Source organism: Pinus tabuliformis, chromosome 9 (genome assembly GCF_031772625.1).
Source record: "Pinus tabuliformis cultivar Carrire ecotype Pingquan chromosome 9, CPIR1, whole genome shotgun sequence".
Taxonomy (NCBI): Eukaryota; Viridiplantae; Streptophyta; class Pinopsida; order Pinales; family Pinaceae; genus Pinus; species Pinus tabuliformis.
In genome coordinates this window covers 292975949-293264306 of record NC_142307.1, presented here as the reverse complement: position 1 = coordinate 293264306, position 288358 = coordinate 292975949, and the positions used below count along the sequence as shown (strand labels likewise).

The 288358-nt window shown below is 38.8% G+C and overlaps 2 protein-coding genes across 2 annotated transcripts; both read right to left on the bottom strand.

The window, feature by feature from the left end:
• Positions 1-57752: 57752 nt before the first annotated feature.
• Positions 57753-58391, bottom strand: LOC149148338 (uncharacterized). Its single transcript, XM_089442148.1, has one exon. It carries the CDS (start codon positions 58389-58391, stop codon positions 57753-57755), a length of 639 nt encoding a protein of 212 aa, XP_089298274.1.
• A 212458-nt stretch (positions 58392-270849) lies between these two features.
• Positions 270850-272313, bottom strand: LOC149148337 (uncharacterized). Its single transcript, XM_089441249.1, has one exon. It carries the CDS (start codon positions 271883-271885, stop codon positions 270860-270862), a length of 1026 nt encoding a protein of 341 aa, XP_089297375.1. The 5' UTR covers positions 271886-272313; the 3' UTR covers positions 270850-270859.
• Positions 272314-288358: the final 16045 nt, after the last annotated feature.

The window sequence follows — 288358 nt, the reverse complement described above, 5'->3', positions numbered from 1 at the left end:
CAGCAGTTAATGAAATCATCAACAAATTTTAATTCTATAGGCTTCCATGCCTTAATAGCCTTAATTTTCAACTACAAATATCTTTCTAATAAAAACAAAGCACAATTTCTGGCAGGGGATCTATATGCTAGAACATCTGTATATAGAGAACTGAGAGTATCCGTTTGACTCATGAATATGTCTAGTTTATTGGTTACCTTTTAAACTTTTTCCTCTACCCTCTGACATCTATCGAAGGCCTCGCTCTCTGATGCATTAATGTTCTTTACTTTTTTCTATAAATTTTGATATTTCTCCTGAGAAATAGTTTCTTCTGTGAGCTTTTCTATAATCTGCTGGGCCTATGCCAGATCCTTTTGGAGTTTTACTATCCTAGGGTCATTGTCCGTCAAAACACTTTTAGGTTGAGGATCTACCTAGATCTTCTTATTGCGACATCTGGCTTCCTCAGTCTGTGTTTCTTTGTCATGAACTGTCCGGTCGGTCATGACACTGGAGGACAATGCCTTTGTCTGGATGTCCTTATTACAGACTGGTGTGTCTTCTATTTGGGCCTTTGCGTTTGTAACAACCTCGTGCTGTTCCTTGTCGTCCCTAACGCATATGGGCTCGGTCTAAGTCTCCTTTGCCTTTATGTTATGGGGTTTTGTCTGGGAGGCTGCATCCTTTGTTCTTGGGGTCCTTTTTGAAATTTTCACCATTTTTAGGACCCTTATTTGTTGTTTAAGTTGTTTTACTACATTTAGTAGCCTTTGTTGTTCCTTTCACAGTCTTTTGATTTCATTCATTCTTCTTCGAAGGAACAACTATTTCTTTTGTTGGACGTGGGCTTTGTTCTTCAGGGATTGTACCCTCGCCCTGGCTTATTTCCATATTTTCTATTTGGAACACTTCTTCAGTGTTCTCATCCTCCTGATTAGGTTTCTTAGGCGAGGTAAACCTGGTTTGATAAGCTATTTCCCGAGTGGCTTCTGCTTCTACTTCTTCATCATCATTCATCTACTCAGATGCACTCTTGCTATGAGCAAATTTTTCTTATGACTACCCTTCTTCATCTTCCTCATCATTCATCTCCTCAGATGCATTCTTATTGTGAGCGGAGTGTTCCTGTGTTTCCCTGCCTCAATATTGAGGTTGAGCAGGCTCTGAGGTTGAATGTACTCGCCCTTATTGGCCAAAATTTGGGCCAATTCATCTTCTTACAAAGGGTTTTGTAATGGCCCTCCGTTGGGATCTACAGGTGGCTCTTGCTTCCTTCCATTCTTCCTCACCGGAGTGCTCAGTTTCCTCCTCTTCTTCCTCGCTGGAGTGCTCAGTTTCCTCCTCTGGCTCCTTTTCCACGTTTTCCCCTTATTCGAATTGTGGGGGTTGCTCATATTTGGTGTCCTGTACTTCTAAGGGTTGAATACTGTTATCTTAGAGACCTCCCAACATTCCCCTGCTTCTTCTTAATATAGAGGTTTGCCTGCGTTTCTACGGTCTAATTGATGTGTTAGTAGTCCTTTTTCGTTTCAGGGCTGGTAAGGCCAATCCCCCTTCTATTGAAAACACCAATTCTTCCTAACTAATCTGTTGTTGAGCGAGACTATAATTGACTATTAACTGAATTAAGTTGTGATGACTTACTACCATCTCTGTATGACGAGATTTCCTTATGCTCCGAGCAACATCATGCAATAAAAAATTTAAATATGCGAGAAAATTTACAACACATTTTTGTTTTAATACTGCTAATAATTTGAGATGGTGTGGTGTTACCACATGCTTTCTCCCATCGCATGTGATGTAGCTTTGCACAATTCTAGCTAATTTTGCCCATGGTTCTCCCAGAGTTGTAGGCAAGACTCCCTTTCCCTTGACAGTAAGGTTCTGTCCTTCATCCCGGAAGATGGCTATGGCGTCTCGAAGTCTCACTTTTTTCTGGGTCCATACTGGTCCAACAGCTGGTAGTCTCGATACTTTAGCAATTACCGCATCTGTTACTGTTATTTGCCTCCCCCTCACCATGGAACGATCTTCCTACAAATTCTGCAGAAATTCGATGGCTACCATTTCATGAGACTGCTATAGTCAGTTACAGTAGGCAATCCATCCTGCTCTCACTACAATTTCACGTGCAACGTTGGAGATTATTAACACTTGCGGTTCACTGCGTATTGATCTGCCTCCCATTTTTTTCAAGCTTAGCACACTGTTAATTTTTACAGAGCAAAAACATAGAAATAACAATGGAACAGCAAGCTGTGCAAATTGGGAAATATCAATACCGTTAAACTTGCTATTTCCGAGTTCTGATGGAGTCGTAGTACCTCCAAATAGGGAGTTGACACGTATGCTGGTGTATTTTGGCGGTCACCTGCGCCCTCCTGAAATATGATAGGTCGTCCTCGACCGGCAAATGGAGGAGCAGTGTGCTGGACAACAGTCGTATAGTAAACAGAAAGGAATGACGTATATATCCATGACAAGATTACAAAAAGTAGCGGATTACTTAAATCGAGGCTTATGATGGAAATCATGAATAGATATGGAAATTCTATGAAATGATGCGAAAAATAGGGGAGAGGACAACTGACGTAAGTAAAAATTCTTATGCAGTCATTATCCACTTTAACCATTATCATTGATTTATAAACGATCTTTCATGTGTAAGAGTTTAGAAAGGGTTTTATAACATAATCTCATTTGAAATCAAGATAAAGATATAAGAAAAGGGTTTATAATGACGATTTTTGTATGAAAAGTATGACTTCAATACCATCAGTAGAGCTCTGTTTCCCACAGGTGTTCATAACCTTGACAAAGTTGCTTGTTTCACACTTGGAACCATAATCCTTTACGTATGCCTAGGAAAGTGATGTGTGATGTCAAAATGGAGGCCATTGTGCTGGCTTGGTAACTAGATGAATCACAATTCCATTCACCAGGAAGGAGTGAAAGGTGGGCAGGCCAGGTCATGATGAGACCTCCTATTCCAAGGACTTATTTTATTTTTTTGATATGCCTCTTGGATCATATCCCTAGTGTGGTGGCCATAGTGGGAATGCCACTTCACTGCTTCCTTATGATCATGGTAGGCTGGCTCTTGATGAGACCCCCTATCCTTCATCTGACAAATCATGCTAGTAATCATATAGATATATATTTTTCTCTCTTTTTTTCTTTTCTTTTATATAGCATTTTCCTATTTATATACAGAGGATGGCTCAACACTACTTAAGAGTAGGGATGGTGGAAGAAGTCTGAACATCTCAATAGAGGAAAAATATGGCCTTATTCCTATTCAATAATAGTGATCAAAGAGAATTATGAAGATTAAGGAAGAACCAACATGATAAAAATAATCAATCAAATTAGTTTTAGTGAAAATAAAGACAACAAAGTGATATAAATATTTGTGTCCTTTCCTCTTTTTTTCTTATTGATACAAAGAAATTTCTCTAAAGATAACAATTTTTCTTTAGTTTTCCGATTTCAGCGTCCTCTTGTGTTATTTCATAAATGTATACCTGTGCCTTAAAGGGATCATGAACATTGAACCGTCATTCACAAAAATCCTCTAAATGATGCTCTTTAAGAAACACACACACAAAAAAATGCACTAAAAAAGTATTGTTCCTTCGATGGAACAACTGCTGTTCCTTAAGAGGGATAGCGAAAAGAATATTTGCACGCAAAACCGTGGTTCCTTTAAGAGGAATAGCAAACAAAAGAAAAAAAATACACTCGAAACTACTGTTCCTTAAGAGAAACAACAGTTTTTCCTTAAACGGAACAACAAGTAAAGTAAGTGCGAAATAAAATACCGATCCTTTGACGGAACAACATAAGATCATCCAAAATTAAAACTGCTATTCCTTCTGAAAGAACGACAGAAAGAAAAATGCGAAGGAGGGCTATTCCTTTAAAAGGAACGTCAAAAAATTCTGGCGGAAGTGCTATCCCTTTAAGAGGAACAGAAAAAACAATCGGGCGGAAGTGCTATTCCTTTAAGAGGAACAACAAAAATGTAATCTAGTGGAAATGCTGTTCCATTGAAAAGGAACAACAAAATGTGAAAGTGTTGTCCCTTTGGAAAGGAACAACAAAAATGCGAAAGGGTTGTTCCTTCGAAAAGGAACAACAAAAATGCGGAAATGTTGTTCCTTCGGAAAGGGACAACAAAAATGCGGAAATGTTGTTCCTTCAGAAAGGAACAACAAAAATGTGGAAGTGTTGTTCCTTTAGAAAGGAATAGTAAAAATGCAGGAATGTTGTTCCTATTCCTTCAGAAATAAACAACAAAAATGTGAAAGTGCTTTTCCTTCGGAAATGAACAGCAAAAATGCGGCAATGTTTTTCCTTCGGAAAGGAACAAAAAAATGCGAAAGTTCTATTCCTTCGTAAAGGAACAACAAAAATGTTAAAGTGTTGTTCCTTCGGAAAAGAACAAAAAAAAATGCGGAAATGTTGTTCCTTTCTGAAGGAACAACAAAAATGCGGAAATGCTGTTCCTTCAGAAAGGAACAACAAAAATGCGGAAATGTTGTTCCTTCGTAAAGGAACAACAAAAATGCGGAAGTGTTGTTCCTTCGGAAAGGAACAACAAAAACGCGGAGGTGCTATTGCTTTGGAAAGGAGCAGCAAAAATGTGGGAATGCTGTTCCTTCGGAAAGGAATAGCAAAAATACGGAAATGCTATTCCTTTAAAAAGGAACAAAAAAAAAAAAAAAAAAAGGCAGAAATGGAAAAATCTATACAGAAAGTATTTTATACGAGTAAAAAAGAAAAACTTATGTACAAGGTTTGAGAACAATGGGATTATTTAGTGGATCAATGCCGAGGAAGGATTATTTTTCTCAGCAAGAATTTACATATCAGAATCTTCCCGTAGCTGTTGGTAAAAGGATTCCCGAGTAAACGGTTTATGGTACAGTCACACTCGGTGACCATTTGCTTTAAAGGCATGTCCAGATCCGTTAATAGTAGTTAAAGTAATGGTGCCATTGTCACGCACTTTCTGTATTTCATACGGTCCAAGCCATCGAGTCTGGAGTTTTCTCGGAAAATCCTGAAACCTAGAATCATATAGGAGTGCCCAATCTCCTTCGTGGAAGATTTTATTTTTGATCAGGGCATCGTGCCATTTTTCTCTCTGTTGTTGAATTAATGTAGTGTGTTGAAGAGTTGAGAGCCTGATTTCATCTAGCTCGTTAATTTGTTGTAATCTGTTAGTCTGGGCCTCATTTAGATTCAAACCCACCTCCTGTGCTATTCTTAATGTTTGTATCTCGAATTCTATTGGAAAGATGGGTTCTTTCCCAAATACTAGTTGATATGGTGAATGGCCAGTGGTATTTCTCCATGTTGTTCGGTATGCCCACAAGGCTTTGGGAAATATTGAAGCCCAGTCACGTCTGTATGATGCAACTGTTTTTGTAAGTATTGCCTCTATCACCTTATTCATGTTTTCTACTTGGCCATTTGCCTGTGGGTGATACGAGTGGTAATTTTGTGCTGAATGTGATAATTTTTTAATGTTGCAGCGATTTTATTACCTACAAACTGCGATCCTCCGTTCATGATTATGTCCCTTGGGAGGCCATATCGCACAAATATTTGGAAAAGGAAATGTATTACAAAATCCTCTGTAGCTCTTGGAAGTGCCTCTGCTTCAACCCATTTGGTAACATACTCTGTTGCTACTAGAATATATGTTTTCTGATTTGATGATGGGTTGATTGGACTAACAAAATCGAGCATCCAACACTCAAATGGTTCGATTACTAACTATGGGTTTAAAGGTATTTTTTCGGACTATCCAGAGCGTCATGCTTTTTGGTAACTGTCATAGGCTTAAAAAAATTTCTTAGCGTCTTTAAAGATTGTGGGCCAGTAATAGGTTGTTTGTAAAAACTTGTGACCAGTCTTGCGATCCGTGAAATGTCCGCCACATGGTCCGTCATGACAAGCTTTCAGAATGTCAAATATTTCATCTTCAGAGACGCATCTTCTGATGTGCATATCTGCCCCTGTATGAAATAGGTAGCCCCCAATCCAAGAAAATCAGGTACTACGTTGCACAATCTGTTTTAGTTCATTGGGGGTTATATGCTTTGGCAATTTACCTACTGCTAAATAATTTGCAACATTAGCATACCAAGGTTTCTTGATAGTAACAAAAAACAAATGTCCATCTGGGAATTGATCTTCGACTGCTACTGTGTCTGCTGGCTTCAGCATTCGTGAGAGAAAATCAGTTATGGGATTCTCTTTCCTAGGTCGATATTTTATTGTGATGTCAAATTCCTACAATAAAATCAACCATCTTGTTACTCCACTGTTTGTAACAGGTTTATTTGCTAAGTATTTTATGGTAGAGTGATTTGTATATAAAACAACAAGATATCCAGTTATGTAATGCCTAAATTTATTTACAGCATGTATTACAGCTAAAAACTCTTTTTCAGTTACGGTATAGTTTAGTTCAGCAGGAGATAAATTATTGCTAATATAATAAATTGCATATGGCTTTTTATCTTCTTCCTGCCCAAGGACTACTCCAATAGATATGTCTAAAGCATCAGATGAAATTTGAAATGGCAGATCCCAATTTGGACCTCTGAGCACTGGGGCCGTTGACACAAGCTTTTTCAAATCCTCAAAATCACGGTCACATTTATCTGTCCAAATAAAATCAACATTACCTGTCAGTGCATATAGAGGTGCAACTATTTGAAAAAAATGTTCTATGAATCTCCTATAATAACCAGAAAATCCTAGAAAACTGCGCACCTCTGTGTCAAGCAGTAAAAAGGGTCTTTTTCACCTCTATTTACCCTACATTAATTATCAATCCAGGTGTGATTTTTTTATCTTAAAGAGTGTACTCAGTTTGAGGCGGTCATTTGTCAGAGTAATGCTAGCAGTATAGTTCTTATGCAAAAGTAACTAAATGCTGAAAACAAACTTCTAAATGTAATGGCAAGAATTGGAAATGCTTGTAACTAAATCATTCAATGAAGAAACTACAGTACTTCATCAGTCAAGGGTTCAGTAATAATAACTCTTCCCTTTGTAAACTGATGTAATTGAAAAGCAATCAAAGAAAAGATCATCAACCTGGGAACTGGACACAATAGTCAATGTTCACTACAGTTTCAGATCGTTTTGTTCACACCAAAGCAATGATAATTCAAATAACAGAAAAAGGAACAACAACTAATCTATTTAACAAGATTGAACAACAAATCTTTAATCTACAGAAATGAATGAGGCAGTAAGTGTAATCTACAGGAATTAAGCAACAATCTTTATCTCAGAAACGATTTAAACAGTAAACGGAAATGGAACAACAAACTAAAGTGAAGTATTGAAATATTGAACAGCAACCTGAATCAAATGTAAATGCACAGCAAACCAAATCAAATATTACACACAACACTTCTATATTGAAAGAAACAGTAATCTGAGTTTCGGTACAACAGTTATTAATCACGGTTATGAAGAAACAACAATTGTGATCATGGTGGAACAACAATCCCAAATGAACAACAATCACGTTTGGAAGTAAACCATAGATAAATAGACAATAATATCGATTTATAAATACACAACACTGTTACTCTGTAATCGAACAACAATGGAAATCTGGAAGGAACAACAATGTTATATGATAATATCAGTTTGTTAAAGGAACGACAATGTGATATAAGTTTAGAATGAATAGCATAACATTCCTGTTGCAGAGAATAACATTACTATTCAAATAGGAATGAAATATACCAGAGCTAATACATGAAATAATAAAGAACAACAGATTACTGAACAAAGTGAATAAGAGAAATCAAACCACACATGAATCAGAAATAATGGTATAGGAGCAAGTGATCCACCAGGGCCGGGCCCTTAGCCTCCAAGGACGCACTGCTTAAGATTACTCCAGAATCAAAGATGGAACAACAACCAGAGTTTATATATTAAGCATCAAAACAAAGTTACAACAATCACTCTTTTAAAGAGAGTCGATGATCAAAGTTTCAGTTACAATAGTGAATTTCATAAAAACAACAATAGTCTATCCCTTGGGCTAGCACTGTTGTCCCTTCTTATAGCAGCCTAGTGGACATATCACGCTACAAAGAATCATTAAGGTAGCGATCCCTCAGGATCAACGGATCCTGAGGGATTCGCCATATTTTTAGCTCTCAGTTATCTTCTTGTTCTCTTGCGCCGATTTGGTATCTCCTCTTCCTTTTCTTGGCTTATACGCTCTAATTTGGATTGCCTTGTTTGGATGCGGTTCCCTGTCAAAGGGACAACAGTTAATTTCGTCTTGTCTTTTCCTTTGGAATTGTGATCTTCCATTTTCTCTTTTTCTGCATAGGAAAAATGGTAATTATTAGTCATTTTATGTTGCATACAAATGTTCTAAACTTTATCATAATCTTTCACCATATACTTATTTCATAATGTAGAGAAGTTATGAATTTGAGGAAAAGATGAAAAAATATGTGGTAATTACATACCTTCTCTAGTGCTCAACACACCCCCCCGCTTACCCTTTTTCATGCCCTCATGAAAACATTATAATTGACATGCAAGGCAGTTAGGGAATAGGCTGGAGAGGGGATCTCATGAGGTGGTCTATAACCATGATGGCTAGCTAGGAATTCAAAAAAATGTCCTGTCTAACCTTCAAGCATTTCATATAAGGCTTGATATCTTGGTGCAAGGTGACAAATAATTTGCCTTCTGAACCTACAGCCTAACCAAGATGGGCCTTCTCTCAAAATGAGGTCACCATAGATACCGAAGCGGTCAGTAGCTAGCTTAAAGTTCTCATAATTGAATGTTTCTTGGTTTTGGATGTTCAGATTAGAAGTCTGGTATCGAAATTTGGCTATTGCTATGGCAAGGTCTTTGATAGTAAAGAAGTATTCTACCCCTTGCTGGATGACTGCTGTGTGGATAGTCCCAATGCCTTGATCACTCCCTAAGTTCTCATTAGGCTCCTATGTTTATTCCATAATTGCTGTGGGTCTCTAGGTTCACCTCTCACCCATAAATCTAATCCATTCTCCTGTCTTTGAAAGACATTGCAGGCTTTAAGCCACTTTATTTGATTAACACCAAAAGAAATGAATGCCTGCAATTGGACATCACCCACAAAAGGGCTAGGGTTTTTACCTATTTCTCCATCTAATACAAGATTATGCAAATAGAATTCACATAAAAATCGCTGAACTTTCACCCCGTAATGCTTAGAACAATTTATGAAGTTGTTAATGGTGTTTATCTCTATAGGTACTCTTTCTTTGACAACTTTAATTTTCAATTGTAAATATCTTTCCATTAAAAACAAAGCATAGTTCCTAGCAGGTGCCCTACACTATAGAACTTCAGTATATAAAGAACATAAGGTATCCATTTGTTTGATAACTATGTCTAGTCTATGGGTTACCTTTTTGACTCTTTATTTTGCCTTTCGCCATCCTTCAAAGGCCTGACTTTCGGATATGTTAATGTTCCTCAGCTGCTATTGTAATTTCTCATATTTTTCTCGAGGGACAGTCTGCTCTGTAATTCTCTCTATTGTTTGCTAGGCTTGTGCCAAATCTTTCCGCAGAGTTACTGTCCTCGGGTCAGTATCCAACATAATAGTTGTAGGTGGGAGATCTACTTGGATCTTCTTGTCACAACGTCTCATCTTTATGGTCCGAGTTTCCTTAGAGGACAATGCCTCTGTCTGAATTTCCTTGTCACAGGCCGATACATTCTCTGTTTGTACTTTGACATGGACAACATCCAGATGTTGTTCCTTTTGGTTTTGAATGGAAGGTTGGACTTGAGTTCTCTTGATATTTTTTTTAAGGGGTTTTGCCTGGGTGGTTGCATGTTTTGCCATAGCAGTCCCTTTCGATTTCTTCCCCATTTTCAAAACCCTTATCTGTTGTCAAAGTTGCTTAATTACATTAAGAAATATCTGCTGTTCCTTTCGCAATCTTTTAATTTCCTCTGTTTTCTTAGAAGGAACAACCATTCGTTTCCTAGGGCCTGGGATTTGTACCTCAAGTGTTGTGACTTCGCCTTGGCCAATTTCCTTGTTTTCTTCTCGGGGTGCTTCTTCAGTGTTCTGTTGATCGGGTTGTTCAGGGGTAGAAACCCTAGCTTGCTCTGCTGCTTCCTGGGTAACCTCTTCCTCTACCTCCTCTTCATCATGGAATTCTTCTGGTGTATTCTGACTAGGAACAAATTGTTCCTCTTCTTCATTCTCGTCACTCTTCTTCCCAGATACACTCTCATCATGAGTAGAGTGATCCTCTTCTCCTTCCTCCTCGTCACACAGTTCTTCGAATGGAATTTTGTCATGAACAAAGTACTACTGTGATTCTTCTTCGGTGTGGGGGTTAGGTGGGCTATGAGCTTGGACATATTCATCAATATTGGCTAGATTCTGGGCCAATTCATTTTGTTGTAGCGGGTTTTGCAGTAGGCTTCATTGCGTTGCTCCACTTTCTCTTCCCCTTGACCGGATTGCTCAGTCTCTTCCTCCGGTTCTCCTTCATTGTTTTCCTCCAATTCTTTTCATTCTATGCTCCTTCCAATTGTGGGGGTTGTTCACCTCCTGAATCATGTATCTCCACAGATTGACTGATGTTTCCCTGGGAATTCCCCAGCATTCCTCTGATCCTTGCCAATCTAATAGATTTTCTTCATTTCAGTGGTCTGCTTGATGTACTGGAAACATGTTTTCATTTTGGGGCTGGCAAAGCCAACCCCCCATCTATTGTGAAGATCAGTTCTTCCCAACTTCTCTGTTGTTGGGCAAGACTGTGGATGACTATCAATCATATTAAGCCATGGTGGCTTACTACTGACTCTAAATGGCGAGATTTCTTCATACTTCGGGCAACATAGTGTAATAAAGAATTTCAAAGCATAGGCAAATTCAAAATGAACTTTTGCTTTAACACAGCTAAAAGTTTAAGATGGCGTGGTCTTACCACGTATTTCCTACCATCACAAGTGATGTAGCTCTGGATAATTCTTGCCAATTCTGCCCATGGCTCTCCCAAGGTTGCTAGTAAAACTCCCTTCCCTTTTACAGTCAGGTTCTGCCCTTCATCCTAGAAGATTTTCATGGCGTCCCGCAGTCTCACCTTTTTCAGAGTCCACACAGGTCCAGTGGCTGGTTGTCCCGAAACCTCTGCAATTATATCGTCAGTGACTGCTATCTATCTCCCTCTCACCATGGAATAATGTTCATGTAGGTTATGTAGAAACTCAATTTCCACCTTCTCATTGGATTGTTATAGACGGTTAAGATAAGTTATCCATCCTGCCCTTGCTAGGATCTCTCGTGCAACATCCGAGACCATCAACACCTGTGGCTCACTGCGAATTGATCTTCCTACCATGCTTAGCACACTGTAAAAAAAACAGAGAGACGACAATAGAACAACAGGCTGTTCAAATTTTTAGCTCACTGTTAGCAATCACAGAGAAGATGATGGAACAACAAGCTGTTCGAATTTCAAACTTATTGCTAATTTTTTCAGAGAAAAACACAGAAATAGCTTCGAAACAACAATCCATGCATATTGGGAAATAAAATACCGTTAAGCTTTGCTATTCCCGAGCCATTAATTCTTCTGAATGATAAGCTGATATGTATGTCAACGAATTATGGGGATCACCTACGCTCCCCCTGCAATATGATAGGCTGTCCTTGGCCGTCAAATGAAGGAGCAGCGTGTTGAATTGCCATAGTACAAAGTCATAAAGGAACAAAATATACATAAATGCCATGTTTACAATGACGAGCGGATTGCCGAAATCGAGGCGTATAATAGAATCGCTTAATAAATAAGGAAATGTCGTGATATGATGCGAGAATTGGAGGATAGGACAGATGACATGCATAAAAGGTCCTATGCGGTCATTATCAAATTTTACTGTCATAATTGATTTGTAATTAATTTTCTTGTATCAAAGGTTCATAAGGGTTATATATATATTCTCATTTGGACCATTTATAAAGATATAAGAAGAAGAGTTTTATAATTACTATTGGTGTATAAGAAATATGACTTCAATACCATCAACAGAGCTTTGTTGCCCATAGGTGTCCATAACCTTGATAGAGTTGTTTATGTCACCCTTGGAACCATAATCCTTTGTGTATGCCTAGGAAAGTGTTGTGCAGTGTAAGAATGGAGGCCATTATGCTAGCTTGGTAACCAGATGAATCACAGTGCCATTCACCAGGAAAGAGTGAAAGGTGGGCAGGCCGCTCGTGATGAGACCTCCTGTTCCAAGGACTTTTTATTTTTCTGATGTGCCTCTTGGATCATATCCCTCGTGTGGTGGCCATAGTGGGAATGCCACTTCACTTTCTTCCTTATGATCATGGTAGGTTGCCTCTTGATGAGACCCCCTATCCTTCATTTGACAAATCATGTTAGCAATCATATAAACATTTTTTTTTAAATTATATATAGCACTTTTCCTATTTATATATAGAGGGTGGCTCAACACTCCTTAAGATTAGGGATGGTGGAAGAAGTCTTAACATCTCAATAGAAAAACATACCCTTATTCTTATTCAATAATAATGATCAAAGAGAATTATGGGGATTTAGGAAGAACCATCATGATAAAAATATACAATCATATCAGTGTTAGTAAGATAATGACAACAAGGTGATCAATAGTTGTGTCCTTTCCTCTTTTCTCTTATCAATTCAAATCAATTTCTTCTAAAGATAACGATTTTTATGTAATTTGCTGATTTCAGTGTCCTCTAGTTTTTGTATTGTTGCATAAATGTATAGTTGTGCTTTAAATGACCGTGATTCACAAAAATGATCTAAATGGTAAAACACACAAAAAAGAAGAAAACGCACTCTAAAAATGCTGTTCTCAAGATAGAACAACTATTGTACACAAAACCGCAAGTAAAAGGAAAAACATGCTCGAAACTGTCATTCATTGATAGGAACAACAACTATCCCTTAATTGGAATAGCAAAGAAAACAAGCGGAAACAAAAAATGAGAAAATAAAGTTCCTTCAGAAAAGAACAGCAGAAAAATGAAAGTGTTGTTCCTTCGAATAGGAACAACAGAAAAATGAAAGTGTTGTTCCTTTGGAAAGGAACAACAAAAATACAGAAGTGCTATTCCTTCGGAAAGGAACAAAAAAACGTAAAAGTGTTGTTCCTTCGGAAAGGAACAACAGAAAGGCGGAAGTGTTGTTCCTTCACAAAAGAACAACAAAAATGTAGAAATGCTATTCCTTCAGAAAGGAACATCAAAACATGAAAGTGCTATTCCTTTCCGAAGGAACAACAAAATGTGAAAGTGTTGTTCCTTCGAAAAGGAACAACAAAACGACGGAAATGTTGTTCCTTCAGAAAGGAACAATAGAATGCAAAAATGTTGTTCCTTCGAAAAGGAATAGCAAATGGTGGAAAGGTTGTTCCTTTAGAAAGGAACAATAGAATGCAAAAGTGTTGTTCCTTCGAAAAGGAACAACAAAATGGTGGAACTGTTGTTCGTTCGAAATGGAACAACAAAATGCATAAGTGTTGTTCCTTCGAAAAGGAACAATAGAATGGTGAAAATTTTGTTCCATCCGAAAGGAACAACAAAATGCAAAAGAGCCAGAAATACAGAAATCTATACAGAAAGTAATTTACAAACAAAATAATTATGTACAAAATTTAAAAGTAATCAAATCACTTAATGAACCAAAGGTGAGGAAGAGTTCTTTTCCTCAACCAGAATTTGCATGTTGGAGTCTTCCTAGAGTTGTTGGTAGAAGGATTCCCGAGTAAGTGGTTTGTGGTATAGTCGAACTCGGTGGCCATTTGCCTTAAAGGTGTGTCCAGATCTATCAATGGTGGTTAGAGTAATGGTGCCATTATCATGTACCTTCTAGATTTCGTATGGTCCCAGCCAGTGAGTCTGGAGTTTTCCTGGAAAATCCTGAAACCTGGAATCGTATAGGAGTGCCCAATCTCCTTCACGAAAGACTTTCTTTTTTATGAGGGCGTCATGCCATTTGGCTCTCTGTTGTTGGATTAATGCGGTATGTTGAAGAGTGGAGAGCCTGATTTCATCCAGCTCGTTAATCTGCTGTAGTCTATTAATCTGGGCCTCGTTTAAATCTAGACCGACTTCTTGTGCTATTCTCAAGGTCTGTATTTCGAATTCTATTGGAAAGATGGGTTCCTTTCCAAATACTAGCTAATATGGTGAATAACTAGTAGTGCTTCTCCATGTTGTTCTGTATGCCCACAAGGCTTCCGACAATCTTGTAGCCCAATTGCATCTGTGTGACGTAATGGTTTTTGTCAGTATTGCTTCTATTAATTTATTCGTGCTTTGTACTTTTCCGTTTGCCTGTGGGTGGTATGGAGAGGTACTTTTATGCTGAATATGATAGTTTTTTAGTGTTGCAACAATTTAATTACCAGCAAACTGTGGTCCTCCATCCGTGATTATGTCTCTTGGGAGGCCATATCGCACAAATATGTGGAACAAGAATTGAATGACAAAATCCTCTGTAGCTCTTGGCAATGCCTCTGCTTCAACCCATTTGGTATGCCTCTGTCACAAGCTTGAACAAATTTCTTTGCATCTTTGAAGATTGTGGGCCAATCATACCCTGTTTGCAGAACTTTGTGACCAGTTCTTTGATCTGCGAAATGTCCGCCACACGGTACATCGTGACAAGCTTTCAAAATGTCAAAAATTTCATCTTCACGGACACATCTTCTGATGTGCATATCTGCCCCTGTATGAAATAGGTAGCCCCCAATCCAAGAAAATCGGGTACTACATTGGACAATCTACTTTCATTCATTGGGAGTCAGATGTTTTGGTAATTTTCCTACTGCTAAATAATTCACAACATCAGCATACCAGAGTGTTTGATAGTAACAACAAACATATGTTCATCTGGAAATTGATCTTCGACTGTTGTTGCATCCACTGGTTTGGGAATTCGTGAGAGAAAGTCAGCTACAGGGTTTTCTTTTCCAGGTCGGTCTTTTATTGTGATGTCGAATTCCTGCAATAAAACCAACCATCTTGTTTTTTTTTGTTGATAAGTGGGTGAATCCTGAAAATCACTCTTACCCTGTGGCTGAGAGGCCACGACTCAGGGGAATCTAAGCCGTCAAAATCACCCGGGGATCGCACCCGGCCTGAGCCGCACCAGCGGAAACCATGCTGGATTTTTTGGTATCAGTGAGATTTGAACCGGTGACCTTTCCGTACGGGGCGCCTTAACAGCGCGCTCCTTCACCAACTGTTCTAAATCTCTTTGATAAACCAACCATCTTGTTACTCTATTGTTTGTAATTGGTTTATTTGCTAAATATTTTATGGCAGAGTGATCTGTATATAAAACAACAGGATATCCAGTGATATAATGCCTAAATTTATTTACAACATGTATTACAATTAAAAATGATTTTTCAGTAACTGTATAGTTCAACTCAACAGGAGACAAATTATTGCTAATATAATAAATTGCATATGGTTTTTTGTCTTCTTCCTGCCCAAGAACTGCTCCAATAGCTATGTCTGAAGCATCTGATGAAATTTGAAATGGCAGGTCCCAATTTGGACCTCTAAGTACTGGGGCCGTTGACACAAGCTTTTTCAGATCCTCAAAAGCACGGTCACATTTATCTGTCCAAAGAAAGTCAACATTCCCTGTTAGTGTGTATAGAGGTGCAACAATGTGAGAAAAATGTTCTATAAATCTCCTATAATAACCAGAAAATCCAAGAAAACTGCGTACCTTTGTCTGTGTAGTAGGAGTAGGTATTAACAAGATTATTTGAAATTTGGCCAGATCTACCTGTATTCCAGCTGCTGATATATAATGACCTAGGATGAAGCCTTCAGTCATCATCATATAGCATTTTTCATGGCTCAGGCAGAGCCTGGTAGCGATACATCGTTGCAGCACCTTTTCCAATGTGTCTAGTGCTGGGTCGAAATCATCTCCGTATGGTGTGCAATCATCCATGTATACTTCGATTCCTTCATTTATTAAATCTGAAAAGATGCTGAGGATAGCCCTTTGAAATGTGGCAAGGGAATTGCATAGGCCAAAGGGTAAAAATATGTAGGCAAATGTTCCCCAAGGATAGGTAAAAGTAGTTTTGTCTTGGTCTTCAGGGGCAATCTAAATATGATTGTATCCACTGAAGCCATCCAAGAAAGAAAATAATTTCTTTCATGCTAATGTATTTAATACCTGGTTAATGAATGGAAGGGGAAAGTGGTCTTTCTGGGTTGCTTTATTTAATTCTCTGTAATCTACACAAATCCTCCACTTTCCATTCTTCTTTGGCACTACTACAAGTGGAGATACCCATTTGCTATCAGATATAGGATAAATAAAGTTTATATCTAAAAGTTTTTGTATTTCAGCTTTCACAATTTCTTTTAGATGAGGGTTAAGTCTTCTTTGGGATTGGCGAACAGGTCTTTGCATCCTTTTCTGTATAAATGTAGTGCGTACATAACTGGGGATCGATTCCCTTCATGTCTGGATAATCCCATGCAAATGCTTCCTTGTATTTTCTCAGTAGTTGGATCAGCTTCTCTTCTTGTTCAGGAGTCAGGTTACTATTGATTTTTAAAGTTTTTCCTGGCTCAATCTCCACAGTTTTTCTATTTGAAACAGAGGTAGCAGGTTTTGTCTGATCATGAGTGTCTTTGAGAGGATCTTCTTGTAATTCATTATCAAATGCTGCATCTATCATGTGAAATTGTATTTGAGATCTAGATTCATGTTGGTTAATAAAGTTGTTAATAACATCATCCTCTGTTTGATCTTTGAAATCGAGGGCATCTTCTATAGTTAATGGGGATCTAATATTTTTGGTAAGTTATGATACAAGATGTTTGTTAGTTTTTATTATTGTTACACTTGGCTGGGCTGGAGGGTATAGGGCTAGATTCTTGATATTACTCCCTCTAGTTATGGTCAGATTTCCTTGTCGGAAACCAATGTAAGCATCAGTGGTTACAAGCCAAGGTCTTCCTAAAATTAACGGATGTCCATTAAGTCGTTTTTTAGGGTTTATTATCAAAAAGTCGGTAGGATATTCCCAGGAATCAACATATACCGTGACATCATGTAGTGTGCCTTCCAGCCTAACCACCGATCGGTCAGCCAGTTCTAATAAAGTGAAAGTTGGTTCTACTGATGTAATGCCCATTTTTTGACAAGTGGTGGTTGTTAAGATATTAATTGCAGCTCCTAAATCAACTAAGGCATTTGAAAAGGTTTGTACATTGATTTGTACTGTCACTATTGGATTTCCCAGGTCTTCATATTTGACGGGTGCCTGTCTACCTGATAACAAGTCAAATAAGGTGCCAACTACTTGGACTGTTGGGTTATTTGTTATTCTCCTCCTTGGTTTTTTTATACATAGCTCTTTGATGGTCTTTACATATATTGGGATTTCTTAGATAGCTTGAAGGAGCGGGATTTTTATGTACAGGTTCTTAAGTTCTCCTAGACTATCAAAATCAGGATGTTTTATAGGTCGTGGTATAATTAATCATTCTGGGAATGGGGGAGAAGATGTGGTTTCTTGTTCATGAGTCTGTTTTCTAGCCACATATTCTTCTTGTAATGGTTGTTCTACAGGTAACTGATTTTCAACTTGAACATTTTTATCTCCCTCAGCCTCTATAATGCGCCCAGAACTTAATTGAATACCATTGCACTCAGATCAATTTCTAGCTCTAGTGTTTCAATTATTTGAATAGATTGAATCGGTTCGTTATTTGGGTTTGGGTTGGGTTGGGTTGGGAGTTGCGGTCTTTAGTTGGACTGGGGGTTTTGTTGCAGTGTTGGCAGTGTAGGTTGAGGGAGCGGAATGGTTCCTACTAGCCGATTCATAGGTCTTTGCCAGTTTGTTTGCCAAGCTTGGCTCTGCGAAGTAGGAGGGGACCATTGTGCTGGATACGCATTTTTTTGACAATATGGTGGGGCGTAAGGAAAATCTGGCCAATTAAATTGGCTTGCTTGATTCGGCCATGATGATAATGAAGGAAATGGTTGTTGTGACCAATTTGAGAAGGGAGGTTGATTTTGCCACATTTTGTTATATTGCTGAGCATGATATTGTGAAGGCTGGAAAGAAGAAGATGGATTGGGGAACATACCTGATTGTCGTGACTGCCATTAACGATGCTGATTAAGTAGGTACACTGGTTCTGGTTCTTCTTCCGCTTCTTTGTATACTGCTTTCAAACCAGGAAGTGAGGGACAACTTTCTGTAGAGTGGTCTTTTGTACAAATGGTGCAAACTTGAACCGCATCTAATGGGCACTCTTTGTGGCTGTGTTTCTTTCTGCATCTGGGACATAATATTGCCAGATTTTGCTCTACCTCTGCTTGTTTCTGTTTGGCTTGCATAATATCGAGCTGTGTTTTCAGAGTCCCTAATATATCAGTTTTGAAATTTTCTAATAAATTTCCAATTTCCACGTGAGTTACTCCTTCTCCAGAGATCTTGTTGTCCCTTGTAAACCTGTCATGTTCCGTTGGTTTTAGCCTTGTGCTTCCTTGTGAACTCCTGATACATAAATCAATAAAGTTAGCAAAATCTTCTTGATAAATGTCTCATTTTCCCATAATATTCAATGTTTCAATCCATTGTTCCTTCATACCTTCAATTAATGTTGTTTTTAATACATTATCAAGTAAGGGTAATGATGCATAAGGAGATCTTTAAAGATTATACTAAAAACATTCAACATATTCATCTAGTGTTTCATTAGGTCTAGATACCATCTGAAATATTTCATCTTTTAACTCTCTGGATCTACAATAATCTTGATATTTCTTTAGGAAAGCACCTTTCATATGATCCCAGTCATTTATAACACCTCCACCTGACCCCATAAACCATTGTAAAGGAGCTCCTTTCAATGTAGAGGGAAATAATTTCAGCTTTTGGGGGTCAGTGGTATAGTCATATCCTCTACACAACACATCGAATTCAAACAAAAATGCATCTAGGTCTTCTGATGTTAGGCCATGAAATGTAGGGATATGCTGGAGACGAATTTCCTTCATAGGTGCATTGACTGCAGTATCTACAATGGGATATTGTAGTGTGGAGGTTTAAGTGTTTGGCTGATTCTGGGCCATTTGGTCAAATATGCACCAATAACCTTCTGGGATTTCTAGGAGGGTATTCTTAGGTTGGTTAGACGGAATAGGGATGGCCTTAACAAGAATGGCCTTAACAACACTTCCTTTGTCTAGGATGATGAGAGTTCCTAATGTCTGGGGGGATTTTAGCTCTTGATGTTCTTCAACTTCGTTATGAATGATTTTTGCAGCACTTCCCTTATCTAGGCTGCTTAATGGCTAAATTACTCCAAGAGGAGACCTTGGAGATTACTAAGGTTCTCTTCTTGTAATGATTTTGGGCTAGAATTCTCAATTTCTTGAAAATATTGCTACTTAGTTTGGCTGTGCAACTCAGTAAAGGCTACAGATGGTGATCTTGTGGCCTGAAGGGAACTAGTAGGTTATCTAGAAGCAACTTTTCTAGGTCCTACTGAAGGCTGAGATTCTACTTTTTTAAGGATTTCGTCTATAAAGGTCGATCGACCAAGGGCCACCAGCCCCTTAGCTTTATCAGGCTTGGGTAGTGGTTTAGGATTATTTTCAGGCTTTTTCTGCTTAGTCATGCACAAAAATCAAATGCTGATTTCTACCCAAAACAACAACAAATCTACAGGAAAGCGGGCAGGGGACCAAGGCTGTTACATGCTCCGTACGCAGGTTCTTACCTTCTGTTTTTAAAACCCAATTCTCTCCTAGCAAGTGCTTACACTACTCTAAAAAGAAACAAATGGTTACACTCTCCCCGACAATGGTGCCAAAATGTCAAGCAGTAAAAAAGGTATTTTTCACCTCTATTAACCCTACATTGATTACCAATCCAGGTGCGATTTGTTATCTCAAAGAGTGAACTCAGTTTAAGGCGGTCATTTGTTAGAGTAATGCTAGTAGTATAGTGCTTCTGCAAAAGTATCTAAATGCTAAAAACAAACTTTTAAATGTAATGGCAAGAACTGGAAACGCTTGTAACTAAATCATTCAATGAAGAAACTACAGTACTTCATCAGTCAAAGGTTTAGTAATAATAACTCTCCCCTTTGGAAACTGATGTAATTGAAAAGAAATCAAAGAAAAGATCATCAACCTAGGAACTGGACACAATATTCAATGTTCACTACAGTTTCAGATCGTTTTGTTCACACCAAAGCAATGATAATTCAAATAATAGAAAAAGGAACAACAACTAATCTATTTAACAAGATTGAACAACAAATCTTTAATCTACAGAAATGAATGAGGCAATAAGTGTAATCTACAGGAATTAAGCAAAAATATTTATCTCAGAAATGATTTAAACAGTAAATGGAAATGGAACATCAAACTAAAGTGAAGTATTGAAATATTGAACAACAACCTGAATCAAATGTAAATGCATAGCAAACCAAATCGAATATTACACACAACACTTCTATATTGAGAGAAACAATGATCTGAGTTTCGATACAACAATTACTAATCACGGTTATGAAGAAATAGCAATTGTGATCATAGTGGAACAACAATCCCAAATGAACTGCAATAATTTTTGGAAGTAAACCGTAGATAAATAGACAATAATACCGATTTATAAATACACAACACTGTTACTTTGTAATCGAACAACAATGGCAATCTGGAAGGAACAACAATGTTATATGATGATATTAGTTTGTTAAAGGAACGACAATGCGATATAAATTTAGAATGAATAGCATAACATTCCTGTTGCAGAGAATAACATTACTATTCAAATAGGAATGAAATATACCAGAGCTAATACATGAAATAATAAAGAACAACAGATTACTGAACAAAGCGAATAAGAGAAATCAAACCACACACGAATCGGAAAATAATGGTACAGGAGCAAGTGATCCACCAGGGCTGGGCCCTTAGCCTCCAGGGATGCACTGCTTAAGATTACTCCAGAATCAAAGACGGAACAACAACCAGAGTTTATATATTAAGCATCAAAACAGAGTTACAACAATCGCTCTTTTAAAGAGAGTCGATGATCAAAGTTTCAGTTACAATAGTGAATTTCATAAAAACAACAATAGTCCATCCCTTGGGCTAGCAATATGCTATCCCTTCTTATAGCAGCCGGGAAGAGATATCAACGATATAGAGAATCGTTAAGGTAACGATCCCTCAGGATCAAAGGATCCTGAGGGATTCACCATATTTTTAGCTCTCAGTTATCTTCTTGTTATCTTGTGCCGATTTGGTATCTCCTCTTCCTTTTCCTAGCTTATACGCTCTAATTTGGATTGCCTCGTTTGGATGTGGTTCCCTGTCAAAGGGACAACAATTAATTTCGTCTTGTCTTTTCCTTTGGAATGGCGATCTTTTGTTTTCTCTTTTTCTGCATAGGAAAAAGGGTAATTATTAGTCATTTTACATTGCACACAAATCTTCTAAACTTTATCATAATATTTCACCATATACTCATTTCATAATGTAAAGAAGTTATGAATTTAAGGAAGAGATGAAAAATAAGTGGTAATTACATACCTTCTCTAGTGCTCAACACTCTGTCTGTGTGGTAGGAGTAGGTATTGACAAAATTATTTGAATTTTGGCCAGATCTACCTATATTCCGGTTGTTGAGATATAATGACCTAGGATGAGTCCCGCGGTCATCATCATGTGGCACTTTTCATGGCTCAAGCAGAGCCTCGTGGCAATACATTGTTGCAACACCTTTTCCAATGTGTCTAGTGCTGGCTCAAAATCGTCTCCATACGGTGTGAAATCATCCATATATACTTCGAGCCCTTCATTTATTAAATCTGAAAATATGCTGAGGATGGCCCTCTGAAATGTGGCAGGTGCATTGCATAGGCTAAAGGGTAGGACTCTGTAGGAAAATGTTCCCCAATGACAGGTAAAAGTAGTTTTATCCTGGTTTTCAGGGGCAATCTGAATCTGATTGTACCCACTGAAGCCATCTAGGAAAGAAAAGAATTTCTTTCTTGCTAATGAATCTAATACTTGATCAATGAATGGAAGGGGAAAGTGATATTTTTGAGTTGATTTGTTTAATTCTTCGTAGTCCACACAAATCCTCCATTTACCATTTTTCTTTGGCACCACTATTAGTGGAGAGACCCACTTGCTATCGGAGATCGGATAAATAAAGTTTACAACTAAAAGTTTTAGTAACTCAACTTTCACAATATCTTTCAGGTGAGGATTGAGTCTCCATTGGGGTTGGCTAACGCGTCTAGCATCCTTTTCTGTATAAATGTGGTGCGTACATAGCTGGGGATCAATTCCCTTCATGTCCAGATAATCCCAGGTGAAATATTCCTTGTATTTTCTCAGTAGTTGGACTAGCTTTTCTTCTTGTTCAGGAGTAAGGTTTTTGTTAATGTTCAAAGTTTTTCATGGTTCAATCTCTATAGTTTTGCTGTTTGAAACAAAGGTAGTGGGTATTGATTGATCATGAGTGTCTTTGAGGGGATCTTCTTCTAGTTCATTGTCAAATGCTACCTCTATCATGTGACATTGTACATGGGATCTGGATTTGGATTGGTTAATGAAGTTGTTAATAATGTCATCCTCTGTTTGGTCTTTAAAATCGAGGGCATCTTCTATGGTTAATGGGGACCTAATGTTTTCTGTGAGATATGATACAGGTTGTTTGTTAGTTTTCATTATTGTTAAACTTGGCTGGGTTGGAGGGTATAGAGCTAGATTCTTGATATTACTCCCTCTAGTTATAGTCATACTGCCTTGTCGGCAGCCAATGTAAGCATCAACAGTCGCTAGCCAAGGTCTACCTAAGATTAAAGGGTGTCCATCGAGTCGGTTTTTGGGGTTGATTATCAGAAAGTCGACAGGGTATTCCCAGGAATCTACAGATACCATGACATCAGTGTAGTGTACCTTCTGGCCTGACTACCGATCGGTCAACCAGTTCCAATAGGGTGGTAGTTGGTTCTACTGATGTAATGCCAAGTTTTTGACAAGTGGTGGTTGTTAAAATATTAATTGCAGCCCCTAAATCAACTAGGGAATTTGAAAAGGTTTGTCCATTGATTTGCACCGTCACTATAGGATTCCCTAGGTCTTCATATTTGACAGGTGCTTCTCTTCTTGATAGTAAATTAGATAGGGTGCCGACTACTTGGACGATTGGATTAGTTGTTATTCTCCTCTTTGGCTTTCTTATACATAACTCTTTGATAGTTTTTGCATATATTGGAATATCTTGGATTGCCTTGAGGAGTGGGATCTTTATACACAAATTTCTTAATTCTCCTAGAAGATCAAAGTTAGGATGTTATGTAGGGCGTGGTATGATTAATCATTCTAGGAATGGGGGAGAAGACATGGCTGCCTGGTTGTGAGTTTGTTGTCTAACCACATCCTCTTCTTGTAGTGGTTGTTCTACAGGTAATGGATTTTCAACTTGAGCATATTTATCTCCCTTAGTTTATATTATGCACCCAGACCTTAATTGAAGGTCATTGCACTCCCTTAAATCGGTTTCAAGTTTTGGTGTTTCGATTATTTGAACAGATTGAACCGGTCTATTATTAGGGTTCGGGTTGGGTTGGGCTGGGAGTTGCGGTCTTAAGTTGGATTGGGGATTTTGTTGTAGTGTATATGGCGCTGGCAGTGTGGGTTGAGGGAGGGGGATGGTTCCAGCTGGCTGATTCATCGGTCTTTTCCAGTTTGACTGCCAGGCTTGACTCTGCGAAGTGGAAGGGGACCATTGTGTTGGATATGCATTGTTTTGCCAACATGGTGGAGAGTAGGGAAAGTTTGGCCAATTAGTTTGGCTTGTTTGATTTGGCCATGGTGATGAAGGAAATGGTTGTTGTGACCAGCTTGGGAAGGGTGGTTGATTTTTCCACATTGTATTATATTGCTGAGCATGATATTGCGAAGGTTGGAAACAAGAAGATGGATCGGAGGTCATACCTAGTTGTCGTGGTTTCCATTGATGACATTGATTGAGTAGGTACACTGGTTCTGATTCTTCTTCCGCTTCTTTTTACACTGCTTTCAAATCTGGGAGTGGGGGGCAGTTCTCTGTGGAGTGATATTTTGTACAAATAGCACACACTTGAACTGCATCCAATGGGCACTCTTTATGGTTGTGTTTCTTTTTACATCTAGGGAAAAATATTGCCAGGTTTTGCTCTACTTCTGCTTGTTTATGTTTAGCTTGCATAATATCGAGCTGTGTCATTAGAGTCCTCGATTTCTGCGCGGGTTACTCCTCCATCATAGATCTTGTTGTCCCTTGTGAGCATGTCACGTTCCGCTGGTTTTAGCCTTGTACTGCCTCTTGAACTCCTAATACACAAATCAATAATGTTAGCAAAATTTTCTTGATAGATGTTACCTTTTCCCATAATATTTAGTGTTTCAACCCATTGTTCCTTCATTCCTTTAATTAATGTAGTTTTTAACACATTGTCAGGTAAGGGCAATGATGCATAAGGAGATCTCTGAAAATTATATTGAAAACGTTCAACATACTCTTCTAGTGTCTCATTGGGTCTGGCTACCATCTGAAATATTTCATCCTTTAATTCTCTAGACCTACAATAATCCTGATATTTCTTTAGAAAAGCACCTTTCATCTGATCCCAGTTGTTTATAACACCTCCACCTAACCCCATAAACCATCGTAAAGCTGCTCCTTTTAATGTGGAGGGAAATAGTTTTAGCTTTTGGGGATCGGTGGTATAGTCATACCCCCGGCATAATACATCGAATTCAAACAGAAATGCATCTGGGTCTTCCAATGTTAGGCCATGGAATGTAGGGATATGTTGCAGAGGTATGGCTTTCATAGGTGCATTTACTGCAGTGTCCACAATGGGATATTGCAGTGTGGAGGTCTGAGGTGTTTGCTGATTTTGGGCCGTTTGATTAAATATGTACCAATATCCTTTTGGGGTTTCTAGGGAGTTATTCCTAGGCTGACTAGAAGGAGTAGGAATGGTCTTAACAACACTTCCTTGGTATGGGATGATGAGAGTTCCTTGTTGAACTAATATTTGGGGGGATCTTGGCTCTTCAGGTTCTGCAGCTTTGTTCTGGATGACTTTGACAACACTCCCCTTATCTGGGCTACTTAGTGGCTGAACTATTCCAAGAGGAGAGCTTGGCTCTTCTATTTCCCTTGTTTGTCCTCATCCTTTGCAAATATTACTAAGGTTCCCTTATTGTAAATATTTTGGGCTAGAATTCTCAATTTTTTGAAAATCTTGCTCTTCTGTTTGGCTGTGCACCTCAACAAAGGCTACAGATGGTGATTCTGTGGCCCGAAGGGAGTTAGTAGGTCATCTAGAAGCAACTTTTCTAGGACCTACTGATGGCTGAGATTCTGTTTTTTTAATGATATCATCTATAAAGGTCGATTGGCCAAGGGTCACCGGTCCCTTAGCTTTATCAGGTTTGGGTAGTGGTTTTGGATTCTTTTCAAGCTTTTTCTGCTTAGTCATGCACACAACTCAAATACTTATTTCTACCCAAAGTAATCAACAAATCTGTAGGAAAGCGGGTGGGGGAGCAGGGTTGTTACATGCTCCGTACGTAGGTTCTTACCTTCCATTTTTAATACCCAATTCTCTCCTAATAGGCACTTATCAAATGCACACTACTCTTCTTTAAAAAAAAGAACAAATGGCTACACTCTCCTCGGCAACGGTGCCAAAATGTTGAGTGATAAAAGGTGTCTTTTTAACCCCTATTTATCCTACATTAATTATCAATCTAGGTACAATTTTTTATCTCAAGAGTGTACTCAGTCTAAGGCGGTCACTTGATTTAAGAGTAATGTTTTCTAGTTTGCAGTATAGTGCTAAATACAAGAGTAAACGGACACTGGAAATAGAATCTACTTTTTATTAAAAGAAACCTTAATGCTCTAAAACTTAAATCATTCCTTCAGAAAACTACAACAATTTATCAATCAAGGATGCAGTAGTAATAAATCTCTCCTCTGTCAACTGATATAAATGAAACCAATGATAAACAGGATCTCCAATCTGGGAACTTAGACTGTGATAGTCAATGTTATTTATAGTTGTAGATCTTTCAATCCACACTAAAGCAAATAACTAGAACTAACAATTCAATTGGAAATTCTTACTAAAACTCACTTCTTGCACTATCAATTAAAAGGTGAAAGCAAATCCTTGTAGAAAAGGAACAACAACTAAGTCTGTTGAAAAGATTGAACAACAAAGCTTAATCTATAGAAATGAATCGAACAATAATCTTTACCCGAAATGAACTGAACAACAATCTTCAAATAATAAAGGAATAAGAAATCTCATTAAGTGTAAACACACAACGACTATAAAGTAATTGAATCAGTAATCTTGTTATGGCAGAGTGAAGATTGTAAGACTTTAACCTCCCGTGGTCATTATTTTGTGTAGTATTTACACAATTATCCACAGTATCATATTCATCATGTCAACATTTCGAATCCCAAAGGGGATCCATCATCAGGACCAAAAAATGGTAGATATTGTTCTTTGAGAGAAGAACCCTCCGACCAGTGTATATATAAACCTAATTAATCCTAAATAGTGAAAGCCAACTAAGCCTACATATTAGTTTAATTTTATTCTTTATTTTCACTTATTTATTTATTTCAGTTTTTAATTTATTTGTTTTGATTATTTATTTATTTTAATTAGTATAATTAATTTTAATTTAAAAATTTATTAATTGGTTTAATTAATTAATTATAATTTATGTTTTTAAGTTTCTTTTAATTTAATTAATTAATTAATTAGTCTAATTAATTAATTAATTTAACCAACTTATAATTACTTTATTTTAATTATTAATTTTATTTTTTGTTAATTAATTATTAATTAGTTTAGTTGATCAACTTATGATTAATTTATTTTAATTATTTTGTGTTAATTAATTATTAATTAGTTTGAAAATTAGTTTATTAGTTTAATATTTATTAAAATTTTATTAGTTAGTTTAATTAATTAATTGATTGATTAATTAATTAATTAATTTATAATTTTTTTAATGTTTCTTTTAATTTAAATGAATAATTAATTAGTCTAATTAATTTTAATTATTATAGTTATTTTATTTTAATTATTTTTATTTTTATTTTTATGTTTTAATTAATTATTAATTAGTTTTAATTAATTTAGTCCTAAGAAGCTAATTTATAAACAAGAAAACTATCTAATTATTTAATAAATTAATTAATTTAATTGATTTATAATTTTTATATAATTTTTAATGTTAATTTATAAACTAAAGTTAATATAATCTAAATGTATTTTGTTATTATTAATTAGTTTTAATTATTGATTGATTTTAATTAATTAATTAATTTATATTTTATTTCATTTTATTTTTATTTTAATTGGGGAGAGACCAGTGATACTAAGCTACAAAGGATTTGGATGGGTTTATTTTTCTAATAAGGGGAAGCTAGTTTCCACTAATTTCGCTCCCACTGTCCCTATTGAGGTTTTGAGGAAATTTTATGATTTCAATGGCCTCTCTGATTTTCCTCTTTTGATAATGATCCTCTCTTGCAATGATTTTGGCATTTTCTAAACATACATGATGTTTGGTTTTGGATGAGTGTTCTGCAAGGGCTGATGTACGGGATCTCCCATTCTTAATATCAGCTCCATGCTCCTTAAGTCTAGTTTTCAGAGATCAACCTATTTCCCCGATATAACTCTTGCCACACGAACAATCAATCTTGTACACACCCTTGAGTTGTCGATGATCTATGTTATCCTTGACTGATCTCATCATTTGCCTAATTGTTCTACATGTTGTAAACTGAGTGTTTATGTCCTTCTTTTTTAAAATTTTTGCAATTTTATCTGTAATCCCCTAAATGAATGGGAGGTACACCTTCCCACAATTTTCTTTTCTGTTTTACTGAGGATCCCTAGAGAGGACCTTATCCTGAGCTCTTTTTATAGCTTTCCTAATACTACATTCCTTATATCCTATGTTTCTGAAAACAGAGGTTAAGTGTTTAATTTCTTCATCTAGGTGATCAGGGTCAGAAATTCTGAGAGCTCTAATAGCCAGAGTGTTTAAGACACAAAATTTATGTGATGGTTGATGGTATGAGTCAGCATGTAGATAGCTATCCGTATGTGTTTTCTTTCTATAAACCTGGTGTCCCAAAGTACCATCCTCTTTTCTACTAATCAAGACATCTAGAAAGGGTATTTTTCTGTTTTCTTCAAGTTCCATAGTAAACTTGATTTCGGTAGAAATAGAGTTAAGATGGTTGAAAAACTTCTCCAGCTCAGTCTTGCCATGAGTCCATTTTAAGTTGGTGTCATCAACAAATCTTTTCCACCAAGTTGGCTTCAAAGGGTAAGAGTCAAGGGCTTTTCTTTCAAAGTACTCCATGTATAAGTTGGTGACAATAGGTGAGAGCGGGGATCCCATGGCGACTCCTGATATTTGTTCATAATATTGGTCTTGAAAATTGAAAAAGGTGGACCGTAAACAAATTTCTGCAAGTTTCGTTGTTTCAGGATCTGTGGCTATCTTTATAACATGAACAACTTCATCAAGAGGGATCTTTGTAAACAAAGAAACCACGTCAAAACTCACCAGAATATCATCCTTATCTACCCTTTCATTTTTGATAAGTTTTACAAAATCATTTGAGTCTTTTATAAAAGAGTCTGTGTTACCAACTAGAGGTTTCAGAATCTTAGCCACATACTTAGCTAATTCATAGGTAGGGGAACCAATGGTGTTGACTATTGGTCTAAGAGGGACCCCCTCCTTATGGACTTTTGATAGTCCATAGATTCGAGGTATAACCTCACAGGATGGAATCAACTTCTTTTTCATTTTATCCTTAAGGTTTGTTCCCATGATGGCATTCTTGACTTGTTTTATAACCCTAGGAATGGGGTTGGAGTTGATTTTCCTATAACTCCCGCAATTTAAATGTTCATTCATCTTATGAATGTAATCCTCTTTATCTAACACAACTGTTGCCCCTCCTTTATCAGCCTTAAGAACAACTATCTTTTCATTATTGCGAAGGGATTTAAGAGCATCTAGTCCTTCTTTATTTAAATTACCCTTTGGCTGCTTAGATTTCAACATAACAAGGGAGCACTCTTGTCTTAATATCTCTTTATCATCCAATGAAAGCCCTTGAGTTCCATTCTCAATGTTACAGATAATGCTTTCAAATGGAATGCTCTTGGGGGAAACTGTGAATCCCAAGCCCTTGCTGAGTGTATTAATTTCTTCAGTGGTGAGTATGAGAGATTAACGACTCTTTTATCAGGTAGTTTTGGTTTCTGGACATTGGTATTACTGGAAACTCTCTTATTACCGCAATTTTTAGGTTTATCAGCATTGTCAATCCTAATGTTATTGTTATTATTCTTTCTGGTATTAGTATTTACCCCATATTCAGTGCTGTTGTTGTTCATAGTTTCAATAATAACCATATCCCCGAGAGAGGAATCAACGAAATTCACATTTCTGTGGTCATCGTAGGACTCAACATAAGAACCTACCATGTTCACCGATTCTGCTATTGTATCATTTGATCTAGTAGTGCTATTATTTGTAGCAGCATTTTTACTATTGAATTTTGTGCCCCCACTGTTGCTGTTGTCCGTACTCCTTCTATTTGAGGAAGAAACGCTGGAGGTGCCCATATTGGAGGTGCCCACATTGGAGGTGTTCACACTGGAGGTGTTGTCTGTACTCCTTCCGTTTGAAGAAGAAATGCTGGAGGTGCCCACACTGGAGGTGCTGCTGCTATTTACTATGCCCACGTTGTTGCTGAAACGCTGGAACCCACACTGTTGTTGGAAACGCTGGAACCCATGCTAGAAACCACGCTGGAGGTTGTGCTTATGTTGTCCATACTGTTTTCAGAAATGCCAATCACGCTGGAGGTTGTGCCACTGTTTTTGTTAACCACATTGCTTCCATTCGAAGAACCATTGTTTTCAAAGCTACCATGAGTTAAAGCAACACCTTTTTCTAACCTGGAGAATTTTCTAGAATGTCTTTCTCGGACAATTCTACCCTCTGTCTGAGCTTTGAAGGTGGCCTTTGCATCAATTATTCTCCACAGATCGAAGTTGATTTCCCCGGTTAATTTTAAATGAGTGGAAAGGGCAGAGCGACTGAGCCTATCTAAGGCAACCCTAGTTTTCTTGATTTCACTGCAGATTAGGGCAAGACTTAATTTTAAAAACGAATTATTGTTGTATTGATTAAGGTGTCTATGTTTTACCTGGGCGAATGGGGGAATAATTTTATTGTTTCTACATTGTTTCAAAAATTGTAGGTCGACAGTTCTTCTCTCAATTTTTATCCTTGATATTTTGAGAAGACAAATCTCATTCCATGTATCCCCTCCGTACAAGGAAGTAATGTAATACTTTAAGCTCATGTGGTCATTATTTTGTGTAGTATTTACCGGATTATCCATAGTATTATTCGTGATTATAATTGAACAACAATTAAATGAACAACAATTGCAGTTGTGAGTGAACAACATAATCTAAACTAGACAACGCAGTATTGTTTCAAAAGGAACAACATGACATTGAGTTATGAATAACAATCGTGTTATCAATGCAGTCTAATTACGATCTTGATGTAACAAAGTAATTCAGCGAGATGTTCAGAAACAAAAGATTATCGAATAAAGAGAATTAAGGAAATGCAAAGGAAATCAAACCACACACAACTATAATTGTAAAATAGTGATACAAGAATCAAGTGGATCCACCAAGGTTGGTCCCTTAGCCACTAGGGAAGCACTGCTGCGTTTACTCCAGGATCAAATAATGGAACAACAACTGAGTTATATATTTAATCATATATGGCAGGGTTACAGCTATTGCTCTTCAAAGAGGGTCGATGATCAAAGTTGAAATTACAACAGTAATTCTGAAAAATCAATCCCCTTTGTCTTACAATCGTTGCACCATTTATAATGGGCAGGCGGATACATCAAGGTTATAGATAACTTTTAAAGGAGAAATCCCTCAGGATATGTGCATTTATAATCTTCAGTTGTCTTCGTGTCCTCTTGTGCAACCACTCTGTTTTCTCCATCTTTTCCTGAGTTGTGCACTCTAGTCTCGTTCTTCTTGTATGGACACGGTTTCCTAACGGAGGAACAACAATTGCCTTGCTTTTGTCTTTACTTTCCGAATAGTGATTTTCTATTTCCTTCACTTTCTGTATAGAAAAAGACAATAATTAGTTATTTTGTATTAATCACAAATCTCCTTAATTCTATCATAATTCTTTAACATATTACCATCTTAGAATGTAAAGGAGTTATGATTCAAAGGAAAAGATAAAGAAATAAATGATAAATACATACCTTTTGATTCGCTCAACAAAGACATTTAAATTTTTTGAGACGTTGAGTATCTATAGGTGGAAACTAAAAAATTGAATGATTTGCATCCTTCTGGTGAAGTGGCTCATCATGTGAAAGTTGAATTTCAACAATTATATGTTCAAATATAAACCAAAGAACTATCAAAGGCACTCCCAAGCTTGAAAATTAGGTGAATTAAGTGCTACAACCTATTGGAAAATGGATTGACACTTTGTGTCCACCTTCCTTACCTAGGATCTCAAGTGCATGACAAAGAACTCATATATTTATTCATGTGTATGAAAGTTCTCTAGCATGTCTCGTAGGTAAGTTACGTAAACAAACTATTTATTGGTAGTGCCATAAAACTTTGAAATGATTTTTTGATTCAAAAAGTGATGCAACTAAATGTCAATTATTTTTTGCCTTCTTAAAATTACACTATTTAGTTGTTGCAAGGAGAACGTTAGGCATAAATATAGTTAGAAGTACAAACACCAATAATCACATTATTAGAAACCTTCAAGATGCTTTCAATACAATTGGAAAGAAAAAATTAAAATATCATAATGTGGTTCATAATGTAATATTAGAATATATTGTAAACAAGTCCACAAGGAAACATCATTTGATGTCATGCATGTCTTACATTTTAAATGGAAAAAGAAAAACTCTTTGAAATTATTCTATTGTAAGAGAGATAGCCCATGTTAAACAAATTATTGGGTATTCATTGGGAGGTTACCACATTCAAAAAAAATATTTTCCCTTCATAGGTAGGTTGTCTCATTCACACATGAAGTTAATTTATGATGTTAAGGAACTACTACAAAATGTTTGACATGGAAATACTAGGCCTTCATCCAATCAAAAATATGTGCTAAAATTAAAAAAGTTTGTGAATACCACCAACCCCACCTTAAGCACTTCCTTAACATGACACAAATAAAACTCTATGAGAGATTCAAGAAAGAGCCCATGGAATTGAACCTGTACCAAATATCTTTTGAGAAATGAAAACCTTGGTATGTTAGAACATGCACAAATCATAACACATGTTTTTGTAAATACCATTCAAAAATAGATTATTTGTATGACACATATGTACACATTCATCATGTTTTTCATCGTGACATTGTGTAGGATTTTTCATACAAACTACCATATTTTTCATCAAGAGAATTTATTCATAGCATCACACATCCAAGGCATAAGAGAAAAATATATAATGAAAAATCTTGTTCCGATGTGGGACATGCTCTAGGTGTAATGGATTTGCATCATTAAGTTGGTGCATTCATGGAATTAAGGAGCATGGATTTGGGAGTGTGATAGTAAACAAAGCTTCAAATAGGTTACCTATGAAATAGATAGTGGGAAAGAAAGAAAATAGACTGCATTGTTGAAGTCCTAGGTAAGTTAACATAACATTATTTCTTATTGCACGCCAAATTAAATGTATATATTTTCCATGTGACCTTATATTTGTGGCATTAGGCATGAGTATGTGATTTCATGAAGTAATTTTTTGTAAAAATTAAAACATTTGTTCAACATGTTCATGTAGCATGATGGCAAGATGAAAAATTTATAAAATGTAAGAAAACCTTTCCCCTAGGTACTACATTGTCAGTTTTGGATTTTAATGAGAACTACACCCTTAAACCATAGTTTGAGATCCAAAACCAATGTTATCGTTCTGTTGACGAGGAAAAACGCACCACCAATGGCAAAGGGATCTCCCCAATGTGAATTCCCAATTAGACCTCACATTGTTTGGGATAGGAGTTTCATCTGGTATGTGGGCCCAACTACCACCATATTTGTTTCCTTTTTCTTGGGTTTCAAGTGAAGAAATGTTAATATTAGGCGAGTGTGAAATGCTCGAAGAGTGAGGATTAATCAACCCACAAATTATAAACTTTAAATACAACATACAAGATCGTAATAGCGCAACAATAAGAGTACTAAGTATATCTCAAGAGGAGTTAGTTAGCTAAAACCATCTAGGACATACAAGAGTAAAAGAGTACTAAAAAATAATTGCAAAGTAGTTCACAACTAATAACTAGTGCTAAGCATGGAATGAAAGAGAAAGATTCAACAAACATATGTGAAATAATCCATGAATTAGTTCACTAACATACAACTCACGTGAAAGTGAACATCCACACACAATAAAAGTGCAAGATGGCCATTACAACCGCCATGAAAGTGCAGGAGAATATATGCCAAGAGTGAAGAGCTTCTTATTGATAATTCTATACTCTCAAGTACATATACTATAAGTCCATAAAAATCCAATAGTTGAAGGAGGATTGTTCATATCATCTCCAAAATAAGTCCTTATCCTCACCACAACTCAGTCTACAGTTTCCAAGAGTAAGAGCACTCACAACTACCTAAGTGTCAAAAGACTCAAGCGCTAAGAGCCTTTATCTTAGAGACATGAAGGTACATTTATACAAACGGGTAGGTGACTCTTCACCTTCCCCATCACTCTTCAATTTCACCATGGCCTATCACATTCTAAATGAAATTTACAATTCATATTAAATTTTACATGATTTTTTTGGTATTTCTTAATTTCCATAATTATAATAAAATAATGTTTTACAATATGACAAGAAATTCAATGAGTCACAATTGATCGCATGCCTCCAAGATTTTGTGCTTTCTAAGTGGATATTCAATTTCTTGAAACCATTGCCTCAATTAGCAATAATAGAAGATAGGAAAACTTGCTTCACCTACGACACTTAGCAAACGTTCCATAATAGCCAGTTTGCGATGTTGTGACATTTGTGGCAATGCATTTACGAAAACCTTCAACAAAATTTTAGGATATTTAGTAGTCACTATCCAACATGGAACCATTATTGATATGAATTGTTTTGAGACCCTTTGTGATTGGCTATCATCTTGAATTATAGTTGATTTACTCATAATTATAAATATATCTATATGTGATCGAAAACTTCATCAAGAAGCAACCTTCTAAGATCAGTGATCGATGAAAAAGAAGGATGTATCTTCTCATTATAGGTCATCTTAGTACTTAAATGCTCGAATTTTCCTTTTTTAGCCAACGATATTGTGTTCAATTTCACTAAAATAAATGGATTGTTTAGAAATAATGTAGTAAATCCATGGGATTTTGTGGGTTCAAATTTCAAAGTTCAGTGAAAAGTTGTCCTAAATAATATTGTTTTTTATTATTGTGTAAATTGAGTTTTTAGACCATTAAAAAATTGTTGGAGAGAACACGTCACCACAATAAGAATATAATAACTTTATATATAAATCTATTTTCTTTGGTTTTTAAAATAGCTTTTAAAGAGTGTTAAATCTGATTTTATTTTTGGTTTTTCATCTAAAATTGGGAAATATAAATTAAGGGATATTATGTGATGGGTATTTTTTTAAATATAAATTTGTTTATTCACAACAAAAATATGGTCACCTTTATGGAATTAGAAGAGGGAGATACAAACTAAACTCCTTCTCGCAAGGTTCTATGCAAAATAGTTGTTGCAAGATTAATGTATTTGACATAATTGAAATTGGACATAGTTTTTCAAAATAACATAACTTCATGTTAATAATATGCATCAGATTTTGAGGTTGAATATGTAATTTTTTCCAATTTAATTATAAGATGATAATTGTTTTATATTTTAATGTATAAAATACGATAATAGTTTATTGAATGACTTTAAGTTTTATATATTTTTTCTCTCTAATTTAGTAATATAAATATAATTCTTAGTGAGAATTTGGAAAAAAAATTAAAAATTTAAATAAATTTGAAAACTTTAAAAGGTGCATATAAATTTAGCAAATCAAATTTATTATTCCAACATTTAAATCAAATTTACTATTCCAACAAATGTGAGTAAAAAATATCAAAAACTTAACAATCTTAACCTAAATTATCACATTCAAATTTATTTTTAATTTTAAAAAATATTTTAAATTAAAATTAAAATTTTATTATACCTAGTGGGAGGACTTATTAAGTTTTCCATTGATTGTTATCAGTTTCCCTTTGACTAAAACAATTTAAAGTTTAACATGATGAAATTTAAATTCATTTATCTCAAATATTATTGGTCGAAATGTTTCACATTTTATTGTGTAATGATGGTAGGAAGTGTCTTCAAGGTACTGCATCATTAATTACTATTGTACCATCCACACTATCTTTATTATTTATTAAAAGATGGATTTTTTTTTTCTCGCTAAAAAACTAATCTATTATTTACAGAAACAGTAGTAACATTACAACCATGGAGTTTCATCCCCAGAGGCCCGACTTTGGCACTCTGGACTGTAAGATATCAAAAGAGCCACCTTCGCAGAGGTGCCATAACTAGCTAAAACATCCCACGCAGGGGTTCCAGTTTCTTCAAAACAGAGCAACCTTTTCAAACTAGCCAAAACATCCCACGCAGGGGTTCCGTATACTTCAAAAAAGAGCAAAAATTTCAAACTAGAAAGCCCGCCCAGGGGCAGCAGATAGCCAACAACATTTTCCCACGCAGGGGCTTCAGACAACAAGACACAAACATGCACTAAACAAGACATAAACCGAGAGCCGAAAGCCGAAACAGAACCTGAGTGATGCTGGAGAGGGTAATGCTGCACAGAGGACCAGCTACTCCTCCGGCTGCTCTTCAACGATCGGGCACCACCCGAATTCTCCCAAATCCTCCGCTGAAGGGAGGGGGTCCAATTTGACGTCGTCTTTCTTGGACGTGGACGCCTCCCAAGGCTGGGGAAGGCCGGGGGTCTGTTCTGCTTCCTTTCCAGGCATGGCCTGGTCAAATTCGGGCCTTTCCCCCTGATGCGTTCCCTTGCCGTGGAGATCTTCATTATCGGATGGAGCTTCCTCCAGGAATAAAACCAAGACATGGGCATTGATACGGGGCTTGTCAATCAACTGTTGAAGGTAAAACTTGCTGAGCAGAAGGCTGGCGAAGGCACTGAGTCAGGGTCAGGGCTGCTAGAGTCCAAGAATTTCCTGGGTTGAATAGGATTGGCTGTAGAAGAACGATGGCAACAGCAGCAACAGCAATGGGGGTGAGGAGCTTCCACAGAGGGCCGAGAGGACCCTCTGCGTGCAGAGCCTCGACGGCTGAGTAAACGTTGCCGAGGCCTGACCATGATTGCCTGAGCGTCGAGGGTGAAGAGCAAAGCGGGATGGGGAGGCAGAAATGACAAAAAGATGAGCAGGCAGCAGGTAAGGACCCAGAGGCGTAATTGACACAGATGCCCCTCAAATGCGAGATGATATACCTTAGGCAGAGAGCCGAAGACCAGGCGAGGGACGTCAGGTGATGAATCCCGGAGTGCTGAAGACCAGGCGACGTCCAGACTGCAGGATGAACTTAAGAAAGAAGATATAAGGGTCATAATAATAAGCAACATCAAAAGTAATTATCAATATCGAGAAAATATTTACTGCCTTTCCGATTTTCCAACATGGTATTAGAGCTTTGGTGAAGAAAGAAGAAACAAGCAAATCCATTCAGAGGCACTATCTTAGGGAAGGAATCTATCATATTCAAGGAAGATGTCTAACTATATCAAGGGTGAGAACAAGATTGAAGGAGAATATAACTTCAGATCCTGGAAGAAGAGGATTGAAATAATCCTCGAGAAGAACAAGGTATTAGATCTGGTAAAAGGAAATGTAAAGAAGCCTATCGAAGAAGTCAGCGATACCGATAAAGGGAAATTCAGGGATCTAGAATTGGTGGCTATGACTCTAATGGTAGAAGGGATAAAATACCATCTTGTCCCATTCATAGCTAACATCAATCATGCTCGGGATATGTATGAAGCCTTGTCGAATCTGTTCACTATTAATAACATCGATCAAGTGGCAAGTTTGAAGAATGAGTTGAGGAATACAAATATGACAAAGGAATATACTGTGGCAACCTTCTTTGTGAAAATGACTATACTCAAGGATGATATTTTGGCCATTGATGAGATTATTCCAGAAAAATAATTAGTGATCACTGCTATATTAGGATTTCCACCCTCTTGGAGTGCATTTGCTTAAGGTCTCAAGAGTTCGAAAGTAGCTCCCACCTTTGAAGAATTGTGGACCACATGTAGTCAGGAAGAATTAAGGATCTCTATGGCTGTTAATCTTGAAGAAGTATCAAATTCTTATGTTGATCATCATAAAGGAAAGAGAACAAAGGGACCAAGGAAGAAAGTTGACATGTCTAAGATAGAGTGCTATCAATGTCATAAAAAGGGTCACTACAAAAGTGATTGTCCTAAGAATCTGAGGAATAAGAAGAGAGGAAGAGATCAAGCCAACTTTGTCGAAGAAGGAGACTCAAAGAAAGTCAAACCTGAAGAGTCTGACATTAGGGACATGCACTATTAAGTCCTTTTCTTTACATATCTTGTTTCATGTTAAGTCCCTATACTACTAGTGTAACCCCTTATTGTTATTAGTGCAACCCCCTTATTGTATTATTGTGCCCATATAGTCCCCATGTTGTTATTATTATGCCCCATAGAATCCCACTATTGTATTGTTGTGCCCCTACAATATTATTGTTATGTAGGCTCTGATTGTATTGGGAGCCCTTAGACTCCTATATATAGAACGAAGGTCTTGTCATTTGTATCATCCAAGAATTTTTCATTTGTGTAATGTGAAGGAGGGTTCTCCCTCGAAGAAGATTATTTGAAGGTGTTGATCTATGTTTTCTTCTATTTTGTGAGCTGGTTTCATAACATTTGGTATTAGAGCTTTGGATTCTAGGGTTTCGCTGCTCCAAACAGGTCATCATGGAATTTTCTCTACAACTTTTTCTATACGAAGTTGCAGAAGCTAAAAGAAAACCTTATTTGAGTGGAAATAATTTTGAACCTCGGTTCCACCTTTCAGATCTTGTTTCGCTATATTTTCAGAGATATGATCTAAGGAAGTTAGGGTTTTTGCGAGCTCCAAAATTCCATCTCAAACAGGTCATTGTGGAATTTTCGCTATATATTTGTTTCTATGAAGGTTCAAAATTAAAACCCATTTGAGCCGACATATTGATGAAGCTCGGGCCCAAATTTCCAATCTTGTTTCGCTATATTTTCAGAGATATGGTCCTAGATAGTTAGGGTTTTTGTAGGCTCCCGAATTACATCCCAAATAGATGACCTTTGGAAAATCATTATAACTTTCTCTTTGAGCATCATACTAAAATTTCATAAGAATTTATAGAAAGAGGATGGACTTTACTTTTCTATGTATCATTTTTAGGTCTAAAGGTCAAAATAGTGACACGTGGCACTTCGTACAAGTTTGCTCTACTGAAAAAGCATATAATCAGGTCATCTTGGGAGATTGGGCATAACTCTTTCTTGGATAATCTGATTTCAATCAGACTGGTGGAATTGGAAAGAGGACGCAGAGGGCTATCACAGGTCAAAATTGTGGACATTGGAGATCCGAAATTTCATAGATACAATAGATTCAAGATTGAGCTCCTAAAAGAAAGAAAAAGAATGACTCGAATCAAGAAAATAGAAAAAATATTAATTGCAACCCTATTTATTTTTAATTTATAACTGGTTTGTTTGACCCTGGTCCCTAGTCAAATGTAGACGTTGTCCTTGTTAGCCGTTGGAGGCTCTGCTCTAAGTATTTAACTGTCAAAGATAGATCTGATTTTTCAACTTGTCATGACGATGAACCACACTGGTTGGTTCGAAACGCGTCGACAATGATTTTCTGAATGTGATTTACGCCAAAATTTCTTCTTATAATTGATCTATCTTTTCTTCTATTTTGTGAGCTGGTTGCATAACATTTCATATGTTTTATAATTTATAGGTTTTAACTTATTTTGGAAAACACATTTTTGTATTGTTTTAAGTTTGTAGGTTTCCCTCAAACTTTGGAGGGAGCTCGCAACTACTCTCAAAGATAAGTATTTCATGTCTTTTCAGTTTTGGGTTCATGTAATCATTCAGTTTTGATTATATCGAATACTAATCACCTTTCTCCCTCTATTATCTTGATTAGAGAAAAACATGCGCAAGAAGGAGGATCTCTCAAGACAAGGTTAGCAATGAAACAAAGGTATGCTTGAATTCATTGATTGAAAGGATTATTCATTTGATGATCTATTACTAACCTTGTTATTTAGGACAACTTTTCACTTAACTTTGAAATTTGAACCCACAAAATCCCATGGATTTACTACATTATTTCTAAACAATCCATTTATTTTAGTGAAATTGAACACAATATCGTTGACTAAAAAAGGAAAATTCGAGCATTTAAGTACTAAGATGACCTATAATGAGAAGACACATCCTTCTTTTTCATCGATCACTGATCATAGAAGGTTGCTTCTTGATGAAGTTTTCGATCACATATAGATATAATTCTTAGTGAGAATTTGGAAAAAAAATTAAAAATTTAAATAAATTTGAAAACTTTAAAAGGTGCATATAAATTTAACAAATCAAATTTATTATTCCAACATTTAAATCAAATTTACTATTCCAACAAATGTGAGTAAAAAATATCAAAAACTTAACAATCTTAACCTAAATTATCACATTCAAATTTATTTTTAATTTTAAAAAATATTTTAAATTAAAATTAAAATTTTATTATACCTAGTGGGAGGACTTATTAAGTTTTCCATTGATGGTTATCAGTTTCCCTTTGACTAAAACAATTTAAAGTTTATCCAAAGTTTAACATGATGAAATTTAAATTCATTTATCTCAAATATTATTGGTCGAAATGTTTCACATTTTATTGTGTAATGATGGTAGGAAGTGTCTTCAAGGTACTGCATCATTAATTACTATTGTACCATCCACACTATCTTTATTATTTATTAAAAGATGGATTTTTTTTTTCTCGCTAAAAACTAATCTATTATTTATAGAAACAGTAGTAACATTACAACCATGGAGTTTCATCCCCAGAGGCCCGACTTTGGCACTCTGGACTGTGAGATATCAAAAGAGCCACCTTCGCAGAGGTGCCATGACTATCTAAAACATCCCACGCAGGGGTTCTAGTTTCTTCAAAACAGAGCAACCTTATCAAACTAGCCAAAACATCCCACGCAGGGGTTCCATATACTTCAAAAAAGAGCAAAAAATTCAAACTAGAAAGCCCGCCCAGGGGCAGCCGATAGCCAACAACATTTTCCCACGCAGGGGCTTCAGATAACAAGACGCAAACATGGACTAAACAAGACATAAACCGAGAGCCGAAAGCCAAAACAGAACCTGAGTGATGCTGGAGAGGGTAAAGCTGCACAGAGGACCAGCTACTCCTCCGGCTGCTCTTCAACGATCGGGCACCACCCGAATTCTCCCAAATCCTCCGCTGAAGGGAAGGGGTCCAATTTGACGTCGTCTTTCTTGGACGTGGACGCCTCCCAAGGCTGGTGAAGGCCGGGGGTCTGTTCTGCTTCCTTTCCAGGCATGGCCTGGTCAAATTCGGGCTTTTCCCCCTGATGCGTTCCCTTGCCGCGGAGATCTTCATTATCGGATGGAGCTTCCTCCAGGAATAAAACCGAGACATGGGCATTGATACGGGGCCTGTCAATCGAGCTGTTGAAGGTAAAAATGGCTGAGCCGAAGGCTGGCGAAGGCACTGAGTCAGGGTCAGGGCTGCTAGAGTCCAAGAATTTCCTGGGTTGAATAGGATTGGCTGTAGAAGAACGATGGCAACAGCAGCAACAGCAATGGGGGTGAGGAGCTTCCACAGAGGGCCGAGAGGACCCTCTGCGTGCAGAGCCTCGACGGCTGAGTAAACGTTGCCGAGGCCTGACCATGATTGCCTGAGCGTCGAGGGTGAAGAGCAAAGCGGGATGGGGAGGCAGAAATGACAAAAAGATGAGCAGGCAGCAGGTAAGGACCCAGAGGCGTAATTGACGCAGATGCCCCTCAAATGCGAGATGATATACCTTAGGCAGAGAGCCGAAGACCAGGCAAGGGACGTCAGGTGATGAATCCCGGAGTGCTGAAGACCAGGCGACGTCCAGACTGCAGGATGAACTTAAGAAAGAAGATATAAGGGTCATAATAATAAGCAACATCAAAAGTAATTATCAATATCGAGAAAATATTTACTGCCTTTCCGATTTTCCAACATGGTATTAGAGCTTTGGTGAAGAAAGAAGAAACAAGCAAATCCATTCAGAGGCACTATCTTAGGGAAGGAATCTATCATATTCAAGCAAAATGTCTAACTATATCAAGGGTGAGAACAAGATTGAAGGAGAATATAACTTCAGATCCTGGAAGAAGAAGATTGAAATAATCCTCGAGAAGAACAAGGTATTAGATCTGGTAAAAGGAAATGTAAAGAAGCCTATCGAAGAAGTCAACGATATTGATAAAGGGAAATTCAGGGATCTAGAATTGGTGGCTATGACTCTAATGGTAGAAGGGATAAAATACCATCTTGTCCCATTCATAGCTAACACCAATCATGCTCGGGAAATGTATGAATCCTTGTCGAATTTGTTCACTATTAATAACATCGATCAAGTGGTAAGTTTGAAGAATGAGTTGAGGAATACAAATATGACAAAGGAATATACTGTGGCAACCTTCTTTGTGAAAATGACTATACTCAAGGATGATATTTTGGCCATTGATGAGATTATTCCAGAAAAATAATTAGTGATCACTGCTATATTAGGATTTCCACCCTCTTGGAGTGCATTTGCTTAAGGTCTCAAGAGTTCGAAAGTAGATCCCATCTTTGAAGAATTGTGGACCACATGTAGTCAGGAAGAATTAAGGATCTCTATGGCTATTAATCTTGAATAAGTATCAAATTCTTATGTTGATCATCATAAAGGAAAGAGAATAAAGGGACCAAGGAAGAAAGTTGACATGTCTAAGATAGAGTGCTATCAATGTCATAAAAAGGGTCACTAGAAAAGTGGTTGCCCTAAGAATCTGAGGAATAAGAAGAGAGGAAGAGATCAAGCCAACTTTGTCGAAGAAGGAGACTCAAAGAAAGTCAAACCTGAAGAGTCTGACATTAGGGACATGCACTATTAAGTCCTTTGCTTTACATACCTTGTTTCATGTTAAGTCCCTATACTACTAGTGTAACCCCTTATTGTTATTAGTGCAATCCCCTTATTGTATTATTGTGCTCATATAGTCCCTATGTTTTTATTATTATGCCCCATAGAATCCCACTATTGTATTGTTGTGCCCCTACAATATTATTGTTATGTAGGCTCTTATTGTATTGGGAGCCATTAGACTCCTATATATAGAACGAAGGTCTTGTCATTTGTATCATCCAAGAATTTTTCATTTGTGTAATGTGAAGGAGGGTTCTCCCTCGAAGAAGATTATTTGAAGGTGTTGATCTATGTTTTCTTCTATTTTGTGAGCTGGTTTCATAACATTTGGTATTAGAGCTTTGGATTCTAGGGTTTCGCTGCTCCAAACAGGTCATCATGGAATTTTCTCTACAACTTTTTCTCTACGAAGTTGCAGAAGCTAAAAGAAAACCTTATTTGAGTGGAAATAATTTTGAACCTCGGTTCCACCTTTCAGATCTTGTTTCGCTATATTTTCAGAGATATGATCTAAGGAAGTTAGGGTTTTTGCGAGCTCCAAAATTCCATCTCAAACAGGTCATTGTGGAATTTTCGCTATATATTTGTTTCTATGAAGGTTCAAAATTAAAACCCATTTGAGCCGACATATTGATGAAGCTCGGGCCCAAATTTCCAATCTTGTTTCGCTATATTTTCAGAGATATGGTCCTAGATAGTTAGGGTTTTTGCAGGCTCCCGAATTACATCCCAAACAGATGACCTTGGGAAAATCATTATAACTTTCTCTCTGAGCATCATACTGAAATTTCGTAAGAATTTATAGAAAGAGGATGGACTTTACTTTTCTATGTATCATTTTGACGTCTAAAGGTCAAAATAGTGACACGTGGCACTTCGTACAAGTTTGCTCTACTGAAAAAGCATATAATGAGGTCATCTTGGGAGATTTGGCATAACTCTTTCTTGGATAATCTGATTTCGATCAGACTGGTGGAATTGGAAAGAGGACGCAGAGGGCTATCACAGGTCAAAATTGTGGACATTGGAGATCCGAAATTTCATAGATACAATAGATTCAAGATTGAGCTCCTAAAAGAAAGAAAAAGAATGACTCGAATCAAGAAAATAGAAAAAATATTAATTGCAACCCTATTTATTTTTAATTTATAACTGGTTTGTTTGACCCTGGTCCCTAGTCAAATGTAGACGTTGTCCTTGTTAGCCGTTGGAGGCTCTGCTCTAAGTATTTAACTGTCAAAGATAGATCTGATTTTTCAACTTGTCATGACGATGAACCACACTGGTTGGTTCGAAACGCGTCGACAATGATTTTCTGAATGTGATTTACGCCGAAATTTCTTCTTATAATTGATCTATCTTTTCTTCTATTTTGTGAGCTGGTTGCATAACATTTCATATGTTTTATAATTTATAGGTTTTAACTTATTTTGGAAAACACATTTTTGTATTGTTTTAAGTTTGTAGGTTTCCCTCAAACTTTGGAGGGAGCTCGCAACTACTCTCAAAGATAAGTATTTCATGTCTTTTCAGTTTTGGGTTCATGTAATCATTCAGTTTTGATTATATCGAATACTAATCACCTTTCTCCCTCTATTATCTTGATTAGAGAAAAACATGCGCAAGAAGGAGGATCTCTCAAGACAAGGTTAGCAATGAAACAAAGGTATGCTTGAATTCATTGATTGAAAGGATTATTCATTTGATGATCTATTACTAACCTTGTTATTTAGGACAACTTTTCACTTAACTTTGAAATTTGAACCCACAAAATCCCATGGATTTACTACATTATTTCTAAACAATCCATTTATTTTAGTGAAATTGAACACAATATCGTTGACTAAAAAAGGAAAATTCGAGCATTTAAGTACTAAGATGACCTATAATGAGAAGACACATCCTTCTTTTTCATCGATCACTGATCATAGAAGGTTGCTTCTTGATGAAGTTTTCGATCACATATAGATATAATTCTTAGTGAGAATTTGGAAAAAAAATTAAAAAATTAAATAAATTTGAAAACTTTAAAAGGTGCATATAAATTTAACAAATCAAATTTATTATTCCAACATTTAAATCAAATTTACTATTCCAACAAATGTGAGTAAAAAATATCAAAAACTTAACAATCTTAACCTAAATTATCACATTCAAATTTATTTTTAATTTTAAAAAATATTTTAAATTAAAATTAAAATTTTATTATACCTAGTGGGAGGACTTATTAAGTTTTCCATTGATGGTTATCAGTTTCCCTTTGACTAAAACAATTTAAAGTTTATCCAAAGTTTAACATGATGAAATTTAAATTCATTTATCTCAAATATTATTGGTCGAAATGTTTCACATTTTATTGTGTAATGATGGTAGGAAGTGTCTTCAAGGTACTGCATCATTAATTACTATTGTACCATCCACACTATCTTTATTATTTATTAAAAGATGGATTTTTTTTTCTCGCTAAAAAACTAATCTATTATTTACAGAAACAGTAGTAACATTACAACCATGGAGTTTCATCCCCAGAGGCCCGACTTTGGCACTCTGGACTGTGAGATATCAAAAGAGCCACCTTCGCAGAGGTGCCATAACTATCTAAAACATCCCACGCAGGGGTTCCAGTTTCTTCAAAACAGAGCAACCTTATCAAACTAGCCAAAACATCCCACGCAGGGGTTCCATATACTTCAAAAAAGAGCAAAAAATTCAAACTAGAAAGCCCGCCCAGGGGCAGTCGATAGCCAACAACATTTTCCCACGCAGGGGCTTCAGATAACAAGACCCAAACATGGACTAAACAAGACATAAACCGAGAGCCGAAACAGAACCTGAGCGATGCTGGAGAGGGAAAAGCTGCACAGAGGACCAGCTACTCCTCCGGCTGCTCTTCAACGATCGAGCACCACCCGTATTCTCCCAAATCCTCCGCTGAAGGGAAGGGGTCCAATTTGACGTCGTCTTTCTTGGACGTGGACGCCTCCCTAGGCTGGTGAAGGCCGGGGGTCTGTTCTGCTTCCTTTCCAGGCATGGCCTGGTCAAATTCGGGCTTTTCCCCCTGATGCGTTCCCTTGCCGTGGAGATCTTCATTGTCGGATGGAGCTTCCTCCAGGAATAAAACCGAGACATGGGCATTGATACGGGGCCTGTCAATCGAGCTGTTGAAGGTAAAAATGGCTGAGCCGAAGGCTGGCGAAGGCACTGAGTCAGGGTCAGGGCTGCTAGAGTCCAAGAATTTCCTAGGTTGAATAGGATTGGCTGTAGAAGAACGATGGCAACAGCAGCAACAGCAATGGGGGTGAGGAGCTTCCACAGAAGGCCGAGAGGACCCTCCGCGTGCAGAGCCTCGACGGCTGAGTAAACGCTGCCGAGGCCTGACCATGATTGCCTGAGCGTCGAGGGTGAAGAGCAGAGCGGGGTGGGGAGGCGGAAATGACAAAGAGGCGAGCGGGCAACAGGTAAGGACCCAGAGGCGTAATTGACACAGAGGCCCCTCAAATGCGAGATGATATACCTTAGGCAGAGAGCCGAAGACCAGGCGAGGGACGTCAGGTGATGAATCCCGGAGAGCCGAAGACCAGGCGACGTCCAGACCGCAGGATGCCAGACGATGAGCGTGGAGCAGCATTTGCTGAGCCCCTTCATCCTCTTTTCTAGCCATTGCACCGAAACCTCGAACCCCGGACACCTTAACTGCTTGATGCATTCGAGCCTGCGACTTGAATGCGGCAATGAATGCCAACCTGCAATATGCCTTGACATATATTCCATGGCGGCGAACCGGCATTGAATGCCTCCCTTACAACTGTGGCGGCACATGAATGTCATGTGGCTCGTCCTCGTTCCCTGTCGTGTCACCCGCATCCGGGACATTAAAAGATGGATTAGTTAGCATTTAATGTGAAATTAGAGGGTGGTCCTCAACCTTTTGACATGTGAAAACTAAAGGTTGTTCATTATTGACTATTGTCAGCGGTTTCAGCCTTTTAATTGTCGACCTACTTATTAGTATACCTAGTAATCTTATGATTCTGATTCTCTAAGATTTTTTTTTATTATAGGCTTTTCTAATGACACGACAATAAAGTGCTCACAAATTTGGTAGGTGCTTATGTACAAAAATATTCTCTAAGTAATAATTAAACATTAATAATGCATGCATGTGAGTAGAGAATTGAGGCACTCATAGGCCAAAGTGAACCATTAGTCCAGTGAAGAATTATAAAAGAAATATTATTTTTTTATTAATATATTAAACTTTTCAATTCATCAAGTTGTTAATATATATATATATATATATATATATATATATATATATATATATATATATATGAAAAAATGATGAGTATGTTGGACAATAATCACAATCCCTAAATTAGAAAAATTAAAGGTATAATAAAGGTTGCAAGCAAACCATGTGTAATTTATAATATAGATAGAAATGAACAATAACATTATTTTAAAGTATCAACTACTTCATCTATGTGGGGCCACAACAATATAAAGCCTTAAAATAATAATAAACAAAGCATATTAGTGTAGTCCAACTTTGAATGAACTTTATTTGTGTTAAGTAATTTAAATTTTATGAAAAAAATAAAACTTGTATTTAAAAGAAAATTCGTAAAATGAGGTATATCTATAAAGGGAAAATAATTAATAATTTGTTGTTGAAAACTTTAAAATTTACAAATTGCATAACTTGTTCCATAACCATTCATTAAAAAAGAGTTCAAATTGAATGTAATTTTTTTTAACTTTATGAGCAAAGCTCTATATGGTGGATAGATATTGTCGCTTTCAGAAGTCGAATTAATATGTCTATGAAGGGTGGAATTTGATAGTGAAATAGTTGTTCATGGCTTATTTTGGTCATGAAAAGACAATTTTTTTAATTGACTATGACTTGTGAAAGGTGATTTTTAAATTTATAAAATAATATTCCTAAATAGTTATTTCTAATCTTAAAAAAATATAAGGCATCATTGTATATTTTCACTTAATTAATTATAGCCCTCTTTTTCTTCTAGTTTTGGTTTTTGGTTTCTACATACACTTATATAGACTTCATTTTGCCAAATATTCATAATTTTTTTCTTTAATTTAACTATATTTAAACCAGGGGGAGATACTCACTACTATGTAGCTATTTACATATAGGAATTTATTTAATATAAAATGTTAAAGTAATTAATATTGAGAAAGAAATTGGATTCAAATCTTTATATGCAAAAATACTTGAACCATTTCTCCGCACATTCACACTCGGCAAAATGAGAACCATACCATTTCCGCTCACCATGTTCTTTGTGAAATTTTATATTTTATATATTTTTTAAATATGATATTAATTCAACAAAAATGATTTTATTTATTTATTAAGATTTATTTAATCTAAAATATTTGAGGAATAGATATTTGGAAATAAAATTTAATGTGTATTAATTTTTTTTTTTGTAAACTGTGGTGGTACTTCTTTCTATTATCACAAACCAAAATATTACAGTGTCATGGTGGCCTCACCCTGCCCTTATGGGAAACCGCGTATCTTAGCCACCTTAAGTCTTTCATTGCCAGCCAAAAATAATAAGTTTTGTCCAAGCTAAATACACTAAACAGTCTTTACCCTTACTCTTGCTACTTAAATGCATATGACATGTTTCCCTATCTATAACACTGAGGATCTTAAATGTGTATTAATTTTTTTTTTTACACTACATCCAAAATATAAAGAACCTATCTATATTTAGATGTCTTAGATATCTTATTATACCCGCCATGCAACTAGGATATATTGTGTTCAATCTTTCTTTGACTTGCTATTAGTTTACCTTTGACTAGACACTTTTATCCAAAATATAAAAAACCTATCTATATTTAGATGTCTTAGATGTCTTATTATACCTGCGGCAACTAGGATATATTGTGTTCAATCCTTCTTTGACTTGCTATTAGTTTACCTTTGACTAGACAATTTTAAAAGGAGTTGTCTTTAGTGCGACTTTTTGGACTTTTCGGGAGATGGAAAAATTTGAGGTGAAATATTGATTTGGGTTATTTAAACTGATATATATGGATTCAACACACTCTAAACCCATCAAGGTTGTGATTTCAATAAATTTCTACTGGATTTTAGAGAAATTAGACCGAAAAACCCACGAGAAAAGCTTCCAAAAAGTCTCATTAAAGACAACTCGATTTTAAAATTTATCCAAAGTTTAACATTATGAAATGAAATCTATTATTTTTAAACAAAATCTAAATTTATTTATCTCAAATGTTATTGGCTGAAATGTTTCACCTCTTATTATGTAATGATGGGAAGCACTAACTTCAATGTACTGCATGTACAGTTTAATTAATTACAATGTACAAGTGTTTATTTAGATAGGAGTTCTCTTTAGCTTTTCCCGTGGGTTTTTTTGGTCTAATTTCTTCAAAATCTAACATGAATTTATTGAAATCACAAATTTGATAATTAACTCATACGGAATCCAAATTTTTTAAGGTTTTAAAAGTAAGTTAATCTACCTTCATACTTAAATATTTAACATTTAACATTTATATTATGTAATGTTACACCTTTATTCTCTCTTCCACTGCCTCTATTGTTCCAGGAATGCTGAATAGATTGTGAATAAATCTTAAAATGTCACCAGATAAAATGAGGACACACGCCCTGAGGCAACGTTACCGTATGAAAAAAGTTGGAAGAGGTGCATCTTGTATGTACAAAATATTTTATCATTTCCTAAATTTAATTCGATCAAAATTCTACGTGATTGAGAAAACCTCTCATCTTTTTTCATTAATTAATATTAAAAAAACTTCACATAAATTATCAAACTTTTAAATTCTTTGCAAACTATTAAATTAGAAGCTTCCGAATTTTATTAAGAATTATTATTCAATTAAACTTTTATATATATAACAAAACTATGAACAAAATTATCAGCAAAACAAAACTATGAACAAAATTATCAGCAAAACCATCCGTCCAATGGACAGCCAAGGCATTTTGGCATTTTTCATTGTAGGTCATCTTAGTACTTAAATATTTGAAATTTTTTCCTTTTTATCAATTTCACTAAGGTTGGGATATAATGATACCATCTAATAAATAGATGGTATTTTGTGGGTTCAAACTTCAAAGTTTGGTGAAAAGTTTTGCCTTAAATAATATTGTTTTTACGATAGTGCAAACTAAGTTTTTAGATAATTAATTTTTTTAGAAGAACACGTCACCACGATAAGAATATATTAACTTTATACATAAATTTCTTTTTCTTGATTTTTCATCTAAAATTGGGAAATATATTTGATTAAGGGATTTTGGGTGGTGGGTATTTTTTTAAGTACAAATTTGTTTATTCACAACAAAAATATGGTCACCTTTATGGAATTAGAAGAGAGACAGAAACTAACCTTTATGGAATTAGAAGAGAGACATAAACTAAACTCTTCCTCACAAGGTTCTATGCAGAAAAGTTGTTGCAAAATTAATGTATTAGACATAATTGAAATTGGACACAGTTTTTTAAAATAACATAGTTTCATTTTAATAATGTATATATCAGATTTTGAAGTTGAATTTGTAATTTTTTCCAATTTAATTATGAGATGATAATTGTTTTATATTTTAATGTATAAAATATGATAATAGTTTATTCAATGGCTCTAAGTTTTATATATTTTTTCAATCTAATTTAGTAATATAAATATAATTTTTAGTGAGAATTTAGAATTTTTTTTAAATTGTAAATAAATTTGAAAACTTTAAAAAGTGCATATAAATTTAACAAGTCGAATTTATTATTCCAACAAAACTGATTAAAAAAATTATCAAAAACTTAACAATATTAAACTAACATATCACATTCAAAATTACAATTTTATTATACCTACTCAGAGGACATATTAAGTTTTTCATTGATTGTTATTAGTTTCCCTTTAACTAAAACAATTTAAAGTTTATCCGAAGTTTAACATTATGAAATGAAATTTAAATTCATTTATCTCAAATATTATTGGTCAAAATGTTTCACCTTTTATTGTGTAAGGATGGTAGGAACGACCTTCAATGTACTGCATCATTAACTACTATTGTATCATCCATACTATCTTTATTATTTTTTAAAAGATGGACCAATTAGCATTTAATGTGAAATCGGAGGGTGGTCCTCAAAACGTGTGAAAGCTAAAGGTTGTTCATTACTTATTAGTGTACCTAGTAATCTCATGATTTTGATTCTCTAAGATTTTTTTATTGTACACTTTTCTAATGATAGGACAATAGAGTGCTCACAAATTTGGTAGGTGCTTATGTACATAAATATTCTCTAAGCAATAATTAAACATTAATAGTACATGCATGTGGTAGAGAATTGAGGCACTCATGGGCTAAAGTGGACTATTAGTCCAGTGAAAGTTTGTGAGTCAAAGTAAAAGTCATGGGCAAATGATAGAATTATAAAAGAAATATTATTTTTTTATTAATATATTAAACTTTTCAATTCATCAAGTTGTTTATATATATATGAAAGAAAATATGATGAGTATGTTGGACAATAATCACAATCCCAAAATTAGAAAAATTAAAGGTATAATAAAAGTTGCAAGCAAATCATGTGTAATTTATAATATAGATAGACATGAACAATAACATTAAAATTCATTTATCAACTACATCTATGTGAAATATTTGATCTATGTGGGGCCACAACAATATAAAGCCTTAAAATAATAATAAACAAAGCATATTAGTGTAGTCCAACTTTGAACGAACTTGATTTGTGTTAGGTAATTTAAATTATGAAAAAAACAAAACTTTTTGTAAGTCAGATATGTATATTATATAAACAGAATATGTTACAAAAAAGTCTGCCGAAGCAGAGCGACCCTTAGATTTACCATTGAACACATGCTGGATACCAGCTCTGGGCTTTCAAAATTAAGCTGCTCACCACGCAGGGCGGCTTTCGCTTAGACTTGTTATTTAACGCCACGACACTATCAAAACTTGGACATAGACAGAGTGACATTACTAACATGCAAAAGGCCGAAGCCATGACAGAAACATAGAAGTAGAGAAACATAGATAACTAGCAGATAGCCGAAGCTATAACAGAAGACAGAAGATAGCCATAACAAAAGACTAGGGGAAACCGCCGGGGCGAGGAAAACCACCAATGCGACTGACAGTGTCCAAGCCGACGTCCAGAACATGCTTATCGACTCTGGCCTGCATGTCTTGCATGGATTGGAAATCCTGAGCCTCCTTCATCTTTTTCTCCTGTATCAGGGGGTCCGGGCTCAGTGTCTGTCGCAGAAGCCTGATGAGTAGGGTCAGTTTCTTGTTGACGGTCTCCACAGCGTCATGCACCGTACTGATTCTGCGATCCAGCGATTCGTAGATTTCATGGAGTTCCGCTGACTGCTCGTCTGTAGTGGAATTCACCTTCCCAGCTTGTTGCTTCTTGTCCTCCCTTGAATCCAAGGCCTTAGCGAGGAGAGTCTTGATTCTCCAACTCTCTGCTTTCGTTCGGACATACTGAGTGGCTCTCTTGGACGGAGTACCCGGGTCCTGCAACCAATCGACCTCCTCCGCAATATTCCTTCCCGGTCGCTGCTCCTCTTCAGCTTTCACAGCAGCTTCCAGTTCCGCAATTTTACGCTTACTCCTGGCTGCAGCTCGGGTCTCATACATATTTTGCGCAGTCCGAAGATCATGCTGGGCTGCCGAACATCTACAGCTCCCCGCCTCCATGCTATACACTCTGAACTCGTCACTGTGAATCTTTTTACGGGCAGGATAATGGTAGTCTCTCGCCGTGCTGTGAAACGAGGTGAATGAACCAGAGCCACGACTCTCCGTTAAATAGCTGTTGTCCATGGAGTTTCCCATAATGCTCGTTTCCTTTGGCTGCAGAGTGGAGGTACTTTCGTTATTAATACGAAAGATATCCGCACAAGACCCACATCTCCTCCCTGACCTCACATAAATGTAGCTGCATGCCTTCCCGTTGCGGTTGAGCCAGCTGTCCTTTCCACGCAAGTGGATACTACAGAGTCCCTCGTGGCATGAACCATGTTGGTAATTTCCATATCTGGCCTTCTCTTGCCATGATAACCACCGCCGCACCTGTCTAGTCGTCCAGCTCCCGAAATGAGGACCCAAACTATTGCCAGAAACCTCAGGAATGCGGTCCCAGATGCCGGCACCGACGCCGGTTAAGCCCGGTCGGTGTCGTATAGGTCTTGCTGTGCCAGCTGTAAGCATTGTGTCTTCATGTTCGGGCAGTCCACCTCCTCCCAACAGCTATCCCGCTCCCTGTCCTGATTGTCCACGCCACAATTTGCAAGGTAGTCCGCCAACCTGTTCGCCTTGCGCCTTACCGCATGAAAGACTAAACCTCTCATTCCAGCCATTAGTTCTGCGATGTTCTCCGTCACCTTGGCGAGCCGCCAATGTTTTGTGGCTTTGTTTGCCTGAGTTCCTCCCTGTATTCTCTTTGCGGTTGATATAACCAGAGATGAATCCCCTTCCATAATTACGTTGCAAATTTGTAGGGACTTTAGAATTATCAATCCATGCTCGAGCGCTGCAAATTCCGTCTCATTATTCGTACTCTCCCCAAGCGCTCTGTGATATATGTGCCGAATTTCTCCATGCTCGTTCCGTAATGCACCTCCAATTCCTGCCATGCCGGGATTGCCCCTCGAGGCCCCATCGAAATTTAATTTCATTCCACCTTCCGGCGGTCTCTGCCAATTATCGATCTGTGAGGATGGTTGCGCTCTGTTTCTTGAAGTGGCAATGCTGCTGGTGGCTTCCAAACGAAAACACTTCAAAATGCGTAAGTCTTGAGCTGAAGGTTTCTCGTTGCAGTCCTTTTTGCATTTCGATTGAATAAGCTGTTGAATGTTAGTTATAATGTTATCTTTAGAGAATTCTATGTTCCTGTGTTCGTCTTGAAAGATTCTGCGGTTACGTTCCTTCCAAATCGACCATAGAAGGAAACCTGGAAGAGAATTCCATATGCTGTTGACTCTGTGAGTATTGGAGAAGTCTTTTCTCCAGTCCAGGATGGCTCTTTGAATGGAATCTTTGTTCCAGTCAGAGCATTCGATAATACCCTCCATCCAACCCCATAGCTGGTTTGCCCAATCACAAGCATTAAACAGGTGGTTTATAGATTCCTCTTCGACGAGGCACATGGGACATCTTGAGGGTCCCCTGAAACCTTTCTTGCAAAGGTTGTCCCAAGTTAAAGTCTTGTTTCTCATTAAAAGCCAGAGAAAGGTCCTGACTTTCGGCCATAAGAGGTTGTCCCAAACTTTGCTAGCCCAAGGCACAGACTCAACCTGTTCTTCCTCTTCAATTAAACCCCTGGCTTCTTTTAATGAAAAATTACCATTACCTTTTAAACCCCATCTGAGCTTATCATCCTCCTCAGTTTTTCGAATCTTTCTTTTGAGGATTCTTTCATTGAATTGCTGAAAGCTCTCGTTGTTCTCCTCTGTGTTCCCAGGGTTTAGATTGATCCAATCCCTCCATATCGGATCCCTGCTGTTTTGGGTCCAATATTGATTGACTCTGTATCGACCTTCGTTTTGACTTGTTCTCTTGAGGAGAGAAAGCTCTGGGGTGTCCAGTTTAGGGAATTGCTGCCATGCATCTTCCCAGAACATGGCGAGCCTTCCATTGCGAATCTCCCAAAAGCTGTTCTCCTGTACTAAGCTCCTGTTATTTCTGGCATGGTTCCAGATTGGCGAACCTCCCGGGACCTCCTGTAGTCTTATGAGATCCTGAGTAGCACAGTCAGGGGTGTATTTTTCCTTCCAATGCTTCGCCCAGGGTAAATTGGGTTCTTTGATCCATTTCCACCATATCTTAGCTCCACAGGTTCTATTGACCACAAATGGATCAACTAAGTTTAGCCCCCCCTTAGATTTTGGCTGGCAAAGCTTGCTCTAGGCTACCAAAGCCCATTTCTTTTTATCCCCATTCCCATTCCACAAGAAGGATCTCTGTATGTTCCTCATTTGTTGCAAAATACCCTTGGGCACTGGAAGAATAGAGAGTAAATACTGCGGGATTGCCTGCAAAACTGCCTTGGTTAAAATAAGTCTACCTGCTAGGTTTAGGGCTCTGTTCGTCCAGTGCCTGCACTTTTTCTCCATGTTGGCAAGAACCTGCTCCCAATGAGATTTCTGCCAAGGTTTCAGTGTCAAGGGGGCCCCTAGATATTTCGAGGGCAGGGAACCAATCCTGAAACCAAGAAGCTGGGATAGGTGAGCTTGAATTGCCGGATGAGTGTTGAAAAAGAAAATTGTGGATTTGGAAAAATTAATCTCCATGCCAGAGGCTCGGCTAAAGAGATCAAGGATACCCCTATAAGCCAAAGCCTCCTTCACCGTGGGGGTACCATGTAACATGGTATCGTCCACGAACTGTTGATGAGTTGTGGCCGGTAACGATCTAATCGGTTGCAGACCTTTTATAGATCCTTCAACTTTTTTCTTGGCTATAATTCTGCTTAGGCCCTCCATTAGGATGACGAATAGGAAAGGGGATAGGGGATCCCCCTGTCTTATTCCCCGCGAAGGAGTAAAAGGTAATGAGGGCGCACCATTGACTAGGATTGAATATCTTGGAGATTTGATGAGAGCAAGTATCCATTTGATCCAGGTTCTACAAAAACCGAATGCCTCCAACACAGCTTCAAGGTATTTCCAGCTAACTTTATCATATGCTTTTGACAGATCTAATTGCATTAGCATTCCTGCTTCTTTTCTCGAATGAAGTGAGTGAATCATCTCCTGCGCTAACAAGATGTTATCTAGAATTTGTCTGCCCTCAACGTAACCCGACTGCTCTTCAGAGATGATACCAGGAAGAATCGATTTTAGTCTGTTAGCTATGAATTTTGAGATAATTTTATAGATGACATTACAAAGGGCAATAGGTCTGAATTTATCAGGTGTTTTTGCTTCTTCGACCTTAGGAATCAGCGCTAGAAAGGTGGAGTTGAGGGATTTCAGAATGGTTCCTGAGCGTCTGGAATCCTCAACAACCTCCCATACCTCCTGCTTAACCGTGTTCCAACAAGCCTTGTAGAAGTTGATAGTAAAACCATCTGGCCCTGGTGCTTTATCATTGGGCATGCTCTGGATTGCTTCCTCCACCTCCTCCAGAGAAATTTCTCTGCAGAGGGCCCAATTTTGATCTGAGGTAATGGATTTGGGAATGGCTGCTGTAATTTCCTTGATGGCTTCCTCTCTGTTTGTGGGCGGTTCCTGAGCAATTGAGCTGAAATGATCCGAAAGCAGAGCAGAGATATCATTGTGATTTTTTAATATCTCCCCTGCATCGTTTCTCAACTCAAGAATCATGTTAGCACTTCTATGGTCTAGAGCCGACCTGTGAAAAAAATTTGTGTTTTGCTCCCCCTCTTTGAGCCACTGGACTCTGGATTTCTGTTTCCAAAGTATCTCTTCTTGATTACACCTTCTATGCCATTGCTGAGAAAGAACCTTTTCCTGTTCCATTGCTTCGGCACTATAGTTGCCTGCTGCACCTTCTCTGTGAATCTGTTCCAGTTTGTTCTCTAAAATGGCTTTTTCCTGGACTATGTTTCCAAAGACCGTTCTGTTCCATTCTTTGATCTTTTCTTTGGTTGCTTTCAGCCTCTTCTGGAGATTGAACATTTTGGATCCTCTTGCCTCCAAAGGTTCAGCCCACCATTTCTCAACCATCTTGAGGAAATTGGGGTGGTCTAACCAGAACTTCTCAAATCTGAAAGGTTTGTTCCTAGGAGTCCCCTGAACTTCAACAATAAGCGAGATCGGCCAATGATCCGACCCACCGCTGGGAAGGATATCTGATTCTGCTATTATGCCATCCATTATGATGCTTTCTGAGATTAAAAATCTATCTAAGCGAGAAGCTATCAGCCTGTCTCCCCCCTTCTATTGTTCCAGGTGAACATGCCACTCTTGGGGTGTATATCTACCATTTTGACAGTTTCAATGAAACTAGTGAAGGCTTCCGCATCCCTATTAAGTCTTCTAAGACCCCCTTTTTTTTCCAGAAGGGTGGTTATCATATTGAAATCACCCCCCACTATACACTTAGATCTTGGATATCTTTCAATAAGTTTGGTTATTGAATTCAGGAAATTAATTTTATCTTCTAATCTCTGAGGACCATAAATATTGATGCAAAGGAAAGAGCCAGAGTTACCTGTGGGTTGAAAAGCCACCGCTATGAAGTGTTTGTTCACCTCAGCTGATAAAATCTGGACTTCTCTTGTGTCCCAAATGGTTGCCAGGCCTCCTTCTCGACCTTGGCTTTCAATCTCTAAAACTTCTAGATCTCTGCCAAGCTTTCTGCATAGATTGTTAATACTAGAGCTGCTGCATTTAGTTTCTTGTAAAAACATGATATCTGGTCTGTATTTCTGGAATTTTCTCTTTAAGATCCTGTGTTTTGCCGGGCTGTTAAGCCCTCTTGCATTCCACGATATGATCTTCATATCTAACTAATATTCATTGAAAGGACTGGAAGGCGCTAAGCGCCTTCATCTTCCCTGAATTTATCATTATCATGCCTAGCTCCTGTAGAACTTCACCACTAGTTCTACGACCTCTTCTTTTCTTCTGCTTTGAGCTGGAAGATTTCCATAAGAGACTCTTCGAATGGAAGCTGTTGCCTTTCACAATACCTAACTTCCTGTTCTGCTTTTCTAACTCTGCTTTTTGCCTTGCTATGAACAGGTCGTTTACCTTCCTGATTTCTTCTTCCGGTGCATTCTCTATTCCTCGGGCCTTCCAGTTCTCAGCAATTACTGGTAGGTTCATCCCCTCCCTGGCTAGCGCCTCTTCCCATTCTTGATCCTCGCTACCGCCATCACTGGTGAGCATATCAATTTCTTCTTCTGTTTCCTCAGTTCTCTCCTGCATTTGAACTTCATTGTTTAGGTCCCCTTCATTCGTACCTTCCCTGGGTAGTTCTTCCTTTTCATCCTGCCCTGCATCTGATGTTGGGGTTTTATGCTTATCCTCCGAATCTATTTCCAGATCTAAGATCAAAAAAGGATTGCTATGGGTATTTCTGTCTGTGTGACCTTTAATGTTCTTCCTTCTATTTGCTCTCTATCTAGACTTGGGTTTTATGAAGGTTTCTTTATCTTTGCAGGCTTGTGTTGTTTCTGTTTCTCCTTCCTTCCGAATCTGAGGACAATCTCTTATCAAATGCCCGTGTTCATGACATTTGCGACATCGGAAGGGTATCTGCTCGTAATCTATGGCTTGAAAGTAATCTTCGTCCCTATATTCCAGCCAGAGCCCCTCATGCAGTGCCCCAGAAACATCCATTTCAACACATATTCTGGCATAAGATGTATATCTCTTTTGTAAAGTTGCTTCCGAAGCCTTGATGAATGTTCCCAACTGGTCACCGATTTGTTTCAGGGCATTCAAACCCCAATAATCTATTGGGAGAGAGAACAAACGAATCCATACGGGGACTTGGGTGAAAGATTCTTTTTCTGGGGCGAAGTTTGGTTTCCATGGTCGCATGTACAGGCCAGCTGAAGCCAAAAAGTATGGACCCCCCTCAAAAATTCTATCCTTGTCTTCTAGGTTGGAGAATACAACCGTGAAGAAGCCCTTGGCTCCCAGGTGAAGCTTAACATCCCCTCTCAGCTTCCATTGTTGTCTAATCCAATGACAGAGAGTCCTTTCAGATGGCCAGATGCCCATAAATTTACAAATGACAGCATGCTCTGCCATGTGCTCTCTGTAAGCCTGAATCTCTGGGTCAGTAATTACTACCCTGAGGTTACTGGTCTTTTTTGGTTTGCAGACCCCATTTGGTGCAGAGTGTATATTGGGTCTTGTGCTTGTCTCCCCCTCATTTTCCGGCTTTCCTTGCCTGTTGTCAGTTTGCTCCCTGTCTTCCTCAGCTTGTCCCTCCTCGTTTTCTGATGATTTAATTATTGGGGTTGCTTTGTCTTTTGTTCCTGTCAGGCTTTCATCCTCTATGCTTTTGCCTTCCGTTGTGCTGTCTGGTCTGTTAGTTTCCCCTTGTATTTTCTCCTTGTTTCTTCTGCCATTCTGCTTGTTATTATCAAGCCCTGGAATCCTGACCCCTTCAAACTTATTTTGTCATTGCTTCTGCATGATTATCTTTTTGAAAGTAGGGGTCCCACTGGACCCCTCTGCCCCCATTCGGTCGGTCAACTCTTGACCTTTGCGATACAGAGCTGCGAAATGAGCGATGACAGCTTCCAAACCTACACATAAATCAATACAGTAGAAACCCTAGAAACGCCCTAGCATAAGGAGATTGTTGGATCAACAACTCAAACAAAACTTGTATTTAAAAGAAAATTCATAAAATGGGGTATATCTATAAAGGGAAAATAATTAACAATTTGTCATTGAAATCTTTAAAAGATACAAATTGATAACTTTTTCCATAACCATTCATTAAAAAAGAGTTCAAATTGAATGTAAAATTCTTTAACTTTATGAGCAAAGCTCTACATGTTGGATAGATATTGTCCCTTTCATAAGTAGAATTAATATGTCTATAAAGGGTAGAATTTGATAGTGAAATAGTTGTTTATGGCTTATTTTGGTCATCAAAAGACAATTATTGTTTATTGACTATGACCTGTGAAGGGTGCTTTTTAAAGTTATAAAATAATATTCCTAAATGTTTATTTCTAATCTTAAAAAAATACAAGGCATTATTGTAGATTTTGACTTAATTAATTATAGCCTTCTTTTTTTTAATTTCTTATTTTCCAATTTTACCTTTTTTTTAGTTTTGGTTTTTCTTTTCTAAATGCATTTATATAGACTTCCATTTTGCCAAATCTTCATAATTTTTTACTTAATTTAACTATATTTAAACTAGGGAACAAATACTCACTACTATGTAACTTGTTTACATATAAAAATTTATTTAATATAAAATATTAAAATAATTAATATGGAAATGAAATTGGATTTAAATATTTAAATGCAAAAATATTTGAACCATTTCTCTACACATTCACACTCCAAAAAACGAGAAACATTTCCGCTCACCATGTTCTTTGTGAAATTTTATATTTTCGTTATATTTAATTTATTGATTACTACTCACCTAGTTCATCACTTGTTCGTTGTGAAACAAATTTAATATTCATGTGTGGAAGCGTTATCATTGTAGGGAGTGTGGATAAAGCTCCACACAATGAAGTCTCTCTGCCATAGAACAATTTATCGTTTAACTAATAGCTTATTTGAAAAATGCCCTTAATGATAATTATTTTATTTGAATTTGTATTTGATTTAAAATAACATGCCCATTGGCAAGGAAATCATTCATAATATAAAACCAAACAACCTTCTTTTTCAACGACACTAGTTTGCAATGCCATTTAATATTCCTTGTTTAATGAATTATAAGGTTTAGCACAATTGATTTTCCACAGAATTTGTGTGAGCCCAAATAAAGATAGTATAACAGTTCCGCACAATGTTGTTAGGTTGTTACTATTTGTCTAGAGAAATTGTGTATGGAGGGCATGAAGCATTGAATTATATTAGAAGGTTGCCATGGGCTAATAGTACCCTAATTCATTATAGATTTAAGATATGTATTTTGTTTTGGTTTTAAGTTGTTAAATTACTTGTGTGTGAATTTTTTTTTTATGCAGATCTTTCAAATCTCTGCACTAGCAAACTTTCGCATATTGATTCTTGGGTTTTACATAGCTCCGTATTTAAATTATTTTGGACGATTTTGCTAATTTTGATTAGCAACCATGAAAATATTATATTGTCTTAAATATATGAGTTTCAATTTCGAGAGTGTGGAAGTGTGGTTGCAAGAAAATTTGACTTCAAAACCCTGTGGTAGCTTCATCATATCCTATATCCCGTTAAACAAAAATTGGGGGAGCGGAAGCAAATTCCTAATCATATTTGCCTTCGTTCCTCTATTTGGTTTTATTTTACGAGGTTCTAATTATAACTTCAAATATTTAGGAGCCATCCTTTTATGGAATATGGAGCTTTGTTGTTTGTGCAACGATGGGATGTTGTTAGTAGTCATCTGAACTGGTGTGCTTCGCTTATGTGAAACACTCTGAAAATCCTTGGGGTTGTCGTGTTGGAAAAAGTAACTATGCTCAGTCTTCAATAATGTACTTGAGTCATTATGTAATGTACTTGTCAAAAGAATGAAGAAAATAGTTTTTATTATTATTATTTTGACTTATTAAAGCATGGGTTTCATGCTTGGGTCACCATGTTTTAGGTCAAAATCCCTATTGGGGACTTCTAGGATTTATTTTGGGTCTATAGAATTATTGTACATTTAAAGAGACCATTCTTGGGCTTTTGAATCATGTAAAAAGGTTTAGGATTGAGTCAAATATGAATTATGGAACCTCCACACCATGTCAACCTAAAAGAAGATCAAGTCGGCCTAAGGACCCATTCTACCCCACAAGAAGCCTATAAAAGGAAGGACTATGAATCCATTTGTAGCATCACTTCTCATTCTCTCTCTTCTGGGCATAAGTGCGAAAATATGTTTGTCGGGCAGAATTGCGAAGTAGGAGGCTTAGAAAGTTTGCTGCCGGGAAGCCGAAGTGAATGCAAGTTTTGGGGAATCTAAGGAGTCAAGGAAAATTAAAATTTTGGTGGTGGTCTCTCTATGTTTCGTGCTCTAGATTGGGAGAACAAAGTCTCCCAAGTTGGATTGTTGCCGGAAGCCGTGAGCTACTGCAAGTTGCTGTAGAATCGAAGTTGCTAGGAAGAGATCAATATTCTTGAGGATGACTTGGTGTGGAGGGAAGGTATGGTCAAGGTCTAGGGTGAAGAGTCTCAAGGAATACTATTGAAAGGAAGAATTACTTTAACTAGGTTTCCCACTCAAGGGGGGTTTTGCCCTGGCATGTGCCTACATCTTGTGTCCATTATTTTATGTGATGTTGCTTTTGTGTAATTGTTTGATGAACTTAAGAAAGAAGATATAAGGGTCATAATAATAAGCAACATCACAAGTAATTATCAATATCGAGAAAATATTTACTGCCTTTCCGATTTTCCAACATGGTATTAGACCTTTGGTGAAGAAAGAAGAAACAGGCATATCCATTCAGAGGCACTATCTTAGGGAAGGAATCTATCATATTCAAGCAAAATGTCTAACTATATCAAGGGTGAGAACAAGATTGAATGAGAATATAACTTCAGATCCTGGAAGAAGAAGATTGAAATAATCCTCGAGAAGAACAAGGTATTAGATCTGGTAAAAGGAAATGTAAAGAAGCCTATCGAAGAAGTCAACGATACTGATAAAGGGAAATTCAGGGATCTAGAATTGGTGGCTATGACTCTAATGGTAGAAGGGATAAAATACCATCTTGTCCCATTCATAGCTAACATCAATCATGCTCGGGAAATGTATGAAGCCTTGTCGAATTTGTTCACTATTAATAACATCGATCAAGTGGCAAGTTTGAAGAATGAGTTGAGGAATACAAATATGACAAAGGAATATACTGTGGCAACCTTCTTTGTGAAAATGACTATACTCAAGGATGATCTTTTGGCCATTGATGAGATTATTCCAGAAAAATAATTAGTGATCACTGCTATATTAGGATTTCCACCCTCTTGGAGTGCATTTGCTTAAGGTCTGAAGAGTTGGAAAGTAGATCCCATCTTTGAAGAATTGTGGACCACATGTAGTCAGGAAGAATTGAGGATCTCTATGGCTATTAATCTTGAATAAGTATCAAATTATTATGTTGATCATCATAAAGGAAAGAGAACAAAGGGACCAAGGAAGAAAGTTGACATGTCTAAGATAGAGTGCTACCAATGTCATAAAAAGGGTCACTAGAAAAGTGATTGCCCTAAGAATCTGAGGAATAAGAAGAGAGGAAGAGATCAAGCCAAATTTGTCGAAGAAGGAGACTCAAAGAAAGTCAAACCTGAAGAGTCTGACATTAGGGACATGCACTATTAAGTCCTTTGCTTTACATACCTTGTTTCATGTTAAGTCCCTATACTACTAGTGTAACCCCTTATTGTTATTAGTGAAATCCCCTTATTGTATTATTATGCCCATATAGTCCCTATGTTTTTATTATTATGCCCCATAGAATCCCACTATTGTATTGTTGTGCCCCTACAATATTATTGTTATGTAGGCTCTGATTGTATTGGGAGCCCTTAGACTCCTATATATAGAACGAAGGTCTTGTCATTTGTATCATCCAAGAATTGTTCATTTGTGTAATGTAAAGGAGGGTTCTCCCTCGAAGAAGATTATTTTGAAGGTGTTGATCTATGTTTTCTTCTATTTTGTGAGCTGGTTTCATAACATTTGGTATTAGAGCTTTGGATTCTAGGGTTTCGCTGCTCCAAACATGTCATCATGGAATTTTCTCTATAACTTTTTCTCTACGAAGTTGCAGAAGCTAAAAAAAAAACCTTATTTGAGTCGAAATAGTTTTGAACCTCGGTTCCACCTTTCAAATCTTGTCTCGCTATATTTTCAGAGATATGATCTAAGGAAGTTAGGGTTTTTGCAAGCTCCAAAATTCCATCTCAAACAGGTCATTGTGGAATTTTCGCTATAAATTTGTTTCTATGAAGGTTCGAAATTAAAACCCATTTGAGCCGACATATTGATGAAGCTCGGGCCCAAATTTCCAATCTTGTTTCGCTATATTTTCAGAGATATGGTCCCAGATAGTTAGGGTTTTTGTAGGATCCCGAATTACATCCCAAATAGATGACCTTTGGAATATCATTATAACTTTCTCTTTGAGCATCATACTAAAATTTCATAAGAATTTATAGAAAGAGGATGGACTTTACTTTCCTATGTATCATTTTCACGTCTAAAGGTCAAAATAGTGACACGTGGCACTTCGTACAAGTTTGCTCTACTGAAAAAGCATATAATGAGGTCATCTTGGGAGATTTGGCATAACTCTTTCTTGGATAATCTGATTTCAATTAGACTGGTGGAATTGGAAAGAGGACACAGAGGGCTATCGCAGGTCAAAATTGTGGACATTGGAGATCTGAAATTTCATAAATACAATAGATTCAAGATCGAGCTCCTAAAAGAAAGAAAAAGAATGACTCGAATCAATAAAATAGATAAAATATTAATTGTAGCCCTATTTATTTTTAATTTATAACTGGTTTGTTTGACCCTAGTCCCTAGTGAAATGTAGACGTTTTCCTAGTTAGTCGTTGGAGGCTCTACTCTAAGTATTTAACTGTCAAAGATAGATATGGTTTTTCAACTTGTCATGACGATGAACCACATTGGTTGGTTCGAAACGCGTCGACAATGATTTTCTGAATGTGATTTACGCCGAAATTTCTTCTTATAATTGATCTATCTTTTCTTCTATTTTGTGAGCTGGTTGCATAACATTTCATATGTTTTATAATTTATAGGTTTTAACTTATTTTGGAAAACACTTTTTTGTATTGTTTTAAGTTTGTAGGTTTCCCTCAAACTTTGGAGGGAGCTCCCAACTACTCTCAAAGATAAGTATTTCATGTCTTTTCAATTTTGGGTTCATGTAATCATTCAGTTTTGATTATATCGAATACTAATCACCTTTCTCCCTCTATTATCTTGATTAGAGAAAAACATGCGCAAGAAGGAGGATCTCTCAAGACAAGGTTAGCAATGAAACAAAGGTATGCTTGAATTCATTGATTGAAAGGATTATTCATTTGATGATCTATTACTAACCTTGTTATGTCTAACAGTATTGAATCCTAGTGATTCTTGTTTGGGTGATTCATCTCTTGATAAATATACCTACCCCACTCTTATCTGATTTGGTAGAATCCTAGGTAGATTCTGGAAAACTTTAACCGAAGGGTATGCTATTGCGAATGTTTGAAACCCTAAGTTGATTAGGGATATTGTGAAATGCTAGTCTTTATTGTTGATTTTATGTTTTGGATTTTGGTATGATTAGGAAGTCCTAACTTGTTAGGATGGAATGATAAGATCTAAAATCATGAAACCTTTGAAGTTATGGTAATATAGGGTTTGCTATGTTTCTACATTGGAACCCTAGTTCATTGGGGTTTGGTGGAATATGTGTTCTACATTGGAACTCTAATTCATTAGGGTTTGGTGGAATGTGTGAGCAATACTCTTATATTGTCTTAGAATTGATTTACTTGGTATGTGTGTATTGTCTAGTAAAATCCTAGTATAATCGAATGATTGTGTGTCTAAATCTTATTTGATATTGTGAAGAAGTTGGGTTTGACTAACACATGATATAAAATGTATGCTTCATGACGATGAAACACCTAACTTGGTCTAGGTCATAGGTATTAATGTTATTGGACATATAGTATGCTTATGTACGGTTATGAATTCCTAGATACGTGTGTTGACCTAGTCATTGATGGTCATAAGTCTTCGGATTTAATGAAATCCTTGTCTGAGATTTTAGGATGTTTAACTTTGGAAATCTAGGGTGTTATAGCTAAACCATAGTGAAGTTAAAAGTTGTTTAGTATGTGTGAAATATACCAATATGAGATTTATGAATGAAATGATTGTTGAGATTGGAAATCTAAGGTTTTGGAATTGAACCTTAGTCGAAATATCTGGTGAATATTTGAAATTTGTGAAAGAGATTGTTGAATTTTTGAAAATGGAAATCTAGGGCTTGCAAGTAACCGTAGTAGTAGTTGGTCATGTTAATGACTGATTGATGGTTTATTGAAAATCTTGGGGCTTGGAACTAACCCTAGTGGAAGTTGGTCAGGTTGATGACTAAGCTGTGATTGACTTTGATTGATTCTTTTTTATGAAGTCTAGGATTTGTATGAATCCTTAGTGACAAGTATAACACATGTATTTTGGAAGGTTGTTAGATGGTTTGTAGATCCATGTTTGTGTGAATGGTTTCTAGGATTTGTTATATGTTTCAGTAAGGTATGTCATACCTTTGGAAGACATATTGAAACCCTAGATGGAATGAATTATATTATGAAGGAGTATAGGGTGTATAAAATCCCTAGCAAGATGTTGAAAGAGTATACACCTCTTATTTATAAATAGGTCTAGGTATCTAATATGAATAAAGTTGAAATGATTTCAATATTCTAATATGGCTAATGTCATGCTTCTATAGTTTTGGTTGTACTTTCTATTGAAGTTGTGCAGGTACACAATCTTCAAATTGGTGAAGATACTCAATGTGACAAGCAAGTTGTGCAGGTACACAATCTTCAGCTTGGTGAAGATACTTAATGTGACAAACAAGTTGTGTAGGTACATAATCTTCAACTTAGTGAAGAAGTTGATTAAATTAAATTAAATTTCTTAGCCATGAGCATTTATGAAGCTCTTGCCAAAGTAACCAATGTATGGGGTGGACTTCTGCACTTCAGAACTCTCGCACAATTAAATTATATAACTCTCGAATAGTATAGTGTCGTACCGCAATATATTTATGATACGAATATTTAAATCATTTCTTACAGTTCAAAGTAGTTGAGATTACATGACCACTTGATGTGAAATCTAGACAGGAAAAAAAGATTTGTTTTTCTCATTTTTCATTTAAATGACTCTCCAAATAGAGACAAACAATATTGATCTAAGAACTGCCTCATATTATATAAACATATGTCAAATATCCTTTAAGTGAACAATTTGAAATACTTTTAGTTAAGCTTACATGATCATTGCAAAACATTTCATATGATCATAGTTAATAGAATATCTCAATTACATATGTTAGGTCCCTATACTACTAGTGTAGCCCCTTATTGTCCCTATAATACTAATGTAGCCCCTTATTGTTATTGTTAGTGTAGGCCCCTTATTTTTATTGTTGTGCCCATGTAGTCCTCATATTGTTATTATTGTGACCCATAGAAATCCACTATTATTATTGTTGTGCCCTTACATTAGTATTGTTATGTAGGCTCTGATTATATTGTGACCTGTTAGACTCCTATATATAGAAAGAAGGCCTTGTCATTTGTATCATCCAAGAATTTTTCATTTATGTAATGTAAAGGAGGTTTTCTCCCTCAAAGAGGATAATTTTTAAGTCGTTGATCTATCTATTTGTGAGCTAGTTGCATAACATTTGGTATCAGAGCTTTGGATTCTAGGTTTTCACTACTGCAAATAGGTCATCGTCAAATTTTCGCTATAATTTTTTTCTATGAATGTTCAGAAGTCAAATTTTTACCACGAGTAGCTAAAATCCTGATGAAATTATTGCAAAAAAATTAGAGTTTGTTTCACTACATTTTCAGAGATATGGTCCAAAGAATTTAGGCTTTTTGCATGCTCCAAAATTTTGTCTCAAATAGGTGACCTTGGGAAAATCATCATATCTTCCTCTATAAGCACTGAATTTTAATTTTGTAAAAATTTTCCAAATTTGCACAAAATGTAGTATCTTGTATATAATTTTCAACACTGAAGGTCCAAACAATGACATGTGGCACTATGTACAAGTTCGCTCTACTGAACCAATACATAATCAGGACATTGTGTGAGATTGGACATAACTTTAGCTTGAAGAATCCAAATTTGGTCATACTTGTGGAATTGGAAAGAAGACTTAGAGGGATACCATAGAACTTAATTTCAGACTTTTTATATCTGAATTTATAGATATACAACATATTCAATATCGAGCTCCTACAAAGCAAGAAAACGGTGTGTAGTTTTTAAAAATTTGCATAAGTTTTGTTTGAAAAATCAGTTTGAAGTGATTTGAGAGGCATATTGAAGCATAAATATCATTGTTTGATTCTAAAATGAAATAAATAAATAAAATGGAAACACCTAGAAATCAACCAGATATCTCTAATGTGACACATGAACAAGAGGAAGAAATGCAACATGATATATCAAAATTACGAGACCAAGTGCAACAAATTTCGCTCTCGCAAAGAGTAACCAAAAAATAAAATGGAAGCTAATATGGATGGTTTGAAGAATGGTTTAAAGTCATATATGGAAGGTTTTAAGGATGTATCAAAAGAAGACATGGAAGGTTTGAAGGATAGTTTAAAATAAAACATGGAAGTTTTGAAAGAAAGTTTGATAAAGTTTCTACAAGAAAGGCTTCATAATGGAGAAAAGATATTAGATGAAACTCACGATGAGAAAAAAAGAATTGTTAATCATGATTTCATAGACTCTAACATTGCATTGAAGACCCACCATATTCGAAATATTGATATGAAGAAGTTAGATGGAAAGGATTATGTAACATGGACACTACAGATGTAGCAATATTTTGATCTCCATAATGTGCAACACACACAAAGTGTACGCATTGCAACTTTATATTTAGAACCCAGTCAGTTTGTATGGTATCGATGAATTTGTTCTCGTAAACCACTTGTCACTTGGTCAATTTTTACGTAGGAAATGATATCACATTTTGAGGATACAAAGAGCAACACCTTCTTTAGCTAATTGATAAATCTAAAAAAAAGGTTCAATGGTGGAGCACATTGATGACCTCCAAAAATTGAATAAATGATATTCCAGAGGAAGATAACATTGATGTCTTCATAGGTAATTTAAAGGATAACATACAACATGAGGTTTTCCTTTGGGAACCTAATTCGTTGGACAAGGCATTCAATGTGGCAATAAATTTTGAAAGAAAAATTGTGGCAACAAGGAAGTCTACCACTCACAACTACAAAGATGGAAGCATTGTTTCTCCTAGCCTTCCACAACCTACAAGGTTGACACCTGTTGATGGTGTTGGACCCGCCAACATGTCAAGGGGATCTCCCCGGTAAGAAGTCCCAATCAAACCTCAGACCATTTGGTGTAGGAGTCCCAGCAGTGGGTCGTAAGGTAATGCCTTGACCGCGATGTCACACAGAGGCAAGTAAGATAACTCTGTCAGTAGCAAGGGTGTGACCACTGCAATGAGTCAAGGAAGGTGAATGAGAGGTTCTGACACATAGGGGGTGAGATGAGTGCGCCCCTTGGCAACTGGTAGTAGTACTCGGTTGAGAAGGAAACAAATGAGAGAAGATGCATCACAAGCTGGAAATCAGATCAATCGAGAATCCAAAGTGATGGTAAAACCAACAAAACATCTACAACAAGATTCATATAATCACATACGAAGCAGTTCATACACAACTGTGTAAGTTAAACAACATATATTGCTAAGAAATTGGAACAGTCCAACTACAATAACAACATATGCATGAAAATGTGTTGGCTCTTATTATTTGAAGAAGTTTAAGTCCCAATCATACAGTACATCCATGTATACCTGGTAGCCCCAACATTGGAATGTTACAGCCACATCCGCCTACTCCTCTAAAGAGATGAACTAGCTCCATGCAATGGTGAAGCCATTGCGTGTTACAATAATGTCCAAAATTTCTCCAAGATAGTCTTATTAGAAGCTTGGCTGAACAAAAGCCTGTACAATGAGTTATGAGGGACTATTTATAGCAAAGGGTGGGGTGACCCTTGACATTCCCCTTTGTGGTAGTTCATCTACCCTCATAACTCTTCATCTACTCTATGAATGTTACATACAACTGTTGACACTTGACTTACACTTGACATGACGTTACATTACAATGCATATGTACTCATGTGAGACAACATGGCTTAAGAAATCCATGCAATACATCACTGACACTTGGTCTATTGTGATGAGACCAACTCTTTGGCATGCTTGTGATGGTGAAAGTGGTGAGCTGATCTTAAGCTTGGTCATCCATGATGGTGTGCATGCACCTCATGGTGACATATTGTTGAAAAAAACTCTTGCCTCCATTGCAACTGGTGCATTGGTTCAGCTCCTTCATCCAACTCGTTTGTTAACATGTGCATGGTCTTATTGGGTGTGGCTAAGCCGACAACACACTAATCCACAGTGTCCATGGTGATCTTCAAGTGTGTGTTGGTGGTCATGTGCATCAACTTTCTGAAGTATATGTTCAGCTCCAGTTGGACTTGCTTCTTGTCTTTGCCTTGGTGAGTGTGTTGAGTGGGTTGGATTGCATGAGTGTGCACAATGACATGCATGCTACTGAATCTCTTGCATGTGATTAATAACACTACTCACCATGTCTACTCCATGTCAGCTATTGGGATGGATCTTTAACTTGTACGGGCGCAATTTCATCTGTGAGTGCATGTTACGCCCACTGTTGTTCCTGCTTCTGCTGCAACTCATTCGTATGTCTATGCAGCTTCATGTTCTTCCTTGAGTTGTTGCTTCAACCCATGCAAATCCTTCTTTGTTCCATTCTCTGTCTTCGTGCGATCTTCATGTTGCTTCATCACCTCATAGCTTGAGTCTCCAAATTTGCTTCCATCATCAGTGGACCTGCTTGATCTTGCAACTTTGTTCCGCCTCTGTGTTGTCAGCAACCTTCCTCTTGCATTCATTGCATTCACTGTGTTTGCTGAATTCATTGTGTTCGCTACGTTCAATATGCTGCCATTAGCTATTTTTCATGATGCTTCTTGCTGTGATATGTTGATGTTCTTGTCAACAAACAACTTGATGTCTTCGTGAGTAGGCAAGCTCATAGAGATTTGATCGACTGCATCTCTAGGTGTGCTCTGAGTAGTGTCTTCAACTTTTCCCTCTTGGAAACCATTGCACCTACACTGTTGAGAGGTAGATGAACACCTGTAATACCCGGAGACATGGAAACACTCATGGCAGGCAATCTATCAATCGAAAACCAAAATGAACTTGAGAGCTGACTTGCAACATACCTATATAATTGATCATGAAGTTTTCTCAATTTCGACCCCTGGAACTTCGTAATGCACAGTCCGGTCTGGACGCTGGAATTGTGCAATGCACAATCTTAGCTGGTAATGGTTGCAAGCTCAGTGACTGCATTGCTCAATTTACTAGGCCAACAGTCATTGTCCCTCAGGAATGCGCAAAATAGTCCTAGGGGACATTCACTGGGAAGAAATGTGCATTCCTGAGAGGAAGACAGAGTTTTCGCTCTCAAGATTGCGCAATACTATCTTAGTGAGGCTCTTGGTGAGGCAGAGTCTTGGCCAAGGCTGCCCATACTCGCCGATGGGAAACTGAAAGTGAATGTGAGTGCGAATGCATGGTGATACTGAGTGCAAACATAAGTGAATGATCATTCATGAAAACAACAAATGACTGATGTGACAATAGTGAGATAGCAATGAAAACGAAAACAATGCTAGAACAAGATAATATACATGTAAATGATAGAAAGCGCTCACTGAAATCAAGAAAACAATACTCACACAAGCGAAAACACAAAAAGCAACAGAAATGCAACACAAGGCATGGGAAGCGAGCTTACCCCAAAACAACAGAGATGAATGTGCCAACATCTCCTAGATGTGATGTGGGATGTTAGAGCTGTAAGGTTGATGTGAGGAATGAGCTCTGCAGCATCTGGTTGATGAGTTTTGATAACATTGAGGTTGTGACATGCATGCCACAAATCTAGGGAAAGCAACACTTGGTGGGAGGTTTCTGAAATGATCCTTGCATGTAACCTCCAACTGCTAGAAAAATATCCTTGAAACAAGGGATGCCTTTGCATGCTGCCTTGGGAGAAGCAGCCCATGCATGCAAGCCAGTTATGCTCCATCCTGGAGGGAATCAGTCAAATCAACTGTACATGCAAGAGACTGCTCAACTGCTGGGAGAAAGTGCGCATTTTTGGCTGGGAATTGGACTGGATGCCCAAGATATTTGCGTAATTTTTGGGAAGAGCAGCTGACTTCTGCCCAGATTCTCACAAATTCTTAGTTGAGCAGCCCTACTGGGGAAAATTCTGCAATTCCTGCTAGGAGTGTTGACTAGCAGAATTGCACAATCTTGGAGCCCAACAGGCTGCCAGATAGGATTGTGCAATTTCTAGAGGGAAGGATGGTTTCCCTCCAGAAATTCACAATTTTCATGGGGAAGTTGCTCAGCTTGCAGCTAGACCAACTCTGGGTGAACATCTTGTGAGTGGAATGAATCAAGCTATGATCGAAAAGTTGCCTTTGCACAAGAAAAACACTGAAGCTTGTGAACTTGATGAAGCAGGACAAGCTATTGTGAAGGTTGGAAGGGAGGCTCCAAAACGATGCTAAGGAAAAATTTTGGAGGGTGGTTGTAGCCGCTACAACACTTGGTAACACATTGGTAGAACTTCAGCTCTCTGAATGGACCTTGTTTGTGAAAATAAAGTCTAACACCTTCGGAAGTATTGCTAAGTTCTCAGCTCCTCTTAGTTTCACACTAGCTTTATTGTAAGATGTAGCATCTGCCAAACTCTCGGTCAATTGACACGTATTCCAAGAAAGTAAAAACAATTTTTTCAATTGGGTTTGAGGGGTATATTGATGCACAAGTATTGTAGTCGTCAGAGTCTTAGTTTCATCCTTGTTGTTGCTATGCTGCCAGAAGGTTTGGACAATATCCCGATGGAGTCAGATATGAAAAAAAACATGGCTTTGCTGCTAGTGAGCCTGGTAAGTACCCCCATGGAGTTACTTGAATCATGTCTCTGTATAGGAAGCCTTTCTCTTCTTTCGCCTTATTCATTTTCATTTTTTTTCAAACATTTTTCACTTTTTCATTTTTTTGATTTTCATCTTCGTAACTGTGCATAACACTTATTCATTTCAAAGGCAGAAGAGAGATCCTGCCTTATTGAGAGTAGAAGAGGTTTTTACTATAGAGAAGTAGTTTATTATACCTCTGATGTGCCTGTTAAGGTTTTCCCCCTCACCTTACTCTACTTGACTGAGCTAGCAAGGGTTAACCCAAAAAAAACCGACTAGAGTAGGTGACACTAGTTAGTGCGCAAGCATTGTGTTTTCACCAAGGTTCACTTCAAACAATATGTATTTTCCATTGACATATCATGGACTAAAAGTAACAAGTTCTTCATATAGAGGAGGATGATAGATAACCAAATAATGATAGCAACATATAGCCTCTTGTACTTTTATCCAACTTGCTTCAAGAGTCATACATGGTTTCATGTGAAACTATCCTACGAAATGAAACAAGTGAACTAACAAACAATAAAGCAAGGAAAGAGCGGAAGAAAAAGCAAAAGCAAAGCAAGTAAGAAAACAAGAAAGCAGACAAATAAACAAATAAAGCAAGTAAGCAAACAAGCATGCAAGCAAACAACTCAAAAGCAAACACTACTCCTACTCCTAAGCTAACAGTGCATGGGTCATCTCACATGAATTGATACTTCCAATTCAGCCACCAACGCATTGGTTGACCCATGTTGGTGAAGACAAGGTTCGTGAACAAGATATCTGTGTGAACCAACAAATAAGAAAGATGTAACAGTGAAGAAAAACACACTCCAAGCTTACAAGTGACCACATAACAAAGATGAGTGCTAGTACATGACATGCATTTTGCGGTGCTTCCATGATGTTGTGCTACACTATGTGCAACTGTTGAGTGCATGCATTCTTTTGACTATGACATGCAAGCAAATGTGATAAAGGTAAACCACTTATGTTGTGCATGTATGTTTGTTGTGTAAGATTCCTCCAATGCATGAGCGATGGGATCATGTAGTTTGAGTGGAGGAAGCAAAATCTGGGTGTTTGGTAGATCTTTAGTACAAATTAGAGAGTCATGAGGAGCCTTGAGTGTTTTAACTATTCCCTGACCGGAAGTAAGACCAACCTTATGACAGTGATGGCTTGACATAACCATCAGCTCGAGTTGAAGTTCCTCGACAGTCTGGGGGGTTTTGACCTCATGGACAGATAGATCATCTTAGATTAGTGTCTTTGATAGATTAACAACAGTTGAATTAACATCGTGATCAGGTGAGGAAGTGAATAGATCACAACAACCAAGATCAGAAAATCCAGGATGTTTGTCGGCATCCTCATGATTTGATGAATCAGGCAGAGGGGTAGATGAGAAGCAAAGATGTTCACCCTCTATGTTTTCAAGAAAGATAAATGATAGATTGAACAAATTTTCCAAGGGAAGATGTGTCCTCTTCGCACTGTAATGACAAACTAACATCTAAGGTGTCCTGTGAATGATCGAAAGTAGAAGCATCCAGAAATGAGTTTTCACAGGGAAAATCAATAGTGGCAGAATCACAAGGGATGTCAGGATGAATCAAATGAGGCACAGCCAGAAGGGAGTCACCCTTCACCACGATCTCTTCTTTAGATTCCTGCACACACTCATCATGAATGATGGCGCAGGTTGCCTGCATAACACCAATTCCGTTGATAGCTTGATCCTCGTTCACAGTAGGTGAGGAGTCTAGAATGGAATAACATAAGACAGTACAATCGGGAGGAACAACAGAACACGAGGACGAAGTTCGAGGGAATGAGTCCATGTGACAACCAGTAGGCTTTCAAGCCAAATCTGTTTAAATATCAAGAGTAGGTGTGGTAGGAGGATGTGACAGTTCAACTGATGTGTGTGTATGATCTCCCACATCACTCCACGGTAGTTGAGTTGTTTGATGAGGTGAAGGTGGAAATTCACTTGTGACAGCAACTATGCCTGCCTGTGATTGAACATCTCCATCAGTGAAGTGTGTTGATGGGGTTCAAATACGTGAAGAAGATACTCAAATCTTCCATCAAGAAAATCCCAAGCAATATCATCTTCCAGCAATTGGTATGTAATATTACAAAAGCGCGTGTAAAATTGTTCAACGGATTCCTCAGGTGCTTTTCGTAATTTGAAAATTTCTTTGTTGAGTGCTTAATGATTGAAATGATTAAAATCACGGTCTATCTTTGCAACCAAATGAGCAAGAGAATGAATGGATTTTTCGAGAAGCGTGACACACCAGTCCATTGGGTTACTTGGAAGCATGTAGATGAAAAACGCACAACTCATGTATTCTTCAAAGAATCCATGTATTTCGCATGAACCTACGACACTGACCGCATGCCTTACCAAGGTTACATAGCCTCTACCATCAAATGTTTTATGAGACAAGTTGTCCAAGAACTTTTTAGGATGATGAAATTGTTTCGATAAGACATACATTTCGGAAGAGCAACTCGATAGTTAGTCATGATAGATGTTTAGAGATTCAAAATAGATGTGAGGACTCAGGTTGTCATTTGGCCCTCCTTCTAGCGCAAAAATGTTGATGGTGCTAGACCTGCCAACATGTCAAGGGTATCTCCCCAGTAAGAAGTTCCAATCGGACCTCAGACCGTTTGGTGTAAGAATCCCAACAGTGGGTCGCAAGGTAATGCCTTGACCGCGATGTCGCACAGAGGAAAGTAAGATAACAATGTTAGTAGCAAGGGTGTGACCGCTGCAGTGAGTCAAGGAAGGTGAATGAGAGGTTTTGACACACAGGGGGTGAGATGAGTGCGACCCTTGGAAACTTGTAGTATTACTTAGTTGAGAAGGGAACACACGAGCGAAGATGCATCACAGGCTGGAAAGTAGATCAGTCGACAATCCAAAGTGATGGTTAAACCAACAACACATCTGCAACAAGATTCATATAATCGCATATGAAGTAGTTCATACACAACTATGTAAGTTAAACAACATATATTTCTAAGCAACTGGAGCAGTCCAACTACAATAACATAATATGCATGAAAATGTGTTGGCTCTTATTATATAAAGAAGCGTAAGTCCCAATCATTCAATACATCTATGTAAACCTGCTAGCCCCAACAATGGAACGTTATAGCCACATCCGCTTGCTCCTCCAAAGATATTAACAAGCTCTGTGCAGTGGAGAAGCCAAGGTGCATTACAATAATGTCCAAGCTTTCTCCAAGATAGTCTTATCAGAAGCGTGGCTGACCAAAATCCTATGCAATGAGTTATGAGGGGCTATTTATACCAAAGGGTGGGGTGACCCTTGACATTCCCCTTTGTGACAATTCATCTACCCTCATGACTCTTCATCTTCTCTATGACTATTACATCCAACTTTTGACACTTGACTTACACTTGACATGATGTTGCATTACAATGCACATGTACTCATGCAAGACAACATGGCTTTAGCAAGATATCACTGAAACTTGGTTTGTTGTGATGAGATTGACTCTTTGGAATGCTTGTGATGGTGAAGGTCGTGAGATGATGCCAAGCTTGGTCATCCATGATGGTGTGCATGCACCTCATGGTGACATCTTGCTGAAGTGAACTCTTGCCTCCATTGCAACTGGTGCATTGGTTCGGCTCCTTCATCCAACTTGTCTGTTAACATGCGTATGGTCTTCTTGGGTGCGGTTGAATCAACAACACACTGATGCATAATGTCCATGATGATCTTCAAGTGTGTGCTGGTGGTCATGCACATCAACTCGTCGAGTACATGTTTAACTCCAGTTGGGCTCACTTCTTGTCTTTTCCTTGGCAAGTGTGTTGAATGGGTTGGATTGCATGTGTGTGCACAATGACGTGCATGTTGTTGAATCCATTGCATGCAATCAACAACACTACTCACCATGTCTGCTCCATGTCAGCTGCTGGGATGGATCTTTAACGTGTACAGGTGCAGTTTCATCCATGAGTGCATGTTTTGGCCACAACTGTTCCTTATTCTACTACAACTCATTTATTTGTCTGTGCAGCGTCATGTTCTTCCTTGAGTTTCTGCTTCAACACATGCAACTCCTTCTTTGTTCCATTCTCTGTCTTCTCTCAATCTTCATGTTGCATCGCCATCTCATAGCCTGAGTCTCCAAATTTGCTTTCATCATTAGTGGATCTGCTTGATCTTGCAACTTTGTTCCACCTCTGTGTTATCAAAAATCTTCCGCTTGCATTCATTACATTCACTACATTCGGTGAATTTATTGCGTTCGCTGTGTTTGGTATGCTGCCTTCAGTGGTTCTCATGATGCTTCTCACTGTGATATCTTGATTTTCTTGTCTATGAATAACTTGATGTTTTCGTGAGTAAGAAATCTCATAGACATTTGATGGACTGCATCTCGAGGTGTGCTCGGAGAGGTGTCTTCGACCCTGCCCTCTTGGAAACCATTGCACCTGCACGTCTGAGAGGTAGATGAACACCTGTAATACTTGGAGACATGGAAACAATCATGGCAAGCTATCTGTTAGTCTAAAACCAAAATGAACTTGAGAACTAACTTGCAACATACCTGTGTGACTAATCATGAAGGTTGTGCAATTTCGGTCAGGAGGTCAGGAGACTGACTGCCAAGACTGTGTAACGCACAATCTAGGCTGCTGAGAGATTGAGTGACTGTTGGAACTTCGCAATGTACAATCCAGTTTGGTTGCTGGCTAATGGAATTGTGCAATGCGCAATTTCAGGTAGCAATGGTTGTAGGCCCAATGACTGCATTGCGCAATTTTATGGGTTAGAAGTCACTGTCCCTTAGAATTGCAAAAAATAGCCTTGGGGTACAGTCACTGGGTCGAAATGCACATTTCCTGAGAGGAAGACAGAGCTTTCCCTCTCAGGATTGCACAATGCTATCTTGGTGAGGATCTTGGTGGGGCAGAGTCTGGGCCAAGGTTGCCCAGACTCGTCGACGGGCAACTGAAAGTGAATGTTAGTGTGAATGCATGGTGATACTGATTGTAAGCATAAGTGAATGATCATGCATGCAAATGGCGAATGACCGATTTATAAAATGGAACAACATGCATGTGGGTGAGGCGAGTCACCGAATCGGCGACCGTTCGTGAAAAATAGTTTCATGCATGTGACAGCAGAGAGATAGCAACGAAAATTGAAACAGTTCTAAGACAAGCTAATATGCATGTAAATGATAGAAAGCACTCACTAAAATCAAGAAAATAGTACTCACACAAGAAAAAACACAAAAAATGATAGAAAAGCAACACAAGGCATGGGAAATGAGCTTACCCCAAAATTTCTGAGTTGAATGTGTCGACATCTCCTAGATGTGATGTGGGATGTCAGAGCTACAAGGTTGATGTGAGGAATGAGCTCTGCAATGTCCAGTTGATGAGTTTTGATAACATCGAGGTTTTGATGCGCATGCCACAAATCTAGGGAAAGTGACACTTAGCGGGAGGTTTCTGAAATGATCCTTGCATGTAACCTCCAACTGGTAGAAAAATATCTCTAAAACAAGGGATTCCTTTGCATGTTGCCTTGGGAGAAGCAGCCCATGCATGCAAGCTATTTTTTGTTGGTCCCAGAGGGAATCGGTCAACTCAGATGCACATGTAAGAGACTACTCGACTACTGGGACAAAATGCGCATTTCTGGCTGGGAGCTGGGTTGGTTTCCCAAGATATTTGAAAAATTTCTAGGAAGAGTAGTTGACTACTGCCCAAATTTGCGCAAATTCTAGGCTGAGAAGTCCTACTGGGGAAAATTGCACAATACCTGTTGGGAGTGTTGACTGGCATAATTGCACAATCTTGGAGCCCAGTAGGCTGCTAGACAGGATTGCACAATTTATGGAGGGAAGGCTGGTTTCCCTCTAGAAATGTGCAATTTTCTTGGGGAAGCTGCTCAACCTGCAACTGGACCAACTCTAGGTGAACAGCCTGTGAGGAGAAATCATCAAGCTGTGATCAATAGGTTTCCTTTGCACAAGAAACACACTGAAGCTTGTGAACCTGATGAAGCAATACAAGATGTTGTGAAGGTTGGAAGGGACTCTCCAAAACGAAGCTAAGGCAAGATTTTGGAGGGTGGTTGTAGCCACTACAACAACAACACAAAAATTGGATGAAAAAAGATCAAAAGGGCTTTGTTACAGTTGTGATAGAAAATACACTAAAGATCATAAGTGTGCTGAGAAGAAATTATTTTACATAGACTGTGAAGAGGAAGAAAAGGAACAAGAAACATCAAAAGAAAAGGATATACACTATGAACCAACCCTAGAGAAAGAAGAAATGAATTCGACCATATCTTGTAATGCATTGGAAGGAATTACCACTCCTCAAACTCTTAAGATAGAAGGGGATATCAAGAAGAAAAAGGTAATAGTGTTGATTGATTCGGGTAGTACCCATAATTTTATTCATTTTAAGATAGCCAAGGAATTGAATTGCTTCCTATAACCAGCACCAAAGTGTCAAGTGATGGCTACAAATGGAAGAACTGTAAATTTCTCTTAAAAGTGCCAAAGTATCAAGATAACCATGGGGGAATATGTATTGAATAGCCCAATGCTTTCCATTCCAATGGGTGGTGTTGTTGTTGTACTAGGAGTTCAATGGTTACAATCTTTGGGTATAATAGCTTTCAATTTTCAATAACTTTTCTTGATTTGTTTTTGGGAAGGAAATGAAGTTGAATTAATAGGTATCACAGGGAAACCAAGAAATATAATTATCTCTAATGGCATGACAAATATTATAAATAAAGAACAACAAGGTAAAATAACATGATTATGCTCACTAGAGATTCAAACATCGAAATTATCTATTTCTCTAGATCTTCAAAAAGTATTCGACAATCATTCCAAGATATTTGAGACTTCCAAAGGCCTCCAACCTATTAGTGATCATCATCATGCTATTCATTTGATTCTAGGAAGTCAAAGTTCTTTCTCTTCTCCAGTAGTATTGGTGCATAAGAAGGATGGATCATGGTGCATGCATTTAAATTATAGGGAGCTCAACAAGCTCACTATTAAAGATAACTTTCTCATTCTTGTCATTGATGAATTGTTGGATGAATTACATGGAGAAATTTACTTCACCAAGTTGGATCTTCATTCAGGATATCATCAAATTAGAATTAAGACTGAAGACATTCTGAAAACAACATTTTTAACTCTTGAGGGTCATTATGAATTTTTGGTCATGCCTTTTGGCCTTACCAATGCACCTTCAACATTTCAAGGTTTGATGAATTCCATTTTCAAACGCTTGCTTAGAAAATATGTTTTAATATTTCTTGATGATATACTAATCTACAACAAGTCGTGGAAGGATCATGTTCAACATGTTGACAGGGTGCTCAAACTATTGGAGGAGAAACAATTATATGCAAAAATCTCCAAATGTTTATTTGCAGTACATGAAGTGGAATATCTGGGTCATATTGTATCTCATGAGGGTGTTAATGTAGACCCTAACAAAATTAAAGCCATGGAAAATCCCCACAACCATAAAGCATCTTCGAGTATTTCTTGGGTTGACACGGTATTATCGCATGTTTGTTAATAATTATAGGAGAATAGTAGCACATCTAAAAATATTATTGAAGAAGGATGCATTTTCTTATACTCCAGAAGCAACTAAGGCCTTTGAACATCTCAAAGAGGAAATGTGCCAAGCACAGGCCTTAGCTAAGCCAAACTTCACGAAATCCTTTATTGTGGAATGTAATGCATCGAGAAATGGAATTGGTGTTATTTTAATGCAAGAAGGAAGACCCATTGCTTTTGAAAGTCATCCAATCAAAGGAAAGTATTTACACAAACCTATTTATGAGAATGAAATGTTGGCAATACTACATACACTAAAGCAATGGCAATCTTACCTAATGGGAAGAAACTTCAAGGTAAAAATAGATCATGATAGTCTTAAATACTTTTTAGAACAAAGATTATCTTTAGAAGAGCAACAAAAATGGGTCACAAGAGATGATGGGCTATGACTTTGAAATCATCTACAAAAAAGGGAAGCAAAATTTTGTTGCAGATGCACTCTCAAGAAAGGATGAGGATGTGGAATGATTGTTTTGTGCCATTTCTATTATCCAACCATATTAGATAACTGAAGCAAGGGATGAATGGAAGAATGATGAAGTGTGGATTCTCATTCAAAAGTTGCAGCGAGATCCCAGTACATATGATACATTTAGTTAGAAAAATGATTCATTATGCTACAAAGATCGCTTATATCTTTGTAAGAATTCCCAACTCAAACAAAAGATTCTTTTGGAATTGCACACCTATCCCTTAGGAGAGCACTCAGGATTTTTAAAAACTTACCATATGGTCAAAAAGGAATTTTTAGGAGGGCCTTAAATCTGATATTCAAAATTTTGTGGCAGAATGTTTGGTTTGCCAACAAACTAAAGTTGAGAGAATTAAGACCTCGAGTCTGTTACAACCTTTATCCATTCCAAGTCAACGTTAGGAGGAGATTTTAATGGATTTTATCACAGGTTTACCCAAGTCCAAAGGAAAGAGTGTCATCATGGTGGTAGTTGATAGACTTACCAAGTATGCACATTTTTGTACATTATCTCATTCATTTAAAACCAGTACAATTGCTAGTACATTTGTGGAAACAATTCAAAAGCTACATGGAAACCCAAAGATTATTGTAAGTGACAAAGATCCCATTTTCACTAGAAATTTTTAGACAAAATTATTTTCTTGTCTGGGTACTCAATTAGATCATAGCTTATCTTATCATCCTCAATCTGATGAGAAAACTGAGATAGTGAGAAAATGTTTGGAAGGATATATTCGTTACTTTATATCTTATAAACAAACACAATGGGTCAAGTGGTTACCTCTGGTTGAATGATGGTATAACACTTCCTTCCATACTGTAGCAAAAATGAACCCATTTATGGAACTTTATGGATATCATCCACCATCCATCACATCATATGCAAGAGAAATATTTAAGGTTCAAGCAGTGTAAGATCACATCGAGAATCAACAAGAAGTTCTCCAGCTCTTAAAGGATAACCTCAAATTGGCAAAGAATCGAATGAAGCAACATGCATATCAACATCCCAGTGAAAGAAGTTTTGATGGTTGTGACTGGATATTTTTATGGCTACAACCATATAAACAAATTTCCCTCAAGCAAGCTAAGAAGGATAATAAATTATCACCAAAGTATTATGGTCCTTACAAGGTGTTGCAAAATATTAGTACTATGGCATACAAATTGGAGCTTCCCACATCTTCCCGAGTGCAACTAATTTTCCATGTTTCATGCTTAAATAAGCTTATAGGTGACAAGCTCCCAGTTCAATCAATATTGCTAGAACTTGACAAGGAAAGAAAAATCATATTGGAACCTGAAGAAGTCACGAAAATAAGAACCTGACAACTACAAAATCGATCAATTTTAGAGTATCTCATCAAGGGGAAGAACTTACCCGTTGAAGATTCCACATGGGAGAATGAGAATTTTATACAAAAGCATCGAGAACTACTCAAGCATTGAGGACAACACTTTTTTGAAGGAGAGGGGAATGTTAGGTCCCTATACTACTAGTGTAACCCCTTATTGTCCCTATACTACCAGTGTAGCCCCCTTATTGATATTGTTGTGCCCATGTAGTCCCCATATTGTTATTATTGTTCCCCATATAAACCCACTATTGTTATTGTTGTGCCCTTACACTCTTATTGTTATGAAGGCTCTGATTATATAACACACTATTGTTATTGTTGTGCCCTTACACTCTTATTGTTATGAAGGCTCTGATTATATTGTGACCCCTTAGACTCCTATATATAGAAAGGAGGCCTTATCATTTGTATCATCCAAGAATTGTTCATTTATGTAATGTAAAGGAGGATTCCCCCTCGAAGAGGATAATTTTTAAGTCGTTGATCTATCTATTTGTGAGTTGGTTGCATAACAACATATTAATTTAGGAATAGAGTATATTTTAGTACATCAGAAGTTAATTAAAATTAATCACTTCACATTCACAAAATGTTGTGTGTGGAGGAAGAAACACCTCTTCACTTTGCACATGGCATTCCGCACTCCGTAATTCCTAGACAATTAAATTACAGAACTCTCGAACATTATAGTGCCCACAATGGGGTCTTCACGATGTTGAGCTATCCTGTATTAATTGTTATCATACATAATAGGAATATTGTTGATAGCAGGAGCATTGTTTCCCTTTGGTAGGAGGACACTTGTCGTTGAATAAAGACAAGGAGACCCTTTATATAAGGTGATAAATTGGTATAAAAGAGATGTTCTGTGTCATCATATTGGAATATCTCTCTCATCTCCATGATATTTCTATTTCGACATTGCATAAGCACATCATAACCTCATGTGATATATTATGTTAATCCTTATCTCAAAAAAAAAGATTCAGTTTATATTTTGCTGACATATATTAGCATAAGATGCTCTCAAGTGGCAATATCAAATCCATATGTAATTATGATTCACTCTATATTTTGGCAATACATATTATCATAAGATGCTCTCAAGATGAAAAATGTAATCAATATGCCATGGCTCGACATATATTATCGTTAAAGTTAACATAATGCTATCGATCAATATCTTCTTCATATTATTGAAATAGCTACTTTTAATATTAATTCCTTTATTTTTATTTTGTCTCATGACATGTTGTCGTAGCATGCCATATAAGTTGACTTTTGTCTAACAATGTGACTCTGTCCATACCAAACCATGTTTACCGTAACCTCAGTTAAACAAATTAACTCTATAACATTCAGAGAGAATCTATGGCAATGACTTGGATTGGTTTGTTGGAAGAGTGTGTTTGTTCGTTTATTGCACAATGGATTACAATCTCGCAAAGCTAGGGGTTTCTCTGATGTTCTGACAGGGTACTATCTTCATCAGTGTGTATGGAAGCACTAGGAGATGATATGCTATGTTATCACAATTTTAGTCACTAGTTTTAAAGTGTTGACAACTTTAGTGTAAGCATTGATTTGTAAAAAATAATTTTAAAAGCACTGACAGTTTTAGTGTCAGCACCGAGTTGTAAAAAACAATGTTAAAGTGCTAACAAATAGAATATCAGTGTTATTGTAAGTTTTGAAAATAAAAATGCGCTGACAACTAGAGTAGCAGTGCATATGTGTAAAAATGGTTAGTTAAACTCTAACAACAATAGTATCAATGCCAAAGGAAAAATTCAAATTTTGTTTTATGTCCAAAATAATGCGTTGATGGAGCACATGTCGTTGAAGGAGCGAGCACTTGATCAAGTGAGCGCTAACAATTAATCTGTCAGTGATAAAACTTTGTTTTACTTTGTTTTTTCCTATAAAAGGCAGTAACTTTGGGCGCATATTCCGAACAGTTGGAAATTAAATTTAAAAAAAAGAAGAGGTTTTTGTTGGTAACAAACTAATTTAAAAAACCTCTTTCATTTTTTACACAATTTTAATGCTTTGAGATATTCGAAGGGATCTTTGAAGCCTATTTTTCAGGATTTTGCATTTCAGTTTTTTCCGCTTTTAGTCACTGTTTTAAAAATCCATTCTTGAATAACTGGGGATGAATTTTTGAAACCCAAAAAGGTTTGTTTCGGTAATGGACCCATTAACAAAAATCTCTTTCATATTTTTCACATATATCACAATTTGAGAGTTTGGAATGGATATTTGAAGCCTATTATTCAGGAATTCGCCAGAATTAATTTTTTCTATTTTTAGAAAAAACAACCGATCAGTTGGAGAGCCACATCATTAATTCAACTTGGGGTCAGATATTGTCTCCTTGATTATTTGATTTAGTAATCTATACATATATGAAGAGGTTTGATATCCATTATTTTTGGATCTTGGATAGTTTGTAAGTAGTCTATAAAGACTATCATTTCTGTAATGTATAGGGTTGGACTTTGAAAAGAAAACCTATTGTAATCATGTGCATTTTATTAATAGAAGAAATTTTGGACAAAAGTACAGGGTTTTTGTGCCAAAGATTCATTTTTTAGCATTTGTGTTCTATTTCTTAGTGCTATGTTCTTTCTTTATTATTCATTGAGTGTTTAAGCTTCTCATCTAAATCAGTAAGTAGATGTAGAATTCATGTCACAGTGCTCTATATCTTATATTCAGATATTCACCTTTCAATTGATGAGTTAAATACAAAATTCCTCATTATGATGCATTATTTTTAAAGCTCTGAGTGTATTCCTCTTCTTCCTTTCATGCTATAGATGATTAATTTCTAGCATATTGTTGAAACACATGCCTTTGGAATGTTAAATCCTTACAAACCAAGCTTCAAAGATTCTTAACTTGGATTATTTGACTCCATTTCCCAATGGTTTCTTCTCATACTCCAACCAATTTTAGCAACTTCCACATTAATCTAGCCATAGAGCATTTAATAGACCTACTACCGTTGTGACCTAGGGTAGTTGAATTTGAGTAGGGACCCCCCTTTGGATTGAAGGGCCAACTTTAGTCTCAAAGTGGTTAGAAGTTACCTTAGAGTTTTTCCCCCACAACCAGGGTTTTCTCTGAGTGATAACATGCTCGAAAATCTAGAAGGCTACATTTGTGTTGTTGTGTAGATGGAGTCTCGATTCGAGAAAAATGAAGGCAAAGAGAAACAAGGTTGGTGTGGTGTAGTAGCTAAAGTAATGATGATTCTGGTGGTGCTGGTAATAATAATAATGTAATATCCCAAATGTTAAAATTTTTAATAGATCAAGCACACTTTAATGTTCTAATTAAAGCAAACCTTCAACAAGAACAAGAACATGGATAAGATCTAGAATTGCAACCCCTTATTTATATTATTAGCTGAAGAAAATAACACATGCCCATATAATAAGATTGGAACCCCTATAGATGGCATGCATGGCTTCTCAACACAAGAAAAAAACAAGACACTGAAGCCTACTTGTGAAACCTAAATAGATCTACCACACAAATGTCACCGCGGGGTTTTCGTCCTGGGATCAACCTAGAACTGGCCATGCCAAGTTATGAACAAAATATAATAAGATAGAAAAACTATGAATGATCCCAATGCCCAGTTCCTATCCCCTTTTATAGGCTTGATGGACTCTCTAGAAACTTTATTTTATTATTTTCCCTCGAAAAATGAAGGAAAATACCATGGGAAAATCCACGGTAAATACCATGGGTAGATTCTGTCCATTTTGACCATATCTAGAAAAAGGGAATATTACAAATCCTCCCGCCCAAAGATTGCTTGCCCTCAAGCAATCCACTGTTATCCACAATAGAAGCATCTGGTCATTGAAGCCAAGATCCCATACAACACAGTGTGTTATTACATGCCTCCATGCTAAATGATCCTGAATGGATCCTTCAATACTTAGATCCCAAATAATCCTCCAACCAATCCTTCCCTCGATAGATTCACCTGGGTCCCAATGCCACCTAAGTCATGGGACCTGTGGGTTATGATATTATCTCATCCCTCCATCACTGCTCGTGCTTAAGGGCCCAAACTGCAATATTCATTTGGCTAAGATTATCCCAACAATAGAGTTCCAACTCATAATCTCTTGCCAATCCATCTCGTGGGAAGGATATAATGCATGAATTCCTACACATGTAATAAGTCTACCATGTTGATGTTGCCTAATGCTCAACTCATGTTTCTCTACCCGATCACCCAACATGTTCCATTTGTATAGCTTTTCTCTGTTATCCCCAATGTATAAAGGTGGGTTGGTAGTGTTGCAAGACTTATCTATGTACTCTTGTAGAGGGCTACTTTGGAACTCCCATATTCCTCCTGATGCCTAGTGAGGGACTTGAGACGTTCCTCTACACTAGACAATTTAGTTGCTAACTCAACACATACCCCTATGATCTCCTCAATTTTTTTGTTCTCTTGTAAGATAATGTCTCAATTTTTCCCGACTCTCTACTTTGAGCCTTTGAATAGATCTCTGGGAATGGTTCATCTTGCATGTTATGTTTGTCATGCTCCCCTTCATGACCATGCTCAACATGTTGGTTTACCATTACTGGTTCCTCATTTAAGTCTCCTTGAATGTCTTCTTCCTGACCTTCTCCACATGTGGGGACAATTTGTTGTCCATCCTCTCTGGTTTTCAAACATGGATGTACCATTGGACTCTTATTTATACTTTCTTGCTCATACTCTTCATGGATGGACCTAGTTCTACAAGAGTCTACCATATCATTAGGAAGAATTACCTCCTTCCTTTCCTCATGTATTTTGTCAAGCTGACTGATCATCATCAACTTGTCCTGCAAGTTTCTCTGAATAACATTGTGTTGTTGGTAACCATCTGTACTTGACTGCTTAGATCCTTTAGATGAATCCTCATGGTCCAAAGGATTTTTTTTTTTTTTGTCCTTGTTGCATCCTTCCTTTCACCTGGACATGAATGGTTAAGTTCCCAAGATCCCTTGCAGATAAAGAATAGTCCTCTCCTTCTTAGTTAATTCTTGCTACAGGTTTTATTTTCTTTGTTCTTGCTTCCTCCTTTAATCCTCTTCAACTCCTTCCTAGTCAACACTCTTCTGAGCAACTTTATGTTTTACATGACCAACTTTTCAACTAAGTCACATGCGACTAGTGATACAATTAGTTCATTTCTCCAAATGATCAACAATTTGGATATTCGTATCTTGTAGATGTCAACATCTCCTTCTAAAAACAATGAAATAATCTTTTGCATGCTTGTTTTGACACGTTCCATATGAGCTAATGTAATGTTGGTGTATAATTTCTAGAACACCTGAAAGATTAAGTCCTCACATTCCAGATTCAACATGAATGTGCCAAAGTTGAACTCTGCAATGAGTTCTAAAATTCTGCGCCGCTTCTGAAAAGCATGAAGCATGATGTTGTTCAACCCTTGAAGGGATTCTACTATCAGCTACAATATCTCCCTCATGATATCATTATTGTAAGGTGGTAGAGGCGATGTTAAAGCTATGATCTGACTGAGACAAGAGGAAACTGTGATCCTAAACTCTTCACAAGGATGCTCCCATAGTTTGGGTTGTATTAATGCAAGCATGGATGACTTGAGATCCCAACTAAGTTTCTTCCATTATGTCTGCCCCAACTGGGACAAAGATGTGTCTAATTCCTCAAACTTACGAAGGTCTATGGCTAACTTTGTTTGCTACAATTCAAATCCAAGTGCGAAGAGCTTAGCCCCTCTTCTTGTCCTTCATTCACTTCCCATGGGTGCTTCTACTACAAAATAACATAGACTCTTTTCGAGAAAGGTCTACTGCTTTGATCATTATTTTGGTCTAAGTAGGTATTTTTGTGTAAAGGACCATATATTCTCACTAGTTCGTCAAGAAGTTTCTAGGTGTTTTCCAAGGTCTCTTCAAGACGATCCATCTTCTCCAATACTAATTTTTCATAGGGAGATTTTATTAATCATATTTTGACCCAAAGATATTATAGCCACAAACTTAGATATTATTCTCCCTTTACTTCTTTTTTATTTAACCTGTCAACTACACTCATAATTAGTAAACAATATGGTTACAAATTGGTAGCCTTAATCTGAAAATGGTTGGTTGAAACTAGGAAGATGCTTACATACACAAATCTTCTGAAACCATTACTACAAGTGATATATGAAGTTGTTGGTAGCCATCTTTCCAGCCTAAAATCTCGCAATTGTTATAAAATCTGCACTAATTTCGTTGAAATGTTTTGTTACTATGGTTCAAACTCTTCAAAAAGAAAGATACTTCAAGAATTAATGTCTTCGTGAATGGTAGGTTGAGGAAAGCCATTATGGAAGTAATCTAATGCTTCAACAACTCCTACAACCACTTTTAAGTGCACTTTCCAAACAAGGATTGGCTTCGTCTTGCTGTTAGAAAATTATATATTACAGAGCAATGGAACACATAAAATATTGTAGAAATATAAACAAAGAAAACACATAAAACAAGAGAGACACAGATATATGTGGTTCACCCAGTTTGGGCTATGTCCACAGAGAAACAACCAGTCGTTCTTTTTATATTATCCAACAAACTAAAGAGATACAACCTACAACAGATCCACTATAATTCCCTCTTCGCTCTCAATCTCCTCTCTCTTCCTCACTCAGAATACAGATATACATAGACGCAATACAATTCCCTCATATATAGCGATGGGTTTCCTTCTAGGTCAAAAAACACTAAATTAAACATAACTTCTACCATTAGATATTTGCCTAATGAACGGCCCAGATTGACTACAAAATTACAACATTTTACAGGGCAGTTTTACATCTATTCTTAGCTTTAGGGGCGCTGCCCCCGATCCCCCCGCCAGGGGGGGGGGGGGGTCCCAAAGGTCATAGCCACCCCACCGTAGACCCCCCCTGTAGAGAATATTTTATGGGCCGCGTTGCCGCCCCATTATGATTTGGGGTCCAATGTGGTGATACCTTTGAATACAAAAGATAATCAGTCTCCACATCCAACAATCTCCCACTCCACCGCTGCTTCATTTTTTGGACAATGACTCCAGTTTGAACCTGGTTGTTTCTCATCTTCTTCATCATACTTGAAGACCAATTGAAACTGAGAAAATTCTCAGTTTCTCCCTAGTTACAACTTTTGTTAACATATCTGCAGGATTATGGCTAGTGTGTATCTTTTCCAACTTCAATTGTCCGTCGTCCAACGCGGACCGTATGAAATGGTACTTGTGTTGTATATGTTTAGTCTTGGATTGGAATGCAGAGTTCTTTGCAATATGTATGGCACTCTGGCTATCACTGTATAACTTTCCCAACTCCTGCTTCTTACCCAATTCATCCAAAAACCTTTGTAATCAAATCATTTCTTTACTAGCCTTTATAGGAGCAACATACTCTGCTTCTGTTGTTGAGAGTGCAACAACACTTCACAGTTTTGAGACCCAATTGACAGTTGTTCCACCTATAGTAAACACATACCCTGTTGTGCTTCTCCTGTTATATCTATCACCCACCATATCTACATCAACATATCCCTGTATAGCAATGTTTGAACCACCAAAGCATAATTCTTGATTTGTGGTACCTCTCAAATACCTGAGAACCCACTTCACTGCCATCCAATGTTCTTTTCCTGGATTGTTCATGTACCTGCTTACAACTCCCACTGCATGTGCAATATCAGGTCTTGTGCAGACCATTGCATACATTAAGCTTCCAACTGCTAATGCATATGGAACTTTAGACATATGAGCCATTTCTTCCTGAGTCTTGGGACACTCCTCCTTACTTAATTTGAAATGGCTAGCCAAAGGTATACTAACTGGTTTTTCATTATGCATATTAAATATTTTCAACACCTTTTCTATGTACTCACTTTGAGACAATGTTAATTTGTGATTCTTCTTGTCTCTAGTTATTCTCATACCAAGGATTTGTTTTGCAGCACCCAAATCCTTCATTGTAAATGAGTTTGCCAATTTTCGTTTGAGCACATTTATTTCCTGCATGTTAGAACCTACAACAAGCATGTCATCTACCTACAAAAACAATATAATATAGCTGTCATCATTTTGCCTTTTGAGAGAAACATAATGATCAGAGAGACATCTAGTATAACCTTGTTTAGACATAAGCCTGTCAAATTTTAGATACCATTGCCTTGGAGCCTGTTTTAAGCCATACAAGCTCTTCTTCAACCTGCACACTAGTTTCTCCTTCCCTTTTACCTCATATTCTTGTGGCTGCTGCATATATATCTCTTCCTCCAAATTCCCATGGAGAAAGGATGTCTTTACATCTAACTGCTCAAGATGCAAATCTTTAGCTGCTACTAGACTTAAAATAGTTCTGATTGAAGTCATTTTAACAACAGGAGAAAATTTCTCATCAAAGTCTATACCCTTTTTCTGTGTAGACCTTTTCACCACAATTCTAGCTTTATACCTTTTTCTACCTCCATCTTCTTCCTTCAACTTGTAAACCCATTTATCTCGCAATGTTGTTTTACCTTCAGGCAACCTGACTAAGTCCCAAGTCTGGTTATGTGCTAAGGAGTCCATCTCTTCTTTCATGGCTTGCTCCCACTTTTTCCTGGTTTTTACCTGTACTGCTTCTTCATAACATTCTGTTTCACCAGAATCAGTCAACAATACATAATATAACGAAGGAGAGTATCGTTCAGGGGGTCTACTTACCCTGGTAGATCTTCTAACACAAATTTCAGGTGTTTGCGGTGCTTGTTGCTGTTGTGGTTATTTTTTCTAGCTGTTGATCATTATTATTTTCAGGCACCATCACTTTTCCTGTGATCGCGTCAAACACTGTGTATTCTCTGTTTTCTTTTTCCTGCAACTGATCTTTATACAAAACATTTTCATTGAATATGACATCTCTACTCCTAATGATTTTGTGTTTTTCATAATCATAAAAGCAATAACCAAAATCATTAACACCATATCCAATAAAGGTACATTTCTTTGACTTTGCCTCAAGCTTTGTTCTATTTTCTTTATTAATGTGGACAAAGGCTTCACAACCAAAAGACTTTAAAAAAGAGTAGTTTACCCTTTTACCCGTCCATGCCTCCTTTGGAATACCACTATCCAAAGGAACTTGAAGGTCCTCTATTTATTAGATAAACAACAATATCTACAACATCTGCCCAAAATTGTAAAGGCAATCCTACATGCAATCTTATGCACCTTGCAAACTCCATGATTGCCCTGTTCATCCTTTCTGACACACCATTTTCTTGTGGTGTTCCTGGAACTATCTTCTCTCTACGTATTCCATTCTTTGAACAATACCTATCAAACTCTTTGCTGCAATATTCACCTCCAATGTCTGATCTGAGACACTTCAACCTTTTTCCTGTCTCATTTTCAACCAAAGATTTCCATTTCTTGAAAGTATCAAATACATCAGATTTATTTTGAATATAATAAATCTAGGTTTTTCTGGTTGCATTATCAATTAAAGTAACATAATAACGAGAGCCACCAAGAGATGATACCTGAGAAGGTCCCCATACATCTATATGCACAAGCTCTAATTTTTCGCTCTTCTTTTCTTTCCCAACTCTAAGGAATTTGACTCTCTTCTGTTTCCCATAAACAAAATTCTCACAGAATTTTAAATCAACATGCTTCAAACTTGGCAACAAACTTCTTGAGTGAAGAATCTGCATCCCCTTCTCACTCATGTGCCTGAGCCTATGATGCCACAATGTTGTATCTTCTCCTATAGAGGTTAAAGCATTAACATAATTAGAAATATCATTGCATAAATGCAATGTACCAACTCCTTTCGCTATTACCAAGGATCCTTTAGTGACCTTCCAGCTTTTATCTGTGAAAGTAGTTACGCAACCTTCACCTCCCAACTGCCCTGTTGAAATTAGTTTTTTCTTCAAATCTGGAACATGCCTTACCTCCTTCAATAGCCACTGATTTCCATTTTGTTGTTTTATGAAAACTGTACCCATTCCAATGATTTTACAGGGTTTATCATCACCCAATGGAACCTGTCCAAAATCTCCTTGAACATAATCATAAAAATGTTTCCTATCAGGTGTGGCATGGAATGAGGCTCTTGAATCTACCACCTAGGCATCAATAATATTTTCTAATGAAAGAATCAAAGCATCTTGCAACACATCACTTGTTACATTCGCTTCATGATTAGTTTCATGTTGCGCTTCTCCTTCTTTTCCCTTTCGAGACTTGCAGTCTTTCTTCAGGTGTGCTTTCTTCCCACATTTCCAGCACACTATTCCTGATCTGGACTTGGATTTGCCTTTTCTTAACTTGCTGCGATATCCAGGGCTCTTTCCTCTTTCCATTTTTCTTCCCCTAGTCTCTACAGTCAAAGCATTACCTGATGTCTCACCAGAGCTTTTCCGTCGCATTTCCTCGCTAATGATTGCACTGACAACATCATCATACTTTAAAGTACTAGATCTAGAGACAGAGTTACTAATGGCCATAACTAAACCATTCCAAATTTTTCGCAATGAGCACATAAATAATAGAGACCTAACTTCATCATCAAAAGTTACCCATACAGAACTTAACTGACTGGTAGTTGTATTAAAATAATTTAAATGATCAGTAACAGATCCACCTTCTGACATCTTCATATTAAATAAATGCTTCATAAGAATTACCTTATTTGAGGTCGAGGGTTTTTCATATAGTTTGGCCAATGTTGACATTAAACCCTCTGTTGTTATTTCCTTTGAAATATTAAATGCTACTGACGCTGCTAGGCACAGCCGTATTGTTCCAAGTGATTTTCTATCGAGAATATCCTATTCTATGTCTGTCATACTCATCAGCTTCTTTGTCTTTCTGCTCAATGGTTGGTACAAATCTCTCTGGTACAAATAATCTTCCATATGCATCTTCCACACCTGGTAGTTTTGGCCATTGCTCCCACTTGAACCAGGAACCCTTCTCTCCTGCGAGTTTATCAGCTAGATAGACCTTCGGCTCTGATACCAATTGTTAGAAAATTATATATTACAAAGCAATGGAACACATAAAATATTGCAGAAATATAAACACAGAAAACACATAAAACAAGAGAGACATAGATATACGTGGTTCACCCAGTTTTGGCTACGTCCACGGAGAAACAACGAGTCATTCTTTTTATATTATCCAACAAACTGAAGAGATACAACCTACAGTAGATCCGCTGTAATTCCCTCTTCGCTCTCAATCTCCTCTCTCTTCCTCACTCAGAATACATAGACACAATACAATTCCCTCATATATAGTGAGGGGTTTTCTTCTAGGGCAAAAAACCCTAAATTAAACATAACTTCTACCGTCAGATCTTCATCTAATGAATGACCCAGATTGACTACGAAATTACAACATTTTACAAGGCAATTTTACTTCTATTCTTAGCTTCGGGGGAACTTCCCCGATCCCCTTGCTAGGGGGGGCTCCCAAAGGTTGCAACCGCCCCCACTGGAGCCCCTGTGCAGTGAATATTTTACGGGCGGCATTGCCACCCCATTACGAACTGGGATCCAATGCAGCGATACGTTTGAATACAGAAGATAATCAGGCTCCACACCCAACACTTGCCTCCTGAAATATATGTAGTCCATAGATAAGGCTATAACCAAATTTCATAAAATAGAAAATGAAAGACCCCACCATACAATACAAGATGCTATAATTGCTAATATAATGATGTGGGTGTGCTTCAATAGAATAAGAATCTCAAGCACTTGCTCTGTTTTGGTTGAATAATTCAAGGTTTTTAGTCCCACTGATTATCTGTCGGGAAGAAATTCTCTATAAACTTGATTCCAACCTCCTCTTGCTATAAAATTCCCACCAAGAACAAGGATGTCACATAATAAATGCCTATTCACAGGATACCATTGTAATATTGTTCACCGAATGGCCTGTGCCCACTTGGATCTCGATCCCTCTCATCCCTATGCCTGCGATCCTAGTTTCCTTGGCCTTCGATTTCTTTTGCACGTCCACACTCCCTGGCCTTGTGCCCTAACCTCGTAGTCAAATCTCTTTCCGGGCTTACTGCGAGCACGGTCCAAGAGTGGTCCCATGCTGCAATCAACCTTCAATCGCCAACTGCTCCATGTCCAATTTTGAAATAATGTGGACAAAGGCCACCTCCCTCAACTAAGTACTCCTGCACTAGTTGTTCAGGCTCTCACAATAGATGGAATACCTCGGTCTTAACAATGGCGGAAATAACTCTTGCCTCCAATGCTTCACGACTGTATAAATCAATGAATTCTCACGTCTGTGTAAATCAATGAATGCCCTTCTAGCCTCTGCAACCCAATTTCCTGTATAAAATGATCCTTGATTCATATATACACTATGTGGCCTTTACATGATAACAAACTATCATCAAAAAGTATGATGGCTTCACCCAAAAAATGAATGGATTGGTTCACTATTTGACCTAACGTTGCTAGATATGGCCTCATGTCCTAGAAATATTGGTATATAGGTGTATAGCCCCATGACTTAATGTTCTTTGTTTTGTTTTCCGCCTGCACTCTGTGTGAACAACCCCAAGGCTTTAGGTGCTTCAGCAAGGAATGTTCTTCGGCCTCCAACCTCCACGTGAGAATATCGTAGCATTGATTATTATCCTCCAACCTCACGATTTTTTTATTTATTTTTCTTTAAGAGTAAGATATATGTTATTAGAGCAACATGATTGACTCTACACTCCTTGAGGGAAATGATGAGTCAATACCCGATATGTAGAGAACGTTGGCTCAATCAGTCAATCCAAATGGAGTCTTCCAATCTCACGATCTGTGGCCTCTGCAGTTTGATGGTCTCCTTAGCCCTCAAATGTTTCATAGGGGAATAAACCCTTAATTCATCACCTTTATAATCAGAATAGTGTCCTTTCATCCTTCACAACAAATGTTATCACTTATTAAAGTCGACTTCTCCTCGATTCATATCTGGGTGAGATCTGTGATTCAATCCTTTCTTACCAAATGGTTTGATTTCTCAATCCTTTTCATTGCACAACACGAACCCTCTGCTGCAGGGATATCTTGGCCTCTTGAGAAGATCATTTTCTTCGATCTCCCATAAGAAAGGTTAACTCCAGCAAATAAATCTCATGTAGATAACATTATTCATCCAACTAGGGTAGTTAGAGAAAACCACTGAAATTGGGCGAGTTACTAGCTAGGGTGATTATGAAGAATCACTGAAGACTAGTTTCTTCTGACCCTCGATCTGCAATAAAAACACCCTCAGACTGGCAGGATGCACAACTCTGATACCACTGTAATATCCCAAACGTTAGAAATTTTAACAAATCTAACACACTTTAGTGTTTTGATTAAAGTAAACCTTCAACAAGAACAAGAACACAGATGGGATCTAGAATTTCAGCCCTTTATTTATATTATTAGCTAAAGAAAATAACACATGCCCATACAATAAGATTGGAACCCCTATAGATGGCATGCATGGCTGCTCAATACAAGAAAAAAACAAGACATTGAAGCCCACTTGTGGAACCTGAATGGATCCACCACTCAAATGTCACTACGGGGTTTTCGTCTCGGGATCAACATTAGAACTAGCACCACCAAGTTCTGAACAAAACATAATAAGATAGACAAACTCAGAATGATCCTAATGCCTAGTTCCTATCCCCTTTTATAGACTTGATGGACTCTCTAGAAACTTTATTTTGTTATTTTCCCTTGAAAAATAAAGGAAAATACCATGGGTAGATTCCATGGGAAAATCCACAGTAAATACCATGGGCAGATTCCATCCATTTTGACCATATCCAGAAAAGGGAATATTACAAATAAACAAATAAGAATATAATTGGATCAATGATGAGAAATGATGTTGAGTTATATACACTTCATCTAGGTATCATTTTAATGCAAGCTTAGAAGCAAAGGGAATGACCATGGTAGGTGGTTCCATGATTATCTTTTGGGTAGTACAAAGAAGCATTTTTAAATAGCTTTGTTGTAGTTTGCTTGATTTGGAAAATATAATAGTAGGTAAAGGATTTGAAAGTGTAACATTCTTCAACCTTCACAAGTATAGATGAATTGGTAGTAGAGTATGTTATTATGTTTCATAATTAATCAGTAGTCGAGAGCCTGCGATTGACTATATTCCTAAATATTTGGAGACTTCGTGTGGTAAATTTTTGTTGATATCGATCGGAGTTTATGAGAATGGCATCATCAATGGTGTTCTGTTACAACAAGCTCCACATTCAGGTGGTTTCCTATCCAACAAAGGGTTTATAGATCTAATATTTTCCTTTGTTATTTGCTATTGTTATGGTTCGTCTTTACTAGAGTTTGTAATGCACGCAAGGACCTTTGCACAATCAAGGATGTTTATTATATTCTAATTATGCAATAAGTCATAGGGATAGTTAATAAAAATAATTCACAATGAGCTATTTGTTACAAGTGTGTGGAGCTTTTCTTGTGTCGAGCTTTCACTATGTGGAAAGCCTCACACACAAGGACCTTTGCCAATGTGTAGAGCTTTTCTCTTCAACAATGTGAGGAGCTTTGCCCTCCCCCTACAAACATAAGGGACCTGCAACATTGGGAAGAGTAGAAGTAGTGTGAAGAATAATAGAGTCATGCATAATAGTCTCAGTGTCAGAGCACTCATTGACGGGCTAGCCACTGAGAAAATTAGTTTTTTTTTGTTAATTTTAAAATGAATTGTTAGGGACTAATAAATACCGAAAATAAAAAGCTCTCCACCAGGGAAATTATGCCCATCAGAGCTCGCTGAGCCAATAGAAAATTAAGAATAAGATTTGAAGAAAATTGCAAAATTATTTTTGAATTTATAGGAAATTAGAAATATTGAGCATTTTCATGAAACTTTGGTTTAAAAAAAAATAGCAAACTATGCACAACCAATGTACTTTGACCAATCTTATAGTTCAGAAAGTATTAATAATCTATATGTAAAAGAGAAATTTCATATACATATCTATATATATAATTTAATTTTATGAAACAACTTTAATTTTAAATAAAAATATTATTTATGAAAAATATAAATTTTACTTTTTAACATTGTCCTCGTGTCCCTTTAATATTGTCATGGGTTCAAAACCAGAGGGGGTAGAGTATGTATGCCTTCGTAGACTTAGTAGTCAAATCGTTGGGAGGAGGTGGGTCGCTTGTCCCACAAACAAGGGGGTCTCAGACACCAATTTGGTGTCTGAATTGGCCGTGACCTAAAAATTAAATAATAATAATAATAATAATAATAATAATAATAATAATAATAAAAACATATTATTAAACACCTTATTAATTTATTTGTGGAGATAACAATCAATTCCATACAATATTAATATCCCCGGTATTAATTAATATATATTAAGGTAGGAAATAGCATAATCGGGAACGATTTAGGTCCTTTTTAATAGGAGAATTTACATGGTGACTCGAATCAGATATTTGAACCAAAAAATTTCATGAAATCACAATTGCCAGCTATTAAGACTGTTCATGAAATGGTATTTGTACAATTCAAATCTGCACGCAATTTCAGGTTGGAATTCCAAAAGAAATTTGGATGAGAAGCTGTGCGATTGCGAAATAATTGAACCATGCTTTTTTGGTTTTATTCTCTCCATATATTTTTCTGTTACATTGCTTCCCTTCCCTGTTTTTTATTAAAAGTGGACATGGAAGGTTCAAAGGATGGTTTAAAAGAAAACATGGAAGTTTTGAAAGAAGGTTTGAAAAAGTTGCTACAAGAAATGCTTCCTAATGGCGAAAAGATATTAGATGAAACTCATGATGAGAACAAAATAAATGTTAATCATGATTTCATAGACTTCAACATTGGATTGAAGACCCACCATATTCCAAATATTGATATGAGGAAGTTTGATGGAAAGGATCTGATAACATGGACACTACAGATGGAGCAATATTTTGATCTCCATAATGTGCAATACACACAAAAGGTATGTATTGCAACTTTATATTTAGAACACAATTAGTTTGTATGGTATCGATGGCTTTGTTCTCGTAAACGACTTGTCACTTGGTAAATTTTTACGAAGGAAATGATAAAACATTATCAGGATACAAAGAACAACACCTTTAGCCAATTGATAAATCTAAAAAAAAGGGTTCAATGGTAGAGCACATTGAGGACTTCCAAAAATTGAATATAAGCATAAATGATATTCCAGAGGAACATAGAATTTATGTCTTTATAGGGAATTTAAAGGATAACATCCAACATGAGGTTCGCCTTTGGGAACCTGATTCATTGGAGAAGGTATTCAAGGTGGCAAGAAAATTTGAAAGATAAATTATGGAAACAAGGAAGTCTACCACAACAATAAAGATGTAAGTGTTGTTTCTCCTAGCCTTCCACAACTTACAAGGTTGACACCACAACAATTGGAAGAAAAAATACCAAAAGGGCTTTGTTACAGTTGTGATAGAAAATACACTAAAGGTCATAAGTGTGCTGAGAACAAATTATTTTACATATATTGTGAAGAGGAAGAAAAGGAACAAGAAACATCAAAAGAAGAGGATATACACTAGGAACTTGTTGTAGTGGCTACAACCACCCTCCAAAATTTTTCCTTAGCCTATTTTGGAGCCTGCCTACCAACCTTACACAACACTTTGTCTTCCTTCATCAAGTACTCAAGCTTCAAGTGTTTTCCTCACACAAAGGAAGCCTGTCGATCACAGTTGATCCATTCCCCTCATAGGCTGCTCACCTGGACTTGGTCCAATTGTAGGCTGAGTAGCTTCCCCTTGAAAATTGTGCATTTCTGGAGGGCAACCAACCTTCCCTCCAAGAATTTTTCAATCCTCTCTGATAGCCTTCCGGGCTCCAGGATTCTGCAATCCTGCCAGCCACCATCCCAATAAGATTTGCCCAAATTTTCCTAGCAGTAGACTATTCAGCCTAGAATTTGTGCAAATCTGGGCAGTAGTCAACTTCTCTACCCAGAAATTGCACAAATCTCCTGGGCACCTAGCCCAAATCCAAACCAGAAATGCACATTTTTCTCCAGCAGCCAAGCAGTCTCTTGCATGTGCAACTGAGTTGACCAGTTTCCTCCGCGACTGAGCAAAACAGACTTGCATGCATGGGCTACTTCTCCCAAGGCATCATGCAAAGGCATCCCTTGTTTGAAGGATATATGTTTAGTAGTTGGAGGTTACATGCAAGGATAAATTTCAAAACCTCCCACCAAGTTTTGGTTTCCCTAGATTCGTGGCATGCACGTCACAACCTTGATGTTATCAAAACTCATCAACCGGGCACTGTAGAGCTTTTTCCTCACATCAACCTTGTATCTCTGACATCCCACATCACATCTAGGAGCAGTCAACACATCCAGCTCAGTTGTTTTTGGGTAGGCCCGCTTCCCATGCCTTATGCTGCATTTCTGTCGCTTTTTGTGTTTTCACTTGTAGGAGTTTTTTTGCTTGATTTGTTTGAATTCTTGCTGTTGCTTACATATATCCTAGATTATCCTAGCTTTGTTTTAGTTTTCGTTGCTATCTCACTGTTGTCGCATGCATGAACTGTTTTGCACAAACGTTCGCCCAACCGACGAACTGCCTCACCCACATGCATGTTGATATATTTGTTGAATCTTTCATTCATGTTTTTCATGCACTGTCAATAACTTCTACTACTCGCCATGCGTTCACTGACTTACTTTCTTTTAGTCACCCGTTGTTGAGTTAGGCCAACCTTGGCCTGAGCTCTGCCTTCACCAAGGCTACATTGCGCAATCTGGGAAAGGAAGGCTCACCTTCCTCTCTAGATTTGTGCATTCCTACCTGGCACTGGCCTCCAGGACTGTTTTGCACATTTTTGGAGGATAGTGGCTGCTTGTGATCCGAATTGGATCCTCAAAAAATTCCATGATTGGTTAGAATGAATGACAGACTTCAAGAAATCTTATAACTATAAAAAATAACCTCTAAATAATGGCAATTTGCAGCCAGCACGGAACAACGAGGACCTTCAGTAAAAGCACACTGAGCACTGGCCCATGGAGACCGCGCATGGTGAAAAAAAATGGCAATTGGGAAGCTCAGATCTAGAAATGGAGGTTGTTTCATATCGCTGGGCAAAACCCCTTGAGAAGGAAAAGCCCCGAGTGCTCAGTCACAAGGAAAACCGTGGGAAAGCGCTAAAACCGACAAGGCGGGTCCCATGCTCAAAACTGGCAGAATATCAAAGGCATTTCAAGTAGTAAGTGGGTTTGGCCGAAGACCCAACGATTCCATACACCGATTGAGACGTGTCCGACGGATGAGAGAGAAAAACCGCGTACATCGCGGAGTAACGATCAAGCAACTCAACCGTGCTATATGAGCGAAGACCGTAGGATCTGGGGGCTCCAAATCAATGGTGGAGGTTGAACCTGATGGATGACCGGACCCGAGGGAGAAATAAACTGCGGTGCATAACATTTGAAGTTCGATTTGACCAATGAGTCGACAGAAGGATCCGTTTCGCAGGCATCGGGGAATAACATAAATAATGACCATTTAGGAAGAACTGACACTTAATTTGCAAAGAGATAGGTGGACACCTCTCTGTGAAGCATTACACAGTGATGGTGATGGAGGGAAGAGGAGTTCCAGTTAATAGAGGCAGGCGATCCAGAGAGCCAAGGAGAAAAAACGAACAGTCGGAGGAATGAACTGGCTTTCAAGCCACGAGAAGACAATGAGGCAAAAAAAATAGTAAAGAAGCCGAATGCCGAGGGACACAGAAAGAGAGGAAAAATTTCAAAGAATAGAGAAGTCGAGCTGACCATCAGAGCAAAGGCAGCATCGAGCAGACAAAGACCAATTGAGGTCAAAATTTAGTAAGGGGAGTCTGTGAACTCTAAGGACTTTGGAATTCCAAGTGCCATCCTACTCATCATTCTCTGTAAAGTGAGACTCAGATTGAGCTCCTTATTGTAGAATTTTTTTTTATAGACATAATAAAAAGGCCACCAAATAAAGGCTGGACCAGGAGACGCAACCCAGGAGGATTGGGTGAACTCCCTATTAAATTTTTGTTGTGTTTATATTTCGCTTAATGTGATCTCTTACTATTTCAAGTGTCTGTGTATTTTGCAATCTTATTGATCCGTTGCTAAAAATAACATAGACACACACCAGCACATAAGTCTGTAATACCTTCATTAATTTCCTGAGGTCACCTAGGGGTGATTTCAGATCAGCTTGGCCCAACAAATTGCGAAAATTTATCCCTAGGCCAGCAGTCCTTCTCAACTGGAATTGTGCATTGCGCAGTTCTAGCAGTCAACCATTCTCCCAACATCCTAGACTGTGCCTTCAGCAGTCTTGGCAGTCAGTCTCCTGACCTCTTGGCCGAAATTGCACAACCTTCATGATCATTCACCCAAGTATGTTGCAAGTCAGTTCTCATGTTCATTTTGGTTTTCGACTGACGTATTACTTGCTATGAGTGTTTCCATGTCTTCGGGTATCACAGGTGTTCATCTGCCTCTTAATAGTACAGGTACAATGGTTTCCAGGAGAGTAAAGGCAAGGACACCATTCAGATCACACTTGGGGATGAAGTCGATCAAGTGTCTATTATCTTTCCTACTCACGAAGACATCAAGTTGTTTATAGACAAGGACATCAAGCGGCAGCATCACAACTAGCAGCATCATGAACAACAGTTGAAGACAACATACCAAATGCAACGAATGCAAGAGGAGGGTTGTTGACAACACGGAGGTGGAACAAGGTTGCAAGCTCAAGAAGGTCCATTGATGATGAAAGCAACTTTGGAGACTTTGGCTATGGAGTGATGGTGCAACATGAAGATCACCCGAAGGAAGAAGATGTAACAAAGAAGGGGTTGCATGTGCTGAAGCAGAAACTCAGGAAGAACATGAGGCTGCATAGATAGAAGAATGAGTTGTAGCAGGATCAGGAATAGCAGTGGGTGCAACGTGCACTCACAGATGAAACTGCACTCAGACAAGTTAAAGATTCATCCCAACAGCTGACATGGAGCAAACATGGTGAGCAGTGTGGCTAATCACATGCAAGGGATTCAACAACATGCAAGTCCAACTAGAGCCAAACAGGTACTTCAGCAAGTTTATGTGCATGACCACCAGCACACACTTGAAGATCAACACGGACACTATGCATCAGTGTGCTTCCAGTTCAGTAGTACCCAAGAAGACCATGCACATGTTAGCATATGAGTTGGATGAAGGGGTCGAACCAATACACTGATTGCAGTGGAAGTAAGAGTTCGCTTCAGCAAGATGTCATCATGAGGTGCATGCACACCATCACAGATGAACAAGCTTGGCATCAGCTCACCAGCTTCACCATCACAAGAATGTCAAAGAGTTGGTCTCACCAAAGCGGGTTGAGTGTTAGTGATGTCTTGCAAGGCTTGCTAAAGCCATGTTGTCTCACATGAGTACATGTGCATTGTACAATACTCTCATGATTCTTCTCCATGAAAACTCATGTGGAGAAGCCTGAGAACTTACATAACTTTCTTTCCATGATTCATGAGGAAGATGAGTTTTCTGACGAACAGACTGGTTTGCTGCTTGCATACACACTTCGCGAATCTCCATTTTGTTGGGTGCTCAGCCTACTAGCTGACACCGTGCACTCATTTGAGCACTTATGTGATCTTATTGAAGACACATTATATCATTTTGATCTAGACCATCTTGACCGGAAACTGTTACAACAACGGAGGGCTCTACATGAATCTGTTATTGATTTTTGGCAGTGCTTCCATGACGTGCAGTTTCAAGCTTCGAGGAGCCAGATGAAATTTTCTTATATTTGGGACTGGTTCGAGGACTGCCTTAAGAAATATTCCCATCCCAAGATAAAGTTTGAGATCAATCCTTGCTCAACATTCTTCATTGATGGAGTTGCACAATCTCATGTGGAAGTGGGCATTGTCTCAACTGATTGTCTGCCTTCCTCTTATTCAACAGCTACACCACTACCCAATGATGTTGAGGATCATGCTCACACACCGGTTCATCCTTCACACCCTCCCAACATCACTTCACTCAATTTTCATGCAGATTTGGTTGTGATTCCTTCGAGTCCTCATATGCATTCTTTTCTATGACCTCCATCTTTGCACCTAGGTGTTCCTCCAGATGGTGTTGTCTTGTGTTCATCCATTCCGGACTCTTCACTTCTTGTGAATGAGGAACAACCCACTGATGGAGTTGGTGTTGTACAACCAACATGTGCTATCATTCATGAAGAGTATGAGTGGGAGCTTGAGCGTCAACACTAGGCAAAGAATGACTCCCTTCCATCCGAGCTCCCTTCGTTCTTTCCTAACATTGTTGGTGAACTTGCCATCCCAGATTTCGCATGTGTGTCCTCATCCACGGATGCACCCATTGTTGATATTTCGTAGGACACACCGTATGTTAATACATCATCCAACAATGAAGAGGACCAATCATTCATTAAAAATCCACTTGATCTTTCATCTGATTTTTCCAGAAATGCAGAGGGTGAACATCCTTTCTCCTCATCTATCCCTCTGTGTAATTCATCAAACCATGAGGATGTCGACCAACATCCTGAATTTTCTGATCTTAGTTGTTATGATCTCTTCACCTCATCATTTGATCATGATGTTGATTCACTCGTTGTTAACTAGTCTAAGCCACTGGTCTATGAAGATTCATCTATGAACGAAGTCGAAACCCCACAGACCATTGAGACACTTCAGCTTGAGTTGATGGTTATGTCAAGCCCTCGCTATCCTGAGGTAGGTTTCGCTTCCGATCAGAAAATTTTTCATTCACTCAAGGATCCTTAGCACTCATCTGTATGCACTCAATATCAATCTACCACTATGATTTTACTTCCTCCGCTCGAACTACATGATCTCATTGCTCAAGCATTGGAGGAGTCATATATTGCAAGCACTCGTGCGCAACGCCAATTATCTTTGTTTCTTTCATTTGCTTGCATGTCACAATCAAGAGTGCGCTTATGCTTCAAAGTTGCAAGTAGTGTCACACAACACCATGGTAAGTCCATGGACTATCCATCATGCACATGCACTCACTTATGTCCCATGGGGACTTTGAATCATGGAGTGTGGTTGTCTTCATTGTTATATCTTTCTTGCTTATTAGTTCGCACAACTGGGTTGCTCACGGACCAAGCCTTCACCAACATGGGTATACCAATGTGCTGGTGGATGCATTGGAAGTATCACTTCACATGATCAGGCCCATGTATTGTTAGTGTAGGAGTAGGAGTAGTGTTTTCTTTTAGTTTTTTTCTTGCATGCTTGTTTGCTTACCTGCTTTTTTTGCATGTTTTTTCACTTATTTGTTTGTTTACTTTCTTCATTTAGTTCACTCACTTGTTTTGTTCATAACTTAGTTTTGCATGAAACCATGCATGACTCTTGAAGCGAGCCGGGTAAAGTACAAGAGGGCTTGTACAACTATCGCTACTTGGTTATCTATCATCTTGCTTCTATATGATGAGCTTGTTACTTTTAGTCCATGATACGTCAAATTAAAATACACACTGTTCAAAGTAAACCTTGGTGTAAACACAACACTTTTGCACTAACTAGTGTCACCTTCTCTAGTCGATTGTTTTTGGGTTAACCCTTGTCAACTTAGTCAAGTAGAGTAAGGTAAGGGGGAAAAACCTTAATAGGAACGTTAGAGATACAATAAACTACTTCTCTATTGGAACAACCTCTTCCGCTCTCAATAAGTCGGGATCCCTCTTTTGCCTCTGAAATGAATAATTTCTATGCACAGTGAAAAATGAAAAGTAAAAAATTAAAAATGAAAAATGAGTAAGGCGAAAGAAGAGAAAGGCTTCCTACACAGGGAGGTGATGTAAGTAACTCCGCCAAGGTACTGACCAGTCTCGCTGGTAGTGAAGCCATGCTTGTGTTCCTATGTGACTCCACCAGGGTATCGTCCAGGCCTGTTGGCAGTGGAGAAACACCAGAGATGAAACTAAGACTCTGACGACTATATTGCTAGTGCACTTATATACCCCTTGACCCCAATCAAAACAACTGTGTTGCCTTGGCTCAGAATGTGTGTCAATCTACCAAGGGTTTGGTAGATGCTACATCTTACAATCAAGTTAGTGTGAAACCAAGATGAGTTGAAAACTGAACAATACTTCCTGAGGTGTTAGACTTGCTTTTCATGAAAAAGGTCTATGAAAAGAGCTGGAGTTCTACCAGTGTGTCGCCAAGGGTTGTAGCGGCTACAAGCACCCTCCAAAATTTTTCCTTAGCCCGTTTTGGAGCCACTCTACCAACCTTACACAACACTTTGTCTTGCTTCATCAAGTACTCAAGCTTCAAGTGTTTTCCTCACATAAAGGTAGTCTGTCGATCACAGTTGATCCATTCCCCTCACAGGCTGCTCACCCAAACTTGGTCCAACTGTAGGCTAAGAAAATTCCCCTAGAAAATTGTGCATTTCTAGAGGGAAACCAGCCTTCCCTCCAATAATTGTACAATCCTCTATGATAGCCTACTGGGCTCTAGGGTTGCGCAATCTTGCCAACCAACCTCCTAGCAAGATTTGTGAAAATTTTCCCAGAAGCAGGTTGTTCAGCCTAAAATTTGCACAAGTATGGGCAGCAGTCAACTACTCTGCCTAGAAATTGCACAAATATCCTAGGCAGCCAACCCATCTCCCAGCTAGAAATGCGCATTTTTCTCCAGCAGTTGAGCAGTCTCTTGCATGTGCAGCTGAGTTGACCGGTTCCCTCTGGGACTGAGCAAAAAAGACTTGCATGCATGGCCTATTTCTCCCAAGGTAGCATACAAAGGCATCCCTTGTTTCATGGATCTATGTTTAGCAGTTGGAGGTTACATGCAAGGAGAAATTTTGAAATCTCTCGCCAAGTGTCGCTTCCCCTAGATTCATGGCATGCGCGTCACAACCTCGATGTTATCAAAACTCATCAACCAGATGCTACAGAGCTCGTTCCTCACATCAATCTTGCAGCTCTAACATCCCACATCACATCTAGGAGAAGTCGGCACATTCCACTCAACTGTTTTGGGGTAAGCCTACTTCCCATGCCTTGTGCTGCATTTCTGTCACTTTTTGTGTTTTCTCTTGTAGGAGTATTGTTTTCTTGATTTCTTTGAATGCTTGTTGTCAATTACATATATACTAGCTTGTCCTAGCTCTGTTTCAGTTTTCCTTGCTATATCACTAATGTTACATGCATGAAATTGTTTTGCACGGACGTTCGCCCAACCGACAAACTACCTCACTCACATGCATGTTGATCTGTTTGATGAATCTTTCATTCATGTTTTGCATGCATTTTCAATCGCTTCTACTATTTCTTAGTGTCTCCATGCATTCACTAACTTACTTGCTTCCAGTCACCCGTCAACAAGTTGGGCCAACCTTGGCTCGAGGTCTACCTTCACCAAGGCTGCATTGTGTAGTCTGGGAAAGGAAGGCTCCCCTTCCTCTCTATATTTGCACATTCCTTCCCAACACTAGCCTCTAGTACTATTTTACGCATTTGTGGAGGACAATGGCTGCTTGGCCCAATAAATTGCATAGATCTATCCCTAGGCCAGTAGTCCTTCCCAACTGGAATTGCGCATTACGCAATCCCAGCAGTCAGCACCTAGACTGGATTGTGCATTGTGCAGTTCCAACAGCCAGCCAATCTCCCACCAGCCGAGACTGTTCCTTGATCAGTCTTGGAAGTTGGTCTTCCGACCTCCCAGTCGAAATTTTGCAACCTTCATGATCATTCACCCAGGTATGTTGCAAGTCAATTCTCATGTTCATTTTGGTTTTCGAGTGGGAGATTTCTTGCTATGAGTGTTTCCATGTCTCCAGGTATCGCAAGTGTTCATTGGCCTCTTAACAGTATAGGTACAATGGTTTCCAGGAGACCAGAGATGAGGACACCGTTTAGAGCATGCTTGGGGATGTAGTCGATCAAGTGTCTATGAGCTTGCCTACTCATGAAGACATCAAGTTGTTTGTAGACAAGGACATCAATCAGTAGCATCACAATGAGAAAAATCATGAACAATAGCTAAAAATAACATATCAAATGCAACAAATGCAAGAGGACAGTTTTTGACAGCATGGAGGCGGAACAAGGCAAGCTCAAACAGGTTCATTGATGAGGAAAGCAACTTTGGAGACTCCGGCTATGGAGTGAAGGTGAAACATGAAGATTGCATGAAGGAAAAAGATGTAACAAAGAAGGAGTTTCATGTGTTTAAGAAGCAACTCAGGAAGAACATGAAGTTGCGCAGATAGACGAATGAGTTGTAGCAGGATCAGGAACAGAAGTGGGCGCAATGTGCACTCATGGATGAAACTACGCCCGGACAAGTTAAATATTCATCCCAGCAGCTAACACGGAGCAGACATGGTGAGTAGTGTGGTTGATCACATGCAAGGGATTCAGCAACATGCATGTCATTGTGTGCACTCATGCAATCCAACCCATTCAACACACTCACCAAGGCGAAGACAAGAAGCAAGTCCAACTGGAGCCGAACGGGTACTTCGGCAAGTTGATGTGCATGACCACCAACACACACTTGAATATCATCACAGACACTATGCATCAGTGTGCTTCCGATTCAGTAGTACCCAAGAAGACCATGCACATGTAGTAGACGAGTTGGATGAAGGGGCCAAACCAATGAACTGGTTGCAACGGAAGCAAGAGTTCGCTTTAGCAAGATATCACCATGAGGTGCATGAACACCATCACGAACGACCAAGCTTGGCATCAAATCACCAGCTTCACCATCACAAGCATGTCAAAGAGTTGGTCTCACCAAAGCAGACCAAGTGTCAATGATGTCTTGTAAGCCTTGCTCAAGCCATGTTGTCTCGCATGAGTACATGTGCATTGTAATGTTGAGTCATGTTAAGTGTAAGTCAAGTGTCAACAGTTGGATGTAACAGCCATAGAGTAGGTGAAGAGTCATGAGGGTAGTTGAATTGTCACAAAGGGGAATGTCAAGGGTCACCCCACCCTTTGCTATAAATAGTCCCTCATATCTCATTATATAGGCTTTTGGTCAGCCAAGCTTCTATTGAGATTATCTTGAACAAGGCTTGGACAATATTTTAATGTGCCTTGGCTTCTCCACTGCATAGAGCTAGTACATCTCTTTGGAGGAGCAAGTGGATGTGGCTGTAACGTTCCACTATTGGGGCTAGCAGGTTTACATGGATGTATTGTATGATTGTGACTTACACTTCTTTATATAATAAGAGCCAACACATTTTCATGCATATGTTGTTATTATAGTTGGACTGCTCCAGTTTCTTTAATGATATATGTTGTTTAACTTACGTACTTATGTATGAACTGATTCACATGCAATTATATGAATCTTGTTGTTAACATGTTGCATATGTTGTTAATGTTTTCACCATTTGTGTCGACTATTCTGGTGGACATCATATATACCTTTCACTTAAACCTTTCCATAACAACCGTTGCACTCGTCTCAGATAGATCCGTGAGTGATGTTCTTGTTATCTTACCTTGTATGATGTGACTGCCACATCCGAGTGGACTGCTCCACCAGAAGCTTTGCATGTCTTTTGTGCTCTGTGTTCCTAGCCAAGTTAGGACTGATCCCTTTCAACCTGGAACTCACTTTCACCTCCTTCCCCCTTCGAAGTGTTGGAACCTATCATATGCCTTCCTTAACTCACTGCATCAGTCGCACCCTTGCGGTTGATAGTTTATTCTACTTGCCTTTGTACAACATCGCAGTCAAGGAATTACCTTACGACCCACTGTTGGGACTCCTACACCAAATGGTCTAAGCTCTAATTGGGACTTCTTATTGGGGAGATCCCATTGACATGTTGGCGGGTCCAACACCATCAACAGAACCAACCATAGAGAAAGAAGAAATGAATTCGACTATATATTGTAATGCATTGGAAGGAATTACCACTCCTCAAACTCTCAATATAGAAGGACATATTAAGAAGAAAAAGGTAACAGTGTTGATTGATTCGGGTAGTACCCATAATTTTATTCATTGTAAGATAGCCAAGGAATTGAATTGCTTCCTATATCTAGCACCAAAGTGTCAAGTGATGGTTGCAAATGGAGGAACTATAAATTACTTTGGAAAGTGCCATAATATCAAGCTAACCATGGGGGAATGTGTATTGAATAGTCCAATGATTTCCATTCCAATGGGTGGTGCTGATGTTGTACTAGGAGTCCAATGGTTACAATCTTTGGGTATAATATCTTTTAATTTTCAAGAACCTTTATTGAATTTTTTTTGGGAAGGAAAGGAAGTTGAATTAAGGGGTATCACAGGGAAACTAGGAAAGATAATCAACTCTAATGGCATGGGAAATATTCTAAATGAAGAACAATGGGGTGTAATTACACAATTATGCTCGCTAGAGATTCAAACATCGAAATCATGTATTTCTCAACATCTCCAAAAAGTATTGGACAATCATTTATCTGAGACTCCCAAATGCCTCCCACCTATTAGTGATCATGATCATGCTATTCATTTTATTCCAGGAACTGTTCCTCCAAACATCAGGCCTTCGAGATATCCTTATGCCGAAATGAGTGAAATTGGACATATGGTTGCAGAAATGCTAGAGGCCGGTATAATTCAACCTAGTCAAAGTTCTTTCTCTTCTCCAGTAGTATTGGTGCATAAGAAGGATGGATCATGACACATGTGTCCAAATTATAGGGAGCTCAATAGGCTCACTATTAAAGATAAATTTCTCATTGTTGTCATTGATGAATTGTTGGATGAATTACATGGAGAAATTTACTTCACCAAGTTGGATCTTCGTTCAAGATATCATCAAATTAGAATTAAGACTGAAGACATTCTGAAAACAAAATTTAGAACTCATGAGGGTCATTATAAATTTTTGGTCATGCCTTTTGGCATTACCAATGGACCTTCAACATTTCAAGGTTTTATGAATTCCATTTTCAAAGCCTTCCTTAAAAAATTGTGTTAGTATTTTTTGATGATATACTAATCTACAACAAGTCATGGAAGGATCATGTTCAACATGTTGACATGGTGCTCAAGCTATTGGAGGAGAAACAATTATATGAAAAAAAATCCAAATGTTTCTTTGGAGTACAAGAAGTGGAATATTTGGGTCATATTATATCTCATGAGGGTGTTAAGGTAGACCTTATCAAAATTAAATCCATTAAGGAATGGAAAATCCCCACAACCATAAAGCATCTTCAAGTATTTCTCGAGTTGACAGGGTATTATCACAAGTTTGTTAAGAATTATGGGAGCATAGAAGCACCTCTAATAACATTACTGAAGAAAGATGCATTTTCTTGGACTCTAGAAGCAACTAAGACCTTTGAACGTCTTAAAGAGGAAATGTGCCAAGCACTGGTCTTAGCTAAGCCAAACTTCACAAGAACCTTTATTGTGGAATGTGATGCCTCAGGAAATGGAATTGGTGTTGTTTTAATGTAATAAGGAAGACCCATTGCTTTTGAAAGTCGTCCAATCAAAGGAAAGTATTTATGAAAACCTATTTATGAGAAGGAAATGTTGGCATTAATACATGCACTAAATAAATGGAAACTTTACCTAATGGGAAGACACTTCTTGGTAAAAACAAATCGTGATAGCCTTAAACACTTTTTGGAACAAAGATTATCTTCAGAAGAGAAAAAAAAACTGGTCACAAAGATGTTGGGTTATGACTTTGAAATCATCTACAAAAAAAAGGAAGAAAAATGTTGTTGCAGACACACTCTCAAGAAAGGATGAGGATGTGGAAGGATTGTAATTTTGTTCCATTTCTATTATCTAACCAGATTGGATAACAGAAGCAAGGAATGAATGGAATAATGATGAAGAAGTTTGGACGCTCATTCAAAAGTTGCAGCAAGATCCCAGTACATATGATACATTTAGATGGAAAAATGATTCATTATGGTACAAATATCGCTTATATATTTGTAAGAATTCCCAACTCAAACAAAAGATTCTTTTGGAATTGCACACCTATCGCTTAGGAGGGCACTCAGGATTTTTAAAAACTTACCACAAGGTCAAGAAGGATTTTTTTTGGGAGGGCCTTAAATCTAATATTCAAAAGTTTGTAGTGGAATTTTTGGTTTGACAACAAAATAAAAGTTGAGATAATTAAGACCCTGAGTCTATTAAAACCTTTAGCCATTCCAAGTCAACGTTAGGAGGATATTTCAATGGATTTTATCACAGGTTTACCCAACTTCGAAGGAAAGAGTGTCATCATGGTGGTAGTTCATAGACTTACCAAGTATGCACATTTTTGTACATTATCTCATTTATTTAAAGCCAGTATAGTTGCTACTGAATTTATGGAAACAATTCAAAAGCTACATGGGAACCCAGAGATTATTGTACGCGACAGAGATTCCATTTTCACTAGAAATTTTTGGACAAAATTATTTTCTTGTCTAGGTACTCAATTAGATCATAGCATATCTTATCATCCTCAATCTGATGAGCAAACTAAGAGAGTGAGAAAATGTTTGGAAGGATATCTTTGTTTCTTTATATATGATAAACAAACACAATGGGTCAAGTGCTTTCCTCTGGTTGAATGGTGGTATAACACTTCCTTCCATACTACAACAAAAATGAAATCATTTATGGAACTTTATGGATATCATCCACCATCCACCACATCATATTTAAGAGAAAATTCTAAGGTTTAAGCAGTGAAATATCACATCGAGCATAAAAAAACAAGTTCTCCAACTCTTAAAGGATAACCTCACTTTGGCGCAGAATCAAATGAAATAATAGGCATATCAACATCGTAGTGAATGAAGTTTTGATGTAGGCGACTCGATATTTTTGCGACTACAAACATAAAAACAAATGTCCCTCAAGCAGGCTAATAAGGATAATAAATTAATATGGTCCTTACAAGGTGTTGCAAAAGATTGGTACTATGGCATAGAAGTTGGAGCTTCCTGCATCTTCCCTATTGCACCCAATTTTCCATGTTTCATGCTTAAAGAAGGTTATAGGTGACAAGCTCCCAGTTCAAAAAATATTGCCAGAAATTGATGAGGAAATAAAAATCATATTGGAACCTAAAGAAGTCACGAAAGAAAGAACCCGACAACTAAAAATTCAATCAATTTCAGAGTATCTCATCAAGTGGAAGAACTTACCCGTTGAAGATTCCACATGGGAGAATGTGAATTTTATACAAAATCATCCATAACTACTCAAGCATTGAGGACAACACTTTTTTTAAGGAGAGGGGAATGTTAGATCCCTATACTACTAGTGTAACCCCTTATTGTCACTATACTACTAGTGTATCCCCTTATTGTTATTGTTAGTGTAGCCCCCTTATTGTTATTGTTGTGCCCTTACATTATTACTATTATGTAGGCTCTGATTATATTATGACCCCTTAGACTCCTATATATATAGAAAGGAGGCCTTGTCATTTGTATCATCCAAGAATTTTTCATCTACCTAGTGTAAAGGAGGTTCCCCCTCAAACAGGATAATTTTTAAGTCGTTGATATATCTATTTGTGAGTTGGTTGCATAACAACATATTAATTTAGGAATAGAGTATATTTTAGTATATTGGAAATTAATTAAAATTAATCACTTCACATTCACAAAATGTTGTGTGTGGAGGAAGAAACACCTCTGCACTTTGCACATGGCATTCCACACTCTGGAATTCCCGCACAATTAAATTACAGAACTCTCGAACATTATAGTGCCCACAATGGGGACTGCACGATGTTGAGCTATCATGTATTAATTGTTATCATACAGAATAGGAATATTGGTTATAGTAGGAGTATTGTTTCCCATTGGTAGGAGGACACTTGTCATTGAAGAAAGACAAGGAGACCCTTTATCTAAGGCGGTAAATTGGTATAAAAGAGATATTCTGAGTCATCATCTTGGAATATCTCGCTCATCTCCATGATATTTCTATTTCGACATTGCATAAGAACATCATAACCTCATGCATTATATTATGTTAAACCTTATCTCAAAAAAAAAGATTCAATTTATATTATGTTGACATATATTAGTGTAAGATTCTCTCAAGATGCAAAATGTAATCGATATGCCATGGCTCGACATACATTATCATTAAAGTTAACAGAATGCTACTGATCAATATCTTCTTAATATTATTGAAATATCTACTTTTAATATTAATTCCTTGATTTTTATTTGGTCTCATGACATGTTGTCGTAGCATACCATAGAAGTTGACTTTTTTCTAATGATGTGACTTTGTCCATACCAAACCATGTTTACCATAACCTCAGTTAAACGAATTAACTCTATAACATTCAAAGAGAACTTATGGCAATTACTTGGATTGACTTGTTGGAAGAGTGTGTTTGTTTGTTTATTGCATAATGGATTACAATCTCACAATGCTATGGGTTTCTTTGATGTGCCAACAGGGTACTATCTTCATGAGTGTGCATGGAAGCATTAGGAGATGATATGCTTTGTTATCACAATCTTAGTCATAAGTTTTAAAGCATTGACAATTTTAGTTTCAACATTGATTTGTAAAAACTAATTTTAAATGCACTGGTAGTTTCAGTGTCAGTGGCGAGTTGTAAGAAACAATGTTAAAGTGCTGAAAAATAGAATATTAGCGCTATTGTAAGTTTTTAAAATAAAAATGCGCTGACAACCAGAGTAGGAACACATATGTGTAAAAATGGTTAGTTAAAATCTAACAGATAGAGTATCAGTGACAAAGGAAAAATTCAAATTTTGTTTTATGTCTAAAATAATGCACTGATGGAGCACATGTCATTGAAAGAGCAAGCATTTGATCAAGCGAGCACTGATAATTAATTTGTCAGTGATAAAATTTTGTTTTACTCTGTTTTTTTCCTATAAAAGACAGTAACTTTGGGCGCAGATTCCGAACAGTTGGAAATTAAATTTCAAAAACAAACAATTTTTTTTTTTTGGTAACAAACTTATTTAAAAAAAACTCTTTTAGTTTTTACATAAGTGTAATGGTTTGAGATATTCAAAGGGATCTTTGAAGCCTATTTTTCAGGATTTTGCAATTCAGTTTTTCCTGTTTTAGTCACTGTTTCAAAAATCCATTTTTGAATAACTGGGGATGAATCTTTGAAAACACTAAGAGGTTTTTTTCAGTTACAGACCCATTAACAAAAACCTCTTTCATATTTTTCACATATACCACAATTTGAGATTTTATAATGGAGATTTGAAGCTTATTTTCCAGGAATTCGCTAGATTTTATTTTTTCTTTTTTTAGAAAAAACACCCAATCAGTTGGAGAGCCACCTCATCAATTCGACTTGGGGTTAGATCTCATCTCCTTGATTATTTGATTTAGTAAGCTATAAATATATGAAGAGGTTTGATATCCATTATTTTTGGATCTTGAACAATTTGTAAGTAGTCTATAAAGACTAACATTTCTGTAATGTAAAGCATTGAACTTTGAAGAGAAAACCTATTGTAATAATGTGCATTTTATTAATATAAGAAATTTTGGAAAAAATGTACAACGGTTTTGTGCCAAAGATTCATTTTTCAGAATTTGTGGTCTGTTTCTTAGTGTTATGTTCTTTCTTTATTATTCATTGAGTGTTTAAACTTCTCATATGAATCAATAAGTAGATGTAGAATTCATGTCACAGTGCTCTATATCTTATATTCAGACATTCACCTTCTAGTTGATGAGTTAAATACAAAATTCATCATTATCATGCATTGTGTTTAAAGCTCCGAGTGTATTCCTCTTCTTCCTTTCATGCTACAAATGATTAATTTCTAGCATATTGTTGAAATACATGCCTTTGGAACATTGAATCATTACAAACCAAGCTCCAAAGATTCTTAACTCAAATTATTTGACTCCATTTCCCTATGATTTCTTCTCATACTCCAACAAAGTTTAGCAACTTCCACATTAATATGGTCATAGAGCGTTTAACAAACCTGCTATTGTTGTGACCTAGGGTAGTTGAGTTTGAGGAGAGATCCCCCTTTGGATTGAAGGGCCAACTTTAGTCCCAAAGTGGTTAGAGGTTACCTTAGAGTTTACCCCCAAAACTAGGGTTTTCTCTGAGTGATAACATGCTCGAAGTTGCAAAAGGCTACGTTTGTGTTGTTGTGTAGGTGGAGTCTCGATTCGACAAAAATAAAGGGAAAGATAAATAAGGCTGGTGTGGTGTAGTAGCTAAAAGGAATGATGATTCTGGTGGTGTTGGTAATAATAATAATGTAATATCCCAAACGTTAGAAATTTTAACAGATCTAGCACACTTTTGTGTTCTGATTGAAGTAAACCTTCAACAAGAACAAGAACACAAATGTGATCTAGAATTGAAGCCCTTTATTTATATTATTAGTTGAAGAAAATAACACATGCCCATACAATAATATTGGAACCCCTATAGATGGCATGCATGGCTGCTCAACGCAATACAAAAACAAGACAGTGAAGCCCACTTGTGAAACCTGAATGGATCCACCACACAAATGTCACCGCAGGGTTTTCGTCCTGGGATCAACTTAGAACTGGCTAAGCCAAGTTCTAAACAAAATATAATAAGATAGAAAAGCTCTGAATGATCCCAATGCCTAGTTCCTATCCCCTTTTATAGGATTGATGGACTCTCTAGAAACTATATTTTATTATTTTCCCTTGAAAAATTGAGGAAAATACCATGGGCAGATACCATGGGAAAATCCACAGTAAATACCATGGGTAGATTCTGTCCATTTTGACCATATCCAGAAAAAGGGAATATTACAAATCATCCCGCCCAAAGATTACTTGCCCTCGAGCAATCCACTGCTATCCACAATAGAAGCATTTGGCCATTGATGCCAGAATCCCATACAACCCAGTGTGTTATTACATGCCTCCATGCTAAATGATCCTGAATGGATCCTTGGATACCTAGATCCCAAACAATCCTCCAACCAATCCTTCCCTCGATAGATTCACCTGGGTCCCAATGCTACCTAATTCCTGGGATCTGTGGGTTATGATACGATCTCATCCCTCCATCACTTCTCATGCTTAAGGGCCCAAACTGCAATATGCCCTTGGGTAAGAGTATCCCAACAATAGAGTTCCAACTCATAATCTCTCGCCAATCCATCTCATGGGAAGGATATAATGCATGAATGCCTACACATGGAATAAGTCTACCATGTTGATGTTGCCTAATGCTCAACTCATGTTGTTCTACGCGATCACCCAACATGTGTTGAACATAGCAACAAGAAATGATAAAAATAGAATCTAGAAATTCCAGTTTAATTTGTCCTTGAATTAAACTAAGAATTAAAATCGAATTTTATTCTCATAGAAACTTGTAATAGTTAACTAGAGTGAGTTTATTTAGTTAACTTAGGAATTTCAAGTTGGAAGTATTTATAAAGTCATGTATATGTTCTCCCTATATTATATGGGTCCAAGATGAGTTAAGTATGAGTTTTAGTTAGTTAACTCAGTTTACTGAGTTAAGTCTTGTTAAATTAGTTCCAAACAGTTTGAGGAACTAATTGTGAGTTAACAGTCAGTTGGTGCACTAATGCATTAACTAGTGCTACTCCAGTAAATTGAAGATTCCCTCATCAGAAACTCATGCATGTCAATTCTAAGAAAGACCCTGTTGAGACTAGAGTGTAGGGACAATGTACTATTTGTTGTAGATTTTTCTGAGTTGTACATATGTTGCATGCAATTAGGAACTGAGCCTAGAAGGGATTGCGTACTTTTGGATGCAGTGATTTCCCTTTAAGATGGCCTAATCAACCATAGGAATTGCGCAAGGAAATAGCGACTTGGAGAGTAGGAGAATTGGGACTTGGAGAGTAGGAGAATTGGCTAAGTGTTGGCCAAGAGTTTTCTTGTGAGTTGGAGATTGATTTTACTGAGTGTTTGGATTGTTCTTGGGAGAACAAGCATTACATTATCATCTTGGATTTATGATTAATGCAATATAGATAGTGGGGTTTTGAGCTGTGGCTTTCCTCAGATATTTATTGTGTTATGTTCCATTGATGTTCTTCCTCTTGCTATTATTGTTTTGCTCGATCTTTATTTTCTTCTGCTATAAAGAGTAGAAGTAGATTCTTGTCTCTTGTTTTAGTAGATTACATGAGCTTGTGAATCTACAGGAAAATATATAGATCCATTTGTAGAACTCTGCTATGCTATCCCCAATGTATACATGCGGGTTGGTAGTGCTGCAAGCCTTATCTATGTACTCTTGTAGAGAGCTGCTCTGAAACTCCCAATTGTATTCCTCCTACTACCTAGTGAGGGACTTGAGATGTTCCTCTACACTAGATAGTTTAGCTGCTAACTCAGCACATACCCCTATGAGCTCATCAATTTTTCTATTCTCCTATAAGATAGTGTCTTGAGCTGTCCTAACTCTCTGATTTAACATCATAAGATCTATCTTGAAATGTGTGATATTTCCCGAAAGTCCTCTACTATTGATTCTGGTGCCCTGTTGAATATCTTTGTACATGTCTGCACCAGATGCCCTATGACCACCACTTTAACTTGAGCCTTTGACTAGCTCTCTGGGAATGGTTCATCTTGCACGTTATGTTTGTCATGCTCCCCTTCATGATCATGCTCAACATATTGGTTTACCGTTACTGGTTCCTCATTTAAGTCTCCTTGAATGTCTTCTTCCTGACCTTCTCCACTGGTGGGGACAATTTGTTGTCCATCCTCTCTAGTTTTCAAACATGGATGTACCGGTGGACTCTTATTTATAATTTCTTGCTCATATTATTCATGGATGGACCTAGTTCTATAAGAGTCTACCACATCATTAGGAAGAATTACCTCCTTCCTTTCCTCATGTATTTCGTTAAGTTGACTGATTATCATCAGCTTGTCCTACAAGTTTCTATGAATAACATTGTGTTGTTACTCACCATCTGTACTTGACTGCTCAGATCCTTTAGATGAATCCTCATGGTCTGAAGGAATCTCTTTTTGTTCTGTCCTTTTTTCCTCCTTCCTTTCACCTGGACATGAATGGTTAAGTGCCCAAGATCCCTTGTAGATAAAGCATAGTTCTCTCCTTCTTAGTTCATTCTTGCTACAGGTTTTATTTTCTTTGTTCTTGCTTCCTCCTTCAATCCTCTTCAGCTCCTTCCTAGTCAACACTCTTCTGAGAAACTTTATGTTTTGCATGACCAAATTTTCAACTAAATCATAGGTAGTTGATGATACAATTAGTTCCTTTCTCCAAATGATACACAATTTGGATCTTAGTATCTTGCAGATGTTGGCATCTCCTTCTAAAAACAATGAAATAATCTTCTGCATGCTTGTTTTGACACGTTTTGGATGAGCTAATGTAATGTTGGTGTAAAATTTCTAGAACACCTGAAAGATTAAGTCCTCACATTCCAGATTCAACATGAATGTGCCAAAGCTAAACTCTACCATGAGTTCTAAAATTTTGCACCGCTTCTGAAAAGCAGGAAGCATGATGTTGTTCAACCCTTGAAGGGCTTCTACTATCAGCTACAATATCTCTATCATGATATCATTATTGTAAGGTGGTAGAGGCGATGTTAAAGCTATGATCCAACTGAGACAAGAGGCAACTGTGAGTCTGACCTCTTCACAAGGATGCTCCCAAAGTTTGGGTTGTATTAATGCAAGCATGGATGGCTTGAGAGCCCAACTAAGTTTCTTTGATTCTGGTTGCCCCACCTTGGATAGACATGTGTCTAGTTCCTCAAACTTATGAAGGTCTATGGCTGACTTTGTTTTCTACAATTCAGATCCAAGTGAAAAGAGCTTAGCCCCTCTTCCCTGCCCTTCATTCGCTTCCCATGGGTGCTTCTGCTACAAATTATCATAGACTCTTTTCGAGAAAGGTCTACTGCTTTGCTTTGATCATTATTTTGGTCTAAAGAGGTAGTTTTGTGTAAAGGACCATATATTCTCACTAGTTCATCAAGAAGTTTCTAGGTGTTTTCCAAAGTCTCTTCAAGACGATCCATCTTCTCCCATACTAATTCTTCATAGGGAGATTCTGTTAATCATATTTTTACCCAAACATATTATAGCCACAGACTTAGAAATTATTCTCCCTTTACTTCTTTTTTATTTAACTTGTCAACTACACTCACAATTATTAAGCAGTATGGTTACAAATTGGTAGCCTTAATCTGAAAATGGTTGGTTGAAACTAGGAATATGCTTACATACACAAATCTTCTGAACCCATTGCTACAAGTGATATTTGAAGTTGTTGGTAGCCACCTTTCCAGCCTAAAATATGGCAGCTGTTATAAAATCCGCACTAATTTCATTGAAATTTTTTGTTACTGTGGTTCAAACTCTTTAAAAAGCAATATACTGCAAGACTTCATGTCTTTGTGAATGGCAGGTCATGGAAAGCCATTATGCATGTAATCTAATGATTCAATGACTCCTACAATGACTTTCAAGTGCACTGTCCAAGGAAGGACTGACTTCGCCTTGCCTCTTGAAATATATGTAGTCCATAGATAGGGATATAACCAAATTTCATAAAATAACAAATGAAAGACCTTGCCATACAATACATGACGCTATAATTGCTACCATAATGATGTGAATGTGCTTCAATAGAATAAGAATCTCAAGCACCTTCTCTATTTTGGTTGAATAATTCAATATTTTTAGTCCCACTTATTGTCCGTCGGGAAGAAATCCTCTGTACACTTGAGTCCAACCTCCTCTTGCTATAAAATTCCCACCAAGAATAAGGATGTCACATAATCAATGTGTATTCATAGGATACCACTCTAATATTGTTCATGGAATGACCTGTGCCCACTTGGATCTCGATCTCCGCTCCTCCCTATGCCTGTGATCCTAGTTTCTTCGTCCTTTGATTGCTTTTGCATGTCCACACTCCTCAGCCTTGCACCCTAACCTAGTAGTTGAATCTCTTTCTGGGCTTACTACGAGCACGATCCAAGAGTTGTCCCACACTGCAATCAACCTTCAATCGCCAGCTGCTCCATATCCAATGTTGATCTCACGCTTTTGAAATAATTCCAACAAAGGCCACCTCCCTCAACTAAGTACTCCTGCACTAGTTGTTCAGGCTCTCACAATCAATGGAATACCTCAGTCTTGACAATGGCGGAAATAACTCTTGCCTTCAGTGCTTCATGGTTGTGTAAATCAATGAAACTCATGGTTGTGTAAATCAATGAATTCCCTTCCGACCTCTGCAACCCAATTTCATGTATAAAATGATCCTTGATTCATATATACACTATGTGGCCTTTACATTATAACAAACTCCCATCAACAAGTATGATGGCTTCACCCTGAAAATCAATGGATTGGTCCACTATTTGACCTAGTGTTGCTAGATATGGCCTCATGACCTAGAAATCTTGGTAGATAGGTGTATAACCCCACAACTTAGTGTTCTTTTTTGTGGTTTCTACCTACACGCTGCGTGAACAACCCCAAGGTTTTAGGCGCTTCAGCAAGGAATGTTCTTCGACCTCCAACCTCCATGTGAGAATATCATAGCATTGACTATTATGCAACTATCCTCCAACCTCACGATCCATTTTTTTCTTTCTTTTAGAGTAAGATATATGTGATTAGAGCAGTGTTATTGACTCTACACTCCTGGAGGGACACGATGAGTCAATACCCAATATGTAGAGAACATTGGCCTGCCTAGGCAATCCAAATGGATCCGTCCAACCTCATGATGTGTGGCCTCTACAGTTTGAAGGTCTCCTCAGCCCTCAAATGTTGCATAGGTGAATAAAACCTTAATTCACCTCCTTTATAATCATAATAGTGGCCTTTCATCCTTCATGACAAAGGTTTTCACTTATTAAACTTGACTTCTCCTTGATTCAGATCTAGGTGGTAGTTACAGAAAACCACCGAAATTGGGCGAGTTATTGGCTAGGGTGATTATGGAGAATCACCGAAGACTAGTTTCTCCTGACCCTCAATCTCTAATAAAAACACCTTCAGGTTGGAAGGATGCATAACTCTGATACCACTGTAATATCACAAATGTTAGAAATTTTAACAAATCTAGCGCACTTTAGCGTTCTGATTAAAGTAAACCTTCAACAAGAACAAGAACACAGATGGGATCTAGAATTGCAGCCCTTTATTTATATTATTAGCTGAAGAAAATAACACATTCCCATACAATAAGATTGGAACCCCTATAGATGGCATGGATGGTTGCTTAACACAAAAAAAACACAAGACGCTGAAGCCCACTTGTGAAACTTGAATGGATCCACCACTCAAATGTCACTACGGGGTTTTCATCCCAGGATCAACTTAGAACTGGCACCACCAAGTTTCGAACAAAGCATAATAAGATAGAAAAACTCTGAATGATCTGAATGCCTAGTTCCTATCCCCTGTATAGGCTTGATGGACTCTCTAGAAACTTTATTTTATTATTTTCTCTCGAAAAATGAAGGAAAATATGATGGGGAGATGCCATGGGAAAATCCATGGTAAATACCATGGGTGGATTCCATCCATTTTGAACATATACAAAAAATGGAATATTACAAATAAAAAAAAAAATGTAATTGGTTCAATGACGAGAAACGATGCTGAGTTCAATATACTTCATCTAGGTATCATTTTAATGCAAGCTTAGAAGCAAAGGAAATTACCATGGTAGGTGGTTCCATGATTATCTTTTGGGTAGTACAAATAGGCATTTTTAAATAGCTTTGTTGTAGTTTGTTTGATTTGGAAAATATAATAGTAGGTAAAGGATTTGAAAGCATAACATTCTTCATCCTTCACAAGTATAGATGAATTGGTAGTAGAGTATGTTATTATATTTCATAATTAATCAGTAGTCGAGAGCCTGCGACTGACTATATTCTTGAATATTTGGAGACTTTGTGTGGTAAATTTTTGTTGATATCCATCAGAGTTTATGAGAATGGCATAATCAATGGTGTTCGGTTACAACAAGCTCCACAGGGATTGATAATTAATGAATTGTCAGGGACTGATAAATACTGAAAATAAAATGCTCTCCACCCGGGGAATTATGCCCTATCAGAGGCTATTGAGCCAATAGAAAACTAAGAATAAGATTTCTAGAAAATTGCAAAATTATTTTTGAATTTATAAAACAATAAAAATATTAAGAATTTTCATGAAATTTTGATTAAAAATACAAAAAAAATATCAAATTATGCACAACCAATACACTTTGATCAATGTTATAATCCCTTACTAGGCAAGTATATATATATATATATATATATATATATATATATATATATATATATATATATATATATATATGTGTGTGTGTGTGTGTGTGTGTGTGTGTACGTGTGTGTAATTTAATTTTAAGAAACAACTTTAATTTTAAATAATAAAAAATATTTATGAAAAATATAAATTTTACTTTTTAACATTGTCCTCATATCCCTTTAATATTTTTATTAAACATATTATGAAACACCTTATTATTCCTTGCAGCAGCAGGGTAATAACGTATTAAAAAAAAATTGATGTTGACATTAAATCTAAGTTGTCCAAAAATTTATGAAACTTTTCCAAAGTTTAACCTTATAAATTAAAATTTATTATTTTTAAACCATATTTAAATTCATTTATCTAAAATACTATTGGTTCAATTCTTTCACCTCTTATTATGTAATGATGGCAAATGTACTTCACTATTAATTTGTATTGTACAATTTAATGTACAACTTCCACTATAAAATGACATATGTACTCCATCACTATGTATAGGGACTGATGCTTTATGCAGAAACTGAGCAAGGGCAAGGATAGATATGATTTATTTTGATAAAAATCATTATGTAAGCGTGAGAGCTGCTCCAGGTGCTATCTCTTTCAGTTGAAAAAAGATATGATATGAAACCAAGTAGTTGGCTATCTCTTTCAGTTGAAAAAAGATATGATATGACACCAAGTAGTTGGACAATCGACAACGGCTAGGATTGACATGTAACAGGCTATATGAGTAGTCTACATAACTTAAGGCTATATGAGTAGTCTACATAACTTAAAATGACATATGCGTACGGGAACTCGTGCAGAGAATGATGTTGGGAAAGGATAGATGTCACTTACTTTAAACGAAAAGTAGAGGGAGGCAACAACAAGGACCGACTTATTTTGATCTCATGAACTGATACAGAGATTCATGGAGTAGTTGGGGAATTGAATTTTGACAATTAGCCATGCAATCTCTTGCCTTGTTTCGTGTGCTCAGAAAAGTGTAATGATGGATGAAGATTATTGTCATGTTAAACAGTAGTGTGTACGGACCTGTATTAATTCACAAAGATTTATAAACGATTTTGCAGGGTAGATAAAGATTTTACTTCAAAACTCTTTTTATATTCCTACTTAATGTTGTTATAACATATTCAAAATATAAAATATTTAACAAATCAAATATGTTTTTAACTGAAAATTTTAATATACCCTATATTTTTAGTTTTTTTTTTGTATTTAATTATTTTGTATCTTTGAATTTTTATTTAATTGTCTTGCATTTTAAAATTTATATTAAATTTCAATTTCTAGAATGATACAATTATAAAATTGTCATATATACTATCAAATAGCATATTACATCATATAAAATAACAAATTACATCATATAAAAAATAAATTATCAAATAATAAATAATACATTTCATTTTGAGAAATATATAAATTATTAAAAAATGTAATAGTTAGCTAAATTATTATTTTACAGTACTTAGATTGCATAACTTTTAATCTATTGGTTCTTGAAATACACCTTGAAATAACCATTTTTGGCCGAGAAATATTTCAATCATATTTATTTTCAAACTCTTTGATATAATGGTTAGTTAAATTATAATTTTATATTGTTTAAATGACATTTTTAATATCAGTTTTGCCAAATACTTTATTCATTTTGAAATGTCATAAGATAATTAATGCAAATGTATTTTTTTATTATATTTTTTACAATACATTGGAATCTAGTTATGTAAGTCATGGTCAAATTAGCATAATGGAGATGGTTTAGGTCCTTTTTAATAGGAGAATTTACATGGTGACTCTAATGAGATATTTGAACCAATTTTTTTTCATGAAATCGCAATTTCCAGCTATTAAGACTGTTCATGAAATGGTATTTGTACAATTCAAATCTGCACGAAATTTGAGGTTGGAATTCCAAAAGAAATTTGGACGAGAAGTTGTGCGATTGCGAAATGATTGAACCATGCTTTTTTGGTTTTATTCTCTGGCCTTCCCTGTTTTTTATTCTCCTCCTTTGCCTCCATCTGTCACACTCTCCTGCTTTTTCTTTCCTCGGTCACACTCATACTGCTACATTCCTTACTGATGCCAAGATGTTTTTTCTCACTTTTTCTTTTTTCCCCTCACACTCTGCAGAAACAGAGAAAACAGAGAAACGACCACTGCTCGCCCTATATTACTTGGGTTATTCCTGGGCCTATTTACCTCACCTTCCATTCATATTATTTTGTCTGTAAATATCTACTGCTTCTTCATATTGCTTCTATTTTCGATATTCGTTCTGCTTTTGCTCTGTTTGCAAGTTTATTTTGCTATGTTTTGCTCTGTTTTGCAAGTTTATTTTTGATATTCGTTTTGCTTTTGCTCTGTTTGCAAGTTTGTTTTCCGTTGCATTGCTAGCCTTGCCTATTTATTATTCTCCCCCTTTTCTTTCTTCGGTCACACTCATGTGCCTTCATGGTTTTCAACTCTCCTTCTTTTTCTTTTCTTTGGTCACACTCATACTGCTTCCTTCCTTCCTTGTCCATGTCAAGATGTTTTATTCTCACTTTTCCTTTTTTTCGTCACACTTTGCCCAAAGAAAATCAGGAGAAATGACCACTGCTCACTTTATATTAATTGGATTCATTGTTGTACCTATTCACCTCGCCTTCCATACATATTATTTTGTCTGCAAATATCTACTGCTTTTTCATATTGCTTCTGCTTTTTCTCTATTTGCAAAATTTATTTTCCATATTGTTTCTGCTTTTTCCCTCTATTGTGCTTTGTCGTTGCAAAAGCCATGGAGGTCGTTTGCACTGGAGCAGTAGCCAACATCATAAGCAGCGTTGTTAGCATTGTTATTTCTCCACTAGTCCAACCCATAGATGATGTTATTCACTTGGATAGAAACACATAGTTTCTGCAAGAAAAGCTAAGTAGTGCCAGAGTCTTCTTAGATGACACGGTCAACCAATTTCAACATCAACAAAGAAGTATCTCTCCCCCTCTGAATGATGGGTTGGAAATTATCTGAATTTCCCTACAAGAAGCGGATAGCGTCATACAATGCTCCCAACAATGGAAAGGTTGCCTAGATTGCTGCTTCTGCAAGCCCAGATTGTGTGGAAAAATTAGAGAATGCAAATTAAATATCATTGAGCACCGCAACGATCTTGAAAATGCCATTTCAACCAGAAGTTCTACTCTAGGGATTGTTTCTTCTGAGCCAGTGGAAGCAGGGGCATTACTTCAGCCAGTACCGGAGTCTGGCTTTGTGGGCTCAAGGATAAAAGCAGCAGAGATGTGGCTGAATAGAAGGCTTGAAGATGTGGAAGATCATCAATTTTGGGTAATAGGCATCGTTGGCATGGGTGGCGTTGGCAAGACAGTGTTGCTGAGAATGGTCTTTAACAACCACAAGAAAGGTAATGTGTTTGAAAAAGTGATTTGGTTAACTATTTCAGAAAAGTTTAACAGTCACGAGTTGTAGAGTGTTATTGTGAAAGAAATCAGTTTAAACCTAGGGATCGGCAGTTCTAATGCTGAGAGCAGTTCTACTATTCTTGACATGCAAAAGAGGGAACTTTCTAATTATCTCAAGGAGAAGAAATTTCTGCTCATTCTGGACGATGTGTGGAATCAAATCCACTTGGAAGAAGAACTGGGAATCCCCTTGGGCAATTATAAAGGTAGTAGAGTGGTAATCTCTACCCGTAGCAAAGAAGTGATTCGAAAATGGGGGAAAATGATGACTACTCCATACAGATAAAACCCTTATCCATGGAAGAAGGATGGCGATTGTTTGACAGAGTTTCCTTTAATGCAGGCCATGCTCCTACAAAAATTGTAGAGGATATTGCTAGAAAAATTGCAGAAGAGTGTAAAGGTTTACTGCTGGCGATAAATGTTGTCGCAACAACAATGAGGGGTAATACTTTTGCTGATGAGTGGAGTTTTTCTCTAACTCAAATGAAAAATGTAGATCCTAATTTTCTAAATATGTACAGTGGCATTGATCAAGATCTCTATGGGCGACTAAAATGGAGTTACGATCGTTTGAACGATGGTTACTTACAAAATTGTTTTCTATATTGTGGTGCCTTTGCCGAAGGTGCAGAGATTGAGGTGGAGCAATTGGTGGAGATGTGGATAGGGGAGTGATTGGTTAGTAGCGGAGACACAAGATGCAGGTATGTAAAGCTTTTAGTAGAACGTTGCTTGTTTGAGCATGTTAGCAATGATACTGTCATGTCGATGCTTCCTAGCCAAAAGGAGTGGATAAAAATTCACGACATTCTGCATGATATGGCGCTCCATATTGGCGAAAAGGAAGAAAATGTTTATTTAGAACAAGTCAAAAGCTGGACCGGTTTCCTACAAAACAAGTGGTGGACGATTGCAAGAGAATAACAATTCACTATTATAATGATACTGCATTTTTGCCCACAGATTTCAGATGTCCAACAACACTTCGAACTTTGATCTTAGCCCAAAATGAGGGTTTAAGAGAATTTCCAAATGGCTTCTTACTCAATCTCCCATATATAAGGGTTTTGGATCTTAGCTACACCAATATAACATCATTGACAGAGTCGATGTGGCAACTCAAACAACTTGAGTTTCTAGGGTTGAATCACACCAACATGTACTTTGCCCGCTGAGGTATGCAATCTTTCTCGATTGCAATTTTTGCATCTTCGACACTATCGAGAGCTAAAATCGTTGCCATGTACAATAGGAGAGCTGAAAAATCTCAAGCATTTAGATCTAAATGTTTGTGACAACTTAGCGGGGATTCCACGTGGGATCTCTCAACTTACGTCATTGAACAAGCTAGGATTTTTCTTGGTAATGGTAAAGGCTATGCTGGGCGTGGACGAAGGTGAGAGTGGTATGTGCAGTTTGAAGGATTTTACAAATTTTCCAAATTTGATGGACCTCCGTATAAGTGTCAAAGCAGGAAAGATAGTAGACATAAAAAGGTAGGGAATAAAAGTTGGTCCAATTGGAACTTGGTTGCAAATGAAGCATTTGGTACTGTCATTTGAGAAAGAGCATGTGGTAGAGGTAATGGAGGATCTTCCCCCGGACATGCAAAACATGAAGAACCTGCAGGCATTTGGTCTCTTCAGTTATCAAGGGATAAGTTTGCCGAATTGTGTTTGTGAATTTGAAAGAATGGAGTAGCTGTGATTGTTTGATTGCGACCAACTGGAAGAGCTTCCACCATTGGAGAGATATCCCAATTTAAGGTTATTGAGATTAGAGATGTTACATGAAGTGAGGGAGTTGGGGATTAGGGGAAGCGTTGGTGGATTTCCGATGTTGGTGTGCTTGGAGATATGGAACCTGCTGGTGTTAGAGAGTATATCAAGCTCCTCCTCATCATCAAATGTTGAGTGGACGGAGGGTACAATGCCCAAACTTCAATTCCCATGAATAGACTATTGCAGCGCACTCAAGAGATTGCCGGTAGGAATTGAGAAGCTCTCAAATTTAAAAACCATAGAAATTGACGTTGATGTATGGGAAAGATCCATTCAAGTAGATCATAACATAAAATTCTGCCTGGAAGAAAAGGTCAAATTATCATAATAATAACATAAAATTTTGCCTGGAAGAAAAGGTCAAATTATCATAGTAATAACATTTATAATAAATGTTATTAATAGTTAAAATTAAAGAAAATATGAGAATGTCATATGTAAATGAATAATTAAAGAAAGAATTATTATTACAGCTCCTTTATTATTATTAAGTTTTTCATTTAAATTTTTTCATAAATTTTTTTAATATTATATTTAATATTAATTTATGTTTTTACACTTTATTTTATATTTTAATAAAATAGTTTAATTATTTTATACATAAACCATATTATTTCTTATTAATTTTTCTATCTTGATTAATATTTTATAACTTTTTAAAATTAGTTATCAACTCTATAAAAATGATTTTGTTAATTTTTCTATCTTAATTAATATTTTATAACTTTTTTTTGATGATGATGATGATGATGGTGGTGGTGGTTAACGTCCACTGAGACCAAATTGGTCTATCGGACCTATAAGTTTCTTAGTCTTTAAATTATCTGGCTGCTCGTCTTTCTTGGCGAGATTGGTGTTGTAGCTTTCTTTTTTTTTCTCTACGGTCTTCCAACTTCCTTTATCTTGCATCTCCTTCATCTCTTCTGGTTCTTGGGACATTGGTGTCTTAGCTTCACGATCTATGGTGTTTGTCCTTTTGAAGATAGTCGGAGAAAAAGTTTGGTCTAGGAGATCTGCTTTGCTGTTAAATGAAGATTTATTTTGTGCGGTATTCGAATCCTCATAACTGTTGATTTGTTGGGCGGGGCTTTCTCCCTGCTTGTCTTGAGAGTTGTTTCTTTCTTGCTCGATTTCTTGTGATCTAGATTTTTCTCTAGAGTATTCTTCTTTGATGACAGTGTAGTGTTCTTTTTGTGCTCCTTCCCACCATGTAGATCTGTGGTGGTTTTTTCTAGCAGAATTTTTCTGGGAGGCTTTTGGGCAATTTTTGGCTAGATGGCCTGTCTTAAAGCAGGATCGACATCTGAAGAGGACACTTTCATAATCGAGTTTCTGGTTCCACACATAGTCTTTACTTGTTAGGTTTATTTCAGTTGGGAATTCGGCGCTGAAGTCCATTTCCACACAGATGCGTGCATAAGTGGTTCTAGCAGATTCCTCTGTTTCCGGGCACTTGCAGTAAAATTTCCCAATTGCATTTCCAATGGCTTTGAGCGAGGAGAGATTCTAGAGATGCAAGGGTAGGCTTGGCAATCTCACCTAAACTGGTTCTGAGGTTATGACTACTGTAGAGGGATTGAATGATGGGTTCCATGGCTTCATGAATAGGCCTAATTTTTCCCAAAACCAAGGGCTGGAATCTAGAATACATTGCGTGCTTTCAGGATTTTCAAAATATACTATAAAGAAACCCCTAGCACAGGGGTATATATTAATTTCATCAGAAATGACAGGCTTCCATACCTCAGAGATCCAATTGTGGAGAGTTGTCAGCTGTGGCCAAAAAACATTGAACCGACAGATTAGGGCACTTTCGGAAAACTTCAAAGCCTCATCGAGTGAGGCCCGGACCACCTCGATAGTGAGAGCTGGGGCTTCACTAACGATACGGGCAGGAGCTTGCCCTCAAGAGGCGGATGAGCCAACAACTATTTTCACGAAGCTAGGAGCCATATTTTACTTGCTCGTAGAACCCAGCAACAGAGAAATAAGGTAGAAGATAAGATTAGATCTAGATCTAGTCGCAGAAGATTAGATCTAGAACCCAAAATGTGCAAACAAACTTATTCACTCAAAATTTTCAAATGCCAGTGACTAACCAGATCTCACCTAAACAGCTAGTGCAGATCATAATTATTAAACTTGCAAGTGTGCATGAGAAGAACCTGCAGGAAGATGCGATTTAGGTTGGTGTGGTGCAGCAGAACACACCGACGGTCTCTTCAGTATATATATCGAACTCGCAAACTTCAAATCCTCAGCATAGTTGGACTGCGATCTTTCCTCAACATAGTTGGACTGCGATCTTCCTCAAACTGCAGAGACTTTGTATGGCCGCAGAGATATATAAAACCACGAGTGTTTATAATGCCCCTCGCTTCTACACGTGTACTTATGTACCCTTCTCACCACCGCAAAGTCGCAGAGAAGATGCGAAACCACCACAGAATATTAGAAGCTGCATAAAATTTGAATGGAATTCGTTGGAAATATTAAAAGCCGCAGAAAAATGGGAGGACAGCGTAGCCGAGTGTATGAAAGGAAGTCATAGAAAGCCGCAGAGAAGCAACATAAAATATGGAAGGACAATGTAGAGTGTATGAAAGGAAGCCACAGAAAAGCCGCAGAAACCACGCTTCTCACCACCACAAAGGCGAAGAATCCACCGCAGAAACCACCAGAAACCACCGCAGAAACCTAGCCACAGAAACCACCAGAAACCACCGCAGAAAACCGCCACAGAAGCCTAGCCGCAAAAACCTAGCTAAGTTCAATGGACACGAACACATGTAGATATTAATTTTAGGATTTTCAAAATCTACTATATAAAATCATTTTTATTAGCTCCATAAAAATGATTTTATTTATTTATGAGCATTTGTTTAATCTAAAATGCTAGAGGAATTAATATGCGGAAATAAAATTTAATGTGTATTTAAATTTTTAATATTTGATGTGTATTTAAATTTTTCACATTGCATTCAAAATATAAAGAACTTATTTATATTTAGATGTGTTATTTACATAAGGAATTTATTTAATATAGAATGTTAGAATACTTAATAATTGGAAAGGAAATTGGATTAATTTTTATATGTAAAAATCTAAAAAAGCATGCTTATATTTAATAATTTCTTAAATTTAATAAGAGATAAAAAAAAAAATTAGATTTGTGATTTTCATCTATTAAAATAATGATATAAAAAATTTGAATTTTAATAAAGTGAAGTATTATTTTGTTTATTCAAATTCAAGTTTCTGTGATCCATATCATAATGTATAAAGGTTTTTTCAGAAGAAGTCACGTGAAGATTTTGGTCGACGCGTTTGGAACCAAAATCTTCAATATAACTTCTTCCGAAAAATTCTTTATACATTATTATTTTGTTTATTATTATAAATAAATAAATATTTGAAAATATAATTTTATTTATTTAAATGATTTTATAATAATAATATATTAATCAATATTTATTTTAAAATTATATTTATTTTATATTATAATTTAAAACATTGATGTTTTTATATCTTTCATTTTATTAAATAATAGTCAAAGAAATTTAACTTAAGTGGTATGGTTCATGATTTGTGTTCCATGTAGTGTATTGCATTTGTGGAAATTCTCTTTGACATCTACATGTATTGCTAGTGTTTTCTTATTTCATTTTCCAAGTTTATAATCTGCTCCCCATTACTTCTAAGAATACATCTATGAAGATTCTATATGCTTTATTTCATAGTTTTAATGATTTATAAATATGGTATTGTTTTTATTTTCTCAAACCTTTAACATTGAGAAAACTATTAGTAGTTATATTTTACAAGCAATTGTATAGAAGAAGAACATTTATGGATGTAAATGGGATAATCTTTATGGCCTCATTCAATACAGGAATAGCTAGAAAAGAGCCAAGCCAAGTACAAGGCAAGGCATGATAGCATCGGATTAAGCATAGTTTCCAAGTTGGTGATCAAGTATGGCTGTATATCAGCAAAGAAAAAATGCAAGGTGAAGGTAAGAAGTTGAAGCCAATAAGGTATGGACCTTTCAGGATACTTGAGAAAATTGGTGAAAATGCTTTTCACCTTGATTTTCCAACTTACATGCACATCTATTCTGTAGTTAATGTAGAAAGCTTGATACTATTTGAACCTTCATTGATTGAAGATCCCAAAGAGTAGAGCCAATTGCCTTCTATTGATGATCTATTGCCTGAATATCTCAATGAATTGTAGGAAGATATAGTTCTGGACCAGAAGATAAGGACAACGTGCAGAGGGGATGTTGAGTACCTCGGGATTGGGCTCAAAGGTTGAAAACCAAGCAGTTCAAGATGGATAGAGATTGGACAAGCGAGGAATTTATACCCTCACTTGATTGATACTTAAAAACCAACTTTTGGTGGTCCAAAAGATTTTTCAGTGGGGAGGCAGTGATCCGAATTAGATCCTAAAGAACTCTCTAAGTTTTAATAACTCTGTAAAATTCATGCCAAAGTTTGAAAGTCTTACAAAGGTAGAGCTTATCAGAAATATCCTCGAACATTTGTAATTTGTGAGAAGCGCCGAGCAACGAGGACCTTCATTCAAGTGCGCAGACCATTGGCCCATGGTAACATGCACTGCCACGAAAAAAGTCACTAATTGCATATCGTTGGGAAAACCCCTTAGAGAAGAAAAAGCCCCGAGCAACCCGGACTTGAAAAGTCATAAAACCATATGAATATCGTACCAATTCCGTCAAAGGCTGGTCCCACACAAAAACCGACAGGATATCGGAAGGGATTCGAGTGGTAAGCGGTTTTGACCGAGTCCTGCCCGATGTCACACACTGGGTGCCACACATCCGACGGAAGAGAGAGAAAACCGCTCACATCGGACAGGTAAACATCATGCTACTTACCCGCCCTATATGGACGGAGACTGTAGGATCTCGAGACCATAGATCGACATCTGATGGATGATCGGATTTAACGGGGTAAACTGTCTGAGTCGTATAAAGGTTTGAAGTCCACCATGAAAAAATGAGTTGGCAGAGGAATCATGTTCACGGTCATTTTGGGAGTTAAATGGAAATAACAGTAGTTCAAAAATTTCCAAGAGAACTGACACTTAGTTCATTATGAAACGGTGGCCACCTCCCTGTAAGGTGTTACATAGTGATGATGATGCAGAACAGAGGAATTCAAATGGACAGAGGCAGGAGAACCAGAAAGTTGGGAATCAGAAATGAACAGTCAGAAAGCAAATTGGTCTTAAAGCCACTAATTTGCAGAAACAAAGCAAGCAGTGAGAAAAGCAAGTTAAGAAAGCTAAGATAAGAGAACAGAGGGAAGAAGCCAAGCTGACCTAAAGGCAACATCGAGCCAAACAGAGTTAGAGAGGGTCAGAGAGTCTGTGTACTCCAGAGAAGGTTTGAGAGGTTCAAGCGAGCTCCTCTGTACATGCCTATCATGTGTGAGTCTTAGATTGGGCTCATACTACTGTGACCAATAGAGGTCGAGTTTCAGTAAGGAGAGTCTGTGTACTCTAGAGACTTGGGGGATCCATGTCCAGTCCTACTGATTTATATCTGTTAAGTGAGACTCAAATTGAGCTCACTGTTGTAAAAAAATTCTGCTTTGAAAACATAATAGAGAGGCCACCACTGAAGGCTGGACCAGGAGACGTAGCCCAGGAGCATTGGGTGAACTCCTTATTAAACTTGTTGTGTTTACATGTTTTCCTGTTATGTTTTCTCTAACTGCTTCAGTGTCTATGTATTTCACAATCTTATCGATCCATTGCATAAAGTAACATAGGCACATCCATGCACATGAGTCTGTAATACCTTTAATTCTTTGTCCTGGATAAATTCCAGATCACTACCAAGAGTTAAGCGACCCTAGCTCTTGAGCATACGTCACCTATCTATCTCTGCCTCAACGCCAGTGCTAAAAGTCCCTTGTAAATGAGGCTTAGGGAAAAATTTATGGAGATGATGTGACTATCCACCTACTGCGACCCTTGGCCTTCCCTCATGTCCCTTCGGCTACCCCCATGACTCTTGGTTTTTCCCACTTCTTTCTTAGGCCAAGAATGGTTTTACATGCCCACATCAGTCCCAATATAGTGCCTGGTATGATGGTGGCTAAAATTTACGTTATGATGAAAGAGAGAGCGGAGGGATGTATAGGGTCATCGTAACCCTATAATTCTTGTTTCCCATATGCCGCAATGATGTTGATGCTTGGTTCTTGAACCAGCTAGTTCTCTTGCCACTATGTTTCGCTCACATACATCTTCTGGTGATGTGCCTTGGGGTTATTGAGGGGTTCTTGAGGCTCGCAAGGGACCATCCAACTTGCTGGAGGAGAACCTCAGCGAGGGTAGCTTCATGATAAATTGTAATCTTTCTGCATGGACAACATCTTGCTTTCTTCCTTCTAACTTTTGTGATTGAGGAAACTTTGAGCAATTGATGAATGTGTAGCTTTGTTTGGATGTGCTATGGTTGCAACCCTTTGGGATGGAAAAATGCTCCATAATCCTCATAATCTTTGAATCATTCTCCAATTATAATCCTGCACGGACATAATCATCGATTAAAACCCATGATAAATATATGGCAGCCAAAGAAAATAAAGGAGATAAATTAATGAATGAAAAATTTGAGGGGAAAGAAAGAGTCCATTTTCATAAGTGTTGGTGATGGGTCATTCTTCATCACATAGCTTCCTTTTTCCTAGGATAGGGCATATATCTCCCTCATATTTGGCACAGGATATTGGTCTTATAATTTTCGCGGAAACAACAAAATCCAGTAGAAAAAACAACAACGGTGAGGCCAAAATGTTGCCCCTCTGGTAGCATGAGGTCTCTGTGGGGATCAGAGTCCAAAATCTTGGTCAGAACTAATCAAGCCCTGTTTCCTGCTCAAAATAGTGTAGCATCCCCCGAAGTTTCCTCAGAAGCTCTTCAATCCAATATGATATCTCTTCATATTCATTTGAATTCTCTTCGAAATTAGATGCGTTATCTTACTGCCTAACTGAAATTTACCTATTTTAAATCATCCCACACCTATTTGAATTTCTTAAATGCCCAGTTGATATTTCCCATGAGCGAAGAAGGAAAATTCGAATTGGAATAGAGTATTCAAACTGATCCCATTTTAGAACTGTGACTTAAATTTAGAAGTGTGACTTAAACAAGGTGGAAAGAATTGCGATCAAAAAATTGCATAATCGCATCTTGTTGGAAGTCGCACTTCGATGGCTAGTCAAGCCTGTGACCTCGTGACTTGTTGGAGGAGATTATTGAAAATCATTCGCATAGTCACAAGGGTCACAATATAGGAGAGGTCGCACCAATCTCTGCTTTTTTTGGGGAGATTTTGTGGCCTGACGACTTGGGAGATGTCGTAGATTCACATTCGAGGGGTTACTGTGATTTAAAGAGTGCCTTGGTGCATTGATTTATCCCTCTTACCACAGCACCATGATGACTCTTCCTTCTGTTAACACCCAGGTTTTTCCCTTTGACTCCCAAGGGAATACGGCCGGGGTAACCACTAACCAATCTTTGGATTATAGCTTCTAGCCAAACTGTAATCAGAGAGGGCTCTCTCTTTAAGGTTTGTCTGTGTCTTTATGAAGATTTTAGGCTAGTTATGAGTTCAGGGTTTGGTTTTATGTTTTGGTTGAGGGATCTCTTTCTGTACCTAATGTGGAAACCTTCAGATAGTTCTAATCCATTCGACTATGGAGTCTGTGGCTACAGGTTGTTTGAAATATTGAGTTGAGTTGCTGAAATTACAGGGCCATTTAAATACTTCATGAAACAAACTTGAGATTGTGATGGTGAAGTGTGTTTAACCAGTGGAAAGCAATTAAGAATTTTCCACTAAGCTGGGAGTGTGAGAAAGAGATATACTGCACAGGAAGCAGACTTGAATTTCCTGAAACAATAATCACTGTGAAAGATATAGTGTAGAGGTGCAGCAATTAAGAATTACACCTTTATTATTGTAACTGAAGAAAACATTTATAATAGCATAGATTGAGTTCAAGGTAATCTGTGATTAAATCCTAGAACTATTCTTTTTCCTTGCCATTAACTGTGAAACACAGAACATGAATGAGCTATGAGAAGATGACAAAAACACATAACGAAGAGTTTAAAGAAAACTTATTGAGCCATGAAATACGCAGGAATCCTATAACATTCAGCTAAACACCACAACGCATCAAATAACGCAGAGCTTTGGAAATTCCATCAGCTTTGTATTAATTCTCTGAAAGTTTACAGCATACGAAATATGGAAGAGAAATCAACAACAACCCCTGCAAGCTTATGGGAGGGGGGAATATATACAAACGGTGATACAAAAATATCTGAAGCGTTGAGTCATCTGAGAAATAAATATCTTCAGCAACTTGTAGAGAACAACAGATAAGAAGTGATTACAGCTGTGAATTACACATAAATGCTCTTCAATTCTGTCAGAAGGCTTTTTGACCTTTGGAGGTCACTGAGTCGGTTGAACGCTCTGTTATAAATGATGAATGACGTGTCTTTGTAGCTCTGTCCTCCTGTAGCTTTTCGGCCCTGTCACCTGTGACTGTCAGTGCTGCCTTGGTGGCCGAATAGTTTTGCTGAGTTGGCTCAGCCCATTATTCTCCATACATGCTGATTTTATCAAACTTTTCCTGTGCATGATAACTTATATTTTTTGATGAAAAACTTAGTGAATGGCTTCTTGTCTATAATATGATCTGTATGGTCTTAGTCCACCATTCCTGTGAGGGCAATTGATGTCTCAGAATTGCCTCTAAGGTCTCATCTGCCTCTGTGTATTTATAGAAATTTGGAGGCACATCAAACAAATGTTTGATCTCATTCATGAAGAAAAATAAGTTCTCTACCCTGTTGTAGAGAATTTGTCGTGTTGCTGGTCCTGGTTCTTTAGAGGTACTGGGTCTTTCAGTGATCTGATTAGTAGCGAATGTATTGACCCTTTTGGCATACTGCTCATGAGAAAGTAGCCTTCCTGCGCTGTTCAATAAGCCAGGAAGACCTCTGCTTTGTAATGCTGCAAATCTGTCCATAAACTTATTAACCTCTGTCTGCATGTCCTGGCTTCTTCTTTCCAATGTTTATACCAGGATTTTTAATGTCAGAACCCTCTTTATCAGCTGGATGGTCTCGGTTCTGCTTGTAATTCCCATTGTCGCCAGCTGAGCACTTGTTCTGTTATTAAGCACATTAATCATTCTGTTGGCAACCTCAGGCATATTGCCTAGAGATGCCTTTGCTCTCTGGATTTCTCTATGTGCCTTCCCTATGAGCTCTATTTGCTCATGAATTGTCTCAATGTATTGCCATTGATCAGTTATGGATTGGCCAATGTTGGCCCATAGGACTGTTTTGAGCTCAACTGTCACTTTGTCAAGTGTGAGCTCCTTCTCCAGCTCCTTTATCCTCTCTTTGAGAGCCTTTATCTCTCTTCCTTTCTCAGCCACAGTCTGCTTGGATTTATCATATTTTTCATTCAACTTAACCAAATTCTCCCTGGCCTCATTAAGTTCTGACATTTGGGCTTCCAGGGCTTGGATTTCACTCCTTAGCTTTTGCATATCCAGGCTTGGAGCCTGCTCTGTTGTTGGTGTTGGCGTTGATGTAGATGGTGCAATAGTCTTAGGAGGTTCCTCCAGGTTGATTATCTCTGGAGGAGGCTGAGATGTTTGTACTCCTTCTTTTTGTTGTAATGCTGCCTGCAGTGCAGCCTGTGCGGCCTCTGATTCTCCTAATTTCTCATGTGTTAGGATCAACTGTTTGTATAATGAGACCAGCAAAGCTGATGCATCTTGGTCATGTCTCAGCTGGGCAACTTCTTCAGTTTGAGGGTGAATAGTTGCTGGGACTTTGATCATTTTCCTCAATGCTGCCATGTCTGCATCCCTCAATTTCAATAATGCTTGTATGCCCTTGATGTCCTTGGGATCATGCCCAATTTCTATGACTATATCTTCTAAGGCTCTGATCCTGTTGCCCTTTGCTTGAGAGGATGCTCTCTCCAACTCAAGTTGGGCAGTGGTGTTGTTTAGGCTATTTTCTAGCCTGTAGTTCACCAAAGTCTTGTCTGCCAAGGAGGCATACACCATCTCACCCGTTTGCTTATGTAGTTCAATTTGATCCATCGGGTGGATGCCCTTGGCAAGGACCTCAAGATTGGTCCTTAAGTAGTCTGCAGGGGACTGTGGCTGCAATGCAGTTGGTATGAAGTGGCTCATGATCATTTTGCCTTCATGGACATCATATGCAGACATTAGTCTTTGCTGGTTAGTGGGAGCCATTTTCAACAGATGATTATATAGCTGTATTTTTATTGGCTCATTCCTCCTCTTTATGTCAATGAACTGCTGTTTGATGCCCAGTTCACCTTCTCTCTGCTGGCTTGAGGAGCTGACTTCTCCTCCCACCGTCCTCTCTTGTTCCTATGGGAAGGAACTTGCAGATGCTTCCATACTAGGTGGGCCCATGCCCAAAGATTGCCCTATAGGCATTTCTTCTTCTGAGAGGGGATTCATTCTGTGTCTTTTCTCCCCTTTAGTTGTTGATGTTGTGAGGGGAGTCTCTCTGTCCCTCTTTCTACTTATGTCTTCTTTCTGTGGGGTTTGAAGGACAGAGGCCTCCACTGTTGTCTCTTGCCTAGGAGGCACAATTTGTTGTGGCTGCTACTCAGTGGAAATTGGGGCCTGTGATATATTTTCTTGCTGCCCTGATTTCTCCTTTTCTTGCTGCCCCTCTTGTTGCTGATGTACCTGTTGTTGTTGCTGCCCTTCCTGCTCATGCCTCACCTCTTCATGAGGTGGCTGCTCTGGCTCCATTTCTTTCTCTTTGCCTTTGCTAGAGGTTTGATCAGTAGTTCTGACTGCTTGCTGATGCGCTGTGGAGGATGAGGCAGCTGTTCCCACTAGAGTGCTTGGAAGAGCAAATACCTGTGAACAAAGCTCCAAGTCAGCCATCTTTTGGAGATTTTTAACTGCTCTTTGATTTAATTCTTCTTGTGTGGCAGCCTCCTCTAAGGTTCCTCTCCTCCACTTAATTTGATTTGCATACTTTTCTATGTGAGGGAACCTTACATGGTCATAACCAGATAGCCTATATTTGACCCTTCTTAAAGTTATGAAGTGATTGGGGTCATAAGGTTTCCAAAGGAAACTGGTCTGTAGGCCAAGGGATTCTAGCATTCTGTCTGCTTCTTGCCAACCTTCCTCCCTTTTGTTGTAAATGAAGTGGCCTAATTGGTTTCTTACCTTGAGCTGTGCTTTCTTGCCCTTGCCTGAAAAATGTAGCACATCAGCATTCCCAAACTGCCTGAAGTATTCAAGGGCAAACAATCTCATGGGCACATATTTGGGCAATCTGTATGGGGGAAACTCACACCCATATATCCTGATGACTGTGTGGTTTTGGTAATAATACCAATCCCCAATGCTGTATACCTTAGATAACTGAAGGATTCTCTGCATCTCATCAGTTAGTCTTGGAGGAGGTGAGCTCATAAGCAAAGACATGGCTGGGTGGATGAAGAGGTCTATAAACTCACAGTAAGTATATGGAGAACAAGATCTGTGGTGGAAGACAGAGGACCAATAAACCACTGACCTTGGATTTCCTTGTGCATCCACTCTCTTCATAGCAAAGTGAAATTTCTCATGTTGATAATACAAAATTAGGTGGTAGATGTAGGAGGTGTATCTGAACACCCTTTCTCTTGACAAGTTCATTAGTTGCTCATGTATTTTGTCAGATATGTAGGTGGCATAGTCATAGCAGATTGGAGACTTGCCAGGGGCAAACATGAGCATCATCACCAGCACAGTTTCGTCAACAAACTCAATAGAATTATAGCCCAGAATGGGACTGATCATGTCTACAAGGTCCCTGCCCAATTAGTTGAGGTAAACATGAGAAATGGGAGGGTACTTCACGGTGTCAGACCCAATGTACAACTAATTTAGTTTGGTGATCTGAGCCTCTGTCAATTTAGCTCCTTGCTTAATCAGATCCATCAGTGATAGAGGGACTAATTTCTTCTCAGTTTTGAAGTGCAACATCTCTCTGATGGCTTCAGGGGTGACATAGAAAACAACTAAACCTGAAGGGTCAATCACAGCCCTCTAAGTGGCATCATAGCAGTCAGCACATAGGTGGATTAGGTCAGGGAACTGTGTGACCTGAGGCAGCTTGAAGATAGGGAGGAAAGGATCCCAAATGCCGAATACATCTGTTCCACACTCATGTTTAATATTTAACTCATTCAGCAAGTGAATGTGGTACTTGCTGTGCATTAGCATTTCTTCTGATATCTGATAATCCAGGTCTGCTAGTGGTTGCCATTCCAATTCTCTCTGAGGAGCATTTAATGGAGCAATATTCAAGGCTACTGGAGCTACTGGTGCATCCATGGTTACTTTAGGATTCTGTTGGTATGAACTGGTGTTACTGTGCAGACCAACACAAAGTAGTATTTCTTGAAAAGAGAGGGTACATAGTGCCCGAACTTTGGGTAAAATGAAAAAGTGGGTTTTTTCATATGTTTTTGCAAATGAAGCGGGTTAGGGGTGCAAATGGGGGTTTTTCACAAGGTTCTTTTACAAATGAAGGGTTTAATGGATTAGAAAACTTCTGAAGGGGAAAGAGGGGTAAGGCTTTGGGTTCTTAAACTGACCAGATGTCAATTTAATCTCTGATAGTGAACATATGGCTATAATGCCAAGGGGAAGGAATATTTATAGAATGCTTGGGGTTTATACACCATAGTGTTTATAATAATAGGGAAAGGGTAACATAGGGGATTTAGATAATAAGAAGTTAGGGGTTAATATGAATGGAAGAAGTGAATGAGGGATGAAATCACTAAGTTTATGTAAAAACCACTTAGCTTAGGGAGTAGATCAAAATGAAAAGAATTTTAGACAAGAAATGTGGCTTTTAAAGGAATAAGAACCAACATAAAGCCTTAAATTCTTTCATGAACACAACTGAAGAAGGGATGTTAGTAATGAATGTGAAAGGGGTAAAAAGGAAGTTAGTCATGCTCCTTTGCTTTGCTGCAACATGATGGAGGAGAGGAGCTTGTCTATGCACTGATGTTTGCTTTGTGTTAGACCAGCAAGATTCTTTTGAAAGAGATGACATTTCTGCAACCCCATCTGCCTACCCATCTACTTGCCTAACATTTTTTGTTTCTTCTTGGAGGGTGCACTTAGGCTTGCAGACCCTTATTTGCCTTTTCTTTTCTCTTGGCTTTTTCTTTTGATTTTCTATCTAGAACTACCCTTATTGCTTCCAAGGTCCCAGATTAAGCAGTTGGGAATCTTACTTCTCTACCTAAGCTACTAGTCTGCCAAGATTAAATAGTTTGGACAGACTTCTTTCTCTATTCTACAACAAAATTGAAACATGGCATGATCCAGATTAGGCTGTTGGACCATCCATCAAAATTTAGTCATCATGAAGCTATATATACACATTGTCTTCTCTTGGAAATATGGGATCTTTGTATCACCAAAGCAAAGCATATTTGGAACTTTCTTTGCCAATCATGAAATATGAAACCTATTGGTATAGGTAGCTAACAGTGGCTCCACATGGGGATGGCTTTTCCATTTGAAAGGCCAAGAACAACAGGTCAGAATGCCTTGGCCCTTGACTTCTTTTACCAAAACTTGAAGTATGATGCTTGGAAATGCCAAGTTGTGCTCTTCCCATCTTGGTAAATCTCTGAACTTATTTTCCTTTTGTTGATAACTAATAAAACTTGAGAAACTGTATTTTTACATTTTAACAGAAAGTAATATATACACCTGAATATGTACAAGGGAAACTCAGGCTGCACTTATGGATAGTAGTCAAAATAGTGCTTCAACATCCTGCCATTCACATGACCTTCATCCAAATCAGCTTCATCAAGACTTTTAAAGAAGTAAGTATTGTTTCCTTGTACTGCTTGGACAGAAAATGGTCCTCTCCAAAGGGAATCAAATTTTCCATGTTTTCCCTTATCTTCTCTTCTTGAATCCCACTTGAGGACTTTGTCACCAACGTTGAAATCTTCTGCCTTGGTCCTTCTATCAAAAGCTTTATTTAACTTTTCTTGTAAAACTTGAACTCTGCTGTAAACTTGGTCTCTAGTTTGCTGCAAACATATTATTTGATTGATCCTTCTTTGCATATCATTTGGCTCAGCTTGACTTTCTTGAAGTAATTTCATAATAGGGACCCCTAGTGATGAAGGAAATTTGGCTTCTAATCCATAAACTAACTCATATGGGCTGATCCCAATTGATCTCTTGGTTGTTAGTCTATCTGCCCATAAGGCATTCACAAGCTTCTTGTGCCAATTCTTCTTATTTTCTTCCAACACCTTCTTTATGATGTTTACAAGGCTTTTATTTGATGATTCAGCAAGGCCATTTCCTTGGGGATAGTATGCAGTAGAATGGCCCAAGGTAATGTGAAATTTGTGGCAGAAATTTACCATCTTCTTAGATCTGAAGGCAGCAGCATTGTCTGTTATTATCTTATCATGACAGCCAAATCTAGAAAGAATATTGGTCTCAAGGAACTGAATGATAGTGGAATCATTTGCTTGTCTGCATGGAACAGCTTCAATCCATTTAGTAAAGTAGTCTATAGCTGTTAGGATCCATCTATGTTGGCCTGAGGATGAGGGGTGAATTTCCCCAATGAAATCCAAACCCCATTGTTGAAAAGGTCTCTCTGTTGCAATAGGCCTCAAAGGAAGTGCCAGTAACTTTCTCTTTCCCTCAAAAACTTGACATTTATGACATGAGGTAGTGAATTTCTTGACATCAGAGAAAACAGTGGGCCAATAATAACCAGCCCTCAGAATCTTATCCACAGTGGACTTCCAATACAAGTGTCCACCACAGTCACCTGCATGAAATTCTTTGGTGACATTGTTAGTCTCATTCTCAATCAAGCAGTTTAACAGTATACCCTCATGGTTTTTCCAAAGCAAATTGCCATCCATGACACAAAACTTTGAAGCTTGCATTTTTAGGAACCTACACTTAGTTCTGGACAATCCTGGTGGAGCGCACAGGTTTTGTAACACATAACATATATCAGAGTACCAAGGGGATTGTTCAAAGGCTACATTGATCTTTGGAGTCGCCAGCTCCGGTTCATTGTCCAGCTAGTTTATGTCTAAGGCTTGGAAGTTTGCTTCTGTCATTAGTTTGGCCAAACCTTTCCCTTTTATTAGTTTTGTAGGTTTTATTTCAATATCAAATTCTAAGATGTTGGCTATCCATTTTCCTCTTCTGCCCTCTAAGTTTTCTTGAGTGAGTATGTCTTTTACAATGGGACTTGGCACATAAGCTATAACATGGGAATAAAGGATGTAAATCCTAAAGTCTTTAATGGCCTTGATCAAAGCATAAGCTTGTTTCTCCATGATCTGATATTTCAGAGGTGCATCTCTGAGAGCTCTACTAAAGAAAGCAATGGGTTTCTCATTTCCTTGGTCATCTTTCTATAATAAAACAACAACAATAGTATGTTGGGAGGCAAAAGAGAAAATGATAAATTCTCTGTCAAATTGAGGATTTGTTAAGACTGGGGTTTGGGTAAGGGCCAATTTTATACCTTCAAAGGCTTGATTTGCTTCTATTGTCCATTTCACTTTTGAATCTTTCTTTAGCATGTTATTTAGTAATCTGATCAATTCTGCTAAATTTGGGATAAACCTCCTTAAGAAGTTGATCTTTCCCAAGAAGGCTTGCAATTCTTTGATGTTTCTTGGGTGGGGCATTTGTAAGATAGCTTGTATCCTGTCTAGGTCAATTCTGATGCCATCCTTTGAAATGATATGTCCTAACAACTTACCTTCTTCCAAACCAAATAGAGACTTCTTTGGATTCAAGGAAATTCCATATTTCCTACATGTTAGGAAGATCTGTCTCAAATGATTCAAATGTTCTTGGTCTGATTTTGAGAAAGGTGTGAGGTCATCTAAATAAATGACAAGAAAGTCATGAATCTCTTTGGCAAAAGTAATATCCATTTCTCTTTGAAATGTTTCCCCTGCATTTTTCAATCCAAAAGGCATTTTTACATATTTGAAAGTTCCCCATGGGGTTGTGAATGCAGTTTTGTCTTGATCATCAGGGTGCACTAGGATCTGATTAAAGCCTGAGAATCCATCAAGTAATGAGATCCTTGATGCTCCTACCACTCTTTGGAGAATGTGATCCATCTTAGGTAAGGGATAGTTGTCTTTGAGGGACACTTGGTTTAGATTTCTAAGATCAACACAAAGTCTTATTTCACCAGTTTTCTTTCTTGTGGGCACAAAATTTGAGATCCAATCAGAAAACTTGATTGGTGCTATTATTCCAGCTTTAAACATTTTTTGTACCTCTTTCTCAATTGCAGGGAGAAGCATAGGGTTTATTCTTCTCAATTTTTTCTTAAATGGCTTTTGATTTGGCTTGAGAGGGATGGTATGTTGGATAACAGAGGTGTCATAGGATTTTAAGTCCTCATAACTCCATGCAAAGACATCTTGAAACTATTTGAAAAGGTCAATGTATTTAGGCTTCTGATCAGTGGGTAGGGATGCAGATAATTTTATTATCTTGGGTTTCTCAATGGTTCCAATGTTGCATTCTTCAATGGCAGAGTTAAGGGGCTGCATTTTTGGTTTTCTAGGGACATCATTCGAATAAAAAATATGCTCTAGTGGAGTTAGGCCTGTTGGAAGAAAATTGTCTTTCAATTGTATCACTTCAGCCTCAGCATCAGCCACTTCTTCACAATTGATTTGTTGAATTTCTTGTATGTTGTCTTTGTTGAAAATTGTTGGATGTAGGATTTGGTTAGCTGTTCTATGTGATATTGGCTTGTGGTTCTGTGGATCAGGTATTTGTGATTGACTTGCTCTATCAGGTATTTGTGATTGACTTGCTCTTTCAAGTATTTGTGATTGACTTGCTCTTTCAAGTATTTGTGATTGACTTGCTTTTTCAGTGTCAATATTTAGTCCTGCAAATTCTTGTTGCAAGGTCAAGAAATTATTTATTTGTGTTTCATCTTCAAATACTTGCCAGTCCTTGACATTGTTTGGGACAAAAGGTCTGTGTTTTACCTCAGCTGTAAAGCAATGGTGGGGCTCAAAAGGTAGCTTGCAGGTACTTGCAAATGTGGCCAAACTGTGAGCATGAAGATTATGGTCTCTAGGGATTTTGGTGATTTGGAATTCGGTGAAGGAGTTTAGTATTTCAGCAGCAGCAGATCTATAAGATCTCAATCTTTTGTCATTAGTGACAAAATTTCCCTTTACTTGTTGGATAACTAAGTCTGAATCTCCCATGATTGAAACCTTTGTGGCTTGCAAGGATTTTAATAGTTTGAGGCCTAGTAAAAGAGCTTCATATTCTACCATGTTATTAGTGCATCTGAAATTTAGTCTATAGGCTCGACCTTGTGCATGACTATCTAGTTCATTATGTATCCAAAATCCAGCTCCTGCCCCTAATTTGTTGACTGACCCATCAAATTCAAGGAACCATAAGATCTCTTGTTCTAGGGGAGACCTAATAACTTCTCTGTGATCTGGGATTGTGAGTTGAAGTTCTGGTTTTTTATTCAGTTTGTCTTTTAGGACATTCTCATTACTTGATTGGATCAACTTTATTTCTAGGGCAGCAACTTGTTCATTAATGTCCTGATCTTGTTTGAGTGTTTTGGTTTCATCATCATTTATAAGACCTGAATTATCATTGAAGAGAATATATGAATCTATATCAGAATGGACAACATATATGGGAAAGTTTTGAGGTTTTTCTTCACTGCTGACCATGTATTTCATAAGTGACTCTCTATATAACCTCTTGGGTTGACCAAAGACTAAGATGGTTGCATACGACATGTCTAGTTGTAGGGAACCTTGGATTTTAGCCCCCCATGACCTTGATAATAGCATCCCATATTTGGGTGGGATATCAGCAACCACAACATCCATCAGGATTGTCTTATTGGGATATTGGACGAGTGAGACGCAAAGATCTTTTATGAGACCTAAACACTTAACTTGGCTGGAGTCAAATGAGAATAGGTCCTTATATGGCCTTGTAATATCTAGATTCAATCTTTACATGACTGATTTAGGCATCAAGTTGTGAGAGGCACCTGAGTCAAACATTGCATTGTGTAGTATCTTATTATGAACATGCAGGCTAACATAAAAAGGTAAGACCCCTGTAACTGTTGTCTTTCCATCAACCTCTGGACCGAAAAGCAATTCTGGGGTGTCATCCAACACATTGACATTGTCTTTATTACGAGTAAGTTGAAGGGACTTCTTGATTTGTTGTCTATAAATGTCATGCTTGGCTAGTTCTGAAAGAGGGATAGCTACCTTCAATTTGCCAATTTCAGCTTCTAAGTCAAAGGGTCTTTCAGATGAGATCTTGGTGTTGTGGGTGACAGCCTTTTCCTTGTTTACTAAGTTTTCTTCTTGATTCTTTTCTTGATCTTGAGGCTTGTCCTTCTTACTCATCTCTTGAGGAGTATCACTTGGGTTGTGTTGGAAGGGTGTTGTACCTACTGGTTGCTGTTTTGAGGGGGATGTTTCAGTTATTTCCTCAACTGTTACCTCATCTGTAATTTGACCAGTTTTGTCACTTGGTTCTGTGATAAAAACTTTCTTAGGCTGTGGAGTGTCCTTTGTCTTGTCAGGCTGTGTCACATTTATAGTTCTGCTTCTTAGCTTGTATTGCTTATGAACTTCATAAACAGCTGTGTCATATCCTTGTTTAAAGTCAAATGACTCACCTGACCTGGTTTGGAATTGCTGAATGTCATCGTCCTTATGATCTTCTTGACTCAGAAAAACTTGTTGCTCATCATTCAGGCCCATCAGGTTAATGTGGGTGTCATTTGTTTCCTGATTCGGAGTGGATGTCTCAGTATAGTTTTCCTAGAAAGGAGGTCTTATGTCTGGATCAGAAACGGCCTTGCCAACACTTGGGTTTTGATTTCTCCTAAAATTGGGATTCCTGATAGGGTTATTTTGTGGTGCTTCCCATGATGACTTTCTCTCCACTGATTCTACTCTATCACCCAATCTCTTCATACTAGTGAGTATTGCATCCAGTTTTTGATCAAAGGCTGAGGGTTCTTCTTTGAAGGTGGTTCTTTTTTCCAATCTTGCCCTGTTTCTTTTAGCAATCAGGTTAGCCTCTACTGTGACAGCAACCTTCTGGGCATCTTCAAGGGTTTCAGGGGCTCTTTCCTTCAATTGATATGCCATATCAGGGTCAAAACCATCAGGAAATTTGTACAAGGCTAAATCAGGAGGAGGTCTTAAATTCTGTGGTATTGCGTTATATACGTTGTTGAATCTTGCACAATACTCCAAAGCGGTCTCTTGGGGACCTCGTTTGATTGTATCATATTCACCAAGTATGTGCAGGGGATCTTTCTTTTTCTCCCATCTATTAGTAAAGGCTTGATAAAGCTCATCAGGAGTTGTGATGGTATTTACAGCCAGTGATCTAAACCAAGTTCTTACATCCCCTGTCAAGCTCTGAACAAAGATTCTCATTCTCACACTATCATCATCTATTTCATAGTTCTCAAAATGGTCCTGCATCCTCTTGGCATGCTGAATTGCTGTGAAAGAGCCAGTGGAGTCAAAATATGAGATCTTGGATTGGTAGTCATGAGGTAGAGCTGCAGCATTAGTAGGCAACTGCAGGGGTGCATATCTATTAGCCATATTAGCAGGATTTATAGGGTTGACAAGGATAACTGGGATGACATGAATGACTGGTACAACAAGGGTAGTGGGAACGGTAGAAACTAGAGTGTTGGTCAAGGGACTATGTGCAGTGGATGGAGGTGTGACAGGAGGGCTTTTAGATGTGGAAGATGAGTTGGGGGAATCAAGGGTAGATCGAAATAGAACCTTGATTGGAGTGGGAACAGGATTTGGATAAGCTGTCTCAGGACTTAAATCAGCAAGAGTTTCCTGTTCTTGCTGCTTCCTAATGATCTTAGGGATTGTGTTAGGATTTTCAAAAACAGTTGGTGGGTTGGGGTCAGGATTTGACCTTGTATATCGCGGATTCTTCTTGGGAGCCAGCTTCTGAACTTGTTTTTGAGTATGTTTTTTGGAATATTTTTGTGTCTACAAGGGCCAGACAAGATTTTGGAGTTACTGTGTATATCTTAAAGCTAGCACAAAAAGTGACTGAAGCAGCTTTAAGAAATATACAGAAATTAGAAAATCCTGAGGAACTCCCCAGTGGAGTCACCAATTATGTTAACACCCAGGTTGTTCCCTTTGACTCCCAAGGGAATACGGCCGGGGTAACCACTAACCAATCTTTGGATTACAGCTTCTAGCCAAACTGTAATCAGAGAGGGCTCTCTCTTTAAGGTTTGTCTATGTCTTTGTGAAGATTTTAGGCTAGTTATGAGTTCAGGGTTTGGTTTTATGTTTTGGTTGAGGGATATCTTTCTGTACCTAATGTGGAAACCTTCAGATAGTTCTAATCCATTGGGCTATGGAGTCTGTGGCTACAGGTTGTTTGAAATATTGAGTTGAGTTGCTGAAATTACAGGGCCATTTAAATACTTCATGAAACAAACTTGAGATTGTGATGGTGAAGTGTGTTTAACCAGTGGAAAGCAATTAAGAATTTTCCACTAAGCTGGGAGTGTGAGAAAGAGATATACTGCACAGGAAGCAGACTTGAATTTCCTGAAACAATAATCACTGTGAAAGATATAGTGTAGAGGTGCAGCAATTAAGAATTACACCTTTATTACTGTAACTGAAGAAAACATTTATAATAGCATAGATTGAGTTCAGGGTAATCTGTGATTAAATCCTAGAACTATTCTTTTTCCTTGCCATTAACTATGAAACACAGAACATGAATGAGCTATGAGAAGATGACAAAAACACATAACGAAGAGTTTAAAGAAAACTTATTGAGCCATGAAATACGCAGGAATCCTGTAACATTCAGCAAAACACCACAACGCATCAAATAACGCAGAGCTTTGGAAATTCCATCAGCTTTGTATTAATTCTCTGAAAGTTTACAACATAAGAAATCTGGAAGAGAAATCAACAACAACCCTTGCAAGATTATGCGAGGGGGGAATATATACAAACGGTGATACAAAAATATCTGAAGCGTTGAGTCATCTGAGAAATAAATATCTTCACCAACTTGTACAGAACAACAGCTAAGAAGTGATTACAGCTATGAATTCAACATAAATGCTCTTCAATTCTGTCAGAAGGCTTTTTGACCTTTGGAGGTCACTGAGTCGGTTGAACGCTCTGTTATAAATGATGAATGACGTGTCTTTGTAGCTCTGTCCTCCTGTAGCTTTTCGGCCCTGTCACCTGTGACTGTCAGTGCTGCCTTGGTGGCCGAATAGTTTTGCTAAGTTGGCTCAGCCCATTATTCTCCATACATGCTGATTTTATCAAAATTTTCCTGTGCATGATAACTTATATTTTTTGATGAAAAACTTAGTGAATGGCTTCTTGTCTATAATAGGATCTGTATGGTCTTAGTCCACCATTCTTGTGTGGGCAATTGATGTCTCAGAATTGCCTCTAAGGTCTCATCTGCCTCTATGTATTTATAGAAATTTGGAGGCACATCAAACAAATGTTTGATCTCATTCATGATGAAAAATAAGTTCTCTACCCTGTTGTAGAGACTTTGTCCTGTTGCTGGTCCTGGTTCTTTAGAGGTACTGGGTCTTTCAGTGATCTGATTAGTAGCGAATGTATTGACCCTTTTGGCATATTGCTCATGAGAAAGTAGCCTTCCTGCGCTGTTCAGTAAGCCAGGAAGACCTCTGCTTTGTAATGCTGCAAATCTGTCCATAAACTTATTAACCTCTATCTGCATGTCCTGGCTTCTTCTTTCTAATGTCTGTACCAGGCTTTTTAATGTCAGAACCCTCTTTATCAGCTGGATGGTCTCGGTTCTGCTTGCAATTCCCATTGTCGCCAGCTGAGCACTTGTTCTGTTATTAAGCACATTAATCATTCTGTTGGCAACCTCAGGCATATTGCCTAGAGATGCCTTTGCTCTCTGGATTTCTCTATGTGCCTTCCCTATGAGCTCTATTTGCTCATGAATTGTCTCAATGTATTGCCATTGATCAGTTATGGATTGGCCAATGTTGGCCCATAGGACTATCTTGAGCTCAGCTGTCACTTTGTCAAGTGTGAGCTCCTTCTCCAGCTCCTTTATCCTCTCTTTGAGAGCCTTTATCTCTCTTCCTTTCTCAGCCACAGTTTGCTTGGATTTATCATATTTTTCATTCAACTTAACCAAATTCTCCCTGGCCTCATTAAGTTTTTACATTTGGGCTTCCAGGGCTTGGATTTCACTCCTTAGCTTTTGCATATCCAGGCTTGGAGCCTGATCTGTTGTTGGTGCTGGCGTTTATGTAGATGGTGCAGTAGTCTTAGGAGGTTCCTCCAGGTTGATTATCTCTGGAGGAGGCTGATATGTTTGTCCTCCTTCTTTTTGTTGTAATGCTGCCTGCAGTGCAGCCTCTGATTCTCCTAATTTCGCATGTGTTAGGATCAGCTGTTTGTATAATGAGACCAGCAAAGCTGATGCATCTTGGTCATGTCTCAGCTGGGCAACTTCTTCAGTTTGAGGGTGAATAGTTGCTGGGACTTTGATCATTTTCCTCAATGCTGCTATGTCTGCATCCCTCAATTTCAATAATGCTTGTATGCCCTTGATGTCCTTGGGATCATGCCCAATTTCTATGATTATATCTTCTAAGGCTCTGATCCTGTTGTCCTTTGCTTGAGAGGATGCTCTCTCTAACTCAAGTTGGGCAGTGGTGTTGTTTAGGCTATTTTCTAGCCTGTAGTTCACCAAAGTCTTGTCTGCCAAGGAGGCATACACCATCTCACCCGTTTGCTTATGTAGTTCAATTTGATCCATCGGGTGGATGTCCTTGGCAAGGACCTCAAGATTGGTCCTTAAGTAGTCTGCAGGGGACTGTGGCTGTAATGCAGTTGGTATGAAGTGGCTCATGATCATTTTGCCTTCATGGACATCATATGCAGACATTAGTCTTTGCTGGTTAGTGGGAGCCATTTTCAACAGATGATTATATAGCTGTATTTTTTTGGCTCATTCCTCCTCTTTATGTCAATGAACTGTTGTTTGATGCCCAATTCACCTTCTCTCTGCTGACTTGAGGATCTGACTTCTCCTCCCACCGTCCTCTCTTGTTCCTGCGGGAAGGAACTTGCAGATGCTTCCATACTAGGTGGGCCCATGCCCAAAGATTTCCCTATAGGCATTTCTTCTTCTGAGAGGGGATTCATTCTGTGTCTTTTCTCCCCTTGAGTTGTTGATGTTGTGAGGGGAGTCTCTCTGTCCCTCTTTCTACATATGTCTTCTTTCTATGGGGTTTGAAGGACCGAGGCCTCCACTGTTGTCTCTTGCCTAGGAGGCACAATTTTTTGTGGCTGCTGCTCAGTGGAAATTGGGGCCTGTGATATATTTTCTTGCTGCCCTGATTTCTCCTTTTCTTGCTGCCCCTCTTGTTTTTGTTGTACCTGTTGCTGTTGTTGCCCTTCCTGCTCATGCTGCACCTCTTCATGAGGTGGCTACTCTGGCTCCATTTCTTTCTCTTTGCCTTTGCTAGAGGTTTGATCAGTAGTTCTGGCTGCTTGCTGATGCACTGTGGAGGATGAGGCAGCTGCTCCCACTAGAGTGCTTGGAAGAGAAAATACCTGTGAACAAAGCTCCAAGTCAGCCATCTTTTGGAGATTTTTAACTGCTCTTTGATTTAATTCTTCTTGTGTGGCAGCCTCCTCTAAGGTTCCTCTCCTCCACTTAATTTGATTTGCATAGTTTTCTATGTGAGGCAACCTTACATGGTCATAACCGGATAGCCTATATTTGACCCTTCTTAAAGTTATGAAGTGATTGGGGTCATAAGGTTTCCAAAGGAAACTGGTCTGTAGGCCAAGGGATTCTAGCATTCTGTCTGCTTCTTGCCAAACTTCCTCTCTTTTGTTGTAAATGAAGTGGCCTAATTGGTTTCTTACCTTGAGCTGTGCTTTCTTGCCCTTGCCTGAAAAATGTAGCACATCAGCATTCCCAAACTGCCTGAAGTATTCAAGGGAAAACAATCTCATGGGCACATATTTGGGCAATCTGTATGGGGGCAACTCACACCCATATATCCTGATGACTGTGTGGTTTTGGTAATAATACCAATCCCCAATGCTATATACCTTAGATAACTGAAGGATTCTCTGCATCTCATCAGTTAGTATTGGAGGAGGTGAGCTCATAAGAAAAGACCTGGCTGGGTGGATGAAGAGGTCTATAAACTCACAGTAAGTATATGGAGAACAAGATCTGTGGTGGAAGACAGAGGACCAATAAACCACTGACCTTGGATTTCCTTGTGCATCCACTCTCTTCATAGCAAAGTGAAATTTCTCATGTTGATAATACAAAATTAGGTGGTAGATGTAGGAGGTGTATCTGAACACCCTTTCTCTTGACAAGTTCATTAGTTGCTCATGTATTTTGTCAGATATGTAGGTGGCATAGTCATAGCAGATTGGAGACTTGCCAGGGGCAAACATGAGCATCATCACCAGCACAGTTTCGTCAACAAACTCAATAGAATTATAGCCCAGAATGGGACTGATCATGTCTACAAGGTCCTTGCCCAATTGGTTGAGGTAAACATGAGAAATGGGAGGGTACTTCACGGTGTCAGACCCAATGTACAACTAATTTAGTTTGGTGATCTGAGCCTCTGTCAATTTAGCTCCTTGCTTAATCAGATCCATCAGTGATAGAGGGACTAATTTCTTCTCAGTTTTGAAGTGCAGCATCTCTCTGATGGCTTCAGGGGTGACATAGACAACAACTGAACCTGAAGGGTCAATCACAGCCCTCTGAGTGGCATCATAGTATTCAGCACATAGGTGGATTAGGTCAGGGAACTGTGTGACCTGAGGCAGCTTGAAGATAGGGAGGAAAGAATCCCAAATGCCCAATACATCTGTTCCACACTCATGTTTAATCTTTAACTCATTCAACAAGTGAATGTGGTACTTGCTGTGCATTAGCATTTCTTCTGATATCTGATAATCCAGGTCTGCTAGTGGTTGCCATTCCAATTCTCTCTGAGGAGCCTTTAATGGAGCAATATTTAAGGCTACTGGAGCTACTGGTGCATCCATGGTTTGTTGGAATTATGATGAATGTGTTGTACTTGATGGCAAGCCTCTCATAGAAGAATATCTCACTTATGTATAACTGGATGAATCTTCAGAAGAGATATCAGATGTGACTGATGGAGGATAGCTCAAAGGAATCAGATGATAGTTCTAAGTGTAACAAGTTAGCTTTGCCATCAAGTCCAAAGGGGGAGATTGTTGGCATTATGAGACAAGTGTTGTCATTGATGGAAAATCACACTGATGACAAATCATAGTGCAGAAGGATAGCAGCAAGGAATTGATGATCAGTCTACAAGTATGAAGAAAAATATATACACGCTGGTTCACTATATACCAAGTCGCGTATACAAGCAAGTTCACTATATACCAAGTCGCGTATATGCAGGTTCGCTATATACCAAGTTGCGTGTACACGCAGGTTGGCTTCAGTAAAAGAGCGTGTATGTGGAAAACTTATCTTTGGTCCGTGGCGGTTATTCCTTGGAAGTTGTGCCTATGGTTTTGGACCATGGTGTCTCGACGGACGTGTTGATCCCTAGTTTTGAGGTTGATGGTATTGTATTACTATGGTTTTAGCTCATGGTATTGAGCAAGGCCTAAGGCTATATAAGGAGAAGATGATCATTAGGCAAATGTATCTGAAATGTCTTGAAGATCTGATGAAGTATTAGATCTAGTATGCAGGTTATGGGTTGATGATGCATTGCTTGATCTGATCTAAGGAGAGATCTCACCGGTTGATGAAGAACAAGATCTAAGGAGAGATCGGGATCAAATGGTTTGAAATGAACTATCTTTATATGGTTGATTATGCTTATTCTAGATCTGCATACTGACGCAAATAATGTTCTTTAAGTGTTATAGTATGATTGATGTCTGGTACAGCTACAAAGTTATAAGGAAATATTTTTAGATCTGTACGCGGGTTGGCCTTGGAAAATGGGCGTATACACGTAGGTTGTACTACAATGATGATTGTCTTATGGATCCAGTATGAAAATGTATGAAACGTGGTCCCGTGTAGATCGTAGGCCGGCACCTACGTACTGGTAAACATATCAGCCAGTACAAGAGCAAGGGGAGTAAAGGTTGGAGCATTCTGTAGGTAGGCACCTACGTACTAGTAAATGGATCGACTAGTACAAGAGCCAAGAGGATTGTAGCCCTCTGCAGGTTGTAGCCTGCGTACTGGTAAAGGGCTGCACCAGTACATTGTAAAAGAAGTTTCTTATTAAAGAAGAAAGAGACGAATTGCAGCAGGTGGTTTTCACCCACATTGGGTTTCCACCTTATATCATGGTGTTCATGTGTGTGGCTTTTGTGTGATGATCTGTTCTGTTATACTGCACCTGTTTACTGTTAATATGGTTAATAATGTTCTACTGAAGATAAACTAACTGAATCATAAGATCTCTTGATATACGCTAGTTGCAATAAACACAGTAGCGTGTACACGCGGGTTCACTTAACTGAAGTAGCGTATATGTTTCTAAGTATGAAATGAAAAAGTTTTATTGATCTGATAATACTGATTCACCCCCCCCCCCTCTCAGTATTATTTCCAACAATTGGTATCAGAGCAGGTCCTTTGGTAGAAGCTCGATCGCTTGAAGGAGATCCGTGGAACAATGGGAAAGAAGCTTAAGAAGAAAGCTCATAAGAAGAAGAAGACATCTCAGAAGATCTATGACAGTGGGAGAGTCGATAGGTATAAGAAGCTCTTCATATTCAGAATCAGAATCAGATTCAGAATCTTTATCATGTATGAATATATTATCCTCTGATGTTCCAGCTATCCTTCCTTTTGGAAGAGATGAAAGTGATAGAGAAACTACTGAATTTTCTCTTATGGGTGAACAAGAAAGATATCAAATAGAGGCAAAATTTAAAAGGCTGACAGACAAAATTAGAGATCAACAAGATCTATTGAACAAAAGGGAATGTGATTTCAAAGAAGAAGTTACCAAACTAAAGGCCCAACTAGAAGAAGGAAACAAGGTAAGAAAGCTACTCAAGGAAAAGGAAGACCAATGTCAAAAATTGCAGCATGAAGTGACGTCATTAAGAAAAGAAGTCAACGAAAGAAGCACCACCATCAAGAAACTCAAAGATAGATCCAGCTACTATGAAAATATTGAAGCTACAATCCTCTCACTAAAAGGAGATCTTGAAGAATCAAAGAAGTAGAATACAGATCTACTCCAAGATATTGCAAAACAAGAAAACGAAGTCACCAGCTTAAAATCTCAACTAGAATGTGCCTTCCGAGTTCGCCAAATGCAGTAGGATCTGAATGAAGAACAAGAAAAGGAGATTCTCAAACTAAGGGAACAAATGGAAGAAGGAAGGAAAGCTGAAGAAGATTTGAAAAAGCAATCTCTTGAAAAGGAAGAATAGCTTCAGGTTGAGGTAAATATCTTGAAAGGTAAACTAGAAGAAAAGGATAAGCTTTTACGATTTCAAGATAGTTCTAAAGTCTTGGATGATATTCTTAGCAGTCAAAGGTCTCCTACTATAAAGACTGGTCTTGGTTTCCATGAATCTGTTGAAGGTGAATCTAGTTCACAAGGTGAGGCAAGGAACTCTAAAGAGAAATCTAAAGTGATCAACGAAGAAATGAAAGATCAATCTCATCATCAACCAAGAAAAGAGATTCCTCAAAGAAAATCCTTTACTCCTCCTATGAATAATGTTGAATGTTATGTATGTCATAATCTTGGACATGTTGTAGCTAGATGTAGAAGAAGAAGGGTTCAAGACCATCATGCAGAAAGATCATCACACTCAAGGTACTTTAATGGATATTGCTTTGCTTGCTATATGTTTGGTCACAAAGCTGCTGATTGCAATAGGAGGAATGAGAAACATGTAAGATGTTATGCATGTAACAAGCTTGGACATATAGCAAAGGAATGCAGGAACAAAGGATGGACATCACACCAAAAGGAGAAAACCTCATCACACTTGAAGATATGGAGGAAGAAGGAAGTATAGTCAGCACAATGTACTGAGACACAGCACAACATAGACATATCAGACTCAGGGGGAGCTGAAAGTGTAAAACTTTAACGTTCTGAATCTCATACGCAAGTTTCTTAAAGGGAAGTCACGTACATACGCGAGTTAGACACTGCAAAGTCGCGTATATGTCAGTCTGAGGAAAAGCAGTGGGGACAGGATCAGAAAAAGGATCTTATATGATTCAGTCTATTATTTGCTCTATTGGTTACAGTCTGCTGAGGATGTGTGGAAATGTTTTGTTACTTGTATGATGTCTAGAAGTGTTTTGATCCTAACTTGAGGATGATGATGTTTTGATGCTTATTGCTGATATATGCATGATCAGATCTAACAGATGGCACTGGTTGAGGGGGAGCATATGCCTTTTAGTAATTCATTGTTGGCATTATGGTTAATAATCTTTGGTGATGATTCTTATATGGCTAAATGATATATCTTGCTATGATGTGGTTGTGAGTTGTCTATGATAAACTCTCATATGATTCTTGAAGTTACATAGAAGATGTTCAGATCAGAGTTATGGTTGATTCTTTGATGATGCATATATGGTGCTTACATGGTGATCTTCATAAGGACAAGGAGGAGCACAAAGCTTGAATACACATCTTCCTCACTTGATGATGAGTCACTTATATACTGTTGTTGTCATATGCATAAAGATCATACAGTTATGATGCAGGCACTCATGTGGATAAGGATTGTTGCTGTTGATGATATCAAGAAGTTTTGTCAAATGAGCTTGAGCTCAAGATACATAATGTTGATACATGGATGACTACTCAAAGTTGTTTTGCTAGAGACATGGTGATGAGTTCTTATCTATATGATGATAGGTTGATACTTACATATGTTGATTGATGTAGATGTTCCCAAGTAATGATACTTGGATCATGTAGATCTTGACATTGATGTAATGGCTATGGTGGTTTCACATGTAATAAGGAGGAGTTAACATCTATGTTCAGACATACCTTGCTGCAGGACATTTACAGGTTGCTGATATGAAAATAGTTGTACGCGAGTTTCATAAGGCCTTTCCGCATATATACGCTTGTTTATGTGGATGCAGACGCGTATATGGAATTTTGAAGGAAATCAGCAGGGACAGATGTTGGTTGCAGAAAGTCTGATATGGGTCTGACAGAGATCATCTGACACAGGTTCAGGGGGAGCAGATAATCTTCCAATGATGCATTGTTGGCATTATCTTAAAGCCTTTGGTTCTAGTTCACATTTGTTGCTGATTTCAGGAGGAACAAAGGCGAAAGGAGAACAGAAGGATCTCTTGGTTGCTGATCTGAATGATGATTATTAGATGCTGCTGGTGACTTTCATAAGTCTTGGTCTAGTTATTTCGTCTCTATGTCATATATCTCTTTTGTGGTATCTCTTTCATGGTATCAAGGTCATGTAACGGCCTATTTTGGTTTCCCCACTATGCCTGGGATGATTGATGCAATGTGATTGGTTGTCATATGTAAACTTTTGATGTATCGCCACTTGGTTGGGTGGATGAGTCAACTTTTGTATATCCTCACTTAGTTGAGAGATGGATGTATGGATGAGTCCTTGGTGATAGGAAGGTCTTTTATGATGTATAGAGTCATGTTCTTCTTGAAGAACATCTTTTGCAGATCTTGCCTACAGTCAGGAAGAGCATGAACAGCACACTTCAGCAGTACAGAGATTCAGCATGTACTCAGAGGGAGCATGGACAGATTGGTACATCTTGGCATATACAAAGGGGGAGATTATTCAGAGATTTCAGCAGGTACTCAAGGGGAGTATGGACAATGGAATGATTCAGCAAAGGAAGAGAATATCTTGGTCCACCCTTTGCCCTTGATGTCAAAGGGGGAGAGTGATTTGGTGTTGTTGCCATCAAGTCCAAAGGGGGAGATTGTTGGCATTATGATGAATGTGTTGTACTTGATGGAAACCCTCTCATAGAAGAATATCTCACTTATGTATAACTGGATGAATCTTCAGAAGAGATATCAGATGTGACTGATGGAGGACAGCTCAAAGGAATCAGATGATAGTTCTAAGTGTAACAAGTTAGCTTTGCCATCAAGTCCAAAGGGGGAGATTGTTGGCATTATGAGACAAGTGTTGTCATTGATGGAAAATCACACTGATGACAAATCATAGTGCAGAAGGATAGCAGCAAGGAATTGATGATCAGTCTACAAGTATGAAGAAAAATATATACATGCTGGTTCACTATATACCAAGTCGCGTATACAAGCAGGTTCACTATATACCAAGTCACGTATACGCAGGTTCGCTATATACCAAGTCGCGTGTACACGCAGGTTGGCTTCAGTAAAATAGCATGTATGTGGAAAACTTATCTTTGGTCTGTGGCGGTTATTCCTTGGAAGTTATGCCTATGGTTTTGGACCATGGTGTCTCGACGGACGTGTTGATCCCTAGTTTTGAGGTTGATGGTATTGTATTACTATGGTTTTAGCTCGTGGTAATGAGCAAGGCCTAAGGCTATATAAGGAGAAGATGATCATTAGGAAAATGTATCTGAAATGTCTTGAAGATCTGATGAAGTATTAGATCCAGTATGTAGGTTATGGGTTGATGATGCATTGCTTGATCTGAGCTAAGGAGAGATCTCACCGGTTGATGAAGAACAAGATCTAAGGAGAGATCAGGATCAAATGGTTTGAAATGAACTATCTTTATATGGTTGATTATGCTTATTCTATATCTGCGTACTGACGCAAATAATGTTCTTTAAGTGTTATAGTATGATTGATGTCTGGTACAGCTGCAAAGTTATAAGGAAATATTTTTAGATCTGTACGCGGGTTGGCCTTGGAAAAAGTGCGTATACACGCAGGTTGTACTACAATGATGATTGTCTTATGGATCCAGTATGAAAATGTATGGAACGTGGTCCCGTGTAGATCGTAGGATGGCACCTACGTACTGGTAAACATATCAGCCAGTACAAGAGCAAGGGGAGTAAAGGTTGGAGCATTCTGTAGGTAGGCACCTACGTACTAGTAAATGGATCGGCTAGTACAAGAGCCAAGAGGATTGTAGCCCGCGTACTGGTAAAGGACTGCACCAGTACATTGTAAAAGAAGTTTCTTATTAAAGAAGAAAGAGACGAATTGCAGCAGGTGGTTTTCACCCACATTGGGTTTCCACCTTATATCATTGTGTTCATGTGTGTGGCTTTTGTGTGATGATCTGTTCTGTTATACTGCACCTGTTTACTTTTAATATGGTTAATAATGTTCTACTGAAGATAAACTAACTGAATCATAAGATCTCTTGATATACGCTAGTTGCAATAAACAGAGTAGCGTGTACACACGGGTTCACTTAAATGAAGTAGCGTATATGTTTCTAAGTATGAAATGAAAAAGTTTTATTGATCTGATAATACTGATTCACCCCCCCCCCCCCCCCTCTCAATATTATTTCCAACATGGTTACTTTAGGATTCTGTTGGTATGAACTGGTGTTACTGTGCAGAGCAACACAAAGGAGTATTTCTTGAAAAGAGAGGGGATTTACTGAGGAACAGAGGATAAAATGGCAATGGCAGCAATTGAACTACTGCACAAAGCACTGATAGGGCAAATGCTTGGCCTTAAAAAACTCTCCTTACGGTGAATTGGTGCAGCTTAGGTTCTCAGCTCGCGAATGCGCGAACTTACAGTATGTTTTGTGAAAACTCGGGTAAACAAGGCTATGCAGACGAATTTCGACTTTACAACTAAAAATAGAGGCTAGCCACAGGGGATTTTACCGGTAGACTGTGCGTTTTTTCACTCTTTAAGCTATTCTTTGGACAATGCAGGATAAAACCAGGCGCAGAGGTAAATTTGATAAATACCTGGTGAATTGCTTGGCAAAGTTTGCAAATGCAGGTGAATTTGGTGCGGCAGCGGTCCTTGGGTTGAATTCAGCAGGTTGACGCTTATTTGGTCGTAAATTACATGCAGAGGAGCAAATAGTCGTTTTTGCAAAAAGTGCGAAAAACACGGTTTTTTGGCCAAAATATGGATTTTTTGGAACATTGGCGCTTTTTTTGGATGACGTCAGCATGACGTCATCAGGTGGGGTCAAGGTCGGATGACGTCAGCATGACGTCATCGGGTGACGTGGCGGCCTGTGAGTGGTCCACGGGGATGGTGAGGTGGCGGGCAGGTCAAAGCAGTGGCAGACGGGGGCGCTGACGCGGCGGTGATGTAGCAGTGACGTTGGCAAGGCAGGTTAATGGAAACCGGGAATGATAAGCGGTTTGATATCGCACCGCCTTCTATACGGAAGCGGGATTGTCAGAGGGCGCTCCGATACGATTTGGGGGTGACGCGTGGCAGAGGCCTGACGTCACCCTCTGACAAATATCGGAAGCTAACCTACGGACGTCGGGGCCGCTCCGATATTCATGTGGGCCGTTCGATGAAAAAGGCTAGATCCGACGGTTGACGGATCGTTGAGATGCCAGGACCATACGGCAGCGGGCGGGGATTATTTTAATATTTTCTTTGAAAGGTGTGCCCGACGGGGACTTAGGACTTCGGCAAATTCATATGGTTTTCAATGTATTTTTCATAAAAATGCACATAGTGCCCGAACTTTGGGTAAAATGAAAAAGTGGGTTTTTTCATATGTTTTTGCAAATGAAGCGGGTTAGGGGTGCAAATGGGGGTTTTTCACAAGGTTCTTTTACAAATGAAGGGTTTAATGGATTAGAAAACTTCTGAAGGGGAAAGAGGGGTAAGGCTTTGGGTTCTTAAACTGACCAGATGTCAATTTAATCCCTGATAGTGAACATATGGCTATAATGCCAAGGGGAAGGGATATTTATAGAATGCTTGGGGTTTATACACCATAGTGTTTATAATAATAGGGAAAGGGTAACATAGGGGATTTAGATAATAAGAAGTTAGGGGTTAATATGAATGGAAGAAGTGAATGAGGGATGAAATCACTAAGTTTATGTGAAAACCACTTAGCTTAGGGAGTAGATCAAAATGAAAAGAATTTTAGACAAGAAATGTGGCTTTTAAAGGAATAAGAACCAACATAAAACCTTAAATTCTTTCATGAACACAACTGAAGAAGGGATGTTAGTAATGAAAGTGAAAGGGGGGAAAAGGAAGTTAGTCATGCTCCTTTGCTTTTCTGCAACATGATGGAGGAGAGGAGCTTGTCTATGCACTGATGTTTGCTTTGTGTTAGACCAGCAAGATTCTTTTGAAAGAGATGACATTTCTGCAACCCCATATGCCTACCCATCTACTTGCCTAGCATTTTTTGTTTCTTCTTGGAGGGTGCACTTAGGCTTGCAGACCCTTATTTGCCTTTTCTTTTCTCTTGGCTTTTTCTTTTGATTTTCTATCTAGAACTACCCTTATTGCTTCCACGGTCCCAGATTAAGCAGTTGGGAACCTTACTTCTCTACCTAAGCTACTGGTCTGCCAAGATTAAACAGTTTGGACAGACTTCTTTCTCTATTCTACAACAAAAATTGAAACATGGCATGATCCAGATTAGGCTGTTGGACCATCCATCAAAATTTAGTCAACATGAAGCTATATATACACATTGCCTTCTCTTGGAAATATGGGATCTTTGTATCACCAAAGCAGAGCATATTTGGAACTTTCTTTGCCAATCATGAAATATGAAACCTATTGGTATAGGTAGCTAACACCTTCATTCTCTTTTAGAGAGATCATGGGATGTTATGGAACTATGTAGGTCTGGGAGGACTTGAAAAGGCCCAGATGGACATCCATAATGCATCAAGTCTTGCTTTTGTGAACCACCATGACTCGCTATCAGTAAAATATTAATCCCAACAGGTACAGAAGGTAGATAGTCTCACTGTGAAATGTGAAAATATCATAAGCCATAGTAGCACTTCATGAGGTATCAAGGTCGATCTCGTTAATTAGTTCCTCTCTAGTTCACCCAGGGCTGCTGGAATCGATGCATGAAATGGATGAGATGGTTGTGCCTTAGTTGGAATATCAACAGGAATATAAAAAGACTTCACATAATAATAATCACAAACTTAATTGTATTGACCATGACCCTTTTTGTAAATATAAAAGAAGGTCAGTGGTCTTTATGAAACAAGTAGATCCCTGCGATAATGCCACTGGGTGGGAGTGCGACTTGCTGGAGGTTGCAAAGTGGCATTCTGGATAGTTCATTCTTCCTTGCTGCTTATGGAGTGTGACTACGAAGATATGACTTGCCCAGGTCATATGGTCGCACTATAATATAATCGCACCCTTTGGCTACCCATGGATTGCGATATTGCGACTCTCGAGCTTGATAAAGGGAACTAAGACTTGCAAAATGAGCCTACGTCCACATTCAACTTCTGCAACAACTCCTTGGGGCCAAAACTATGGGTGGTATCTCTATTTCCTTGGCGGAAATTCTTTGCAACTCATGTTCTTCATGAACTAATTGTGGCATCACTGTTGTGTTTTGTATGTACGATGTTATGTGTATTTAAAATATTTATCCCTTATCACATCCCATAAAGCTAGATCAAAAGTTTCCAAGCCTTCAGTGATGCATTGGATATATTGTGTAGGTGCCATAATTCTCTTTGTAGCTCCATGAAAGTTGTTACATTCATTTTTGCATTTGGACTCATTATGCTCTCAATGTTTGTCATTAAACCACTAGTATCCTTTCCCCTTGTCAAATGCATCGCACTTGCTTGTCCTCCATTTCTAAATGCCTTTCCAATGTTTATGCGTCCATGGCTCTTTGTTCCTTATGGGTTGGCGTGGGAATGATTCTAGCACATGCCTTCTTTAAATGGTTTTCTCACTGCATATTTTAACCACTGGCACTTTTCAGTATAGACATCTTGGCATAATATGGGCAATGCACTTGGAAAAATATCTCCTTGTAACATGACCCCAATACTATACCGGCATAGCATATCCTTCACGCGATATCGCTAAGTGTGCCTTCAGTGATCCAAAATCACTTTATTCATGATTATCGTGGGTGCCTTTGAGGCTACCAATTCATGTATACACATCATATTTATGTTCTTTGAAAAGTGCCACTATAATGCAATTCTAATGTGTGTGAGGCCTGAAAATGTGAGCATCATAGTGTTCTGCTTTGACATCTCGTTCGATATACATCTATACCAAAGCCTCTAATATAACGTTTATTCGTGATTTCCAACTCATTTTACAATGATCCAAGGATGATATTTATTGTCGAAAGGCCTTCAACATTTTATCTTGTCTTCATAGTCATAAAATGATACAGTGATTTGGGAATAATGACATTAAGCTCAACTAGTTTTGTTTCGAGTATTCTTTACTGCCTTATCTTGCCTTTGGGTCATACTTTCCAATGCCTCTATTCATCTACCTATCCTTTTGAGACATTTCCTAGCCTTGGGTACTCGCCTTAGGCACAAGCCACAAAAAGCACTTCCTTTCTTCTGGAATCACTCATAAAGCCGAGAGGGGCACCAACCTGCAGTTAATGCGCTTTGATGAAACTGTCAATTCTTGAAATAAATGAAGAAAGCATTGACTCAAAAAGAAAGGTATTGTTTAGTGTAGATATTGCGTTGGTGGGTGTGCACCCATGCCCATTCCATTTAATGCCCCATTTAATTCCCATGACCCTTGACCTCCCCTCATTTTCAAAACCCTTCAAGCCCGCATTTGACATTAGATTTGTGGCAAAGAGTTGCCTCATTGGGCATGTTCCCGAGCCACTTCCCCTTGATCCCTGCAGAGAAAGGTGAAACAAACCAATCACTTTACCTAAACAACATACACATGTATATATTTGCACATGGAAGCATGGAACTTAATGAAAATAATGGAAATAACTCATTAAAGGAACGTGCATCCCAAGTATCCCAAATTAAGGTGCCATACATTGTATGATTGGGTGATTTATGCTTTCATTTGGAAATCAATTCAACATTCAAGCATCTTAATTGTCTTCCTAATTACAAGCGGTTGTGGTATTATATGAGGCCCAGGGTAATTTCCAACTCATAGGATAAATACCTAGAAATAGCTTGTTAATATATATCTGAGAGTGAGGACAGATTCAGAACAGGGTTGGACCTTCAATCACATATTCTAGAGTTATAAGGATGCAAGGGAAAAATATAGTTCCCATAGACCCTGACGCACATGCTGAGGTGAAGGATCTACCAAGGACCTGAGGAAAATGTGCTGCTATGAATCCCACGATGATGCCATGTGATGCCGATGGGAGCGCACCCCTAGAGGCATGCAGATATGGTGACAACAGGGAGGGGATCACTCTTCTAACAATCTAGGGTTTCTCCTAAACCCTAATATTGTCACTCTTATGGGAAGCCACCTTGAACGCATGCTTGTTCAAATATAACACATCCACTGATCACGATGCGTATCATCCGAAGATGAGTTTTAAAATCAAGAGAGACTCTTAACGCATCAATGAATCCATTGACCTTCAAAACCCTAATGCGATTTCTGAGGACTATATCTGAGATAAAACAAGATGCATAAATGTGATACATGAAATGTAAGTGGGCATACCAATGGGGTTGAATAGATGAGGTCACTGGGAGAGGAACTGGTTGGGGCCGTTATCACTCAGGTTGTCCCCAGGTTGGAGTAGGGATATGAACGAGGTAACCACAAACCAACTTTGGATTGCAGGTTCTAGCCCACCTGCAATCATAGAGGGCTCTCTCTTTTGATTTAGCTTTGTTGAAAGGGATTTTAGGCTAGGTATTGAGTTCAGAGGGTTTTTGTTTTGTTTTTGTGGGAAAATTGATGTTTTCAGGTAGAGAGGCAGAGCATAGTCTGAAGGTTTCAAACCATTGGGCGTGGAGTCGAAGGAGAAAGATTGTTGGTGCACTTCCTTGATATATAGTAAGGGAAAATGGAGCAAGATAGTTGCACTTGAAACAATTTTTCAGGTTTAAGTGACGGAAAGAAATGCTAAGTAATGAGAGGCAGTTAAGAATCTCTCAATCAGTCTTAACAGAGGGAGGTAACAGAGCTCTACCTAGGGGCAATGAAGAATCCCTAGATAATTGGCCAACATAGGTGAATCGGGGTAAACATGAGCCAGAAGGAATTCATATTCATAACCAATTCATTCAGAGGAAAACATAAAGAAATAGCAGAAATTGAGCATAGAGAGTATTTAAACTAATTCTAGGGTATTCTTTCTTTCTGCTATTTAGATAGTGAGAAACAATAAAACATAGGTAAGTGCACTTATTGCTTCAGGCTGCAGCACAAGAATTCCATCTTTAGATCTTCAAACATTCATTTACAACAAACAATTTTGCTCTCCAAGCTTTCGACAATCTTTGATTATAGAAAAACTCAGGTATACAGTGCAAGTCTCTAGTGAAAATTCTCAATTGACCAACCCTTGAAACAATGCTGAGGGTGGTATATATAGGGAAAAGCTTTCTATCAACAATTTTTATTACAACTTGACCTAATCAGGTCATAAAGAATAATTAATTGACCTAACTCTACCAGAAATAAATGCATCAAATAACTCGGGCTGCGCTGAGGGCGGCCGTATCAAAAATGAATAAATTATGGTGTCCTTGGTGGCTTGGTGCAGGTGCTTCTGCAGTAATTGTGCATGGGTTTCTGCTTCTTTGCTGTCCGGTGGCTTTGAATACCTTAATTGTGATTTGAAGGCAAGGATGGGCTTATGCTGCTTGATCTGACTTTCTGGGGGACTCATTAATGTACAGGTGCTTCGAGCCCCTAAAAGATTTTCGCTGATACTCTTTGATGTGTTTTCTTCCTCGAATACTCTTTGATGATGAACTGGGCGGCTGTTATGAGGTGTTGTGCATTAAATCCACATTTAAAGGCCGCTGTTCGGCTCTCTGTCTCCCTAAAACTGTCTTCGGCTCCTTTCTGATAGCTTTGCGAAGAAAACAGGTCCTTTCGCGCCTTTTCGGGCTTCCTGGGGGCTGTGTGCTGAAAATATTCCCTGAAGATTCCCCATTTTGGCTTAATTTATCCATCGATGAGCGATTTGCGCAAATCGCTCATCAAAAACTGCCTCAGAAACTGATTCCGGGGCTCCGAAGCTGCGATTTTGCACTTTCGTGCCAAAAAGTGCTGATGACGTTAGCATGACGAGACGTTGTACGGCGGATGACATCAGCGATGACGTCAGCAAGATGACGTGGCGGGATGACATCATCATGTACGATCGGTGACGTGGCATGTACGGTGGCAGAGACACAGTGGTAGGACACGTGGTAGGTGACTCGGCGGTACGTTGGCAGGAGGCCACGCAGGCGGATGACGTGTCATGGTGACGTGGGGCTTACGTCACAGGGGAGAGGGTGGTAAACAGTTTCTGGGCGCACCGCCTTTGGGCATGAGCGATTTTGTCAGAAGGGGCTCCGCTATAGCCCACAAGGTGACGCGTGGTGGGAGTACGGCGGCAATACCGCCCATCTCCCAGAAGCTAACCTTCGGGCGCATTGGGGAACGGCAAGGCCTGCTAGCCGTTGATCTGGGCGTCGGACGATCGGACGGCTGGCGGGAAGGACGGGGCGACGACGGGTTAGTGGGCGGGGATATCCGTGGGAATATTTCGATTTAAATATAGCGTGGCGGGGGTAAAAACTATAGGTTTTGTGGGTTTGGGGGGTTAGGATGGGCGGGGTTAATATTTTAAGCAAAAAATTTGGGTTATGGGCGGAAAAGGGGGTTTTTTGCGCGTGGGTTTAACGACTTATGCCCAAAACTTAGGATTAGGGGGCAAAAGTGGGTTTTTGAGGGTTTTAGGGCTAGGGGAGAGGTTTTTAGCCTGACCAGGTGTCATCTAACTCCTGCTGTGACACTGATGGGCTAAAAACAGCCCCAGGTGGACCTTTTTTTCTCGGACTTAGAAGAAATATGGCTATATTGCCAGGGAGGGGATATTTACATAGGGGAGTTTTATATACATAGTTTTAGTAGGGGAATGGGGAAAAATGATAGGGAGTTATATAATACTGTTAGTAGTTAATATGAAGGTGACCAGCAAGCGCTAAGGTTAGGGACCTTAGGCTAATTTTGGGGAAAAGAACTTGTAAAGAAATGAAATCCTTGAGTGAAGCAGATCTTCACCAAGGCAGCTGATGTGGTGTATGATGACACTAAGAGGAATCAGGTAGATCCTGACCTCTTTGGGGAAATTAGTAAGTGACTTGGGGAATTAGAAGAAGAAGGGGGAGTTAGTGATGTCCAGCTCTGAGCTCTTCTGAATGAAAAACTGCCTGATGACTGTGATTTGAAAATATATCACACTTTGAAACACAAAATTGACCATCAATCATCATTCTGCAACCACAACTACCTACCCGGCCTACTTCCCTAACATTTTTTCTCCTTTTATGATTTGGGTGCACTTAGACTTGCAGACCCAGATTTACAATTTTTCTTTTGAATCTTTCATATTTAGATCTACCCTTATTTCTGCCAGGGCCCAGATTAAACAGTTGGGTCCCTTTGATTCTCTACCTATCTACAAATATGCCAAGATTAAACTATTTGGATAGATACATTCTCTATATTCTACAACAGGAAATTGAAACCTAGGGAGGCCAAGATTAGACTATTTGGACCTCCCTTAAATGAAAATTCTTCAAAACTGGAAAAACTCATCAAAAATGGAATGCAGCAGTGACCTTTGGACTAGCAGACTTCATGGCTTTCTTCTTTGGTCTTTTCTGGAAATATGGAACACTGCAGCTTGCAAAGTATGACATATTTGGCATGTAAAAATGTCAATCATGAAAAATGAAACCCTGTCGCAATAGGAGGCTAACAGGGGCCCTATCAAAAAACCCTAGAAGCTCGGGGTGAGTAGTGGGGTACCCAAAATTTTGAATATGCCCAAAAATTTGGGTGCTGTTGTAGCAGCTACAACAAGAGCTTTGTAAGAGAGTCTACTGACAATGGCTTAGCTGACTCTAGGATTGTTACCAAGAGAATTTGGGCATTGGCATCAGTTGTGATAGTTATCAAAAATTCACCATTGAGACTTTGTGATATCTCTCTGGGAGGGGACATAACTCAATTGGCACCAGGAAACTAACTAAAGGAAAAAATGGGTCTGTGGGAACATGACCTGAGGTAGGGTAAAATCCCACATATTAATTTCATTGCTTTGGTCAAGGAATTTCTGTTTTAGCCAAATATGAAGTTCGAACAAGTCGAATTCACAGTTGGTTTCAGATATTTTATATTGCGGGTCCAATAAGGGTACATTACCTAAGTCTACATGTGGGGGAAACATTGGGTTCTCTTCTAGTTTCTTTCCCTTTTCTTTGGGGAGCTTCATTTGAAGCAGCATGATGAATTTGATGAGATGAGGAAAGGTCACGGGTTACCTAGAGTAGGAAAATGACAGTGGAATGTTGAATTGGGTCCCTGGTGATAGTTTGAAACAGTAATGGATGGGAAATTTAACTGGTCAATGTTGTGGCTTAAGAATCTATAACAGGTTGTTGATCATACGACATGGTGAAGGAAAGAAATTTTATGGTTTCAGATCGTTTATATAGAATGATTTCCCAATTAACCATTAATCTATTAACGTTAACGGGCAGTGGGTTTGTTCCATAGGGAGAAGAATGGAGCTAATATAGTAATAGCTTGCTGACATGGCGAGAGGGGTGCCAGATGGCAGCATAGGATTTAGAGGAAGTGAATCATCGGGAGAAGTTTAATGGTTGGGATTAGTCGTGAGAGTGGGTTCCACGAGGGTGAGGTGGCAGAGAGCACGTGGAGGGAAGGTGTGCTGAGGTGGTAAGTATGGTGGGGTCTGAGATATGTCACGGCATGTAGGTATGATGGAATGTGGGGACAAGAGGTCCATGTGGAGGGCAATGAGTGGAAGTGGAAGGGGCGGAAGTAAACAATGGAAGACTTTTCGGAGGGGGGGAGGGCGCTCGATGAGAGGAAAGTGAGGAGGCAATGTGAAATTTTGAGAGGTCACCACAAAGCAGGAGTTTCGGACCCCCCCCCCCAGTGATGGAAAATCGAAGTTGAGCTTGTGGGGGGCCAAAAACCTTCCCTCGTTGTTGATTCGGGCGGGGGGCAATCTAAGCCATTTATTTTATTCTAAAGACCAAACTTGGGCTAAATAACTATTCCCAAACATTATTACAAGCGCATTAAAGTGTGATTAACCTTTACTTAAGGTAAAGTTAATCAAAAACTATTTTTTTCCTAAAAATTATTTAGAAACAATTGAATGCTACATTGGAACTAGCAGAGCATATTTTTACTGATTTTTTCCCATCGTTTAATCACAATTAAACCAAGTGACTAATTTATTCACTAATCTAACCTATTGTATTCCTATCCTAATCACGGTTAAACAATGTGATTAGCCCAAATTATTTCTAATTTTCTTATTTACCGAGTGGCATTTAAACAATTTGCACACTTTATTCAAAAAGAATGTAAACTGATGCAATATTGATTTTTCTTGGTGGCATTTATATTTTCTCACCTAGGGGGGACATTTTCACACATATTTTTTTCTATTTTTTGTTTTTATTTTCTTTATTCTGTTTTTTTGTCCCCTAAAATTTATTTTCTTTTTTCTTTTTCTATATATATATATATATTATTCTTTTGGAAATAAATTTCAAACATGAAACATTATTTACATTTTTCAAATATAAAATCATCAAGTAAAAACAACTCCTCCTATGAAATATAGGACCCTAACAGTGGCTCCAATGGGGATGGAATCCTCCTTGTGAGGTGCCAAGAACACCGTAGATTCAGTAGCCTTGATCCAATTGGCATGCTGCAAAAATCTTCCAACTAAACTGTCTAACACATCTTTTATTCATATCTATGGTAACACATCGAATAGAAGCTTAGGGTCTTCACTGCGGGCTTCAACTTCTGCTGATAGTCACGTGCACTCTTGCAATATAAAAGTAAAATGGTATTTCACAATGGTGATGAATGAACTGACTTACTATGATGGGAAATAATGCTTAAGATGCCTTCCATTCACTAGTTCACCTGGCAGCTCTTCGTCGTTCAAATTGATTAACAGAAATGCATTATTGCCCCTGAAAGCTTCAATCTTAAAAATCCCTTTCCATAAGTTGTCAAATTTTCCATGTTTTCCTTTATACTCATTCCTGGAATCCCATTTCAAAAGAAGATCATTGAGTTGAAAATCATATGCCTTAGTCCTTCTATCATAAATCCTTTTGATATTTTCTTGGGTAACTTGGGTTTTATGATAGACTTCTTCCCTTGGTTGTTGTAACTGAATAGTCTGGCTTATCCTTCTTTGCATGTCATTGGTCTCCACCTGATCTTCTTGTAGAAGTTTTAACACTGGAATTCCAAAAGAAGTTGGGAAAACAACATCTGTCCCATACACTATCTGGAATGGTGACATTCCAATGGATTTCTTGAAAGTAACTTTGTCTTCCCATAGTGCATTGATTATTTTTTTGTGACATGACTTCTTGTTCTCCAGCAATAATTTCTTGATAATGTTAGCCAAACTCTTGTTTGAGAACTCAGCTAACCCATTCCCCGAGGGTAATAAGAAGTAGAGTGCCCTAACTTAATCTGATATTTGTTATAGAAACCTATCATCTTTTTGGACTTGAAAGCAACAACATTGGCAGTTATGATTTTATGTGGGCAGCGAAACCTAGACAACATATTTCCTTCTATAAATAGGGTAATATGGTATCAGTGGCTTGTCTAGTGGGAATTGCTTCTATCCATTTAGTAAAGTATTCTGTTGCTGTCAAAATCCATTTCTATTGGCCTGAGGAACTGGGGTGGATTTCACCAATGAAGTCTAAACCCCATTGCTGAAAAGGGAATTCTACTGAAATTGGTTTCAAGGCTAGAGGTAGCATCTTTCTTTTACCTTCAAATATTTGGCATTGATGACAAGAGGTGACCCTTTTATGTACATAAGAGAATAGGGTAGGCCAGTAAAAACCAGCTCTAAGGATTTTATTGGTTGTGGATTTCCAATATAGATGGACACCATAGTTTCCTTGATAAAATTCCTCTAAGACCCAGTGTGATTCATCTTTCAAAAAACACTTTAGTAACATTCCTCCAACATATTTCCAATATAAATTGTTGTCAATAATGCAGAATTTCAAAGATTTCATTTTAAGGAACCTTGCTTTGGTTTTTATTAAACAAGGAGGATCATATAAGTTCTGTAAAACAAAAATTATGTCAGCATACCACGGTGATGTGGTGAAAACATCTGAGATCGATGTAGTCACCTTCTCTTCCTGTTCATCTAATTCTGCAATAAAATTTATGTCTAATATATTACAATTGGACCCTGCCATGAGTTTTTCTAACCCTTGACCCTTGATATTATTTGTTGGTATGATTTCAATATTGTATTCCAGAATGGTGGAAATCCATTTGCCCCTTCTACCATTTGGATCTGTTTGTGTGAGTATGTCCTTGACAACTACACTTGGGACCAAAGAAATAATGTGTGAGTGAAAAATATAAACCTTGAAATATTTAAGGGCCTTTACCAATGCAAATTCCTATTTTTCCATGATGTTGTATTTCAGCAATGCATCTCTCAATGCTCTGCTAAAAAAGGCAATTGGTTGTTCATGTCCTTCAACATTCTTCTGCAACAACACAACTGATATTGTATGATCAGATGCAAAAGATAATATCATAATTTTTTTTGTAAAATCAAGACTTATTAAAATGGGTGCAGTTGTTAAATCTTTCTTGACCTTAGTGAAAGAATTTGTTGCATCATTATGCCATTTTATTTCGGTTTCCTTCTTTAACATGTATGTTATTTCTTTTAGGATTTCAACCAAATTTGGTATAAATCTTTGAAGGAAGTTTGTTTTTCCAATAAAGGATTGGACCTCTTTCTTATTCCTAGGGGGGTCTATTTTCATTATTGTGTCCACTCTGCTAGGGTCAATTTTTATGCCATCCTTTGAGATGATGTGTCCTAGCATTTTTCCCTCTTATGAGCCAAATAGTCCTTTCCTAGGGTTAAGAGAGATACCAAATTTTCTACATTTTTCAAAAACTCTCCTTAAATGGAGCAAATGTTCCTCATATGTCTTTGATAAGATAGTGATATCATCTAAATAAATGACTATAAACCTACCTAATTCATCTACAAAGGAAAAATCCATTTCTCTTTGGAATGTAGCCACAACATTCATTATACTGAAAGGCATTTTTACATACATGAAAGTGCCCGAGGGTGCTGTAAATTTTGTTTTCTCTTGGTCATAGGGATGTACTAGAACCTGGTTATAACCAGAAAATTCATCTAATAGATAAATGCTAATCCAACTACCTTCTACAGGATGTTGTCCATTTTGAGCAAATCATAGTTGTCTTTTAGAGAAGCTTTATTTAGATTTCTAAAATCAATACATAGTCTAATCTCCCCAGTCTTTTTCCTAGTAGGAACTAAGTTTGATATCCATTTTGAAAACTGCAAGGGTACAATGATTTTGGCATCATATAGTTTTTTAACTTCTTTCTCAACTAGGGGCAAAATCATTGGGTTGATCCTGCTGAGTTTCTGTTTAAAAGGTTTATGGTCCTCTTTAATAGGAATTTTATGTTGTATAATGTTGGTTTCATAGGAATTTAAATCCTCATAATGCTAGGAAGATACATCTATGGATCCTTTGAAAAGCTCTATATACTTCTTCTTTTCAGTTGAAGGCAAAGATTTGGATAATTTAACTATTTTAGGCTTTTATTTGGTTCTTGTGCTACATTCTTCCACATCGACTCCAGTAGGTTATATTTTAGGTTTTTTAGCCACATCATTAAAATCAAATAACTCTTCCAAGGGAACTAACCCTCTAGGCAAAACATTATCCTTCAATTGAAAAATTTATGACTCTTCTTGAACTTTATCCAATTCATTCAATTCTACTTTATTCATTATTTTATGTACATTATCATCTACATCACAATCTATGCCTATATTGGCACACTCGAGTTCCTCTTTTGACTGCAAAAAAAATTCAATATGTTCATCATTACCAAAAACATGCTAGTACCTGATGTTATTCAGGACAGCTGGTCTGTTTCTAACTTCAACTGTGTACTTGTAACTTGGGAGATAAGGCATTTTACACGTACTAGCTGAAGTAGCCAGACCAACAGCTATGATGTTTTGACCTCTTTGAAATATAGATACCTCATACTCAACAAAATTTTCAAGGAAATCTATAACAATATTCCTATAAGCCCTTAACATTGGATGTTTAGTTGAATATTCCCCTTTGATTGGTTTAATTATGAGTTCAAAATTTCCATGAACTGAAATTATTTTAGCACCTAATTTTTTCAAAAGTTGCAATCCTAGGATTAAGGCCTCATACTCAGCTATATTATTTCTACATTGAAAATTCAGTTTATATGAATGTCCTTTGGATTTTCTAGTTTGTGAATTGAAAACCCACACACCTACTCCTGATCCTTCCTTTCTTACAGCCCCATCAAAATCCATGTTCTACAAAGGCTCATTTTCTTCATCCAGTTTTACAATGTCTGTTTTTTTCTTCCAACTCACACAAATCAATTTCTAGGTTAGGGATTTTTCCTTGTATACCTCCATCATTATACAAGATAAAAGAGTTTAGGTCTGAATGGACTGAATACAAGGGATGGTTGTTTGGTCTATCTTGACTGCTAACCATGTATTTCATTAGGGTTTCTCTGTAAAAGTCTCCTAGGCTAACCAAAAATAGTTATGGTAGCATAACCCATATCCATTTGTAGGGTACCTTGCAACTCCCCCCCCCCCCCCACCCCCCCATATGATCTAGAGAGTAGCATTCCATACTTTGGGGTTATGTCTTCCACTACGATATCCATGACTATGCTTTTGGCAAGAATTTGAGCTAGGGTGACACAAAGGTCTTTAATGAGACCAAGGCACCTTACCTTGTTGGAATCAAAAGAATACAAGTCTTTATATGGCCTAGTAATGTCAAGATTCAATTTCTCCATTGTGGCTTGGGGCATTAAATCTATGAGAAACTAGAGTCGAGCATGGCATTATAAAGAATTTTATCAAGGATATTAACACTGACAAAGAAAGGGGGAACATTTCCATCTTGGGGTTTACCTTCTACCTCTAGACCAAACAACAGTTCATTCTTGTCATCAGCGAGGTTTACAATATATGTTCCTTCTCCTACTTTTAAGTCTTTCATTACTTGTGTCTTGTATGCATTCTTATTCATCAGTTCAGTGAGGGGGGTTGAAATTTTAACTTTACCCAATTCATTTTATATGATGAAAAAGGTTTGTGGCTTCTCTATTTCCCTGATGTTCTAATCCTATTTTTTAAGGTTTTCTCTTTGAGTATCTTATTTGGATTGACTAGAGGAAGGAATATATTTAGTTTGACTAGAAGAAGGGATATCAGTCTGAGTTTTATTTGGTTTTTTATCGATATCCTTTTTGGAAGGAGTATCAGATATTTTCTTAGGAGGAGCATTAGAAGTTTTCCTATTCGTGACGTTGTATTACCTATGCACTTCCATTATGGAATTCTGATAACCTTTTTTGTATTCTTCAAACTCTAAAGGAATTGTCTCCAGTTATGAAAGAAGAAATTGATCTTGCTCTTATTTACTCAAAAATATATGATCAATTTTTGTCTCCCCAAACATATTAATTTGGTTTTTCTTTGTATATTCTTCTAGTTCGACTTCTTTTTCAGCATAGTTTTCCTAGAAAGGAGACCTAAGTTGTTGATCATTAGGGCCCTCTGTTCCCTTTGTTTTATCAGAGGTGGATTTCTTCTGAGATCATGATTTCTGTTTTGAGAGTTTTCTTGGTTATCCCTAGGAGGGGTTCTATCAACCACTATCATCCTCTCCATCATTCTTTCCATGGTTTTGACTAAATTGTCTATTTTTAAGTCTGATGAAGAGGAGGAAGGATCCTTGATGGTAACCCTTCTTTTAGTTTTAATATTGGATATTTTTGCTAATAAATTAGCCTCTACTTTGAGAGCGTTACTTTGCATTTATTCAAGTGTGGTAGGGTCTCTTTCTCTTAATTGGTAGGCCATGTCAACATCAAATCCTTCAAGGAAATGAATGAGGACTAACCCTGGTGGGGGCTTTATAGTAGCTGGAATGGCATTATAAACTCGATTAAACCTATCACAATATTCTTCAACAGTTTCATTCAGCCCTCTTTTTAGATTTTTATATTCATTTAAAACCTGGAGGGGATTCATTTTAGTTTCCCATATGTTGAGGAAAGACTGATGAAAGGAAGCAAGATCATTAATGGTAGCTATTGGTAAATATTTAAACCATTTTCTAACCTCTCCATTAAGGCTTTGAAAAAAAGCCTCATCTTTACATCGTCTTCATCAACCTCCTGAAGGTCAAAGTAGTCATTCATTTTATCTACATGTTGTTGTGCATTGATGGCCACAGTGCCATCAAACTAAGGAATCCTACTTTGACTATGTTGAGGCATGTTATGTAATTGGGCAGGTAAAACCAGGGGATCATATCAAGCTTCCATGAGTGATATATGGGGATGAACAACAGATGAACTTGTGTGAGGTGTAGATGTGGAAGGGATTAAGATAGTATGTATTACACTTTTTGATATTAATGGAGAGGTAGTGGAAATTGTTGAGGAAGTGGAACTAGTGGAAACAAGATGTAAAGATTGTGTGATGGGAGAAGAAACCAAGAATGATAAGGATGAAAGTTCAACTGATTGCTGGATGTAGGATTTGTGGATAGCTTGATCTAGGTTTGTCACTAGGTCTTCTAATTTTTCAAACTGCTGGAGAGCTTGTTTGTCAAAATTTTGGTCTACAGACTGATGTTCAGATATGTATGGTCTTAACACCCACTCATCAATGAAAGTTTCAGCTGCAAAGCTTTCATACTTGCTTCTAAACAAACTGATTTCAAAGGGTAGGTCAAATTGAATATTTTCTATGGTAAGAAAAGGCTCTTGGAAGAGGATTTTTACTCCCTTGACTTTCGATCAAGATTTTCTTCCTTGTCAAATTCTCAGATTATCTAGGATATTGCGAGGATTCAGATCTGGATGAGCTCCGATATGAATTATTTTAGGAGCCAGATCTATATAGTATTTAACACACAATTGAAGTATGTACAAAAATTACAACCTCAAGAACATTTATTTATGAAAAATAAATCTTAAATGTTTCTAAGATAAAGTTTTTGGAACGAGGGAAATAAAATTTCAACCAAAGATTCTATGTTCGATCCGCAGTATGGTCACCAGGATGTTATCACTCCATAATTTTTGAGGTTGCATAGTAAATTATAAAGGTACCCTTAGAACCACTTTCGAAACTAGGAATCCAGCCCTTCCAGTTTCAGAGAGGGATCTCTCTTTATGATTTAGCTTTGTTTTACAGATGATCTTAGCCTAGTTATCATGTTCAGGTTTGAGTTTTTTGTGTTGTTAGGTTGAGATAGTGGAATTAGGGGATCAGGTAATGTAGTCATGGGTTTATATTAATCAAATGCAGAGTATACAAGATAAAATTACAAGGCAGGGTAGGCAAGTTGACTAGATCCTTTAAGATCTATGGTGTGAAGGAGAAGAAAAATATTAAGAAATCCAATTAAAAACAGAGAAGTTAAGAATTATTTTTTTTAATTTTCATAAGAAAACATGGAAATTATTCATAAGTCAGATACAGAGTGTACTTTTAAACAAATTATGTTCGTACTCTTCTTAGAATAATTTAGATTTCAAAAACATATATGAAAAAACGATGAAAACATTTAACAGAGAAAGATGCACTTCACCAATGAAATTGACAGAAGAATCATGTAATGCTTGCACTGTATTACTGAAATATGACCAATAATATCTCTATGAGCTTCTTTACAACATAAGTCCTTTCTTCAAAACTAATCCCAACACTAATACTTCGATTTTTGAAGTATTTATACAAAAATAATTACAAAATATCTTGATTCAAAAGATCAAGATGGAATCCTATTAATGTCTAAATTGATAAAAAAATTAGAGAAAAATAATATGAATCTTAAAAGATTTGCATGTTGGCTCTGTTTTATAGGAAGACTGCTGGTGATTGGGCCTCAAAATCTACTATGTTGTTTTGCCTTGTTGTCCAATTACGAATTACTCCAGCAATTCACACAATTTATCCCAACTATCTTCACTTGGGATTGAAAACTTAATCAATTTCATGTAGCTTTCATCCACATCTGTGTATTTCTGGAAATTTGGCTTGATGATGAATAGGTGCTTGACCTCATGACTGATAAATAAATCAAAATCTAAGTCTTCCATGAATTTCTTCCTTGTGATATGCCCTTTGATCCCTACAAACATTGATTTGTCTTGGGCCCTCTTGCTTAATATGTCCTGGTACTCTATTAGGATCATGAGATCATTCTCTGCATTAATTAAATTTGGAAGACCTTTCATATTTAGCACCTCCAACTTCTTATGGAATATGTCTATGTTGGTTTCTAAGTTCTGTCATTTTTTATCCAATTGATTCATAAGATTCCTTTTGGTCTGCATCCTTTTCACCTCCAGGATGGTCTCTGTTCTGTCCTAAATTCCTATCTCGTGTAGTTCTTCTCTGTTCCTGGAATTCAAAAATTTGAATATGGTTGTAGCTTCCCCAGGTTTCTGCCCCAAGTCTATTTTAACCTACCTGATCACCTCCTCGGATTTCTCCACTAACTCCTGTTGTTTAAAAATAATCTATATAGAAGGCCATATTTCTATGATGGCTTCACTAATTTCTGTCCATATATTTTCCCTGTCTTGGACCAGAGTTTGACCCATAACTGATTCACTATGCAACTGCTCAATTTTTAGATTTAAATTATGGGTTTTAGGCAACTCTGCCACATAAAAATTATTAATTTTTAACTTCTGTTCTGATAATGTCTTAAGTTGAGATTTTATCTTAGCATTTTCTTGGTCCTGGATAGTTAGACTCTCCATGGCTCTGACTAATTCACTTTTTGAATCTGTTGTTGTTGCTGATGTAGATGCAAATGCTCCTGTAGTTGTGGTCACTACAATTGGAGCTGTAGTAAGAGGAACTATGGCCAATTGCTCCATCTGCTCTTTTTATTTGAGAAGTTTCTCTAACTCTATCTCCATGTCTCTTATTTGGCTATTTAGCTCGATGACTATCCTAAACATATCCTCTTTCTGATTCTCACTCTCTCCTAGATCCTTGGCCTCGGGATCCTTTGTAGTAGGCAGCTTTAATTGTTTTCTCAAGGCTGCTATGTCAACATCCTTTTTCTTCAGAAGTTCTTCATATTCCTTGATATATGTGGGATTATATCCCAACTTGATCACCAAGTCCTCCAATGACTTGATTCTAGTATCCTTGGCTAAGGATGAAACCCTCTCTAACTTAAGTTGGGACTATACATTATTTAGTGATACCTGCAATTTACAGAAAGACATGTTAGTGTTAGTGAGTGTGGAATGTAGGCTTTAACGCCATATAGAAATTACCTTAATATGAATTCTAAAAAACATAAAATAAACAATGGTGAGAGCATAATACATAAAATAGATATACACAGATATTTTCCACTGCATCCCAAAACCGAGACTATGTGATTGATTTTTCGTTATGTTTCTTTCAATGTTACAATACATACATATACATGTCAAAGCATCCACAAACCTCAATCCATTAATCCTGGATTAGAACATAACTATAGTTCCCTTGACCGGATCTACAAAATACCATGGACAAAAAACCATCATGCCCAAACTCACAGACTTTGTTAATGCATCTGCAGTATTATTCAAAGTTTCCAACTTTACCAGCAACACCTTTTTGTCCTCAACCATATCCTTCACCAAGTGATATTGAACATCAATGTTCTTTGTCTTTGAATGATAAGCATGGTTCTTTGCCAAGAAAATTTCACTTTGGTTGTCACCGTCTATCCTTATAGCTTAATGTACTAACCCCATACTTGAAAACAATATCTGCAACCAAACTACTTCTACTTGCATGAGTGGCTTTTGTGTGTTATTCCTCTATAGTTGAAAGTTCCACTATAGACTATCTCTTACTCATCCAACAGATTGCACCTCCAAATAGGTTAAACACATACCCACTTGTAGATCTTCTCTGATCCAAATATCCAACCGAGTCTACCTCAATAAAGCCACGGATGTCCAAAACTTTTTCCAATCTTGGTCTTCCTTGGTAGTACAAACCATAATCAATAATGCCATGGAAATACCTAAAAACCAACTTCACTATTGTCCAATTCTCCTTCCCTAGTTTTGATATAAACCTTCTCAATACTCCCATTACATGTGCAATGTCTGGTCTAGTATAGACAATTGCATACATCAGGCTATCAACTGCACTTGCATATGCAACATGGGACATCTCCTCTTCATCTTCTGGTGTCTTGGGACATTTTTTAATAGATAAATTTACGCCTACAGGAATAAGAACCTTCATCGGTTTACTATCTTGCATATTAAACCTATGCAATATTATTTTGACATACTTCCTCTAGTTTAACTAGAGCTTCCTCTTTGCCCAATCTTGTTTAATTTCCATACCCAAAATATAGTTTGTAGCACCAAGATCTTTCATGTCGAATTTGGAGGAAAATTGAGTCTTTTTTTCTTCTGGTGAAGCCAAGTCCTTGTATAAATGTATCAAATTTTTGATACCACATACTTGGTGATTGTTTTAACCTATATAGAGACTTTTTTAACTTGCATACAAGTTCTTTGTTACCCTTCACCGTAAAGCCTTCAGGTTGCTTCATGTAGATCTCTTCTTCTATATCCTCATGAAGAAATGTTGTCTTCACATCCATATGTTCTACCTCAAAATCAAAAGCAGTAGCAACAGATAAAATTAATCTAATAGAAGCTACCTTGTCTACAGGAGAAAAAATATCACCAAAATCAATTCCTAGCACCTGAGAATAACCTTTTTTCTACCAACCGATGTTTGTATTTCTCCTCCTTTCCTTCTACATTCTTCTTCTTCTTAAACACCCATTTGTTGTCAATTTGTTTCCTTCCAGTCGACAACTCCACCAAATCCCTAACCTCATTTTTGTACAAAGATGCCATTTCATCAACCATGGCCTATTTCCAGAGTTTTCTATCCTCTAAATCTACTACTTCCCTCACAGTTCTTGGATCATCAGTAATAGATAAAGATAAATTTGAAAAAAAAGCATATGGACTATATGTTTCTGGTTGCCTTCTTTGTCGAACTGATCTTCTCATAGCTGAAGTTTGTGGCTCTTCATCCTCTAATTCCTATTCTGCTATAGAGTCTGATTCTTCCTCCTTTGGCTCAAACTCTATCTTCTCAGGTTCCTTTGGTAGGACTTAATGATTAATAACATCTTTCACCTCTATAAACACCACATCTCGGTTGTACACAACTTTCCTTGTTTCTAGGTTCCAAAGCTTATAACCTTTTAAACCATCCTTATACCCAAAAAGATGCACTTTTCAGATTTACTATCCAACTTTGTTCTTTTTTCCTTTGGAACATGTGCATATGCATCACATCCAAATACCCTCAGATGTGAAAGAGAAGGTTTCTTACCAGTCCATACCTCTTGTGGAGTCTTATCCTCCAACATTGATGAAGGTGATATGTTGATCAGGTAACATGCAATATCCACCACCTTTTCCCAGAATTCTTTTCCTAACCTGACACCATGGAGCATGATTCTTGCCCTTTCCATCAAGGTCATGTTAATTCTTTCTGCAACTCCATTTTTCTCAGGTGTGTGTTGAGTATTCTTCTGCCATGCTATACCACACTTCTTATAGAACTCTTCAAATTCATTCTTGAAAAACTCTCCACCATTATCTATCCTCAACACCTTTATCTTCTTCTCTGTCTGGTTTTCCACCAGAGCCTTAAATTATTTAAACCTATCAAAGACTTCAGATTTATTCTTGAGGAAACATATCCATGTATTTCTTGAGAAGTCATCCATAAATGATACATAGTACACAGAATTTCCCAGTGATGGAGTCAACACAGGTCCAAACACATCACTGTACACAAGCTCTAATATATGTTTTTCCATCTTACCACCAGAGGGGAAACTCACTCGATTCTGATTCTCATTTACACAATTTTTATGGAAATAAAAATCTAGAGAGATATTAGACATACCTTCTATCATACCTTTACCATGAATTATTTGAAGGCATTTCTCTCCAATATGTCCAAGAATTTGATTCCATAGCATGGTATTTTCTCCAAAGACCACTAGATTTTATATTCCACTTTCAGGAACCACAAAACTTTTGCACCCATCAATAACAGTGCTACCTTGAAGCTTGTAGAGAGTTCCAATTGTTATAGAAATATTTGGGCACTGCAACCCCAATCATATATGTCCATAAACCAAGGGCTTCTGAGTCCCTAAAAGTGTTGTTTCACACCATAAAGGAACAAGGTCGGCTGATTACATCATCTCCCAGAAGTTCTCCATGGAAAACTGCTCAGAACTGGTCAAAACTAGACCATACAGACTGCTCAGTGCTAAGGGTGTGATGCATCTCACTTGCTACATGCAAAAAGTGTGATGCATATTGAAAATCCCTTCTATGGGTGCGATGGGCGAGAGTAGACAAATGGCAGAGACAGTTTGCAAGGTGGATGATCATGGAATCTTCCAGAAACTTCTCCTGTGACACTTGCCTCTCTGAATTCACCGAGGGATGAGTAAGAGATCATGAATCTCCAAGTGGAACCAAGAACTATCAAAGAGAGGACACTAATCAAAATCCCAGAAGCTGACTCACCCCCTGCAAACATCCATATATGGATCCCTCATCCCAGAGATCCAGAGGCTGGAATCTTGTATTTTGTAAGGAAGTGCTGTTGGTTTCTTGGTGGAACATCATAGTGTTGTGTGATCTAAGATTTTCATGAGATGAAGAAGGGCTTTCATGCTAGGAGGATGATGCTGGGTCAGATCAATGGGTTGTAATCCTCTCTTCTACTCTTTTTATCAATAAAGCTATTCGAGTTTTCTGTAGAAATTTTGAATAATTTAACATATATTCAACATAGATTATCCTAATCATGTACTATTGCGGAATACATACACAATACATAAGCTCCTCTACGTTGATCATCAATATAGCAGCATCAATAACAATAAAACATCAAGAGCATTCACACATTAACATAGTATGTATCCCAGGGAAAGCATCTCGCTAAAAACCCCAACTATCTGTATATTAATGATTGAGTCATGTAACATTACACAACATAATACTTCTCACAAGTATCTCCACCTCTGTTACACACAATACAGCTCAGATCTGATCTCCAAATCTCTTCCACTGCTTTCCTGCCTCCACTGCTCAATACCTACTCAAGAACTGATGAGAATGGCTCACCAAACTCGTTTTTCACCTGCAAAATAGTCACTCACACTTTGTTGGACGTGAGCACAAGCTATAATGTGGGCAAATACGTGAGAAAACTCATTGGCATACTCAATCCCTTGATTGTGCAAGATCTGGTGCACAACTATAGTCACAACTGATAGCAATCTGATTCTCTACCACCTGTCCCTGTTGAACTGAACATGCACTGACATGCAACTGAGTTAACTGATGTATTCATTAGTTGTATTATGAGTTAATAACTTGTGAATTAATTAATAACTAATTCACCCAGCTCATCTCTAGTCTATTTGCCAGTTAGACTAAATAAAACTAGTTTAACAAAGCTAAACTGAACACAACTCCATCAACTCCACAATCAACTCCACCAAACTCAACTGATTGAGTTCTAACTGAAGTCATGCATGCAACAACTCAACTGACTCATAAGAAAAGCGTATTTCCTTCTGACAGCTGCATGTTCCACCTCTGTAGCTCAAACTGAAGTGCTCAAAGAGAATAATATTAAGTTTATAGTCCAAATATTATTGTGAGATAATAATATTTGACTTTTCTATTTTTGATAGCCAGTCTAAAAATAGACTTTGATCACTCACACTGTGATCACTCACACTTTCATCAAAAATAGAAGTCCATCTATTTTTTCCCAACTTGATCAATCATCCATAAACAACAACCTGGAATCCATAGACATGATCCATATGTCTAAAAATAGACATAGTCTAAAAAATAGACTTGCGCCAAAAATAGCCTGCGGGCCCACTTAGTGAAGGCGACTCTTTTCACAAAGCTCCATCATCTTGTTGCAATCTCAACATTTTCCTCCACATTCTTGTATGTTTGATGATATATGCATTTGTGTGGTCAATATATATTTAGTCCTATATTGTTTATGATTGTAAATCTTTGTACTTTGATGGTATTATTCTGCTTTGACATTACAGGTGCTCTTTGAAGTGGGGTAAGCAAGGAAGGAGCGGCAAAGATCTGTAAGAGGGGAGAGGAAACAAGAAAGGAGCTAAGCTAAAAACTAAGGTTGGTACTCTTTGCTTCTCTCTCATCTACTTCTCATAAAGGAAAACGAAAGTAACTTTAGTTTGTTTGTTTCTAAGTTAGCTCCCCATCTTAGTGGGACTAGCAGCTCTGAATGGACACTAGATTTCCCGATAACAAAATGGCGACTTTGCTGGGAGCGAATAGCTTGTTTATATTTGTTTGCTTTATAAACTACAAACGGAGCCTAAAGTCAAGCCAACTAGCCTTCGAACTGCTTTTGCTATGCAACTGCAAAGTAGATCAATGCTACTTCAGTCTATCTCTGGGTTTTGTTTATAAACTGAACAATTGATTTGCAAACATCCTAATTGCCCTGGTGGTGGCTCAAGTAACCTCATTAGATCAGCCCCTATGATTTTTATTTACTGACTATCATTAGCTCGGCCTAAATCCCTGAACTAAGCTGCAAACTGTGACCAAAAACCAAGTTGAAGTCTCGTCCCTGGACCATTGCACCTTCTCCTCTTGGCAATCTGGATGCATCGTACCTCCCGTGTGCAGTAGGTGAGATGCATCCCTATTTCCTCGTGTTACAAGTGCGATGATCATATAAGACTAATTCTGCCTCCAGATTTTAGTTTTTTCTTTGCTCTCTTGAGCTTTATTCAGGAGTTTTTCTGTCTATGATCAGTATACCACTGTGGAAACTCCCTTCCTTTGGCTTATTCGGCCTCCATTGTACAAAGAATTGTGAATTTTTTTATGTATTGTTCGCCATTTACAGTTCTATTTTACAAAGAAGTAGCTTAATCGAACTGTTGTCTTTTGATTTGGAAGTGTCCCAAGTGTCATTTTCAGTCAAAGAAAAGAATCCTACTATTCTTGATGGTCGATCACACTGTTACTCTTGTATTTGATTTGAATTAATAGTTTTTCAAGTGTCGAAAGCAGTTTTCAATTCAAAATCGCAACGTGTCGTCATTGTCTTCCTTTCATCTTTTTAAGAGAAAATTGTTAATGCTATCACTTTGAAAAGATAATTCAAATTTGTACTTAGCATTCTTTTTGTCATTCACACATTAAGAAAGTGGAAAAAAAATACATGCATGTGCATTTGTATTTAGACTGCTTGTTGATTTTGATTTAGGACAGTGCATCTAGTGTGTGCTCTCTACTCTATGTTGAAAGAATCTCGCTTCTCTTTCCTTAGTAGCTAAGATTTTCATTGCGAAAACAAGAATAAACGACTGTTTATCATCTTAGATTGCATTTTAGGAATTTTATATCTACATCACGCGGTGAACCTTAAGGAAAACTTCTTAAGAAATATCAACTGTAAAATAAATTCAATGAACAGAAAAACGCTTTGGAACCTAACACACAACATTTAGAATTCTAGGCTAGAGACATATTCCGGCGTCGTAAAGCCTGGTAACTATCGATTTCATTGTAGGTTGGGTGATTCCTCCTCTTTGAGACAACAAGTTTCAGTACATACTTGTGCTCCCACGTACCGTCGAGTATATATTGCGAGACCACAATAAGCTATATCCTTTATCCTTAGGAAGCCGTGTCTGCCGCCCTATCGATCGCAATGCACTGAACACAACATTCAGGAAGATTGACTGCCATACCGTAAAAAGTATTCTGTTGTTTTGCGATTGGTTTGTTAATCCCTCTGTCTATATTTCCAGAGTAGTCTCTTTCATTCCTTTTCAGACTCATTAAAGGAAAAGGTCCATCTGAGCACTTTTCACTTCAGGCTCATTACAAATAGAAGGCGACTAGAGTCATCTTTAGCTTTTTCTCGACTCTCAAAAATTGACAAAGCAAGTTGTGTCAAAGCGTCATAAAATTTATTTTAATCGGAATAACGTCACTATTCCCTCATTGGTCTTAGGTTGAGAAAATGGAGTCCACCAACCAAGGATTTCCCCTTGGGGGAAATCCTAGTCCTTTCTCCTCTTGGGGAGATGTTGGTGCACCTCATATGGCTACATTGTCCCTTCCAGGACTGACAATCGGCTTGCCAGTATGGCTCTTCTCGACCTCTGTCGTCCAAACCACCATGATTCCTGAACAATCAAGTCAGTAACTAGATGATACTAGAGTTACCCCCCAACCTTCTGCTTCATTTGTTTCTCTCTCCCCTCTTTCCTCTTCACTTGGTGAAGCTGGCAAAGCTAAAAGCCAAGTAACTGAGAAGAAGAAGGAAGGGAAGGAGAAGGAGCCAAAGGAAAAAAGGGGCAACCATGCATCATCTAGCGAAAATCCAGACACCGCATCGTCCAAACCTAAATCTCCATGTGTCATTTGCAAAGGAGACCACTATCATCAAGATTGTCGTTGCATCCCTCAGATCTTAAGGGACTGGTCTCCTCGTTTGCACAATCTGGTGTCGACAACCTCTGACGATCATGTTGAGAGTACACCGTCAACTAGTGAAAACAAAGTCTCTGGGTAGAAAGGAAAATATAAATTTCCTTGTAGACTGTGTGAAGGCGATCATGTCGTCCACCATTGTCCCTTCCTAGAAGAAGCTAAAAGATTCTTGGATAACCGTCCTGCTTCATCGCTACGGCTTCCTCCTGGGTACAAGAAACTCTTGCCGAGTCCATCGCTAGCTGAAAATCCAACTGACACACCTTTGTGGTCGGACGAAGCATCTATCATTGAAGATAAACCCTTTGAGTCCACATCAGACCAAAGTCAATAGGTCGAGGCGGCATTTGACCCAGTCTTGTCTTCAGAAGGTGCATCTTTAGATGATACAATCACCGAAGAGAATGAGAACGACACCGATCAAATTATTTTCGTAAACACAAACTCTGATGAACATGGGGGAAATCTACCCGTTCCTTTACTGTAGGAAGGAAGTTTGTTAGAGTCATATCCGACCATTTATTCGGTCCCACCTCCAAGAAACCTAGTCGTTTCCTTCGACTGAAATCTACTAGGCAGACCCTGTCTACCGTCTAATGTACCATTTTGAATCATTGTACAAGCTTACAAAATGGTCATGGTCGGTACTATCATAGATGAAGGGGCTTCTGTGAGTATCTTTTCCTCAAATGCTTGGAAAGTGCTTGGTTCGCCATCACTTATGCCTGAGATGCAAAATCTGACAGGCTTCGACAAAGGAACCAGTCGACTGTTAGGGATCCTTCCAAATTTGCCTATAACTTTGAGAAGGAAAACTGTCTATATGAATGTAATGGTATTCCAAGGACCTTTATATTATAATCTACTCCTTGGGCGTGACTATATTTATATCATGGGAGCCATTGTCTCCTTGCTCTTTTGAGTGATGTGTTTTCTGCATGAAGGCAGAGTGGTCCAGCTCGTAGACCAACTTTCATTCCCTGGCTCACACTTAGCTAATAGTCAAATTCCATCCCTAACTGGTCTTTTCATGCAAGGAATGTCTCATCAATCTCCAGTCCATCCACCTAATGAGCGCGAGTGATTCGGTGATTGTGACTAAAACCCAGGGGGCATGCACTCTGGTCTGCTTTGGCAAGAAAAATTTAGGTATAGTGTAGGTTTCCGCGAAGGATATATGACTAGTCTGACACACCCGTCTGTTTAGGAAAATGGGATTAGACCGGAATAATATTCCCTCGTTAAAGTTATGTGAGTGGAGGCGACTGCACCATTCACCTTTGTCTATTTCAATAGACATCGCCAAGGAAGTGTTTTGTCTGCGATGCGGATGGAGCAATCTTGCAAATGCGAGAACTTTCATATGGTAACCTGGAAACTCTACTTCGATATACCTGGGGTCATGCAAACCTTTTTGTACACAAGTGAAAAGTGACCAACGTAACACTAACTCCATAGTTTCTGCTAACTTCAACTGCTTAAGTTAGGTGATTGGTCGGATCGACCGTTCACCTTTGCAGGGGCCAAATGGAACCGGTAAAGTAACGGAAGAATTTTCCTACCTAACCCCAGTAGTTAACTAACCCCTAGGACAATAGTTGGTCGTTCCTAGCTTGCATGCAAGAGGCAGCGGAGCAAAGTTTCAAATGGTGCAAGCTCCCTAAAAATTGAACCTATCGATGAGACATCCTTATTATACCACTGGCATGAGCAGTGTTACGCAAAGTTCAAGCTTATTAAAAATTAAACCTAAGCAATGAGCATATGTTATACCAGAGTTTAAGCTCATTAAAAAATGAACCAACCTCCGATAAATAGCCATTGTTAATGCATTATCATCAGCTTTTGAGCCTTGGTCATGTTCTTACCATCACCTCCACTCTGTTTTAGCCATTCATACGTCTCCATTTAATTGTTTACCCTTTTGAGGAACAACTGCGACGAGTGATTCTATTAGCCATCCTCTTAACACTGCCATGATTGGAAAATTCCAAACCTTACCTAGAACCAGCTGCTACCCGAAAATATCACTCGTTCCACAAAAAACGAGTCTCCTTTAAGCTCTTTTCATCTGACTCATAAAATATGAAAATATTGCCGAGAAATTGGCCTCTCCAGCTCGTTAAAGCTATCATAAGTGCTATCCCTCCTCTAGATTTTAGTCTTTTTGGAACTGAGGGATCAATACACAAAAAGATAGAGCGCTTGTCTTGTTCGGATCATTAAAACTATTGAAAATTCATCCCTTTCGTATTATTTTATACTTTTTCGGACTTTAAGGGGTTAAATGATGAAAAAGGATTACTGGAGTTTCCTTTCTGTCCCTTTTCAGTCTCTCTAAAATTGAAAAAGGATCGAGTTATTTTTGTCGTTAAACTCGTTAAAACCAATAGCGACAAACTTGTCCATGCAGACAAGAATGCGTTTCACTGTCACTAGGCTCGTTAAAACATAGCGACGGGTTTGCCCAAAGGGAAAATTATAGAACAAGCATATGTTATTCTCCTCAAGATTGACAAAAATAAAGAGGTACTGGTTAGCAATGACTGGGGAAAATTTGGGAAGAAAACTTGAAGAAAAATTATTAGTAGCAAGTCACTCTTGAACATGAAATTTTCACTCCATCACCATGATTGAGTCGGGTTGGGTTATTCTGTTCACCGGTCATATTACCATTGGTCCAATGTACCATCCATATTGGGGTTAACGCTACCAATCCATCTCAGTGTCACTGATATGTTCAAGAGAATTTGCTCAAAGAATTCACCAACCCAGCCTGTATCTCATCCACTGCAATACCTTGACGCTTCATTCTTTCATGACCGCCACCCTGAACCTTGTATCATCAGATCGTTTTCACCTCCACAAAATCATTTGCTCTGTTCCGCATTGTAGATGTGGGATTCATCAATGCCCTCCTATGATGGATCACTTCTTGTCAGCATCAACTCATTATCCAATAAGTCGATCTAGGAACAACCCTTTCAGTACTTTGAAGCTTGCATGCCTCAATGGCAAGTTTCTCACTTTTGGATACAGGTTTACATCAATGGCCTTCGACCGAAAGATTTTGCGTGGTGTTCGACGAAAAGTCCAATTTTCACACCACGTGAATTGTACTATCGTACCTTGAGGGTCATCATCATTATCGGTGATTCCTCTTGCACCTGTTAACAACTTCCATCATTGGCTGGTAATCAGACGATGTCTTTCCATGTTTGACTCCAGAACATATTTTCACATGGATCGATTTGTACTTCGGGCGAAGATTGAACGAGTTTTAAGACCCCAGATCTAGTTTCATCCATCTGGGCTGCGATATATTCAGGAAAATAAAGACATCAAATGTACATCATTACTGCACAGATGATCATCCAAATCAAAGGATGATGGCTCTATCAGAATCATCAGTCTGCCACATAGGCGGTTGTCTGTCCTATGTACATGAAAATGAATTTATAAAGCTGAGCATGGGAATGCCCACCTCAGCTAGATCATGAAACTATTATGAAAATAATGTATTGTATTGTATCTTATTACAGGTCGCCTTCGGGTTCGAAAAACCTTGGATCCTCATGATAAAGCATTTCACCCGACATCAAAAGATTTTCGACCTCATGCTTTAGGGGGCAACTATTATAGACATATTTGGGCGCTGCAACCCCAATCATATATGTCCATAAACCAAGGGCTTCTGAGTCCCTAAAAGTGTTGTTTCACACCCTAAAGGAACAAGGTCAGCTGATTACATCATCTCCCAGAAGTTCTCCATGGAAAACTGCTCAGAACTAGTCAAAACTGGACCATACAAATTGCTCAGTGCTAAGGGTGCGATGCATATCACCAGCTACATGAGAAAAGTGCGATGCATACTGAAAAGCCCTTCTGTAGGGTGCAATGGGTGAGAGTAGACAAATGGCAGAGACAGTTTGCAAGGTGGATGATCATGGAATCTTCCAGAAACTTCTCTTGTGACACTTGCCTCTCTGAATTCTCCCAGGGATGAGTAAGAGATCATGAATCTCCAAGTGGAACCAAGAACTATCAGAGAGAGGAAACTAATCAAAATCCCAGAAGCTGAATCACCCCCTGCAAACATCTATATATGGATCCCTCATCCCAGAGATCTAGAGGCTGGAATCTTGTATTTTGTAAGGAAGTGTTGTTGGTTTCTTGGTGGAACATCATAATGTTGGGTGATCTAAGCTTTTCATGAGGTGAAGAAGGGATTTCATGCTGGGAGGATGATGCTGGGTCAGATCAATGGGTTGTAATACTCTCTTCTACTCTTTTTATCAATAAATCTATTCGAGTTTTCCTCCACATTCTTGTATGTTTGATGATATATGCATTTGTGTGGTCAATATATATCTGGTCCTATATTGTTTATGATTGTAGATCTCTGTACTTTGATGGTATTATGCTACTTTGACTTTACAAGTGCTCTTTGAAGCGGGGTAAGCAAGGGAGAATCGGCAAAGATCTGTCAGAGGGGAGAGGAAACAAGCAAGGAGCCAAGCGAAAAACTAAGGTTGGTACTCTCTGCTTCTCTCTCATCTACTTCTCATAAAGGTAAACGAAAGTAACTTTAGTTTGTTTGTTTCTAAGATAGCTACCCGTCTTAGTGGGACTAGCAGCTCTGAATGGACACTAGATTTCCTGATAACACCAATCTAAACTCCCTACATCAATACTAGTGCTCCCCGAACCATCTTTCATGTATCTTTATGAAACAATGTTTTTATACTTGCATCATCTAGCTTGCTTATAGAAATTAGATTTTTGGCAAATGCAGGAATATGCAGAACACCCAGAAGTGTTCTAATCCTTCCACCTTAAAACTTTAACTTGACTTTTCCACGACCAATGATTTTATCCTTCCTATCATCCCCTAAGAAGACATCACCACCATCATATTTTTCATACTTGTAGAAAAACTCTCTATGGGGAGTGAAGTGAAAGGATGCACTTGAGTCAATCAACCATGCCTCATCATCTACATGTGTACCTGAAGAAGAAGTAAAGTACACATCCCCACCTTCATCTAAGGTGGTTTTTGCCTCTACAAAGGAAACATCATCATATCCCTTTCCTTTCTCAGGAGCTTTAGAGCTACAGTCCCTTTTGTAGTGCCCTTCCTTTCCACATATCCAACACACCTTTATAGGTTTTCCTAGAGATTGAGATCTCCCTCTAGATTTAGATCTCACACTTGAGGACTTATTTTTGTTTTTATTCTTGGACCATCCTCGTACAGACAAGGAATCACCATTCTGGCCCTCTATATTTTTCCATCTCATCTCCGCCGACAACAAGGATGAGACTATTTTATCAAACTCCAAGGCAGTTCCAATGCTACCTATTGTGACAACCATACTATCCCACAAATATGGTATAGAACACAACAAACTGATGCACTTATCTTCATCTGAAATTTTAATATCAATAAATAATAATTGGCTTACTACAGTATCACATGCGTTCAAAAGATCTGTCACCGAGTCTACATCTTTCATCCTTAGGTTAAACAATCTTTTCCATAGGAATAGTTTATTCACCAGAGACTTAGATTGGTACAAAGTCCCAAAATTTTCCCACAAAGCCTTTGCCAAAGCTTCCCTTGATACATTCAACAATTCTAAATCTAAGACACACAATATTATTGTGATTTTTTCCTTCTTATCCAACTTTGCCTAGTTTTTAGCTGACATTGTTGTTGGTTCAGTCCCTGGATCTATCGCGATCCACTGATATTTATCCACCAGCAAATCCTCCATCTTGAGTATCCACAATTCAAAACTCTGACCATTAAATTTATCCATCTCTAGATTTCCACTTCTCTCCACCTTCTTTCTCCACATGAATCGAACCCATAGATCACCGACTAAATAGGGTTTACGACAGGCCCGAGAAAAAAACCCCTCAGTAGCAAAGGCATCCGATTGAAGCCAAAACAACTCAGGTACCAAATTTAGCTTTTAACTTTGTACAAAAATTACCCGCATATGAATTCTAAAAATAGAAAAATAAATAATGATGAGAGCATTAAACATAAAACAGATATACACAAAGATTTTCCCCTGGATCCCAAAACCGGGACTACCATATTGACTTTTCATTATCTTCCTTTCAATGTTACAATACATATATATACATGTCAAACCATCCATAAACCCCAATCCATTAACCCTATATTAAAACATAATCGTAGTTCCCTTGACTAGATCTACAAAATACCATGGACAGAAAACCATCTTGCCCAAAACCATGTGAGAAATCCATGCACAAAACCATAGGTAGGTCCACCCACCTAATATAGGGTCCAAAAAAAAATTCCAGGGACATTGCCTCGGACCCAACATGGAATACATTATCTCACCTGTTTATTTTTGCACGTCTATCTGGTTTATGGGATGAATATGTTGTGCATCAAAAGTGTACATAGATTCCTTGTAATTTGCAAGTGACCTGGGAGCTGGTACTTTGGCTTCAAGAAATGTTATCTGAATTTTTCCCTTCTCTAAGTCAAATGTCAATAGTAATATGTCCTCAGATACAACTATTTGTTTCCAGAACTGTGTATAAGTGGAGGCTTTTATCAGTTCATTCCTTTGCTTAATTTATTTTTATTTGGAAAAAATGTTGGGCTCAGTAGTGTCTTGAGCCAAATCAATTGTCTTTGGGGTCTCTGAAGGATCTCTGGAAGTAGATGAAGATGGTGATCCTATGAAGATATCCTCCTCTCTACGATACACATGAGGACCTATTTTTACAATAGTCTATTGTTCTTCTGTGTCTTGCTGAAAAACATTTATACAATAGGTTTTTTCCTTCTTTTTATAAACTAGGAAACATTTTTCTCCTATTTCCATCACCAGGGAATATTCTTCTTCTCTTCCTCTCTTTTCATGTTTCTCTTTAGGTGTGGCCGATTGAGTGGTTATAGTAGAGATAACCTACCCTTATGCCTCCCGTAGTGTGTTTTCCACCCATTACGTCTGGTTCATGTATTGATTGATTCTTGGTCGAGGAGTATGTGAATAAGGTGTGGCCTTTTGCTCCACCCTTAGCTTTGAGATAAAGCCAAAAGGGTCATAAGACCAGGTGAAACTAAATTTAAATTTCATTTTCTTTAGCATCAAATCGGCTTCCTTACTAGTGATCTAGTATTATAGACAACAGGTCCTACTTTGGCTTTAATCTTGAACTGGGCCTTCTTCTTGGTTGCCATGAAATGTATATCATCCATGTGAATCATCTGTCGAATGTACTCTAATGGTAAAATTCCCATAGGCACAAATTTGGTCAGTTTGTAGGGTGGTAGCTCACACCCATATATTTGAATTTTTGTATAGGTATGGTAAAGATACCAGGCCCCTGTCTTTACTTGATCACTGAGATGTAGAATCTTCTTAATGTCTTTACCTATCCTGGCCTCCACATCACTATGTAGGATACATACCACTATGTATAAGAACTGGTCCACAAAGTCTATGAAATAGAATTTTGTGGAATTCTCGCCAAGGATGTCCATTGTATGACTAACTGAGCATTACCCTGATCATCCATCTTCTGCAAGGTGAAAGGGAATATGTCTGATTGTTGATAAATAAACATGTACACTAAAACATAGGAGTATTTGAATGCTCCCTCTGTAGAAAAATTAACACATTGATCGTGCATAGCCTATGCAATAAATTGACTATAATTAAAAATGAACAGTTTCTCACCAGTGGTGAAAATTTACAGTAAGCCAACAATGGCCTCATCAACCCACTGGTCAGAATGATAACTAAGAAGTTAGTAGATGATGATAATAATTTGCTTGGTTCTGAGTCAAGGAACATGGAAGATGAATATGAAGGATTGGTTTTCAGTAATTGGACATCTTCAAACAAAAAAACTTCAAAGATCTTGGCTCTCTGGGGAAAAGTTAAATCGTTGTAGAGCTCTGTTAGAGAGTCTACTGACAGTGGCTTAGTTGACTCTGGGATTATTACCAGGAGAATTTGGGAAATGACTTCAGTTGTGATAGTTATCAAAACTTCACCGTTGCGACTTACGATAGCTCTTTGAGAGGGGGCATAACTCAGTTGGCACCAAGAAACTAACAAAGGGAAGAAACGAGTATGTGGGAACATGAACTAAGGTAGCATAGGCTCCTACAAATTAATTTCATCGTTTTGTGTTGGATTAAGGGGTCCTGACCAAGGTTCATAGTTAAATGTGCCAAACAAAATTCTACACTACTAGCCCTTTCAGCATCAACCTGCATAGCACATGCTGAAGTCTCACCCGAAGCAGTATGGGGGGATGCTGAAACCAAGTTTTTGCATCCAGAGATCAGCGTAATGTATTTTAATGCCCTAGATTTACCTTCGCATAGGTCAATGAGCCTATTGATGGTGCTAGACCTGCCAACATGTCAAGTGGATCTCCTCGGTAAAAAGTCCCAATTAGACCTCAGAGCGTTTGGTGTCGGAGTCCTAGCAATAGGTTGTAAGGTAATTCCATGACCGCGATGTCACACAGAGCCAAGTAAGATAACTCTCTCAATAGCAAGGGTGTGACTGATGCAGAGAGTCAAGGAATGTGTACGAGAGGTTCCAACACTTTGAAGGGAGAGGAAGGTGAAGGTGAGTTCTAGGTTGAAAGGGATCAATCCCAACTCGGCTAGGAACATGCCACACAAAGGACATGCACAACTTCCGGCAGAGTAGTCCACTTGGATGCAACAATCACAACATATAAGGTAAGATAACATGAACAACACTCACGGATCAGTCCAAGACGAGTGTGATAGTTGATATAGCAAGGTTCATGAGAAAGTTTTGTCTGATGTCTGACAGAGCAGTCGACACGAATGGTGACAACATTAAAAACATATGAAACACATTAACAACATGATTCATATAATTGCATGTGAATCAATTCATACACAAGTATGTAAGTTAAAAAAACATGTAATTAAAGCAACCAGAGCAGTCTAACTACAATAACAACATATGCATGAAAATTTGTTGGCTCTTACCATATAAAGAAGTGTAAGTCACAATCATACAATACACCATGTAAACCTACTATCCCCAACAATGGAATGTTACAGCCACATCTGCCAGTGCAGTGGAGAAGCCAAGGCATGTAACAATAGTGTCCAGGTCTTCTTAAAGATATTCTTAGTAGAAGATTGGCTAACCAAAAGCCCTTACAATGAGTTATGAGGGACTATTTATAGCAAAGGGTGGGGTGAGCCTTGACATTCCCCTTTGCGACAGTTCAACTACCCTCATGACTCTTCACCTACTCTATGACCGTTACATCCATTCTTGATAGTTGACTTACACTTGACATGACTCAACATTACAATGCATATGTACTCATGTGAAACAACATGGCTTGAGAAAGCCTTGCAAGACATCACTATCACTCGGTCTGTTGGGATGAGACCAACTCTTTGACATGCTAGTGATGGTGAAGGTGGTAAGATGATGCCAAGCTTGGTTGTCCGTGATGGTGTGCACGCACCTCATGGTGACATCTTGCTGAAGCGAACTCTTGCCTCAGTTGCAATCGGTGCATTGGTTTAGACTCTTCATCCAACTCGTCTACTAACATGTGCATGGTCTTCTTGGGTATGGTTGAACTGGAAACAAATTGATGCATAGTGTCCTAGCTAGTCTTCAAGTGTGTCTTGGTGGTCATGTGCATCAACTTTCCGAAGTACATGTTCAGCCCCAGTTGGACTTGCTTCTTATCTTCACCTTGGTGAGTGTGTTGAATGGGTTGGATTACATGCATGCACTCAACAAAATGCATGTTGCTAAATCCCTTGCATGCAATCAACACTACATGCAAAACATGAATGGAAGACTTAGTAAAAAATCAACATCCATGTAGGTGAGGCTGTTTTCTGGTTGGGCAAACGTCCGTGAAAAACAATTTCATGCATTTGACAACAGTGAGATAGCAACGAAAATTGAAAAAAAGCTAGGAAAAGCTAGTATACATGTAAATGACAACAAACATTCAAATAAATCAAGAAAATAGTACTCCCACAAGTGAAAAAATAAAAAGCGACAAAAATGCATCACAAGGCATGGGAAGCAAGCTTACTGCAAAATAGCTAAGTTGAATGTGTCGAATTCTCTTATATGTGATGTGGGATGTCATAGCTACAAGTTTGACTTGAGGAGGAAGCTCTGTAGTGTCCGATTGATGAGTTTTGATAACATCGAGGTTGTGATACTCATGCTCCAAATCTAGGGGAAGCGACACTCGGTGGGAGGTTTCTGAAATGATCCTTGCATGTAATCTCTAACTAGTAAACATAGATCCCTAAAACAAGGGATGCATTTGCATGTTTCCTTGGGTGAAGTAGCCCATGCATGCAAGTCAGTTTTTCTTGGTCCTGGAGGGAACCAGTCAACTCAGTTGCACATGCAAGACACTGCTCGACTACTGGAGAAAAATGCACATTTCTGGTTGGGAGCTGGGCTGGCTACCTAGGAGATTTGTGTAATTTCTAGGCAGAGCAGTTGACTGTTGCACAAGTTTGCACAAATACTGGGTTGAATAGCCTGCTGTTGGGAAAATTTGCACAAATCCTGCTGGGAGGGTTGGCTACCAAGATTTTGCAATCCTAGAGCCCAGCAATCTATCAGAAAGGATTGCGCAATTTATAGAGGGAAGGTTGGTTTCCCTCCATAAATGTGCAATTTCCAAGGGGAATCTGCTCAGCCTACAGCTGGACCAAGTCTGGGTGAGCAGCTTATGAAGGGAAAACATCAAAATGTGATCGACAGGATTCCTTTGAGCAAGAAAGACACTGAAGCACTGAGGACTTGATGAAGCAAGGAAAGCTAATGTGAAGGTTGGTAGGGAGGCTCCAAAACAAGCTAAGGAAAATTTTTGGAGGGTGGTTGTATGATCCGAATCAGATCCATAAAAGACTGTCAAAGAACCTTGATTGTTTTAAATAATTGACCGGAGAATCCACAGTTTTATCATTTTTGGATCGACGTTTCGAATCCCAAGTGGGATCCATCTTCAGGATGAGAGAATGATGATGATAGAAGAGCAGCGGAGAGGTAATAAATAGTGATGAGGATGAAGGATTGCTCTAGTAAGGCAAGATAAGAAATTGACTAGACTTTTAAATAAGTCTCAGGAATTTGGATCCCTGGACCCGGCCTCTATAAACCAGAAAGCTCATTGCTCAGGAACCAGCCATTCGGATGAAGAAGACAGTCTCGCAGGATTGAAGTCATGTCCATTTGAGAGAGGTGTAGGTATTAAGACAGGTATAAATCCCATCTGCGGATCTATTAAAAAACACGCAGAATATGGCAGCAGTAACGCAGCAAAGGGTGACAATCACGCAGCAGATATCTCAGCAATTAATACCCCTTGAAACCAGGCTGGTGGAAGCGATTTGTTGATGACACCAATATAAAATGGACTCATGGTATAGCAGAGCTCGAAAATTTTTTCACTCACTTAAATTCGATCTCACCAGACATAAAGTTTACAATGGAACTTGAAGAAAGCAAGAGCATTCCGTTTTTAGACATCCTAATCATCAGAAAAGAAGATGGCTCTTTGGGCCACAAGGTGTTCAGGAAATCAACCCACACAGAGAGTTACCTCCATGCCGATTCCCACCATCACCCTGCGCAAAAGATTGGTGTTCTAAACGCGCTGGCCATCAGAGCCCTTCGAATTTCCGACTCAGAGCACCTAGAGGAAGAGAAGAAGCACCTAATCCTAACTTTTAAAAGTATAGGCTACAAGGAGCAGGAAATTAATAAGGCCATAAAGAAAGCTGAAAGGAAGTTGTTGTCCCTTGAACCTAAGGCTCAAGACCAGCTTAACTGTGGTACTGTTTTTCTTCCGTATATCCATGGGGTTATGGACAAAATCGCCAAAGTCCTAAAAAAGAAAAACATTATCACTCATTTCTCTGCCCCAGGTACTATTAGACAAAGTTTGAGGTCCGTTAAAGATGATATCGACAAGCAGCAGCTTAAAGGAGTTTATAAAATAGAGTGTTCCTGTGGAAAATGCTACATTGGTGAAACAGGTCGCTCCCTCCAGACAAGACTAAAAGAACATGGCGCGGATATTAAGAAAGAAAGATCTCATACTTCAGCCCTGGCGGAGCACTCCTTAAAGACAAAGCACCATATATGTCTCGAAAGCGCATCAATTATTGCTAGGGAAGAGCAACATCAGAAACGAAAGATCAGAGAAGCGCTTGAAATCATCAAACATCCTCATAATCTGAACAGAGATAATGGCGTGGAGATTAGCGGGAGCTGGCTTCCCTTGATCAAGGAAATGAAAAGCGTAAGCACTTCCGCCCGTAATAGGTAAAGGCCTCAAGCAGGTAAGTTATCCCTCTCCTTTCTTGTGTCTTTAGTCTTTGTTTTCATTTAAATCGAGGTATAGGATTTTGGTAAAATTCTAGAATATTCTAACCCTAGATATTATTTCCTTTTTGGTCCCTAGGTTAAAATCTATTTCTTATAAAATTTCCCCTGGGTATAACATTAATCTCCTTTAAAATCATTATTATATATAAAAACAAATTAATATTAATAATAACATTATTAATAAGAACTATTATTAATAATTTTATAATTAATAAATAATATAATTGATATAAATAAATAAATAAATAAATAATTAATATTAATTAATATATTAATAATCATATTATAATTAATAATATATTAATAATAATTTAATTAATATATTGAGGAATTATTTTATAATTATAAATAATAATATATAATTAAATAATTAAGAATAATAATTAATATAATCATTATAATTAATATTAACTAATATATTAACAATAATATAATTTAATATAATTAATTAATATTAATAATAATAATTTATTACATAATTAAATTAATTAACATTAATAATAATACTATATTAATATTAATATTATTATTAATATAATTAATAATATTATTACCCCAGGTTTATTCTCATTAGAATTATTCCTTCCTAGGTATAAAATTAAATTAATTTCATAACAAAATTAATTCTTTAACAAATTTATTTAATATTAATAATATAAGTAATATGATTAGTTTTATAATTAATAATATGGTTAATATAATTAAATATTAATTAATTAATTAATTAATAATAATAATATATAATTAATATAATTAATAATAATTAGTATTAATAATATATTAATAATATTTTAATTAATATATTTAGGATTAATAATATATTCAAAAACAATAAATAATTAATATAATTAATTAATAACAATAATTAATATTATTAATATAATTATTATTAATTAATTAATTAATATAATAATATTAATATTATTATAATCAATTTAATTAATATTAATAATATAATTAATTAGTATTATTAATATTATTAATAATTTAATTAAATTATTTGGTTATTATTTTCTTATTAAGATTAATATTAATTATCATATCAAAATAAATATTTTTTAAATTTTTTTAACATATTATAAAAATTAAAAATAAAAATTAAATAAAAATAAAAATAATAAAGTTATTAATTCAGCCGACTTGTTTGTTTTCATAATCGTTTCATCCTCATCACTATTTATTACCTCTCCGCTGCTCTTCTATCATCATCATTCTCTCATCCCGAAGATGGATCCCACTTGGGATTCGAAACGTCGATCCAAAAATGATAAAACTGTGGATTCTACGGTCAATTATTTAAAAGATTCATCCCACAGATCTCTAAAATCCATAACCTTGATTGTATCAAGATGAGAAAAATCTCTAAAGAATCCAAAACAACAATCAAAAACACCCTAAACCAGTGGCAATGGCAGCCAACGTGGAGCGACGAGGACCTCTGTCAAAGCGCACTGACCGAGGCCCGTGGAGACTGCGCAGGAGGTCAAAGTAGCCCCTGGGAGCCCCAGATCGGGAAAAGGAGGTGATTTTTGATGCGCGATTAGCGATTAGCGCTAGGCGCTAATCGTGTATCGCTGGGCAAACAGGGCCAAAGCGGAGGAGCCTTAAGCACTTGGTCGCATTGGGAGCTGGAGAACTGCGGGCGGAGAAACGAAAAGCGCTAATCGTACAAGGCGGGACCTGTGCTCTGGAAGCCGGCGGTATTGATCGGTGCACCCTCAAATGGTAAATGGTTTTGGAGGAAGTGGAGAGATCCCACTCAACGATCGACGCGTGGCGGGGGAGATGAGAGAAAACTGTCGTTGATCGTGCGTTATTGGTTGAGCAAGTCAATCGCGTGGGACGTGCGTATGACATTGGATCTAGAGGAGCCCAAATTGGACGGCTGAGATTGCAGCCAATGGAGCAAGCGGAATCAACAGGGAATTAAGCCACATTCTAAAGGGATTTGGAATCCGTTTGACCGCCACGGTGGAGGAAAAACGCATCCATGACATAACTGAAGAAATAAACCAACGAGTAGGATGGCGTTGTTTAGATGGGGACACGTGGCCACTCCTTGAGCGTTCATGCTGACGTCGAACAGGGAACTCCAAGCGGAGTTGCAGAAGGTGAATCGACAGAGGCGAAAGAGGAACCGAATGGGCATGAGGAAAAATGGCTAAAAGCCATGAATAGAGACAATTGAATCAGGTGAGTGTGGGATAGTTGAACACTAAGAGATAGAAACCAGAGAAGAGGCAGTTAAGCGGAAGCAGAGATAGACAGAGGGCCGAGCTGACCAGTGGCAACATCGAGCACCAAAGCTTGAGAGATTCAAGCCATCCCATAGAGGAATCTGTCCGGATCGAGCATCATATTTGGCTCCTTCCATTGTAGACCAGAAGGTCACAGAGCTGGTAGGAAGAAGAAGAGTCTGTGTACTCCAGTGGCTTGGGGAATCCAAGAAACCACCCTGCCAAGCAAACCTACTTCAGGAGAACTCACATTGAGTCCCTGCATTGTAATTCTCTGCTTAGAGACACAATAAAACAAGGCCACCACTGAAAGTTGGACAGGAGACGTAGCCTTGGAGAATAGGGTGAACTCCTTATTAAAAATTCTCATGTCTTTATGTTTGCTTACTGTATCCCTCTATTGTCTTTCCACTTAAATGTCTGTGTATTGGAAATCTGATCGATCCATTGCTTAAATAACACAGGACACACACTAGCACATGAGTCTGTAATACCCCTTTGTTTAATAAACTTTAAATTTGGGTCACTCATAGGGTGATTACTATATCAAGTGGTATCAGAGCTTTAGGCTGTAAGGTTAGACAAGCTTGTGTTGGTTTAGCTGTGAATTCTCACTAGATCAAAGCTCAAATTAGGAGAAGGAGAGTTGGTGGAAACTAATCCTGAAATTGGGAGAGTCTATCCTCGGAAGAAAATGTCAGAGGAAGGTTCTATGGGGCCAGACCCTAAATTCTTGGAAAGTTTCCTAGAAGAAATGTATAGGGACTTTAGAAAGCATAAGGATGAAGATTCATCAGGTTCTAAACAACATAAAGAAAAAGATGAGTCTCATTCCCATGACCACTCAAAAGGAAAGGGGAAAGAGGAAATCTTTCTCATGCCTCCTAGTAGCCATGTGCATAGTAAGAAAGCATATTTGATTAAATTAGATGTTAAATCTGATTTTCCTATATATGATGGAGAGATAATTGCTGAAAAGTTGGACAATTGGATTAGGCAAATTGATGTATATTACAGGGTACAAAACATAGACTCGGGCAAGAGTAAGATTCAGCTGGAAAGCCTACGCCTAGGAGGCACTGCCTTGGTTTGGTGGGAAGGAAAAACCCAAGCTGACATGAAGAAGCATGGTAAGACCATCTTTGTCTGGAGTGAATTTGTTGCTGCAATCAAAAAGTAGTTCTATCCATTGGCCTACATACAATTAACCATGATGAGTTGGCAAACTCTTCGACAGTTGAAAGGGCAAAGTGTGCAAGGGTATACTCAAGAGTTCAGAAAGAGAGCATTGATGTTGGGTATCTCATTAGACTCACCAGAGACTCTTCTGAAGTACATTGGTGGTCTGCACAGCTACATGAGGCATACCATCCTCATGTTTAATCCCACTAGTATAGATGAGGTATCTGTACAAGCTACTCATCTAGAAGCTAGAGGAAAGAATGGAAATCTAGAAGTTGGGGGACCATCCCAACCCAATGTAAGTAAGAGCAAGGAGAAAAGAAAGCATAAGTCGAAATCAAGGAAGGCTAACACTGCACAAAAAGGCAAAGCTTCATGCACTCACTATAAAAAGGAGGGGCATGATGATGAGCACTGTTGGATTCTGCATCCGGAGCTAAGACCTAAGAAGTCCGAGGGCAAGAAGAAGAACACTGCTGCAGCTATTCAGAAAGATTTGGGGTCAGACTCCGGAGATGAAACAATCATTGCAGCCACAGGTATAAAAGGTAAGAATTTTGAAGCATCTACTAGTAATTCTGCTCAATTTGTTATTGATGAAGAACATGAGAGAAAAAGGCATGAGCTTTTCCATATTCGAGTTGTTTCCAAAAATCAAAAGATTAATACTTTGTTTGATAGTGGCTCACAAGTAAATCTAATTTCTGAAGCAATTGTAAAGAAATTGGGATTAGCAACTACACCTCATAAGAAACCATACCCATTAGGTTGTTTGAATGATAAAGCACAACTACAAGTGACTAGACAGTGCAAATGCAAGTTTTCTTTTGGGTCATAATTTGTAGATGAGGTTGAGTTAGATGTAATTCCTTTGGATATATGTGGAATTGTTTTAGGAAGTTCTTACTTGTATGATAGAAAGGCTATTTTCTATAGAGCTGAGAACAAGTATCTACTTGTTAAAGGTGGAGTCAAATACTTTGTAAGAGCTCATAAGCTCAAGAATAATTATACTCTCATAAACTCAGGACAGATGAAAAGAATGATAAATTCATGCAAACAATTCTTACTAATGGTTGTAAAGGAAAAGAAACCTAATAAAGCCAATGTATTTGAGAGCTGTAATGCTGATCAGTAAGCTGATATAGAAAAGATTGTTTCAGAATATGATGTCTTGTTCCAAGAATCTAAAGGTCTGCCACCCAAAAAGGAAATAGTACATGATATTATTTTGCATCAAGATGGTCCATTGCCTAACGTTGGGATGTACAGGTTGTTTGCTTTAGAGAATGCTGAAATCAAGAAGCAGGTGTAGGAGTTGCTCGAGAAAGGGTTCATGAGGCCTAGCACATCACCATGTGGGTTACCAATCGTTTTGGTGAGAAAGAAATATGGGTCGTGGAGAATGTGCATTGACTACCGAGCATTGAATAAGATAACAATAAAAAATTGTTATTCCCTTCCTCGCATAGACGATCTTTTATATCAATTGAAGGAAGTTGTTTATTTCACCAAGCTAGATTTGCATAGTGGATACCATCAGGTCAGAGTTGCAGAGCGAGATGCATGGAATATTGCTTTCAAAACAAAGCAGGGATTGTATGAATGGCTGGTTATGCCTTTTAGCCTAACTAATGCTCCTGTTACTTTCATGAGATTAATGAATGATGTACTCAGACCTTTTCTTGATGATTTTTTTATTGTGTATCTGGATGACATTCTGATTTTTAGTAAAACGCGGGAAGAACATTTAAAGCATGTTAAGCAGACATTAGATGTTTTGAAAAGAGAAAAACTTTATGTTAAACTCTCCAAATGTGAATTTTGCAAAACCTCTCTAAATTATTTAGGTCACATAGTAGGGGGAGGTGAATTGAAAATAGATCCCTCTAAAGTGGCAGTCATTTTAAACTGGCCTAAACCCAAGTCTGCTATAGAAGTGAGAGGCTTCTTAGGAGCAACACAATATTGGAGGAAGTTAATTTCAAATTTTTCCTCAATTGCAGCTCCCTTACATGCTTTGACAGGATTGAATAAGGTGTTTCAGTGGGGAGGCAAATAGCAAAAAGCCTTCGACACCTTGAAAGAAAAGATTAGTACAACACCTGTACTAGCACTATCATATCTACAAAGGCCATTTGAGATCCAAACTGATGCCAGTGACTATGCCATGGGAGCAGTGTTGACATAGCATGGTAAGCCTATATGTTATCATTCTGAGACTTTTAATCCTGCAGTAGTTAACTATCCTACGTATGATAAAGAAGTGTATGCATTAGTTCAGAGTGTAAAAAAGTGGAAACATTACTTAATGGGCAAAGAAACAGTAATACATACTGATCATCAGCCACTTCAATATCTACACTCCCAAACTAAGTTGTAGCAATCAAGACATTACATATGGATGGGTTTTCTACAACAGTTTCATCTAGTCATCAAATATAAAAAGGGCATACATAACAAGGTTGCAGACATGTTATCTAGACCCATTATAAATGCATCTACCATACTTAAGCATAATTCTGTGCTGCATGAAAGCTACATAGAACAATATGCTCAGGACATGGACTTTAAAGATGTATATTCAACTTTGAGTCAAGGCAAAAGAGTAGAAGAATTGGACTATCATGTGAAGGACCGACTCTTATATAATTGTGGGAAACTTTGCATTCCACAAACTGAGAGGGTAAAGATAATTAGAGAAGCACACACTTCTCTGATATCGGGTCACTTTGGAGTAAGTAAAACAGTTTCACAACTGCAAAGGTTCTGCTATTGGCTGAGAATGAGCGAGACAGTTTCTAGATATGTAAAAGGATGTTCTATGTGTGCTAAAAGCAAGCCCATGAACATAAAACTAGGCTTATACACTCCATTGCCAGTTCCTTCTCACCCTTGGGAAAGCATTTCCATGGACTTTGTTGGAGGACTGCCCAAATCTAGGAAAGGTCATGATTATCTATATGTTGTTGTGGATAGGTTCAGTAAAATGTGTATTTTGATACCCTGTAGTAAACAGATTACAGTTGAACAAACTGCAAAATTGTTCTTTGAACATGTATGGGTTCATTTTGGACTACCCACTTCTATTGTATCTAATCGAGACACCCAATTTGTGGGGAAGTTTTGGTCAAGTCTGTGGGAACTAATGGACACCAATTTAAAGAAAAGCACAACTTTTCATCCACAAACAGATGGCTAGACAGAAGTAGTTAACCGAACGGTGATCCAGTTACTGAGAGGATATTGCAGCAAACACCCTAAGCTATGGGATGAACACTTGTTTTATGTGCAACATGCTTACAATAAAGCCAAACACTCTTCTACACAGAGATCTCCTTTTGAGACTTGTTTTAGTTTCATACCAAGGTCTCCTTTGGATTTTGTCTTTGGTAAAGATACCATAGTTGATAGACACAGTGATGTGGACAAGGAAACTAGGTTCATTGAACAGATCCAGGAGATCCACCAGGCAGTACGAGAACAACTGGAAAAGAGCCAGGCTAGGCACGATAAGCATCATATGGAGCATAGTTTTCAAGTTGGAGACCAAATCTGGCTGTATATCAGCAAGGACAGGATGCAAGGTGAAGGTAAAAAGCTAAAACCTATCAGGTATGGACCCTTTAGGATACTTGAGAAGATTGGTGAAAATGATTTCCACCTTGATCTAGCAGCTTACATGCACATCTACTTAGTCATAAACACATATTTCTTGAGGTTGTTCGAACCTTCAATGATTGAGGACCCTAAAGAGCAGAGTCAATTACCTTCTGTTGATGACCTGCTACATGAATATCTTAATGAATTACAAGAAGACATGGTGCTGGACAGGAAGGTAAGGACAACACGAGGTGGACAAGTGGAATACCTCAGGATTGGGCTTAAAGGTACGAATCCAAGCTGTGCGAAGTGGATTGATATTGGGCAAGTGAGACAACAGTTTCCTCACTTAGTCGATGCTTGAAAACCAACTTTTTGTGGTCTAAAAGCTTTTTCAGTGGGAAGGCCATGATCCGAATCAAATCCATAAAAGACTGTCAAAGAACCTTGACTGTATTGGGATGAAACAAATCTCTAAAGAATCTAAAACAGCAATCAAAAACACCCTGAACTAGTGGCAATGGCAGCCAGTGTGGAGCGACGAGGACCTCGGTCAAAGGGCACTGACCGAGGCCCATGGAGACTGCACAGAAGGTCAAAGTAGCCCCGTATCGGGAAAAGGAGGTGATTTTTGATGTGCGATTAGTGCTAATCACACATCGTTGGGCAAACAGGGCCAAAGTGGAGGAGCCTTAAGCACTCGGTCACGTTGGGTGCCAGAGAACCACGTGCAGAGAAATGAAAAGCGCTAATCATACAAGGCGAGACTCGTGCTCTAGAAACCGACGGTATTGATCGGGGCGCCCTCAGACGGTAAATGATTTTGGAGGAAGCGTAGCAATCCCATTCAACGATCGACGCATGGTGGGGGAGATGAGAGAAAACTGCCATTGATCGCGAGTTATCGGTCAAGCAAGTCAACCGTGCAGGACATGCGTATGATGTTGGATCTGGAGGAGCCCAGATTGAATGGCTGAGATTACACCTGATGGAGGAAGCAGAATCAACAACGAATTAAGTCGCGTTCTAAAGGGATTTAGAATCTGTTTGACCGCCACGGTGGAGGAAAAATGCATCCACGATGTATATGAAGAAATGAACCAACGAGCAGGCTGGCGCTGTTTAGATGGGGACACGTGGCCACTCCCTGAGCATTCATGCTGATGCCGAAAAGGGAACTCCAAGCGCAGTTGTAGAAGGTGAATCGACAGAGGTGGAAGAGAAACTGAACGGGCATGAGGACGAATGGCTAAAAGCCATGAATAGAGATAGTCGAATCAGGTGAGTGGGGGTTAGTTGACAGTTGAACACTGAGAGACAAAGACCAGAGAAGAGGCAGTTAAGCAAAAGCAGAGATAGACAGAGGGCCAAGATGACCAGTGGCAACATCGAGCACTAAAGCTTGAGAGATTCAAGCCACCCAGTAGAGGAATCTGTCCGGATCGAGTATCATATTTGGCTCCTTCCATTGTAGACCAGAAGGTCACAGAGCTGGTAGGAAGAAGAAGAGTCTGTGTACTCTAGTGGCTTGGGGAATCCAAGAAACCACCTTACCAAGAAAACCTACTTCAGGAGAACTCACATTGAGTCCCTACATTGTAATTATATGCTTAGAGACACAATAAAACAAGGCCACCACTGAAAGTCGGACCGGAGACGTAGCCCTGGAGAATAGGGTGAACTCCTTATTAAAAAATTCTCGTTTCTTTATGCTTGCTTACTGTATCCCTCTATTGTCTTTCCACTTAAATGTCTTTGTATTGGCAATCTAATCAATCCATTGCTTAAATAACACATGACACACACCAGCACATGAGTCTGTAATACCATTTTGTTTAATAAACTTTAAAATTGGGGTCACTTATAAGTTGATTACTAGATCATTGTAGCCGCTACAACACTTGGTGACACATTGGTAGAACTCCAGCTCTATGAATGGACCTTGTTTGTGAAAAATGAGTCTAACACCTCTGGATGTACTATTCAGTTCTTAGCTTATCTTGGCTTCACACTATCTTTATGTAAGATGTATCATCTTCCAGACTCTTGGTCAATTGATACACATTCCAAGCCAAGGCAACATAGTTGTTTCAATTGGGGTTGAGGGGTATATAGGTGCACAAGTAGTATAGTCATCAGAGTCTTAGTTTCATCTCTAGTGTTGCTCCACTGCCAACAGACTTGGACAGTACCCAAATGGAGTCACATAGGAACACAAATGATGCAGGGTTACCCTTGCTTTACCCACAGTTTGCATGACAAATGCATAGATCCAATCTGTCCCAGGAATGTTTAACTTTATCTCGAGTTAAATATTCAATACTAAGGTTTAGACCCCTTTATCTAACTGTCTAAAATGATATATAGACTAACAAACTCTAACCTTTAATCCATCATTTCATTACTTTGAAACTCTTTCCAACCCTTAATAAACATTCATTCCTTAATATCGAGACTCATTCACCTCATAAACCTCAGTTTACCCTTAGTCGCATATAAATATAACCTTAAGTTGCACATATAACCAACCCCTCTTATAATATGGCTATATTATGGACTTAACCCATGAAAACCCCATATCGCGCTTTATTTCTATTATAATGCCTTTATAATAGAAATACACATAAATTAACGTGAACCATATCCTTCCACTTTCCGATATGTGATAACCTTTATATCGGACTTCAAATCCCATTAACTGCACCTATAACAATATCGAATCCGCTTCTTATCACATATCACATTCCTCTACGCCGTTCCGATCTCCAAACTCCGATAACCGATCATCAATTGGCAGATCTCCACCATTAATTTCATTCCCGATCCAACAAATATTGCTTAATTGGCATGTCGACCATCGACATATCGACATTCCATCACACTATCCCTTGACTGCTCCGATAATGTGATAAGCAATTGGATCTAGAAAGTTGATCCTAGCTCCAATCCAACAGTCCACGTTTAATCAGATGTTCGTTATTGCTCTAACTCAATGGGCCGTTCCGATGACTTAAAAAAGGTTCCGTCGATGCGATTAAATCCCAGCCGTTGATCTATGAGATCTAACAGTTGCTGTGCAGTCACACTTTACTCCTTCATCCACTTCTTTGCTTTGGTTTTGCATCGTTCCTTCAGTTCTTCTAAGGTTTTGGGATTTCTTCAAAGGTTCTTCCTTTTGCTATTCCGCTGTTCAATTCATTCCTACTTGAGCTTAACTCTGTGATTTCTATATCACAATCATTCCATAGCATCACTTGGTTTTCCAATTGGGTCCTACGCCCTTTACGATCCTCTGTGTGTTCTCTCTCCTCTTTATGTTACCGAATTATCCTGCACACACACACACACATATATGTATATTACATAAAGCTCCCATTCATTCATCGCTCACCATTCAACACTTGTAACACACATTTATATAGATTGAATTTATCTCTGTATATGACAATTTAAACAAAGGATTGCGTATTGAGACTCGGTCTTTATCTGGATTGATCTTCTAACTATGATGGCCTTTGTTTACAAACTCTACCTGTAGGCTTACAAACACACTCTAGCTAGCTTAACCTGCTAACTATATAACCTATCTAACCTCTGTCTTTACCTTTTTGGCTTACATTTATACAAAGGGATTCTAAAACCAATTTCTAGTTCAGATCCATAAATCTCTTAACAAAATTCTAAATTCTCTTCCTCATCCCTAAGGATCCTCTCTAATCCTCAAATTCAGGAACTAACTCCTAATATAATTATTTACAATCAATTCTCAATCCTCTCAATCTCTCAACTATCCTAATTCTCTCATGTTCTCCTACATTCGAGAATATTTACAAATATTCCTCACAATACTCAATTAATTCCTATTCTAGCTTCTCTCATTAAAATCACTCAAAACATTAATAATTACATTTAGTTCACACTTAGGAAACCAAATTCCTTAAAACACAAGACCCCCTATGTCTACTAAAAAAAATGAATTTCCTTGAGGTGAATGCTCCTGCATCGACAAAAAAATCAACATCCATGTGGGTGAGGTCGTTCGCCGATTGGGCAAACATCCGTGCAAAACAATTTCATGCATGTGACAAAGGTGAGATAGCAACGACAACTGAAAAAAGCTACGAAAAGCTAGTATACATGTAAATGACAGAAAGCATTCAAATAAATCAAGAAAATAGTACTCCCACAAGCAAAAACATAAAAAGCGACAGAAATGCAGCACAAGGCATGGGAAGCGAGCTTACCCCAGAAAAACTAAGTTGAATGTGCTGACTTCTCCTATATGTGATGTGGGATGTCATAGCTACAATTTTGATGTGACGAAGGAGCTCTGCCGTGTTTGATTGATGAGTTTTGATAACATCGAGGTTGTGATGCACATGCCGCAAATCTAGGGGAAGCGACACTTGGTGGGAGGTTTCTGAAATGATACTTGCATGTAACCTCCAACTACTAAACATAGATCCCTAAAACAAGGGATGAATTTGCATGTTTACTTGGGTGAAGTAGCCCATGCATGCAAGTGATATTTTCTTGGTCCTGGAGGGAACCAGTCAAATCAGTTGCACATGCAAGAGGCTTCTCGACTGCTGGAGAATAATGCACATTTCTAGTTGGGAGCTAGGCTAGCTTCCCAGAAGATTTGCACAATTTCTAGGCAGAGCAACTGACCGTTAGCTAGATTTGTGCAAATCTTGGGCTGAACAACTTGTTGTTGGGAAAATTTGCGCAAGTCCTACTGGGAGGGTTGGCTGGCAGGATTATGCAATCTTAGAGCCCAGAAAGCTGTCAGAAAGGATTGCGCAATTTCTGGTGGGAAGGTTGGTTTCCTTCCAGAAATGTGCAATTTCCAAGGTGAATCGTCTCAGCTTGCAACTGGACCAAGTCTGGGTGAGCAGCCTGTGAAGGGAAAAGATCGAAATGTGATCGACAGGCTTCCTTTGAGCAAGAAAGACACTGAAGCACTAAGGACTTGATGAAGCAAGGCAAGCTACTATGAAGGTTGGTAGGGAGGCTCCAAAACAAGCTAAGGAAAATTTCTGGAGGGTGTTTATAGTAGCTACAACACTTGGTGACACACTGGTAGAACTCTAGCTCTATGAATGGACCTTGTTCGTGAAAAATGAGTCTAACACGTCCATATGTATTATTTAGTTCTTAGCTCATCTTGGTTTCACACTAGCTTGATGTAAGATGTATTATTTTCCAGACTCTTCGTTGATTGACACACATTCCAAGCCAAGGCAACATAGTTGTTTTGATTGGCGTTGAGGGGTATATAGGTGCACAAGCAGTATAGTCGTCAGAGTTTTAGTTTCATCTTTGGTGTTGCTCCACTCCTAGCGGGCTTGGACAGTACCCCAGTGGAGTCACATAGGAACAAAACCATGGCTCCACTACCAGTGAGCCTAGTCATTACTCCGACAGAGTTACTTGCATCACCTCCCTCCATAGGAAACCTTTCTCTTCTTTCGCCTTATTCATTTTTCATTTTGAATTTTTTTACTTTTCATTTTTTCCATTTTTCATTTTCACTGTGCATAACACTTATTCATTTCAGAGGCGGAAGAGGGATCTTGACTTATTGAGAGAAGAAGAGGTTGTTCGAGTAGAGAAGTAGTTTAATGTATCTCTAACATTCATGTTAAGGTTTTCCCCCTCACCTTACTCTACTTGACTGAGCTGACAAGGGTTAACCCAAAAATAATCGACTAGATAAGGTGGCACTAGTTGGCATGCAAGCATTGTGCTTACGCCAAGGTTCACTTCGAAGAGTACGTATTTTCCTTCGACTTATCATGGACTAAGAGTAACAAGTTCATCATATATAGGAAAGATGATAGATAACCAAGTAGCGATAGCTATACAGACCCTCTTGTACTTTAACCATCTTGTTTCATGAGTCACACATGGTTTCATGCGAACCAACCTACGAGCGAAACAAATGAATGAACTAACAAAAAATCCAAGCAAAAGTAGAAGAAAAAATGAGAGAAAAGCAAGCAAACAAATCATGAAAGTAAACAAGCATGCAAGCAAACAACTGAAAGAAAACACTACTCCTACTCCTCCACTAACGGTGCATGGGCCTGATCACATGAAGTGATACTTCCAATGCAGCCACCCGTGCATTGGTAGACCCATGTGGGTGAAAGCTCGGTCCACGAGTAACCCAGTTGTGTGGACCAGCATAAAAAAATATATAACAATGAAGACAGCCACAGTCCATGTTTCAAGGTGTTCACGGGACATAGGTGAGTGCATGTGCATGACAGAAAGTCTGTAGCCTTATCATGGTGACGTGTGATACTACGTGCAACTTTGAAGCAAAAGCACACTCTTGACTGAGACATGAAAGCAAACAAAAGAAACAAATATAACTTGTGTCGCGAACAAGTGCTTGCAATGTAAGACTCCTCCAATGCATGAGCAATGGGATCGTGCAGTTTGAGTGGAGGAAGTGTGATCAATGTGTGAGATGGATCTTAATTTCATACAGATGAGTGATGAGGAGCCTTGGGTGATTGAACAATTTCATGATCGGAAGTGAGACTAACCCCAAGAGAGCAAGGGCCTGACATAACCATCAGCTCGGGCTGAAGTGCCTCAATAGTCTTGGGTGTCTTAACTTCATCATCAGGTATATCATCATAAAATGGTGACTTCAAAATATCAACTGTGATAGATTCATGATCATGATAAAAAATGGAAGTAAATGGATCACGACCGCCACGATCAGAAAAATCAATGAATTCTTTAGCATCCTCGTGATCAGATGAATCAAATGGAGGGATAGATGAAAGGTGAATGAACTCATCCTTTGTATTTCTGAAAATGATAGATTAAGGATCAAGTGGATATTCAATCAATAGCTTATCCTCTCCATTGTCGAATGATGGACTAGCATCCAGTGATTCCTACGAGTGATCAACAATGGGTGCATCTGTGGATGAAGACACACATGCAAAATCATGGATGGCACACTCACCAAAGAAGCTAGGAAAGAACGGAGGGGCTTCATGCAAAAGGGAGTTGTGGAGTACTAAAGAAGGTATGTTTTTGGTGATTATTTTGGCATGTTTTCGTTCAAACTTACAAACCTATTGCATCATGAACTAGGTATATGATAAGAAATTGTAATAACATCTATAAGATTAATGTGCAAAACGAAAATACTGACAATTGTCATTTTCTTATGCAGGAAGAAGGAAAAACGAAAGATTGTTGTTCCAAAGGAAAGTACAAGGCTAGGTTAACCGTTGTTCCTTTGACGAAGCACCACATGCAAACAAGGCAAACCGAATCAAAGCGTATCAGCCAAGGAAAGAAAGTGGAGATATCGGCTCAGCGCAAGAAAGTAAAGAGATAACTAAGAGCCAACGGTTCGGTGAATCCCTCAGGATCCTTTGATCCTGAGGGATTGCTGCTTTAACTATTTTTGCACCTAGACAACTCTGCCTTCACCATTATAAAAAGGGGCAGCACTGTTAGCCCCGGGAGTCTGTTATGTTTTATGTAATTTCTCTAAAAGTTGACACTTTGATCATCGACTCTCGCTGAGAAGTGATCCACTGTAATTCTGTCTTATGCACTAATACAAACTCGGTTGCTATTTATTTTTTGATTGTGGAATAACTTCAAGCGGTGTACCCCTGGAGGCTAAGGGTCAGGCCCTGGAGGAACACTTGCTCCTGTACTATTACTTTTGGTTTATGCGTGGTTTTGCTTATTAGCTCTATTCGGTAATCTGATATGTTCTGTTATTTTACATCACAACTCTATTATGTTTGATTTACTGAAGACAAAACCATTATATTAACTTTGCAACGTATTACTGTTCCTTTAAGTGCTGATATAATATTTCCGGTCTTTACAGAATACTGTTGTTGTTCAATTATAGAGTATCTGTGTTGTACACTTATTCATTGGTATTACTGAACTCATCTTAGAGATTATATTTCCTTGCGATTTTTTGAATCTATAGACGTTGTTGTTCCATTCTGAAATACAGTCGTATTCTTTATAACTAAGATTGATAACCAGATTACAAGATCAGGTTACTATTAAGGTGTGCCGTGTACATATATGTATGGCTTTCAAGCGCTATTATATAGTCCATTATTAATCAGTGTTGTTCTATTTCTGTGTGTTGTTTGATTCATTCTTAAAAGTAGAGGATTGCCATTTGATTTCTGTAGAACATGATTGTTGCATTTATTCCTGTAGACTAAGGTATTTATGCTTATTAAACTTAATTGCTGTTATAGTTTCCTAGTTGCTGCTCCATTTCTTATTTACTGTTCCATTTCTTATCTGTCGTTCCATTTCCTATCACTTGCGTTATTGTTGCTTTGGTGTGAAGAACGATCTGAGACTGTAGTGGGCATTGACATTTACTATCTGGCTCCCAGATCAAGGACCTATTCCCCGATTTCCGTTCGTTCCATCAGTTTGCAAGGGGATGAGTTACTCCTACTGAACCCTTGACTAATAAATTGCTTAGTTTTATGAATGTATGGTTTAGTCTTTAAAAGTAGTTTGTTGTAAACAAGCATCTGTTTACTCTTGTATCTTTGAGCACTATACTACTAGCATTACTCTGGAAAATGATAGCCTAAGACTAAGACACTCTTTGAAATAACAAAATGTTCTTGGATTGACAAACTAATGTGAGGTAATTAGAGGTGAAAGAGACCCTTTTTATAGCTCGACATTTTGGTGTTGTTGCCGGGGAAAGAGTGTAGCCATTTGTTTCTTTTCAGAGTAGTGTAAGATCCCGCTAGGGAAGAATTGGGTTTTAAAAATCGAAGGTAAGAACCTACATGTGGAGCATGTAACAACCTTGCTCCTCTGCCCACTTTCCTGCAGATTTGTCAATGTTTTGTTTGGGTAGAAACTAGCAGTTGATTTGTGTGTGCATGACTAAGTAGAAAATGCCAGAAAAGAATTCCAAACCTCTACCCAAGCCAGAAAAAGCTAAGGGGCCGGTGACCCTTGGCCGATCAACCTTTATAGATGAAATTTTTAAGAAAGCAGAATCTCAGCCTTCAGTAGGACCCAAAAAAGTTATTTCCAGATAGCCTACTAGTTCCCTTCAGGCCACAAGATCACCATCTGTAGCCTTTGCTGAGGTGCATGGTCAAACTGAAGAGCAGTATTTTCAAGAAATTGAAAATTCTATTCCAGAACTATTGCAAGAAGGGAATTTCAGCAATCTTTGTGAAGGAAGAGGAGAGACAGGGGAAATTGAGGAACTAAGGTCTCCTCTTGGGACAACTCAGCCATTGAGCAGCCCAGATAAGGGAAGTGCTGCAAAAATCATTTTTGAAGAAACTCAATCTCCTCAGACATTAGGCACTCTCATTATCCCAGATAAAGGAAGCGCTATTAAAACCATTCCTGTTAAAGCCATTCCCTCTCAACCTAGGAATACCATCCTAGATATCCCAGAAGGTTATTGGCATATATTTGACCAAATGGCCCAAAACTAGCCAAACACCCAAACCTCTACATTGTAATACCCCATCGTGGATACTGCAGCGAATGCACCCATGAAAGCAATTCCTCTTCAGCATATCCCTACATTCCATGGTATTACATCAAAGGATCCAGATGCATTCCTATTTGAATTCGATGTGCTGTGTAGGGGATACGATTACACCGCCGACCCCCAAAAACTGAAATTATTTCCCTCTACATTAAAAGGGGTTGCTTTAAGATGGTTTATGGGATTAGGTGGCGGAGTTATAAATAACTAGGATCAAATGAAAGAATCTTTTTTAAAAAAATTATCAAGACTATTGCAGGTCTAGACAACTAAAAGACGAAATATTCCAGATGGTAGCTAGACCAAATGAAACATTAGAGGAGTATGTGGAATGATTTCAGTATAATCTTCAAAGATCTCCTTATGCATCACTACCTTTACCTGATAATGTGTTAAAAACAACATTAATTAGGGGTATGAAGGAACAATGGATTGAAACATTAAACATTATGGGAAAAGGAGATATTTATCAGGAAAATTTTGCTGACATTATTGATTTATGTATTAGGAGCTCAAGAGGCAGCACAAGACTAAAACCGGCAGAACATGATCGGTTTGTAAGAGATAATAAAATTTCGGCAGAAGGAGTAATGCGTGCAGAAATTGGAAATTTATTGGAAAATTTTAAAACTGATATACTAGGGACACTAACAACACAACTTGATATTATGCAGGCCAAACAAAAGCAGGTGGAGGCAGAACAGAATTTGGCAATCTTCTGTCCTCAATGCATGAAGAAACATAGCCATAAGGAGTGTCCACTTGATGCAATCCAAATTTACCCCATTTTCACAAAATACCACCTTACAGAAAGTTGTCCCTCACTTCCCAGATTAAAGGCAGCATACAAGGAAGTAGAAGAAGAGCCAGAATCGGTGTATCTGCTCAATCAGTGCCATCAGTGGCAGCCGCGACAGTCTGGTATGTTTTTGGACCCAACTTCTTCTTTTCAGTCTCCACAGTATAATGCTCAACAATATAATATGTGGCAAAATCAACCTCAACCCCCCTTTCCAAATTGGGCACCACAGTCATTTCCTTCATCAACCCCGTGGCTAAATCAAGCAAGGCAACCCAATTGGCCAAATTTTCCCTATGCCCCACCATATTGGCAAAGTAACGCATACCCAGCACAATGAACCCTTCCTACTTCACAAAGTCCATCCTGGCAAACAAACTGGCAAAGACCGAGGCATCAGCCAGGAGGAACCATTCCGCTCCCTCAACCTACACTGCGAGCCTTACAACAAAACCCCCAGTCTAACCTGAGACCGCAACTCCCAGCCCAACCCAACCCTAACCCAAATAATAGACTGGTCCAATCTGTCCAAATAGTAGAAACACCAAAAATAGGAGCCGATCTGAGGGAGTGTAATGATCTTCAGCTAAGATCTGGGCGTATTATTGAAACCGAGGGAGATAAGATAGCCCATGTTGAAAATCAGTTACCCGGAGAACAACCGTCACAAGAAGAGGATGCGAACAAACAACAAACTCATAATCAAGCAACCACATCCTCTCCCCCATTCCCAGAATGATTAATTATACCTTGACCTACAAAATATCCCGATTTTGACATTCTGGGTGAATTAAAAAATTTGTACATAAAAATTCCATTCCTCCAAGCCATTCAAGACATCCCAATATATGCAAAGACTATCAAAGATTTGTGTGTAAAGAAACCAAGGAGGAATATAACAAACAATCCAAGAGTCCAAGTAGTTGGAACTCTATCTGACTTGTTATTAGGAAAAGAAACACCCATTAAATACGAAGACCCAGAAAATCCAATAGTAACCGTACAAATTTATGGTCAAACCTTCCCCAATGCCTTAGTTGATCTAGGAGCTACAATCAATATCTTAAAAACTACTACTTGCCAAAAGCTAGGCATTACATCTGTAGAACCCACCTCTACTTTACTAGAACTGGCTAACTGATCTATAGTTAGGCCAAAAGGCACACTACATGATGTCATGGTATCTGTTGACTCCTGGGAATATCCGACCGATTTTCTGATAATAAATCCCAAAAACCGACTTGATGGACATCCATTGATTTTAGGTAGACCTTGGCTTGCAACTACCGATGCTTATATTGGCTACCGACAAGGCAATATGACCATAACCAGAGGAGAAAATATAAAAAACTTAGCTTTATATCCTCCAGCGCAGCCAAGTGTCACAATAATGAAAACTAATAGGAACCCTATATCATACCTTACTGATAACATTAGATCTCCATTAACTATACAAGAGGCGCTTGATTTCAAAGACCAAACAGAAGATGATGCCATTAATAATTTTATTAGTCAAACTGAACTCAGATCCCACACACAATGTCACATGATAGAGGCAGCATTCGATAACGAATTAGAAGAAGATCCTCTTAAAGAAACACATGACCAAACAATACCTATTACCTCTGTTGCAAATAGTAAAATTGTGGAAATTGAACCAGGAAAGACCTTAAACATTAATGCCAACCTCACCTCCAAACAAGAAAGAAAGCTCATCCAATTATTGAAGAGATATAAAGAAGCATTTGCATGGGACTACCCTGATATGAAAGGAATTGATCCCCAATTATGTACACACCACATTTACATAGAAAAAGATGTGAGACCTGTTCGCCAGCCTCAAAGGAGACTTAATCCCCATCTAAAAGATGTGGTAAAAGCTGAACTTCAAAAACTTTTAGATGTCAATTTCATCTATCCTATCTCCGATAGTAAATGGGTCTCTCCACTTGTGGTGGTACCAAAAAATAATGGGAAATGGAGAATTTGTGTGGACTACAGAGAGCTAAATAAAGCAACACAAAAAGACCACTTCCCTCTCCCATTCATCGATCAAGTATTAGACACTTTGGTAGGAAATAAATTCTTTTCCTTCCTAGATGGCTTCAGTGGATATAATCAGATCCAGATTGCCCTTGAAGACCAAGACAAAACCACTTTTACTTGTCCTTGGGGAACATTTGCCTATAGAGTTCTACCTTTTGGCTTATGCAATGCTCCTGCCACATTCCAAAGGGCTATCCTCAGCATTTTTGTAGACTTAATAAATGAAGGACTTGAAGTATACATGGATGACTTTACACCGTACGGAGATGATTTCGATCCAGCATTGGACACACTGGAAAAAGTCTTACAACGCTGCATTGCTACCAGGCTTTGTTTAAGCCATGAAAAACACTATATGATGATGACTGAAGGAATTATTCTAGGACACTATATCTCAGCAGCTGGCATTCAGGTAGACCCAACCAAAATCCAAATAATTTTGCTAATTCCCACTCCTACCACTCAAACAGAGGTACGCAGTTTTCTTGGATTTTCTGGTTATTATAGAAGGTTTATAGAACATTTTTCGCATATTGCTACACCTCTGTATGCACTAACAGGTAATGTTGATTTTCTTTGGACAGAAAAATGTGAATGTGCTTTCCAGGATCTGAAGAAGCTTGTGTCCACAGCCCCAGTCCTTCGAGGACCAAATTGGGATTTTCCATTTCAGATATCATTAGATGCCTCAGATACAACCATTGGAGCAGTCATTGGGCAGGAAGAGGATAAAAACCATATGCAATTTAATATATTAGCAAAAATTTATCCCCCGTTGAATTGAATTACACTGTTACTGAAAAAGAATTTCTAGCTGTAATACATGCTGTCAATAAGTTCAGACATTACATTACTAGATATCCCATTATCTTGTATAAAGATCATTCTGCCATAAAGTATTTAGCAAACAAGCCTATCACAAATGGCAGAATAACTAGATGGCTGATTTTATTGCAGGAATTTGATATTACAATCAAGGATAGACCTGGGAAAGAAAATCCTATAGTTGATTTTCTCTCGTGAATGCCTAAGCCAATTGATGCAGCTGCAGTTGAAGATCAATTTCTAGATGAGCATTTTTTCGCTGTTGCTGTTAAAACGCCCTGATATGCTGATGCTGCCAATTACCTACCAGTAGGTAAACTACTGAAACATCTAACCCCCAATGAGTGGAAACAGATTGTTCAGCGGAGTGCTCGATTTTCTTGGATTGGAGGCTACCTGTTCCACACAGGGGCAGATATGCATATTAAGAGATGCGTTCGAGAGGATGAAATATTTGACATTTTAAAAGCTTCCCATGATGGACCATGTGGTGGAGATTTTTCCGATCGTAGAACTGGACATAAGGTACTGCAAACGGGGTATTATTGGCCTACAATTTTCAAAGATGCAAAGAAATTCGTCCAAGCTTGTGACAGTTGCTAGAGAGCAGGACACCCTGGTCAGTCCGATGAGATGCCCCTGAACCCACAGCTAGTCATTGAACCATTCGAGCGATGGGCCCTTGATTTCATTGGACCAATTAACCCACCTTCGAACCAGAAAACATATATTTTGGTGGCAACAAAATATGTCACCAAATGGGTTGAAGCAGAGGCATTACCGAGAGCTACAGAGGATTCTGTCATATAGTTCTTGTTCCATATATTTGTGCGCTACAACCTTCCAAGAGATATAATTATGGATGGTGGACCACAGTTTGCTGGGAACAAAATAGCTGCAACACTAAAAAATTATCATGTCCAGCGTAAAATCACTACTCCATACCACCCATAGGCAAATGGTTAGGTAGAAAGCAACAATAAAATAATAGAAGCAATCCTAACAAAAACCATTGCGTCACATAGACGAGATTGGGCTGCAAGACTACCAGAAGCCTTGTGGGCTTACAGAACAACATGGAGAAGCACCACTAGCTACTCACCTTATCAATTAGTGTTTGGAAAGCAACCCATCTTTCCCATAGAATTCGAAATCCAAACATTGCGAACAGCACAAGAAGTTGGCTTAGATCTAACCGAGGCACAGATTAATCGATTATAGCAGATCAATGAGCTGGATGAAATCAGGCTCTCTACACTGCAAAACACTACACTGATCCAACAACATCGAGCTAAATGGCATGATGCTCTCATTACAAATAAAGTCTTCCACGAAGGAGATTGGGCACTTTTTACGATTCCAGGTTTCAGGACTTTCTCGGGAAACTTCAGACTCGTTGGTTGGGACCATACAAAACCTAGAAGGTACATGACAATGGTACTCTTACTCTAATCACTATTGACGGTTCTGGATATGCCTTCAAGTAAAATGGCCACCGAGTTCGACTTTATCGCAAACCACTCACTCAGGAGTCCTTCTACCAGCAGCTACGGGAAGACTCTGATATGGAAATTTTGGGGGAGGGAGAGAAGTCTTCCTCACCTACGATTCATTAAGTAATTTATCTCTTTTTACACTTTGTACATAATTTCTTTATTTTGTTGAATGATTTTTGTACATATTTTTGTTATCAACACTTTGCTGATACTTTTCGGAGCAGCAACAATTTTATTATTTTTTGTTGTTCCATTTTCAAAGGGACAACATTTTCGTTCTATTGTTCGTTTTTCAAAGGAACAACACCTTTTCGATCAGCCATTCATTTTGCTTTAACCTTGTTGTTCTCATTTTTCACCTTGTGCTTTTGCTGTTCCTTTTCCAAAGGAACAACACTTTTGATTTGTATTGTTCCTTTTCCAAAGGAACAACACTTTTGATTTTTGTTGTTCCTTTCCCAAAGGAACAACACTTTTGATTTTTGCTGTTCCTTTTCCAAAGGAACGACATTTGTGCTTTTTTCTATTCCTTTTCCAAAGGAACGACATTTGTGTTTTCTGCTGTTCCTTTTCCAAAGGAACAACATTTTTGATTTTTGTTGTTCCTTTTCCAAAGGAACGACATTTGTGTTTTCTGCTGTTACTTTTCCAAAGGAACAACATTTTTTATTTTTGCTGTTCCTTTTCCAAAGGAACGACATTTGTGTTTTCTGCTGTTCCTTTTCCAAAGGAACAACATTTTTTATTTTTGCTGTTCCTTTTCCAAAGGAACGACATTTGTGTTTTCTGCTGTTCCTTTTCCAAAATAACAACATTTTTGATTTTTTGCTGTTCCTTTTCCAAAAGAACGAAATTTGTGTTTTCTACTGTTCCTTTTTCAAAGGAACAACATTTTTGATCTTTGTTGTTCCTTTTTCCAAAAGGAACACCACTTGTATTCTTTTGCTCTTCCTTTTTGAAACAACAACATCCTCGTATTCCTTTTACTTATGCTTGCTCCCCTTGCTGTTCTAAATTAAGGATGCCTACTGTTCCTGTTCTTTCAAGTCTTTTGGAACACAGCTATGCACTTATGCAATGGATACAAAATGACAACATACTGAAATCAGTGAATTATAAAATCACTATTTTTATAAGAAATTTCTCTGAATTGGTAAGAGGACAAAAGGAAGGACACACTTACCCATTATCTTTTGTTGTCATTGTTCCACTAATTCTGCTCTGATCGGTCACCTTTATCATGTGGGTTCCTTTTAAATTTTCACAAATTCTTTTGATTATTATTTAGGAATAAGAACAAAGGGTTTATACGTTCCTATTGATATGTTAAGACTTCTTCCACCATTCCTACTCTTAAGGAGTGTTGAACCACCCCTTGTGTTTAAATGGGAAAATACTTTATGAAAGAGAAAGAAAAAGACTGAAAAATTATGTTTTAATGACTTGTTTATATAAGTTGTCAAATGCAGGATAGGGGGTCTCATCAAGAGCCAGCCTACCATGATCATGAGGAAGAAAGTGAAGTGGCATTCCCACTATGGCCACCACACCAGGGATATGGTCCAAAAGGTATATCAAATTAAGAACCCTTGGAACAGGAGATCTCATCACGAGCCGCCCTGCCTACCTTTCGCTCCTTCCTCGTGAATGACATTATGGCTAAATGGTCACCAAGCTAGCATAATGGCCTACATTTTGACATCGCACAACATTTCCTAATCATACAAAAAGGATCATGTTTCCATGGGTGAAATAAAAAACTCTGCCAAGGTTATGGACACCTGTTGGCAGCAGAGCTCTATTAATGTTATTGAGGTCACATTACTTACACCAATAGGTAATTATCACCACCCTTTTGTTTCTTATACCTTGGTAATAAATCACATAAGAAGAATTTATATTATTTCTCGAACCATAAAACACATGTAAATATATTATCACCAATCATGACAAAAAAGTTGACAATGACCGCATGAGACTTTGTATGCATGGTAGCTGTCCTATCTTCCCAGCCTCACATCATATCACAATAGTCTCTCACTTATTAAGCGATCCGACCTTGCACCTCGATTTTGGTAACCTGCTACTTTTGTTAACATGGCATGTTGCTATACGCTGTTCCTTTATGACTCTGTTCCAGGGCAGATCAGCACGCCGCTCCTTTATTTGACGGTCGGGACGGCCTATCACATTGCGGGGGGGGGGAGGTTAGCCTCATCATTCCCTAGATTACATGTCAGACCACTATTCGGGAAATTGCGTACTTTGGAATAGCATGGCTCAACGGTATACTATTTTTTTATTTTTGCATGGCTTGCTATTCCTAAGCCATTTCCATAGTATACTCTGTGGCATTAGTAAAGTCCTTTAGATTTTGAGCGAGTCCTGCATCTGTTACTTTCTCTGTGTTTTAACAGTGTGCACAACTTTCTGTTCCATTACCATTTCTGAGATTTTACAGGGAAACCAAAAACATGAGAGGAATATCGATTTGGAGAGAACCACAGGTGTTGGAAGTCTCTGATGCTGCACAGGAAATCCTGGCAAGAGCAGGTTGGTTAACTTATCTCAATCGTTTACAGGAATCCAATTAGACTGTAGCAATAGAATTCTTGCAGAACTTGCAAGAAGATCACTCCACAGTAAGGGGGAGACATATAGCAGTCGCTGATGACATAATCGCAGAGGTCTCGGGGTTGCCAGCCGCTGGACCTGTATGGACGTTAAAGAAGGAGAGATTGTAGAAGATCATAGAAACCTTCGAGGAGGAAGGCCAGAGCCTGACAATTAGAGGAAAGGGGGTTCTACCAGTAGCATTAGGAGAGTCGTGGGTGGAATTCGTGAAGACTATTCAGAGCTACATCACCTGTGAAGGCAAGAAAGATGTGGTAAGACCATGACACCTTAAACTTTTAGCTGTATTAAAGCAAAAATGCTTTGTAAACTTACCTGCATTTTTGAATTCATTACTTCATGATGTTGCATGGAGCATGAAAAAGGCACAGCATATAGAATCAGTCGTCAGTCACCATGGGTTGATACGGCTAATAGTTAGCCATAGCCTTACCCAGTAACAGAGCAGCTGGGAATAGTTAATTTCCATGATAGATGGGGGATTGACCACACCATCCCCAAAACGTAAAAATGCCACCAGTACACCAGAGCGGCTAGAAAAATGAAGGAAATCGGTCCGATTAGCACAGATTAAAGGGAGACTGGGAAATTCCCAAGGAGATACTAGCCAACCAATGGAGATAGACAATACAAGGGATGAAAAACCCCTACAATTAGAAGGAGAAGAAAATGAGAAAGGAATGCAGGGAAATGAGGAAGGAGAAATGTAGGAAGAAACTGAGCAACCTGAGCAGGAGGAGGAAACAGAACAGCATGAAGGCAACACATTCCAGAATCCATTTAGAGAAGATGAATTGGCCAAAATTTTGGCCAATATGGGTGAATATGGCCAACCTCCCAACCCACCAGATCTCCATGCTGAAGAAGAACCAAAAGAACACTCTGCTTAGGATAGAAATTCACCTGAAGAATTACATGCCGAGGAGGTAGAAAAAGAGAGTCAGCCTGTTCATGATGAAAATATGATAGGAGAGAGAAGTAGTGAAGAACAGGAACAATCAGTTCCTAGCCAGACTACACCAGAAGAAATTCCGGAAGAAGGGGAGGCAGAAAAAGAAGTCACCCAAGAAATAATAGAACCAGCTAGGGTTCTTGCCCCTGAGCAACCAAAGCAGAGCAACGAAGAAGCACCCCAAGGAGAAAATCAGGGAATTGATCCAGATAATAGTCCAGGCTACAGTAAACAGTCTGCTGTTCCTTCTAAGGAAATTGAGGAAATTAAGAGATTATGGAAAGAACAACAAAGACTACTGAATGTAATAGTTCAACTTCAACAGCAGATCAGGATTTTGAAAACAAGAAAAAGGGTAAAAAGGACTTCGGGAGGGAAACATGCAACCACTCCAGCAAAACCCCTCAAGACAAAGGTTCGGAGGACCAGAGTCCATCCTGTTGTTCAAAACCCTGTCGAAAAGTGGTCTGTTGTTCCAAATGTTGTTGAGGAGCAGCCTGCTGTTCAAAATCAAAAGGAACAACATTTGACTGTTACCCATAATGTATTGGCCCGTGACAAAGATGTACAGATAGAGGCACAGTCCCCTGAAGGAATGTGAGCCACGAAAAAACCCAGTAGGAAGATTCAAGTAAACCTCCCGGTCTCCACTACCATGTGGGATAGTGATCAGAGGACGGTAACCCTACGAGAGGGTTTGACGCAAGCTCAACAAGCAGCAGAAAAACTCATAGAACAAACAGTTCCTCGAGAAAGGTATGAAGAACTACAACAACAGCTAAGGAACGTCAATTTATCCGAAAGCCAGGCCTTTGAAGGGTGGCGAAGGGAAGAAGAAAAAGTCGTGAAGGTAACTCGTAGGTTAGATATAGTTATCAAGTAGATGGATACCTTATGTTCTTTGTACAATGACGTCCTAGCATGTAGAGCCCCTGCTAAGAATTATGCCTTGTTTTTAATGGAACGATATTTGCAATTGAAAATAAAGGTTGTTAAAGCAGGCGCCCCTATACAAATTAATACCATCGTTGATTTTATAAACTGTTGTAAGCATTACGGGGTAAAGGTTCAAAGATTATTGTGTGAATTCTCTTTGCATAACCTTGTGTTAGACCGGAAGATCGAGCAGAACCCCGACCCTTTTGTTTGGGATATTCAATTACAGGTATTTATTTCATTTGGGGTTAATCAAATTAAATGGCTTAAAGCCTATAATTCTTTCCCAAGACAAGAAAATGGATTAGACTTGTGGGTAAGAGCTGAGCCTAGGGATCCAGTACAGTTGTGGAGGTAACATAGGAACCTCATGGGGACTCCAAGCGTAATTGAAGCATTAGGACCCATTCATAGAACAATTAATCGACAGGGAATAGAATACTTTTTCACTATTAAATACCTTGCCATTGATGCAGCTAAATTTTGATACCATATCTCTAATCCGAATATCCAACTCGGAACAATTTAATTATGAAAATTTTAAGTTAGCTGCCAATCGCTTGCACCTCTATGGCGAAATCATTTTGAGGGCATGACCATCCTGGTTAGGATATAGGTTTCGGAGTCCAATTATTTGGCACCTGCACCTGGATACCAAGCCCTGTACGAGATGCCTGAGGGTCAGACAGGCCATTTTTTTGAACACATAGTTATGCATCATGGCTATAGACCTCCACATGAGATTCCATCTCCAGCCTACTCTCTCACTGCCTTACATGTCAACTACAATGTTTTCAGGAGGGCATGAAAAAGGGTAAGCAGGGGGGTGTGTGGAGTACTAAAGAAGGTATGTTTTTGGTGATTATTTTGGCATCTTTTCATTCAAACTTACAAACCTATTGCATCATGAACTAGGTAGATGATAAGAAATTGTAATAACATCTGTAAGATTAATGTGCAAAATGAAAATACTGACAATTGTCATTTTCTTATGCAGGAAGAAGGAAAAACGAAAGACTGTCGTTCCAAAGGAAAGGACAAGGCCAGGTTAACCGCTGTTCCTTTGATGGGGCACCACATGCAAACAAGGCAAACCAAATCAAAGCGTATCAGCCAAGGAAAGAAAGTGGAGATATCGGCTTGGCACAATAAAGTAAAGAGATAACTGAGAGCCAATGGTTTGGTGAATCCCACAGGATCCTTTGATCCTGAGGGATTGCTGCTTTAACTATTTTTTCACCTAGACAACTCCACCTTCGCCATTATAAAAAGGGGCAACACTGTTAGCCCGCGGAGTCTGTTATGTTTTTATGTAATTTCTCTTAAAGTTGAGACTTTGATCATTGAATCTCGCTGAGAAGTGATCCACGGTAATTTTGTCTTATGCATTAATACAAACTCGTTTGCTATTTCATCTTTGATTCTGGAATAACTTCAAGCGGTGTATCCCTGGAGGCTAAGGGCCCGGCCCTGGAGGAACACTTGCTCCTGTACTATTACTTTTGGTTTATGCGTGGTTTTGCTTATTAGCTCTATTCGGTAATATGATATGTTTTGTTATTTTACATCACAGCTCTGTTATGTTTGATTTACTGAAGACAGAACCATTATATTAACTTTGCAACGTATTACTGTTCCTTTAAGTGCTGATATAATATTGTCGGTCTTTATAGAATACTGTTGTTGTTCAATTACAGAGTATTTGTGTTGTACACTTATTCATTGGTATTACTGAACTCATCTTAGAGATTATATTTCCTTGCGATTTTTGAATCTATAGACTTTGTTGTTCCATTCTGAAATACAGTCGTATTATTTATAACTGAGATTGATAATCGGATTACCAAGATCATGTTAATATTAAGGTGTGGCGTGCACATGTATGTATGGCTTTCAAGCACTGTTCTATAGTCCATTATTAATCAATGTTGTTCTATTTCTGTGTGTTGTTTGATTCATTCTTAAAAGTAGAGGATTTCCATTTGATTTCTGTAGGACATGATTGTTGCATTTATTCATGTAGACTAAGATATTGCTACTTATTAAACTTAATTGTTGTTATAATTTCCTGGTTGCTATTCCATTTCTTATCTATCGTTCCATTTCCTGTCACTTGAGTTATTGTTGCTTTGGTATGAAGAACGATCTGAGAATGTAGCGGGCATTGACATTTACTGTCTGGCTCCCAGATCAAGGACTTGTTCCCTGATTTCCTTTGGTTCCATCAGTTTACAAAGGGATGAGTTACTGCTACTGAACCCTTGACTGATAAATTGCTTAGTTTTCTGAATGTATGGTTTAGTATTTAAAAGTAGTTTGTTGTAAACAAGCATCCGTTTACTCTTGTATCTTTGAGCACTATACTACTAGCATTACTCTGGAAAATGATAGCCTCAAACTGAGACACTCTTTGAAATAACAAAACATTCATGGACTGACAAACTAATGTGAGGTAATTAGAGGTGAAAGAGACTCTTTTTATAGCTCAACAGGAGTCATCCTTCTCCAAGTGTTTATGTTCAAGATCCCACTCATACTCTTCATGAATGACGATGCATGTTGGTTGTGCAACACCAACTCTGTCAGTCGGTTGTTCCTCATTCATAACAAGTGAAGAGTTCGAAATGGACGAACACAAGACAACATCATCCAGAGGAACACCTGAGTGTGAAGATGGAGGTCAAAGAAAAGAATGCATATGGGAACTCGAAGGAATCACAACCAAATCCGCGCAAAAATTGGTTGGAGTGATGGTTGGAGAGTGTGAAGGTTAAACAGATGTGCGAACATGATCCTCAGCATCACTGAGTGATGGTGGAACTGTTGAATGAGAGGGAGGCCAAGAGTCCATTGAGACAATACCTTCTTCCACATGGGATTGCGTAGTTCCATCAAAGACAGTACTCAAACCGGTCCCAGAGATAAGTGAACTTCATCTGGCTCCTCGGAGCTTGAAACTTAAAGTCACAAACACACTACCAAAAATCAATAACAGATTCATGCGGAGCCCTCCGTTTTTGTAAAAATTTCCGGTCAATATGGTCTAGATCAAAATGATAGAACGTGTCTTCAATAAGATCACAGAAGTTCTCACATGAGTGCATGGTGTCATCCGGTGGGCTGAGCACCAACGAAATGGAGATTCACGAAGTTTGTATGCGAGCAACAACCTGACCTTTTCATTAGTAAACTCATCTTCCTCATAAATCATAGAAAGAAATTTATTTAAGTGCTCAGGCCATGCCGCTTCACCTTCACCATCATACGTGTGAGTGGACAAGAGATCAAACAACTGCCCTCAGATGGAGAGATCTTCATGATTTGAAAAACACCTGGGGGAAGAAGAATGCAAGACTCCGTGAAAGATATGCAAAGGTTCAAAACTCAATGAGAGGACACTACTTTTCATAAACCCTCCTTCTAGCACCAGAAATGTTAACGGTGCTAGACCTGCCAACATGTCAAGGGGATCTCCCTAGTAAGAAGTCCCAATTAGACCTCAAACCATTTGGTGTAGGAGTCCCTGCAGTGGGTCGTAAGGTAATGCCTTGACCGTGATGTCGCACAAAGGCAAGTAAGATAAGTCTGCCAGTAGCAAGGGTGTGACTGATGGAGAGAGTCAAGGAATGTGTATGAGAGGTTCCAACACTTCGCAGGGAGAGGAAGGTGAAGGTGAATTCCAGGTTGAAAGGGATTAGTCCCAACTCGGCTAGGAACACACCATACAAAGGACATGCACAACTTTTGGTGGAGCAGTCCACTTGGATGCGGAAGTGACAAAATACAAGGTAAGATAACACGAACAACACTCACAGATCAGTCCGAGACGAGTGTGATGTTTGATATAGCAAGGTTCATAAGAGAGGTTTGTTTTATGTCTGGCAGAGCAGTTGACATACACGGTTACAACATTAAAAACATATGAAACACATTAACAACAAGATTCATATAATTTCACATGAATCAATTCATACACAAGTACGTAAGTTAAAAAACACACATCATTAAAGCAACCGGAGTAGTTCAACTACAATAACAATATATGCATGAAAATGTGTTGGCTTTTATTATATAAAGAAGTGTAAGTCACAATCACACAATACTCCATGTAAACCCGATAGCCCCAATAGTGGAACGTTACAGCCACATCTGCCTGCTCCTCTAAAGAGATATACAAGCTCCATGTAGTGGAGAAGCCAAGGTACATTACAATACTGTCCAAGTTTTCTTCAAGATAGTCTTAGTAGGCGTTTGGTTGACCAAAACCCTTACAATGAGTTATGATGAACTATTTATAGCAAAGGGTGGACCCTTGACATTCCCATTTGTGACAGTTCAACTACCCTCATGACCCTTTACCTACTCTATGACTGTTACATCCACTCTTGACACTTGACATGACTCAACATTACAATGCACATGTACTCATGTGAAACAACATGGCTTGAGCAAGCCTTTGCAAGAAATCACTGTCACTTGGTCTATTGTGATGAGACCAACTCTTTGACATGCTTGTGATGGTGAAGGTGGTGAGATGATGCCAATCTTGGTCATCCGTGATGGTGTGCAAGCACCCTATGGTGACATATTGCTGAAGCAAACTCTTTCCTCCATTCCAACCGGTGCATTGGTTCAGTTCCTTCATCCAACTCATCTGCTAATGTGTGCATTATATTCTTGGGTACGGTTGAACCGGAAACACACTGATGCATAGTGTTCGTGCTGGTATTCAAGTGTGTGCTGGTGGTCATGCGCATCAACTTTCCGAACTACATGTTTAGCCCCAGTTGGACTTGCTTCTTGTCTTCACCTTGGTGAGTGTGTTGAATGGGTTGGATTGCATGTGTACGCTCAATGACATGCACGCTGCTGAATCCCTTGCATGCGATCAAAAACACTGCTCACCATGTCTACTCTGTGTTCACTGGTAGGATGGATCCTTAAATTTTACGGATGCAGTTTCATCCGTCACTGCATGTTGCGGCCATTGCTATTCATGTTCCTGCTGTAACTCATTTGTCTATCTGTGCAGCTTCATGTTCTTCGTGAGTTTCTACTTTAGCACATGCAACGCCTTCTTTGTTCCATCTTCTACCTTTGTTCGATCTTCATGTCACGCCATCACTTCATAGCCAGAGTCTCCAAAGTTTCTTACATCATCAATGGACCTACTTGAGCTTGCAACCTTGTTCTGCCTCTGTGTTGTCGACAGCCTTCCTCTTGCATTTGCTGCATTCATTATGATCCCTTTAGTTGTTGTTCATGATGGTGACGTTGGCTTGTTGGGGCCTGACCCAGGTTCAGAGTTAATTAGCCAAAAAAATCCCTGTACTACTGGCCCTTTCAGCAACAGTCTACGAGGCGTGGACTGAGGTATCACCCGAAGTAGTATGGACGGGTTGTTGGAACCATGTTTTCGCACCCTTGAGATGTCTGAGGGGCTAGTGCTATCCAACTATTTGTTCCTTCGTGCAGGTTAATTTGTGCACTTCCCTGTTCATCACACCTTGATATACTGCCTTAGCGTAGCCCTAACTAGGGGTTGTGGAGCTTCCACGGTGCTGGAATAGCATTTGCACTATTCTCTTAAGACGTGCCCGAGATCTTACTTAACAGTTAATTACCTTCATGTACATGGGTGTTTTATGTTATATTTATTTATACAACACATTCACATGAGTTCGCACAACAAATAAATATTACACTTGTACTTTATACCCAATCATACATTAAAATAGGACAAGATACACAAAAATATGGTAAACTTCTCTTTATTAATTCTTCCAAATTTTACAGACTTGGCCTGCCCTGCACACTCAACTGGATGGGTCCAGGCACTTAGCTGAGGACTACTAGGCCTCTGTGCACTTAGCTGTAGAGCCTTCTCCTACTCTACGATCCGAGGATACCTTTTACAAGTGGACTGAATCACTTACACTTCTCATCCTTCTTCCCTTTTCTCTTTTTTTCTAGTTATTATATCTTCTCTCTATTTATACAATCCCATGGTCCAAAGGCCATGGGTAGGGTTATCAAGCCAACATTACATTACAAAAACAAGGGCGGACAATCTTGTGACTCTATTATGACTTCGTGCTCCGTGCCCATAATTCGTGAAGCATTTACAATGGATTTGGTCAAAACTTGGGCTTTAAGCCCCAAAACATGCCTTAGTGGGATTCCATGCCCAACAGGCCCCCAACACAAACATCGTGACTTTCCCTCGAGTCACCCTATCAGTGTGGAGATCTTGGCATGGAGTCTCTCCAACTCTTCTCGAATTGCTGCAAGGTCGGCAGTGTAGTCAGCTGCTGCCTGCTGGATCTGTTGTACGTGTTGTTCCGAGACCGCAATGTCAGAACTACTTCCCTGCATCTGTGCCTATGTCCCCTACATTTGTGCAAGCTTGCTTTCAATTTTTGTTGTGATGGTTAAGGCCTCGTTGATCCAAGGCTGAACGCACGCCTTCAGGACTGCTTCCTTGTGCCGTGTCGCGTCCAACTGTTCTTTTAGCGCTTTGGCATGTTGCATCTGTGTGAGCCTCTTAGTGAGGGCCACCATCTATGTAGCTCCTTTGATGCTGTCATACTACTATTGGAGGTGCTTGCCCTAAAAAATGATGTTGTCTGGGAGGATTGGGGTCTCGAGCGAGCTCTTGCTCTCATCGAGATCCTTGGGTACTTTTGCCTTCCCCTTCCACGGGGGGATATAGGCAAGAAACTTTGTTGGAGGGTGCGCAGGCTCATTTTCCTCCTCCATGCTTTTTTCCTCGTCTTCTTCGATGATAAGATCCTCCAGGTCATCCTCCTCCTTTCAATTTCTATGTTAATGGCTTTCCCTTTCTCCTCCATTGACAGCTTGGTGCAAAATGGGTTTCACAGGGACACACGAACGGGAACCATCCCCTATTTGTCTTTCTTTGGTCTTGGCATGCGCGATGATTTAGGGATTTCTGACACAATCCCAGTGCCTTCAGGGGCATCTCCCATAGTCAGGGTCTGCACGGCCTCTTTGACCGTCATTTCTTGGATTTCCATAACTTCCTCAGATGTTGCCATCGTGTTCGATTAGAAATCTATCACTCGTGGAATTAGGGGCTCTATTAACGCTCTGCACAAGTGAAATAGGGTCGTGCTCAGGCTACATGAGGTATACAACTACTCAATTCGCAAATGACCAAGTGTTGTTTTTTGGGTAGCCCTTTGTAATTTATAGCGCCTTTTGAATTTGAATTCGACCGTTCCCCCCAAACCCTATTCATTAATGCTTCGTTGGCAGCAGATTTTCTCAAATCTTGCCCATAAATCGTGTCTTAAATGCCTGTCGCCCGCTCCATTTGATCTTAAGTCAAGCATCCGATCATGAATAGTGACTTCAATGGTCACTTTCTGGCCAACCCTCGTGGCAGTGCAACCCCCCTTGCACATTTGCGGACCTTGTGACTCTTTGTTTCTATGCGCAGCTCCTGGGCAGAATAGTTTATAGTGCCATGCCTCCTTTCAACTACCTAGAGTGCTAAGACTGTACCTTCCTCAGCTAGTCAGGTGGTTGTGCCACCTATATATGATTTCCTCCAGTCATCCATCATTCTTCCTGGGAAATACCCACCTTTTACCATTACTAGCGGTGTCACACACCTTATCATCTGTAGTGCACCACCCTAGTTACTTTGCTTAGTAATACGTGGTCCCATCTAAAACATCAGGCTAATCAATTTGTGGTGATAGTCCTCAAACTTTTCAGTAGGATCAGGCACACCTTGTGTTATCACCCTGGTCTTCTTATCGATAAAATCTTCCTTTATCTCGTCCTCCAACTTCTTGACTTCCGCTTCTGCCAGAGTGCTTTTCTTCCTTAATCACACCCTTTCCTTCTCAAGTTCTTGGAGCCTAAAATTTCCCTGTTTGACTTCTTCCTCAAGTCTCAAGAGTTTTTCTTCTTTCGGTTGTGCAATCCATTCTTTCAAGGTTCCGCGAACCATCATATATTTTGGTGCTACCATGTGTGGACTAGGCAATTCATGCTCCATGGGGATTACAACAGTTGCCTCATATTCCAGGCTCAGAGGTGCCTGTGCCGTCAGGTTCTTGCATGTAGTCCTATAAGCCCATAGAACCGTTGGTATGTGCAGATCCTAGTCAGTCCACGTCACATGGTGGACCTTGTTCAACACTTCGCATACTTTGTTAAAGGCTTCTGCATGGATATTCTTTTGTGCACTTGATCTTTCCATACTCCGTGGTTCCAACCAGGGGGGGTTCATTCACATCATTGCCTTATCTTCACCTACTTACTAACCGTGTCTCCTAACATGAATACTATGGGCATCCATGCAGGTTTCACACCATATGCCTGCATCCATCTGGATAGGTGGGCGCGCAGACTGTTTTGTCCGACAATCTTGTCTGTTAATCGTATCTGAGGCTTACCAAACCGCATGCGCATCATTCTTCTGCAGTCATGCCAGTCCTGAAAACTTCTTTGGTGTGTATCTCACCACCTTGTGGGCATAGCACGCAGTGCCCATTTTAAACCTTCGAAACGTTGTTGTTTCGACACTTCTTTTTCAAATTTGTTCAGGAAGTGATCCACCTCACTTAACCCATCATACATAGGTAGATCCTTTACCTCCATTGATATGTAGCGCAAAGATCTCGTCATCATGTTACAGTTCAGTGTGGTTACCTAGTGTAACTGGTTCTACCATCGTTCTATTTCCTCATCTGAGTCTGACGTGCAGGAGCTTTCGCACTCCCATGAGATTATTCCATCCGCGGTCGGATTCACCCAGTCTTTCTCTCGCCCGGTTATCTTGTAGATGCAGTCCAAGTCAACATCGTTGTTGTAGTCGCGCATCGGCTCTGTGTAGCGCCATCCTTTTGCAGGGTCCAAAGGTAAAACCATGCACAAAGACTTTTTCTCAAAAATCATCTTGTGCTTCTTCATATTTATCACCCCATTCATGTCATTGGTCCAATCTATTCCCAATAGTGCGGGTTAGGGATTGTTGTCATCAACAATCTCTATTACTTAGAAATATGCTAGCACACTTTCTCCTTTGATATCTATTGTGATTCCCTACAATCTCCTCATAGATAGGATCTTTTGCTGGTTTTCCATTCGCAGTTGGATAGGAGACCATTGCAGTGTAGGCTTTCCCATGCGCTCCCGTGTCTGCTTCGGCAGGATGTTCGCATCTGATCCTAGATCCAGAATCACTTGGTCCATCTCATATTCCCCAATCTACACGGTTAATCTCATCTCACTTCCCATTGAGTTGTGTGATTTCCAAGCTTCCAGACTATGTGCGGTCCTAGCGCATCTATTTATGAGTTCTCGCAGCCCCTTTACCACCTACTGTTGCGCAACAACTTCATGCATGTTTCCAGGAATGTGGTGAGCATCGATGGCTCCATCTCTCGCTCTCGTCTATCTTTACTTCCTGAAGTGGAGGGATCAGCGAAGCTCTTCTTGGCTTCCATGAAGGTTTCCTTAGCATGCTCCAAATCAAACCCTAGTTCCTTCGTTGGAGCCTTGTGAACCCAAGTACTTTCTTCAGGCTGCTTGCCTTTGTCATCTCCTGTCGTAATTCCACTTCGGAGCACAATATTTACATTTGGGTCTTCCTCACGATGCTTAGACCTCATCATTTGTAGGTTCTAAGTCGGTGAAGGTTGGGGTGCTCCTTTATCGCGAAACCTCGATATTAGTGTGGGACAATCCTTTGTCTCATGATCAAACAGTGTACAATACAAACATGATGGCCAGATTGGATTTGTGAAATTGTGGGCATAATGTCCTAGCCCTCCACAATTGTAACATATTAGTTGTCTGCAACCTCTTCTTGTTCCTCCTCCAACTTGACCTCGTCCGCGCCCTTGAAATCTGGTTTGCGCCATCCCTGCGTTCTAGTCAAGGGGCCATGTTTAAGCCTGAACTCTATAGGTAGGGGTTCGGTCCATCATCAACTCATAACTTCTACAGGTGCACTCATCATGTCCCACCGATCTATAGAAATTACAGAACAACTGCTGTGAATTCTACATGTACTTCTGTAATAAATGACAGTCATCTGTAACATGCTTTCCTCCTATTTGACAAATCGCACACCATAATGTAGGCAACGCACTCGGTCCTGCTTGTGCCTCTGATCTCAGTAGCATTTTTCCTCCTCCCATGAGGTAATTCAGGAACACCAAGCAGTGGTCTTTGTCATGTCCCTGACCCTTGCATTTTATGCACCGTACCTCATCGTGTACCTCTTGGTGAGATGTCCTGTCCTGTTTCAGACTCTGCATCTCAAGTTACAAGTTTTTCAAATGCACGTGGATCTGCTGAACTCCCAATTTAGGATCCTGTATCGGGGTCTCGTGTAGCCTCATCACGATCTCCAAGACCTTGACCTGAGTGGTTAGCCTCTGTTGTGACAACACGTTCCTTAGATGCGTTGTTAGGGATGCTACAAACCATGTGTGGTGTTGTCCATCCGTCAATGTCATATTAGCTTCGTGGATTGTAAACTTCAGTCTCTGATCCAACTCCCAAGGGGTCTCACCTAGAAGCATCGTGATCTCCTTATACCCAATGATCGACTGCATTTATGACTTTGGCCTACTAAATTCTTTGTTCAGTGCAGCTTGGATATCCGTGATCCCTGCATTCGAATTTTCACCGGAATGCTTAATGTACCAGGTCAACATGCGATCCTGTAGAGCGCTGACCAATGTCGCTTTCTTTATATGGTCATTCGTGACTCCCTGCACTTCCCATATAGCTTTTATCGTGAACCAAAACTGGTCTAGATCTTCATTCCCTACTCCCTTGAACATCGGCAACTTTATCATGCTCGCCATATTGCTTTGTGGTGGCGGCAGAGGTGGTATGGGCAAAGATGGGGGTGAATATGGTGAAACTAGTGGTGGTGTGGGTGGAGGTGGTATGCATGGAATCCCCTGCCTTCTCAATTGGATCACACTTCACGGGGAGACTCTTGTGAGCTTTTCCTCGTCCCCTCACAGAGGTGAAAAAAGGGGCTAGTTTCTAGTTCTGCACTACCTTCGTTCCTGTAAATTCTCCCACTTCCACTAGCCCCGAACATCAATGTATTCACATAGTCCGCTTTTCACACAATAGCATATTAATCCAAGTTTTCATATATTTAATGTACTTACCTTGTAGTCCCTTGAGGAAGCGTCACTCAGCCTCGCTGTAGCTTACCGAAGTGTTTACCACGAACTCAGTAATGAATCCTCCTATAATCTGATCAAGCCAGTGATCAACAATGCACGTGATCTTATCCTCGGATCCTTCCAACCTGTGCACCAATTAAAGGGTCCACACAATAGGATTGCCGAGCCCGCACCTTTCTTGGTTATCTTCTAGCTTCGTGATCCACTCGTACAACTCAATAGGGAAATATGCAAAGAAAATTTCGTGGATCTCTATGTATAGATAGCAGTCTAACCACCCTTCTTTTGTCAGTCACGGATTCCTGTTATCCTACGCCGCGAACTCATGAATTCTCCTGTTAATCCACCCTTCAATTTCCTTCTTAATTGGATTCCAGTGATGCGGCATCAAACATCTCTATGCAGATTCTAGTCTCGACAACAGAACCATTTGTTGTATTGTTGGGGCCTGACCTAGGTTTAGATTTAATTAGCCAAACAAATCCCTGTACTACTAGCCCTTTCGGCAACAGTCCACGGGGCGCGAACTGAGGTCTCACCCGAATTAGTATGGGTGGTGTTGGAACCAGGTTTCCGCACCCTTGAGATGCCCGAGGGGCTAGTTCTATCCAATTGTCCATTCCTTCGCATAGGTTACTTCTCACACTTCCCTATTTTTCGTGCCTTGATATACTACTTTTTTGCAGCACTAACCAGGGGTTGTGGAGCTTCCGCGCTACTAGAGCAGTGTTTTTGGGAAAAGTGTCTATTCAGAACGACCCTATCCCACTGGGTTGTGACAGAGACCTCAGAAACAAACAAGGAAAACTACTCTTGTATTCTCCTTTAAGAACTATAAACAAAGATGATTAAGATGAACCGACCTGTGCCTTGCGCTAGTTGTTCGATCCAATCTATCTTCTCTTTGCCAGCTTCCACCGATATGCTCCCTCACTTGCCCAGCGTCACCAAGTTCCTGCAAGTTCACAGAAGAGAGAAACTACACAAAGACATGGATTTATGTTCATAAAAAGCTTAGGATCAGATTTAAGCTAAACATACAAATATAACGCACATCAGATATACAAGCATGTAGGAGAAACTCAAGTAGTTTTATTGATAAAACAAGAAGATCCAGGAGGAGTTACAACCAATGATTCCTGATCTAGCATCAACCTCCCAACATAGAATCCATTCTTCACCTCCAACAAAGCATTAATCACCCAATACTTTGATATCTATCACAAAACCAACAACAATTCTCTGCAATGTACAAAATTCTAGCCTCTGGATCTCTTGGTGAGGGATCCATATATAGATGTATGCAAAGAGGATGAGTCAGCTCATGAATTGATTAGTGGCTTCTCTCTGTCAATTCTTGCTTACACTTGGAGACTGAGAGCCTCTTACTCATCACTGGTCGAATTCAGTGAGGCAAGTGTCGTTGGAGAAGATTCTGGAAACTTCCATTGTCTCTCCACCTCGTGGAATGACTCTGCCACTTGTCATTTCCCACTCAACGCACCCTGGTAGTGCATTCAAGTGCATTTCAACGCACCTAGCCAGTGTATTTGTGTGCTTTGCAACACAGCCAGCTAGTGGAGCACTTGAAATGATCCTGTTTTGACTAGTTTTGAGCAGTTTATGGTGGAGAACTTCTGGGAGAAGATGTAATTTGTTGACCTTGTTTCTTTAGGAGCTGGAACAACACTTTAAGGGACTTAGGATCCCTTGGTTTATGGACATTTCATGCTTATAGCTGTAAGGCACAAAAATTTCTATAACAGTTTCCCCCTAAAGTATGAGGCCATTTATCGGGTGAAATGCTTTATTAGGAGGATCCAAAGTTCTTCTGATGCTGGGGAGGAGACCTGTAATAAGATACAATACAATACATTATTTTTACACTGTTTTCATGATCTAGTTGAGGCGGGCATTCCCATGCTCAGCTTTATAAATTCATTTTCATGTACATAGGATAGACAATCGTCTGATGGTAGACTGATGATTCTGACGAAGTCATCATCCTTTTGGTAGGATGATTATCTGTGCTGCAATGCTGTACATTTCAATGTCTTTATTTTTCCTGAATATATATCGCAGCCTGGATGGATGAAAGTAGATCCGGGGTCTTCAATCTCGTCCGATCTTCACTCTAAGTACAAGTCGATCCGTGTGAGAAATGTTTTGAAGTCGAACATGGAAAGACATTGCTTGATTACCAGTCAATGATGTAAACTGTTAACAAGCGCGAGAGGAATCACCGATAATGATAATGACCCTCAAGGTACTGCAGTACAATTCACGTGGTGTGAATAAAGGAATTGGCGTTGAACACCACGCAAAATCTTTCGGTCGAAGGTCATTGATGTATACCTGTCGCCGAAAGTGAGAAACTTGCCATTGAGGCGTGCAAGCTTCAAAGTACTAAAGGGGTGTTCCTAGATCAACTTCTTGGATAATGAGCTGATGTCGACAAGAAGCGATCCGTCAAAGGAGGGCCTTAATGAATCCCACATCAATGACACAGAACGGAGCAAATGATTTTGATGGAGGTTAAAACGATCTGGTGACATACGGTTCAGGGTGGCGGTCATGAAAGAGTGAAGTATAATGTATAGTAGTGGATGGGACACGGGTGACTTCTCTGGATGACTTCTCTTGAACATGTCGGCGACACTTATGTGATGGATCGGTAGCATTTACCCCAAATGTGGATGGTATGGCGTGACCATGGTGATGTGACCAGTGAATGAAACAACCCAACCCGACTCTGGCACGGAGTGGAAGTGTCATGTTCAAGAGCGACTTTCTACCAATAAAGTTTCTTTGAGCTTTCTTCCCAATTTTTCCCCAGTCATTGCTGACCAGTACCTCTTTATTTTTGTCAAGCTTGAGGAGGATAACATATGCTTGTTCTATAATTTTCCCTTCGGGAAAACCCATCGCTATGTTTTAACGAGCCTAGCGATAGTGAAACTCATTCTCGTCTAAAGACAAGTTTGTTGCTATTAATATTTTTAACGAGTCTAACGACAAAGATAACTCGGTCCTTTTCCTTTTTAGGGAGTCTGAAAAGGTACGTAAAGATAACTCCGGAATTCCTTTTTCGTCATCTAATCCCTTAAGTCCGAAAAAGTATAAAACAATACAGAAGGGATGAATTTTCGATAGTTTTAACGAGCCGAACAAAACAAGCGCTCGATATTTTTGTGCAATAATCCCTCAGGTCCAAAAAGATTAAAATCTAGAGGAGGGATAGCACTTCCTATCGCTTTAACGAGCTGGAAGGCCAAAAATCGGCAATCTTTTCATATTTTACGAGTCAGATGAAAAGAGCTTAAAGAAGACTCGTCTTTTGAGGAACGAGTGATAAAACGGGTAGCAGCTGATTCCAGGTAAGGTTTGGAATTTTTCAATCACGGCAGTGTCACAAGGATGGCTAGTGAAATCACTCTTCGCAGTTGTTCCTCAAAATGGGTAAACAATCAAATGGAGGTGAATGATCGGCCAATGGAAAAGTTGAGGTGACGGTGCAAACACGACCAAGGCTTTAATGGCTGAAAATGTTTCATTCACGATGGTTATTTACCAGAGGATAGTTCATTTTTTAACGAGCTTAAACGCGGGTGGAAACATTTGCTCGATCTTATGTTTATTTTTTAACGAGCTTGAACTATGCGCTAAAACTGCTCGATTAAGTGGTCTTGTTTTGATTTTTACCATAGATAGCTTTGTCCTTCCAAAGATAGTACTGTATTTTCAACTGCTTCATCAAACTAGTTAGAAATGATCAATATTTGCTTTGAAAATGAGATTAAAATGCTAATACCTTACTTCGAACTACGTGAAAGTAATTAAAAAGTGTTTTTTACCTCTTATTTTACAATTTCATTTGAACTTGGTTTGTTGGAGCTTTGGAGGTGTTTTCCCCCTCGATTTTCATCAGCTGATTTCGGGAGATTCTGTGGACGATTCTCAGCACTGTCTGGACCAGGTAGGAGCTAAACCCGAGCCCTTTCATTTCATGGTTTCCTTTTTGCATTCTGTGCTCTGTTCCCTGCTTTTTTGATCCCCTGGGGTTTGATGGGCTCGTTCTGCCATCAACGCACCCTGGGTACATTGAAACCTGCGCTGAATGTTGGTCCTCATGAAGGTAGTTTGACATTCAACACACTTGTAACACTGCTGCAGGTGCGTTGGGCGCAGAAAGGAAAGTTTTTGCACTGTTTTTTATGGAATTTTTCCCTTTTTCTCATCAAAATTAGGATCTAATCTCCTCTCTTGTTTGTTTTTGCAGAGATATTGGAGCAAAATGACCCTTACATGGCGAGAACAAGAACATGAAGAAGAGGACATGATTTCCCTACATGATCCTGTTACAATGAATGCGCTGTGGAACTATGGCTTGCTGAAGTTCTTCCGTATCTCTAGTATGAGACAGCAGATTAACTTGCTAAAGTATTTTCTTGACTCTTGGGATCCTATCAACCAGGTTTTCCAGATTAGGGGCAAATCTATCCCCTTGACTGTAGTAGACATCTATTTCTTGACTAGCTTGTCGAGGTGGGGTGCCCCCATCTCTTTGTCAGGTTCGGTCCGAGGAGGCGACTCTGTGAGAGATTATGTCCGTCAGTATTGCAGGGAAGGATCTCAGCCGAGTAAATATGGCAAGATCGTCATCCGTGATGTCACTAATAGGTCGCTTAGGACTATCCTATTTACTTTTGGTAGGATGGCTGGTAGCGCGTCTCTTCATGTAGCCAACAGATCCTATATGCAGCATGCCTTGGAATGCCTCCAACCGAAGGTGTTCAACTGGTGCGATGTAGTACTTCTTGTAATGAAAGAGCAGTTGACCAAGATAAAGAACGGGAAGTTGAAGAACTTTGGGTTCGGTTCCATTTTGACCACCTTTGCCTTGGAGAAGATACCACTGATGCAGCCGCAGTACATCGCACTCGACATACCTTCTCCTACTGAACCACGCATGCAAAGATGGGTTGACCATATGTCTAGGCATGCTGGTCAATCTCAGATTTCATTTTCTGATACCTTCTTCAGGTGGTTTGATCATCAGGAGATGGTCTATTCCGAGTATCCATATGCTGGCATGGACTTCCGGGGTGATCCAGATTTGGTACTGCCGGATGGCGAGCAGTGGGGTGCTATTGGTAAAATCTCTGACCATATTGTTGTTTACTGTTTTTGTTTATAATGTCCTTGTGCTTTGTTCTATCAAGACTCTAATCAAACTCATGTGTACATGCAGATGTTGGTCCTGTTCGTCCAGTAGTTCGTGTGAGAGTACCAGCTGTTGCCCCAGCAAGAGAGGCCGTCGGAAGGGTTATTCTTCATGACTTCGATGTGGCCGAGACTCTTACAGCTGTGCAGGAGCAGGTTGAGAGCCTTACTCTCGGTATTCCAGATGTGAGGATCAAAGAGCTACCTTTGCAGTTACAGCGGCATACTACTGGTGTGCCCAGACGATGGACTCGCGTCTTACGCATGATCGCACAGGCTGTGACTTGCTATCACGAGCATCATTAGACTAGGCTGCCCCCTAGCATTTTGAGTTTTGGGTCGTGTGACCGATTTTGTCTTGGTTACAGAACTTTATATGTAAACCATAAACAACTATATATGTATTTTTGATTTTCAGAGTTTTATTTTGGTTGAGTTATGTGATCCACATGTAGAACATTGATGATGTGTTTCTTTTTATAAATGTTGCAAATGTCTATCTAACACATAGTTTGCTAATGAGTCGGTTAATGTGTTTAAGTTTCTAGAAATATGTTGGTATTGAATAAGATCAAATTGTCTTTCCAAAATCTTAACCCTTAGGAACATGTGATAAATAGCTGGGTTTCGGACGGAATATATACCATTGAGTTGTAGTATTACGAGCTGTGAGTCTAGCCTGACGATTAGTCGGCGTATACCATGAGTGATGGCATCAGAGAGAAGTTCTATCAACGCACTATATTCAGCGATATTGTTTGTTGATTGACCAATATCGCCGCTTGGATGAAAAATGGCCCAGGCTACGGAGGATAGGTTCCGCGAACTACGACTTGCTTCGTCGGCATATCCAACACATGGTTCCAATGGGTTTGACATTTGCAATAAATGTAAAAAGGTGGATTACTCGACCAAAACAAACACTCTTAGCGAAAACAAAAATATAACAAAAGCATATTGGTTACTACTAGGCGTAGTAACGCTTGAGGTACAACCCATTTCGAGGTTGTGCCAGTGGAATCCCGTCGTAATCCATCAACTCGTAGGCTCCTTTTGCTAACCCCCACTTAACAATGTAGGGGCCCATCCATAAAGAGTTAAATTTACCTGCTCCCAATTTATCGGATTCTTGGTCGTAAAGCAAGACCAAGTCACCTTCCGAGAAGGCACGGGGTTTGACATTTTTGTCGAACTTCGCTTTGAATCGTTTCTTATGGGCTTCGTTGGCCAACGCGGCGTCACGACGGGTTTCATCCAATTGGATTAATTCCAAGAAACAAGCTTCTTCTTCTGAAGTTCTAGGGAGGAGATCGATTGCGAGTTTGAGAGACGAGATTTCACACTGGACTGGTAAGACTACTTCCAGGCCATATACCAGTTGGAAGGGTGTGAACCCGGTCGCATTCCTTACCAATGTTTGGTAAGCCCACAAAGCTGAGTACAGGATTAGGTGCCATCTTCTTTTGTGAACTCCGATCATCCTTTGCAGCATGCGCTTCAGGACTTTGTTGATCGCTTCAACTTGTCTGTTGGCTTGCGGATAATATGGAGTAGAGCTGTCGTGAGATAGCCCTAGTTTGGCAGCTAATTCAACTATCATGTGATTGTGAAAATGCGATCCATGATCTGTGACTATAACCTGTCGTACGCCGAATCTGGCGACTACATGATTGAAAAAGAAAAGGGCAACTGTTTCACCAGTATTATCTAATGTAGGCATCGCCTCGGCCCATTTGGTAAAATAGTCCACTGCGACTATAATATACCCATGCCCCTCGGTCGAGGTGGGGTTACATGTCATGAAATTGATGCCCCATTTGGCGAATGGCCCAACAACAATTATTGGCTGTAAAGGTGCGGGTGGTCTTATGGTTTTACTATCAAAAATTTGATAAGCATGGCAACTTCTGACTGCGGTTATGCAATCTTTGAACAATGATGGTTGGCCAGAAGTATCCTGCTCGTAAGATTTTTTGTGCTATAGCATATCCAGATTGATGCCCCCCACACGCGCCTGAATGACACTCATTCAGGGCTTTTTTGGCTTCCTCATGGGTGAGGCACCTCCTCAGAACTATATCAATACCACGACAGTAAAGTGTATCACCGACGATCATGTAGTCTTTTGCTTGGTATCGAATACGTTTTTGTTCAGAGTGAGGGGTATTTGGCCTGAATTTTTGGGTCTGGAGATAAATGATTATATCTCCATACCACTCATTTCTTGCGGATATCAGAAACAAACTTTCATCCACGATTGATTCTTCGGATGTTTCATCGTTGGACGACGATGGGAGATCGCATAATAATTCTGCGAAAACTAGAGCTTTCTTTGACTTGGATTTTACAAATTCCAGATCAAACTCTTGAAGGATTGCTATCCATTTTGAATATTTGCCCCCTAGCAACTGTCGCGACAATATATAAGTCATGGGGTTGCAATCTGATAGAATGGTAGTTTTCCGAAAGAGGACATAGTGTCGAAATCTTTGTATCGCTTGAACCGCTGCAAGCGCTAGTTTTTCAACATAAGAATATTTGCTTTCTGTATCATTTAAGTTCTTACTTAAATAATAAATAGGATGTTCTATTCCATCGACTTCTTGAACTAAAACCATTGCGATGGTCGTATCTGCTGCAGCCAGATACAGGTTAAAGTCTCTTTGATAATCAGGGGCATACATTAATGATGCTTTCATTAGGGAATCTTTTAAAGCATCAAAGGAAGCTTGCGCGACCTGATCCCAGTTAAAGGGTACCCCTTTTTTCAAAAGACGTGTATAACCTTTAGCAAGTTCGGCGTAATTTGGAATGAACCTCCTTAGAAAGTTTGCTTTCCCTTGGAGTTTCTGAATCTGAAGCAAATTCGAAGGTGGAGGAAAATTTATGATTGCCTAGACCTTTCAAGGGTCGAGATGAATCCCATCCTTGGAGACTACAAAGCCAAGTAAACGACCAAAACTGACACAAAATACACATTTCTGCAGATTGAGTCGTATCTTGTAGTGTCGGCAACGTAGAAATATCGCTCGTAAATGCTGCGGATGATCAGTCCGCTTTCGCGAATGAGCCGGAAGGTCGTTGAGATAAGGTTGAACGATGTTTTTGATGTCATGGAAGGCGTAATTCATTGCCCTCTGAAACGTCGCCCCTGCGTTCTTTAAACCAAAGGGTAATTTTCGATATGTGAATGTGCCCCACGGACAAATGAATGCAGTCTTTGACTGGTCCTGTGGGCGGATATTTATTTGATTATACCCAGAAAATCTATCCATGAATGAAAAGATTTCGCATCCGGCGCATTCATCAATTATCTGGTCAATGAAGGGTGTAGGGTAGTTGTCTTTTGGACAAGCTTGATTTACATCCCTATAATCGACGCACGCTCTAATTGTCCCCTATTTTTTCATAACCGGGACAATGTTTGATACCTAATCGGTTAGTGGAACCGGGTAGATGAAACCAGCGTGCAGGAGTTTTTCAACTTCTGCCTTAATGGCAGCGACTTTCTTGGGGTGCACCTACTTCAGCCGTTGCCGTACCAGTTTAACATCTGGATACATCTTGATTTCGTGTTCAACGATACTCGAGTCGATGCCTGGAATTTCACTATATGACCAGGCAAAGACATCTCTGAATTCGCGAAAAAGAGCGTTATATATTTCTAGTTCTGAAGGAGAACAACATTTGCCGACATAAATATTCTCTACAATATCTGTTTTAGTCGAGATATTTATGGCTATAGTCCCTTCAATGTTGGACAAGTTTCGCTCGGAATCCACCGTATTTACAGTATTTGATAGAAAATCAATTACTGAAGGATGGTAGAGGTCATTTTGAGTATCTTCTTCGTAATTTGGAAGAAGAGAACGATGGTGGGAATCATTCCATGGCACTCCTTCAACTACCATAGCTTGGAGAATTCCTTCGTCGGTGTCATGCACTTGCGACCAAGGATCTGAAGGAGTACCATATTCTCTAGACCTATCCATCCAAACGCTTGATGAGCGTTGATTTGGGTTCGCCTCCTGTGCCAGAAACATTGATTGCTATAATATTTCTATTGGGCTCGGGGGCAAAACCATTGCATGATCCATGTGGATATCGTTTTCTGAGATCTTTGCGGAAGATATCATATTGCAGGTTCCTATTGACGCTACTTCCGCCAAATCAATTGGAGGTGGAAGAGCGAAAGTTCCAATTAGTGTAAGATCTTTTAGTAGGCCTACTCCGATATTCTGAAGTGAATGGGGGCTTCCATGGATCATGGGAATGCTTCCTGTAACTTGTGAACCATTGGGGAGGAAGTTTTGTTGGTCGACGATTGTAATCCCTCCCTGAAAGGGAAATGCAATCTTCCTAAAATAGGTCGACACAACAGCTGCCATGGCATATATCCACAGTCTTCCTAGTAGTATGTTGTAATCAAGATTCCCATTGATGACTTCAACATCTATTTCTACTGTTTTCCCTCCTAGTTCAACTTTCAAGTTATTCAGGATACTGTACGGGGTATACGTCCTTCCGTCGAATGCTTTTAATGTTTTCGCAGATCGCGACAAGGTTGGAGATCCTAAAGTTTTCCAGCAGCTCATCGACATGATACATGTAGATGCCCCCTCATCAATAATCATTCGGTGAACAGTTTGTTGAGGGCTTTCACTTGAACAAGGAAAGCTAATTGAGCTGGTAACTGAGGATCGTACCCTTTGTGGTCAAAGGATACAAGATTGGCATCCTTTGGATCAATCCCACCAATGGCTGATAACAAAGCTTGCCTTTGGGATGGGCAGTTTTGTAGTACTTCAAGAGTCGACATAGCGGATGGCGATTGGGCCAAATCTTCCACTATGTTATAATGCTGCGCCGCTCTAGCGCGAGGATTAAATGTCGACTTGTGTACTACTCCCTTTGGCGGTTTTATTGTCAATTCAGGGATGGTGGGTGGTACAACTTCTGTCGAAGTTGTTGTCGAACTACTTGGTTGATCTTTATCCTTGTTGTTCGACAGCTGAGGATTCCCGTAATCTTTGTTCCTTGTCGAAATCAAAGCATCATTTTGATGTTTCGAAATCGACAACATTAGCACTTGAGACAGGGAAGCATTTCCACTTTCAACCAGATTTGTTCCTGGATTCGGAAACGGATCGGTTAACACTGCTGAGGTTTTTGAACTTTAAAAGAATCTCTTAAGCTCAGCTTTGTATGGACATTCTTTCATCCAATGATCCTCATCACATATCATGCACCCTGAAGGTGGTTTCCTATTTCCAGGAGGGTTTGAAGAAGATTTTTCGGGAGATTTCTCATCCTATTTCTTCTTCTTCCCTTTTCCTTTCTTCTTTCTTCCTGGTTGTTTGGTTTCTTTGCCTTTATCTGTTGATACGGCATTTATTTCTGAAGCAAGAAGTTCGTCTTTTGCATTTTGACCTGAAACCTTACTGGCCTTTTTGGATGTGGCCCTTGTCGATTTCGTGTCTGTCGTGCCAATCACGCCATCGCCGGCATGAGATTCGTTGTTTGATTTAGGAGGAGGAGGAATCGAGGATTTCGGTCTAGGGGCGTCAGGTATTTTGTCGTAGAGCATGCCAGACAGAGTAGAAATCAAATCCAGATATTGTGCATGAGCGATCACTTGCTCTTCTGTTACGACTCCCCCCTTTGCCACATCTTCCGTGATGGAAGCCAGTAATGACTTGATAAACCATTCAGCTAATAGCTGATCGGGAACGTACGTTTTTACCATCCTACGACGATGCCGCCACTCATGTATATGATCAGATATGTGAGTGGTTGTTGTCTGTTTAAAGTTGGTAAGTAGTTCTGTTCTTGTTTCATACCTTATCGGTAATTGAAAATGGGTTAAAAAGGTTGTGGCTAAGGTGCTGAAGTTGTCAAATGAAGCTCTAGGCAATTCAATGTACCATTTTGCCGCCGGACTTGTTAATGTCCTCTGAAAAAGGTGAAGCCTTATCGAATCATCATTTAAAGTGTTTGATGAAAACCATAGATGAAATGTCATCAGGTGATTCGATGGATCTTCACCCGGATTTCCATTAAATTTAGGAATATCTGATGGAAGTTTGTGCGGAATCGCTGGCCACCAAGGGGCGTAAGCAATTGGATCGTTTGTTAGCCGGTTTAAATCAGGTAACTCTAAAGTTGCCACGAATGGTAACTGTTGATTCAGGTTAGGTGAAGCATACCCAGGATACAATGGAATCGCCTGAGCAATTGGTCTTTGCATTCCGGCATAATGCATTTGATGCTGGTATGTTTGGTAAGGTTGGTGGACTTGACCATTATAAAATGGTTGATTTTGACCGTTTTAAATGTACGGTTGTCCACTGTTTGCAAAGATCTGTTGCTCAGCACCTTGGTATACTTGTTGGAATTGTGGTTGTTGGTATTGCACCAGCCACGGTTGTGAAGCCTTGTGCAGTTTCCCGATACTAATCATTTGACCAAGGTGAGGGGTAATTGTACCCGTCTTGGCCTGTGTTGCCCCACTAGTTGGCGACTGTGGTTGAGTCGCAGGGTCAATGGGTTGTTGCATTACAACCTGAGAAACTTGAGGTTGACACACAACAGGCAGCACTTGAACTTGTGACACAGTCACAATAGCTGGCGTAGTGGGTATGTTCGACACAGGTACGCATTGTGGCATCGAATATACAACCCTTGGTTGTTGAGGTAGTATAGGTACCCAACCACTTGAGGTAATTCCAGTATAACCTGAATGCTGTTGTGAACTCCTGTATGGATATCCTCCCGGAGGTGGTAATGAAAGGGCGTACTGCCCACCATATGGTGGTAATCCAGAACTCAAGGGAATTGTTTGCCCTTGGGGACCGGACTGCCCAAATTGACCTCCAAATGGATCAATTTGTTGAGACTCAACATAAGAGTTTCCGGGTATAATTCCGGATGAACAAACAGGAACGGACCAGACTGTCGAAATAACCCCTGGATGGGCTCCTTCTAGCGGTTGTGAGCTAGTCGGGACAGATGGTATGCCGACGAACATTGTCGGAGTGACAGCAGGGAGTTCTGTCGTCGTTGTGTTAGAAGACACAGTCCTAGATGTTGACGGTTGTTCAGACATTTGTAGTCTATCCAAAATATTACCTAGAGATTCTATAGGAACATCCGCTGGTGGTAAACTAACTTCTGATGTCGAAGGAAATAGAGTGACCCCGACACCAAAATGTGTTGGAGTACTTGCCTGTGGATCTTCTACAATTTCCTCTATCGCAATCAGACCAGGTGGAAGGGGAAAACCGTCAGGTCCGTAAAATATTTCTGGTGCCGAAGAGGCAGCAACAGATGTTTGAAAAGTAAGACTCTCTGAACCGGTTATGGATGGAACTGGTTCAGTAACACAAGTGCTTGTTCTCAAACTAGGATCAGTATCACTGTCCTTCTGTGGCTGTTGAACTTCTTCTGTTGAGGCAGGGATTCCAGAAATGTTTGGAGTAACCGGAGTCTCTAATGTCGTTGGAACAGTTGTTCTAACTTTGATAGGAGACTTGGATCCAGTTAAACGAGTTCGCTTTGTCCGTACTGGTTTCGCTTCCGGAGACAAAGACGGTTGACTTGTAAGCCTCCGTGAATGACGGGGTTTCAATTGAATTTCTTCCACGATTGCGGATTACTCGATCAACTAAAATAAAAGGGAAAGTATGTTTCCGTGTTAAATGAATTTTAGATGCTTTTGACACAACTTTATTTTTCAGTTTTAAAGAGTTGAGAAAAAACAAAAGATGACTCTAGTCTCCTTCGATTTTTAATGAGCCTGAAGTGACAAGTGCTCAGATGGACCTTTTCCGTTAAGGAGTTTGAAAAGGAATGAAAGGGACTGCTTTGGAGGTCTAGGTAGAGGGAGTGCCTGTCACACGGAATCTGTCAAGGGTGCGGACACGACTGACCTTCCTAGAAGTCTAAGACATTCTAATGACAAACAAGACAAAATGGAGTGATCTTTCTCTAAATACACCTTTTACAACATGAAAACTACAAGTGTTTAGGCTTACCTTATTCCAAAACGCTGTTGTTGAAGTCCGTTCTTGACGATCCGGATGAGCTCCTCCTTCAAGTCAATTCCTGCAACCACAAACAATCAAACAATTACCAAGCACTTGCATTTCATATAATAAAACATATATTCAACATGCAGACCAAGGAACACATGAAATAACTCATTAACACAAGCTATTGAGAAAAATAAACCAGTTTGTATTAATAACGAAACAAAGAAACTCTTACAACCTGGCCTTGGTGTTGTGCAAGTTCCTCCCAGGGTCCATCAAGGGTTTTCCTCTACTTTGACAAAGCTCACCCTCTCCCAAGTAGAATCAAGTGAAGACAATCTCTCCTCACAAAGGCTCTAATGGAAGACCTAAATCCTGCAGCATTTACCCAAAGAAAATGTATAGCTCCAACCTCCTCTCCTTCTGGCTCAATGCCTTTATTTATAGTGCTGTAAAGAGGTTATTCAGGTCCACTATCAATGGGATCATCCCCCTCTATGGGTGGGATAGCTCCCTTATTGATGGGATAAGTTCCCCCTTAATAGAGATACATGAACCAACTGGAGGCGCATCCATTTCATCAAACCGACCTCTAGAATGTTCTAGAAGTAACCACAAGTAACTTTTTCAAGATAAAACTCGCGCATTTTGCCTTTTACAGAGGGACGCACCTGTCCCTTAACATACAGAGCGTCCATGGACGCGGATTTTGTGAACATGGTCAGCGTCCCCGCAGGTAAGGCTAGAGAGAACCTGCGACCCCAGAGATAAACATAGTTTTTACAAGACTTTCTCTCTTCTTTGAGTTTGAGATGGATAACAGAGGCATGAGACTTGCCTAAGAGGGTAGCATGACTGTTGATTTGAGCCATACTAACTGTAAGTAGTCAAGGTGACATTTTTTAGTGTAACAGATTGCCCCCTAAAGTGCGAAGCCTGGAATAGAATAGGGTTTTGTAATTCTAGGAAGGGTGAAGCGCTTTATCATTTCAAGGATTGCCTTGTGGATGGCCTGGTTGGAACCTGCAATTTTCAACACAAAATACATGGATAAGATTATATCATCACTGAGGTAGGCATTCCCATACTCAGATTCAAAACTTTAACTAATGGACTAACTATTCTGATACAGGAATGATCTTGCAGTACATCATTTTTATAGACTTTTGTAGACACAGTATGGACGCAGCCATCTGTTTATGATTAGTCTACATAGATAATGAATACAAAACTCCTCGCAGCCTGGATGGTAGAAACTAGATCCAGGGTCTTCACTTCTACTTCCCGAATTGGTACGATTCTAGCCATGTGATTAAATGATTCGATGTCGAACATGGTAGAAACCACTTGATTACCAGTCAATGATGTAAACTGTTAACAAGCGTGAGAGAAACCACCAGTAATGTCAATGGTTCTCAAAGTACCAAGCACAACCCGTGAAATGTGAATAGATGTTTTGATGTCGAACACTTCACGGAATCCTCTGATCGAAAGTCAATGATGTAAACTGACGTCAAAGGCGAGAAACCTGCCATTGATGCATGCAGACTTCAAGGTACTGTCGATTCCTAAGTCATCTTTCTAGATAATGTGTCGATGTCGATAGAAAGCGACCCGTTGCAGGCAAGCCCACAACACGAAATCATTGTTCAAGTTGAAGAAATGTTGCTGTAAGGACTGACTCAGGGATGGTCAAATGGATGACAAGTATTTTGCAGATGAAAGTTTTTCTTGCAGACCTCTTGAACACATAACGACACAACAGATGGCTTGGTGACGAATAACTCAAAGTTAACCCCTGGAACCCGGTTAAAGACTTTCAAAGTGATTTGGTCAACTGTGAGGTAAAAGATTTCCCAACCCAGGTGAATGAAAAGTGTCGTGTTCAAGAGCGGTAATAAAGTTTCTTCTGAGACAAAAGGTGACAAATAGGTTCATTCTTCTCTTTTTTTCCCCCACCATTTCTGGCAAGTACCTCTTTATTTTTAACAAGCTTGAGGAGGATAACATATGCTTGATTATAAGCTCATCCTTCGGACGAGTCCAACCTAGTTTAAATTCGAACCCTAGGAAGGAGTGGTTCGTTCCTGTTTGTAATTGAACAGGTCCTCTACTGTAAAAGTTTAACGAGCCCAGTATAGGAGAAACTCGGCGTTTTTCAATTTTTAGAGAGTCTGAAAAAACTAAAGGAGACTCCACGTTGAACTTTTTCGTATATTTGTGTCCCTCAAGCCCGAAAAAGTATAAAATAATACCTGGGGGAACCGCTTGATCTTGCGACCAAGGAGTACTTTCATAATAGTGTCGTTAACCTGAAAAGTAAAAAGCGATCAAGGACACGTCGTTTTATTTCCTTATCGAGTTCGAAACGACAAAAACCCGGCAATCTTTTCCTGATTTTGCGGTCAGAAAAGAGCTAAAAGGGGACCGTCTTTTAATTCCGTTTTAACGAGTGAAAAAGAAACACTCGGCGATCTTTTCATGTTTTAGGAGTCAGAAAAGGGCTTAAAAGATGACTCTGATATTTTGTTTGTGAAAAATTACAATTTCCCTCGAAATCCCTTTGTCCTGCACAAAAGCGACACATTACTCATACCTGTTTAAAATAGGCAAAAATACATTCAAAAACATCTTTTCATGGTAAAAAATGAACTAATTCATCCAAAAAACCTATAAAAAGACCTTTTACCATGTCATTTTTACCGTTTCACTGTTGAGGTTGAAAAAGGAGCTTTTGACAAGAAACTTCCCGTGGTCGCTGCGGAAAATCTGACCGTCGGAATCGAACGCCGTCTCATCCAGGTATTTTACACATCCTACTCTGCATTTCTATCCGTTTAGAATCAATTTTTAGGTTTTAGTTTCATTTTTTGGGGGGGTTTTGGTTTTGGAATGCGCCTCTCGGCGGACGCAGGTGCCCTTCGGGTGACCTGCGTCCCCCGACTTTTTCTCATACGGGAAAACGGTCGGAAGACGCAGCCCGCCTTCAGGCCAGCTGCGTCCGGGCGCCCTGTGCTACAAAGCCGGGGTGCGTCCTCCGAGAAACGCGCATTTCAAAACCCCAACTCTCTCAAAAAACCACCAAAAATTCCCAAATTAATTTCTAATTGCTATTTTTGATATGCAGGGCATTAATCATGTTAGACTGGAGAGAAAGAGAGCATGTAGAGGAAGATGAAGCTGCAATAAATCATCAACCTTCCCTGGATGCCCTAAGAGCATGCGGATTATACAAATATTGGACCATACCGGGCATGAGGGGCCAGGTAAGATTCTTGGAATGGCTGGTTGAGCGATGGAACGTACAAGAACAATGCTTTTACATAGGAGGGCACCAGCTCGAGATAGAGCCCTCGGATGTATACTTTCTCACTGGCTTGCCAAACAGAGGTGAGCAACTCAGTCTTGCGGGGACTAGGCCGGGTGGCCAATCCCTTGATAGTCTCCGCGAGAATTGGTGCACACCTGGGGCTCACCATTCAAAAGGCATAGAGATAAAACACATCACTCTACCGGAACTCAAAGTCATAGCGTTCACGGTTACCAGAATTTGCGGCGCGGCCGCTTTACACATTGCTTCCGGATCCCAAATGCGGATGGCAATTGACTGTTACCAAGGCACCATTTTCAACTGGTGTGAAGCTGTGTCGGCTCATATGAAGAGCCAACTGACCAAGGCAAAGAACGGACGACTAAAGACTTTTGGATATGGGCCTATAGTCGTGAGCTTTGCCTTGGAGAGAATTCCAATGCTGATCCCTCAGCAACTCACTGTTGATATCTTGGGTCCCCAGCAGCCAAAGCTGATACGATGGGTTGCGGTGATGGCCCGGCATCCTGACGAGGGCGCGACAGTAGTTCGATTCTCAGATAGTTATTTTGACTGGTTAGAGGGCCAGCTTTTTGTGATACAGGACTTTCCGTATGCCGGAATGGATTTCAGAGGTGATCCGGACATGGTTCTTCCACAGGGAGAACAATGGGACGACAGAGGTACTTTTATTTTCACAAGTTTTCTAGTTATGTATTTTTTGTATTTTTTATATATATCGTCTCAAAACTAATAGTAAACTTTTTCAAAATGCAGATGTTGGTCCACAGCGTCCAGCCAACCTCCGGCCTTATGATAGACTACATCCAGCTGCACCGGTACCGGCCCCACAGGACGCGACAGCAGAAGTACTAGCTGAGTTGGAGCATGATCTAGAGCGTCTCACGGCAGATATACCTGAGACTACTATGGATGACATTCCTATCAGGCTTCAGCGCTTCGTAGTCGCGGTCCCTGGACCGTTTAGGAGATTTTTGCGTAAGGTAGCCCGCGCAGTGGTGTCGTACAGAGAGCACCACCAGTGATTGACTAGTCACTTTTGTAGTCACATGTGACATTTTTGACTTTTTGTACTATCATTTTGCCGATCATAAGGTGTTTTAAACCTATGATCGAAGACGATGTATATATTTTTTGACACACTTCTATCTATATATATCACTATTACCGGCTTATCTTGTTTAACATATGTGATGAAATGTTTTTAAATTTACTTGCATGATTATCGTAAATGTCTGTCCAACATTCGAGAAGCAATTGCATCTGCTAATGTATTCAAAGACCTTGGAATATGTTGATATTCAATGTAATCAAATTCACGTTCCAAGAGACGCACTCTCAAAAACAACCTTAATAACACAGGATTTCTAATGGCATAAACTCTATTAAGCTGTAATACAACAAGTTCAGAATCTAACCTCACTATCAAACGTCGAATTCCAAATGAAATAGATTCGGATAATAATTCAACCACTGCACTGTATTCTGCAATGTTATTCGTTGTTTGACCGAGGCTTACCCCATGCATAGAAACTAACTCGTCAGAGGGCGAATAGATAACCCAAGCTGCGGAAGAGATATTCCGTGTATTACGACAAGCACCATCAGCAAATCCAATGTATGTTTGGAGAGGCGTCGACATCTACAATATCAAGAGTAAAACCAAGATAAGCCAGAATAATGACGAAAAACCACACTTGCTAAGCTAAGCACACTGACTAAACTAACACACTTGCTAGCTAGAAAGAAAATCTAACCTATCTAAAAATTTCTCCATACCCATCATTTTAAGCATAATACCTCTTTAGGTAAAGTCCATTTCTGGGTTTACCCAAAGAGTCCCCATCAAAATCAACTAACTCATAAGCCCCTTTTGCTAGCTTTCGCTTTACAATGTAGGGCCCATGCCACATGGGAACGAATTTTCCGGCACCTAGCTTATCGTTAGCTTGATCATATAATAGTACTAGGTCTCCTTCCGAAAAACTTCGAGGGGTTACATTTTTATCGTACTGAGCTTTCATTCGTTTCGCGTGAGTCTCGATAGCTAAAGTAGCGTCACGTCGAGTCTCATCTAATTTAGCCAAGTATAATAACCGTTTCTCCTCTTCGGAAGTAGCTGGAAGTAATTCGACAGCCATTTGAAGTGATGGGATTTCGCATTCAATAGGTAACACAGCTTCTAAGCCATAAACTAGCTGGAAAGGGGTGAAACCTGTTGAATTTTTCACTGAAGTTCGATATGCCCATAGCGCCGAAAATAACATGTTATGCCAATTCGTTCGATGGATACCAATGATCCGTCGAATCATGATGACTAGAACTTTGTTGATTGACTCAACCAAACCGTTGGCTTGCGGATAATAAGGAGTAGAGCTATCGTGGCGCAAACCAAGCTGGCTTGTAAGCTCAGTCATCATGACGTTTCGAAAATGGCTCCCATGGTCAGTAATGATTGCTTGTGGGACACCAAACCTAGTTATGATATGATTGAATACGAAAACTGCAGCTGTCTTGCCGCTTGCGTCGAATGTAGGCATCGCCTCGGCCCATTTTGTAAAATAATCAACCGCGAGGATGATATACGCATGCCCCCCGGCCGAGTGAGGGTTACAAGTAATAAAGTCAATGCCCCATTTGGCGAATGGACCAGCGGCAATTATAGGGTGGAGAGGAGCAGGTGGAGCGCGCATCTTTCGATCAAACACTTGACAGTTGTGGCATGTTCTGACAGCAAGGATACAATCTTTAAACATAGACGGCCAGAAATAGCCAGCGCGCAACACCTTCTGAGCTGTGGCATACCCAGACATATGACCGCCACATGCTCCAGAGTGACAATCATTCAAAACTCTCTCAGCCTCTTCGTGAGTTAAACAACGTCGAAAAACTAAGTCTGCCCCCCGGCGATAAAGTGTATCTCCAATAATTCTGTATTGCTGGGATCGAAACCGAATTTTTCGACGGTCTTCCTTGGAAGCTTCAGGCCGAAAGGTTTGGGTTTGGAGATAGATGATTATATCCCCATACCACGGATCTAAAGTGCTAATAAGAAACAAAGATTCGTCCACAATGGACTCCTCTGCCACAGTCTCTGTGTCAGCACTCGGGAAATCACACATCAATTCCGCAAAAACTAAAGATTTCTTAGACTTGGACTTCTCGAACTCCAAGTCGAACTCTTGCAGGATAACAATCCATTTAGAGTACTTGCCCCCTAGCAGTTGTTTTGTCAAAATATAAATCATAGGGTTGCAATCCGAAATAACTGTAGTCTTGCGGAGAAGAATGTAGTGACGAAAACGCTGGACAGCTTGAACGGCTGCCAGGGCCAATTTCTCCACATGCGAATATTTTAACTCAGTGGGATTTAAGGTTCTACTAAGATAATATATCACATGCTCTGCTTTGAATTCATCTTCTTGAACTAACACCATTCCAATGGTGGAATGCGAAGCTGCGAGGTATAAGAAGTAGTCCTGGTTGTAGTTGGGAGGATGCAATAACGGTGCATGGGTCAACGCGTGTTTCAGTGCATCAAAAGATTGTTGGGCAATCTCGTCCCAAAAGAATTGTGCGTTCTGTTTCAACAACCGTGTAAAACCTTTAGTGACCTCGGCGTAGTTTGGGATGAATCGGCGTAAAAAGTTCGCTTTCCCTTGCAAACTTTGGAGTTGGCGCAAACTCGAAGGAGGAGGCAATTTGATGATAGCCTCGACTTTCGAGGGATCGACGCGAATGCCGGCTTTTGAAACAACAAATCCCAGCAATCGACCTGTTTCTATACAGAAAACACACTTGTGGGGATTCAACCGAATTCGATAATGCCTACACCTCATAAAGATTGCTCGTAGGTGGACAAGGTGATCAGCTCGTTGTAAAGAATGAGCAGGCAAATCATCGAGATAGGGTTGCACAATGTGCTTGATGTCATGAAATGCATAAGACATCGCCCGTTGAAAAGTGGCCCCGGCATTCTTAAGTCCAAAAGGTAATTTGCAATAAGCAAATGTCCCCCATGGACAAATGAATGCCGTTTTTGGTTGATCGGCAGGTAGAATATTGATTTGATTATAGCCTGAGAAACCATCCATGAAGGAAAACATCTCACTTCCGGCACAATCATCAATAATTTGATCGATATAAGGCGTAGGATAGTTGTCTTTTGGACAAGCTCGATTGATATCCCTATAGTCGATACAGATTCTTATTGTTCCTTGTTTTTTATTGACGGGAACAATATTCGATACCCAATCCGTTAACGGGATCGGATAAATGAAACCTGCTTTCAACAGCTTTTCGACTTCTGCTTTAATCGCAGCCGCTTTTCGAGGGTGAATCTGACGCAACCGTTGCCGAATGGGTTTAGCATCCGGGTAGGTTTTGATTTCATGAACAACAATGGCAGGATCAATTCCCGGCATTTCCTCGTAAGACCAGGCAAACACGTCGCGGAATTCTTGGAATAGGGCCTTGTAAGTTTGGATTTCTTCTTCAGTACATGCGGCACCTATATGAATGTTCTCCTCGATTCCGGGCTTCACTGAAATATCAATGGGAATAGTACGAGAAATATTCCCTAAATTCAGCTCTGAATCAGAATGTTTCGTTGGATCCTGAGCGTCTTTGACATATTCAGCGGTAAAGATAGATGAAAAATCATTTTCAAATGCATCATCCTTAGGTAAAAACGAAGATCTGTGATGGAGATCTTCCCATGGTAGATCATCTACACTTAGGATTTCGCGAAGTTGTTCGTCAGATGACACTTCTTCGGGAAACGTTATCCGTTCTAAGGGTGAGGTGAAAAGTGACTCTTCACTGACCACATTCATTTGGTCGGTTGAATGAAAGTCGGTAAAAGACATAAGAGCTTCATAAGCAATCTCATACGGACTCAACGGCATAACATCACCGAGTGAGTCTAGCTCAGAGTCAGAGGGAACATACCAAGGATCATCATAAATAATGTTTTCTGACGTGATCATATGAATTGTTGCAAACGAAGGGTCTGCATTGAGTGGAGGGAGAGGAAAAGTTCCCAGTAAACCGGAATCCTTAACTAAACCTACACCAATGTCCCTATAAGGGATTGTCGTTTTACCAACATGCTGGATAGTTTCTAAAGAGGTTGGGTCGGATGAAAAGTATGTCAGCTGATCAATAGTCACGATCTTACCGTTATGTGGAAACTTAATGACTCTGAAGACCGATGAAACGACCGCTGTCATAGCATATGACCAACTTCGACCCAAAAGAAGGTTGTAGTCTAGAGGGGCATCAACCACTTCCACATCCAGACTAACGGTTTTACCTTCGACCCCTATAGGCAATTCTTGTAGAATACCAAACGGACGGAACCCACGGCCATCAAAGGCCTTAAGGATGGTGGGGGATTGGTTCAACGAAGGAGAACCAAGCGATCTCCAACATTGAATCGACATAATACACGTAGAAGCTCCCTCATCAATCACAGTCCGATGAATAGGCCTGTTTTTGACTATCACTGGAATTTGGAAAGCCATTTGATGGGGGAGACGCGGTGTACTACTTTCTAGATCAAAGATCATTAGGTTCGGGTCCTGAACATCGACAGCTCCAATAGCCGACAAAAGCAATTTTCGTTGCGCTGGACATGATTGCAGCACTTCGAGTGCCGACATTGCTGAAGGTGAAACAGCTAAGTCTTCAACAATGTTGTAATTCTGGGCTGCTCTCGCATGTGGATTGAAAGCAGACCTTCGAAGTACACCCTTGGCGGGCGGCTTAATCACTAAGTCTGGGTTAGGTTTTTCGATCTGTAGTGGATCGGAACCAGGAGCTGAGGTTGATGGGTTAGAGTGAGAAGATTCTGCTTCTTTACCATCAACAGGAGCCTTACTACCATAATCTTGCGATCGAGTCGCAATCCTGACATGAGACATCATCAAAATGGGTTCTTCACTGGCATTCGAAGAAGAACCTATCATCTTATTCTCCTGCTCTGGAAATGGATTTTTTAACACAGCAGGAGTGGGAGAACCTTTGACTATTTTCACTACCTCGGCCCGATGAGGGCAGTCTCTCGTAAAATGATCTTCTTCACAAATAAGACAAGGATATCGAGGTTTGCGCTTTTCGTCATTGGTTTCCGACTTTTCCGTTTTCTCCTTTGGAGCCTTGTCTGCTTTAGCCTTCTTCTTTCCTTTCTTCTTTCCACCGTTTTTGGATTTGGCCGTAGATGACTCTACAGCGTGAATGTCGGCGGTAAGTTCAGGAGGAGAAGACTCTCCTGTCGGAGAATCAGGCAAAGTGATAATTGGAGTATTGGAGGTCTTGGAAGACTTCTTCTTACTCTTCGTAGTCACGATACCGATCATACCATCAGCGGCATGAGATCCCGAAGGAGCAGCAGCGATTTGGTTTGACTTTGGAAGATCCGGAATTTTCTCGTGTAACGTACCCGACTGAGTGTAAACTAAGTCAAGGTATTGTGCCTGAGCAATGACTTGCTCCTCAGTAACTACTCCGGCCTTAGCTACATCTTCAGTAATTCTTGGTAATAATGATTTGACAAACCATTCAGCTAAGATTTGGTCCGGGATAAAAACTTTCACTAATCTTCTTCGACGTCTCCACTCATGGATGTGATCAGAAATGTACGTGGATGTCGATTGTTTTAGCGAAGTTAATAATTCTGTACCATTATCGTATCTGACTGGTAACTGAAAATGAGTTAAGAACGAGGTAGCTAACTGGCTAAAGTTGTAAAAAGAGGCCCGTGGTAACTCAATGTACCACTTGGCTGCGAGACCAATGAGTGTACGCTGGAAAAGACGTAAGCGGATGGAATCATCTGAGATGGAATTTGATGCACACCAGAGGTGGTAAGTCATCACGTGATTAGACGGATCCTCTCCAGACTTACCTTCGAACTTGGGTATATCGCTGGGCAACTTATTTGGCATTGGCGGCCAGAACGGAAGATATTGAATTGGATCGTTCGTTAGGCGCGTCAAGTCGGGTAAATCTAAAGTCGCAATAAACGGTAACTGCCGGTTAGGATCTCTAAAACTCTGAGTCACAATACCAGCCCCAGGAGGAGGATATCCAGGATAACTAGGAACAGGAGTCGCATTGGGGATATTATATCCTCCTGGAAAACCAGGATTAACCGGACCGTACTGGGGTTGCTGAGGTGGTTGATAAGTGTACCCAGGATACGGTTGATACTGGTAAACCGGTTGTTGGGCAGCTTGCCCAGGTTGATACTGTCCCTGGTACGGAGGTTGAACAAATTGAGGTTGAGTAGTAACAACCGTACTTGTACCAGGTTGGCCTGCAGGCATCTGGACTGTGGTTTGAACCGTGGGTCCAGACAACGGTACAGATGTCTGAGGAGTGGTTACAGGGACAGTAGAAACCGGAGCTGCCGATACTCCAGAAGTAAGCATGGTAGATGAAGCGGTAGTTGCTGCAGCCGTGTGAGGTGGAGTACTAGGTGCAATTGGCGGCTGAGTAACTACAGAAGTTACAGGGGTCTGAACACTTGACTGGACAGGTTGCGGTTGCTGGGGTGGACCAGGAACTGCAGGTTGTCCTGCTTGAGGTACCGACTGTATACTTGGTTGCGACATCTGTTGACCCTGTGACGGATCCCATGTTAACATTCCAGGGTATTGACTCGTAACAGGTTGAGGATACTGAGATCCATAGCCGTATTGAGGATAGGGTTGATAACTGTAAGGTGCAGTCCCATATGATTGCCCTTGAGGTGGTTGATAACCTTGACCAGGGTATTGACCCGTAGGTTGATAACCTTGAGGTAAATACGAATACTGGGGTTGACCTTGACCTTGAGGTTGGTATCCTTGAGGTTGATACCCTTGGGGTTGATACCCTTGGGGTTGCCATCCTTGAGGTTGCCATCCTTGAGGTTGATACTGATACTGAGGTTGACTTTGGGGTACATATTGAGGCTGGGGTTGATACCCTTGGGGTTGATACCCTTGAGGTTGCCCCCCAGTCACGAATGAAGTACCTTGAGGTTGCCCCCCAGGCATTAACGAAGGTTGCCCCCCAGGCGGTAATTGGCCACCTTGAGGTTGGTTAATGGGAGTTGAACCTGACATCATATAAACTTCACCTATACTCAATGGTACATTACCACTGTTTCCAACTAATAACCCATGATCAACAGGTTGAGGAGATGCTCCCGCAAAGGTACCAGAAAGTGATTGATACCCAGTAGGAACAGAAGGACCGCCATGTAAAAATGATTCAGGACTTTGTGAAAACACAGATGACTGACCAGACATATTTACAGGAGAATGAATTCCTCTAGGTGGAACCGGAGTACGAGGTGTAGAAAAACCTACTGAGTTGTCTAAAAAATTGGTTAATGCAAGGTACCAAGATTCACTTCTAGGAGGACTGTAAAAGATGGATTCACGCTCCCTTAGATCAAGGGTAATTAGATCTTCAGAATCAGAAACGCCTATTTCTTCCTCTGGAACAAGTTCTTCTATAGCAATTAATCCAACAGGAAGATTTTCGGTGATAATTCTTTCTATTCTTGGTGAATCAGGAACACTAGGAGTTGGAGTAACAGGTTCTGAAATTTCAGGTTCTTCGCCTGTTTCACTGGCAGATGAAAAACTACCAGCAAGCTCGGAAACTGTAACAGCTTCGGGATTGTAACCTGTTTCTAAACTTTGGTAATCTGGATGGACTACCAAGGAAGATTCTCCTTCTTCAGGTGATCCTACTCTACTGCCACTAGGAGGAGTTACAAGGACCTTTAACCCTTCTAAATGACCCGGAATGTCTTCAGGAGATTCACTCCGCGATTTACGGAGTTTTCTTAACAAATCTATTCCGGTAAAAATCTCAGGAGACTTGCCCCGAAGTCTACGGGACTGTCTCGGTAATTCCGCCACAATTAAAGATTTTAACTACAACACACGAAAACAAAGTAAAAAATTTCAAATCAAACCACCTAAAGTCTTCTAAAGAACCAATCAAATTTGAAGCACACGCCTAAATAATCTAGAGCGTCAAACCACACACAAACAGTAGTCTTCCGGACCAAAAACGCTAGTTGGTGATTAGGCCCAACCTCGCAGGATTCAGTACAGAAATAGTGGGTGGAACAGTTACCCCGGCAACCTGCTTAATGAATAGACTGGACCAAGTTCCTCCACTTTAACCGTCTCGAAGTGAAGCGAACCCCCCAGAAAATCCAAGTGAGTATAACCGACGTCTGCTCCAGGTACAGTGGGACCTTCCCTCCACCGTCACCTTGGGTAGAATCCTAGATATTATGGCCACTAAGGTTACCAATCACAACAATTACACCTGGGGGAACAGTCTAAACTCCGACAGCACGCAAGGGCAGAGTAGCAAGCTCCAATCCCCTTACCGGCTCCTTGACAACAATCCAAGGTTTACCGATAAGTGACCCCTGGCTCCTCGACAATGGTTAATCCGAGGTTTACCGTTTGTAATACGTACTGCCTGGCGTCGTTCCCAACGAGGGAGGAATGATCCCCTCACTGGTTCGGACACGAGCTCGTGCTTCTCCTTTAAGAGGAGCTTTCCCAGAATGTAACTGAAACAATTGGATTTGTTCTACTCAAGATAGACTATCTGTTTGGTTTTGTAGTCTTGGAGAGTTAAGTACTCACCTACTCCAAGACCCTAGCCTAAGCTATGTTGGTGCTTCAGAGCCCTAGAAAAATAAAGATTACTAGATTGATTTTAATTTAAGCGTTACTTTTAAGGTTGTTTCTTAAGTCAAAAGGTGATGGAAGTGAAACTAGTGGTGTGTTGACTCGACTCGAAACCACTACAAAATGCACCTAGAATGATTTATCCACTACTTTACTTTTTCGATGAATTGCTTAACTAAAAAGTTGAGAGAATGCAATCTTTATAAAAGCAACTTCTTAATTGAAGACAATCAAAGAAACAATTCGTTTTTCTTTTCCAAGCATAAAAACATAACTTCTCTTTACATGCACGAAAAAACTCTTTTCTTCTTTTGAAAACAAAAAGCTACTTGAAACAAGACTTTTTAAGAAGATGTTTTTGTATTTTTCTTTTAATAAAGCAAGTAAATCTAATGTAACCAAAAATCAATCTTAACAACTCTTAAAATCTATGAAAATGCACTCATAAGCAAACTAAAGGCAAATTTACTCTAAGCAATCTTAACGAGGCCAAAACTAACAATGATTATTTCTAAGGTGTTTTACTTGATCACAATCAAATCAAGGACTAGCTTATTGCAGAATCAAAAACTAGCCAAAACAAAACTCTAATCTTTTTGTTCTTTTTGTAAAATGGAAATCAATACTTTATAAACAAGTAATTCGAAATTTGACCCAAAACAACTCAAATGGCAAGTTGCTCACAAAAGGAGACTTTACGACAGGCCCGACTTCTAAGAAGGTTGACTAACCAGAGAGATCTAAGGCTGGACAACTTTCTACTATCAAAGTCACTACAAAGCCTTTCCAAAAATCAAACCCTAGGTCTAAACTTCGTTGAAAACCACTAAAACACTCAAAGCTCACAAAACTAGTTCAGGTGAAAATTCTTGACAGGGTACTAAAGGATCTGGGCAGAAAACACTAAGGAAAAACAAAATCTAAAAGCAATTTAAAGCAAAAATGGAATTTTCTTAAGTTTTACAGGAAGACGCAGGCAACCCGTTGTCACAGGTGCGGCCCCGCTCTGTGCAGACGGCAACAGCGCGTCCAAAGACGCACTGTGCAGTACTAAGAGGGTGCGTCCTTCTGGAAAAATGAAGAAAAACCAAATCTAACTAAATCTAAAGCTAAGCCACCCAAATACTAATTCTCACAGTCAAAAACCAGAAAATAAAAATGATTTTCTCAAAGCAAAGTTCATATAAAGGAAAAGACTCTCTCATTAATGGATTCCCCAGTGGAGTCGCCAATTTGTCACACGGAATCTGTCAAGGGTGCGGACACGACTGACCTTCCTAGAAGTCTAAGACATTCTAATGACAAACAAGACAAAATGGAGTGATCTTTCTCTAAATACACCTTTTACAACATGAAAACTACAAGTGTTTAGGCTTACCTTATTCCAAAACGCTGTTGTTGAAGTCCGTTCTTGACGATCCGGATGAGCTCCTCCTTCAAGTCAATTCCTGCAACCACAAACAATCAAACAATTACCAAGCACTTGCATTTCATATAATAAAACATATATTCAACATGCAGACCAAGGAACACATGAAATAACTCATTAACACAAGCTATTGAGAAAAATAAACCAGTTTGTATTAATAACGAAACAAAGAAACTCTTACAACCTGGCCTTGGTGTTGTGCAAGTTCCTCCCAGGGTCCATCAAGGGTTTTCCTCTACTTTGACAAAGCTCACCCTCTCCCAAGTAGAATCAAGTGAAGACAATCTCTCCTCACAAAGGCTCTAATGGAAGACCTAAATCCTGCAGCATTTACCCAAAGAAAATGTATAGCTCCAACCTCCTCTCCTTCTGGCTCAATGCCTTTATTTATAGTGCTGTAAAGAGGTTATTCAGGTCCACTATCAATGGGATCATCCCCCTCTATGGGTGGGATAGCTCCCTTATTGATGGGATAAGTTCCCCTTTAATAGAGATACATGAACCAACTGGAGGCGCATCCATTTCATCAAACCGACCTCTAGAATGTTCTAGAAGTAACCACAAGTAACTTTTTCAAGATAAAACTCGCGCATTTTGCCTTTTACAGAGGGACGCACCTGTCCCTTAACATACAGAGCGTCCATGGACGCGGATTTTGTGAACATGGTCAGCGTCCCCGCAGGTAAGGCTAGAGAGAACCTGCGACCCCAGAGATAAACATAGTTTTTACAAGACTTTCTCTCTTCTTTGAGTTTGAGATGGATAACAGAGGCATGAGACTTTCCTAAGAGGGTAGCATGACTGTTGATTTGAGCCATACTAACTGTAAATAGTCAAGGTGACATTTTTTAGTGTAACAGTGCCAAACCAATCGCAAAACCACATAATACTTTTTAGGGTACGACAGTCAATCTTCCCAAATGCTGTGTTCGGTGCATTGCGATCAGTAGGGCGGCCGACACAGCTTCCTATGGATAAAGGTTTTATGCCTATAGGGGTCTCCCAATATATACTCGACGATACGTGGGAGCACAAGTCCGTACTATCACTTATCGTCTCAAAGTGGAGGAATCACCCAACCATCAATGAGGACAACAGTTACCAGGCTTTACGACGCTAGAATACATCTCTAGCCTAGACCTCTAGATGTTGTGCATTAAGTTACAAAGCGTTGTTAAGTTCATTGAATTTATTTTAGGTTGATCTTTCTTATGAAGTTTTCCTTTTGGGTTCACCACGAGATGTATATGTAATTCCTAAAATGCAATCTAAAGATGATAAGCAAGCTTTTATCTCTTTTCAGCAATGAAAATCCTAGCTACAAGGGGAAAAGAAAGACACAATTTTTCTCAAAGAGCAAAGAGCACACTGTAAATGCACTTTTCGTAAATCAAGCCATACAAACTATCAATATGCAAATGCACTTGTGCATGTATTTATTTTTCACTTTCTTAATATTGATGCCTAAAAAGAAAGTTGTTGTATAAATCTGAATTCGATTTCAAGTGAAAAACACAAACAAGCTTCTTTCCAAAATCAAAAGGTAGAGACGATTACGACACTTTATGATTTTGAAATAAACACTTGTTTCGACAATAGAAATTCACAAATTCAAGCCAAAGGCAAAAGTAAAAGCGTAATCAACTGTCAACAGCAAATATACTCTCTCCTAAGATCAAAACGACACTTACGACAGATCTAGATCTAAGGGCGACAATATGACTAGTTTACTTTTGCAATGGGAAACTGTAAATGACATAACAAACACACAAAAACAAATACAATTTCTTTTATACAACTGAGGCAGAATTAAGGCAAAGAAAAGGGGATTTTAAACAGACAAACACACTGATCACAGGCTGCAAAAATCAGAGGCAAAACTGGAAAAAGTGAGCAAAGAACCTTAGCTAGGCAGGGCTAGGCTGATCAACGCACCTGCTACACAGAGAAACTGAATTGCAACGCAGGTAGCCCTCTCGAGAACTGCGCTAAAATGCAGAGTCTCTTCACAGAGCCTGCGCTGAAGCAGAAACGAGAATTCTCTCTGGGTTCTGGGTCATGGTTTGCAGTTTAATCTATGGTTTTTGGCCGGATAAAAGCAGTGAATAGTGCACAATCAGAGGGTTGATTTACAAGAGGTTTAAGAGCTATCACAAAGGGTAATCAGATCATTTGTGAGTCAACCATTCAGATCATAAATAGGCCCAGTGAATGGACTAGAGTAGCAAATGTCTACTTTGCATTTGTAAATGGAAAATGCAGTTCGATTCGCTACTCCTAAGTTTATGAGATGAACAACAATAGAAACACAAATAAACTAACTAGATACGATCCCCAGCGGAGTCGCCATTTTGTTTTCAGGAAAAGTGTCTATTCAGAACGACCCTATCCCACTGGGTTGTGACAGAGACCTCAGAAACAAACAAGGAAAACTACTCTTGTATTCTCCTTTAAGAACTATAAACGAAGATGATTAAGATGAACCGACCTGTGCCTTGCGCTAGTTGTTCGATCCAATCTATCTTCTCTTTGCCAGCTTCCACCGATCTGCTCCCTCACTTTCCCAGCATCACCAAGTTCCTGCAAGTTCACAGAAGAGAGAAACTACACAAAGACATGGATTTATGTTCATAAAAATCTTAGGATCAGATTTAAGCTAAACATACAAATATAACACACATCAGATATACAAGCATGTAGGAGAAACTCAAGTAGTTTTATTGATAAAACAAGAAGATCCAGGAGGAGTTACAACCGATGATTCCTGATCCAGCATCAACCTCCCAGCATAGAATCCCTTCTTCACTTCCAACAAAGCATAAATCACCCAATACTCTGATATCTATCACAAAACCAATAGCAATTCTCTGCAATGTACAAAATTCCAGCCTCTGGATCTCTTGGTGAGGGATCCATATATAGATGTATGCAAAGAGGATGAGTCAGCTCATGAATTGATTAGTGGCTTCTCTCTGTCAGTTCTTGCTTCCAGTTGGAGACTGAGAGCCTCTTACTCATCACTGGTCGAATTCAGTGAGGCAAGTGTCATTGGAGAAGATTCTGGAAACTTCCATTGTCTCTCCACCTCGTGGAATGACTCTGCCACTTGTCATTTCCCGCTCAACGCACCCTCGTAGTGCATTCAAGTGCATTGCAACGCACCTAGCCAGTGTATTTGGGTGCTTTGCAACGCAGCCAGCTAGTGGAGCACATGAAATGATCCTATTTTGACAAGTTTTGAGCAGTTTCTGGTGGAGAACTTCTGGGAGAAGCTGTAATTTGTTGACCTTGTTTCTTTAGGAGCTGGAACAACACTTTTAGGGACTTAGGATCCCTTGGTTTATGGACATTTCATGCTTATAGCTGCAAGGCACAAAAATGTCTATAACAAGCAGCGTTCTGCGCTATTCTCCTAAGGTGTGCCTGAGATATTACTTAATAGTTAATTACCTTCGTGTACATGGGTGTTTTATGTTATATTTATTTATACAACACGTTCATATGAGTTCACATGACAAATAAATAGTACACTTGTACTTTATACCCAATCATACATTAAAACAAGAAAAGATACACAGAAATATGCTAAACTTCTCCTTATTAATTCTTCCATTGGTCACATACTCGACCTGCCCTGCGCACTCAGCTGCAGACTACTAGGCCTTTGTGCACTCAGATGCAGAACCTTCTCCTACTCTACAACCCAAGGATACCTTTTACACTTAGACTCAATCACTTAGACTTCTCATCCTTCTTCCCTTTTCTCTTTTTTTCTAGTTATTGTTGCACAAAAATTGTCAACTTGACATTCTGCAATCTGTGTGAGTATACCACAACTCATACTTTCCTCCTTTGCAAGTCTTAAACCTTAGTTCTTCATCTCAAGCCTTGAAAATAAGAGAAAGACCTTAAAAATCTCTAAAACTCTGGTTCTGCACTTTCTCTTAGCATTACCTGTGGTCCCGCATCTAATGGTCATGTCCCCTACATACCTAACTGCTCTGTCTCTATGTAATGGGTGTAGACCCCTATAAAAGTAAAAAAGGTGCAAGTACATTCTTAAAAAGTCACTTTGAGTCATTTCTGGAAGCTTCTAGAAGGAATCTTGAGGTGGCAAGTTTGCTCCTTTAAGGTTCATGCATTCCATACCTTAAGGAGCTAACCCCTTGATGTGAGGAGCTTATCCCTTTGAAGGAGGACTCTGTCCCTTCATAGGTGGACCTGTAACCTCCTTCCTTTGCACTATAAAATGAAGCATTGGGCTAGTTACTAGGGAGGTTGAAAGCTGAATATTTTGAGGTGAAATGCTGCTGGAACTTAGTCTTCCTAATTGAGCTTTTGAGAGGAGAGATTACATACCTTTTGATCTCATTTGGAAGAGAGTGAGGCTTGTCAAAGTAGAGGAGATTCCTGGTTGGATCCTGGGAAGAGCTTGTATATCATCATGGCACCAAAGGTTGTAAAGTTCTTCTATTTCAAAGTTAATACAATCAAGTTTATTTTTCTCAATAAGCTGTGTTTTATGGTTTATTTTATGAACTCCTTGATCATCATAATCAACATGATTTATTATATTAGATATGTAGGTGTTATTTGATGTGTGCTTGTTTGTGATTGTAGGTCCTCAAAAGGAAACTCTTTCGGATGGTTGAAGCATGGCTTCCACAAACTAGCATTGGACTTAAGGTAGGGTCTAAAACACCTCTTTAGTTTTTATTAATGAATCGCAATATGTTTAGAGAAAGGTAGATTTGCTTGTCCTGCTTGTTGCTAGATATCTTTTGATACTAGGAAGATTGGTCTTGTTAGCAAGAACGATTTATTCGTCCAACAAATTGGTGACTCTGTTGGGGATCTGAATTTGGTTTTTGGTTTTCCTTTGCCTTTGACTTGAGAGACTTGTTTTTGTTTTTGGTTTTTGCCTGATATGTGTGGGATTGGGTACTTTTTAGGTTCTGGATTGTTTTTTGTTTTTTCAAAATTTTTAAGAGGACCGCAAGTTCTAATTGTAATACAGTGCCGACATCTCCACACTGTTACTTTACTGCACAGAGCCGTACCACATCTGGTTATACTAGAAGCCTGTGGATCCTATCAAAATTTTTGAAAAACCTAAAATATTTTCACCCAGTTAGGTTTAGGTTTTGTGTATGACTTTTAGTCTCTGCCCAGATCTACATGTGTCATGTCAAAAGTCTCTTGTGAGTAAGTTCCATTGGCATTTTTGTTTTAGGTGATTTTATAGAAGTTTTGCATGCCTAGATTGATTTTCGTTTGGTCTTTGTAGTGACTCAGACATTAGAAGCCTAAGAAACTTTAGATCACCCTAGTCTATTTTGTCTTCTTGATGAGTTTGACTGGATTGTGAAATCTGTCCTTGGTGGGAAATAGATTTCGTTTTCTCTTTGCAAAACTTTGAATGAACTTGCTTGTAATTTTTGAATTTCATTGTTATAAAAGAAAACATAGCTGCGTGTTTTTGATTGATTTGTTATTCTGAACAAATTAATCCTTAGTTGACTGAATAACTAAGAAAAATGTCCTAAAAAAGATTGAAGCTTTTATCAATTAGGTTTTTAGAAGTTTTTAGAGCTCAAGATTAGTTTTTCATAGTTTTGAGTGTTTTCTAGAAATCATAGATTCTCTTTTGAAAGAATTGTTTACTATAGTTTTGTGTGTTGAAAAAGAAAAGGGATATTTTGTGAGCATAATTAGTAGTCTCGTTTTGAGTTTATTGAAAAAGACAAAAAAAATTTCTTTTCATTTACATGTTGAAGGAAAGATTTGTTTTTCAAAGAATTGCATTCTCAACTCTTTCTTTTAGCTAGAAATTCATTGAAGTAAAAAACGAATTGTTTATCATTTTAGGTGTATTTTTTAGTGTATTTGGAGTCGAGTCTTCACACCATGAAAGTTTCATCTCCATACCTATTGACTTTAGAAACAACCTGTTATCTCAAAATCAGGCCCTGATAGGCTGCTGATTAGGTTGACTCTAAGTAACTATTTCAAACCTACTTTAGGCTGAGGCTTAGCCTCCTCAACCTGAGAGGTCTCTCTCTGGGTGTAATAATGATTTTGATTAAAAATAAGATGGCTAACTCTTGTAGAACAACTGTGACAAATATGAATGCTGGAAATACATTAAAAAAGTATCCATTGGGCCTATGGAGTCAACAACACCTCAATATAACAAATATCTTGACCTTACATGGAAGTCAGGGCATTCAGCATTTGAATATTCAGAATATACACTCATAAGGAACCACACAGTTTATAGATGCATACAAGAAATCAGAGCACATTCAGTGAATTCTGAGTGATTATACATCCATACCACTGTAAACAAAACTAAGAAAATGACAACATCACACATTCTGAATATAAGAAATCCTTCATGAATCCTGAGAAGTAAAATCAAAGTTATATTACTGAAATGAGTCTTTACATAAGCCAAATACAAGCTGTGTCATAAAATTTTCCAACCTTGATTACATTGTTGTTTCAGCTATATATAGAGCTCTTATTCTAACTGATCGAGATTCCTCCTCCAGCATGAGGGGAATTCGAAAACTACTAATGACCACTATCAACCATTTAACTAATTAATAAATACAACAAAGTGCTAACTGGAGTTTTCTTAGAGATCTAAATCGACTATGACTCTAACTCCATTTTACATGCATGATGCCTTTGATTACAATGATCCTCGTTCTTTGATATCTGCTCCCCTTTAGTTTGGCTGTAATGGATGTTCAAAGCTCCATGTTTGATCTTTAATGACACATCCTTTCCAATACCCTGAAATGTATGAAACTGTCCCTGTGTATCGGTCTTTAGTCTGCCTTAACATGTCCGGATCCAACGAAGTATATCCTTTATCTTTTAATTACCCCAAAATGGAGCAAACTGCCACGTCTTTGATGTGCTGTCCACCGTTTGCATACGTGAAAGCCAAAACTTTTGCAAACTGTAACTGTTTCACATATCCTGAAGTGTGATAAATATGAAATATGCTTCCTTTATGACAAAAATCCAAAGTTGGATTCGAATGCATATTATCTCCACGTGTCTTGACCTGGTTAACTGTTAGATAGCTTCAGATGATGCCTTGTATGCCTTTTAGATGTTTCCCTTTCAAAATTCCCGCTTATAATTCAAAACTGCTTGATTTGCGTAAAAATCATCACCTACAGCAGTTTCGTAGCGCGCTACGAAACTGCTGTGTAATTTCAAAAACACAGTCTTCCTTTCATAGCTAAATGATCGCCAGTGTTCATGGCTTAAGCACCTTACTCCCTTGATTGTTTTGAAAAGATTTGCTTGCAACTTTTCAAGAAACAGATATTTCTCCTGAGGAAAAGATGCAATGACATCAATAACACCATTGACTGTTCCAAATATAACTGTATGAAGCTGGCTGGTACCTCACTGGCTGATTAATGGATGCATTGCCTGTTTGCCCTTTATCAGTTGCAATAGCATTTCCAGAATGACCAGCTGAATCAGGTGCTCCACAAAGAAATAGCCCATTCCTCCATGTAACACTTTCTTCAATGACATTCTGACATCAATATCATTCTCTCCAGGTCTAATCACATCAAACTCAAATCCTAACTTCTTCCCTGCCCTTTAAAATTCACTTCACACAGCTGGTGCTTTGGCCAAAGGTATGGGAACAACATCAAAAGACAATCCTATGGCCGAGAACTGAATTCCATAGGTGTCCACGAAGACTCAGCACGCATTAGATGCAGTTTTTCAACAAAAGGCTCCAGAATTTTTGCTTCTTCCACTGGGGCAAAGGCCATACAAATACTAAGCTCTTGGACGGCTTCTCCATAGCGTCTGCTATGGTATAAAAGCATGCCATGGTCTCTCCGCAATGCCCAGTTATGTGGTTGAAGAATGAGAAGCCTCTCGGATGACATAATGGACAATCTCAATTCTTGGGGGCGCAATGTTAAAGCATTTGAGTTATCAAACTTGCTGGGCTGGTCAGAAGTATGGTGCACTGGTCGAAGAGGAGAAGTTAGCAATAAGCCAGGATGGGCCCTTGATGCACGCTTCCAATAAAGCCTTTTTAGATTTGCCAAAGCAACTGCAATTATGTCTCTGTTTGATCCAAGCTCAATATCTGGAAGTGATCTGCTGTTCAAATCGAAAGCTTTTGATCCAGGATGTTTAACACAACCACCATTTACTTTAGCAAACCAGCTTTCTCCTTCAGATAGTTGAAAAAGCTCCTCAGTGTATTCAGTTTTGGGCCATATCAAAAATTCTTCCCCAACACGAGCTCCTACAATAGTAACTCCAAGTCTTCGGCAAACTTCAATATATATTATGCTTAGCATTATTCCACTTCCAGATGCAGATTTTAGCACTTGATGCAAGTATGACTGCTTTGGATTGTTAAGAAGAGATGACCTAGTAAAGCCTCGTAAATCAAAAAGAACAAAATTCACCGCCTCCAAAACTTGCAACAAATGGCACCCAATTTCTTTTGATACTAACTCTGCTTCCACTTGTTTTGCTATAATGTCAAGCTCAGACAACCGTGCTGTAATGCTTCTGCCAGCTAGCGGAAAGGCATCTAAGCTTGCCCATTCGTAGGTAACCTTTGACAGACTGGGAGCTTCTCGCCCCTCCTTTACAACTGCTCGAGCATCCATATCTCGATTATAAGACATAAATGCTTCATCCTCAACAGCAATCAATAACATAGCCTTTGCAAGAGAAATCTCCCTATCTTTTAGACCAAAAGAAATCTCATCACAAAACTTTTTCCGTGCATTCTTAGTTTATTGAACTTCACATATCCACACCATGACGACTGACTTTGGCCTTTATATTCCCATGTAGAAGCAGAATGGGATGCAATGAAACATGAAACTTTTTCACCTGGAGCTCTGACCACAGAAAAATTGGATACAGAGGTACCCATCTTCATCTTTACCGGAGGCTTGAGAAAATCTTCCTTATTTGTATCTACAGGCGTACAATGGACTAGCTCTGGAACAGATGAAAAAGAAGATGACAAAATCATCACAAGCCAAGAAACTTTCAACTGCTTGAAATAATACTACGCTCCTTCAGAAGGGAATCCAAATTCTCTGAAACTTATCGCCAAATAAGAAACCCTTCGCTTATAAAAAGCATCGACTAAACTCGGTTTCAAATACCTTGGCTAGCGCGCAGTAGAAATTGTCCCCTACATTCACTACAAGATGAGTATCTAGATTAGGGCTTGACAAGCAAAACCAGCAGGGCTGATGTGTATTAGACACTGTGTTTCTCCTTTTCTTTCCAGCATCTGGGTCATGGCTAAATCTGTCGTCATCCCCTTTATCGCATCTACCCTTTTTGACAAAATCAAAGCATATGCGGGGCGGAAGCAAATCACTACACCTACCATCATCTGAACTATGGCGAAACTTGCACTCTGCACCTCTTTCACATTTACCCTTACTGATAAAATCGAAGCATGCACCTTCTGAGAACGGATCTTTGTTACATACAAACTGCTGAGGCTGATTGGCGAAAGCAGCTTGTTCTATTGGTTCATTTTCTTCCTTTCAGGCATGAGTCTCGAATTCTTAGTAGATATCCATCAACAGAAATAGGCAGAAGGGCACCCCAGTCAACAATGGCTTCAACGCGCTCCGGGCCACCGCATTGAGGCCCTTTCCCAGGCGGTCCAATCCGGGTATTGTTAACATTAATAATGTTATGGCCTCTGCTGCTGCAGTGTACCCCTGATGGCCACATTTAGACTGCAATTCTCTTGAACCATCATCACGGAGCTCCCATTTGTATAACTGAATCTTTTGATTGATGCCAGCAAGCAACTTTCCATTAAATGCATTCAGATCGTAAACATAACCCTTTGTCTCCTTCTCAGCAACAACTACAACATGTGCCAGTAGCAAGACACCTAACGACCTAAAACACAACGGATTCTGATAAGTATGACAGCCGGGTGAGATTTGCTATGGATCAGCACAAAATCACCTAGACCGGGCTTCTGCGCTAGGAAATCACATGAAACATGTTGCGCTGCGAAAACACCTAAAACTGACTTATGTGCTACGAAAACACTTAAGGAGCTTTGTAGCACATAATAACCTTTGAACAAAGCTGACACATGGAAATTGTGTGAATTATGAGACCAGTGGTGAATGAGGATGCATAGTGACTCCTAAGACTCAGACTCTAAGGCAAACAAAAACTCAAAACTAGACTAGCATTGAATTTTTTTTACCATCAAACTAATGTGAGCAGTTTTGAAATTAGAATTCTTAAGTGATAACACAACCCATAAAAATAACGCTTAATTAAAATTGATCTAGTAATCTTTTTATTTCTAGGGCTCTTATCACCAATATAGCTTAGGCTAGTATCTTGGAGTAGGGAGTAATTAACTCTCCAAGATAGTTAAAACAAACAAGTAGCTATATCTTGCAGTAGGAAATAAATCCAATTGTAATTGATATAATCTGGGAAGCTCCTCTTAAAGGAGTAAATCACGAGATCATGTCCGAACCTTTGAGACAATCAAGTCTGTCTCATTAGGAAAGATAATAGATTTGCGTGTATTAAAAATGGTAAACCTCAGATTACCATTGTCGAGGAGCCTGGGGTCACTTGTTGGTAAACCTTGGATTGATCATGTCGAGGAGCCTTCAAGGGGATTGAGCTTTTTTACTCTGCCCTTGCGCATAGATCGGATCGTAGACTGTTCCCCCAGTTGTATTTGTTACTGTTCGTAACCTTAGTGACCATAATCTTAAGATTCTTTCCTAAGGTAACAGTGAAGGACGGGTCTCACTGTACCTGGAGTAGACGTCGACTAGGCTCACTTGGATTCTCTGGGGGGTTCTCTTCACTTGAGACGGTTTTGTGAAGAAACTTGTGCTAGTCCGTTTCATTAAGCAGGTTGTCAGGGTAACTATTCCAACAACCATTTCTGTATTGAATTCTACGACGTTGGATTTCATCACCGACTAGTGTTTTTGGTACGGAAAGTTACTGTTTGTGTGTGGTTTGAACTCTTATATTTTTTAGGCGTGTGATTCAATTGTTTGGTTCTTTAGAGACTTTAGGTGTTTTTATTGAGATTTTCTTTGTTTGAGTGTGAAGTAATTAAATATTTAATTGTGGCTGAATTACCGAGACAATCCTGTAGACTTTGGGGGCAACCTCCCGAATATACACCAAGTCAGCTTGAAGGGCTACGAGCTCTTGTATCACCTAGTGACAGTAGAGTTGGGTCACTGGAATCCAGAGAGTCTTCTTTAATTATACATCCTGATTATCAAGTTCAAGCGACAGAGTGTATTTCTGAACCGATTTCATTTTCCGAAGTTACTGGTAGTATTTCTCCTACCAGTGAATTAGCTGAGAACTTGAAATGTCTGAACCTAACACTGAACCTGCTGCTACTCCATCTTCAGGATTTGCTTCTCCAACTTCTAGTGGTCCTGGTTCACCCAGGGTAGGAAGTGTTATTACCCAAAAGCTTCCCTCTAGACTCATTTCTATTGAAGAACTTGTTAGTCTGGACGAAGATACAACTCTCCCTGAAAATCAACCAACTTTAGAACTTAGGGAGCGTGAATCAATTTTCTATAGTCCTTTTAGAAGTGATGTTGATACGCATCATTGATGAAATTTTTAGAAAATTTGGGTCTTGCTTTTTCACCACCTCGTATTCCTTTTCATCCTACGCCCAGAGGTTATTATCCTCCTTTGAATATGTCAAAACGGTCATCCATGTTTTCCCAAACATCAGAAACATTTTTATATGGCGGTCCTTCTGTTCCTTATGGGTATCAGTCATTCTCTGGTACTTTTTTAGGAGCATCTCCTCAACCAATTGAACATGGGATATAAACTGGTAATAACGAAACTTAACCATTGAGCGTAGAAGAAATTCTTATGATGTCTGGTACTATTCCAAATCCGCAACCTCAAGGTAGTCATTTACCGCCTAGAGGGCAACCTCAAGGTAGTCATTTACCGCCTGGAGGGAAATCTCGAGGTAGTCATTTACAGCTTGGAGGGCAACCTCAAGGTGGTTAGTTACCACCTGGAGGGCAACCTCAAGGTAGTCAGTTACCACCTGGGGGGAAACCTCAGGGTACTCAATTACCACCTGGGGGGAAGCCTCAAGGTAGTTAGTTACCGCCTGGGGGGCAGCCTCAAGGACAGTACATACCTTCGTGACAGTACATACCTCAAGGTCAACCCTTGACTCAATATACACCTCAAGGTCAACCCCAGTATCAATATGTACCTCAAATTCAACCCCAGTTTCAGTATGTGCCTCAAGGTTATCAACCTCAAGGTTAGTACCCAACTCAAGGTTTCCAACCTTCCGGTCAACCATTTGTTCAAGGAACTAGAAATGTACCATTTAATTATCAACCCTACACTCAACCTGGTTATAGTCCTCAATATGCTACACCTTTTATGGGTCCTTACCTCAGAAGGAACATGGTGTGGGATCCATCTCAATCTTAACATATTTTGCAACCCAATGTGCAGTTGTCATCTCAATCTAGACAACCTTTGGTTTCTGGTTCAATCCAGGAACCTGTCTAGCCTACTATTCAAACTTCTACACCTGGTGTAGTTCATCAGCCTAGGCCTAGTTCACCTTGAACTCTGCCTCAAATGACTGCTACAACTACTGCAGCTTCTGTTCAATCTACCCCACCTACTTCTGGAGTATCGGCAGCTCCGGTTTCTACTGTTCCTACATCAACTCCTCAAGCCTCTTTACCACAGTCCAAACCTACAATTCATACTTTGGTTCAGATGCCTGTAGGAAAACCTGGTCCAAGTACAATTGTCACAAGTCAACTGCAATTCACTTATCAACCGTATCAGGGACAATACTAATTCGGTCCTGCTGTGCAAAGCCCAGTTTATCAGTATCAACCATACCCTGGATATACTTATCAGCAACCTCAACAACCCCAATTTGGTCTGGTTAATCCTAGCTTTCCAGGAGGATCTAATATCCCAAATGCAAGTCCAATTCCAAGTTATCTTGGATATCCTCCTCCTGGGGTTGGTCTTATGACCCAAGGTTTTCGAGACCCTAACCGTCAGTTACCATTTATAGCAACTTTGGATTTACCTGACTTGTTGTGCCTTACAAACGATCCAATCAATTATCTTCTATTTTGGCAGCCAATGCTCAATAATTTTCCTAGTGATATCCCAAAGTTTGAGGGTAAGTCAAGAGAAGATCCGTCTAAGCATGTGATGACTTATCACCTTTGGTGTGCATCCAATTCCATTATCGATGATTCAATTCGCTTACGTCTTTTTCAACACACTCTGATTGGTCTTGCTGCCAAGTGGTACATTGAGTTACCACGAGGCTCTTTTTATAATTTTAGTCAGTTAACCACTTCCTTCTTAACTGATTTTTAGTTTCCTGTTAGATATGACAATGGCACGGAATTATTAACTTCATTAAAACAGTCAACGTCCACATATATTTCAGATCATATTCATGAATGGCGACATAGATGACGTTTAGTGAAAGTTATCTTCCCATGTGAATATGGGCGGCACTTCCCCTATTTGAGTTGGGGCGGAGGTTTTCACATCTTTCCCTCTCCCCCCTGGTCGAGCGTTAAAACCCTACTAATTTTGGCAGAATGGTTCATTAAATCATTATTACCTAAAATCACTGAGGATGTAGCTAAAGCAGGAGTTGTTACTGAAGAGCAAGTAATTGCTCAGGCTCAGTACCTTGACCTCGTTGATACGCAGTCTGGTACTTTACATGAAAAAATCCTCGACCTTCTGAAACATAATCAAATAACTACATCTCCTTTAGGGTCTCATGCCGCTGATGGTATGATTGGTTCAGTTAGTACCAAAAGTAGGAAGAAATCTTCGAAGAATTCTTCTCCTATTATAACTTTACCAGATTCCTCGATAGGAGACTCTTCCGCTGAAATTCCTGCCAATATCCATGTCGTAGAATCATCTACGGCCAAATAAAAATCTGGCGGTAAAAAGAAGGGGAAGAAGAAAAATAAACAAAACTCAAAAGAGAAATCAGATAAAACTGAATCTACTGACGAGAAATGTAAACCTTGATATCCTTGTCTCATTTGTGATGAGGAGCATATAAGAGACTGCCCACATCGAGCTGAGGTTGCGAAAATTGTCAAAGGTTCTCAAACACCTGTTGTCTTGAAGGATCCTTTTCCTAGTCAAGATAGTAAGATGATAGGTTCTTCCTCAAATGCCTCAGAAGAACCCATAATGATGATGTCCCATGTCAGGATTGTGACGCGATCGCAAGCTTATGGTAGTAAGAATCCTGTTGGTGGTAAAGAAGTAGAATCTTCTAATTCAAACCCATCAACTTCAACTCCTTCCGGTTCTGATCCACTACAGATCGAGAAACCTAAACCAGACTTAGTAATCAAACCGCTTGCTAAAGGTATACTTCGGAAGTTAGCTTTCAATCCACATGCGAGAGCTGCTCAGAACTATAACATTGTTGAAGATTTAGCTATTTCCCCTTCAGCAATGTCAGCTTTGGAGGTGCTGCAATCATGTCCAACATAGTGTAAATTACTATTGTCGGTTATAGGAGCTGTTGATATTCAGGATTCAAACCTTATAATCTTTGATTTAGAAAATAGTACACCTCGCCTACCTCATCAAATGGCTTTCCATATTCCAGTGTTAGTCAAAAATAGACCTTGCGTTAGGATTGTGATTGATGAGGGAGCTTCTACGTGTATTATGTTGATCCAGTGTTGGAGATCGCTTGGCTCTCCTACACTCAATCAATCCCCGATGATTCTAAAGGTTTTTGATGGCTGAGGGTTTCATCCTTATGGTATTTTGCAGGATTTACCTATAGGGGTTGAAGGAAAAACTGTAAATCTAGATGTGGAATTGGTTGATGCCCCTCTAGATTATAACCTTCTCTTGGGTCGTAGTTGGTCTTACACTATGACTGCTGTTGTTTCATCGGTCTTTCGGCTTATCAAGTTTCCTCATGATGGAAAGATCGTTACAATAGACCAGTTGACTTATTTTTCATCCGATCCAGCCTCTTATAATAGTATTCAACATGTCGGTAAAACAACTATCCCTTACAAGAATGTTGGGGTAGGTTTGGTTAAAGATTCTGGTTTACTAGGAACTTTTTCATTTCCTCCTCCTAATGTGTCGCCTACTTTTGCAACTATTCATATGATTTCATCAAAAACCATTGCTTTTGATGATCCTTGGATCGTACCTTCCGATTATGAGGTGGACTCATTTGGTGATGCAATGCCTTTGAGTCCCTTTGAAGTTACATATCAGGCTGTGCAGTCGTTTTCTGACTCTTGTTCAACCAAATCTGATACAATTAATGTGGTCCATGGGGAATCACTTTCAATATCAACCTCGGCTTCAAAAACATTTTCTGATCCTGTTCATACTGATGAGAAAATTCGCGAACTTTTGTCTGTTGATGATTTACCATGGGAAGACCTTCATCATCGATCTTCGTTTTTACCCGAGCTTGATCATTTTGAAAATGATTTCTCATCTATTTTTACTACTAATTATGTCAAAGAACCACAGAATCCATTGCAACATTCTGATTCTGAGTTAAATTTGGGAAATATCTCTTGAACGGTTCCTATTTACATTTCAGTTAAGCCCGAAATTATTGAAAAGATTCATATAGGTGCTTCCTGTATGAACGATGAAATCCAAACTTATAAAGCCCTATTTCAAGAATTCCGCGACGTGTTTGCTTGATCATATGAAGAAATTGCCAGGAATCGATCCATCAATTGTTGTCCATGAAATTAAAACTTACTCAGATGCTAAACCTGTCCAGCAACATTTGCGTCAGATACATCCGCGAAAAGCTATTTCTATTAAAGCTGAAGTTTAGAAATTACTTCGAGCAGATTTCATTTATCCAATTCCCTCAACCGATTGGGTATCGAATATTGTTCTTGTTAACAAAAAGTAAGGAACGATAAGAATATGTATCGATTATAGGGATATTAATCGAGCTTGTCCTAAAGACAATTATCCAACCCCCTATATCGATCAAATTATTAATGATTGTGCCGGAAGTGAAATGTTCTCCTTTATGAATGGTTTTTGCGGTTACAATCAAATCAACATACTCCCTGCTGATCAACCAAAAACCACTTTCATTTGTCCATGGGGGACATTTGCTTATTGCAAATTGCCTTTTGGATTGAAGAATGCCCGAGAAACTTTTCAAAGGGCTATGTCTTATGCATTTCATGACATTAAGCACATTGTGCAACCTTATCTCGATGATTTACCTACCCATTCATTACATAGATCCGATCATCTCACTCATTTACGAGCAATCTTTATGAGATGTAGGCATTATTAAATTAGGTTGAATCCACACAAATGTGTTTTCTATATATAAATGGGTCGTTCGCTGGGATTTGTTGTTTTGAAAGCTGGCATTCGCGTCAATCCCTCGAAGGTTGAAGCTATTGTCCAATTACCTCTGCCTTCGACTCTTCACCAACTCCAAAGTTTGCAAGGGAAAGCAAACTTTTTACGTCGTTTCATTCCTAACTACGCCGAGATAACGAAAGGTTTTATCAGGTTGTTGAAATAGAATACTCCATTCTTTTGGGATGAGATAGCTGACAAATCTTTTGATGCACTTAAACACGCATTGACCCATGCACCATTATTGCATCCTCCCAACTACAACCAGGATTACTTCTTGTACCTCACCGCTTCTCATTCCAACATTGGGATGGTTTTAGTTCAGGAAGATGAATTCAACAGTGAACATGTGATTTACTATCTTAGTCGAACTCTGAATCCGAATAAGCTTAAATATTCGCATGTGGAGAAATTGGCCTTGGCAGCTATTCAAGCTATCCAAAGATTTCATCATTACATCTTATTACGCAAAACCACGGTAATTTCTTACTGTAACCCTATAACGTATATTTTGACCAAACAATTTCTAGGGGGCAAGTATTCCAAGTGGATAGTTATCCTGCAGGAATTTGACTTGGAATTTGAAAAATCCAAGGCAAAAGAAATCTTTGGTTTTTGTGGAACTGATGTTTCTAGCGTAATGATACTGAAACTGTGGTGGAAGAACCCATTGCGGATGAATCCTTGTTTCTTATCAGTACTCTTGATCCATGGTATGGAGATATAATTATTTATCTCCAAACCCAATATTTTCAGCCAGAAATCTCATGATTTCAGTGAAGGAAAATACGTTTCCAATCCCAATAGTACAATATTATTGGAGATACACTCTATCGTTGTGGGGCAGATTCTATTTTCCGACATTGTCTAATTCATGAAGAAGCTGAAAAGGTTCTAAATCAATATCACTCTGGAGCATGTGGTGGTCATATGTCTGGGTATGCCACAACCCAAAAGATATTGCGCGCTGGTTATTTGTGGCCATCCTTGTTTAAAGATTGTATCTATGCAGTCTGGAAATGCCACGATTGTCAAATTTTTTATCGTCAGATGCGTGCTCCACCTGCTCCTCTCCACCCTATAATTGTCGTCGATCCTTTCGCAAAGTGGGGTATCAACTTTATTACATGTAACCCTCACTCAGCCAAGGGGCATGCGTATATCATTCTTGCGGTAGATTATTTTACTAAGTGGGCCGAGGCGATGCCTACATTTTCGGCAAACGGCAAAACTACTGCAATTTTCGTTTTCAATCATATAATTGCTAGATTTGGTGTTCCTCAAGTGATTATTACTAATCATGGAAGTCATTTTTGAAACATCATGATGATTGAACCAATAGATCAGCTTGGCCTACGTTACGATAGTTCTACTCCATATTACCCATAGGCTAATGGTCTGGTTGAAGCAATCAATAAAGTTCTAGTCACTATGATCCAACGAATCATTGGTATTCATTGGTCGAATTGGCATAACATGTTATTTTCAGCGCTTTGGGCATACCGAACCTCAATAAAAACATCAACTGCTTTCACTCCTTTTCAACTGGTCTACGGGTTGGAAGCAGTGTTACCCATTGAATGCGAAATTCCGTCATTGCAAATAGCCATAGAATTACTCCCAGCCACTTCCGAAGAGGAGAAACATTTTTTGTACTTAGTTCAGCTAGATGAGAATCGACATGATGTTGCATTAGCAATCGAGACTCATGCAAAACGAATAAAATCTTAGTACGATTGAAATGTTACACCTCGTAATTTTTCAGAAGGAGATCTAGTCTTACTATACGATCAAGCAAACGATAAGCTAGGGGCTGGAAAATTTGTACCTATGTGGCATGGTCCTTATGTTGTTAAGCGAAACCTGGCAAAAGGGGCCTATGATTTGGTATATTTTGACGGTGTCTCTTTGGGTAAACCCAGAAATGGGCTTTATCTGAAGAGATATTATGCTTAAAGTTTTGGCGTGTTTTAGATTAGGAAAGTGTGCCTAGTTTAGAGAGTGCTTTTATCATTATTCCTGCTTATCTTGATTTTACTCTTGATATTGCGGATGTCGACGTCTCTTCAAACATACATTGGTTTTGTTGATGGTGCTTGTCGTAGTACACGAAACATTTCTTCCGCAGCTTGGGTTATCTATTCACCCTATGATGAGTTATTATCTATGCATGGGGTAAGCCTTGGTCAAACAACAAACAATATTGCTGAGTATAGTGCAGTGATTGAGTTATTATCTGAATCCATTTCATTTGGGATTTGGAGTTTGATTGTTAGGTTAGATTCTGAACTCATTGTATTACATCTTAACAGAGTTTATGCCATTAGAAATCCAATGTTATTAAGATTATTTTTGAGAGTTCGTCTCTTGGAACGTGAATTTGACTACATTGAATATCAGCATATTCCAAGATATTTAAATACATTACCAGATGTAGTTGCTTCTTGAATGTTAAATAGACATTTGCAATAATCAAAATAGTAAATTTAAAAACATTCCATAACATGTTATACAAGATAGCCAGTAATAGTGATATATCATAGCATAGAAGTGTGCCAAATATACATTGTCCTCGATCATAGGTTGAAAAACACCTTATGATTGGCAAAAATGACAGTACAAAAAGACATAACATGTCATATGAGTCTATAAAGGTGATCATCCTATCAATGATGATGATCACAATAAGGAACCACTGCTCGAGCCACCCTACAAAGGAACGTCCTAAAAGGTCCTGGGACCCCAATCACATAACGCTATAACCTAAGTGGAATATCATCTATGCTAGTCTCTAGAATGTTTGTTGTCAAACACTCTAGATGATTCTCCAATTCAGTTAGGGTCTCTGTAGATGGGTCCTGTGGGGTCGGTTCTACCGCAGCTGGATGTATTCTCTCATAGGGCTGGAGAGCGGCTGGTCGTCGTGGACCCACATCTGCATTTAAAAAATTTTACTGTCAGTTTTGGACGATTTAAAAAACAAAAAAAAAATTAGTTAAAAATTTAGAAAATGTTGAAAATGATTTTACCTTAATCATCCCATTGCTCTCCTGGTGGAAGAGCCATGTCTGGATCACCACGATAATCCATCCCAACATATGGAAAATCCTGAATCACAAAAATTTGGTCTCTCAACCAATGAAAATACTCAGGTGGAAATCAGACAACCTCTGAACCCTCCTCAGGATGACGGACCATCACTACAACCCAGCGCATAATCCTAGGCCCTCGAGGAAGTCCATCCTCAACAGAAAGCTACTGTGGGACCAACATAGGGACCCTCTCTAGGCCAAAGCTCACAACCAAGAAACCATATCCAAAGTTTTTTAGTTGTCCGTTCTTTGCTCTAGTCAGTTGAACTTTTACATTCGCCAACATAGCCTCCCACCAGTTGAAGATGGTGCTTCGGTAACAGTCTACTGCCATTCACATTTGGGATCCGGTAGCTACATGAAATTTTGTGCTCCCGCATAGTCTAGTGACAGTAAATTCAATCACTTTAAGTTCAGGACAGGAGATAGTTTTAATATCTAACCGTTTGTCCTCTGTTTGTTCATTACAAAACTCTAGTCGGAGACTAGCGACAGACTGGCCACCTGGCCTAGTCTCGAATAGAGATAATCCTTCGCCTCTTTTGGGCAAACTAGTCAAGAAATAAATGTCCTCTAGCTCGATTTCGAGCCAATGGCCACCAATTATGAAACACTAGCCCTGTGTGCTCCACCTGTCTACCAGCCATTGCATAAAGTCTACTTGAGCCTTCATGCCGAGTATGGCCCAAAATTTAAATAGTCCGCATGCTTTTAATTCCCGTATTGTAGGTGGATGAATTAATGCAGAAAGATCCACATTTTCGTGCTCCCGTTCCCACCAAATGAGCATTTTGTATATCCTACATTGCAAAAAAGGCGGATTAGAACATTTTAGTTCGAAATTTTTGGGCGGAAATGGAAAAAATTGAAATTTTAAAATGTATTTTGCAGGGTCCGCACCCGCTAGTTAGGGACAGTGCGTAGGTCCGCACTCATCCTTAGGAAAAGGTGCGGGACCCCGACTTTTTTCTTTTTACAAAAAATTCGGGGTCGGTAGGGGCCGCATGTTGCACCTGCGGATTCCCGCGAGCAAATTTTTAATCAAAATTTTCCTTAAAAAATCAAATTTTAAAGCCCTAAAACAAAATTTAAACGTTTGAAATACAAGATAGGGATGATGTGGATTACCTGGAGCTAACAGTTTTCGATTCCAATGGTTGGATTTTCCGCAATCTTCAGAGGAAGTTTCTTACCAAAAGCTCTTACTTTTCACTGTGAAGTCAAATGGTAAAAATGAATTTACAAAAGACCTTTTTATAAGCTTTTTTGAATAAATGAATTTCCAATTTATTTATTTTCCACTTTCAAAAGGTAACTTTTTGATGCATTTTTATTTATCTTAAATAGATATGAGTAATGTTTTGAGTTTTTGTGCAGAATATTGGATTTTCAGGGATAATTGGTCATTTTCAACAAAAAACATCAGAGTCCTCTTTACACTCTTTTCTGATTCGTAAAATATGAAAAGATTGCTGAGTTTTTCTTTTTAAACTCGTTAAAATGGAATTAGAAAGACGGTTCACTTACAGCTCTTTTCTGACCGTATAAACATGAAAAGATTGTCGGACTTTTGTCATTTCAAGTTCGATATAGGTAATAAAATGACATGTCTTTGATCGCTTTTTTACTTTTTCGGATCAGGGCCACTAATTATGAAAAGTACTCCTTGATCGTAATGGTCAAGCAGTTCTCTCAAGTATTATTTTATACTTTTTCGGGCTTAGGAGACACAAATTTACGAAAAAGGACAACCATGGAGTTTCCTTAAGTTTTTCTTCTGACTCCTTAAAATTGAAAAACACCGAGTTTTTCCTATACTGGACTCGTTAAAATTCAACAGTAAAGGACCTGTTCAATTTAAACAGGAATGGAGCACTCCTTCTTAGGGTTCGAATTTTAAACTATGTTGGACTCATCTGAAGGACGAGCTTATAACCAAGCAAATGTTATCCTCCTCAAGCTTGTCAAAAATAAAGAGGTACTTGCTAGAAATGGTGGGGGAAAGAGAGAAAAATGAACCTGTTTGTTACACTTTGTGTTTTAGAAAAACATTCAACCACTCTTGAACACGACACTTTTTGTTCACCTGGGTTGGGAAATCCTTTGCCTAACAGTTAATCAAACTATATTGAAAGTCTTCAGCTGGTTTTTGGGTATTAGTTTTGGATCAATTGTCACCAAACCGTCTATAGTGTCGTTATGTGTTCAAGAGGTCAGTTCAAATAAACCATTCATTTGCAAAATATCTGTCATCCATCTTGACCATCCCTGAGTTAGTCCTTTCCAAATATATTTCTTCAAACTTGATCTATGATTTTTTGTTGTGGGCTTGCCTATGACGGATCGCTTTCTATCGACTTCAGCTCATTATCTAGAAAGATGATCTAGAAATCATCAGTACCTTGGAATTTGCATGCCTCAATGGCAGGTTTCTCGCCTTCGACGACAGGTTGCATCATTGACCTTCGATCAAAGGATTCTATGACGTGTTCAACATCAACTCATTTATTCACATTTCATGGATTGTACTGAGTACTTTGAGGGCCATTGACATTACTAGTGGTTTCTCTCACACTTGTTAACGGTTTACATCATTGACTGGTAATCAAGTGGTTTCTACCATGTTCGACTTCACGACATTCATTCACATGGATAGAATTGTACTACTTCAGGAAGCAAAAATCAAGACCCTGGATCTAGTTTCCACCATCCAGGCTGCGAGGAATTTTGTTATTCATTATACAATGGACTATTCATAAATAGATGGCTGCGTCCATAATGTGTCTACATATGTCTATACTTGTGATGTATTACAAAATCATTCCTGTATCAGAGCAGTTTAGTTAGTTCTCTAGTCAGTTTTGATCTGAGTATGGGAATGCCTACCTCAGCAATGATATGTTCATATATATATATATATATATATATATATATATATATATATATATATATATATATATATATATATATATATTGCATTAAATGTTTTTACAGGTTCCGACCAGGGTTTCCAGAGGAAGATCCTTGAAATGATAAAGTACTTCACTCTTCTTAGATGACAAAAACTATCCTCATCTATTACAGACTTCGCACTTTAGGGGGTAATCTGTTGCACAAAAATTGTCACTGTTTGGTCAATTTAGTGTGTTCTAAATTGCTATTTAAAATGTCAATCCGGGATTCATAAACTGACGAAGTGAAGTGTACTATATGTACAAGATAACCATTTTCTTAGTCTTTTTTCATTTTTGAGTTTTTAGTTTGTTTTTGGATTTATCTTTTATGGATTCCCTAGCGTGTGATGGTGAAATTGAAAGTTAAGTATGGATGACAATGGTGATTTCTACAGTGATCTTCAAAACGTTTTCAAAAAGAAAGTTTCAAACTGACCAAACTCACTGTAATGAAATCAATTCTTCAAAAGGAAAAACAGTGAACTAGTGACAATGGCCCAGTATCCTTACTGCTGTGTAAAAAGAAAATAAAAACTGAACTTCAATCAACTCAAACTAAAAGCAAAGCAACTAATTCACACTACTTCAACTCTTCAGATCCTTTACCCTTCAGCTCAATCTACCTTGTGGGAAGCAATCATGGACAAGTCAAGCAATATGATATCTAAATGGCAAGAAATTAAATTGCATAAAGGAAACTAATCACACTACTTCAACTCTTCTGATCCTTTACCCTTCAGCTCAATCTACCTTGTGGGAAGCAATCATGAATAATTTTAAGCAATATGATAACTAGATCACACTACAATAAGTAATATTCTGATTTCTTACTAATAGAGTCACTTGACTATAGAAAGAAACCATAAACAAATGAGTAGTATGATGTCTAAGTAACAAAAAAATAAATAAGCAAATCACAACTTGAAAAAGGACAGTGCTGGAATTAAACTTCAGAAAATGAAAGTTAGCAGGAAGGACAAGATGATCTCATATGTAAATAGTTATCAAAAAGATGAAAATTTGCCCGGGCTGCCTAAGAAAACCTGCAGAAAAACATTGATCAGCTGACAGCTATAAGAAAACAGAAGTGAAAATATAAACAACAGTGAGTTAAAAACATCAAAACAGTGTGTTATATACAAGCTAATGATTATGAAAACATAAACATAATAAAATCAAATGAAAACTATACAGGGCTTTAGTGCGCAGGGGCGCACAGGGGCCCTCTGCCACCTCAGCCAGTCAACGAACAGTCACAAGAACGAGCTCAGGAAAGTAGTCTTCTCATGTATTAAAACAGCAGCAACATATATAAAACAAAGTACAGTGGGGTGATAATAACAATAGTTAAAAAATTACATCGCAAAAAGCTTCTACATAGCATTCATCAACGCATTATTTATAATGAAAAAGTGCTGAAACTAACTAACTGAATCCTATGCCATTAATTTGCGTTGCCAGAGACACATAGATCTCCTCAGCTGAGATCTAGCATAACTGTCATCATGTTTATTAAATCTTCGGAGTGGTAGCTGTTGGATTCAGGTTACGGGGATGATCTCCAGGTGTGCCGATGTCTCCATGGGTTGAGGACTGTGCCACGTAAACTTTAACGTGCTCAAAACAGAGACGTGCCACCGCTAAATTCCTTGGTTGGCTTTGCCTTTGACCTTTGTTGACCGTGACCTTCTATGGATGATTTGGCTGATTTGAAGTGACACGTTCCATGTACCCGTCACCTGTAGCTTGCCCTTGTGGCTCGTTTCTTCATAGGACACCTGTAGCATATCTTTTAACAAAATAGTTGTGGAATCCTGTGCTGGCTGCGGAAACTGACAAGTTTCCGCAGCTTCCTGAACAAAAATCTAAACCAAACAACAGTCATAAGCATAGTCAGAAAACCATGTAAAAAGCTCTTTTTAGACTATAATGCAATGATTTAACAGCTGGGTGGATGAAGTAAGTGGAAAAAGAAGGCTGAGAGGGTGTATAGGAAGGTGCAGGTTTGAGGCTCAACAGTCACCTTGACATTCTGCAATTTGTGTGAGTCTATCACCACTCATACTTTCCTCCTTTGCAAGTCTTAAACCTCAGTTCTTCATGTCAAGCCTTGAAAATAAGAGAAAGACCTTAAAAATCTCTAAAACTCTGGTTTCGCACTTTCTCTTAGCATTACCTGTGGTCCTGTACCTAATGGTCATGTCCCTTGCGTACCTAACCGCTCTATCTCTGTGTAATGGGTGCAGACCCCTATAAAAGTCAAAAAGGCGCAAGTACATTCTTAAAAACTCACTTTGAGTCATTTCTGGAAGCTTCTAGAAGGAATCTTGAGGTGGAAAGTTTGCTCCTTTAAGGTTCATGCATCCCATACCTTAAGGAGCTAACCCCTTGATGTGAGGAGCTTATCCCTTTGAAGGAGGACTCTGTCCCTTCATAGGTGGACCTGTAACCTCCTTCCTTTGCACTATAAAATGAAGCATTGGGCTGGTTATTGGGGAGGTTGAAAGCTGAATATTTTTGAGGTGAAATGCTGCTGGAACTTAGTCTTCATAATTGAGCTTTTGAGAGGAGAGATTACATACCTTTTGATCTCATTTGGAAGAGAGTGAGGCTTGTCAAAGTAGAGAAGATTCCTGTTTGGACCCTGGGAAGAGCTTGTACAGCATCA

What these genes read in the sequence shown, in the direction of transcription:
- LOC149148338 (XM_089442148.1), bottom strand. Translation starts at nt 58,391, where the DNA reads ATGGCAGAGCATGCTGTCATTTGTAAATTTATGGGCATCTGGCCATCT.
- LOC149148337 (XM_089441249.1), bottom strand. Translation starts at nt 271,885, where the DNA reads ATGTTATTGATTGCTGTTGAGGATGAAGCATTTATGTCTTATAATCGA.